Genomic DNA, 274893 nt, shown 5'->3' with positions numbered 1-274893 from the left:
TATATTTTCTTTTTTTAATGAAAATATGTAGCTCTAGAAGTCTGAGCACAACTGTATGTGTGTGAGTTTTGGTTGGTAATCAAACGCTTAATTAATATGACACACCAATACAAGCTGTGAGCTCCTGGAGTGGACCAAAAGGGGATCCAAATGGGTTCATCCTGTGGGTGGGACTTAAAGGGGAAACCCCTACTCATGTCTGTGTGTGTTTGTCTGCCGATGATTTTCGGTTACCAGGCAAAGTATTTCGGTTTTTGGCATATTACTGATAACACTCGCGGTCGCCCCGAAAACCCCTAAAACCCCAAGAGCCTTTATGTGTGTGAATGAGACGGACAACGGGCAGAGAAAGAGACGGCAACATGGGTGATGGGGAATGGGAAAAGGGACAGCGACAGCGACTGAGACGTCGATGGCCATCGCTTGCGGTAATTGCTTCATAATTGAACAATTATGCAAACGTGATTGAAGTGATTATATGGCCGCTTATGCGCCTCTGTTTATGTGCGTTCTGCACTTCACCCACCCATTTTCCACCAGCTTTTCCTTCTCCCCCTTTCCCTGATTCCCTGATTCCTCCCTCCCCTTACCCATTTCCGCATCAGTTCATTTCCCCCTTCGGCACCGATTTCCTCGCTTTTACGCGTTAATTGAATGGATTTCCTATAATTTTTGCCTTTTGCGCTTTGTTTTGTCGCTTTTTCAACCGAAATTAGTTAAACATGAAATTTTTATGCTAATTTTTAACAAAAGCTTATCTGGTTGGGACTTTTTTTTTTGTAAAAATTATGGTTATAATATTCTATCAAGAATCGTTTTCGATGTAATCAACAAAAGTGCTCGCTTAGCTAAATGGGAAAAGTTGTAATCCCAAAAAAAAGAACTGAAAAACAGTTTACTGAACATTTTTGGGGGCTTATAAATAATAAGCTAAGTGAAATGGTTAATCCTGTATTAAATATGTAAATAGGAAAAAAGAAGAAGGAAGTTAGAAAGAAGCTCAAAGTTAGGGAAAGATTATCGAGACACAAAGAAATGGGTTGAAATATCAAAAATTTCGATAACTAAAGACATATTTATATATATTTTTTAATCCGTTTATAACTCTTTAATTAAATGTTGCTTATCTATTATGTATTTAAATATATTTAATATATTTCAAATGTATTAATAAACCATTATTTATTTTAAATAAAACAATGCTGCTTATATGTTACTTATTTAAGAAACTAAACGTTCATTTCTTTGTATTATCTATCAATATTTATTAACTCGTATTTATTACTTAAACATTTAAAAAAACATTTATACAAAAATAACCTTGACTTATAAATGCGATATAGATTTCTCTTCCCAATCTCAATACTTTGTTAACTGCATTTTCTTTTTGGTCCAGAATTTTCTCGTATTATCTGTGATTTTTGTGTGGTAAAAGTTGCAAAGTTTACGACGTAAAAAAAATCTGACAAATAAAACTTGGGGAAAAATTTCGCATAACTTTCGGTCATTGCCGATCCTAAGTGTCATCATGTGGCAAACACACACGCACTTACACTCGCACACTCACACACACTCATTCGAGTGGGGCAACATAAACTTGCAACACCAAAACGAAGAAGAATAACCCCTCTCCTCTTCGTTTTTTTTTTGTATTTTTTTTTTTGTTTTTGTATAGGGGGGCGGGTTTATGTGGAACAACGACAACGAAGTGAAAATTTGTCTGTGCCCAGAACAGGAAAAAAATTCAAATCAAAGCTCATCGGAAGGCGGCAATGACTGCCACGCCCACCCATCACATGGCAACTCAAATAAAGTTGGCTTAGCATACACTTTTGTTAAGGATTTGTGGGTTTTTTTCTAGGGGTTTTTGGTGTGACGGGATTTTACAATATGGAAGATCGCAGAATATTCTTGGGGAGAAATGTTTGAGAAGTCAAATTTTGATTATTATTATAATTATTATTTTAAATTTAGAAAATTTGGTATATATCTATTCCTTCAACTTTCTATTTATCAATATATACTTTTTAATCTATGGAACTTTTAAACTATACATCTGTCTGCAAATATCTCTATCTATCTATATCTCTGACTATCTATATATATATATATCTAAGAATGTATCTATACCTCTGACTATCTATGTAAATATATATCTATCTCTCTATCTATCTATTTATCTATCTCTCTATCTATCTATCTCTTTGCCTTACTATCTATGTAAATATTTATCTTTCTATATAACTGTCTATCTATCTGTCTTTGTGTCTATCTATCTATCTATCTATCTATTTCTCTATCTATCTATTAATCTATCTATCCATCAATCCATCTATCTATCTTTCTATCTATTTATCTACATATTTTTCTATCTATCTATCTATCTATCTATCTATCTATCTTTCTATCTACCTATCTATCTATTATCTTTCTATCTATCTATCAATCAATCAATCTATCTATCTGTCTATCTATCTGCCTAAGTATCTCCCTATCAATCTATCTATCTTTATATCTTTATATCAATTTATCTTTATATCTATCTATCTATCTTATTTATATCTATACATGTGTCTACCTATTTATCTATGTAATTATCTATATAACTGTCGAATCTTTCAGACTATCTTTTAATCTTTTCGACAGTTGTATTTATCTATCCATCACTATATAAATATATCTCATTTCTTAATTTATTTGTATTTTCATCTATGTATCATTTAAGTCTTTAAAAAATTGTTTTCTTTTTTACCATAAAAATATTCTCAAGAATCTTAACCTTAAATATCTAAAAATATATAACCCATAGAAAATCCTATTTACCATACAAGTGTACTTAAAACTTCCCCTAATCCCATAATCTATATAAAATTGTCTGTTTTCTTGGCTATTTATTTTATTCTCAGTGTTATTACTGCTACTTTGGCTCTGGCTTTTATTGCAGAAATTGTTTATGAATTGGAAAATTAAATTCTTCACAGTTTCCCAGCCCGTTTCTTTTCTCCAAGGGAGTATTGTAAAGGGGAAAGGATGAAAGTTTATTTGCATGCAGAAAGTTCAATTCAAATTGCATGCTCCGTCGCACACACACAGATACACCAACTCACATACAATACACAATCTAAGCGCGAATACGAATACATACGCCAAACGCCTTCAATTTTCCTTCATTTTCCCCACCCGCCACACCATTTTCTTACTCGGCGACTTTTGTTTTACTTTGGGTTTTCTTCTTGCGAGGGGAAACAGACGATTTCGGTTTGAAAATGGCTTGAAATTTTCGATGGTAGTAAAGTCTGGGATATAATGAGGAAAAGTCTTATGTGTTATATTGATAACATATCGAAAATGTTACAATCTTATATCTATGTATAACTTTTAAGTATAAAAAAAAAGGTTTTTTAATGTTAGAACAATTGGTATTATTGAATAAGCTGCAGACAAATTTTATTACATTTATTTTGTACTTTTTCGATTTACACAAGCGCGATATATCTAAATATCGAATATCGATTTATTGCACATACATATATCAACGCTTTAAATATCGATTTATGGCAAATATATATCGCAATCCCTAAAATATCAACATATATGCGCAACGTTAACATTATCAATTTTTAGATTGATTTTTGGATTAAATATCAATTATATCTTTAAACAAATATCAATTAATATTTTCAGTTATCCCTAGAAAGTTCCCCCTTCTGCGGGGAAACCCCTAGTATACTTCTCCTTTACAATTTCTAATTGAAACTCACAATCCAAAGCTTGATTTCGATATTCCGATTGACCAACAAACAAGCAAACAAAACGCGAAGTGCGACAATTCACACTCGACAAGCGCAGCAAATGAGTTTTGATTCATTTAACGTAACATGAAACCCCAAGTGGTGATGGGTGGGCTTGGGAGGGGAAAATCTAGGAAAAGCGCGGGGCCTGGCAAGCCATTCAGCTGTCATTTCATTATTTATACTGCTGATTAAATTTCCGCTTATACTCATTAAGTTCCATTGTCAAACCACTTCCGTTGTGAACTAGTGGAGGGGGAGGAATGGCGATGGTTCGGAAGGACGAAAAGGAACAGGGACTAGACGAGACATAGACAGAAACACAACCACATGGAGAACATGGACGGGGGAGGGGGACTAAGGAGCTGTTAGAGGGGCAGGACAATTGTGTGATGGTGGTGGTGATGGGAAGCCAGCGGGTGGATATAACAAACTAATTAAGTCGACGGCAAACTGCAAAGGTGGCCCAACTTGGTTGCCACTTCTTTGAGGACTGGGCGCCAAAATGGAGTACTAGAGGGGTTAGTTGATCAAATCTAGGGAAAAAGGGAGGGTACGAAATGGGGCTGAAACTAGAAAAGTCGAAGGGGCGGATAAAATATACACTAAGGGAAAATAACTATATAGAAATTAATAATGAAAAGAATCCAGTAAGTTCCAGTATGTAAACTAATATTTGTCATAAAATGTTAGGATATATACATAAATATTTATATATATATATATATATATATATTTAATATATTTGAGACGAAGAAGTTACTTCCTTCCAAAATCCTTGCATACTCAAATCTAATTTGTTAGTTTAAACTATATAAAGTATCGTTTTGATTTAATTTTTTGAATATCTAACATTCCTTATTTTATCTTTCATTTATCACCGTGTATGTAAGTTATAAAAGCGGCTAAGCAAGGGCATAAAATAGTTAGAAGATGGGGTCTTTAAGGAGCGCAAACTGCAAAATCTGCAGCAAAAACTTCACTTCAAACTTCACTTCCTTGGGCTCCATGGCACCTTCTCAAGGTGCGAAACTTTGGCGGTGGTGGTGGATACAAGGCGACGCACTTCAAAATTGCAATCGGAGTGCGAAGCACAATTAACAAGATAACACAGAGGGAGGAAAAGGGGAGACTATACTCCAAAGAGGGTATAGCATGAAGCACTTGCACTTCAAAGTCAAGGCGACATGGCGACTGAGGACTTTCTGGATTCTAGACTTTGGAGTTGGCGTTGTATTGGCAACCACTTGGCGGCACCTGACAAAAGACAATCTAACTTTGGCCATGATTGCGTCTTGGATAATAATGGCAGTCATTAAAACCAAAATCACGCTTCACAAATTAATTAAGTAAGACAGTACAAAAAGTGACAGGAAATTGGTATTAAAAACAAAAAGATGATGGGGATCCTTGCAGAATCTTGGGGTTATATATAGGGATCAAAGGGATTATGATCTAAAATCATAGGGATAGTGTTCTATGCTTCTCGGAATATTAATTTAATACTACACAATATTATTAGATTTCATTTAATTTCTTAAAATTGAAATCAATATTGCAAGTTTACTAGTTTTTTAATAAGAATAAAAAAGAAAGAACTGCTCATCGCTTAGGTCAAGCCCACAAAACATTTCTATTTTGCGGCTCTTTCAATTAAAAGTTTTACTATTGACAAAAATATATATATACTTATGCACATAAATACCCAACTTTTAGACATATATATGTATATGTACATATACTTATCTTATTGTTATTATCCTTGAAAGAGTTTCCACTTTGCCAGACTTGAGACTTTTTCAAGTTTTCCTCCTTTTTCCCTCCATTGCACCCGTGACAATTATCAAAAGGCCAAAAAATAATGGAGCATTCCACCGAACATTTGTCTATGGAACGAAAAGGATCTTATCAGGGTTATCGCATCGCAATGACAACTCCAACTTCCTGGCACACACACACACACTTACTAACAAACACACACACACACTGAGGACATAGGTTAGTTGCCAACTAACGGTAAATGCGCGCCAAGTGTCATTATCCTTTTGGCTGGCACTCGTGGCTGTGTTTGTGTGTGTGTGTGTGTGTGTATGTGTGTATGTGTACTTGTGGCATATTAACGCTCGCAACCTGGAGAACACACACACAAACACACACATAGAGACGCATGCAAACACTCATGAAGTGCACGTGGCCATTGCCAAAAAGACAGAGATGGAGCATATGTATGCATTGGTGATTGTGTGTGTGTATTTGTGTGTGTGTAGTATATCACCGCCTTTCACACCGCCCCCCCTTTTGAACTCCTTGCGAGAAAGCCCATGGGAGGCAAAGCCAAGTTTTAACCGCCAGCATCATCTACTTCTGCTCCTTTTGCGGGGTATCAAATGTACATTGGCACTTAAGGCAGTCTAAGATTGTGCTTTTTTATTATTGAAAATCATTTAAATATACAAGAAATAAATAAATTTAATAATTTATAAGACATAGTCAAAAAATATAACAATCACAAGGTATATTTGTAAGTATTTTAGGTTTAAAGTTAAGAAATTGTGACTATTATTATACATTTAGTGCATTTTAGTATTAGTATAATAATATTTTAGTATTTGTATCATTATAGATTATAAAAATATATAATAAAATAAATTATTTAAGTAATTTTATACATCAAACTTAATAATAATGTAATAAAAAAAGATATTTAACAATATTATAAGTATAACATTTCAAAAATTCTGAACATTTTTTAGTATTTAGTATATTTTAATGCTAGTTTAGTACAATTTTATATTTTTCCAATAAGCTTTGAGGTATTTTCTATACAAAATGTGCACTTAAATATTTAATAATAATTAATATTTCAAAAAAAGAATTCTTATTGGTCAACAACGAACAACCCACATGGCGTATGAGTAATATATTTCTTTGCGTATGAGAAATGCAAGATAAAAAATGAAATTTTAGCTTAGTTTATAATATTTAATGCAATTTAATATGAAAATAAATAAGTATAAATGAACTTTTATTTAAAAAATATTAAAAACTTATTCCAATTGCACAAGTGAACTGAGGCAACATGACGTATACGTAATATTAATATTATATATTATTATAAGAATATTATTATATAACTTTTAAATAAATTACGTACTAAAATTTATGAGTAGAAATTAAGATTTATTTAAAAAAATACTCAAGAACTTATTTCTATTCACGAAGTACACTTGGGCAACCTGGCGTATGCGTAATATACATATATCTTTGTGTAGGAGCCATGCAAAAGTAAAGAAACTAATTCAATAATACAATTTATTTAGTATTTGAATTAATATTTAATATTACATAATACGAGAAAGTAATAAGAATGAATTCTTATTTGAATAAATTAATAAAAGAAATATATTTAAAGCCCCATTTCCGTATGAGTAATAAATATTTTTGCAAAATGCTAAATAAAATAATCAAAAGCATTTAGTAAAAGTAATAATTAATGTAGTAATTATTATTATAATTAAGTATTAAGATCAAGTAAGAAGAATAAACTTATGTTAAAATATATTTAAAATATATATATATTTAGATTATATTCAGATTAGCCATTTTGACAACATTGCGTATGAGTAATAAATATTTATCATACTCATATACATATCTTCTTTTAATTTATTTAAATTTTTGTTTAATTTTAAATTAAAATAATTTATGGTATGGTTTTTAATTTACTTACAACTTTATGAAGCTGGTTTTAATGTATAACTATTATTTTCTATTGTTATTTGGACTGTTATGTTGAATTTTTTATTTACCATAAAAATAATGTTAACTTTTTTTGAATTTGATATATTTTAATAATATATTTGCTTAATGCAACATGTAGAGGTAATATCAGTGGCTATCTTTTGGCCGATTACTGCAGTCCTTCTGCCTCTTGCGCCCCTGATGACATTAGCCAAAAAGGTGCAACGATGTCGTCGTCGTCTCCTAATTTCTGTGTTTGTGCTGCTTCATTGCATTCCCGGGAATCCCCTGCGTCCTGCTGCTTGCTCTCTACCTCCCTCCCTCCCTCTCTCTCTATCTCTCTATCTCTCTCTCTCTCTCTCTCTGTCGCTCGCTTGGTCTCTCCTTATTTCGGGTCTCTGGCAACTATCTCATTCACTCATTCGCCATCCTTCTTTCGGTCTGTCGTCGATTTTATTTTTCATTTAGTTTTGTTTTGATTTGCCGCCTTATTCATTGCGACAGCATTGCAGTAGTCCTAGTATTGCAGGACCTCCACCTTCGCCTCCCCTCGCTCTCGCACTTAACCCCCTTCGCCTGGCTCGGTCCCTTAACCCTTGGCATCCCTCCGCGCTGCAAGAGGCCCGGCTCCCTGCGCTGCTTACGTAATTTCCAGGATAAGCTGCAAAGTTACAACATTTTCAGGCCTGCAATGGCAACAGAGAGCAAGAAATAGCAGCAGCAGCAACAGAAGAAGCTGAGAATATGTTTAATAACAGTACACTGGAAAAAACATCTCACCTACTTTGGGACAAAAATTAAAGAAAAAAACTAGTGTAGGATAACAGTATCCCGAATATTTTGTATATTATTTTTATGCCACCCATTTTCCTGTGTGCAAACTTAGCAGAAGAATAGCAGACACATTTTCTGCAACAGCAGCAGCAGCAGCAACACAAATTGCAGCTGCAGCAGCAACATCGCAACATCGCCACATGCTGCAGCCACCGGAAACAGCATCCAGGAAAATGAAGCTTTCCTCCCACAGCGAGCCAGAAAGAGAGAAAATTCCCAAGAGCGGAGCGACTTTTCTGATGGAAAAGCTTTTGCTGCCGCTGCCTCTGCCACTGCCACAGCCGCTGTCGACGACAACGTCGACCCCAACGCCAACTTCGGCAGCGACGGAGCTGTAAAGTTTGCAGTTTTCAGTTTTCAGTTTGCCGGTTTTGCGGCATGTTGCAAGCCGAAAGGTGTTGCCCCCAAAAAATCCAAAAGCAACTGCAACCTGCAGACTGCAACACAGCTCCCCCCAAAACGCTTTTCCAGCTTCTCTTCACATTTAGTAGGGAAAACTCTCTGAATTTGGTTTGAATGCAGAATTGAGATGATGATCGAGGGGTTTTCTGTATTTATTATATTTCATTGGAATTTTGTTAGTTAAATTCTCATATTTCCTAGTTCTATGTTCAAAATATTTCTTTCAAATATTAAATTTAAAATTATTTAATAAATAAATATATATTAGGTAATAATTTTATTTAAACTATTTTTAAAAACATAAACTATATATCTGTTTTTAGAAAGATATTTTATTAGGCAGCAGTCATGAAGGTTTTTCCGTTAAACAAAATAAAGATAATATACATAATTAAATGATATGATATGTATATTTTCAGTATTTAACTTCGTTAATTTGAATTTTTTTAAATAATTCTCAATTCTCAATTTTCTTAATTAAGTTCAAGTAATTTCAATTTTAAAGTTAATACAAATTTATAAAGATATTTGATACAGAGCATCCTAAAGGGTTTTCTTTTAAAAATATAATAAGTCGTTGCTATTAATTTAAATCATATAATATAATTTAATGAATATATGAGAAGATAATTAAAATTATAAGGCCATAATAAACAAAGTTAATAAAAATTAAAACAAAAATTACCCAAGACAGTTCATAAAAAAGCTTATGCTATAGCTAATACTAACCATTAAATAAAATTTACAACAAAACGATTGCCAAAGGATTCCAGACCAAAAATATCTAACATGCAGGGAGTTTTAATTATTTTTATAATCTTCTTTATATATTTTATAAACATAAATCTAAAATGCTTTAATATATAATGTCAATAATAATTCAGGAAACAATTTGCCTAGAAGGTGCACAAAAGTTCTGAAAATAACCAAAAACTTAACATAAAGCAAGCACAAAACGAGGTTGTTGTTAAAGTATTCCAGGGGCAAAATATATAATTTATCGAAACTTTTAAATCTTTATATACTCTTCTTGATATATTATAAATATAAACACAAAATGCATGTCATATGTATTGTTAATAACAACTTAAAAATCTGTTTGCCAAAAAGGCCCATAAAAGTATGCTATAAAAACTGAGCATAAATGCAAGCTGAAGTCAAGGTTATTGGAAAAGGATTTCTGTCGTAAAATATTTGTTTTAAAGTAAATTTTAATTCTTTATTTTAATTTTGAATTATTATCTTAATATTTATCTTAATTTTTTTTTTTATCATTATATTTGCTAAATATTGTCATTTATTTACATTCTTTGTATAATTATCTTTATATTTGCAAAATATTGTAATTTACTTCAATTCTTTATTTTATTGAACATATATTTGTTAACTAATTTAATTTATTTATAATACAGTGAATGTTTTTTCTAATAGCAATGTATTTTACGAGTCAACATGAAGGAATTAAATTATTATTGCCTTATTGTTAAGTCAGACTCCAAGTCCAAGTCCAAGTCCCGTCTTCCCTGGGGCTCCTTAGACACTCCCCTCATCCCCCTTCTAACCTGACCATTGCCAACCTTTATCCTCGAATTTATCCCTAGCCTTTGGCTTAATGGGGATTTGATGTTTTCGGTCAAGTGTCAAGCGCTGGCCTGCGCCGAGTGCGCCAAGTGCCAAGTGGCAAGTGCCATGTGCCATGTGGCATGTGCCATGTTCCGAGTGCCCGGCGGACAGGCAACGGCGGCGCCTGATACTTCGGCGAATCAACGATTCCTAAGGCAGCAGGTAAATTCCGGATGCGAGCAACTGAAACATCCATCAAATCCCCGGGACTTCCGACCGTGTTTTAAAAATCGAAACTCAACACAGACACAGAGACACACACACAGAGAGAGAGAGTCCTCCGTTGTCGTCTTTAAGGGTTAAATAAAGTCTCGAATGTGTCGCCATTGTTTGCCCTTCAATTGGGATCGGATTGTGCATGTATGCAAATTGTGTCTAGCAATTTGTTCAACTCAATAAATATGGCCAAACCCCCAGCAGGAGACCAAACGCACTAAAAATTTCCAAAAAAAAAAAAAAAAAGACCAGAACTAGTAAAGAATATTGAGCAAGTCCCGGGCCCCAAAAACTATAAAAGTGATTTATTTGATGTCACAGAAAAGCAGTCATGCATAAATATTTAGCATAACCCTCAGACTCCGTACAAACTCTGGATGGCGGACAGCGGACATTGGACAACGGACAGCGGACAACGGACATGCAGACAGCCGACAAACGGACACCGATGCCGTCTGTGACTCCAAGGAGATATTTAAATCAGACCAAGGAGCAGATATATGCTTTACAACTGTGTGCCAGCCGTAAGCAGGCGCAATCTCAATCCGTTTGAAATGGTGGAGAAGAAGGAAGGAAGGGGGTAAAGCAGGATCGTGTGTGTGAGTGTGTGTGTTTGTCCTTTTTTATTGGCAAAAGACGGAGACAGGAGAGGACATTATGGACACACTCGGACACACGCCTACTTCAATATGCTGGCTCAATGCTCAAGGATGCGGCATGCCCAAGCCAAAAAGGAGCGCTCCCAAACAAGGCACATAAAAACCCATAAGCATCCTGTGGATGTGGATGTGGATGAGTCCTGCGGAGTGTAGTAGTGAAGAGTGGCCAGGAATGAAAACCAAACCGAAAAACTCTTTCCCGTCCATACACTCACACAAAAAGGGGGGATTCTTTAATTCAAGCCAGACGCTTGTTAAGCAATCCTAGAGTTATCCCTGTGCTGTGTGTGCTCACTAGTTTACATCTTGTGGGTTTAAGTTCACAAAAGGCTCCTGGTTATGTTACATTTACGTTTTGCCACTTGAAAAAGGGCCCACACTCAAAAACGTATAATATTAGATTTAAAATTTTTTAAAGAATCTTAATATTATCCATTTCGAGAAGAGCATTTCGGAGTTCGTCTTGAAAACTCATCTCTATGCGGGCTGCCCTGTTCCGGAGCCAAATCAAATATGCGCAAATAAATAAAAATGAAAATTCAAGAAGAGCTGGAAGAAAAAAAATGAATGAATTTCTTCTTTAACTGTTGATGCCGATAAGCATTAGCGGGGGGTGCGTGCGTGTGTGTGTGTGTGTGTGTGTGTGTGTGTGTGTGTGTGTGTGTGTGTGTGGGGCTCCTTCTCAAGGTAAGCTGGTGGGCAAAAGAAAACACTTTGCGGCATTTTTATAGTTGTTTGATATATTCATTGAAATTGGTTGCCATGTTCCCCATTCAGCTCGATGTGTATTGAAATATTTATGAATCAATAACAAAAACATATTCTCCTTCGTCCCGCCGCCACCAGAAGTCCTTCGTATCCATTCCATTCCCAATCCATAATGTGTATGTGTGGCATCTGTCCAGGCCGAATAAGTGAGTGTTTGGTTAAGCAATTGTTTATGTGAAGTTGAAGTTGTCGCATTGGGTTGGATAAAGACAGACGCCCTCGCATAGATCAAGTCCCAACTTTGACCAGACAAAGAAACTGAAAAATGGGGGAAACTTGTGAGGGAATTACTGGTTCGATTCTTGGCATAATTGGCTGGGAGATCTGTCCTCCTTCCGCCTCGGGCTAAACCTCTCAACTGGGATTATGGAAAGAGCTCAAGGATAATCGCTCAAGGCAGTATATGTCTGTAGGGCTGTCTGATTTGTTTAGAAACAGTAATATTAAATATTTTGGGTACAATAGTTATTGAAGGGTGTACAAGTTTCTAAGTAATTAATATTTATAGCCAGAAATCTTTATAAATCATAGGATTTACAGAACATTAAACCTCGTAGCTTAAATATCTAATACTACTACTCTCATTGACTCAACATTGCATTTAAATTAATTTAAAATCCCGCCGTAGAAATTACTTTTCAACACTGCTAAGAAAAACTTGCTGAACAAGCTGTATGCCCAAAAATATATTATAATAATAAACGGGGGGAGTTAAAGGTCCCTAAAACTAATAGATCACTTAGTAACCTCCATAAATTACTGTTTGTTAGCATTTATCCCTGTTGACTCTACTATTCATCCAAACAAATTTAAAAACCCGCCTCAGAAAGCATTTCCCAACACTGTCCGAACACTTAATAGAGATGTGCGTTTTTCGATAACATTGGAAATCGAAAATCATAGTAGGTGAAAATTTAAATAGGCCTCCAAACGCTGTCACCTCGCCGCCGGTGGTAGCTCGAAGGGTTGAGACGACAAACACTGAAACCCGTAGCGCCGCCGGTCCGGGTTCGAGTCCCGGTAGTAAGTAGCATGGTGTCGGGCTGTTAATCAACAGACATAAACATTTGTAAATATTGGTACAACACAAGGAATCACACGGACATCATATTACCGAGGGAAACATATATATATACATCGTAGACAGAGCAAAAACTATCAAATCGGAGTGTAAGGGGAAAAGCGACAACCAACAATTGTAAATAATAAATCATGAATTGTAATATAATTAGTAATAAGCATAAAGTCGAATAAATAGTATGTAAGTTAAAAGTGGAAAATACACTTTTATATTATTTTTTATTTTTATTTTATTTTTTTTTATTATTAATATTGTTTAGCAAGATCAATGCTAGGCTGGTAGTTTATAAGTTAATGTTAAAGTCTTAACTGGTCTAAGAGTGAGTCCCGCTGCTGAGGTGGCAGGACGGGGATTCCCCCATCTTCTCATTTTCCCATTTGCCTGTCGGGTTGCATGCGAGGAGTTTCTGTGCCACATTGCTCCACTTTGAATTAGGCCCAACAATTTCTCGTCCTCTTATTTCTTGTTTTTCTTTTTTTTGCCTTTTTTTTGTGGGACAACCTCAGCCCATCCTGCTGCGCCCTTTCACCTCACACCGCCTCGCTAGCTGCACAAATTTGAATCATTTACGAAATATGCAGCACAGAAGAAAACGGAAGTCAAAGAGTGAAATAATACAACGACAACAACAGCGATATCTTCATGTACTATATGCCTGTGGGTTGGGGTTCTATAATATGCAGTATACATTTTTACAGGAAGAAAATGACTATGGGGATACTCTCACTTCACCATACCCGGTACTAAGAGCATCATGTGTTGTATAAAACAAATGCATTGTTGAAAGATTCAAAATTCAGCTCATTATGATTTTAAAAATTACCCAGTTACTACTTAAACTACTAAACCTCTATATAGTATGGGATATCGTATATGAAAGTGTAGCCTAGTTATCTGGTGGATGTCACATTTTGCTTTTGTAAAATCTAACCAGGTTCAATCCCCAATCAAATTTGTTACGCTTTTTTTGTTATTAATCCTTTTTTTTGTATTTTATTATGTTCTTTACTTTTAATATTAGTTAGCTTGCTAATTATACTTGTGTCCAAAAGACTGCTATACATTGACTATAGACACGAAATATATTTGTTTAATTTTGAATTGTACAAAATTAATGCTGATTAAAAAATAATAATAAAAATTACAAGTAAAACTAAGAAGAAAACAAAACAAGTTCATCACAGCTATAGGAAATACATATTGCTCTTAGAATTCTTTAGAATTCCCAAGTCCTTTTTCTTGCCAAATCTTAAGCAAACTTCGTTCGGACTTGTTTTTTGGCAATGCTGATTATATTCGGACTATGAAATATGTAAATAAATAATACATAAAATAAAATCTATATAAAATAAATATCTCTGTAGATTTGCTTAGAAAAAGAACAAGTTCTTTTAATGGTAAATTGTTTTCGGACTATCAATAAACAAGACCATCATTATTATTTATTATAATTTTATCTTGAAGATAAATATAGCTTATAATATATACTAATTTCTGGATAGTCCAAAGTAATACAAAAATGTATCAATTAAATGCTTCGATATTTTATAATATATTGAGCATCCCAAAAAAATACCTTCGCTGACAAACTATTTCCAAGATCAGTGGGACTCCATGTTAGAAAAGAAAGGACATGGAAATGTAAGATCCAAAAGGCCACGACACCCAGCGCGCATCGTTAGTCGCTGGTTAGGGTCCTACTCCCGCCTCTGGTTGCTCTTTTTTCTGGAGTCCTGGGCGATGGCTGCTCCTTGGCTTTACCCCGACTGTGACTGTCATGTGCCACAAACCCACTAAACTAATGAAAAATGTGAAGCGACGGCACAAAAGGAAGCACAATTTCTCCACACACACACATGCTCACTACCGCCACACACACACTCACTCATTCACACAGGATAGAGGGGGCAGGCCCCTCTATATATGCAAAAAAAAAAGAGAGAGAAAGAAAGAAAGGAGCAACACAAAGAAATGTTAATTCCGTAATACTTTAAATGCGGCAGGCATCGAATGACATTTGCACTTTTGCTGCCACTGTGCCGCCGCCGCCGCCGCACAGTGGGACGAACTTTTTGGGGCCAGTTTTGTGTTATGTTTGCCGTACGTGATGGCCAAGTGAAAGCGCTTTTGCCCCCCCTGGAATCCTGTGTGTGCTCTAATATGTATTTGCTTGAAAAAAATCATCATATATATATATATATTTATATATATTTATAAATATATATATATATGTATATATATAACAAAAGGTGCAAAAATGGGCACAGGAATTGCAAGGGGCACTAGGTGTGCTGGGAAAGATTGGGGTGCCATGCTGACCGCACTGGCCAAAACAACAAGCAACAGAACAGGACTGGCAGAGAGAAAAAAAAACAGAACAGAATAAAGGACAACAGAACACGAACAAACATCAGAAGCAGGCCTGGCCAGGAGCTGCACTCGTGACAGGACACGAAACAACATTTTTGTGAAATAGCTATGGATTAATATTCAGTAACTTTCAATAAATTCAATACAGAATACAAAATAAGTTACGTAAGAAAATACAATATGACTCTGAATATTTTTCAAAACCTTTTTGAGTAAAAACGTTCAGGAATGTTGTGTAGCTCAGGGTGTTAATGGGTCAACCAATCCTTTTTTAACAAAAGCATAGAGGTTCGATTCCAGCTTTTGTTGGGTCCCAATTCTTCTTTAATATATTTTATTTATTTATTCATTTTTATTATTCTTTTTCCTTTTTTATGTTTTTTCTTTCTAATATTTTAACTTTATGTTATTTATGTGTGCTAGAAAGTCTACGTTGGCGTTTGGTGATCTCTGAAACTATATAAAAATTCAGTAACTCCTAAATCCTACAAATAATTGTAGTGAAATTTTCATTAAAGAGACGCAACATGTTGTTGCACAAAAAAGCTTCAACACCGCAATCTAGTGTTTACTACAACAAATTATATCGTTCGCTTACCTGTTCTCCCCTTTCTTTATACTTCATTTCTATGCCTGGTTTCAATATTATTTAAAATTTATTTAAATTAATATTCAACAATGCTCCCTTATATAGCCTCATAAGTCATAGGTCATACGTCATAACAGATAATGTGTTGACATAATGCTCGGCTCCCATACAATAAGCTGTGAGTTCGATACCGGGGACTACGAAAATGTCCTTTTTGTATTATTTTTGGGTTTTTTATTTTATTTTATTTATTTTTTGTATGTCTACATTTCATAAAATAGATTGTTTTTAATACTACATTCTATTCAAACAGTAAGATAATTAGATGTTGGTGAATAGTAAAGTCTCTTGAAGGTTTCTTCCTTTTATATCTTCTGATTTGAGGTTGAGAGTTCGATTCCTGGGTTAAACAAAGGAACATTTTATTAATATGATTATTTTGTACTTTTTATATTTTAATTTTCTTATATTTATATATTTTGTATAATAATACATTGTTCTGCCCTTTCTTTATACTTCGTTTTTATGCCTGGTTTTAATTAGAGATAAAATTTATTTTGATTAGATTTAATTATATATTCAACAATGCTCCCTTATATAGCCTCATAAGTCATAGGTCTTACGTCATAACAGATAATGTATTGACATAATGCTCGACTCCCATACAATAAGCTGTGAGTTCGAAACCGGGACTACAAAAATGTCCTTTTTGTATTATTTTTGGGTTTTTTATTTTATTTTATTTATTTTTTGTATGTCTACATTTCATAAAATAGATTGTTTTTAATACTACATTCTATTAAAACTGTAAGATAATTAGATGTTGGTGAATAATAAAGTCTCTGGGAGGTTTTTATTTCTTCCTTTTATATCTTCTGATTTGAGGTTGTGAGTTCGATTCCTGGGTTAAACAAAAGAACATTTTATTAATATGATTATTTTTTACTTTTTATATTTTAATTTTCTTATATTTATATATTTTGTATAATAATACATTGTATTTCAAACCTAAGATAATATAAATGGTGTTGAAGAGTCTCTGGAAGGTTTCTCTGTCATGGTGTATAATGTTCGATAAATTTACAAATTTTATTATAATTTTTTAAATATTTAATATATAACTACTATTTAATTTAATTATTAACGATTGAAGCAGTTTGTTTACCAATTTTGTGGGACTAACAATTACTACTCCAGAGTTACTCAAGGTCTCTAGTGTTGTAAAGGTTTCTTAGAATATCTAAATATTTTTCGAACACTAATTTATAGTACTATATAACTCACACGATGTCATCACTAGGCCTCCACAAGACGGGGAGGGGGGAGGATACCGTCGACGAGGGAGATGGGGATAGAGAAACCTCGGCCTGGGTCAGTTCGCACGTTCATTTGCGCGCTCGTTTGCTCTTTAACAAATGTGCGCTGCTTTTCATTACGTATGACAGCAAATAGTACAATGGAATATGGAATATGACATGCAGGCGATAAAGTTATGCCGGAGACACACCAAAAGCTGAAGGGCGGTAGAGGCTGAAAGGCTGAAAGGTGAGCAAATGGGTGTTAGTGTGCCACTTTGCCACCGTTGAGAATGGAGAAAGGCGAAGGGGAGCATCACCTTCTCGAGACAGAGATAGTAATAGAGTGAGAGAGAGACACACAGAGAGAGAGAGAGAGAGAAGTAGTAGCAGCAGCAGGCCACAAATGCTACTGCGGTAGTTGTGCTAATTTGTTTGTTTGTAGTTATCAAACCCACCACCCACTTTGCACTTTCCACCTCCCATATCCTTTGTCCCAGACAGCCGCACAAAGGCACAAAAGCCAGCGACAGCCAAAGGAAGAGGTCAGCGAATGGAGAAAACGAACAGGCGGCAAGAGCCAGGTGAACCAAAATTGTTAATAGCCGGATTAAAGTTTTGACCCATTCACAAATAAGAACAAATCGCCTAGATTTCAATTACAGATTTTCACACAACATACACAATTTGCAATTATTATTTTAGGCAATGGTCAGTTCATTTAGCCTTGATTCCTGACAATCTTGAAGGATATTAGAACTCTCTACAGACAAAATGAATACAAATTTCTATTCAAGTTGTTTAGAATTCTCAAGTGCTTTTTTGGAGAGGTTGAGCTAGCTTTATTTAGTTTTAATTCCAGATTAGCTAGCTTTAATTGGGATTTTTTATAGCAAAACAAATAAATAAATATCTTAAGTTCCTTAGAGTTCACAGGTCCTTTTTACAAAAGCTTGAGGTATGTTTTTAGTCATAATTCCGGATTTTCTTGATTAGATATATTATGGTTCTAAGCAAACCAAATAAATAAAAATATCTCTCAAGTTTTACAGCTCCTAATTTGTACTTATAATTCCCCTGTTCTTTTTACAACTGCTTGACCAAGCTTTAGTTTTCCATCAAGTTTCAATTAAGACTTAAATTTTCCACTTGTGCGTTTTTCAGCTCAAGCCAAGCCATGTTAATTGACGTCCAAGACTTTATCAGCACGATAAACTAATACAGACACTTTCCCGTCACTTTCGCCAATGGCACGCACTTGTTTTCACCCTTTTCCTTCACACCAGCCCTTGCATTCCTCTTCGTCCTGGGGGAAAATGCAATGCCAAATATGCGGAAAAAAAGCTGCGAAAAGTCTTTGCTTTTGCCAACTGGTCATCAGGCGATAGAGCGAGCAAGATGGCTACAGAGAGAAAGTGGGAAATGGGGGAAAGAGAGTGAGAAATGGAGAGGGACAAGTTCTATGTCTGGACGGAGCCCTGCTTCCCATTTGCCGTTTCCCGTTAGTTCGTCCTTCGCTTTGGCTGCGTGTCAAACGGTAAATTTGTGCGGTCCTTCCACTCCCACTCATGACAGCCACAGTAGTCACTAGCTAAAAGGAATATTACCGAATTAATTATAGAATTGATTTTAGTTTTTGTATTGAATACAACCTAAAAAGATTACATTTATAATTATCAAATAAGTACCTTGGATAAATTCTATTTAATAGAAATATTATGTACCATTTTTAATGACTTATTTGATTATTGAAAAGTTCCTTTTAACTAGTGTTTACTGTGTCCGTGTATTTTGTGTTTTGTCGCGCATATTAATCATAAAGCGGAAACGCGTCGCTTTACGCACGTCTGCCGGCTGCGGATGCGGATGCGGAAGACAAGAACTCCTAGCAAGTAACCCGACACCCCCGCCACCACCCACACCCCCACTCCCCCATCCCCCCATCTCCATCCCTCCTTCCTTGAGTACTGTCCGCGTATTAGATTTAAGCGCGTTATAAATGAGCCGGGCCAATACACAAGCACACATAATTTCTGGCTCTTCTTTTACTTTAGCTTTCTGCTGCTCATAAATCAAAATTTTCGTTTTTGGCATTTTTAAAGGCCAGAACTAACAGTGGAGTGTAGATAGTGGGGAGGTGGGTGGAGTTGGGAGTGGACAGCGACAGCCCTTTGCCTGCTTTTACTGTCCATGACGGATGATTGGATTTTATGTTGATTACGAAAATGTCTGGGACTGTACTGTATGTGTGTGTGTGTGTGCAAGTCGAATTTTTGGCTTTGCCTTTCACAGATATCTTTTATTTTTCTATCCTGACAAAAAAAATTAGGGAAAAGTATCGCCAAGGGTAGCAAGTTCTTTGGGTATACTAGACGAAATTATTAGTAATTTATTACTGTATTAAATATTAATTTTTTAACTCTGTTCAAAACGATAAAACTAATGTGTCAGCTAAGGAGCTGCAGCTCAGGCTTTCGAAAAAAGAACTTGGGAATTTTAAGCATCTTTGGGGAAAATGTAATTTATTTATCTGCAAGGAATCTTATTGTAGTCAGCCATTAAAGAAATGTGGTAAGATCAAATTTATAAACATAAGTCCTTAGCGTAAAGGTTAAACCCTAGATCTGTGAGATGAAGGTACTAGGTTCAATTCCAAGAGCATTCTGTTTGTTTTTTTATTTATTCATTATTTTTGATTTTTGTTAAGATAATATCAGATTAAACTATTATATGCTCTTTTGTGTACATAGTTTTTTTTAAAGCGGTCAATTTTCCTGAGATTTTTTTTAAATATTCTTATAAAGCTAAATTTAAAGCTTGAAGCTCAAATGAAAATAATCACTTTTCTTTGTTTAAAACTTATTTAACTTATTAAAATATTATTAATTAGGTAAATTTATATTATTCATAAAGTTAAGCAATATAAATATGGGTATATATATTTACTATATTTATCTTATTATTGAAATAATATTTCAAAGTGAAATTAAATCTATATCATATATAACATATAATTGTCATAGAATCTAGAAAAATGTGATCTTGTTTTATTTATTTTAATTTTTGAAACCACTTTCAAGTTTAGGTTTTTAATTATACAAATGCCTTGAACGTAATTTAATAAATTTTAAGATTTCTAGCATTTTCCAGAGTAGTTCCAAGTCCATATCCGGTTTAATTCTTCCCTAGTGCCTGCCTAACCCTGCCTCTTGGCAGTTTTCCCCATCTCGTATTACCAATTTTAGTCCGGCCTGAACTGCGGCTCGTGTTTGGTTTGGTGGGTAGGTTGGGTGGTTGGGTGGTTGGATGGATATATCACATGGATATTTCGGTTATTATTGGCCATATTTTAATGCTCTCTCACTGCTGCTACTGCTGCTGCTGTCCGTGTCCGGTGCTTGCTTTCTGCTTCGAGCCAACCGAGATTTGTCGTAGTCCATTTTTGATTTATTTATGTGTTTATTTGCCTTGTTTTTGGGGTCCGGGCTCTGCGTCTGTGATTACTCATGGCTCCATGGACATGAACCGGAGAGCAGCTCTGTGTGCGCTCATATTCGATTTGCATATTATTTTATTTGCATTTTACATAATAATTTAATTTTATTAGTTTTGCTGCATCATCATCATCATCGTCATCGTCATCGTCATTGGCCTGATGGTGCGGCTCAAGTTTTGCCAATCCTAATGGCTCTAATGGCACCTTGGCGTTACCACTTCCCCTTACCCAATATATTTTCCCTACGTAGTTTTCCCAGTTTCCGTTGCCGCGTTCCTCACGTTTTCCACATTTCCCTCAAAAAACCCACCCATTGATTGTATATTTTGAGGTCGTTGTCCGACATTTCATCGACGTTTATTTTTTTGGTTCAGGTCTCCCGCTGTTTAATTTTATTTTTATTTCAGTTTTTGGCAAGCTCTATGGGGGACACTTAATGCGAACCACGCCCCCACGCCTACTCCACGTTTCTCCGTGTATATACTATAATTTCTAGTTGCATTTTCGGCTTTCCATTTTTTTGTACTTGCTTTTTTTGGGTATTTATTTTCCTGGTTTACTTGTAGCATATTTCGTTGGCTACCACATTCATTTAACTTTATGGTGAAGGGTGTTAAGTGTAGGAAGGGAACCCAGAAAAGAGAAGGGTCTACGGGGTACGGGTTGCTGCAGGGATTGCCCGACAATTGCCGCAGTCTTTGGAGAGTCTTCCCAGCGCGACGGCCAGTCGTAAATTAGTTGCGAATGGCAGCAGTAACACCATCAACAACAATAACAATAAGGCCAACACACCAACAACAACCACAACAACCACAACAACAGTAACAACTACAACAATACAACAACTAACCGGAAAAGTTCCACCGTGCAGAGCGAGAAAAGTTCAAAAAGTCGAAAGGAAAAGTTCAGTAAAAGTGTGAGGTGAAATTATTATCAAGTGTTTTGCCATGAAATTTGTGGCAGCCTTAAATTGATGCACCTGTTTGCGTTCAGAGACACAAAGTGTTTCCAATTTAAATTCACATATGTATGTATATGGCATAGATTAATCTTACACAAATAAATTAATGAAGGATTATAGAAAATTGAAAACAAACACGTTAATTCCATTCCAACATAATTCGTAGTTCTTCAACATTAGGTATACATTTCCACAATACTCATACAAAAAATGTTTTGAGAACTTAAGCAAAGTTCAAATTAAAGACGTTTTAAATTCAAACATGAATTTTAAGTGACACTTAAATAGTACTAATTTCACCAACGATTACCCATATTGCTCGCATTTTGGTCGAAATGTTTTAAGAACTTAAGAAAAGTATTTAAATAAAAAGAATAATACCAATGTAAGCTATTAATCACCAACAAGATCCACCAATAATATTATTTTACCTAATAACTTCTATACAAAAAATATACAGTTTTCCGACTACCAAAAAAATACAATGACTTATCTCCTAACTGTTATAAATCTAAACTTATATTACATATAACGTCACCAACACCTTACACCAACGAATTTCCCATAAAATAACCGAATACTAAAGCTAGTTTTAGTCACCTGATTACTCAAGTATTTAAAATAATTGAAAGCATCTAAAAACCTGCCACCACCGCAATATTTTAAGTAACTCCGTAGCTATTTTCCACACATTAAGCAGTTGAGTGAAAACCCCCCAAAGAGTTGATACCCGAAAAGAATAAAAATGCCAGGGAAGGAGCACCAGGACATCAGGCAGTCCGTCCGACCATCCCAAAACGATTCACCGAATGACTTGCAGACAAACCCGAAAATCTGACTCAAACACGGAGGGGGTCAGGACGAAATGGAACCTTAACGTTCGATGCAATTTGGCTGGCTTCTGGTGGCGCTGCCATTACCAATTATTTGCGCTGTTATCGCGACCTTCTTGTGCTGACCCCAATTTGGCCAATAAGGTTTCCTTGCTGCAACGACGAGCGAGCAGCAGGGAAAAGAAAAGAAAAGAAAAGAAAGAATGAAAGAAAAATACAAGTACATAGAGCAAGAAAGGAGCCGCTAGCTTCGAGTTTCGAGCTTGTTGATTGCCTTCGCGTCCTGGCGATGGCAGCTGATTGAAGTGCAAGGTGAGGCGGCGCCTGGCGAGGCGAATTGCCTTCGACAATTTTGCACAGTGTCTGGGAGGTCCTTGGGCCAGGTTTCTCTTTCACTTTTAATGGCAACTGGCATAATGAGCTGCAAATATGTGTGCCATGTACCACAAGCCCAAACTCGGAACTCGAACCGACGCGATGCGACGCTCCACTCGCTTGCTGCATTTGTTTTGGCCACTTGGGAGTTGGCTAGGCTAAAAAAAATACAAAATCAAGAAAAAACAAAAAAAAAAACCCTTTCGACGACCCTTTTGGCCAGCATTGACACAATAAAACATTTGTTGTCGTTGCATTTATTGACGCATTTGCTCTTTTGCATATTTTGCATGCCGGCTGTCATTCCCTTTCCAAAAAGTATATTAACCATAACAATTTTAACGAATTTCTAATATAATAAATAATAACAAAAAAATAGAGAAGAAATGCAGAATTTTAAATATTTTTTGATTTATTAGCTTATTAATTAATCTATCAATTAATTTGTATTTCAATTGGAGACATGTATTTAAGAGGATCTTTTTATAATACTATGTTGCAGAATATATATTATTTTGGGTTATAGATCTTTGGCTTACGATGACTTAAAAAAGTATTTATGTTTAAAATTTGGTGATATTGTAAAAATATACTTATGGTTTGTAACTTATAAATCAATAGATTATTGCCTTATGCTTAAAATGTTTGCTTTCAATTTAATTATTCAATCTTTGGCTAATGGCGATATTTCAAAAAATATTCATGGTTGAAATTAAGAGTTTTCATAAACTTAATATGTTCATATTAATTGTATTTGATTGTATTACATCATTTACACTGAACTGAAGTTTACAAAGTAAAGCAAAACAACAGGCTTATCTTGCCTTTAAATATAGGTAAATATTAAAAAAAAAGAGATATATACTCATAAATAATAAAGAAAGTTATATAAAAATATAAATTTATGATGAACCTTGGTTAAGTCATATAAATACTATAAAAAATCAGTCAAAAAAACTTATTAGTAATCATATAGCTAATGATCAACCTTAATTGTTGGTCTCTATGAATTGAACTTGGGAATTTCAAGCACACTTGCTGGGAAATCAATGTACATATATTAAATTTATTTAAAGGAATAAGGAATTAAATATTTTTTATTTTCTTTTTATAAGCTCTATAGATTTATAAAGAGTACCAATAAGTTGATTTCTAAAAACTCCGCAGTTTCTCGCTTTTTATTGTTGTTTGCTTGTATTGGGGCTCCGCGACATGCGACAAAATAAAATGTAATTTCTCTTTTAGGCCCAGTTCTGCAGTTCCAGTTAGCAGTTCCCAACCCTGGCCAACATGCGACAATTCAATGCTGACAACAAAAAAAAAACCAACTATAGTAACAAAATATGCAAATCGTAGTTTCTAGTTGGGCGAGGTCAGGCACACCGACTGACTGACTGGGGTTTGGGTTATTGGCTAAATTGGAGTCAAGTGCAATCTCCTTCCCGCCGCCCCATCGAACACATAAATAATTTAAGAGTGCGAAAACAATTTTTTGCCCAACCGGAATTTTGTTTAGATTTTATTTTAAAGGGCGAGGAAGTGAGAAGGGATTGGGGTTGGGGTGGAAAATAATTACAGCAAACAAAAAAGTTGTTTGGTTATTGTTATAATCTCGTTTAAATGTGATATTGGGATTTTTAATTGTTATGCTTTTTTAAATGATTTTATTTCGGATGTCGATTTCGGTGTCTTTTCCATTGATTTCGGCAGCACATTTTCAATAGTTTTTACTACAGCTGCTGGGTATTGTGTTTATTTTATTTATGCCATTCATTTATATTCAAAAATGGGCCAGTGACATTTTCATTTCTGATAATTCCCTTACAAAAAATCATTTTACTTTATTTTTTTTTGTGTGTTAAATTTTTACATTTAAGTGGGATTTGTTGTATGGAATAATAAATTCTTTAGGTGGTTCAAGGAACTGAATTAAATACAAACTTTAAATAATATTAATAGTTGCTGGGGTTTAATTTGTTTTATTTTCTTTTCCAACACTATAAGAATTGTCACTTCTCTAACATTGGGAATATATTTCTGAAACCGTTTTCAATTAAATACAACAACATTAATTTTAATTCGGTAACCTTAACCTAATTTAAAACTTATCTTACACCAATGGATTTCACCAACGTTTTAATCTTTCATGCTACCCGCATTTTGTTCGTAAAGGTTTTAAACTTACCAAAGAATATTTAAAATAAAAGGTACAATACCAATCTATTTTTTCACCTGAATATTCCAATTAAAAACATGACTTAAAATATATACATCGAGTTGATCCTATTTTTTAAATACAAATTTTAATCTTTACATGTACTCATGCAACTATATGATTTTGTTACATCTCTGGGGATTTTTTTTTTTGGTTTGTTAAAATATTTAGAATATTTATATGATTTTTACATGTTTTTTTTACAACTACATATTTTTTTAATTTGATTTTTTGTCTAATTTTTGTTATCAATTTTTTTGTGTGTTAATATTAAAATAATGTCTTTTTTTTAAAGAAAGAACATATTTCGTCTAAAAAAACACCCAACAGATCGAATGATGGGCACTGGAAAATATCAGTGCCCGCCATCCGATCCGTTGGATCAGTGAAGCGAAATATGTTCCTTCTCCAAAGAAGGATGTCCTCTGTACTCTGGCTCATAGGGGGAGTCATTTGGCGATATATTGGATAAGAAACTGGATCTATTGGAGATTTTGGTGCGCAGTCGCTTGTTGGTCACCAGCTGTGTCATTTTCCGAAGCGTTATGTAGTCCCTGTTCAGCATGCGGCACAGTTCGATGAAGATGCATAGGCGTGGAGACTTTAGCTCAATAGCCAGATCGTAGGCATAGTTCAGTATATCCTTCTGACGCTCATACTTGTGGAGGACGGCATGGGACTTGGCCATTAGCATCATGCCGTGGAACTGCCACACCAGGCTGTTGCATGTCTTGGCCTCTTCGGTGGCCCTGTGGGCATAGGACAGGCACTGACTGAAGTGATTTATCTGCATATGCCGATCGGCCAGTTCATGGAGTAGATATGCCCTCTCAATAGCCAAGTTGGAGAATAATAGACGCCGTTCCAAGTGCTCAATGTAATTGCTAAAAAGCTCTTAAACTTCAAAAACCAAGAACAAAAATCAAATCGAATTTTAATACTCACTGATGTTCGGCCATTCGGTCCGTGTATGGTTTATCGTGACCCGCATTGATATAGGAGGCTCGATTGCCAAAGATGACCTCCGTGAACTCCAAAGGCTTGGCAGGGGGTATATTGAACAGGGTGCACATGGCGTTCTTATTGTGTGGCGTTAGTCGAGTCTTTGGAATGCGATAGATCTCACAAAGACTGAGACCTAGATGGTTATAGACCTCATTCATAAACTCCACCTTCCATGGCATCATGCGTTCGGTCTTTAGGATTACATAGTGGCCCATCACATCCTCGATGAACTTACGCAGGCACTGAGAAATCTTAATTACTTTAATATAAAAATATAATATTAAGATTAACTTACACTGAGATCCTTTCTTTTCCTAAGGACCCGTATGGTTCGAAGGATACTATGCATATTACGTCTGGTCTGGTATTGAATCCTGTACAGATTTGCCTCTCTCATGCGGGCCTCCATTACAGGACTCCGCTGAAAATACTCATTGTACATGGGGCTACGGGCATGAAGCATTCTGGCAAAGGACTTTAGACGCAGGAACGATTTCTCGAGATATGCCCGCCTCTCCTTTGAGGAACCAGAAGTGTGGTCCTGCAGGAGATTCGGGTTGCTGCGAAGCGTTTTGAGGAATATAAAATCGGTCCAATTGCGACCCAAGTAGTTCTGATAAAAGTTCTTGGTCTTGCGACATCTACGCTCTTTCTCCAGGGGCGATATCATCACCTCCTTTCGATCAATAAAGCTCTGAACATCGCATTCCTTGCGAGCCCTTCGAATTTTCCACAGTGGCCGCTTGTCCGCCTTCTCGAGTTGATCCCTCTTGTGTTCATAGAATCCGGGCATTTCGGTCGAGTGTTCCATATAGAAGTTCGTCAGGCTGTCCCCAGTGCTATCCTTGAGATTCTCGTCGACGGTATGTAGGCGCTTCTCGAAGGGTTCCAGTGAAGTGCCAATATTTCGACGAATACTATTATGTAAGAGGACCTTGTTGTCCTCGAACCGATTGAGATCATAAAGGCAATCGGCCATTTCCATTGTCACACTGGAATCCCACTTAGTCATTGCCTCTGTGGCCTTCTGACTATCCCTTAGGGCACCCTGAGCCAAGCCCACTGTCCTTTGGAATTTGCTCCTTAGGCAGAGGGCCTTTTGCTTGGTAACATTATCATGCCGGGCAACGCACAGATTAAAGTTCCTCATGGCATCGATATCCCTGCTCCGTCTCGCCAAGAACTCACCCCAACTACAATGGATTTGTCTCCTCTCTTCCTCCGTTGAATCGAAATGCATCCATGGTTTCTGGTTGGCGACCATTGAAATTCCCAACGATATGTCCCTCATGTTTCAGTCTTAGTCAAAATACGTTATAAAACACTACAAAAAATCCTTAAGGTGTAACTAAAAAGAAAAACAAGGCTTAAAAACGAAACGGTGTTTGTTGTTCCTAAAATTCAAATAAACATGATGGAAAAATCCAATACACTATTTGAAAACATAAATATAGTACGAAACATATCTAAAGAATGTTAATACAACACATTACATTCAACAAAATATGGTATATATTTAAGCTTCATCTTCGAGAAAATATTAAACAAACACATTAAAGGTAAATGTTACTATCAAACATGTCTTAAGTTTATCCAAAGTTTATGTAAACACAATTTAAGTACTTTTAGTGTGTATAATATCATTTTATAAACGTTACCCGGCAACCGACCTTAACAACTGCAATACATTTTCAAATTTAAAAACGCTATGTACAAAAAAAAACAGATAATAAATCATTAAATTCACGATCGATCACAGCGATCACTTTTGCTGGAAGGGATCCTTTTCGATGTATTTATCCAGACTCTGATCGCCATCGGGCTCTACCTTGGACAGCTCCCTGAATCCTTCTTCGTCAACGAAACAGATCTCATGACCATCTGGATCGGCAAGAATTAGCACCGAAACGGTCGCCTTACCCGGCGTATCCAGAGTGATCAGAGGCTTCAGTATAGAGCCTCCGACTGCTTTTACGGCTTCATGAAGCGGTGGCTGCTTGGCCGATGGTATAGCAAAAGCAATCCTTCCATAAGCTTTGGCTCTGTCCAATGGCTCCTTGATCTCTGTGATTTGCAACGAAGCCTGGTTTCCTCCGTAACTTAGGCGCAAACTCTTATTGTTTTCATCGAGCACTTGCATTTGGAGCAGCTCGTGCCAGTACTTCCGGGAGGACTGGAGATTGCTAACATTCAGCTCCACCGACTGGACGGGATCAGAACTGGCCGGTGGTTGCTCAATCACATAGAACTTGTAGCCATCGGGTGAGGTAATCAGACTTCCTTTGCCAGCCACCTTCGTTACGGGATACGAGTGCTTGGCGACTCGTGGAAGAATCTCCGTGGAATGAATAGTTACGCCGCCAAAATCGTTGCCTAAATGAACGAAATCATTATAATTAAAATTGAAATGATTACATTTAGAGAGTAACTTATTTTTAAAACTATAATCTATGTTACTTTTACTAGAAAATGTTTAAGTAGCTTTTTTTTGAGTAGCTTCACAGATTAATTACTGCAAAAAAAATGTTCTGCCTACTCAAAGATTACTTTGTTCGTGCTAACTTCTTCAAGAAAGAGATTATTTATTTTTAATCTATTCAAAATTACGCACAGTCACTTATCAAATCTATTAATAGTGGAGCATATGTACATTCGATTGAACCACTTAATTAGAAAGGTGTCAGAGAAAGAACAAACCAATTGTTTTTGTAGATGAGAAATTCATGGATTAGTCCTTTTTTTAACATTGCTAAAATCTAAGCTTAAACTCAAATCATTATTTTTTGTATCTAAGTTAATGATCTATACTTTCCTATTTAAATGCTTGTTTTCCTATAGTATATAGGAATTTAAAGTATTAAGGAGCTCTTTTCTCATATTATAATGCAGTTCTTAGTCAGTTTAAGAAAGAATTAGAAAACAATACCTTTGATTTCTAGTACCTATAAACCCATTAAGTGCTCAATACCATACCCATCTTATAGTTGCTAACTCCATAGTTATAGGTAAGCTCGATGACGAAATGCGAATCCTCGGGTCCATAACCGACCATAGTTTTGCTCCACCGGTTGTCGTAGGGCCTGTGTAAGGATTAGATATTACCGGTTGAAGCTAAGCCAGCCATCTCGCTTGCACTTACCCGTTGCATTCAGCGTCGCAACCTTCTTTGAACTCCTCATGCCGCAGTACCTGTTGACGCGAGACAGAGTGAGAGAGCATGATTAAGACAATGATAATGTTGTAGAGTGGGAATAATAATAGTTACACCGTCATTATACGACTTTATCTGGCATCTGGGCTTTTTAATTAGCAAATGCCAGTTGCTATTCAGTCGTTGACACGTTGTTCAGATAAAAAAAACTCGGCCCAGACACAACAGGAGCGATAAGAAAGTCTGCCGATTTATGCATGCACACTCCCAGTGATAAACTCCCCCCCTCTCCTTCTCTTTCTGCCGCTCTCCGAAATTCGGTTATATCCACAGCCCGTTCCCTTACCTTCATGCCAAGGATTTGGCGAAAGAAAAAGGCGTTTTTAGCCCGGTCGCCGATCTTAAAGACATAGTGGAGAGCACGTCCTGGAATCGCTGACATGGCGAGGCGGGTGTTTAAAGATGCTTCGGAAGTTGGTGAAATGTTTTCCAATCGGTTTGTGGTCGTGCTTTTGTAAGGGGACGGGGCTAGAGGAGGCACATTCATCGATTAAGGCCATCGATAGTATAAGTGACCAAAGATATCGATTGTGTGTAATCGATATTCTTCCATCGCTAGTTCCATGGCCCACTTTATAGAGGGAACCGCAGGGTCACATTGGCTGTAAACCAAATCCTGGAATATATTTATTAAATATCACCGCATTCTGATCTGTAACAAATATATCAACATGCCCGATGCCGAACAATTGCCCGAAGGATGGGAGAAGCGCACTAGCCGCTCAACAGGTTAGGAGTACCCCCAACAGAGAGTTGGGTTAATGCAGCAAAAACGCCGACCGGCGTCTAAAAAAAATTTGCGCACTTATTAATTTTTGTAGGCTTGAGCTATTACCTGAACGTCTACACAAAGGAATCGCAGTGGGATCAGCCCACCGAACCGGCCAAGAAGACCGGCGGTGGATCAGGCGGTGGCGGATCCGGCGGTGGGGCCGGCGACTCTCCGGACGAGGTGCAGTGCCTGCATCTGCTGGTGAAACACAAGGGCAGCCGGCGTCCCAGCTCGTGGCGAGAAGAGAACATCACTAGGACCAAAGAGGAAGCCCAGCTGCTGCTGGAAGTGTATCGCAACAAAATTGTCCAGCAGGAGGCCACCTTTGACGAGCTGGCGCGCTCCTACTCCGACTGCAGTTCCGCCAAGCGCGGCGGTGATCTTGGAAAGTTTGGCAGAGGTAAGAATTCGCTAGAACCCGTGATAGCAACTCACTGAGAGTGAAGACTCTGTTGCAAGTGTAACTATGCTCACCAACTTTCGAAACCTGCACAGGTCAAATGCAGCCGCCCTTCGAGAAGGCCGCCTTCGCCTTGAACGTTGGCCAGCTATCGGGGATAGTGGACACTGATTCAGGACTCCACATTATCCTTCGCAAATCGTAAACAACTCGTTCATTTCCAACAACAACCACAATATCAGCTACAACGGTGTCATCGCACGAATAAAAATGAATTACAGCCATTTCTCAATATATAGGTTTATGTATTTTTAAAAAATTATGTTGTCTAAGCTAGCAAAACGAGGTTATCGTTTTCGGTTTCATTTGCCGCTATTTAAGGCCAGTTTGGTGGCCAGCATCTTGGCCCCGGGCGTCTTCTGACCAAGTAGCGTCTGGCTAAGGCTCTTCTCCGACGTGATGGTCTCCTTGCAGGACTTCAACAGCGATGGACTGTTCTCCACTAGCTTGACAAGGACAAAACAGGCTCGATTCACACTCAGCCACGAGTTTAGCTAAAAAGAAGAAATATTGGGAACAGAAATGGAAATTATTTCCTTTAAAAATATGAAAGTGTCAAAAGTTCTATATTAAAAACTGAATAAATGCTCAAATCTAAAATTAAAATACAGCACTTAAGCAAAGATCAACTCTTAGCACTTTTGTAGACTCGATGCGTTTGCAATTAAAACAATATCTTTGAAAAATATAAACTAAATTAAATCATTAAAAAATCTTCTAATTTAATTTAAATATCAAAATATATGTAGAAAATAGAGCTGGGAAAACTCTTAATATTAAAAACTTATTGATATACTCACCACATTTACATCGGCGGATAGATTTTGCAAAAGCTGCTGTCCGAATGTAATGTCACCCTCACGCTTTACATCATTTTTGAGGATCTTTTTTAAGACAATGTGCATACCAGCCTCCTCGATGCCGGAGACTAATGGAGCTGCTTCTGCTAGCTCCTCTTCCTTTGCCTTTTTGGGTTCCTTTTTGGCTTTCTTCAGCTTGGGGGCTCCGTCTTCATCTTGTTCGTCTTCTCCTTCATCCTCAGACTCGTCCTCTTCGCTGCTGCTAATATCGTTCTGGAGCAGCTTTTTACGCTGCTTGGTGGCCTCTGCTATAATGGCCTCCACATCATTGTGTGCCTTCTTCTTATCCTGTGGCTGTGGCCCGGCCGCATCCGCTGTAATGCGCCACTCCGGCTGAGCAATCACTTTGGCCAAAGCGGTAGCCGCCTTCTCATACGATTCGCCCTGAACTGAAAAGCAATTATATAAATTTAAGTAAATCTACATAAATTAATATATGCTGGACTTACGGTGATTGAGAACATCGGCGGCTACTAGGCCAATATGGCTGTTGGACAGCCAGAAGGCCGGATCCTCAACAATGTTTTCGGCAATCGGTGCTTCGATCTGCTCGAAGATCTCCTTACGGCGCAGCTCCTTCTCCTTCTTGCCGTAGGCCAAGCCCTCGTCCACCAAACGTATAAACTTTGGATGGAAGCAGGTGGTGTCACCAGGTGCCACCAGCCACTGCACCACTCGACGACCGTACTGGTTGCCCACCAGCGTCTTCAGATCACCATGCAAATGGTCGTATATGGCCTTCTTGGTGGCCTTTGTGTCATCGAGGGCATTGAGCAGTGAGATGAGGAAAACGTGGCCATGCTCGTGAGTGGCAATCTTCAGTAAATGCTCCTTAATGTTCTTGATGATGGCCTACGAATGGGAATTAGTTAAAGGAATGTCTTTAGGAATTTATATTGCATTTATTCGCTACTTACTCGACGGTTCTTGGGCGTGGATTTGTAGAAGCAAATGACACCAGCCTCGCTGCCTTCCTTAGTGGAAAGCATGTGGGGCACAAGAGCCGCAAAGGCAGTCACTGTCTCCTCTAGCTTCTCTTCGTCCTCGTCACAGGCACGCAGGTATTCCAGCATCACGGCATGGACAAGCGAACTATCTACCAACTGTTTATTGGCCACATGGTCCAGATTTGCTTTCACAGAGCCCAGAATAGAAGCCTTCATATTGGTTGTTTCCTTATACGTGTCACTTAGCGACTTGACATTCGAATCCTTCGCCTTACGATACAGGTCACCGTAGAACTCCTGTCGCATATGGATACGCTGCTGGGGTGTGGCACTCTGGTACATAGTGTCTAGCAAACTACTGGCGATGCTATGACCAGCCAGCCGTACTACGTGACCCATAAGGCTATCCACCAGCTTCGATTTGGTTGCTGGTGCTCCATATTTAAGCATTCGCTGGACGCAAAACTGGGCGTACTTTGACTGGCACATGTCCACGGTGAAGGGCAGCAACTGCTCCGAGATTTCGGCCCGGAGAGCGGGAGAGGCATATTTCAGCATGCATTGAAGCACGCGGGCGGTATCGTGGGCCTTAACCACCTTGGATATGGTGTCGCCCACGTTGAGCACCTTGTATATCTGCTCGACCAGCTTGTCCTTGTTCTCCGTGCGGCGGCTGTCGAAGGAAAAACAACAAGATTTTTTATTTATTTGTAGTCACTATAATTTTGTTAAAGCCTTACCATCGCAGCTTCTCGTAGATCTGCTTGGCCTCCTTGGTAATTTCGTAGGTGTCTCTGGTGCTCTTACGCTTCAGCTTGAGATCCTTTTTCTCCTGCTTGAACTTGGCCCAATCCTGTTTTTCGCCCTCAGCCGGTGCCTGTGGCTTTCCAGCGAACTTATTATTATTGTTTCCACCGAACTTTTTGCCACCTGCGCCGGATTTATCGAACTTTTTGAATCCTCCCGCTCCTCCGCCAGACTTGTCAAACTTCTTGAAACCTCCCGCACCACCGCTGGACTTGTCGAACCGCTTGCCCGACCCTGCTCCACCTGGCTTATCAAATTTCTTGGCACCTCCTCCGGCAGATTTGAATTTCTGTCCATTGATCGGTTTACCGGGCGATTTGTTGGGCTTGAAGGCCGGCGGAGGCTTAGTGCCTGTTTTCGCCACCTTTGCAGTTCCAGTTGCTTCCGAACTGACCATGTTTTTTGCCAGTATAACTTTGCACTTAAACTATTTGGAAATGTTGTTGCAAGTTACAAAAATTCTACACGTGCTGAAGGCGCAGTGTGACCGTTAGGCCTTTAGAACATTTGGTTAAATAAGCCAGCCATACGTATTGAACCAAACCAGAATTGGGCACACTTTTCGCCGGTCAGCAAAATACATTTGTTCTGTTAAATTCCCGTTTTCCCTGCCATGCAAATAATTAGAAACGCCCAATTTTCAAAATATCTTACTTGTAACAGTTTAACTAGCAAAGCGAATAATGTCCGCGAAAAGTATGTTTTATCGCGCACAGCTGTGGAGTAACCGATTATTCGATTGACAACCGGCGATAATTATTTTACAATCTGACACGTGCAAGTCATTTAAACTTCAAAACTAATTTCATTTTTTGATTGAAAAGAACAAAGAAAATCGCTCTAATTCTGCTGCGTGACTCGTCAAATTCCCTGTCTCACATTCTACAGTGGAAAGCGATACGAAATGCCTAAGAAGACGGCAACAACATCAACGCCAATTGGCGCCGCAGGAGCGAAACCAAAAAAAGTTAAAACTAACGGTGAAGCGACCACCGACAACGGTAAACCAAAAGCCAGTGCCAATGGTAAAGGTAACAAACAGCCGGATGCAAATCCACCCTTCGATCGTGCAAACCTAGATAAATTAGTAGAGGAGCTGTTTGTCGACAAGAAAAAGTTGACTGCAGACCAGTTGGTACAGCGTCAAAAGCTCGAGGAGTATATTTGCACAGAATTAAGTGATGACTCCGACGATAACAATGATTACACCGAGTATACTATGAACAGCTCCAGCCTTGAAGAATCGCCGTCGCCGCCTGCCCCGAAGGCTGCGCCAAAATCCTTGGCTGCCAGGCCAACAGATCGCAAGCGGAGCCATCTTAATGACAACAGTGATGCAAATAATAATGATCAGCCCATCAAGCGCGATTCAACAAATCAACGTAAGCAGCGTCGCACCCTAGAACAAACTGCGCCCGTGCATGAGGACGGCAAGGCTCCATACTGCCCGCTGGTAGTTCGCAAATCCCTGCCCGCCGGCACAGAAGTCAAGTCCTGCCCGCTGCCAGGAAAACGCAATAGCCTGGCGGCCGGTGAGGTGAAGTCGTGCCCCCTGCCGCCCAAAGGGAAAGTCAGCCCACGAGTAGATGACCAGATGCCCAGCACCAGCAAACAAGCCAAGCAGAATGCCATTGTGGAAGTACCAAAGAACGTGCACAAATCCAATAGCATCGAGGATGGCCGCCGCGTTCTGCAGTGGATCATGAATCCGGTCCAACCGGATGACTTCTTCAGCGACTTTTGGGAGAAGAACGCCTGCCTGGTGCAGCGCAAGGATCCAAAGTTCTTCTCTAAGCTAATATCATTCAAGATGATCGACGAGATGCTGAATCAACATCATCTGGAGTTCACCACCAACATCGATATAACCAGCTACACGGATGGCAAACGCGAGACGCTGAATCCGGAAGGCAGGGCCAAGCCGCCAACAGTTTGGGGTTTCTACGGTGATGGCTGCAGCATTCGCATCCTAAATCCGTCTACCTATTTGACCGGACTCCGTGAGACGTGCACCATGCTGCAGGAGTTCTTCCATTGCTTGGTTGGTGCGAATGTGTACTTAACGCCACCAAACAGTCAGGGATTCGCACCGCACTTTGATGATATCGAGGCCTTTGTACTGCAAATAGAGGGGCGCAAGCGCTGGCGCCTGTACATGCCACTCCAGCCGGCCGACGTGCTGGCCCGCGAATCCTCGGGCAATTACAAACAGGAGGAACTGGGCGAGCCCATACTGGATGAAGTGCTGGAGGCCGGTGACGTTCTCTACTTCCCTCGCGGCACTGTCCACCAGGCAATCACCGACAAGGACCAGCATTCGCTGCACATAACTCTGAGTGTTTATCAACAGCAGGCGTATGCCAATCTTATGGAGCAGCTGATGCCGCACGTCCTCCAGAGGGCGGTGAAGCAGAGTCTTGCTATGCGGCGCGGTCTTCCGCTTCACACTTGGCAGAATATGGGTTTTGTGCATGGCACTGACCACAATCGCACCCGCAACCACTTCATAAAGGACGTCCAGGAGATGGTGCAAAAGCATATGGTGCCCACAGAGAAAGAGATCGACTGGGCTGTCGATCAGGTGGCCAAAAAGTTCCAACATGAGGCCCTGCCACCTACCATCAAACCGGAGGAGCAGGTCCGAACGGTCTTTGGGTCGCGTACCAGCCGTGATAAAAAGGGCTATGCCATCTGCGACTACGAGCTTACCGATCAGACTTCTATTCGTCTGCTGCGCGCCAATATCCTACGCCTGGTGAGCAGCGAAGACTCGCTGCGCATCTACTACTACGTGGACAATGCTCTGGAGTATTGCAAGTACGAGGCCAACTTTATGGAGATCGAGCCCAGCGATGCAGGTGCCGTCCAGACCCTGATTAAGGCCTATCCGGCCTATATTAAGGTATTTCTGCTACCATTAAAGAGCGCTGATCGCAGGATTGAGGCGGCTACGGCTCTGTGGGAGCGCGGTCTCCTAATGACCGAGAAGCCGTTTAAGGAAGACGATAACGAACCTGAGGAAGATTAAAAACACAAAAAGCAGTACAAATTGTAATTACACCTAGAAGATAATTAATATTGTTATGTAGTAATTACGCAGACTACGCTATCTTGCCTAGCAAAATATGCTGAAGTCCATTAACTAACATAATATCATTGTCATCATACTACATACATAAAAACGTGCAACATATATCATTTGTAATTCATTTCCCCAATTTGGGCACTCGGCCCACAAAATCCAAGAGTTTTGTGGTTGTTCTGAAGGCGCCTGCCGGGGTCATGAAATCTAAATATTATACACATATCTTTTGGTTAAACATAAACAATTGATTTTACTTTATTTGCACTAACTTAACTTAACTTAACTTGGAAAAGAAGAGAGGGGAAATATATCATATATTTTCCTGCTTTCGCAGTAGAGGCTCTCTTTCTGAACTGAAAAAATAAGAAAAGGTTAAAAAAAAACCCTTATATGTATGTACATATATGGTATATTTCTCTTCATACAATTACAGGGTACTCTCATCTTTAAACCCCAAGCACCACCTAAGAGTTAAACCACAGTATTGTCGCTCCGCTCGCATTTCGAGGCTGCATGCCTCCCACTCTAATTCAATTTTATGATTCCGGAAGCAATCAATTTTGCCCGCGAGACTACCTTTAATAATAATAATATTATTATTCTTTTTGTTCCACTGTACTGTAAGGATCGAAGCGTATTACGCTAACCGCACGTTCCAGCACAACCATGTTGCCTGGTATTCACAAACATTTGTATCAAACACAAGTTGTATGCAGCTCAAACCATGCCCTCACTTGATTTTCACCTTCTTCATTAAGACGTTGGTCAGTCTCATTTTCATAATCATTCTTATCCTCATTCGATCACAACAATGCAAAAAAACAAGAGTATTGTTAATTTTTTATATATATAAAAATACGAACAGCTGATTGAGCACAAACTCCTATCGATAGGCAAACGGGCTGCCAGGGTTGTATAGTTGCAGATATTTGTGGTACGATAGTGATAGCGGTATTGGTGGCAACTCTACATAGTGTACAGTCGTCGAAAAAATTCCGAAATTTGTTTGTGTACTACTGCAGGTACGCGGCAAAAAGTCTTCTTCACCCGAAGTAAACAATTGGCGAAAAGCCTTCGATAACAATTCAGACGCAAGAATGGTCAAATTAGGCAAAAAGAAAGTGGTGGAGGAGCTCAGCCGCAAGAAGTCGGAAACCGAGGGCCGGCGCAGAAACGGAGCCGCCCCCGGCCGCGACAGTGATGACAAGAGTGTCGTGTCAGAGGAGCCAGCAGAGCGCGGAGACGCCGCATCCCGGGCCTCCAACTCCTCTTCGGAGGCCAAGAAGGCCACCAAGCGCAAGAGCAAGTCCACGGTGCGTTATGAATCGATTGACAGCGACGACCTACCACTGAACGGCAACGTCGCCAGCGGAGCTAAAAAGTCTCGGAAGTCCGCCAAAGCCAAGGGGACCCCTGCCAAGAACGGCACGAAGGCGGCATCCAAGCGCCAGTCCGCCGGCAACGATGCAGCTGATAATGATCAGGAAAACAGCGATGCAGAAGCCGGTTCACCAGAAGACGAGCAAGAAGAGTATGAGGTGAGTTTGTAAAGAGCACTTTGGTGTAATTTGAAGATGCCCACGAGACATGCTTGGCTCAGCAGAGACAATCGGTTTCTATATTCTAGTCCAGTCTAGACTTATCCCAATTAGAGCAGTACTACTCTTATTCGGATAGTCTCAAAAAATAGTATCTGAGTGGCTCTCAAATGTACATATCTACCATGAAAAAAATTTCAAAACAAAACATGTTCAATCACGTTTTTTTTTTTATAACAATTTCAAAAAAATTACAGGTTGAGGCCATTGTTGGTCACAAGACTATGCGCGGCGCCTCATACTTTTTGGTGCGCTGGAAGGGTTACAACAAGGATTTTGACACTTGGGAGCTTGAAGGTAAACTGAATTGCGACGATTTGATTGCTCAGTTCCGCAACAAGGTATGTTATACATAAAAAATGGGTCTATAAAGTTAGTTATTAATAATATCTCTTCCTTTTTATTAGCAGCCGAAAGTTGATACTGTTGCCAAGGCCAAAGGAAGGCCGAAAGTCGTTAAAAAAACTGTAACCGGTCGACGCGGAAGACCATCGGGTGGTGCTGCCAAAAAAACGGCTACGCCGGCAGATCCCGAAAAAGAATGGACGGTTGAACGCATTGTTGACTGTGTCGAGGACGATGATGGCAGCAATATTTATCGCATACGGTGGAAGGGATTCGGGCCCAAAGACGACACATGGGAGCCGGAGGCAAATCTGTTCTGCGAGGGCTTGATCGAGAAGTATAAGCGTGAGCTGATTACACAAAAGAATGTGGATACCAAGGAGTTGCGCGAGTCGCCAAAGAAGACCAAGCGACTGGTCAACGAGTGCTATCCGAGAACCAACATTCACAATCGTATTGAACGATCCTCGAAGCGCTGTGCCGCCAAGAACAGGTGAGGTTAAATACCATTCAACTAGGAAAGTACACTCACTGATTTAATTATTTTTTCAGAGTGTTTTATGGCGAGGAGTGAGTGAAGGCTGCGGCCAAGGCAGTCATTTCACCGGCTGTCTCGCCACCTCGAAGTGGTCGTCGTCGGCGAAGGCCGCTTGCCTGAATTCTGAACGTTTTTGTTTTGTTTTTGGGTTTTTTTCTTTTCCTCTTTTTTTTAACGTTCCACTGAATGGAACCATATACAAAAACATAACATTTACATTTTAGATTCGAACAAGCGCCGCATTACAATCCAACAGGCCAGCACGGAACACTAAAGAATACAAAAGATTTATTTAAAATTTAAGATAAGTCAAGCACCACGGTATATTCGTAGTATTATATCTAGTTTTGCTGAACCCAACCAGCATAGAATGTAAGAACAAAATTCAATTTAGATCTAAGTAAACAAAACCCTCTTTAATTTGGCCACTAAAAACTTATTTGAGTGTAAGGAACTCACTCGTAATTACACCGTCACCATTCTTCCCAATTCTTCAATCAATATGTAGACATTCGAGTGTAATAATAATTGTAGTACTACTAGGAGAGTTGCAAAAGCATCTTCAGTATGTAATAAAAGTAATAAATGTAAACTTATGTTCAGTTTGCTCTAGGATTTAATACGCGAACTAGCAACACTAAAGAGCTCCGCTTCCCTGCTAACAAAAGATAATTTGTAATTTGATTAGGCTTAGGCGGTCCATCCAATAGAATTGTCCTCAAAGACTTGCACGTTTCGAATACAGATAGTATAGTTGAGTATAGTACCTAATATTTACGGAGGATTAAGACTCTTTTAAACCACGTTTTCCAAATCCATGTCGAAACACACTCGATCGCTTATCAAGGACCTCTTACAGTTGCTTAACTTTTATTTAACTTTTTCGCTCGACAATCAGTGATACGGTGTTGTTGGCTCTTAATCCTCTAGAGACCGGGCTGCAGACCGAAACCGGGACCCTTTGGCTCCTCGCTTAGGGATGTGGGCTCACCCTTTGGCTCGCTGGCAAAACGACCATTGCGGGGACCAGGTGGCGATGGCTTATCGGCTTTAAGGTCTCTCAAAATATCCTGCATGTCCTTGGCAGTCAGATCCTCCTGCAATAGAGAATATATATAAGTATATATGTGATATCTTGGCCCCTGGGAGAACTCACATAATAATCATCGTTGACCGCTACCATCGGCGCGTTGACGCAAGCTCCCAAGCATTCCACTTCCGAGATGGTGAACTTCTTGTCCTTGGTGGTATCACCTACACCAATTCCCAGTTGCTTCTTGCACGTCTCCAGGATCTCGTCCGAACCGCGCAGCCAGCATGGCGTGGTGGTGCACACCTGGATGTGGTACTTGCCGGTGGGCTTGCGCATGAACATCGTGTAGAAGGTGGCCACCTCGTAGACGCGCATATTGGGCAGCTCGAGAATCTCGGCCACCTTGTGCATGGCGGAGATTGGAAGCCAACCGTATTGTCGCTGGGCCAGATCCAGCAAGGGGATCATCGCACCCCGCTTGTGGCCCTCAGGATAGATGCTGAGGATTGCCTCCACGCGCTTCTTGTTCTCCGCGGTGAACTCGAACGGGATGTTCGGATTGTCCTCCGGGGTGTCGCGATGCACGAACAGATTGTCACTGGCCCGGAGGCTGCTGGTGCTGATTGCCCGGATACCACCGCGCTGCAAAATCATTGAGATCCTGTTAATGTTATTGTTTTCCTCAGCGTAATTATATAACCAAACGGGAAGGCAGTAGCCATTCCCCGTCCCACTCAATTGACTTTAGAGGGGCACTCCGCTTACCACTGCGGCCAGCGTCTTGGTGGCACAATTCGTCAGCATTTTGTTGATTCCAAAAATGAGCTGCGGCTACGAAAAAGCTTATTTGCTCTTATGTGAAATCTCCTGCCTGGCCTGCTGTCAGTTTTTTTTACAAGCACCCTCTGCCAGCTGATTTTGGACAAGCGCTTCACAGCACTAGTCAGACAGTTAGAGATGGGTGTGACGACTACATTTGTTTTTAGTAATTTGTTTATATATTTATGGTATACTACTAATTTTAGACAATATATTAAGTTCATAAAAGCTTATATATTAGCTTTTATTGTTCGAAGTTTTTAAGAAAATATTCCTAGACTTCGACATACGCAGAGGGACAGAAAATTGGACATGTGTTATCATCTCTGATGTCTCTGATGGTATATTACTAATTTTAGACAATATATAAAATTCATAAAAGCTTGTATATTAGCTTTGATTGCTCTAAATTTGTAAAAATATATTCCTAGAGTTTGACATATGCAGGGAGACAGAAAATTGGACATGTGTATATCATCTCTGATATTAGTAATGTCCAAAAATATGTTTAAAATTTAAAAAAATATATATTTTATTTAAAATCAAGGAAAGAAGCTAACTTCGGCAACCCGAAGTTCATATACCCCTCAATAATAAATCTTATCAATAATGGGATTAATTAATTAAGTAATATATTTTAGAGTCCTTAAGGTTGTGGGTAAAATTCCCTAACATAGAAATTATATAGCCATACGTCAGAGTAAATGGAAATATGTTTAAAAAAAATTAAACAAAAAAATCAATAAACTTTATGACTACCATTAGGTAAATCTCCTTGACTGCGTAGCACATTTTTGACTGAAATCCTAATACTTTTTGGAAATGAATTCCCCATTCGACTAAATAACTGAATTACTTATACATATGAATGACTGGCATTAATATGCAGATTGTACAGCAATTTTAAGATTTTAAACATTTTAATTGTTATGCTATATTATATAAAAACATTTATTCATTTAACAAAAAATATCGTATGTCTTGCGATATGTGTCGCATACCTCACACTCTCCAACACTGATCCAAGCCATCGACTTGACCTATCGATAGCGCGCTGAAAGCAGCTTGAAAAATCTAACGGACGCGAGGACGCTAACGAAAATGGAGAATTTTCCAATTGCAAATAGTTTTATCAGAAATTCATACATTCAAAATGTTAATATAAGGGCACTTTTGCCGCAGTTTGAGGAGGCGCTCGGCTGCAATCAGCAAGTGCGGCAGAAATTAAGAGGTGAGTGTCTATAATATTTCTGGCGCTTCGCCATGTTTCAAGCTGCTAACTCTTGCCGCAGCTATTCAGCCCGAATTACAGGCACTGGAGTTTCACTCGGCTGTATGTGATCAAGTGATAACTGTGGCGGTGGCGGCACAGAACACGGCGACAATGGCGTCGAAATCTGTTGCAACATGCTACAAGCAAATCGTCCATATGGAGCAGCTGATTAACGAGATGGAAATAGGGAATATTGTCAATTATACAGTTAAATGCAAGGAGGACGAGACGCTCCGTGAGCTTACTTTGCTAAAACACTCGTTCGATGAGGAGGCGAAGCAACTAGACGTTCTCGAAGCCCGCAGCGTGGGTAAGATAGTGTGGATTCCCCCAAAATTATGAATATGTCTTTCAAATATATCTCCCTATACGATTTTGTATTTAATCTTTCTTCAGTGAGGAATCTCCGTCAGCTGCAGATCCATCAGGAGAGTAGCCAAAATGACCTGGCTATGCTGGAACGGGAAGTGTATAAATTGGAGCGTCAGATGCTGAACAAAATGAAAAATGCCACGGATTATAGGAATAAAAAGATAATTCACATATTGGAAATCAGAAAGTTGATCTTGGCAAATGAGGCAAAGGTTGTAGATTTCGTCTTTTCACTTTTCACTTTACCTAATTAACTAATTGACATTCTTTGCTTAATATAGTCAACTGATCTTGCTGGTAGTCAACTAAACCTTGATTTGAAACGCAAAAAGCGTCCCTCCATTTCCCCAAAAGGTTGGGTAAATGGTTCTATCCTTTTGCCGGCTTTGGATTTCCTTAGCAAATTTATGCAGTTCAAAACCAACCACGACGAAAAACCGCAGCAAGAGAATGAGAGCGAGTCGGTGCAAGAGGTGGCGTTGCAATCTATTTTGCATCGACGCAATGGCACTCCATCACCCACCAAGCAAGTACGGTTTGTTGCTTCGCCCGACTTGGAAAGCGTTCACATTGTGAATCGACTTTCTTCAATGTCGACTGATGACGGTTCAGTGGAGCGAGAAGATATAAAGCCAGACTCTTCAAAGAAATCAAGCCAGATGGGAGGACTCGCCGAGGAGAGGGACGATGGCGAAGATTGGAATGATGGGGGATGCGAGGATCATGGACAAGAAGTCGAATATGAATCTGAGGAAATTAAATATCTGTCGGCAGAAGATGAGGAATTAACTCTGATGGAATCAGAAGGAGAAAAGTCATCCGGAGACGAGAATTTGACTCCAGGAGGAACTAAAAAAAAGGGTTCAACACAATTTAAAAAGATACCACAAATGGAAGAGCCTGAAAGAGAGAATGAATCCAGGGCTTCCTGGGGCAAAGGATATATCAAGGAGTCACAGAAGAAGTCAATCAATAAACAGAAAGTTGAAGTACTCAGCGTGGTGATTATACCACCACCAGGAGACACAACACAGAGCACTTCTACCCCACAAGACAGCGGCTCGAAATATAATAGATTCAAGCTCACGGCCAGCAGCGATGCCATGGATGTGGACGAGGACGATCGTCTTCCGTTGCAATTTCAGCAGAAGGCGGAGGACGAGGACGAGAATAATATTGAGTTCCCAATGGCACAGCCCACGCCCATACAGTTTAAGAATCCATCCTCGATGGCAGTATCACCGCCATCCAGCGACCAGGCTGATTCCATGCTTAACTTCTCCGAACCGAATTGCGAGTACAATGATGATTTCTGGCTGAGCAACACCGATAATAATTCAAATGCTGATCAATTCTATGATCTATAAACACCGAAAAGGACTATAATCTAATAATCAGTTTTTTCAATCAAAATATAAGCAACGCCAATTGAAGGCTTCACATAATATTTCCTTCTTTTCCATAGAACCTTAGTTGTTCATTAAAATATAGTATTTAACACAGAATTACCTTTATTTTAACATTTCCAAGGAAGGAATATTATTTTTAAATGAATATATAGTACCACTTTAACACATATTGTTATTTTAAATTTTAACAATTCCAATTGGTTTTTCAAAATGAATAATTGCTTTTTATTAGTAAAATATTGGAAAAATTTAACTATTTGTTTATTTTTATGAAATTACATTTAAAATTTGAACGCTGTAATTGGCAATTTCTGTAAAAAATATACATATTAAATAAAAATGTATACGTTAAATTTATAAATGTTAAATTTCTTTAACATAAAGTATTACTCTAACTTTTAACAATTCCAGTTCCTTATTTTAAATGAATTAATTGTTTTTTAATAATATATTGGAAAAATGCAACTATTTTCTATTATCAAATTTCATTTCCAATTTCAACACTGTTATTGGTAATCTCTGCAAAACCATTTATTTAATAAAAAATCTGTACATATATATTTATAAACTTTCACTTTCAAGTGAAATTATTTAATTTTTAAAGCGCCTTAAATTAATTTCCCAAATTTTTATTCGATTCGACTGTCCGACCGACTATCGATAGCACAATCGATAGTCAGCTCTTTTGTCATCGTAATTTTTGTAAATAAAACCACGAGTTTGCAAAACGAAATAAATAATGGCCAGGAAAAGGAAAATTCCAGTTCGCAAGCACCACGGCATCCGCGATCCCCTCAAGCAAATTGAGCAGAAGGAAAAGAAGTACCAACTTGAGCCATAACCACTTAGGAACAGCGCACTAAAATATTTCCTTTGCAGACTCTCCAAAGTAACGAACAATCCACCCGAGAGGAAGGACGAGCAGCAGGTGTCCTTCAAGTTCCGCCAGTTCAAGCAACTAGCCGATGCCACCAAGAGCGGGAAGAAGGTAAAACGGGGCGTCATAGGCAAGGAGGATATTCCCAAATCGTCGTTAGGGGCCAAGACCAGCGGCAGCTCCTCGGCCAAAGAAGTAAAAAATATCAAACAGTTTGCCAACGAAACCGACGAGGATTATCTGCGTCGCGTTAACCGCATCACCAGTGCCTCCGTGCGCGAGGCTCAGTACGAGGCCAAATATGGAGTCAATGTGATTAGGAACCCCAAAACCGGAGAGATTACGGTCCAGAAGAGGCCCAAAAACGAGATTGATGAACTGCTCAAGCAGAAACAAAAGGAACGTCGCACATCTGCGGGCAAAAATGGTCGGAGAAAGGCTAATAATGCTCCCCAGAAGGCCACAATGGATCCTAAAACCAGCAGGGAGCTGATAAAGAGAGCATACAAGGAGGCCAAGGACGAGGTGGATTCCGAGAACAATAAAAGTGCCCCGCCTACGGAATATAAACGAGACGTTGTTGCCTTTGGCGAGATCGTACATGCGCCACCATCCCTAAAGACGCTGCCCAGAAAGGCGCCGAAGAACGAGACGGTCCCACGACCGGGACGCAAATCCAATCTACTCCTGAAATCCATGCTGAATCCCGCTACAACCGAGGCGGATCAAGAGCAGCACGACGGCAGTGGGCTTAAGGTGGCGCCTAAGTCCAAGGTGGCCTTCAAAGCACCCACCAAGGCACAGATGAAGGGCAAGCGTAGGGATCTACCGGCGGCCACACGTTCCATGCTAGAAAACGAGCGCAACAAGATGATTTTACTGTACCGTCAACTGAAGAATAAGACGGCAACGGATGCCTGAACATTAAGACTAAATGGATTTCCCATTAATTTTTTTTACCCCGAAAACAATACACTAATTAATGTTTAAGAAATGCATTTGTTATTCTTGACATCGATACCAGCGATAGAAAATAATTACAGATTACAAATACCCTTAGATTCAAATTGGTTTTGTAAATATAAAAAAACAAACTGATCGCAAATGTTAGCAAAGTTTCACTCCATTTTCACATTATTATGTCCATCCCTTAGACGGAGAGAACTGGCTATAGGCTGTCTACACTTTCGATATTAATAAAAATAATAATAATAACATAAAATATAACTTTAAAATACAGATATATTTATATTCGTAATATAATACATATTTTCAACAACTCTTATCTAAATATTTGCTTAAATAACCTACATATTCAATTTGTGACACTTATGGTAGCCTTTTTTTTTATTTCAAATCTTTGTTTAAATTGGGTTCTTTGTTACCAACGCTTTAGATGAGAGCAGAGAAGCATATTGTATTAATATTTTCCACTTTATTGTTGATTTCAGTTTAATGGCAGAACGATAGTTGACTTAAAGAGCAAATTTCAGCTAAGGGACAAGCAAGTATTCAACGCGAGTAAACTCTCAATACTTTCCATTTTGAAACAGAGATTTACGTTTGAAATCAAGGTTTACATTTAATTAATTGTTTTAGATGTTTAATACTTAACAATTTTAAACTTCCCCTTAAGCAATTATCAATAATTTATTTTATAATATCAAAAATTCGAACTACTTTGTCAAACTATGTTACTTTATCTAACCCATGTATCTGTAAACGTGTAAAATTGTTTTCTAGGCGTGTAAAATGTAAGCTGTTAAAAAACAAAAAAAAAAAATATCGATATAATTGGTATTTTGATATATTTTCAGAAACATCAAGCGACACTCGACAGCACCCGAGAGAGAGTTCTGTTAGTTAACATCCAGCCGACGGAAAACGATAGAGAAAAGAGCGTCCATGTGACGAATGTTACATTTTACACAATAATTTTACCCCAACAATGAGAATTCGACCCCATGTATCTGTAAACGTGTAAAACTACTATCTGGACATGTAAGATGTAAAATGTTAAATAACAGCATAAACTAATATGGCAACATATAAAGTATGGCAACATTGAAAAAAAAAATCAACCCTAAAAATTTATTATTTTTCGGCCGCGCGACAAGTTCCTCAAAATTCTTAGTTCTAGGAAAAAACTTAGTGCCCAGCAAAACACGGAGTGTATTGTCTAAACATTTCGTTTGGCAATTTTTTTTATATTTTTTTTTTACAATATTGATTTCATTGTGAATACACACCTACACATTGACGCATGTGGATACAGAGGAAAACAACAATTGCTGGCGCGCAAATACACACACACACGGACAGACGAATAACAACAATTGATAAATTAGACGCTAAATGAGTCAAATATTGTGCTTGTACAATTAAAGCCGAGTGTTTTGTTCCTGTTTTGCCAGATATTATAATGTCTTGCTGCAATAGTGTGGGTGAGTTTGGTTCTTGTTTCTCTTCTTCTTCGTCTTTGGCTTATCAGCTGGGAATAACTGTGTTTTACCTCTAAGTAGTGTCTATAATCTGAAATAATCACATTTCTCATTGCTGTTCCAGACAACCCTGATAAGATGCCAAAGCTGAACGGTGTTCTGAGTTTACGGAATGGAAGGCACAAGATATCGAAGGACCCATTGCTGGGGCAGCAGGTGCACCAGCAGCAGCAGCAGCAACAAATGCAGCAGGAGCAGGATCAGCCCCAGCAGCAGCAGCAACAAGCCACGCCACAAAAGCATGCAATGTCGCCGGACGAAAAGAAGGCCACCAAGAAGTCCCTGGTCATCGTGGCGGCGATCTTCGTGGCCAGCCTGGCCACCATGTGCTATGTGTACGCCATATTCCCCGAGCTGAACGCGTAAGTTGGCTTAATTAGAGCCTCGTCTTCACGGATGATGTGTCCCCAGCGCATTCGTGCACCTGTGAGGTGTAAAAAAGTCGAGCGGGTGTGCCAGTGTGTGTGTGCGCAGGTCTCGCTTGATTTGCGAGCAGAGATGTCGCTAAAAGTAGCTAGATCACAGTAATAATCTCAGGAATGTTCGTCTTAGCATAAAAATGCCTTTGTTTCCAAAGAAATCATCTCAAAAGTCGCAGTTACAAATGTATAATTCTCACTACATATATGTATCTATCTATCTATGTATGTGGATGACTGGCTCTGTATAGTTTCTGCTTACTGTACAAATAATATCTTTAGGTTTACTGAAATACTTTGGTATCTTGAATAATCAGCAAATGTGCCTGACAAAACGTTATCAATTTGTTGAATGTTTAAACATACATGTGTTCTGTACAAAATCAATTAAATTTTTGTTGAATTTTAATAGGCATAAATATTGCAAACTCACCGCATTATCTTTTTTTTTTTTGCTTGTCGCTCGCAACTTGTGATTTCTTTAGATGTATTAAGGGGTTGAGCCCCCTGCTTTATTATTTTTGATCAATAATTGATGATGTTGTGAAATTGTTCATATCTGGTATGTCAGACTTTTAGGACTCTTTTGTTTACTGTTTTGTAGATATGCGTATATAAAAGTATTATAAGTCAACTGCAATAGTTACGGAATTATTACATCAATATCTTTTATGGCACTATAAAATCGGTTATCTTTTGGCTATCTCTATCATGCCCACGCTCAATGGGGTTTCGTGAAAGTAACAATACCAGAAGCGTTAATATTCGTATTTATACGTAGCTATAAAATGTATCTTTATCTTTATAAAAAGTTATGTCAAGTTTAATATGGAATTTGAAATACTTTACCATTTAAATTAAGACTTAAAATGTCCAGTGTTAAATATCAATATATTTAAATTGCTTATATATATTATTATTATATTAGCTGGAAAATGGCAGAATTATCAACACTGTTAGTGAGAGGGTTTATATACAAGCACACACACACACGAACACATATAAGCCGAGTCACGCCACTTGCCACCCATATTAGCACACCAAAAGTGTTTACACCCCGACTTGTTGCTCTTCTTGTTCTCCCCGCAGGTCGGAAAAACAACATTTGAAAATACCGCGTGATATCCAAGATGCTAAGATGCTGGCCAAGGTCCTCGATCGTTACAAGGACATGTACTACTTCGAAGTGATGTTCGGCGTCGTGGTCGCCTACGTATTGTATCCTTTTACCAATGCAAACACCCAGCTATATGCTACCGAAAATCGAATGTCTAGAATCGGCCACCGATTAGATAAGAATTCTATTGTTCGACGTTAACCTTGACCCGATTACCGAAAAAAGGCATACAAACGGACAGACAGCATAAACTATTCACGGCCGGCCGTGCATTTGTATTTCGCTTAATTAATGCACGATCACCGCCGATCGCCATAGTGTGCATATTAATTACGTGGGTAGTTCCGTACACAGCGTGCGGGTGCGAGCGAGATGGCACCAGGAAGCGGGGCACGGGCACCCACAGAACGTGGGGGCATCACAGCTGATATTTCGGTGTCTAGCTCGTGCTCACACTCTGTATACCTTTCTCCCTCACGCACTCACTATCTTAGCTCTCAGCGCTCGACGTGCACTCCTAGGGTGGACCTGTTCCAACATAGCTTTGGTTAACTGTTGATTGTCCCATTATTTTAAATTGAAATATTAGTGAAATGTAATTTTTTTTAAAAAACGATCTAGCATAGAAATAATTTAGACAGTGAACAAAATGAAATGAAAAGTTTAGTAACGGGTCCAGCCCAATGCATTATAGCTTGCGCCATCACTCTCACTCCCTCTTAAATCGACTTTGGACACTCGTGTGACGCATTCTTTGTGTTTGTTGCTGTTTTTTGTTGAAGAAATCAGCTGAGCTGGACATAATTTTGTTGTCGTCTTGAGTTTTGTTTTGTGCTCTTTTCCGCCAATTCAATTGCGTTTTAGCCCCCCCTCCCCAGCCAAGGTAAACAACAAAACCCAAAGCAAATAAGCACTTTTTTGTTTGTCTTTCATTACTGCCTCGCAATTATTCATAGCAGCTTTGATCGCTTGTGGTTTTGTGTGAGTGTGGGAGGGTGGGAGTGGGCGAGAGTGTGCAATGTCGTTATCGGGCATCTGCAGAATACGTGGTCCGATGTCAGATGATTCGATTCTTCGGGGGAATCTCAGAGATACTCGTCGCGATGGGGGTGCCATTGTCAAGTCTTTGCGTTTATTAATAGCTGCCCACAGCACGAGCACGCGTCCAACTGACCGTCAAATATTTAGCTAATCACAAGCACAGTGATCATTCCATGAGGGGAATATCATTGTTTAATATACCCTTGCAGGGTATTTAAATTTTAGTCAGGAGCTTGTATCACTGCGAAGGACTCATTTCCGACCCTATAAGTCATATATATTCTTGATCAGCATCAACAGCCGATTTAATCTAGCCATCTAAGACAGAAAAAAATTTTTTAATTTCAATAGGGGTTGGATAGTAAAAAATTAAAAAAAAAAATGGCAAAAAAATTAAATTTTGTACAATTTCAAGTTATGCAGAATTATTAACCTTTTAAAAACTAACGTAGGAAAGCTTTCGAATTGAAATTAATGAGTTTTTGGGTTAGTTATGAGTCTTTTTATCTTTGATTTGGAGACAAAAAATGGCTATATATATCTATAAATATAGGTTTCAAGAATAAGAATTTTAAAAGCGTAGTTATAATCGTAGAACAGCAAGGGTATATAAACTTTGGCTTCTCGAAGTTAGTTTTCTTTCTTGTTTTATTTTTAATTTTGTCAAAGAAAAAGGGGGAAACTATTTTGTGTTGGCCCCTAGCCAGTGCATACTTTACACAAGTTTTCAGATATTATTCAGATCAAACCGCCTCCGACTGGTTGCCTTGACCCAATTGAAATCCATTTATAGCCTGCAAACATTCGCCATTCCCGGATCGCTGTTTCTGTCGATTCTGCTTGGATTCCTGTACAAATTCCCGATTGCCCTGTTCCTCATCTGTTTCTGCTCGGCGCTGGGCGCCACCTTATGCTACACACTTTCCAATCTGGTGGGACGTCGCCTGATCCGGCACTTTTGGCCAAAGAAGACCAGCGAGTGGTCCAAGCATGTGGAGGAGTACCGAGACAGTCTGTTCAACTATATGCTATTCCTGCGCATGACACCGATCCTGCCAAACTGGTTCATCAATCTGGCGTCACCGGTGATTGGAGTGCCGCTGCACATTTTCGCCTTGGGAACCTTTTGCGGTGTCGCACCGCCATCGGTAATTGCCATCCAGGCGGGGAAGACCCTCCAGAAGATGACCAGCTCGAGCGAGGCCTTCTCCTGGACCTCGATGGGCATCCTGATGGTCTGCGCCTGTGCCTCTCTGTTGCCTGGCCTCCTTAAAAACAAGTTCAAGCACAAGCAGGAGAAGGAGGCGTAAGCTGGAGTCTGGGAACCTGGAAACTTAACAACCGGAGAGTCCTCAATCCGATATATGTATGCTGTATGCTATTCCCCCAAACTGAAACCAAAACACACCCGAGAAATCATTAATTGTAATTTATATACATAACAAAGCAGAGCAAAAGTTGGAAAGCACTTCGGGTCTCGATCCACTACGTTTAAGTGTACTACAAATGTCTGTGTTTCTTTTATTATTATTATTTTTTTTATCATTATTATTATTATTATTATTCGAAAAACAAAACAAAACAAAAAACAACAACAAAAATATTCTTACGATAAACTTTTGCATCATATATTTCCATCAATTGTTTTTAAGTTAGTGAATTTTTGTTTAGTGCTATTGCAGTATTTACTAGAAAAGTTCTCATATAAGTAAATCAAATTAGCAAAAATAAATCCATTGAATATTATTATGCCTATACATAAATATTAAATGTGGTATGTATGTACATGTATGTGTGTGCTCAAGTTAATGTTCAAAAAATGGCAAACTAAAAAGATAATTGAAAATTTATTAATTTTGATATGGAATGGGCTTGGGGTGTTTTATTAATCCACAGAGTAAAGGGATACTATTACTAAAGAATGTAACTGGCAAAAGAGTACTCTAATAATAATATAATATAATATAATAATAATATAATATAATAATATATAAAATAATAATATATAATATAATAATATATAATATAATAATATAATACTTTCTCGATTAGTTTTTTCCAGGCAAGTCGATTTGGAGCTTTCACAAGTAGACCTTCAAAATTATGGATAAAATGTCCTGTACATACATAGGTATTTATGAATTATACATTCTTATTAACTAAAAAGTAGGTTTTCAAACTGAATTTCGGAAATTGTTTAAATGTAAAGTGGCAGCTTTTGGCATAAGCTCTCTGAATGTTTGGCGCCTCTTCGTAATTCAAAACTGTGCAATGTCAAAGCTCAAGGACTTAGCTTTCCTGCCTCCCTGACACTCCCTTTCTTTGCCATTTTCAAACTTTTGTGTCCCTCGTCGCTGATTCTTTGTTATTGTTTTAATTAGTCTCTGTTATTGTTGTCCCAACGATGGGCGCTTTCTTTTCGCCCTTTTGTTATTGTTGGCCTAATGCGGTTTTGGCCTCCCATTTGATTTGTTTGCTCAATTAGTTGGGCAAACTTTTTTAAAAAGGATTAAGTGCCGTCAAGGCACTCTGGGTCGGTACTTTGCCTTCAATATTTTTTCATACTTACGCTTTTACCATAACTCTGTTTTCAGGGTTTTTTCTTAGAATTCTTTTTGTTGAGTCTGTTGATGCCACAGGTATCACTGCACACACACTTCCAAAAGAAAGAATTGTGGTTTTAAGACGTTATCCTGCTCAAAATAAAATCCTACGTTAGCATCAAAGAGTTTTAACTGTGTTGTATATGTATACCCTTGCAAGAACATAGAAATTATATTAACCATATTATAATTTGGACCGCCATGCGTTACAGCATCACAAAAGGCGGTACGCCAACGTTAACGTTTAGGCCAACTTTTGGTAATTGGCTAAAAAATATGCACATCTTTATTGGGCTTAAGTAGTACACAGAGATATGAACAGACTTCGGGTTTGCCTGTGGCTCTGATCACTTAATTCCCAGACAAATGCAAATGAAAAAATAGGCAAAAGTGAGGCGGGGGATGAAGGGAATCATTGTAATCGTTTGTAAATTATGCACTTCATTAGGCTCTGTCGAGCGATTTGCACAGCTTACCAATATATATGTTTAAGCCATCTTAAAGAGTGCAGGACATTAAGTTTTAAATTTGCAGGAATTTATGTTTTGCATATGAAAATAAATTTTTAATGTTGTAATTATCAAATGATTGCATAGAATACTAATAGCAAGGCTTTATCTAAGAGGCAGAGGAAAAGCAATACAGGATATTAAGTATATGATTTCAAGGATATTATAGAGTTCTCCTTCTCATTCCATAGATATTAAAAATATTTAATCAAATATAAATATGCAATTTGATGTCCATTTATATTCACTTTGTCTGGACTGTTTGACTCTTTTTTTTCGTTGGCTGGATTTGAATTTGTTAATTATTTTCGCCTTAATTTCGTCTGGTCAAATGTGGGTGTTTTTTTTTTGCAATATAAAAGGGCAAATTGTAAATGTGGAGTGTGTGCTGCTGCTGGGCAGGGCGACTCTAATCCACTTTGTCGCCGAGTCTGCCAATTATGCAAATCAATCATGAAAGTGGAGTGAGGAAGGACACACTTGTTCGCATCACTAGCGAACGTGCCTTTGCCAATTTTTACAAGGAGATGGCACAGTGGAGCAGGGGGGATTCCCTTTAATTAGAAATTAAAATTATATAAATATAGGTATAAATAGAGGTATAAAATACAACAAATGGTATACTTTTTCGAGGAATTTTAAAAGGCAGCTGAGGTATATATTCCTTTAATTTTTAAGGCTTACTTATGATCGATTTTGAATTCGGTCCTATAATTAAATTGCAAACTTCTATGGTATATAAGATTCGGCATCCTGAAACTAAATGTTCTTTCTTTGCAACGCAGTGAAGGAGGCACCTCCGATTGTATAAAGTATATATATTCTTGATCAGGATCAACAGCCGAGTGGATTTAGACATGTCCGTCTGTCCGTCTGTCCTTCTGTCCGTCTGTCCGTCTGTCCGATTCTACACAAACTAGTCTCTCAGTATTGAAGCTATCTGAATGAAACTTTGTAGTTGGCCTTCTATATACTCTCACTCATATATATATGTCGGAACGGACCGGATCGAACGAATATATCATATAGCTGCCATAGGAATGATCGGAAAATATTTACAAAAAAAATTATAACATTTTTTGTTTTCAACAGAATTTGATCAAATTTGAGATATAGACATTTCATATTATTCTACAATTTTGTGTAAAATTTTATGAAAATCGGACTACTATATCATATACATAGCTCCCATAAGAACTATCGAGAAATCAATACAATTAAAAAGTATAACGTTTTCAGTATTCAGCAGATTTTATTCAATTTTTAGATATCGCCATTTTGTATCAGTCTTAAATTTTGTGTCAAATTTTATGAAAATCGGACAACTATATCATATAGGTGCCATACAAACGATCGTTTGATGTAGAGGAAAAATGCAAATCTGTGAATGTAAAGCTGCAAATATAATATGTATAGGTGAATGAAATGAAAGCAGGTATTACTTCATTGTTTTTAAACACAAATATATATAATTTATATTTTATTGATTCCAAGTCATCGAAGTTCTATCTGCAAGGGTATATAAACTTCGGGGTGCCGAAGTTAGCTTCCTTTCTTGTTTTTATTTACTTTTAATACGTCAGTATTTATGTAAATTAAAGAAATACAAAATGTTAAATATGACCAAGGCTTAATAATGTTTTTTGAAGTCCTTGATTTTGAGTTTATAAAACTCGAGACTGAAACTTTTTTGACCCACTGTGGGCTAGGCTAGTCCAGGGGGTTTTCAAAGCGGATCTGGTCTTGGCCGATGATTGAGGCCAGCCTTGGCATTGATGTTAACGGGTGGCTGACGTGACCGGGGCCAACAAAGAGCTACAGTTTGCTAGCCGTGTATTATTTTTTAATTGCCCCCGGACGAGTGGCATAGTCCTAGTTTTGCTTCTGGTCCTGGGCCTGCATCTTCTAGAGCTTCGGCCTGATGCGGGCTTTTCCATTCTCGGTTCCTAGAAAATGAAATTTCATTGTTCATCGAGTACTTATCGGTGGCTGTGCACAACACACACACACACACATACACACCGGCAGAAAGCCCACGCACATGCGTTCGATTTAATCCAAATTCAATTCACTTTAGTTGGTGTTCTTATCGGAGCAGCCATGGACTCCGGTCCAAGTCCCAGGCCACCCCTCTCACACAGTTGGGCTTTATTGCCCTTGTCTGTGGCCAGCAGACCAAAGGATCCCGAAATCCGAAATCTGAAAAACACGCGCCCAAATCAAAACCAAGAGAGAAAAAACCTGTCCATCCATCTACGCATCCTTGTGCCCGGCAACCAGCTTCTGGCTGCTTAATTAAATAGAATTGAAAAGCTTCAATTATTCAATAGAACAATAGAAGAAGGGATAGCCGCTGCCCGATGCTAAGTACACTGCGTTGCAGTTTTATAAATCTAGATAGGATTTTTTTTTCGATATTTATTAAAGATTTAGACCAGTTTGTCATCATTATTTGTTAGTTATTAATCGTTATTTTTTTATTATTTAATTATATATATATTATACATATCAATTATATATTTGAAAGCCTTTTTTAATGTTTCTTGCACTCACGTTCCCCATTGTATGTTTGATCAAGGACATCCCACCCCTGATATTATCAAAGATTGGGATCAGAGTCACCTTATTACTTACTCTTTAATAGATAATCGTTACTCCTATTATTTAGTTAATTAAAGCCCATCCCAAATTGTATTAAAGATTCATATCAGCGTAATTCCTACTCCTTAATTCTTACTCGTTTCTCTTTTCGTGCAACACTTACCACTTTTGACTGATATTTTTTATTATTTTATTAAATTTTCTTTCGATTTTAAAGTAATTTTTTATCTTTAATCATTAATTCATATATTTACGTTCCACAATGTAGTCTCCGTCCAAGGCCATCCCATCTGTTATTGCATCTTTTCGTCCGACTGAACAAATCGAAAGCCTTGCAGAAACAAAAGGACTTCCCAAGACGCCCCTCCTTGCCGGGCAACTAATTGTAAAGTCAAACAGAAACTGTTAACCAAATGATCCTGGTCCTAGTCTTGGTCCTGATTCTGGTTCTGGGAAATATGCCCCTTGGGGGGATTGGCAGGCGGCTATCCCCTTTGCACCGATTCTAATTCTAATTCGAATCCTGACACATTTGCTCCGTTGATGCCTTCCTTTGACTGCTGCTGCTGCTGCAGCCAGGACGACGACGACGACAGCCAAGGGTATTAAAAAAGTTTTCAATTTCGTTGGCCGTCGTCCTTGAGAGTTTTCGGCTGAGCCGCCGCCGTCGCTAAGCGAAGTACATATTTTCCCCCGTTGGTGGATTTTATGATACTCATCATTCGGGATGTTGATGAAGCGTGCTCATAAATAATAGGTTGAATGAATACCATTATAATGAATAATCTATTAATAATCTAAATAATAATAATCGGAGTTTAGGTATAAAAAAATCGATTTTAAATCGATTAACGAAGGTGTTTTGTGTTAGATTGAACTAAAATATCATATATTAGATAGCATTCAGATTTAAAAATGTATAAATATATTTTTCTTATACATAAAATATATACAAAAAAATGTGGCGATTAATTGACACGTCTATTAAATTAATTTATCGTTTTTTTACATTTTTTTAAATATTTAAAAAGTAAATTAACCTATGGCTTTTTTTTTAATATTTCTATCAATTCGTATATTGATGATATATAAATTTATACATGTTAAAAAAAATCTACAGCTTCGAAAAGAAAAAAGATTAGAAAATGAGTTAATATTTTCAAAATGAATATAATAATATTTATGCCACATTTTATATTGACTCTACATTTTTACATAATAGTTTTATTTCTTATATACCGCTTGAAGCTTATAGGTAACTAAAGAGTGCATTTTACAGGGTATATCCACTGTCAAATCATAGGATGTAAGCTTGTACCGACTGCCTTTTTATTTTCCTTTTGGGAAGGGACGCGTGGACCGGGGACCAGCGACAGGCGACGGCCACTCTATGGGCACCACATAATTTTAACTTTTGTAGGCCAACATAAATACTTGATTAAGTAAATCCACATTTGTAGACAAACTTGAGACGAGTGGGTCCCCGGTATCCTGAGGGGAAAAAAAGGGCAGTCTTTGACCTGAAGATCGTATGTATGGAGTATGCTCGTTTTGGCCCCAACTTCTTGCACTTGGTCTGTGCTTTTATGTTGCTCGATTTGCATAATTTACAAAAAAAAAGAAAAGAATACAGAAAAATTGGAAAAAAAGCAACCTGAATGGAAATGGAAAAATCGGCATACGAAAGAGCGTGGCCTGGTCTCGACAAAAAATAGAAATTATACTCAATTTGGTGCTGGTCCTGCCTGAGTAATCAGGTTAACTGGTGCTCCGGGCCCCTTGGCCAAAGGTTAACCTGTCAATGGCAACTTCATGTGCTCCCAAACTCCAAACGAAATTCCACAAATCTTCTATAAATCCTGGTCTAGAGAATAATCCAAAACCAGAGTAAAGAACTGATAAATAAAATGAGACAGAGCCAAAACCAGAGTCAGTGTTTATACAGAAATAAATAAATGAGAGAACCATAAAGCTGCAACAACAACATGGCCTAGGTCAGGCATTGCATACAGAGAAGAAAATTTAGAGGACTTTAGTAAAGTTTTGTAATATTTAATGGTTTAATATTAATACATAAATCATTGCATATTACAATAAATAACTGAAAAGGGTCCTCTTGTGCCTTAAAAATGTACAAGTGTAATAAATGTAGATTCCACAGAAGCAGTTAAAATCTATATAGTCCTTATAGTTCCGATTGATTTCCTTAAATTTTATTTGCTGTGCATTCAAGATACAAAACAAACAATCAACTTGAGTATCTCCCAGATTCGCCCGGCAAATAATGAAGCAATGAAATGGCCAATTTAAATCAATGAGTCTCCCTCTTGGCTCAGACAACAGAAAAAAAAGAAAATGTAAGAAAAAAATGAAGATGTGGCAAAAAAAAAAACTAAATGGCTATATTGCCTTTCGGCCAGATTCTTGTTGCTTTTATTGCTGATGCTGGTACTGACCCATCATCGTCTATATACTACATGCCATTAAGTGTTGAACTTCAATCGCCAACGCGTTTATCGGGATGATTTTATTTCTCAGAAAAACAATAACTGCATTGGAATCACTATTTTTATCGGGGGAGATATAACTAAGATATATTAGGTTTCATTATTTGAACATAAGACATGTACAGCACGAAGTCTTTATGAATTAAGGTTTCCTGTTTTAAATAGAAATTAGTTTTAAAGATGAAAGAAAATATAGATATATCGATGCAGTAGCGATAAATGACACAGAATTCGATAAGTAATTGCACCCTTCCACTCAATATATTTTATAATAATTTGCTTTTAATTGGTTCAATATTAATGTTATTACTTTTTAAAGGTCAAATTATTCTCTTCCCATTCCACAACTTAAACTTAATCCGAGGCTCAACTAATCTCTCTGCCATAGAAACTGCAAAACATTATTTAAGCAATTACCCAGCACTTGGCTTTGATCTTCTTCCATGTGAAAAGACTTCTGTGTCTGTACAGAGGGAAATGTAGATGAAAATGGAAATGGGAGCTTTTCATAGTCCAATGGCTTCTTCGATTTCGGTGATAATTACTGGGGCCGCTTTGCCAAACGTCTCTCTTTGTTTTTTATAGACCCCAAAATGATTGTAAAGTTAATTTAAAAAAAATGTATTTAAAATTAATATCACACTTGGCGTATGAGTAATTTGTTGTAGGGACAACGTGTCGTATGAGTAACGTGAGTTCCAGGCCTAGACGCGTGTTTGTATATATTGATTTGGCAACCGTCTTTGGCAACAAAAATAGAAAATATATTATAATACAAACACAAAAAATAAAGATTGGCAGCCGCTTTCCTTTGACATATGGCTCATCTTTCACTTTCTCTCACTTTCACTTTCACTTCCACATCCATCAGCTGGGCCTCCAGCGTCTAGACATTTCCACATAAAAGCCTCGCGTTTTCCCGCGTTTCCAGAGTGTCTGACACATTTTTTTTTGTAATTATGCGACAGATTCGTTTTTCAGTCCCCGTTTTTTCACTTTTCTTCTCGCTTTGTGCGCGTTTTTAATGGCAACGCTTTGCGTGCCTAATTTGAAGCGCACACGGCGCACATTAATGAGAAGAGTCGAGAACAACAAGGACGAAGAAGGAGGATACTCAACAAAGGACACTGTGACAGAGGATCAAAAAGAGCACAGAAGAAAGTTAAGAAAAAATACCTTTATACTGACTAAATTAGAATTAAAATAATATAGTTATAAAAACCTTTCCAAAACTAGTAAGATTTTAATAATATTTAAATTAAAAAATGGAAGTAAAACCTGAAAAAACATGGTTCACAAAAACTATATAAAGTAATTGTATAAAGTAGTTGATTTTCGCTTTGCATTTGATTTGAACATGGTTTAAACCGTTGGTTATTCCTAATTGATTTTGTATACATTGTATTTGCTTGTATATTAACATTTTAAGCCTTTTCTTAAATGGGTTATTTATTTAATTACCAGCCACACTGTGGCATATAGTATATCTCTGACGATTTTATATGGCGACCCGTATGCGCGCTTGACTAAATCAGATTGAAGTGGGTGTAAAATGCAATTTCATCGCCTTCATTTAACTGTAAAATTAATGATGATAAAGTGCGATCCGAAAAAGATGCTGAAGCACACACTAAAAAAAAATTGTAGACAATAGGCTCTTCAAAATAAATTAAGCAAATATTCATTAAATTTGGCAAACAATATTAATTTGAATGGGCAAATATGGATTGATCTAAGCTATGATAAACAGTGGCACAGAACAAATTTGTGGGGATTCCCCAACATCCTGTAGCTATTCTTGGGCATATACGCATGAAATTAATTACGTGAATTTTGTATATGAGTGTGTGTTTGTGTGTGTGGGGAAAACATTTAAAGCAATTTAATGCCTTCAACAGCAACAGCAATAACGCATGCAAATAACAAATAAAACAAATTGCAAAGCAAACTCAACCAAAACAAAATCTGAGGCCAAAATCTGTACGCAAATGGGAAAAGCGAAACAAATTCTAAGGAATGGAAGAAAGATACCTTTGAAAATAAAAAGAGTTTTAATTATATATAATGTTGAATTATATAAAATGTATATTTTATAATTTAATATAATTTTTTTTTATATTGGTTAGTGTTATTATGTTATTTATCAAGTTCTTTAGAAATCCTAGTCAAGGCAAGCAACAATTGTTTAAAGCTCATTGGCAGTTAGGAATATATATATTTCCGATATTCGATAACTGGGAATTAATACAATATAAATTATATATATAGTTATAATTTTTTTTCTTAAAATTTCGTTCCTATTGCAGATATATATATGTATATATATAGTCCACCGATTCGCCATTCTCCGACTTATATACTATCAAAATTATATAGAAGAATAACTCCATAGTTTCATTCAAATAGCTTGCTCTTCGTTCCAAAACAAATCTCACACATCTGTGCATATAATTCCCAACTGGTTCTAACATCCCAGAAACGAAGTGAATGCTACCGGCCACGTCTCAGATATATGTTGTGTTACAAAAGTTGCAAGTCATTGTTTATTAGTGTTCAAAGTTACTAACTGATCATACATACTTACTTATCATAGATTCTTACAGATCATAGTTAATTACTGGTCATAAATAATTACTGACTATAGTTACTTAGTGGTCATAGATACTTGCTGTTCAGAGTTACTTACTGGTCATATGTAGATACTTACTGTTCAGAGTTACTTACTGCTTATAGTTACTTTTCCGATTGTTCCTATGTCAGCTATATATACATATACATATATATCTACCGATTCGCCATGCTCCGACTTATATACTAGTAAAATTATATAGACGAATAACTCCAAAGTTTCATTCAAATAGCTCTTAAATTTGTTCCAAAACAAATCTCGCACACTGTGCATATGATTCCCAACTTGTTCTACCACCCCCGGAACGAAGTGACTTCTGCCACCCAAGTCTCAGGTATGTGTTGTGTTACAAAAGTTGCAAGTCATTGTTTATTAGTGTCCAAAGTCATATATACTTACAGTTCATAGTTACTTACTGATCATAGATACTTATTGATCATAGATACTTACTGGTAATAGATACTTACTGGTCATAGATTTTTTCTGTTCATAGTTACTTCCTGCTCATAATTAATTACTGCTCATAGTTAATTACTGATCATAGCTATCTACTGATTATAGTTACTTAATGTTCGTTGATACTTATTGATCACAAAAGAATAAATTAAAATATATTAAAATCATCCAAGTGCTTAACCTCTCATACTTTTTACAGGGTACTCCAAAAGGTCGTGATGAAGAGGACGGCAGGGAGAATCAGACGCCAAATATGCAGACAAATAAATGGCAGGCCAAATCTGACGTATGCCGTATGTTTGACAGAGATGGAGCGAGCCGGGAGTGCGTCAGCCAGAGCGAGAGGTAACTAGTGGGAGAGGCGTAAAAATAAAATGAAATTTGACACTTTGTTTCTTTTGCTTGCTGTCTTTTGTGGCTGCCAACAAAAGTGTTTTGCGGGTGTTCGGGTGAGTGTGTGTGTGTGTGTGCGCTTTTATTTCATAACCCACAAACACACGCACTCGCACACGCACACTCCAGTGAGTGTTTGTTGTTGGCAGTAGATTTTCCGATCATTTTACGCGTATTTTACTCTGAATGCCAAAACAAGCGTGAACGGCAACGAGGGGGCGACCTTGACGAAGGGAGGTGGATCCACTCGTATTTCCCCCCCACTCTCCCATGGCAAACAAATCGACTGCGACATTTACAGGACCCCAGTGGCCTCCTGATTTCCCCGGTCCCTGGGAGAGAGTCCAGTGTCGTTCCTTCTCTCCTTAAATCCGGCAAATGTCTTGGCCAAGTTGGCAGAACAAAAGGAGAAAAGGAAACTTTGGTTACCCAAATATATAAAGAAGTAAAACAAATAATGATTATAAGAATAATAACCCTTTAAAGGGCTTTTACATACCAATCATATGGATGTCAATGAAGATGCCCGAAAAAGTATGCTACATTTTTCATATTCAAATGAATTTTAATGTTAATTTAAACGTTTCTTTATATTTTGAGTTAAATATTATAGTTATTTAAGCTTTGAAACACTTCTATATATATTAAGTGTGTATATATTAGGTTCCTTTATTTAAAAAAAAAATTTTTTTATTCTTCGCTTAAAATTTTTTTTAGCTCACAGCTAGAGTGTTATTAATTAAACAAATAACTAATTAATATACGCAAAACTCTACCCAAAATAGTCCACAAAGTGCATATTTTTCCTCCATATCATTTCCTTGAAAAAATCCATAGATTATTTCAATAGCAAACATGAAAAGTGTTCCTTTCAATTGCATTACGTATCCGCCATGGGTTCCGGGCAAACGAAAAATCGTAAACCAAATGCAGCACTAAATAAATACGAATAACTATATAAATAAAGAAGGTTGGGTGGGAGGAAACAAAAAACAAAAAAGGAAATGGAAAAAACAAAAGACCGGCAAGAAAACAACAACGAAGGAGAGTTAAGAAAATTCTATTGAAACAAATTTGAAGATTAAATTACAGCCATTTACCTCGGCAAATATTTGCTGAGCACACGATGAAGATGCCCCAAGTGGGAATCAGGGGAATTCTCGTGAATGATGCTGATGATGCTGATGATGATGATGACATTGATGGGATAACCGACAATGGACGTGGGATAGTGTGCGTCTTGGGGGTCGGAGATCGGAGGTGAAATGGAATGGGAATTCAAATCACAGATTGGGTTTTGTCTGTCATGGGAACATGTGTAAAATAAATCAAATTTGATTGGTCTAAGCGGTTAACTGTCTTAGCAGTTATCATTCCCTATACTTTTGGGGCCTTCAGGCTTTATTTAAGTCATATTTGAGATATTTATATTTTATTTATGACATGCTAAATGAAATTGATCTAGATATTATTCAGAGGCATTGCTTAAAATCAGTTAAAGTGATTATTAATTCAATTAAATTATAGATATTTGAGTTTGTATTTGATTAAATTAATTGGAAGGTTAAAAAAAGCTAGAAAACCCTTAACTAAATCAATAGTATGATATATCGACGCAGAACACATCCGTCAGAAATCAAAAGATCAAAGTTATCGAAAATTTAAATTGATTAGTTTTTTGAGCTTACACTGGGATTTAAATAAATAAGTATAAATAGGTATAGATGTATTTTAAGTGAAAGACTTGAACAGGGTCTTATTAGAGATAGTTAACGATTTAAAACTATAACTTCATTTTCTATATTTTTAGGACATATTGCGGTGTATACGTTAATGTTTATTAATGGCATATGAATGTATAAGTATGTACATGTATGCTAATATATATTATATATTTATATATATTATAAATATTCAACTTATCTCAACTAACCTATCAATCTTTATCGAAATGCCTGTCTATCAATATTTTTAGTTACACTTTATGAAAACAGCGTTTGTTTGTGGCTATTGTGACATTGTGTGGCATATCTACATTCCAATTCCAATTAATCGCTGACCATTATCGTTTACCGTTTGTCGTTATTTGTCTGGCCAAATCCGTTGGCCATCGGCTCCTCCCGCCTCCGTCTCCCAATTGGGCCCTATACTATAGGCAAATGAAGTGGCAGAGTGTGATCTCTTTTGGTGGAAGTTCAAGTGGCAATGTGCTGTCAAAAAGTTGTTAGTTGTTGGTTATGTGTCTTGGGCACCTCTCCTGCTATCTGCCAGCTTGTTATATGTATATATTTTTTGAGACTTGTCTGAACTGGCTTAAGTACAAATTGAGTTTCACTGTCGTTGTCGCTCTCGGCCGCTCCTTATAAACATTTAAGGTTGTAATTTTGTTGTGCTGGCTTTTTAATGGCTTTGTTTGCCCTCGGCTGTCTCGGCTGCTTCCCTCTGTTCGCCGACTCCTTCGATTGTGAGACAAAAGCGCAGCGCACATAAATTCATCATAAACGTCGACAATATTAGCTAAATTGACATATGGCCGAGACAGTGGGCGCGAGGTGGGCGAGAACTTTGCCGAAGCCCTCTCGGAATAGGGTTCGAAAAAGTTATATCATCACATACTTACAATTTAATGTTTGGCGTTTTATGTGACTACATTGACCCTGGCATTCCCAACTGATTTGAGCCTTAACCTTGGCCACTTATTAAGTCTGGCTATCGCCTCAAACAACTGTTGCTTGACTTTGATAATATATTCTCTGGCCTTAGAATTCGCAACTAGATCTAATCGCAAGCTGTATAAAGAAACTATATTAGGGATTATCCTAATATTGGTTGCTCAAATAATTGAAAAAATACAAAAATAATCATTGATTTGCAATTTCCTCAACACTTTATTCATATGAAAGTACGCCCCATATTTTTGTTAACTTATTATATCGAACTTTTCCTATCGATATACATCGATAAAGGGTGTTCATTTACAAGGACAGTTGGTAAAACCACATTTTAGAGGTGATATTATTAATTTACTATAGAAATGCAGAAGCAGTTCTAAAGGTGGAAGCAATGAAACTTTGTAAATTAACTTAAACCATCAAGCGTAAATCGAATTAATTTACAAAGCTTAATCATTGAAGGGGCGAAGTGCAGAGACAGTGAACTGTTAACTTGGCGATGACGCAGCTGCTATAAAGTTGGCCAGGCTTAACCCTTAGATATGTATGTGTAGTTATATATTCCCCCAATAAACCCCTCAAGAAGCTTTGCTAAACATTTGCTTAAAGTTTCAAAATTTAAAGCCATAAGGTTCTTTATTTATTATAATATTAGCTATTTTTAATATACCTAAAAAAAAAGTATTTATTTGGCTTATTTTTCCCTAACAAAAATATCTTCTTAGGTTTTTCTTTTCTTTTTTCTTAAATTTTAATGCAGGAAAATGGGTTAATCTTGGTGCCTTTGCAGAGATCCCTCTGGCTTTTGTCTATGTAAATGAGATGGCGCCCAAAAGACGCTCTAACCAAGGAACTAAGGGGAATATGTATTAAAGATGCCAGAGGAAGGGCGTTGTAGGCGTCTAGAGGGGCGCAACAAAAAATCAAGGCAACAAAAAACGAAAGAGGCGAAAGCAATCTAAAAGTTCTGTTTCATTTATTGACAGTTTGTTTCAAAATAATTGCCAATGGCGGCGGCGACCATGTTGGAAGGCCCATAGGCACCTCCTTCCCTCCCTGCCCTCCTTTTTTGTGACTCTGCAGGAGCAGTTAACGGTTAACAGCTGAAAGCCTCGCTCATTTGGTTTATGCGCCGCAGGACATGAGGATGGTGAATGTGTCCATTGTCCATAATCTAGTGATTTCGGGTTCAATGAACGATATATGTATATTTGGGATTCACAAATTTTTGGCATTTCCTAAAACTACTTCCTTTTTTGTTTTTTAATTTAATTCAAAATTCAAACTTTGTTTTAAGTCATCATCGAAAATAAATCCTTGACAAATCTCAGGTGGCCTTATCACCTTTGAAAGCCACATGTCGGAGGTCCAGTTAATGGATGGAAAATGCTTTCCACAAGGTGCCAATATATGCGCCATAATCCCCGACGTAAGCTTGATAAGTCCTCGAGGGCGTGAGGAGTAGCCAGGTAAAAGGATGGTGTTGGTGGCTGGGTAACATCACCTGCAAATGCAATTTTATAATATCGCCTTTATATCACGTTCATGCCATTTTTGCTGTGCCAAATCCCGACCAGCTGCTGGTCACCCTAGCGTCTAAGCGGCTTCTCCTGGCTTTCCTTCGTCCTTCTCCATCTCTCTCTGCATTTCTCTCGCCATCTCTTTTCATTTATGATTCGCTTTTACCCGTCCCGCCCTCTAGCCCCTCGTCCTTTAGGTTTGTTTTCAGTGATTTTATCCATTTGATGCGGCAATTGGCTCCAAAAGCGCCTCTAATGCGGTTTCTTTTCAGCGTTCATTTTTTTAACATTTACTTTTAACCCACTAAACTCACTATGTGGCATCTCTGTCGCTCAATTAGTGCCCTCTCCCTTGCTCCCCATCTGTCTGTCTCTCTCTCTCTGTGAGCTTAACGTCTCACCAGCCCGGGGAAGCGTGCAAATACAATGAGTGGTTAAATAGTTGCGATTCTGTTTCAGTTTCCGACTCTGATTAAGAAGGTCTCCCTGATTCGGATGTCGAGATTGTACCTGCAGCATTGTGATGGGAATACGAAACTATGGACGAAAGGAACTATCAAAGATGCGTAGAGCAAAAGGATTCAGCAGGGAAAGGCTGTTGCCGAATGCCCCGACCATTGAAATACCTTTGGTAGAAAACATTTCCCACCTATTGGCAGATTCAATAAAAATAAATAATAAAAAATTTTAAATGGTTTACGTTATATATTAAAGTATTTAACATTTATTAGGTATATTTGAAACATGTTAGGTATATATACTGTATCATCAATATTTAAACGAAATACTCTATTTGACGAGAAAACCTTTATATATATACATATTTTGTAGTATTCATAAATCTATAATATGTTTTACCGCCCAAAATGTACCATAGATTATACAACAAGTTCCAGGTATAAAGAAAAATTCCATAATTTAACCATAAAATTATATTTTCTATTTCAATAATAATTGTCAGACTTGTAATAAGATTTGTACTGCAATATTTGTGTAGATATGTATATTTAATTGAACTCTAACCTTTGATGTACATATGTATCTATGTATGCATATGTATGTACCTTCCCAGCCACAAGTATTTATTTTAGAAAAGTCACCTTGAAAATGAAAGGCACCACCAATTTTTCCTTAATGAGCTTAAGCTCTATAATGACATGGCGTCTGGGCTTAAGTAAATGATGTGTTAAATAAGTAATTAAAGCCGGAATACTAGGATAGTTTTAGTGTCAAGGATTGACAGTTATGTCTGTATTCTATTGTATATATTATTATGTGTGCTGGGGAAAGGATTAAAGTGAGATAAGAAAAGGCAACCAGGCACACGATTTAATTTAATGTCTGAAAGTTAAATGTAATAATCAAATTTATTTACTAAATTATTAAGTCCACAGCCACAGAAGCTGTGGCTGCTGACAGCTGAAATTCTAAAGACGACTTCGTTTCCATTTGAGGCAATTTGCACGTTCCGCGGACACAAATGGAGACAACGCGGCTTGTTAAATTCCCATAAAAGCAATCTGATTACCTTTAATATTATGCACATATACTTTTATTTGGCTTATTTAAATATTTGTTTTCATTTATTTTTTTTGCATTTAATTTTATTGATTTGCTGAGCGCCAAGAAAGACGAAAGGAAAAGTCCAAAGGAAAATCACCCTTGATAACATATAATATATAACATAATATATATAACATAGTATGATGAAAATCTGTTGAGAACTGAAAAAGTTATCATTTTTTTTCTTAATTGTTCTTATGGCAGCAATATATATACATATATGTATATATATAGTCCACCGATTCGCCATGCGCCGACTTATATACTAGTAAAATTATATACACAAATAACTCTATAGTTTCATTCAGATTTATTGCTCTGAACTTAGTTCCAAAACGAATCTTGCACATCTGTGCATATGATTCCCAACTTGTTCTAACATCCCCGGAACGAAGTGACTTCTGCGGGCCAAGTCTTAGATATGTGTTGTGTTACAAAAGTTGCAAGTCATTGTTTACCAGTGTTCAAAGTTAGTAACTGATCATACATATTTACTGATCATAGTTAATTACTGGTCATAGATAATTACTGATTATAGTACTTACTGGTCATAGATACTTACTGATCATAGTTACTTACTGGTCATAGATACTTACTCTTCAGAGTTACTTACTGATCATAGTTACTTATAGGTCATACTTACTACTACAGATACTTACTAATGATAGTTAATTTCTAATCATTGCTATTTACTGTTCGTTATAATTTACTGTTAAAAAATACTTACTGATCTTCTACATTTAACAACCGTTTCTCAGGCAGTTATATTATATAGTATTCCGATATGTATAAGTCTAGAAACGAAGTTCTATAATAATAAAAATGTTCTGACTCAAAATTATAATACCCTGCAGGGGTATAATGAAGCTTCCTTCCTTGTGCTTAAGAAGCAGAAACCAATTCATTCCCAGTTTCAATTTAAGAGAACTTTCTCTTAGCTGTCCCTGCTCCACCAGTATTTCCCCCTTTCAAAACTCTTACCATTATTTTGGGGTTCCCCGACTGGGTACAGTGCGGCAGGCGCAGGCGCGGATAAAATTCCCCAAGACGGCAGGAGTCGTGCCTAAGGGGAAATAGGCGATTTATGAATGAAATCGCATTTACTATGCCACTGGGAACAGTTTCTCAAGGAGACAAGCTAGCAAGGACTCCTCCAAATGCGTGGGTGTGCTTGTGGTTCCCCTTCCGGTCGTTGGCTGTTCACGTGGCAGCCAAAGGTTCACGTTGCTCCAAGGTTGAATGACAACCAAGTGCTCAACCGTGGGGACCCAGACTCCCTGGAACATGTTTATTTTTAGAGAATATTAATGATAATAATGCACTGAAGAAGGAAATTAAACCTTATTAAATTGGTTCCCTTTAAAAAACAATAAACTGGCAATTTAGCGACTAGTTCTGCCCACAAGGAATGCCAAGATTATGTCCTTTAGACCCTATTTGTGCCTTGAGAATTTAATAGACTGAAAACTAAAGCTAGTTTTTACAACTCTGGCAGGATTTGCTGTTCAAGAGAGAGTGCTTGATGTGCAACAAAGTAGAACCCTTCCCAAATTACCGAAATTGTTGCTCAAGTACAGTTTTATTTACTTTTTTTATAGTGGATTTGTGGGTAAGTTTATTAACAATTTATTCTTTGGGTTAGAAGTGATAGAATGGTAAATATTTTGGAATATTTATTAAGTTTTAAGAAGGTATTTCCTTTATCATACTTGTAAGTAATTTCATTTAATCAATAAATCAGTCTTTAAATTTAATTAATAAGTTGTGTTTTTGATAACTTTAACAGTAAAATACTTACAAATTAAACCTTTATTTACCTGTTATTATTTATTTAGTTTTTAAAATGAATTACCTTGATATTAGTAAGAAATTTAATTAAATAAATAGCTCTTTAAAGTTCTTTTAAAATCAATTTTATTGGTTGCATATTTGATAAATCTAAAAACAAATGCAAGTAAAAACGAAACCTTTATTAAACATTTAAATACAAAACACGCAATACAAGGGTCCCTTTTATTTATATATTCAGTTTCTCTTCAAAATCTCCCTCCCAACAAACAGAGAGTCCTTTGTCCTTTTTGAGATCTTCAACTGCAACCGCTTGTATTTACGGGCATCTGGGGGGCCAATGCTCATTTATTCGTGCACAGCTCGTATATCTTGAAAATATGCGCATATTCCGATGTTATTCTTCTGGTTACGTACATACATACATATATATTTTACACAAAATCATAAACTTTAGTTTTGCGACAATGGCAAAAGCATCAAAGCTGCACACGCGAACCCCTGCAGACCTATCCCTGCTCCGTCTGGTAATCATAAACGGAAACGGAAATGGCAACGACTTGGGCAGCAAACATTTGCGGTGAAATTCTCCACAATTCAAAGCAAAGCTTTTTTTCTTGCCATTACAGTAGAGGTCATACGAGTGGGAAATCGATAAGTTTCCTTATTACTTTACATCTACCTTAAAAGAAATATAAATTTAGTTGCCTTTAAATAAATCCTACGAAAACATTTGAGAAATCAAAAAAGTTCTTCAAATATAAGCTTGACTGTGGCTTTTTTGCTACAACTTTGTATAGCAAATCACATTTTTGTTGGCATTGAGACTGAGAGCTCTAAAAAAGGACACGCCGCACAGGGACTAGCCCCCATAAACACCATAAACCGTAAGCGAAACCATTTTCATGGCGGAAAATGCTAAAGAGAGATGGAGAGTGAGAGAGAGGGAGCTGCCTAGAACGGAAGAAATTATTTTGAGTTATGGTCTTAGGCCAACATAAAGTACGAAAACCAACGACTGACAACCGACTGCATTTTGGCTGTTGATTAAGCTGGACTAATTGAGGGGGAGAGAGGGGATTTTTTCCACGTTTGTTTTTTGGTTTTTTTATGGTGCCGGAAAAGTGCATCTGCATCCACTGAATGCAAATGAGGCGCCCAAAAAGCCAATTGTTTTAATTGTTTTGTTTGTTTTCTAGAGAGTGGCAAAAACCTCCAACAACCTTGTTTGGGGGCCAACCAACGCAAGGTCACTCACTCACACAAACACACACACAGGCACGCACACAAATACAAGCACACACATAGCCCGACAAACTGAGCGACAGCGACTGCGATTCAGTTGGGAAATATGAAGTATACGCCACGTGCGACACGGCGCAAAAGACAACTTATTTAACACATTATATGCAAGTTCAAATATTCAACTTTAACTCGAGTTAACCCATCTTCCATCTTCCAGTAAAATGTGTGAAAGGGGAAACTTTTGCCTCCCAACGGGTGGCAGCAGTAAAAGAGGCTTAGCTGGTTTCATAAAGCAGCAAACTCTTTCTGGAAAATGCATTACATTTTTCATAGTTTTCTTTTTAGAGGGAAATTTCAAGTTTCAGGGTTAGTTATTAAGAAAAGAATATGCTCAAACCTTTGTTTAATTAAAATCTATTAAAACCTTTAAATAACCTTTTCCTGGATTAACCTGTAAGTACCCGTGTGTAAGGCACAACTTTCAATAATTTCTTGAGTTTTGTTAGGAAATAATTGTAGCTTTTCTTAAACAACAGCAAATGAGCGTTCAGTTTGTGGGTACAGGTGTGAAAATAGCAAATATTTGGTTATGCCAAAAGGGCAGAGTTACAAAAGTGGGTTGGTTCCAGATTTCCGAATCAAGGGACATCGCATATTAAATTCCACTTTAGTGGCAGAAAGGATAGCCAATGAAGCACTTGCTGCACATTATGCGCCAAAGAGCAGACAGTGGAGACTAACCTTGTAGGGAAATTAAATTGTACTCTGTGAAACTCTGTGGAATGAAAGTGGTCAGCGGCAAAAGCGAGCAAAGGACGAACACCCAACAGGACCAACTCTTGTTGTCACTTAATTTCCAGCGACAATAAAGCCAACAACGGCAATAAAGAGCCAAAAGGCAAACCACACAAAGGACCACGAATTGGATGCGGAATGCGTTGCCAGATGGCAGAGATGGTGAGTCCGTGGACGAGGCCAAAAGCCATCTCCGATGGTCAAAAGGGACTGGTGGCATAAAACTGGGATCTGATCTGGTCCAGAATGATATATGGCAGCTGCATGGCCGCAGCGATGTAAATGCACATACATTTTTATGGCCTGGCCGTACAAATATGGTAAGTACTTGCACACCATATCTGCCATAGCCCAAGGCTCTACGGTTTATTTTTCGCCGGAAAAAACTCTATGAAAAAAATCAACATGTATAATTTTTGTGCAGGTTTTAGCAGCGGATTTAAGAGCATACTACATGTATTATTTACATTTATAAATACTTGAAAAAACGGGTTTTTGGTAATGGATTTCCCTTGGTCGAGACTCTATAATATATTATATACATATATTGTTTACATTTCGCCTTGCCTTTCTCGCTGCTCCCTTTGCCTTCCAACAAGGAGCAATTAATAAATATTTACATGGGGGGAAATTGGCAGGAAAGGAAATCATTTTGCAACCACAACTTGAATGCCATTTTAATTCATTTACAAGCACATCTACATGGCAGTTTTTACGTGCAACATATAACATATAAATATTTTGAGTTGCTTCTGGAAGGAAAAGTAATTACAGTCTCTCTCACTGTGTAATTTTCCGCAAGAGGAGAAGGTATTTTTTATAAATACTTGCAAATTGAAAGTTTTTCTGTGCCATCGGTGGCGAAAATGCAAATACAAAATGCGAATGTGAATGCGAATACGAGGGAGTGCTTCTGCGATTGCAGTTTGCTGCGTAATTGGAGCAACAGTTTTTTGTGCCCCGAGAACAGGACAAATTGAGTTTTGTTCTCGCCATGAAAATGTGAAAGCCGTAAATCAAAAAAGGCAACAACGCGTGACAAGTTGGTAGCAGCAGGAAAGAGTCTCTTTTTTTTGTACATTTCACTTCGGTACGCGTATAAATAAAATTCGTTTGACTTCAACTGCGCCGACAATAGCATACAGAAAACAAATTCCATTATCCTTTGTATCCTTTTTAATGGTGTCAAAGCCGTACTTGCATTTCTCGAAAATTTCACGTCAATCTTTGTTTACTCACATTTCATATTAAAATGAATAGTAATTGTCTTTGTACTTTCAGTGCAGTGATGACCTGCGACCTGCGACCCGCCTCGGGCCAGTACATTGCAATCAATTTAAAATTTTATTCGTTGGCTTCAACGAAAATTTGGCATCGAAAAAACAGTAAACAAAGAGTGTTCTCTCGATCATCATCTCTTTGGATCAAGTTAATGCAAATATCCGAATTCATATCATAACCCATTTAATTTAAAATGCTTGAACGTAAGTTCAAATTCAAATTTAAAGTTTATAACTGACAAATTTAAATTCAAAGATAGTGCGATTTCCCTTTACTGCCCGAAACAGTATGCTAAAATTTAGCTTAAACACAATATTTAAGGCACCGTGAAAGTATGCAATTAAAAACAATGTGCAAAGATTCCGAATTGTGTGTCCATAAAAGTGTGCATCTATTAGGCTGATTTAATAAGCATGCGGAAATGTTTCTTAATGGCATAACATAGCCAATAAGCCAGCGAATGTCAAAAGTTATTTATATTCCAAATTGGCTTTCAAATCTGAAGTCATTAATAATGAAAAATTAAGAAAAAAAAAGATTGTGCAGCTGCTTTCTGCCGCCCAAAACAGTGTGCTCTTATTTAATATTGAAATAATATTTTGTGCCCCGCGAAAGTAGGCAATGAAAAAATAAGAAAGAGTGGCCATTAAATGGTGCATCTTTTGGGCTGAATTAATAGGAACGACCGGAAGTGACAATACAAGTCACGAAAAATAAAAAGAAATATTAATAATAGCAATATTAATTATAAATAATAATTAAAAATGATAATAATAGTAAATAATAATAATAAATAATAATAATAAATAATTATACAAAAATATATATTAATATAACTGCCGAATTTGAATTCGAAATAAATAGACTGTCAGTACTCGCCATATCAGTTAACCGACAAATTTGAATTTGAATTTAAATTGTCGATTGGTGACCGCCAAGTTAATCGATAAATTTAGATGACGATAAGTTCCCGTCATAGAGGTTTGACAAACTAGCTATTTTTTAGCTAGATTTCAGTCTTAGCTGTAATATAGCTAAAATGACAACTCTAATTTAAACCTCTTGCACTAAAATTAATCTGCCTTCTGCAGTTTCTGTTTGCCTGGTACTTCAGGAATAGGACAATGCTCTACAACAACAATTTTGGGCACAAAAACAACAACAAATTTAAGTGTGCGATTAGTTACAGTCAATTTCGACCAATAAAAATATATCGATAGAATAATCTTTTCAGCTATCGATAGACTCCACCCGGCCTTTGGTATTTTCAAGCTTGCTTGAAAACGGTCACACTGGATAAAAATATTAAAGTGATATGTCGGTTCATCCTTAACCTTTTATTTCTTTAATAATCGTTGTTGCTTACTTCTGGTGGAAGCCGAAACTCCGTCGTCCTCCCCGTGGTTCTGTGGCACGGAATGGGCGACACTTGCTGTGCGCCGTACGGTTTGCCATCATGTCGCTGATTGTGAAAAAGAAAAATGGCGGCTACGTCCGCTCCATTGAGATCGACGGCAACATTGCGATGGACTGGCAGAGCGGCTTTTTCCTCCATCCCAACAAGCATGTGGGCTATGCATGCAAAGAGCTGCTGGAAGACGAGACGCTGGGAGCGGGCGCTGGTCAACAAGCACCGGAACGTGACGCTCTAGCTATAGTACGCTGAGATGAAGGTGAAGAACAAACAGGTGAACCATGCCCGCAACCTCTGGGATCGCGTCGTTAACATAATGCTACGCGTCAATCAGTTCTGGGAAAAGTACACCTAAATGGAGGAGATGCTGTAGAACGTTACCGGGAAGCGGCAGGTACGTGATCATATCATAAGCTTTTGGTAGTGTGACCATATCGTGAACTTCTTGGTAGTGTGACCAGCTTATTGTCACTACTTTAATATCGAAGAGTGACTGTCATTTTTCACTACATGTTTTTGTACAGTAACCATATTATTTTTCACAACTTTTTTGCAGTCTGACTTGCTAATTTTGCACTAATTTTGCAGATGATAAGGAAGAATGTGCAGGTTTGACTATCGGCTGCTGGCAAGTAACCTACTGCAAAACTGCTACAATATGATACCGGAGCCGCCGCAGCAGAAGCTCATCACCAGGACCATTTCCACAAAGGGCTTGATGCAGCGGTTTGTAGCCTCCATGGCAAGCTGGTGACACCCAATAGTCGTCTGCCGCCTGTCTCGCCATTGGAAAACATTACCAGCTTCGGGAGCAATCAGAATGGAAATTAGCAGAAACAGCAACAACATCAGCCTCAAGCTGAACACACGCTGGGGCGCTGGCCTTCTTGGAGAACGGGAACGCGCCAACGGGCATTACCACTGTCACCCGATCACCGTCAGGCATCGAGCGGGTCTCGGAGGGCAGGCCGTTGCGTCGAGGCTATGTGCCCGTCGAGCAGAAGATCCAGCGGGAGCTGCAGGTCCTCAAGTTATACGAGACTGACCTGAAGCGCCTGCGCAGGATTAACAGACAGAACACACTGAAGGCTTCGCTGGACCAGCTGTGAGTACAGGATAAGGCTATTAAGAATCGTCCTCTCATCATCTTATATTTTTCCTCCCCAGTCAACTCAGCACTCTGAGGTGGAGCACTGCTATGGATCCCCATGGAAAACTGCGCAATGCCCAGTCCACCCAGGAGTTGGATAGAAATGGGCAAGTGTTAGATAACCTACTTAAAGAAGTTTGATTCTCATTGAATTTTCATTCTATATGAACAGCAACGAACCAGATATCGCACACAATCGCAGCCTCAATGCAGCCGCATACATAGCCAATGAAGTCAGTAATGGCAGCATTAATGGGGTGCGTCCGTCCATGTCGTTAGCCCAGCTGTGTGATCTGACACTCAAGGAGGCTCCCTCATCGTAAGGCTTCATTGCCCAGTGGGAAAGCCTAATCAAGAAAAATGCCGAGAAGAGGACGGTCATTAAGGCGGCCATTTCACTTGTAAAAAAGGTGAGACCACATCCATTATCACTAGCTTTTTGCAGTGTGACCAACTCGTGTTTCGCTACTTTTACATCGAAGTGTGACCGGTTTGGGTTTTAGCTGCTTGCCTGCCACCATGTGCTGCAGCGACAATCACTGTAGAGGTGGAGAACTATCGATAGTCGTAGCCATCGATAGTGAGCGATTATTTTTCTCAAACCATCGATAGTGTCGATAGTACTATCGGTAGTGTTATGCTTTTTAATTTTTAGATGTAAAAAAAGCTATAAAATGAAATTTGAACAAAACTTTATTATATTTTTAGCTCCTTAAAAATAAAAAATTAATTAATTTATTTATTTTTTTGATTAGGGATTGTATAAAAAGTACATCGTCGAACTGTGTATTCGAGCGGAAAAGATGTACAAAACTAATTCTTTTTTAAAAAGAGCATTAGGAGATTTTTACTTTCAGCTATACTTTAGCTTTTCACTATATTTTGGCGTTCCACTTTCAACTTTATTTTTTCTTTGTGATGTGATAAGCCGCGTGCAAAACTATCGATAGTGCAGGGCTGCCATCGATGGCGGTGCTATAGCGCAAAACCATCGATAGTGTCGATAGTGCCATCGATAGTTCTCCACCTCTAAATCACTGATGACATGCAACCATGTGCAGCTTTAACTATCGCCTGCTGGCATGGAACCACGTGCAGCTTTGACGTCAGACGTCTTAGGTTATGGTGAATGCACTTAGGAGCAGCTACAGGATCAGGATAAGCTGGATCATTTCCAGGTCCAGATCCGCATTCTGATGACTCGGGCATCTCGGCATCTTCGCAGAGCAACAACAACCTCCAGGACAAGCAGCAGCAGCGGCAGCCGCTCAAGCTGACAGTGGTCAACCCCCCCCCCCCAGAAGCAGCGTTACATTGGACATTGGCCTTCTACATGACACAGGAGCCGCCGCAGCAGAAGCTGCCATCACCAGGACCATTTCCATGCCGCAGCTGAGCAGCCTGCCCTACCAAGGGCGTGACACCCAATATTCCCCTGCCACGCGTCGAGGCTATGTGCCCGTTGAGCAGAAGATCCAGCGAGAGCTGCAGGACCTCAAGTCGCGCGAGACGGAGCTGAAGAGCCTGCGCAAGAATAACAGGCACAACACATTGAAAGCTTCGCTGGACAAGCTGTGAGTACACGTCAAGGCATTCAAGAATCCTCTTCTCATTTTACGTTTTTAGCCAGATCAGCAGAGACGACTTGGCCAATGCGGACGATGAGGGCTCTGAGGTGGAGCACTGCTATGGACCCGGAAAACTGCGCAATTTCCAGTCCACCCAGGAGTTGGATAGAAATGGGCGAGTGATCGATCGCGTGGTCCAACAGGTTGTACTGCAGGTGGAGCAGCGACCTTATATCCGATTCCGATCCGGTCAAATGCCGCTGGCTAAAGAAGTGGAATGAGAAGAGCGTCGACAACTCCGAAACGTCCAACTGGATCACGGCCAATACTAAAGAGTGTCCCAAGTGGAGTGTGACCATTGAGAAAGTCGGCGGTTGCAACCATATGGTGTGCAAGAACCAGAACTGCAAGAACGAGTTCTGTTGGGTACGATGAGGATGAAGCCAAGACAGCTCGTGATGCCCAGGAGAAGTAGCGCTCATCCTTGGCCAGGTGAGTTTTTATACTATTCTAATTTTTGTCGAAAGCTTGTAATACTGTGAAGGAGTCATTTTCGACCCTATAAATATTAAATGTATATTCTTGATCAGCATCATCAGCCGAGTCGGTCCAGCTAGGGTCAGGGTCAGTTTTAAAACTACCGAAAGAGTAAGATCTTATAATTAATTAAGGCTTTTAACTTTGAGTATACGTTTGTAGATATCCTCCATACAAATTACCGAATCACTTTAAATTAAAACTAAGTAATGGGATCCATGGCAATAAGGGAATTAATTGAAAAATAAATGCATAGCTAGCAGAGCTGAATCTACCCCAATGCATGATCCTTCCTATAATGATATGATATAACTGTCATTATTAAGACTTACCCCAGTGGAGGACACGTCATTGTTTACTTCCTTCCAGTGTAGACTTCGAATCTTGTTGATATATCGAAGATCACTTCCTGGTTATCCAGATGAATTCCATTGGCCATGTCATTCTTTTAATCACTATCACTATCAATGTAAACACTAGGTACCCCTAGGACAGACTGAGGTCGCGGCGAACAAAGTGCCTCTATTTATAGTTCCCGAGTCAAGAGAACAGAGAAAGTGAGAGAGTAAGAGATAGGCTGATCAAGAATATGTTTACTTAATAAGGGCGTTACTGCGTTCTAAACTTTTGAGTAAAATTATAATACCATGCAAGGGTATAAAAATGATAAAATAAAGTTTGGATTTTAAGATTCTTGCAGAGGAAAATATAATTTTAATCAGTGGAGTCATTTTCGGCTTTATAGGGTCGTACCTCCACTGATTAAAATTATAATACTCTCTGCAATATTATTAAACTATATATTTTTACATGCACTTTATTTATTGACATATCAAAGTTTAAAAATCTCGTAATTCAGCAAAACATAAAAGCATTAATTTTAGTTAGCTTTAGTTCATTCTTCAACTAACAGCTGGTGTTTGTTTATTAATTTGATTATAAATTATTTTCAGAACTTCTTGATTCTGGATGCAGCAGAAGGAGGATATTGAAACGGGTCTGATACGCATGCGTGAACGTTTGGAGGAGTCCGCTCAGCATTCGCAGGCGGTGCAGCGCGTGCCTGCCGAAATGAAGGTGGAGGATTTGCAGCAATGCGCCAGCAATGGGTGAGTACAGAGTTAGGTCAAGTTAAGGAACGTCACATAAATTAATTTCTATCCTTTGTATCTAGGGCACCGTCTGAAGCGAGCTTGACGAAAGCAAGCTGTACAACAACATGGAGTTCGAGTCGATAGAAAAATTCTTTTCGGTTTACCAAAAGAATGCGGTATCGGTGTTTAGAAAAGATTCGAATGAAAGATATTCCCTTACTTAATATTCTCCTCTCTTTTCACAGGCTACTGATGGATCCTATGAGGATCTGCGAGCAACTGGCGGCAAGCCAGCCAAGCAAGCAAGGTGCTCTCAGAGATCGATGGACGCCGGGCCCAGAACTGCACTATCCTGCTCAGGAAGCTGAAGATGGGCTATACGGAGATATCAAAGTAGGAGTTTCTTTGGTCACCTCCTGGTTCCAAATACTAATCTCTTCTCTTCTAGGGACATTCTCTCGATGGTCAGCAACAAGCAGCTGACACTCGACATGGTCTAGCAGCTGCTAAAGTTCCCGCCCTCGGCGGAGGAGCGCGCACTGTTGGATGAGCATAGCGAGGATATTGAGTCACTTGTCCGCGCCGATCGCTTCTTTTACGAAATTTCAAAGTTGGTTTGAAGGGCATCGAAGAGATTTGGCAGTCACTAAATTTTTTGTTCTTTTGTCCTGGCAGGATTCCCCACTACGAGCAAAGGCTGAAGAGTACTACTGGAAGCGCTTTATGCCGACATCAGCAGCTCAGGGAGCAATCAGAATGGAAGTCAGCAGCAACAACAACACCAACAGCAACACCCTTAAGCTGAACACACGCATGGCGTTGGCCTTCCTGGAGAACGACATTACCACGGCATCTCCAACGGGCATTACCACGGCATCTCCAACGGGCATTACCACGGTCACCCTATCACCGCCAGCCATCGAGCGGGACTCGGAGCACAGGCCTTTGCGCCGAGGCTGTGCCCGTCGAGCAGAAGATCCAGCAGGAGGGCCTCAAGTTGCGCGAGACGGAGCTAAAGCGCATGCGCAAGAATAACAGACACAACACATTGAAGGCTTCGCTGGACAAGCTGTGAGTGCACGTCAAGGCATTCAAAAATCCCCTTGTCATTTTACGTTTTTTCGTTTTTAGCCAGCTCAGCACAGACGACGAGGCCGCCAGCTGTGTGATCTGACGCCCAAGGAAGCCCCCTCATCGTAAGGCTTCATTTAAATGGAAAAGCCTAATCAAGAAAAATGCCAAGCCAGGACGGTTATACTGGCGGCCATATCACTTGTAAAAAAGGTAAGACGATATCCATTATCACAAGCTTTTTGCAGTGTGACCGACTTGTGTTTCGCTACTTTTACATCGAAGTGCGACCGGTTGGGCTTTTAGCTGCTTGCCAGCAACCATGTGCTGCAGCGACGATCACTGATGACATGCAACCATGTGCAGCTTTGACTATCGACTGTTGGCATGGAACCATGTGCAGCTTTGACATCGGACGTCTTAGGTTATGGTGAATGCGTTCAGGAGCAGCCAAATGATCTTAGGAGCAGCTACAGGATCAGGATAAGCTGGATCATTTCCAGGTCCAGATCCGCATTCTGATGACTCGGGCATCTCGGCCTCCCCACAGAGCAACAAGAACCTCCAGGCCAAGCAGCAGCAGCCAGGAGCAGCGTTACATTGGACCCAACTGCCTCAACATGACACCGAAGCCGCAGCAGCAGAGCTGATCACCAGGACCACCTTCACTCCGCAGCTAAGCGGCCTGCCCCAGAATCGGAATGCATTCAGGAGCAGCCACAGGATCAGGATGAGCTGGATCAAGACCAGGTCATGCTGGTCACAGTCCGCCCGCGGCAGTGTAGACCACTTCGCTCCTGCTGCCCCGTGGCTGGCCTCTAGCGTGATCAGCGCCAAGGAGGAGAGCCCTGGTGACCCGCATTCTGATGACTCGGGCATCTCGGCCTCCCCGCAGAGCAACAAGAACCTCCAGGCCAAGCAGCAGCAGCCAGGAGCAGCGTTACATTGGACCCAACTGCCTCAACATGACACCGAAGCCGCAGCAGCAGAGCTGATCACCAGGACCACCTCCACTCCGCAGCTAAGCGGCCTGCCCCAGAATCGGAATGCATTCAGGAGCAGCCACAGGATCAGGATGAGCTGGATCACGCCCTCGCTGGCCTCTTGCGTGATCAGTGTCAAGGAGGAGAGCCCTGGTGATCCGCATTCTGATGACTCGGGCATCTCGGCCTCCCCACAGAGCAACAAGAACCTCCAGGCCAAGCAGCAACAGAAGCAGCCGCCCGCCAGGAGCAGCGTTACATTAGACATTGGACTGCTCGATGACACCGAAGCCGCAGCAGCAGAGCTGATCACCAGGACGACCTCCACTCCGCAGCTAAGCGGCCTTCCGCAGAATCTGAATGCATTCAGGAACAGCCACAGAATCAGGATGAGCTGGATCAAGACCAGGTGAATGCACTCGGAAGCAACCATAGGATCAGGATGAGCTGGATCGTGACCAGGGCGAGCTGGTCACTGCCCAGCCAGCGGCAGTGCAGACCACTTCGCTCCTGCTGCCCATTGATGAGCTATCCAACACCCCGTGGCTGGCCTCTAGCGTGATCAGCGCCAAGGAGGAGAGCCCTGGTGACCCGCATTCTGATGACTCGGGCATCTCGGCCTCCCCACAGAGCAACAAGAACCTCCAGGCCAAGCAGCAACAGAAGCAGCCGCCCGCCAGGAGCAGCGTTACATTAGACATTGGACTGCTCGATGACACCGAAGCCGCAGCAGCAGAGCTGATCACCAGGACGACCTCCACTCCGCAGCTAAGCGGCCTGCCCCAGAATCGGAATGCATTCAGGAGCAGCCACAGGATCAGGATGAGCTGGATCAAGACCAGGGCGAGCTGGTCACAGCCCAACCAGCGGCAGTGCAGACCACTTCGCTCCTGCTGCCCATTGATGAGCTATCCAACACGCCCTCGCTGGCCTCTAGCGTGATCAGCGCCAAGGAGGAGAGCCCTGGTGATCCGCATTCTGATGACTCGGGCATCTCGGCCTCCCCACAGAGCAACAAGAACCTCCAGGCCAAGCAGCAACAGAAGCAGCCACCCGCCAGGAGCAGCGTTATATTGGACATTGGACTGCTCGATGACACCGGAGCCGCCGCAGCAGAAGCTCATCACCAGGACTATTCCATGCCGCAGCTGAGCGGCCTGATTAAGCGGTTTATAGCAGCCTCCCATGGCGAGCTGGTGACACCCAATATTCCCCTGCCGGACTCGAGGGGGGCAGGCCGTTGCGACGAGGCTATGTGCCCGTTGAGCAGAAGATCCTGCGCAAGATTAACACACAGAACGCACTGAAGGCTTCGCTGGACAAGCTGTGAGTACAGGACAAGGCTTTCAAGAATCCTCCACTCACCATCTTACGTTTTTTCGTTTCCAGCCAGCTCAGAACGGACGAAGAGGCCTATGCGGACGACGATGACGATGAGGACTCTGAGGTGGAGCACTGCATTGTTTCGGGCTATGGTGAATGCACTCAAAAGCAGCTACAGGATCGGGATAAGCTGGATCATGTCCGGGGCGTGCTAGTCACAGCCCGGCCGGCGACAGTGCAGAGCACTTCGCTCCTGCTGCCCATTGATGAGCTATCCAACACCCCGTGGCTGGCCTCTAGCGTCAACAGCGCCAAGGAGGAGAGCCTCGATGGCCAGCATTCAGATGACTCTGGCATCTCGGCCTCCTCGCAGAGCAACAAAAACCTCCAGGCCAAGCAGCAGCAGCAGCCAGGAATAGCGTTACATTGGACCCAACTGCCTCAACATGACACCGAAGCCGCAGCAGCAGAGCTGATCACCAGGACCACCTCCACTCCGCAGCTAAGCGGCCTGCCCCAGAATCGGAATGCATTCAGGAGCAGCCACAGGATCAGGATGAGCTGGATCACGCCCTCGCTGGCCTCTAGCGTGATCAGCGCCAAGGAGGAGAGCCCTGGTGATCCGCATTCTGATGACTCGGGCATCTCGGCCTCCCCGCAGAGCAACAAGAACCTCCAGGCCAAGCAGCAGCAGCCAGGAGCAGCGTTACATTGGACCCAACTGCCTCAACATGACACCGAAGCCGCACCAGCAGAGCTGATCACCTGGACCACCTCCACTCCGCAGCTAAGCGGCCTGCCCCAGAATCGGAATGCATTCAGGAGCAGCCACAGGATCAGGATGAGCTGGATCACGCCCTCGCTGGCCTCTAGCGTGATCAGCGCCAAGGAGGAAAGCCCTGGTGATCCGCATTCTGATGACTCGGGCATCTCGGCCTCCCCACAGAGCAACAAGAACCTCCAGGCCAAGCAGCAACAGAAGCAGCCACCCGCCAGGAGCAGCGTTATATTGGACATTGGACTGCTCGATGACACCGGAGCCGCCGCAGCAGAAGCTCATCACCAGGACTATTCCATGCCGCAGCTGAGCGGCCTGATTAAGCGGTTTATAGCAGCCTCCCATGGCGAGCTGGTGACACCCAATATTCCCCTGCCGGACTCGAGGGGGGCAGGCCGTTGCGACGAGGCTATGTGCCCGTTGAGCAGAAGATCCTGCGCAAGATTAACACACAGAACGCACTGAAGGCTTCGCTGGACAAGCTGTGAGTACAGGACAAGGCTTTCAAGAATCCTCCACTCACCATCTTACGTTTTTTCGTTTCCAGCCAGTTCAGAACGGACGAAGAGGCCTATGCGGACGACGATGACGATGAGGACTCTGAGGTGGAGCACTGCATTGTTTCGGGCTATGGTGAATGCACTCAAAAGCAGCTACAGGATCGGGATAAGCTGGATCATGTCCGGGGCGTGCTAGTCACAGCCCGGCCGGCGACAGTGCAGAGCACTTCGCTCCTGCTGCCCATTGATGAGCTATCCAACACCCCGTGGCTGGCCTCTAGCGTCAACAGCGCCAAGGAGGAGAGCCTCGATGGCCAGCATTCGGATGACTCTGGCATCTCGGCCTCCTCGCAGAGCAACAAAAACCTCCAGGCCAAGCAGCAGCAGCAGCCAGGAATAGCGTTACATTGGACCCAACTGCCTCAACATGACACCGAAGCCGCAGCAGCAGAGCTGATCACCAGGACCACCTCCACTCCGCAGCTAAGCGGCCTGCCCCAGAATCGGAATGCATTCAGGAGCAGCCACAGGATCAGGATGAGCTGGATCACGCCCTCGCTGGCCTCTAGCGTGATCAGCGCCAAGGAGGAGAGCCCTGGTGATCCGCATTCTGATGACTCGGGCATCTCGGCTCCCCGCAGAGCAACAAGAACCTCCAGGCCTAGCAGCAGCAGCCAGGAGCAGCGTTACATTGGACCCAACTGCCTCAACATGACACCGAAGCCGCAGCAGTAGAGCTGATCACAAGGACCACCTCCACTCCGCAGCTAAGCGGCCTGCCCCAGAATCGGAATGCATTCAGGAGCAGCCACAGGATCAGGATGAGCTGGATCAAGACCAGGTGAATGCACTCGGAAGCAGCCACAGGATCAGGATGAGCTGGATCAAGACCAGGGCGAGCTGGTCACAGCAGCCAGCGGCAGTGCAGACCACTTCGCTCCTGCTGCCCATTGATGAGCTATCCAACACCCCGTGGCTGGCCTCTAGCGTGATCAGCGCCAAGGAGGAGAGCCCTGGTGACCCGCATTCTGATGACTCGGGCATCTCGGCCTCCCCACAGAGCAACAAGAACCTCCAGGCCAAGCAGCAGCAGCAGCCAGGAATAGCGTTATATTGGACCCAACTGCCTCAACATGACACCGAAGCCGCAGCAGCAGAGCTGATCACCAGGACCACCTCCACTCCGCAGCTAAGCGGCCTGCCCCAGAATCGGAATGCATTCAGGAGCAGCCACAGGATCAGGATGAGCTGGATCACGCCCTCGCTGGCCTCTAGCGTGATCAGCGCCAAGGAGGAAAGCCCTGGTGATCCGCATTCTGATGACTCGGGCATCTCGGCCTCCCCACAGAGCAACAAGAACCTCCAGGCCAAGCAGCAACAGAAGCAGCCACCCGCCAGGAGCAGCGTTATATTGGACATTGGACTGCTCGATGACACCGGAGCCGCCGCAGCAGAAGCTCATCACCAGGACTATTCCATGCCGCAGCTGAGCGGCCTGATTAAGCGGTTTATAGCAGCCTCCCATGGCGAGCTGGTGACACCCAATATTCCCCTGCCGGACTCGAGGGGGGCAGGCCGTTGCGACGAGGCTATGTGCCCGTTGAGCAGAAGATCCTGCGCAAGATTAACACACAGAACGCACTGAAGGCTTCGCTGGACAAGCTGTGAGTACAGGACAAGGCTTTCAAGAATCCTCCACTCACCATCTTACGTTTTTTCGTTTCCAGCCAGCTCAGAACGGACGAAGAGGCCTATGCGGACGACGATGACGATGAGGACTCTGAGGTGGAGCACTGCATTGTTTCGGGCTATGGTGAATGCACTCAAAAGCAGCTACAGGATCGGGATAAGCTGGATCATGTCCGGGGCGTGCTAGTCACAGCCCGGCCGGCGACAGTGCAGAGCACTTCGCTCCTGCTGCCCATTGATGAGCTATCCAACACCCCGTGGCTGGCCTCTAGCGTCAACAGCGCCAAGGAGGAGAGCCTCGATGGCCAGCATTCGGATGACTCTGGCATCTCGGCCTCCTCGCAGAGCAACAAAAACCTCCAGGCCAAGCAGCAGCAGCAGCCAGGAATAGCGTTACATTGGACCCAACTGCCTCAACATGACACCGAAGCCGCAGCAGCAGAGCTGATCACCAGGACCACCTCCACTCCGCAGCTAAGCGGCCTGCCCCAGAATCGGAATGCATTCAGGAGCAGCCACAGGATCAGGATGAGCTGGATCACGCCCTCGCTGGCCTCTAGCGTGATCAGCGCCAAGGAGGAGAGCCCTGGTGATCCGCATTCTGATGACTCGGGCATCTCGGCTCCCCGCAGAGCAACAAGAACCTCCAGGCCTAGCAGCAGCAGCCAGGAGCAGCGTTACATTGGACCCAACTGCCTCAACATGACACCGAAGCCGCAGCAGTAGAGCTGATCACAAGGACCACCTCCACTCCGCAGCTAAGCGGCCTGCCCCAGAATCGGAATGCATTCAGGAGCAGCCACAGGATCAGGATGAGCTGGATCACGCCCTCGCTGGCCTCTAGCGTGATCAGCGCCAAGGAGGAGAGCCCTGGTGATCCGCATTCTGATGACTCGGGCATCTCGGCTCCCCGCAGAGCAACAAGAACCTCCAGGCCTAGCAGCAGCAGCCAGGAGCAGCGTTACATTGGACCCAACTGCCTCAACATGACACCGAAGCCGCAGCAGTAGAGCTGATCACAAGGACCACCTCCACTCCGCAGCTAAGCGGCCTGCCCCAGAATCGGAATGCATTCAGGAGCAGCCACAGGATCAGGATGAGCTGGATCACGCCCTCGCTGGCCTCTAGCGTGATCAGCGCCAAGGAGGAGAGCCCTGGTGATCCGCATTCTGATGACTCGGGCATCTCGGCCTCCCCGCAGAGCAACAAGAACCTCCAGGCCAAGCAGCAGCAGCCAGGAGCAGCGTTACATTGGACCCAACTGCCTCAACATGACACCGAAGCCGCACCAGCAGAGCTGATCACCTGGACCACCTCCACTCCGCAGCTAAGCGGCCTGCCCCAGAATCGGAATGCATTCAGGAGCAGCCACAGAATCAGGATGAGCTGGATCAAGACCAGGTGAATGCACTCGGAAGCAGCCACAGGATCAGGATGAGCTGGATCAAGACCAGGGCGAGCTGGTCACAGCAGCCAGCGGCAGTGCAGACCACTTCGCTCCTGCTGCCCATTGATGAGCTATCCAACACCCCGTGGCTGGCCTCTAGCGTGATCAGCGCCAAGGAGGAGAGCCCTGGTGACCCGCATTCTGATGACTCGGGCATCTCGGCCTCCCCACAGAGCAACAAGAACCTCCAGGCCAAGCAGCAGCAGCAGCCAGGAATAGCGTTATATTGGACCCAACTGCCTCAACATGACACCGAAGCCGCAGCAGCAGAGCTGATCACCAGGACCACCTCCACTCCGCAGCTAAGCGGCCTGCCCCAGAATCGGAATGCATTCAGGAGCAGCCACAGGATCAGGATGAGCTGGATCACGCCCTCGCTGGCCTCTAGCGTGATCAGCGCCAAGGAGGAAAGCCCTGGTGATCCGCATTCTGATGACTCGGGCATCTCGGCCTCCCCACAGAGCAACAAGAACCTCCAGGCCAAGCAGCAACAGAAGCAGCCACCCGCCAGGAGCAGCGTTATATTGGACATTGGACTGCTCGATGACACCGGAGCCGCCGCAGCAGAAGCTCATCACCAGGACTATTCCATGCCGCAGCTGAGCGGCCTGATTAAGCGGTTTATAGCAGCCTCCCATGGCGAGCTGGTGACACCCAATATTCCCCTGCCGGACTCGAGGGGGGCAGGCCGTTGCGACGAGGCTATGTGCCCGTTGAGCACAGAACGCACTGAAGGCTTCGCTGGACAAGCTGTGAGTACAGGACAAGGCTTTCAAGAATCCTCCACTCACCATCTTACGTTTTTTCGTTTCCAGCCAGCTCAGAACGGACGAAGAGGCCTATGCGGACGACGATGACGATGAGGACTCTGAGGTGGAGCACTGCATTGTTTCGGGCTATGGTGAATGCACTCAAAAGCAGCTACAGGATCGGGATAAGCTGGATCATGTCCGGGGCGTGCTAGTCACAGCCCGGCCGGCGACAGTGCAGAGCACTTCGCTCCTGCTGCCCATTGATGAGCTATCCAACACCCCGTGGCTGGCCTCTAGCGTGATCAGCGCCAAGGAGAGCCCTGGTGACCCACATTCTGATGACTCGGGCATCTCGGCCTCCCCGCAGAGCAACAAGAACCTCCAGGCCAAGCAGCAACAGAAGCAGCCGCCCGCCAGGAGCAGCGTTACATTAGACATTGGACTGCTCGATGACCACGGAGCCGCCGCAGCAGAAGCTCATCACCAGGACTATTCCATGCCGCAGATGAGCGGGAGGCCATAAACCGCTGCATCACATCCTTGGTAGAGGCACCACCGAATGCAAACTGACGGTTCTGGGGCAGGCCGCTTAGCTGCCGTGATAAGCTTCTGCTGCGGCGGCTCCGGTGTCATGTTGAGGCAGTTGGGTCCAATGTAACGCTGCTCCTGGCGGGTGCTCACGGTCAGCTTGAGAGGCTGTTGCTGATGCTGCTTGGCCTGGAGGTTCTAGTTGCTCTGCGGGGAGGCCGAGATGCCCGAGTCATCAGAATGCGGGTCACCAGGGCTCTCCTCCTTGGCGCTGATCACGCTAGAGGCCAGCCACGGGGTGTTGGATAGCTCATCAATGGGCAGCAGGAGCGAAGTGCTCTGCACTGCCTCTGGCTGGGCTGTGACCAGCTCGCCCTAGTCACGATCCAGCTCATCCTGATCCTGTGGCTGCTCCTGAATGCATTCAGATTCTGGGGCAGGCCGCTTAGCTGCGGAGTGGAGGTGGTCCTGGTGATCAGCTCTGCTGCTGCGGCTTCGGTGTCATGTTGAGGCAGTTGGGTCCAATGTAACGCTGCTCCTGGCTGCTGCTGCTTGGCCTGGAGGTTCTTGTTGCTCTGTGGGGAGGCCGAGATGCCCGAGTCATCAGAATGCGGGTCACCAGGGCTCTCCTCCTTGGCGCTGATCACGCTAGAGGCCAGCCACGGGGTGTTGGATAGCTCATCAATGGGCAGCAGGAGCGAAGTGCTCTGCACTGTCGCCGGCCGGGCTGTGACTAGCACGCCCCGGACATGATCCAGCTTATCCCGATCCTGTAGCTGCTTTTGAGTGCATTCACCATAGCCCGAAACAAAGCAGTGCTCCACCTCAGAGTCCTCATCGTCATCGTCGTCCGCATAGGCCTCTTCGTCCGTTCTGAGCTGGCTGGAAACGAAAAAACGTAAGATGGTGAGTGGAGGATTCTTGAAAGCCTTGTCCTGTACTCACAGCTTGTCCAGCGAAGCCTTCAGTGCGTTCTGTGTGTTAATCTTGCGCAGGATCTTCTGCTCAACGGGCACATAGCCTCGTCGCAACGGCCTGCCCCCCTCGAGTCCGGCAGGGGAATATTGGGTGTCACCAGCTCGCCATGGGAGGCTGCTATAAACCGCTTAATCAGGCCGCTCAGCTGCGGCATGGAATAGTCCTGGTGATGAGCTTCTGCTGCGGCGGCTCCGGTGTCATCGAGCAGTCCAATGTCCAATATAACGCTGCTCCTGGCGGGTGGCTGCTTCTGTTGCTGCTTGGCCTGGAGGTTCTTGTTGCTCTGTGGGGAGGCCGAGATGCCCGAGTCATCAGAATGCGGATCACCAGGGCTTTCCTCCTTGGCGCTGATCACGCTAGAGGCCAGCCACGGGGTGTTGGATAGCTCATCAATGGGCAGCAGGAGCGAAGTGGTCTGCACTGCCGCTGGCTGCTGTGACCACCTCGCCCTGGTCTTGATCCAGCTCATCCTGATCCTGTGGCTGCTCCTGAATGCATTCAGATTCTGGGGCAGGCCGCTTAGCTGCGGAGTGGAGGTCGTCCTGGTGATCAGCTCTGCTGCTGCGGCTCCGGTGTCATCGAGCAGTCCAATGTCCAATATAACGCTGCTCCTGGCGGGTGGCTGCTTCTGTTGCTGCTTGGCCTGGAGGTTCTTGTTGCTCTGTGGGGAGGCCGAGATGCCCGAGTCATCAGAATGCGGATCACCAGGGCTCTCCTCCTTGGCGCTGATCACGCTAGAGGCCAGCGAGGGCGTGATCCAGCTCATCCTGATCCTGTGGCTGCTCCTGAATGCATTCCGATTCTGGGGCAGGCCGCTTAGCTGCGGAGTGGAGGTGGTCCTTGTGATCAGCTCTACTGCTGCGGCTTCGGTGTCATGTTGAGGCAGTTGGGTCCAATGTAACGCTGCTCCTGGCTGCTGCTGCTAGGCCTGGAGGTTCTTGTTGCTCTGCGGGGAGGCCGAGATGCCCGAGTCATCAGAATGCGGATCACCAGGGATCTCCTCCTTGGCGCTGATCACGCTAGAGGCTAGCGAGGGCGTGATCCAGCTCATCCTGATCCTGTGGCTGCTCCTGAATGCATTCAGATTCTGGGGCAGGCCGCTTAGCTGCGGAGTGGAGGTGGTCCAGGTGATCAGCTCTGCTGCTGCGGCTTCGGTGTCATGTTGAGGCAGTTGGGTCCAATGTAACGCTGCTCCTGGCTGCTGCTGCTTGGCCTGGAGGTTCTTGTTGCTCTGTGGGGAGGCCGAGATGCCCGAGTCATCAGAATGCGGGTCACCAGGGCTCTCCTCCTTGGCGCTAATCACGCTAGAGGCCAGCCACGGGGTGTTGGATAGCTCATCAATGGGCAGCAGGAGCGAAGTGGTCTGCACTGCCGCTGGCTGGGCAGTGACCAGCTCGCCCTGGTCACGATCCAGCTCATCCTGATCCTATGGCTGCTTCCGAGTGCATTCACCTGGTCTTGATCCAGCTCATCCTGATTCTGTGGCTGCTCCTGAATGCATTCAGATTCTGGGGCAGGCCGCTTAGCTGCGGAGTGGAGGTGGTCCAGGTGATCAGCTCTGCTGCTGCGGCTTCGGTGTCATGTTGAGGCAGTTGGGTCCAATGTAACGCTGCTCCTGGCTGCTGCTGCTTGGCCTGGAGGTTCTTGTTGCTCTGTGGGGAGGCCGAGATGCCCGAGTCATCAGAATGCGGGTCACCAGGGCTCTCCTCCTTGGCGCTAATCACGCTAGAGGCCAGCCACGGGGTGTTGGATAGCTCATCAATGGGCAGCAGGAGCGAAGTGGTCTGCACTGCCGCTGGCTGGGCAGTGACCAGCTCGCCCTGGTCACGATCCAGCTCATCCTGATCCTATGGCTGCTTCCGAGTGCATTCACCTGGTCTTGATCCAGCTCATCCTGATTCTGTGGCTGCTCCTGAATGCATTCAGATTCTGCGAAAGGCCGCTTAGCTGCGGAGTGGAGGTGGTCCAGGTGATCAGCTCTGCTGCTGCGGCTTCGGTGTCATGTTGAGGCAGTTGGGTCCAATGTAACGCTGCTCCTGGCTGCTGCTGCTTGGCCTGGAGGTTCTTGTTGCTCTGCGGGGAGGCCGAGATGCCCGAGTCATCAGAATGCGGGTCCCCAAGGCTCTCCTCTTTAGCGCTGTTGACGGTAGAGACCATCAAGGGTGTGTTGGACAGCCCATCAATGGGCAGCAGGAGCGAAGTGGTCTGCACTGCCGCTGGCTGCTGTGACCAGCTCGCCCTGGTCTTGATCCAGCTCATCCTGATCCTGTGGCTGTCCTGAAGGCATTCCGATTCTGGGGCAGGCCGCTTAGCTGCGGAGTGGAGGTGGTCCAGGTGATCAGCTCTGCTGCTGCGGCTTCGGTGTCATGTTGAGGCAGTTGGGTCCAATGTAACGCTGTTCCTGGCTGCTGCTGCTTGGCCTGGAGGTTCTTGTTGCTCTGTGGGGAGGCCGAGATGCCCGAGTCATCAGAATGCGGGTCACCAGGGCTCTCCTCCTTGGCGCTGATCACGCTAGAGGCCAGCCACGGGGTTTTGGATAGCTCATTAATGGGCAGCAGGTGCGAAGTGGTCTGCACTGCCGCTGGCTGGGCTGTGACCAGCTCGCCCTGGTCACGATCCAGCTCATCCTGATCCTGTGGCTGCTCCTGAATGCATTCAGATTCTCAGACAGGCCGCTTAGCTGCGGAGTGGAGGTGGTCCAGGTGATCCGCTCTGCTGCTGCGGCTTCGGTGTCATGTTGAGGCAGTTGGGTCCAATGTAACGCTGCTCCTGGCGGGTGACCACGGTCAGCTTCAGCGGCTGCTGCTGCTGCTTGGCCTGGAGGTTCTTGTTGCTCTGCGGGGAGGCCGAGATGCCCGAGTCATCAGAATGTGGGTCACCAGGGCTCTCCTCCTTGGCGCTGATCACGCTAGAGGCCAGCCACGGGGTGTTGGATAGCTCATCAATGGGCAGCAGGAGCGAAGTGCTCTGCACTGTCGCCGGCCGGGCTGTGACTAGCACGCCCCGGACATGATCCAGCTTATCCCGATCCTGTAGCTGCTTTTGAGTGCATTCACCATAGCCCGAAACAAAGCAGTGCTCCACCTCAGAGTCCTCATCGTCATCGTCGTCCGCATAGGCCTCCTCGTCCGTGCTGAGCTGGCTGGAAACGAAAAAACGTAAGATGGTGAGTGGAGGATTCTTGAAAGCCTTGTCCTGTACTCACAGCTTGTCCAGCGAAGCCTTCAGTGCGTTCTGTGTGTTAATCTTGCGCAGGATCTTCTGCTCAACGGGCACATAGCCTCGTCGCAACGGCCTGCCCCCCTCGAGTCCGGCAGGGGGATATTGGGTGTCACCAGCTTGCCATGGGAGGCTGCTATAAACCGCTTAATCAGGCCGCTCATCTGCGGCATGGAATAGTCCTGGTGATGAGCTTCTGCTGCGGCGGCTCCGTGGTCATCGAGCAGTCCAATGTCTAATGTAACGCTGCTCCTGGCGGGTGGGTGCTTCTGTTGCTGCTTGGCCTGGAGGTTCTTGTTGCTCTGCGGGGAGGCCGAGATGCCCGAGTCATCAGAATGTGGGTCACCAGGGCTCTCCTCCTTGGCGCTGATCACGCTAGAGGCCAGCCACGGGGTGTTGGATAGCTCATCAATGGGCAGCAGGAGCGAAGTGCTCTGCACTGTCGCCGGCCGGGCTGTGACTAGCACGCCCCGGACATGATCCAGCTTATCCCGATCCTGTAGCTGCTTTTGAGTGCATTCACCATAGCCCGAAACAAAGCAGTGCTCCACCTCAGAGTCCTCATCGTCATCGTCGTCCGCATAGGCCTCCTCGTCCGTGCTGAGCTGGCTGGAAACGAAAAAACGTAAGATGATGAGTGGAGGATTCTTGAAAGCCTTGTCCTGTACTCGCAGCTTGTCCAGCGAAGACTTCAGTGTGTTCTGCGTGTTAATCTTGCGCAGGATCTTCTGCTTAAAGGGCACATAGCCTCGTCGCAACGGCCTGCCCCCCTCGAGTCCGGCAGGGGGATATTGGGTGTCACCAGCTTGCCATGGGAGGCTGCTATAAACCGCTTAATCAGGCCGCTCATCTGCGGCATGGAATAGTCCTGGTGATGAGCTTCTGCTGCGGCGGCTCCGTGGTCATCGAGCAGTCCAATGTCTAATGTAACGCTGCTCCTGGCGGGTGGGTGCTTCTGTTGCTGCTTGGCCTGGAGGTTCTTGTTGCTCTGCGGGGAGGCCGAGATGCCCGAGTCATCAGAATGTGGGTCACCAGGGCTCTCCTCCTTGGCGCTGATCACGCTAGAGGCCAGCCACGGGGTGTTGGATAGCTCATCAATGGGCAGCAGGAGCGAAGTGCTCTGCACTGTCGCCGGCCGGGCTGTGACTAGCACGCCCCGGACTTGATCCAGCTCATCCTGATCCTGTGGCTGCTCCTGAATGCATTCAGATTCTGGGGCAGGCCGCTTAGCTGTGGAGTGGAGGTGGTCCAGGTGATCAGCTCTGCTGCTGCGGCTTCGGTGTCATGTTGAGGCAGTTGGGTCCAATGTAACGCTGCAGGAGCGAAGTGGTCTGCACAGCCGCTGGCTGGGCTGTGACCAGCTCGCCCTGGTCACGATCCAGCTCATCCTGATCCTGTGGCTGCTCCTGAATGCATTCAGATTCTGGGGCAGGCCGCATAGCTGCGGAGTGGAGGTGGTCCAGGTGATCAGCTCTGCTGCTGCGGCTTCGGTGTCATGTTGAGGCAGTTGGGTCCAATGTAACGCTGTTCCTGGCTGCTGCTGCTTGGCCTGGAGGTTCTTGTTGCTCTGTGGGGAGGCCGAGATGCCCGAGTCATCAGAATGCGGGTCACCAGGGCTCTCCTCCTTGGCGCTGATCACGCTAGAGGCCAGCCACGGGGTGTTGGATAGCTCATCAATGGGCAGCAGGTGCGAAGTGGTCTGCACTGCCGCTGGCTGGGCTGTGACCAGCTCGCCCTGGTCACGATCCAGCTCATCCTGATCCGGTGGCTGCTCCTGAATGCATTCAGATTCTCAGACAGGCCGCTTAGCTGCGGAGTGGAGGTGGTCCAGGTGATCCGCTCTGCTGCTGCGGCTTCGGTGTCATGTTGAGGCAGTTGGGTCCAATGTAACGCTGCTCCTGGCGGGTGACCACGGTCAGCTTTAGCGGCTGCTGCTGCTGCTTGGCCTGGAGGTTTTTGTTGCTCTGCGGGGAGGCCGAGATGCCCGAGTCATTAGAATGCGGATCTGGACCTTGACATGATTCAGCTTATCCTGATCCTGTAGCTCCTCCTGGGTGGATTCACCATAACCTAAAACGTACGATGTCAAAGCTGCACGTGGTTCCATGCCAGTAGTCGATAGTCAAAGCTGCACATGGTTTCATGTCATCAGTGATCGTCGCTGCAGCACATGGTGGCAGGCAAGCAGCTAAAAGCCAAACCGGTCACACTTCGATGTAAAAGTAGCGAAACACGAGTTGGTCACACTGCAAAAAGCTTGTGATAATGGATATGGTCTCACCTTTTTTACAAGTGAAATGGCCGCCTTAATGACCGTCCTCTTCTCGGGATTTTTCTTGATTAGGCTTTCCCACTGGGCAATGAAGCCTTACGATGAGGGCGCTTCCTTGGGCGTCAGATCACACAGCGGGGCAGGCGACATGGGCGGACGCATCCCATTAATGCTGCCATTGCTGGCGGCTGCATTCAGGCTGCAATTGCCAGCGGGCTTGTGTACGTTCTCCGGCTCCTTGCTGTTGATAAAAGAATGAAAATTCAATAAGAATTAAACTTCTTTAAGTAGGTTATCTAACACTTGCACATTTCTTTCAAACTCCTTGGCGGACTGGACATTGCGCAGTTTTCCGGATCCATAGCAGTGCTCCACCTCAGAGTGGAGCCTCATCGTCATTGTCGTCTGCATCGGCCTCGTCGTCTGTGCTGAGCTGGCTAAAAACGAAAAAACGTAAAATGGCAAGGGGATTTTTGAATGCCTTGACGTGCACTCACAGCTTGTCCAGCGAAGCCTTCAATGTGTTGTGTCTGTTATTCTTGCGCATGCGCTTTAGCTCCGTCTCGCGCAACTTGAGGCCCTCCTGCTGGATCTTCTGCTCGACGGGCACAGCCTCGGCGCAAAGGCCTGTGCTCCGAGTCCCGCTCGATGGCTGGCGGTGATAGGGTGACCGTGGTAATGCCCGTTGGAGATGCCGTGGTAATGCCCGTTGGAGATGCCGTGGTAATGCCCGTTGGAGATGCCGTGGTAATGTCGTTCTCCAGGAAGGCCAACGCCATGCGTGTGTTCAGCTTAAGGGTGTTGCTGTTGGTGTTGTTGTTGCTGCTGACTTCCATTCTGATTGCTCCCTGAGCTGCTGATGTCGGCATAAAGCGCTTCCAGTAGTACTCTTCAGCCTTTGCTCGTAGTGGGGAATCCTGCCAGGACAAAAGAACAAAAAATTTAGTGACTGCCAAATCTCTTCGATGCCCTTCAAACCAACTTTGAAATTTCGTAAAAGAAGCGATCGGCGCGGACAAGTGACTCAATATCCTCGCTATGCTCATCCAACAGTGCGCGCTCCTCCGCCGAGGGCGGGAACTTTAGCAGCTGCTAGACCATGTCGAGTGTCAGCTGCTTGTTGCTGACCATCGAGAGAATGTCCCTAGAAGAGAAGAGATTAGTATTTGGAACCAGGAGGTGACCAAAGAAACTCCTACTTTGATATCTCCGTATAGCCCATCTTCAGCTTCCTGAGCAGGATAGTGCAGTTCTGGGCCCGGCGTCCATCGATCTCTGAGAGCACCTTGCTTGCTTGGCTGGCTTGCCGCCAGTTGCTCGCAGATCCTCATAGGATCCATCAGTAGCCTGTGAAAAGAGAGGAGAATATTAAGTAAGGGAATATCTTTCATTCGAATCTTTTCTAAACACCGATACCGCATTCTTTTGGTAAACCGAAAAGAATTTTTCTATCGACTCGAACTCCATGTTGTTGTACAGCTTGCTTTCGTCAAGCTCGCTTCAGACGGTGCCCTAGATACAAAGGATAGAAATTAATTTATGTGACGTTCCTTAACTTTACCTAACTCTGTACTCACCCATTGCTGGCGCATTGCTGCAAATCCTCCACCTTCATTTCGGCAGGCACGCGCTGCACCGCCTGCGAATGCTGAGCGGACTCCTCCAAACGTTCACGCATGCGTATCAGACCCGTTTCAATATCCTCCTTCTGCTGCATGCAGAATCAAGAAGTTCTGAAAATAATTTATAATCAAATTAATAAACAAACACCAGCTGTTAGTTGAAGAATGAACTAAAGCTAACTAAAATTAATGCTTTTATGTTTTGCTGAATTACGAGATTTTTAAACTTTGATATGTCAATAAATAAAGTGCATGTAAAAATATATAGTTTAATAATATTGCAGAGAGTATTATAATTTTAATCAGTGGAGGTACGACCCTATAAAGCCGAAAATGACTCCACTGATTAAAATTATATTTTCCTCTGCAAGAATCTTAAAATCCAAACTTTATTTTATCATTTTTATACCCTTGCATGGTATTATAATTTTACTAAAAGTTTAGAACGCAGTAACGCCCTTATTAAGTAAACATATTCTTGATCAGCATCAACAGCTCTTTCCCTTTCTCCCTCTCTCTTACTCTCTCTGCCTCTTTTTATCTGGTAGGTCCAACTCCCAATGTGCATCTTCAGAGCTAACTCGTTCTCTGTATGTTTCTCTGCCTATCTCTTACTCTCTCACTTTCTCTGTTCTCTGTTCTCTTGACTCGGGAACTATAAATAGAGGCACTTTGTTCGCCGCGACCTCAGTCTGTCCTAGGGGTACCTAGTGTTTACATCGATAGTGATAGTGATTAAAAGAATGACATGGCCAATCGAATTCATCTGGATAACCAGGAAGTGATCTTCGATATTATGACGCCTTGAAGTCAACAAGATTCGAAGTCTACACTGGAAGGAACTAGACAATGACGTGTCCTCCACTGGGGTAAGTCTAAATAATGACAGTTATATCATATATATATAAAGATGCTATAGGAGGGATCATGCATTGGTCTAGATTCAGCTCTGCTAGCTATGCATTTATTTTTCAATTAATTCCCTTATTGCCATGGATCCCATTACTTAGTTTTAATTTAAAGTGATTCGATAATTTGTATGGAGGATATTTACAAACGTATACTCAAAGTTAAAAGCCTTAATTAATTATAAGATCTTACTCTTTCGGTAGTTTTAAAACTGACCCTGACCCTAGCTGGACCGACTCGGCTGATGATGCTGATCAAGAATATACATTTAATATTTATAGGGTCGAAAATGACTCCTTCACAGTATTACAAGCTTTCGACAAAAATTAGAATAGTATAAAAACTCACCTGGCCAAGGATGAGCGCTACTTCTCCTGGGCATCACGAGCTGTCTTGGCTTCATCCTCATCGTACCCAACAGAACTCGTTCTTGCAGTTCTGGTTCTTGCACACCATATGGTTGCAACCGCCGACTTTCTCAATGGTCACACTCCACTTGGGACACTCTTTAGTATTGGCCGTGATCCAGTTGGACGTTTCGGAGTTGTCGACGCTCTTCTCATTCCACTTCTTTAGCCAGCGGCATTTGACCGGATCGGAATCGGATATAAGGTCGCTGCTCCACCGGCAGTACAACCTGCTGGACCACGAGATCGCCCATTTCTATCCAACTCCTGGGTGGACTGGACATTGTGCAGTTTTCCGGGTCCATAGCAGTGCTCCACCTCAGAGTCCTCATCGTCCGCATTGGCCTCGTCGTCTCTGCTGAACTGGCTAAAAACGAAAAAACGTAAAATGGCAAGAGGATTCTTGAATGCCTTGACGTGTACTCACAGCTTGTCCAGCGAAGCTTTCAATGTGTTGTGCCTGTTATTCTTGGGCAGGCGCTTCAGCTCCGTCTCGCGCAACTTGAGGCCCTGAGCTCCTGCTGGATCTTCTGCTCAACGGGCACATAGCCTCGACGCAACGGCCGGCCCCCCCGAGTCTGGCAGGGGAATATTGGGTGTCACGCCCTTGGTAGGGCAGGCGGCTCAGCTGCGGCATGGAAATGGTCCTGGTGATGAGCAGCTTCTGCTGCGGCGGCTCCGGTGTCATGTAGAAGGCCAATGTCCAATATAACGCTGCTTCTGGGGGGGGGGGTGACCACTGTCAGCTTGAGCGGCTGCTGCTTATCCTTGAGGTTGTTGTTGCTCTGCGAAGATGCCGAGATGCCCGAGTCATCTGAATGCGAATCTGGATCTGGAAATGATCCAGCTTATCCTGATCCTGTAGCTGCTCCTAAGTGCATTCACCATAACCTAAGACGTCCGATGTCAAAGCTGCACGTCGTTCCATGCCAGCAGGCGATAGTTAAAGCTGCACATGGTTGCATGTCATCAGTGATTGTCGCTGCAGCACATGGTGGCAGGCAAGCAGCTAAAACCCAAACCGGTCACACTTCGATGTCAAAGTAGCGAAACACGAGTTGGTCACACTGCAAAAAGCTTGTTATAATGGATATGGTCTCACCTTTTTTACAAGTGAAATGGCCGCCTTAATGACCGTCCTCTTCTCGGGATTTTTCTTGATTAGGCTTTCCCACTGGGCAATGAAGCCTTACGATGAGGGCGCTTCCTTGGGCGTCAGATCACACAGCTGGGCTAGCGACATGGCCGGACGCATCCCATTAATGCTGCCATTTGCTGACTCCATTAGCTATGTAGGCGGCTGCATTCAGGCTGCGATTGTGTACGACCTCTGGTTTGTTGCTGTTCATATAGAATGAAAATTCAATGAGAATCAAACTTCTTTAAGTAGGTTATCTAACACTTGCCCATTTCTATCCAACTCCTGGGTGGATTGGGCATTGCGCAGTTTTCCGGATCCATAGCAGTGCTCCACCTCAGAGTGCTGAGTTGACTGGGGAGGAAAAATATAAGATGATGAGAGGACGATTCTTAATAGCCTTATCCTGTACTCACAGCTGGTCCAGCGAAGCCTTCAGTGTGTTCTGCCTGTTAATCCTGCGCAGGCGCTTCAGGTCAGTCTCGTATAACTTGAGGACCTACAGCTCCCGCAGGATCTTCTGCTCGACAGGCACATAGCCTCGACGCAACGGCCTGCCCTCCGAGTCCCGCTCGATGCCTGCCGGTGATCGGGTCACAGTGGTAATGCCCGTTGGCGAGTTCCCGTTCTCCAAGAAGGCCAGCGCCCCAGCGTGTGTTCAGCTTGAGGCTGATGTTGTTGCTGTTTCTGCTAATTTCCATTCTGATTGCTCCCGGAGCTGGTAATGTTTTCCAATGGCGAGACAGGCAGCAGGAGACTATTGGGTGTCACCAGCTTGCCATGGAGGCTACAAACCGCTGCATCAAGCCCTTTGTGGAAATGGTCCTGGTGATGAGCTTCTGCTGCGGCGGCTCCGGTGTTATATTGTAGCAGTTTTGCAGTTGGTTACTTGCCAGCAGCCGATAGTCAAACCTGCACATTCTTCCTTATCATCTGCAAAATTAGTGCAAAATTACCAAGTCAGACTGCAAAAAAGTTGTGAAAAATAATATGGTTACTGTACAAAAACATGTAGTGAAAACTGACAGTCACTCTTCGATATTAGAGCAGTGACAATAAGCTGGTCACACTACCAAGAAGTTCACGATATGGTCACACTACCAAAAGCTTATGATATGATCACGTACCTGCCGCTCCCCGGTAACTTCTACAGCATCTCCTCCATTTAGGTGTACTTGTACCAGAACTGGTTGACGCGCGGCATTATGTTAACGGCGCGATCGCACCGGTTGCGGGCATGGTTCACCTGTTTGTTCTTCATTTCAGCGTACTTTAGCTAGAGCGTCACGTTCCGGTGCTCGTTATCCAGCGCCCGCTCCCAAATGGAGCGCGCCCGCTGGAACTCCTGCTGCCGCTCTTCCCACTGCGCATATTTGATCCAGTGGCTGACGACCTTGCGGTTCTTGCGCAGATTGTCCTTAAATGTCTTTTGCTTGCGCTGCTGGTAATCTGTCGACGCAAACGTCCTAACGGTGGAGCATTGTATAGGTACTCAAAGCGAGTTACAAGCTTGTCCAAGGCAATCCTTGAACTGGAGGGGAATAGCTGATGAGTACGGCTCTGCGGGCGCTCAAATAGTTTTGGACTTACGTTGCGCAAATTAGAATCCATTATTCGCTACTAGTTTCTTACGTTTTAATATATAAAATAAACTAACATTTATTTTCACGATCCCGTTCCTGCCAGAAGAACAATTGATTTTCATATATCGATACACACCGATAACGATAGCACAAATTCAAAATACCTTCCTGCGAAACCGAGCCAAAACGATCTGGTCACACTACAAAAATTGCATTTTTTGGAATTGCATACTTTTGGGAGTGTGGTGTAGCATACCTTTAGGCCGTACAATTAATTTGTAGAAATTTAAATTTGCTTGCTGCGGCCTTCTGTTCGCCTGATACTTCAGGTCGAGAATTCGATGGATTTGTACTGAAATTGAGCAAATCGAAGGCCTGTTTTTGCCTAAAACAATAACAACTCCTTAACAACAATTCAAAATTTACAAGAACAAAAGACAATAAATATATTAATTTAAGTTCAGATACATTTTAGTAGGCAAAATTAAAAAAAATTTAATTTAGCATTGAACTGAATCGAAGCCTACCTTATAATCCACCCGAACCATAAAATTCTTTTGTAATAATTCACTGAAAAAGAATCGAATGAAATGTAAAAACCAAGTTCTTTTGCTTTTGTGTATAAATGTAGTTTATTTTTGTTTTGCTGCATTTCTCTTTTGTTTGTATTCGGTTGCGTGTTAAATATTAATAATGAAATTGCATTAAGTAGTATACGATTAGTGTTTGGTTCTAGAAGTTAGTTAGAGGCGCAGTAGCAGAGTTATATGGAGATTTCTTAATGAATTTTTTTTTTCCGTGTACCAAGTAGCTTAGAAAGGTATTTATTAGTTTTTTTTTCCCGGCCGTGTACTGTGTTGGTGTGTGTGGCTTGTGTGTTGTGTGTCTTGCTTTTGTTTTGTTGTCTTGCAAAAATATTGCGCCTGCGCTTCCGAATGGCAATCAGAAGTTTTATATTTATTTATTTATGTATATATTTATATAAATATTATTAACTTGCGTTTGTTACCTGCACTTTGAATATTTAAAATATCTTTTGTTAGTCGCTTTGTTTTTACTTTTAGATTAATTATAACATATGTATACATATTAATTTAAATATGTTCTTTGTTTTTTGCTTTATCTTTTGTCGCTTTGAGTTTTTGTTTTTCCTTTAATCGCCTTCTAAGTTATGCAAAAATAAGCTCTCTTCTCTCTCGCTCTATCTATTCTTTATCTCATGAAGCATATGGTCTCATCATGAGATCTGCGCTCTTTTAAGGACACTCGTCTCTCTTGAGAGAAAGTGCCAATCGTCCTCGACTAAGCTGATGAGACCACATTTTACAGTTAAATCATGATCTATCCTCGTTTCCAGCGCTCTTTTTGTGTGCGGCGCCTTCTCTTCACTGAACAGAAACTTGGAGAATGCTGAAATTATTGTTCTTCATATTACTTTTGCTGTTTTGCTTATTGTTTCCGCTTTAGATTTATCATATTTAATTATCGTACGAGTATATATCGATCGTTATCGATTGGGAAATGTGCAGTTTTCTTGTACATACATACATACATACAATTATACAATTAGAATCGAAATTTCGCTTCGTTTTTGACGCGCTTTAAATGCATTTTATTTTGTTAGTTGGTTTGTTTGTTGTTTCTGCAGGCATGGCTTCGTTAGCTAAGGCTATACAATTATAAATATCGGTTTCCGGTCATCGGTATTGCAATAATCATCCACAATGTCCTTTATACAATAATATTATTAAAAAAAAACGCTTAACGAAATCTCAACTGATCGCATCTTTTAAAAGTTAACTCTCTTTTTGGCATAAGGTCTTTTGTTTTGTTTCTCTTCAACGAAATTATAAATGTAGTTAAAGAACTAAACAATTAACTGATTAATTAATTTACATGACAAATAATGTGAAAATATCATATTATAAATAATTGCTTGCAAGTAAATTCAATCGAACGCTTAAAAACTATTGTCTTACATGATTTTTGGATGCGAGGGATTTTGGGAATTGGGGTTGCTGAGGATTCTTGGAAACTCTTTTTGGGGATACACATTTTTTATCAAGGTTTTTGTACAATGTTTGCTCACGCACACTCGCTCACACATGCTTTAAATTCAGTCTTTTTCATATTAAGAGAATGGGAATAAAAAGAGGAAGCAGTGCAACCAAGAAGGATAATTTTAATATTTGTTGAAAGATAATAAATTCTCAATTTATGTAAAAATAATTAATCTCAATTTCAAACAAAATCTACCTAAAACTGCTCGAGTTTGAAATTTAATATCAATATCTTTCGATACTTAAATTGAAACAGTCATATCGAAATCTTGCAAGACTTAAATCGTCGTACAAATTGATCAACAGTCTATTATTTTCCATGAATAACATATATTTTATGAAATATAATGCTTTCACTGCAGTTACTATCGATTTCTGGGCAGTTTATCAAGTATTCCTATTGATTAATTATCGAGCAATTATTTGTACAAGTTCAAATCGATTCTAAACATTTTAAAACTGCACGATCAACTTTAAGGTTTGCTCTTAAATCTCATGTAAAGGCTTTTCGCCAATATGTATTTAGATATACAGAAAACAGATTTCTAAAAAAGATAAATAAGATCAAGTTGAGTTTAAAAAAAAAATATACACATTTTGCTAACAGAGTTTGAAAACAGCGATTGAATCGATCAAATCAAGGTTTCCAGTTCCAAATAATTAAATTAATTTTATATTCGTTCGAACCCTTGATGCTGATCGGCATGCTGTGGCTTTCCGGCATTGCAGTGTGCTTCGTTTCAGCGAAGAAGTGCGGCTTGGTGTGTGAGCAGATAAATGTATATATATATATTTTAAATATTTATATATAGATGGGCGTTTCCTGGCCGGTGAGCAAACGAAACATGGACGTGGGCATCGTCTTCATCAGGATCTAATTGAGAAATAAAATAATTACAACATAAATCTATGTAAATGAATTTTTGAATGATTATGGAAATACCTCGCCCACTGAGGATGACAACAGTTTGACAATGGTATCGTGTGGAACGGCCACAACACTTTGATTGTTAATCTCAATGATGCGGTGGCCGACCCGTACTCCGCCCCTCTCGGCGATGCCTCCGCGCAAAAGGCTGCAGATCTACAAAGCACCATGGTTAAATTTCATAGTCGGAAACAATTATTCGGTCTAAACAACTCACCACCCCGTTTTGGACGCTAAATCCCAGTTGGAACAGCGCCTTGGGCCGCAGTATTTTCACTTCGACGACTGGCGGGCAGGGCACAACGGTGAACTTGACGGCAGTTTGGTTCTTGGCATTGCGTATGTAGCTCTGGCAGGTGGACAGCGGCAATCCCACCAGGCTCATGCCGTTGATGGCAATTAGCTGGTCGCCGATATTTAGCTGACCGCAGCGAGCTGCCGCTCCAGTGGACATTAGATTGGCTATCACCACCGTTGGCAGCATGGAGCCCCAGCCGCTCTCGACAATAACAACGCCTAGGATTTCGCCCTTAGCCTTCGGCACAACCACCTCCTTTTGCAGCTCCTTTTTGGCGAAGATCTCCAGCTCGTCACCGAATATCTCCTGACTGTTGAGCACCTCCTGATAGTCCATCTCCTTGGCCAGGCTTTCGTTCTCGATGCCATTTGCCTTGAGGAACTCCATGTAGGCCACCTAACAAGGCCAGTTTAGAGTGATCCTATATCATTTTGGGTGTGATGCTTACCTGGAAGGCCTGTCCAATGGACTGAGCGATAAACTGCGCCTCATCGCTCTCGAAGACATGGCAGATCATCTTGGGCGTGCGATTACTGTGCTTGCTATGCTGCTGCTGTTCTTTTGGGGGCGACTCCTCCTCACCTAATCCAATTCCCGGAGTACCCGGCACCGCATCGCCAGTCGGACTGGCAACAACAGTGGGCTCCGTCGTCACACTATTGGGCACGAATCTGCGACGCGCCATTAGCACCACCAGATCACCGATATCGGCTATATAGGATATGGTGCGCAGAGCGTGATCCATCATGATCTCTTTGAGGTCTGTGTTCAGCACCATTATCTTTTCGGTTGATATGAACAGGTCCACTTCAGTGCTCGGCTGACTCTCACCCTCGGGAGCCTGTTTGGAAAATAGAAAGTAGCAAATGAAAAGGGACTCATGTTTTCAAGAATATCTGGCACCTAGTTCTCAATGGGGGCTAACACAATGATCGATCTCTTACCAAAGCCTATAAAGACAGAGGAATGCGCAGCAGCAGGGAACGAGAAAAGCGAACGAGAAATATTTTTAGACAGAGACACAAAGAGCATAGCCTAGCGGGGTATTTGGAGAGGCTCTTACCTGTGTGTGTGTAGGAGTTAGGTTAATAATTTCACACTTACCTTGATCCTGGAGACAGCCTCCTCGGCCTGCATCATCCTGGTCGACTTTGTTGGCTGACCCTCGCACACCAGCTGCGTCGATCCAAGATATCTGGCTCGGAATAGCACGCCCTCGATAAGAACTTTGGGTTCCAAAAAACCTGTACGGGGTTATTGGATGAAATTTGTTAGTTATCAGAATATATCGTTGATTAAATATCAATAGAAATATTTGAAATGCACAAAGCTAGCTCTTAAGATAGAAGCAGTTAACGCTGCTTGGTAGGTTTGCTTTCATTTAGACCCTAATTAACATGATTAAGAATTCGACTTACATTGCCATCACAATCAAATGTTGTTACAAATAGCGCAGCGTGAAAAATAGGTTTTTTTTTTTATACAATCAGTAAGCTAGAACGCAATCCGGAATTCCGGAGTGGGGCGTTCCAATGCTAGAATGCTATTACTCACCCTCCTTGTTCCGCGACTTGGCCTTCTTGTCCGAGTTAGCCGAATCCTTGAGCGACTTGATGGAACCCGTGGGACTTTTGGTATACTGCTGCAGCTTCTCGGGCGAACTTATGGATGTCCGGATATCTGCTGCCGATGTGCCCACTATTTGACAGATGTCCGGTGAATTGGGCGTCAGCGAGGTGCCGATACCTTGGCGTATGGTGGACGTAGAATAGGTATGCGGCTTGAGATTACACATAGGATTCGAGTTCGGATTCGGGTTGTTGTTGTCCAAGGCACCATTATTTAGGTGGCCATTGCTAGCTGCGATCTCTGTGTCCTCATTCGCATTGCTGTCCGCTGCCAGAGGCTACGAAATGTTTAAAAGTTAATGAGTTAAGAATAAGAACATATAATTGAATTTCTTACCTGATCGGAAAAGAAGTCCTGTTGCTGCTGCTGACCCAGCAATCGATCCGTCTCCAGATCCGTGTCCGGTTCCTCCTCGGTCAGTGCAACAGTCGGAGCTGGAACAGCTCCCTTACGTGGCACCCAAACGGGAGAATCGGGATCCGGCGGCAGAACCTCATCGCAAAACTTGAGCTTCTCCGGTTGCGTCTTGGCCCGCTGCAACGCCGAACGTATCTCCTTCATGGCCTCTTGGATTTCCTGCAGCGGCTGAGGCTGCGCTGTTTCAGAACCTAACCCTGATTTTTCCACAACCGATCCTGAGTCTCCTCCCAAAGCCGCGGCATATACCGCACCGTAGTGACTGTCCAGCGGGTTCTCGCCATCTGAGGGTATAACCGACTCACTGGGATCCGCAATCTCTATTTGAGGCGGTGTCAGCGGCAACGGTCCCGGGGGCATGGGCATGGGCAACGAGGCGAAATCACTTATCAGCGCCGATTGAGAGGCATCTGTGGTTAGAGTCGCCATGCTGGCACTCATTGCATTATACTCGTTCTCCAATCGCTCCCCGTTCCCGTTGTGCTCGAGCACCACTGGCTGGGAGTGGGATTGGGAATGGGATTGAGACTCTGAATGCTGTTTGTCGCAGATCACGGATACATTGTTCTCGGTATCGGAGGCGTGACCGCTGCTCAAACCATCCTCCAGCACCGGCATACTCGTGTACAACTTGCCATAATCCGTGGGACAGTTGATGTCGTTGGACAAACTATCCAGATCACCACAATTCGAATCGTAGTCCGTGGTCTCCGGAGACAGGGTGAAGTTCCGCGAGTGCCGTCGCAGATTTGCCTCCAGTTCCGTGTCAGCCAGATCACCGCTGCTGCGGCTATTCGAATCGATATACAGCTCAATGTCGTTGTGCTGCTCCTGGTATGGATTGTGGATCGATGGATTTGGGTCACTGGGCTAAAGGATTATAATTTAATTAGAATTTTAAATATGTACAAAGGAATTTCAACTCACTGCTGGCTTTTTGGTGGGCGATCTGTGGACCATGAACAGCTCATCGTCCTTGGGAATTCTCGCCAGACGCTGCCCAATGTACGCCTGTTCCATGGGTGTGCTCGGGTACTCCAGTTGCTATTTTCGTAAAATTTCACATTATAATCATAAGGAAGGGAAGGGTTACACAGCTCACCGAACTAGCCACATCGTCGCCACTCTCCGTGGTGTAGTCCGTAAAGCGCTTTTCGTCCTCTGGATTCGCCTTGAAGAACTCCTCCAGCACCTTTCGCGTCTCCGAGAACTCGTACAAGTAATCGAATGTTGGGGTCTTCTCCTCCCGCACCGTCCTGGAGCCTCGATCTTCCTCGTGATCAATTAGATCAATGAGATTGCCCACGGATGCCTTTGCCGTCACCGAATTAGCTGTAGTGTGAGTGTTGCTGTTTGTGGGAGAAACTCTTTGGGGAAATCCCGGCGGACGTTTCCGAGGAGGACCGCCCAGGATGGTGCTGTTCGGTTGATTACCGCCAAATCGACGTGGAGATCCTTCGTACTCGGCAATGGGCAGCTGGCCAATCATTTTGGTCACCTTAAGGACATCCTCGTTGCTGCCCAGTGGTCTCTGGCCACTCGAAGCCTTGTTCATCCAATTGGTGTCGATATCATCGAACACCACGATCTCGCCATCCCTCAGGCATTGTCCGTCCGCCTTGCCCACATCCGTTGGAGATCCGGGACTGGCCAGTCCCTAAAAGTTAAGAATACAACGGAGATATATTTTTACTTCCTTTAATTTTGTTTTAATCTTAGCTTACCTGGGGCAGGGCATCCCGGGACTCGAACTGGCTGCCCGGACTCCTTCCCAGTCGGATCTGGTGCAAGTGCGGCCGCTGGTAGTAGTAATTGCCCGAGTCTCGGCCCGAAGATAGCCCGTAACCGGGTAGTCCCTGACCACCGCCCACGGATGGAGACTGCCCTTGCATGGGAACATACGGCAGCTCGGCATTCAGATCCGGTGAGTTCAGAACGGTGCTGGCTGGTGTGACATTCGGACTGCGAGTTCTCATCTCCCAGACATAACGCTCCTGGGGCTGCTGCTGCTTTCCCGGCTGCTGGGTCTGCTGGCCAAAGTTCATCTGGAGCTGATTGGCCATGGACTCGTTGCTGCTGTCGCTACAGGAATTGGAGTTCATGTCTGGCTGACTGGGATAGACGGATCGGTTCGGAACTGGGATGACCTTGGGGTAGCGGGGCTTAGTCTGCTACTGCTCTAATGTTGCTGCTGCTTCTCCGACCGCTGCTGCTGCTGCGATGGCTGCTGACATGCCCTCACCTGGGGGCCACTGCCTGGTGGAGAAGAAATGGAGGTTCGATTAGTCGATGATCTAATGGAGCCCATGATGAATCATTGTCACTGGCAAGGAGGGGTAGATTTGATCGATGATTGTAATTATAATTACTCTTACAGAAAGTGCTGCGACTTGAGGCTTAGACTCGGAACAGCAATTAAACACGTTCCTGTTACCTCTAAAGGTATCTCTTAAGGTTTTTTTAATATCTATTAGAGCTTTGCGCAGATTACTTTATTAATATGAAAACTTTATATAATACAGAATTAATGCAGAAGTTTGTATTATTATATTTATGTATCTTTGAAGCTTTCGAAGCTGGCCTACTGGGGCTTGATTTAAGAGGTAATTAGTATTAAAATCAAAGGATATTATGCTGAAATATCAGATTTTTATGCACTTAATATCGGCTTAACACTTTCAAGGTAAAACCTTAAATTGGTAATACTTTTGATTTTTCCCTTCGCCTGGCTATTTTGATTATAAAACAGTCATAGAAGTGCTGTTCGCTTTGGCGAATGGCCTTTGAATACTGCAACTACATATGTACGTAAGCTCCTCTTGGTGATGATTCAATGATGATGATGATGAGTCTGTGCCAGCGTTCTTTATCTGCCATTGTTTTTGGCCAAGCTTAAGTGGTGTTGTTGCTGCTACTGCTGCAGTTGCTCCGCCCGCGGCTGCTTTGGGAAATCAATGCGGGCAATTAACCCACTCTTGCCAGGCATCTGGGGACACACAACACTTCAAACAAAACACACACACAGCACATACACTACACCACACACGTGTGTAGTGTGTATTATATGGAAATCTGGCGCGTTCGTGTGTGTGGTTGCGCACGTAAACTTGGCCTCCAAAAGTCCTCTCGCGCAGGCAAAACAAAACGCAGGAAGCTGCTGCTGCACTTCCAGACATAACAACAAACACCCACACGCCCGGTGGGAGGGGGTTGAGGGTGGTGCAGCCTTTGTTGTCGCCGACTGTTGTGGCAATCGCGTCGTAAGCGCCAGGCGTGGGAAAACACTAAACTCCGTGCGTGTGTGTGTGTGTGTGTGTGTGTGTCTATCTATGTGCGTATTGTTAAAAATCAATAGATATGCCGTTGTTTTTTTGGTCTTTCTTTCGCAGCTCCCTCTTACACGGTATGGGGCGCAGTAGGCGGAGCGAACAACAACACACGCGAAAGAACAGCGCGAAGGAACACCGATACAGCAGCAACTATTGCTGCAGCGGCCCAAAAGCAGAGGCAGCAATAACAACGCGTCAGACTGCATTGGTAATCAACACCTGTCGCGATTTTTCTAACAATTACCATTTAATTCATATTACACTCCGAATGTGATTTATTTTTATTTCCCCGTCTTTACTATCGGTAGTGATGGCACGATTAATCATATGATATACAACAATCGACTATAATGTTTCATTTATCGATTTAATTGTATTCATTAAACGACTACTCGACAAATGAATTGCAGACGCTGTAGGGCATATCGATAAGTCAACGTCATCGATACTCTAGCGAACACTATTGTGAATTATAATAAAAGTATGGCCACACAAAATTGTTCAAACTTTGAGCTTTGAAATATTAAAATTTATCCTAATTTTTATTGCTAACTGTTGCCATTTGAAAGTTATATGATAAACTTTTAATTACCTAGAAGCAATTAAAAATAATGCTCAAGAGCTAGACAAGATCCAATACTCATTTGTTGACGCCTTATCAGTAGAAGAGGGCAGTAAAAATGAAATAGGAGCAAATAAAAATTTGATAAAACAATGCAAAAAAAGCGCGAATATTACTACAGATATGGATTTATTATTGCGTGTCCCGCAGCAGATTGCTGCCATCATCCAGGCCGGCAATCCACTCGCAAATCCGCTTAAAGAACTCCGCGTCCACGTGCTCAATGATCCGTACATTCTCTGGATGCTTTTCCCGCTCTCGCAGGTGATCGAGCACCATCTGGCCGCGGGTGTGGGTCCCCCGGAGGTCAACAGTCGCATGCCAGGTACTGTGCTTGCGTATGAACCGGTCTCCGAAGAGCCACACGGCCACTACCAGAGCATCGCAGGGATTCCACGTCTCGTACGTCTCGGTCGTGGGTAGCCACTGAGCGGCCTCCACTTTGTTGAGCATCGTAATGGCCGGATGCTTGGCATCCTTTGCCCTAGCGGCAAATTCCTTCAGGCGCCAGTCCTGCAGATGAAGGAACATTTAAGTATTTGGTGTAACTTTGAGGGGTTCCCCCCAGAATTTGGTGTTTACTCACTATGGATATGTTGAATCTCTCAGCAGTGCAGGGTTCCCAGGGCAGGACGGTGATGGGGCAGCTGCTTCTCAACAGCACAGTGTGCGCAGCTTCCGGATCCGAATGGAAATTGAATTCGGCGGCACGTGAGGAATTCCCCACGCCCTGGTAATTCCCGCCCATGATGAAAATATCTTTGAAGTTTTCCCCAAACTCCTGGCCGTACATGGTATAGCCTAGAGCCAGATTCGTAAGGGGACCCACGGCGAAAACAGTGATCTGTTTGGGCCTCGCACGACATAGATCATATATGGCAGTCACTGCATGCTTTGGCTGCACATAGCTCTCCACCGGATCGCAGGCATCTTCAAGACAATCTCCAAATCCATCGCGGCCATGGAAGTATTTCTTTTCGTCCTCACTCCAAGGGATTAGGGGATCAACAGCGCCCAGATATATAGGGATCTGCGGGAAAGAAATATTAATGATTTAATAGAAATGAAGAAGTTAATGCGAAATCCAAGGGAAGCAGACGTTCCTTGAATGGCTTCTCTTTAATCTCATCCAGGAAGCTTTTCTTTTTCACTCGGATTATCATATTATTTTTCTTGAATTCTTATGTACGATAATTAGCGATCGATGGGATCGGGCTTCATTATTCAATAAGTATTCTTTATTTATATTTACATACGTCTGTTCGGTTGGAGGCCTCGAGTATCCGTCGCATGTTCCGCACCGCACTCTCTCGGCTGGTATTGCCGCATCCCATCGTGGTCACCGCCAGCAGATGGATGCCGTGGCTCTCCGCTGCATGTAGCAGCAGGAGCAGCGCCCAGGCATCGTCGCTGCCACCGTCACAGTCCAGGATGACGTATCTGGGTGCATCTCCTCCTTTGTCGCCGTTTGCCGCTGTGCGTCCGTCTGCCATCGCCGGCAATTGGTGAATGGTGAATGTAAACTGCTGTCCATCGTTTCCACTCGGCTCTAGCCGTATCACGGAATTTCACAACGCCGCTCCGGCTCTGCCCTCCGTTTCGTTGTCCAATCTGTATTCCCGATTCCGTGCCCACATGTGCGATATGTCGCCATGTGTGCAATGCATATCTGCGCTGTATTTCATGTGTTAAGTGAATCAGCTGGCCAGAGAGGGACAAACGTTTGCGAGATGTGTGTGTGGGATTCGTCGGGAATCGGCTTTCTATCTGGTCGACAGGCAAATACCCTTATCAGTGCGGGAAATAGAAAGATAATCCATGTGTAAACACTAATCACCAGTCTTGAAGTATTCTAGGAAAGCATATATGATGTAGGTTTACCTACCCTATCCCTATAATGTCTTGGCATTACATTCTTGCCAAAATGTCCTTAAAATAGTTTATGAAGGTATTTCAGCAATGCAATTGGTATACAACAAATATGAGACTATAGAAGAAAGCAATCTAAATAGTTTGTTAAATTTCTTAACTAAACATATTACTCAAAGTAATGGGACACAAGTAGGAATTCCAGATAATCCACATCCCAAAATGGCGTTAAGGGTAATTGAGTTTATGTTACAATTTAATTTAATAAATCTCTGAGATTCGAAGGGCAACTGGAACTAGAATTACGTTACGTATATTAATAATTCTTTGTGGCAATCGAGTTGCGGCAGGTCGTTGCGATAATAACAGGCTGCGGACTAAAGTCGTATCGCCCACTTGCGACACTTGGATTAATCTATGTAGATTCCCATTTACATATATAGAATACTTGTATAGTTTCAATGTGGGAAGGCAGCCACTTAACATATGTATACATATTATTAAGGTCTTTCGTAATCTACATAAGTATTCTTACTTGCTTGAATGATGCCATTTAATAAAGTAGTTTAACTTAATAAAAATAGTTTAAGTCAAGAGGCTAGATACAGATAGAATATATTTTCGAAATGGAGCTGAAATATTAGTTAAAATATAGTTTAAAGTAAATAAGATTTAAATTCATTAAATACTTACTCAAGTCAAAACGAAGGGAGCTATTATCCATATTGCAGACGGCACTGTAAGTGAGGTGAGTAGAAAACTGCACCCAACTTCACTGCAGTTTCTGGTATTGAGAGCAAGGCTTATCCTGGCATTTAAAGGAATCTATACTCTGTATACACTTATAATTTGATCTATTTATATTTATTGTTTACTTAACTTTTATATTTGAAGGTTTAAAATCAACTAAAAGGGAGCCTGTGACAGCAACAAGACCGAGAAAAAGAAATTCACCACATTAACTCAGCTGCAAAGACGTCTGACACTTGACAGCTGATCAAAATGCTGCGCTTTAATTAATAAAAATTTAATAACAATTTAAGTTAATTTGACAACTTAAAGCTTACAAAAATAAATAATTTGTTATACCAGCGATCCATGGAGTTGAAAAACCATCTTCCCAATATAAAAAAGAAGATGAGGGTGCCTACAATTCGTTCTAAACAATTTGTTCAAAACCCCACTATAATTATGGTTATTTGCGATGTTATTAGCGATAGCAACCTCATGGCGATAGCACAGCATTCGCAATCGATAAAAGCAGACGACACTGCGGGAACAACAAATAATTCGGCATTAAACGGGCCACGATCAGAGCAGCATGGAGAAGAAGGAGCGCCTGGTGGTCTACGACTGCGACATTGGTACGGACGATGCCTGGGGCCTAGCCATGATGCTGCGGGCAGAGGAGCTGACGCTACCCGGCGGCAGAACTGTCAAAGTGGTGGCCATTACCAGCGCCCAGGGCAACACTGACGTGGTCAATGGCACGCTGAACGCCCTGCGGGTGCTCCACACGCTGGACAGGCGGGATGTAAGCAGGTGCTGCCACTAAACCGGTTCTCCCAACTGACTTCTTGTTCTCCCTCCCATCAGGTGCCCGTATTTCAGGGTTGCGCCAAGTCCATTGTGCCGACTAGTTGGAGCTACACCAATCGTTTTCATGGCATAGACGGCTTCAACGACGTGGGTGACTATCCGGTTGTGGATGCGGATAAGGAGGTGCAGCCAGAGCATGCCGTCAATGCCATGTATCGTCTGGCCTGCCAGCATCCCGGTCAAGTGGACTTCCTGCTCTGCGGCCCGCTTACGAACTTTGCCAACTGCATTAATCTGTATGGCGACGCCTTTCTGGACAAGATCGGTGGCGTATACATCATGGGCGGCAATATTCAGGGTAAGGGCAATGTCACCAAGAGCGCCGAGTTCAATTTCATGATGGATCCCGAGGCGGCGCACATATCTCTGACGCACTTGAAGCAGCCAGCGTTGCTTCTACCCTGGGAGCCCTGCATCGATGGCGAGTTTGGTGTAACCCTTGACTGGCGACTCAACGTGCTGGGAGCGGTCCAGCATCCCTTTATGGAGCTCCTCAACAGAGTGGAGCGATCCATGCTGGTGCCTCGTGGCTATGTGAAGTGGATCAGTTGTGATTCCCTGCTGACGGCCACCTATCTCTTCCCCGAGGCAATGATTGCCGATCAGCGGGAGTACTATGCCGCCGTGGAGCTAAGCGGTGTGCATACCCGCGGCCAAATGGTGCTGGATCACCTGCGTGGCCGCAAAGTGGATGACATTCACGGCAAGAAGAGCAATGTGCGCGTCATAAGACGTTTAAATGGCGAACCCTATCGCACGATTATTGCCTTCACGGGATTCCTGCCCGAAACGGATATAGCACAGCTTTGCGGTTAGTCAACTTCTAGGAAGTATGTGTATGTATATATGTACCTATAGATATGTATATGGGAAATTATGTAAAAGAACAAATTGAAGAAATTTTTGGTGCTGTAATCTCTGGTTGAGCCATGTCTTTGCTCTAATCAGAGTCCACTTTATGGCCAGATAAGGGATCAAGTGTAACCTGACTGGGGCAGAGATTAGATGGAAGAAGCCTTCAAATAGAAGTATGTGGTATTAACTATGGCCAAGGTTTATCTCACTCACGTAGGGCAAACGAAGAAAGTCGATTGTAAAAAGGGAAGATAACCCAATTTTAAGGCATTGATAAGGTGCAAAACTCCCTTAAATCCCTTTAAGATCAAACACCTGTGCTGGAAGACATACAATATATAGCAGAAATTAAGAACAAAGAAAGATAAAGAAAAATGCGGTCCCGAAAAAAAAACAAAACCACAAATGATAACAAATAAATCTACTGACATATATAGATACATTTATATATTATATATGCAATTATTTTTGGAAACCACCAGCAGTTGTGTCCAGTCATAGCCATGGACAGTGGCAAGAAGGAACGCTTGGTCATCTTTGACTGTGACATTGGTGCGGACGATGCCTGGGCCTTGGCCATGCTTCTAAGGGCGGAGACGTTGTCCTTGCCCGACGGAAGACATCACAAAGTGATTGCCATTACCTGTGTCCAGGGTAACACGGAGGTGGAGAACGGTTCACTGAATGCCCTCAGGGTGCTCAAGTTGCTGGAGAGGACGGATGTGCCCGTTTTCAAGGGCTGTGCTTTGCCCTTAGTGCCTCGCACTTGGACGAACCCTTCGCGCTACCACGGCAGTGATGGCTTTAAGGACGTAGGCAACTATCCGGAGTTGACCAACTGGCAGGAGCAACTGCAGCCGGAGCATGCCGTCAATGCCATGTATCGCTTGGTCTGCCAGCATCCGAAACAAGTGGACTTTCTGTTGTGTGGGCCACTCACCAACTTTGCAAACTGCATTAATCTGTATGACGACGCATTTCTGGACAAGATTGGAGGGGTGTATATCATGGGGGGGAATATCTATGGCCAGGGTAATATCACCAAGAGTGCCGAGTTCAATTTCATGATGGATCCCGAGGCGGCACATGCAACTCTTGAGCGTTTGAAGGAACCAGCCGTAATCCTACCCTGGGAACCGTGCAAAGATGATGATTTTACCACAACCCTCGACTGGCGACTGCATGAGCTGGGAGCTGGTGAGCATCCCTTTGTCCAGCTCCTGACTAGGGTGGAGCGGGCTATAATGGTGCCACGAGGCATCACAAGGTGGCGAAATCCCGATGCCGCTCTCACGGCTGCCTATCTCTTCCCTAAATCAATGATCCTTGACCAGAGGGAGTACTATGCCGCCGTGGAGCTAAGCGGTGTGCATACCCGCGGCCAAATGGTGCTGGATCACCTGCGTGGCCGCAAAGTGGATGCCATTCACGGCAAGAAGAGCAATGTGCGGATCATCAGACGCCTCAACCGGGAGTCATTCCTCACAATCATTGCCTGGACGGGGTTCCATCCAGGGGCGAACATCGAAGAACTCTGCCAAAGGGATCTCCCAGGAAATATCCAAGCCAATTGAAACTACAAAAATGTCTGGTGTATATATTTCCTAGACTCTACAATCAGTGTTCCATTAAATCGATGCGATGCGAGTGTTCAAATTCACAATGTGCTTTAGACCTACATGCTACTACTGAAAAAAGGTCACCCAAGAAAAGGTCATACAAATTTCTATCTCTATGCGTACTTTTGAGAAAGTAATTTTGGAAAACATTTAGGTTTACAGACAACCTTGTCTGTTAGTTCAATTATTCTTTTTAATATCGAGAGTTTGTTGACAAAAAAAATACATTCAAAACTAATTCAAAAACCTGTTTCACTTTCAAGTTAATGCCAAAAAGGAACTTTAAATATTTAATACAAACATTTTCGACTTATTTCTTGGGTGCTCAACGCAAGTGTACAATAAACTTGATGTATAATATGTATGTATATAAGTATCTAAAAAAGTCTAACTAACACTTTGGATCTCGCAAAAATATAACAACTGCGAGCTACTAATATATGTATATTATATCAAGGCCTTTCTTCGGGCCTCTGGTCTGAGGTTTGTGGCCTGTTAAAGCGTGTTTTTATTCAAGATAATACACATAGTTCCTAAATATTTATGTTTTGTGCGATAGTTGCAATTGACGCTTCATTGTTTTTTTTTATATTTTTTTGTAGCGATTTTACAAATAGAAAAAGTATCTAGAGAACTATAATGTTATTAAATGATCCTCGTTTAAAAAGCAAACCCAGAAATATGTGGGATTATGAGTTGCCTAACTATAATTGAGTGGCAAAATGGTTTTCTTAATAAGTTGCTGTACAAAATTGTTAGGACAGTGCTAGAATTGAGCATTTAAGACAAGAGTAAAGACTTTCGTTTAGATAAGGCCAACTGGAAAAAGACGCTACGAAGGCTGTGACTCTGCACACATTCAAAAAAAGGGTTTTGGAAAGATCATAAACTACATCTAAGATAATTGTGATCTACTCTTGCTTGTGCTTGATATGAAATTCATAATATTAGTTAGTTCTGCTCAATTCCTATATCAATTAGATGCGAGCTATATCAATTACGAGCTATGTTCAATTCAATATACGAATGCCATATGCAGGGATGCCACAGAAATGGCAAGGGATGGCCGAAACATAGATTTATTGATACAGTATCATTATTTTTTTCATAAAGTGATATATAAATTGATTTATTAACGTTCGATATATGTAAAATAAATCAATATTGAACTGGGCCAAAGATAGCTTAAAACTATCACCGTTGGAAAACAAATACAAACAGAAAACTAGTTTGAAAAATTAGTTTTTCAAAACGTTTTAAATTTAAATAAAAGTTTTTCAGGGAAGCTACTCTTGGGCATAAGACGTGCTCTAATTAAATTATGTACCAATCTCTAATTAAGGATTACATGAAAATATGAGATATAATTGGAAATAGGATTGAATATTCATTGGGATATAATTTTCTTGGTATGGCAGTATTTTATCAAATCGATTAAAGGACCATAACTGCGGAGCGTTACGAACAATAGAAGGCACATAGTCACATAAAATTGATAGATTAAATTGTAACAAACGTATGTCTTAGATATTAGAAAAATGTATATAACTCTACGGATTTTGTTTTCCTTTTTAGTTAGAAAGTTATCGACCGCAAGGGGCATCAAGCTGTGGTACAAAAAAAAAAAAAAAAATGTTTCCTTTGTATAACTTCAATAGTGTTTTGCGAGTTTGTTTGTGGTTCCTAGACGGGAATGCCCGTGCGATCCTTGATCTTGCCTAGGACATTTACATGCACCTTGGAGTAACCACTGGGTTTCTTGGAGAGGCCACCGCCAGGAGCAGCGGCGGCACCGGGCAGGGGAACCCCCGCCGCCGTTGATATGCCAACGTCAATTGATGCGGATGCCGAGGACAGGGGCGAGGAGTGCTTGGAGTCATCGAGATGCGAAGATCTCTGCGTAGACAGCAGCAAATCTTCGCTGCTGGGGCGCAGCTGCGCCGAAGAGGATGGCGTATAGATGGGTTGCAGCTTTTCAACCTCATCATCGATGGCCTTAAACTGCCAGCTCCAGTTGGGACGATAGAGGAATGGACGATGATCGAAGCGATTGTCATCCGGACTGTAGCTTTCCGCATGCACCGACGGCGTCAGCACGGTCATCTTATGTCTATTGATAGCATAGCAGCGGAAAAAGTGCTTTACCTTGTCGGCCACTTCCTTGGGACTGAGGTCACCCTTCCAGGTGGCCACCAGGCGGCAGAACATGCTGTAGGGTCCGCAGAAGGATTGCTTGCGCAGGCGTCCGTACTCGGTGAGCTCAGCGTAGGTCATGCCCATATCCTGCTCATCCGTCTGCTGCAGCTCTCCGTTCTCCTGCAGCGGCTCCAGTTCGGCGGTGGGCGGTGCATCTATGATTGACTCCAGCGCCGGCAGATTGAATCTGTAATTGGAATTAATAGAATATCAATAAGAACTTGCTTGCCAACTGATTGATCTGCTTATATCTTACTTATCCTTGGCATAGATCAGAAACCGGCGCAGATCCATCTTGGAGATGCCACCAATCGGATTGATGTCCGCCGAGGAGCAGTCATACTTGGTCAGATAACCGCGCAGCGACTCATCCACATTGGCCGAACCGAGGACAAGGAGTCCGCCTGGCCGGTTACGTACCCAAAGCATCAGCTGGGCAAAGATGTAGGCGAGCACCATCCGAATACGTGACTGAATGTTCTGCAGCGCCAGATTCTGGCGGGCACAGCCACCTTGCGTCTTGAACCGGGGCGTGAGACCCGTCACCGCATTGAATATCCCGAGCAGAGCATTAACCGCCAAATCGATGCTTATCTCGATGTGATAGCTGCCCAACTGGTTGGCCAACTGAGCGGCCCTACGCCTTGTCTCCTTGCTGCTATTCACGCTGCCCATGAAGCAGGTCACCAACAGGCGGTTGCACAACCCGGCGGCATTATCCGGCGTATACTCCATATCGGCCAGAATCTTGCGTATGTCGTGAAGCACCTGAGCATCACCAAGCTGGACAGCCTGGACGATCTGACGACACATGGAATGCACAATGGTGGCCGAGCTGCTGGAGTCAACCCCTCCGCTCAGGGGCAAAAAGAAGCCACCCTGTCCCGACCGCCTCAGATAGTCCCATAGCCAGCAGGCGGGACCCAGTGCGATCTCCTCCTCCGGTGTGTGATTCGGCCAGTTGAGGGGCGGCGTGGAGGTCTTGAAGATGTCACTGTGCGTCGACATCTCAAAGTCGCAATGAATCCGCGGATAGTTGGCCGCTCCGGCAGCCGTCGAGCAGCGAGAACGCTGGCTAACGCGATAGGCACGGATCTCCTCCAGATCGATGGTGGCCAACGTAACCTCCACATCCTGAAGGGCAAACTGCTGTCCGCGGGCCAGGAGCTCACCGTTCAGAGCAATGGCCGAGCAGCCGTTAAAGTACACCCGCTGACCATCGCAGCCACGCAGATTGCTGAAGAGATAGGCACCGCCGGCCTTGAAGCTGGCATTCCGTATCAAATCGGTGGTGATGTGAGCCTTCCTTAGCTCCATGTAACTGCCGGAACTGTTGACGATCAGCTCGACGCCAGCCAGTGACATCTCGATGTGTTTGCTTCGCACATTCCACAGCTCCTCGCAGATCTCGTAGCCGAGGCAAGTATCCCTGGTGGCTATGACCGCATCCCCGAATGGCACCGTCTGCTGGCCCGTATGCTGGGCAATCATACGCGGCAGGACAAACTCCTCCGTCTGCAGGGACTTGGTCCAGGCGGTGAACCAGCGTGTCTCACGATAGTTGCCATCATCGCACATTGCCATCTTTGGCCGGATCAGCAGAAGCTGACGATTAAAGAACGCCACACGGCAATTATAGGCCACATTGCGATGCATCACCGGCATGCCCACATCCACCAGCATGTTGTCGCTGTCCGATATAAGATGTTTATATAAGTTTTTCGCAGGAAAATGGGACAGAAAATTCATACTCACCAGATGGGCGACATCATTACCTCCAGCAGCACCTCCCACGAATGCAGGAATGTGTCCGGCTCACGGAAATGATCCTCGCAGCTGTAGCCGCTGTGGGAGAAAGGATATGAGAACAACTAAACTTAAGTTTGTTAATTATTCAATACTTACCAAACCTCCAGCTCTGGTCCGGTGCGATAGCTGGCACCCATATCCTTGGCCTCCAAGATGGATTGCAATATCCTTGCCATATTGCCCTCAAAGTCCAGGGCCCACTGATTCAGTGTGGACACCGCCACAGTCACTTTGCGTCCCATTCTGGCTGCTTACTGCTTTCGTCCTGTATCCTGCGATTGGTTCCTTATTGCACTTGGTTTTATATCTCGTTTTATTGTCGTTAGTAGTTCAGAAAATTCGGCAGTTATCAACTGAAATGAAGGAACGGTGAGAAAACTTTAATTAATTGCCAGCAAGGATATGCACAATGCGGTTGCAATTAATTTGATGGCTGCGATTCAGATTCGAATTGAACTCGGCGGCCTCACGGCTTTTCTCGTCTGTGTGGACTTTGTTGATTTTGAAGCCGTGTTTGTTGTTGCCACTGCGATTGGTATTTGTTGTTGCCACTATTGTTGCTATTATGGCCATATATCTGGGTTATTGATCAAACAAGCCGGCCTCCGAAATGGGCCTGCTGACGTAGCCGGCATCTAAAATTAGAGCCAGCCGCCGGAATGGCTTCAAATTAACCCATTGCAGTAAATCTTTTTCAAAAGTTGGAACTTTAATGAAGTAAGGTGAGGTCTAATATTTTATATTCCAAAAAATATTTTTTTGTCAAAGTAAACCTAGATATAAAAAATATATATTTAAACATCTATCGTGCTGCATTTAAACTACTCTTCAACTTTGTCAAATAAAACCAAGAAAGAAAGCTAACTTCGGCACGACGAAGTTTTTATACCCTTGCAGATTGAAATTCGATCACTAGGAATTTATACAATTTAAATTATACATTATATATTTATGTTAAAAAACACTGATTTGCATTTTCCTCTACTTTTAACGATCGTTTGTATGGCAGCTATATGATTTATAAAATTGTACACAAAATGCTAGATTAATATATAATTGCTATATATCAAATTTAATGAAAATCTGTTGAAAATTGGAAAAGTTATAATTTTTTTTTCTTCAAATTTTCCGATCGTTCCTATGGCAGATATATATATGTATATATATAGTCCACCGATTCGCCATTATCCAACTTATATACTAGTAAAATTATGTACAAGAATAACTCCATAGTTTCATAGCTTGCACTTAAATTTGTTCCAAAACAAATCTCGCACATCTGTGCATTTGATTCCCAACTGGTTCTAACTTCCCCGGAACGAAGTGACTTCTATCAGCCAAGTATCAGATATGTGTTGTGTTACAAAAGTTGCAAGTCATTGTTTACTAGTGTTCCAAATTAGTAACTGATCATACATGTTTACTAGTCATAGATAATCACTGATCATAGTTATTTGCTGGCCATAGTTAATTATTGTTTATAGTTACTTACTGATCAAAGTTAGTTAATGGTCATAGCTTCTTACTGGTCATAGTTACTTACTGGTCATAGTTAATTACTGATCATAGTTCTATATATCGTCCGATTATTGCTATGCCAGCTATATATATAGTCCACCGATTCGCCATTATTCGACTTATGTACCAGTAAAATTATATACAAGAATAACTCGGTGGTTTCATGGCTTTGTCTTAAATTTGTTCCAAAACAAATCTCACACATCTGTACATATGATTCTCAACTGGTTCTAACATCCCCGGAACGAAGTGACTGCTGCCAGCCAAGTCTTAGATATGTGTTGTGTTACAAAAGTTGCAAGTCATTGTTTATTAGTGGTCAAAATTAGTAACTGATCATACATATGGTCATAGATACTTACTGATCATAGTTAATTACTGGTTGAAAGAAACTTAATGATCCTCTAACAACCGTTACTTTTGCAGTTATATTATATAGTATTTCGATTTTCATAAACAGGTCAGGGATTAACCCAAAAAAGACAGCTTAATCCTGAAGAAACACCCTGAAACATAAGTAATCGAAGCCTTTACAGGGTTAAGCTGTCTATTTCGGGTTAATCACTGGCCTTAACCCGCCCCAGTGTGTGTAGCACTTCGGAAATTCCCCATCAAGTTGTGGAATTTCCGGTGCTATGGCTACTTCCTCACCTAGACTACGGTCCCAACTCTCATATATCATTATTCATGACGCACTTTTGGCATTTCAAACTGCAAAAATTGAAAGCCAAGAGAATAGCGGCTACACAGAGATAAGCTTAAGAGTGCTAACTATTTTTCAGTTCATTTAGATACATATTTCATAGTTGAAAAAGATATCAAAACAATAACCTAATAAAATCTAATCTAAAATCTAATCTCTAGGGGTTGTGATGACAAATCGTGTGGGTTTTTTTACGCATGACTTCCTTTCCTAGTGCTCAATTCTGATATAAATGGTAAAATAGAATGAACAATAAGACATATTAGCTTAAGGCTTATAAAAGCAATATTTATTGACTTTTTATATATATTTTTCTCTGTGTTTTTGGCCACCACCTGTCCCCCTGTCTCACTTAACCGAAAAAACCTTATGCAAATTTACTTTGCCAAGCGGCAAAAGTTTAAAACACGCAGCACACACACACTCAGGCACACACACACACACACTCAGGCACACACACACACACACTTACATGCATGTAGTATGCATGCAGGAGGTGATATTTCGCATAAAGTTCAGAGTTCATTTTGTTGGCCCGTAGAAGTCGCGCATATTTCATTTCTCCTGGTTGATGGCTGACAGGAGCACTCTCCCGGGCCCAAGCCAAAACCCTCAAAAAAACCCTCAGATTTCACCTCCCTCACCAGGAAAGTCTGACAAAGTTGCGTTTAGGATTTTTTGACGCCTCCATGTGTGTGTGTAGGAGAATGTGTGAGATGGACTGTCAGTTGGCAGTTCAAATAGAAAGCTTTTATAGCGATGAGGCCAGAAACTAGAAAAATAGCTAACTCAGTTAGGAAATATAAAAATAATAATAATGATAATAACTAAATAAGTACTCAGTATCTAAACGTATTTAGGGAGCTTTTTTTTACACAAAATTCTAGATTAATATGTAATGGCTATATATCAAATCTGATGAAAATCTGTTAAAAACTGCAAGTTATAATTTTCCTATTGTTCCTATATCAGATATATATATATATATATATATATATATATATATATAGTCAACTTATATACTAGTAAAATTATATATAATAATAACACGATAGTTTTATAGCTTTGTCTTAAATTTGTTCCAAAACGAATATCGCACATCTGTGCATATGATTCCCAACTGGTTCTAACATCCCCGGAACGAAGTGACTTCTGCCGGCCAAGATTCAGATATGTGTTGTGTTACAAAAGTTGCAAGTCATTGTTTACTAGTGTTCAAAGTTAGTAACTGATCATACATATTTTCTGGTCATAGATAATCACTGATCATAGTTACTTGCTGGCCATAGTTAATTAGTGTTTATAGTTACTTACTGATCATAGTTACTTGCTTATCATAGTAACATACTTATCTTAGTTATTTACTGATCATAGTTAATTACAGATCATAGTTCTATATATCGTCCGATTGTTCCTATGCCTGCTATATATATAGTCCACCGATTCGCCATTATTCGACTTATATACGAGTAAAATTATATAGACTCCATAGTTTCATAGCTTTGTCTTAAATTTGTTCCCAAAAAAATCTCGCACATCTGTGCATATGATTCACAACTGGTTCTAACATCCCCGGAACGAAGTGACTGCTACCAGTCAAGTCTCAGTCTTGTGTTATGTTACTAAAGTTGCAAGTCATTGTTCAGTGTTCAATGTTAGTAACTGATTAGTGTTAATAGTTACTTACTGATCATAGTTACTTGTTAATCATAGTAACATACTGATCATAGTTATTTACTGGTGTATTTTGTTAAAATCTGCCCATGTTTATTGACAGATAAGCTTTCAGTAACTAAGGAAACACATGCAATGGTTAATTATATTTAAAAAAAACAGCCTAGAATTTTTAATTATTCATAAAGTCCCTTTATAATTCCTTTATAATTTAAAATAAATTTGAATAACTTCTATCAAATATTTTTGAATGCTTGTCTTTACACTGCTTTTATATGTATATGAAATAATAATTAAATAAAAGTTATACAGAACTACAGATATTAAAATGCTTTTCTCCAAGAACCTTTTTTTCGTTAAGTCGTGTTGGAATTAATTAATAATTATAATTCGTAGATTAAAATTTCAAATTGAAAACAAAAAAATAGCCATTTCTGGCGGGTCAAATGGACAATAACAACACCACCAGCTCAGGTGTTCTGTGAGGGGGAAAGGGGGCTGAGTGTGTGCGTGTCGCAAGTAAAATGCATTGAACTTTGAACCGCAGCAAAGGGCAAAGCTCAGGGAATAAAAAAATAAAAAAAACTGGAGAAAGCGGGAATGCAGCTAAAAAATGAGAAGAAAAAAACTTCTGCCAATTGGCAGCCAATTTTAATGGCACAAAATCACCGGTGCAGTGAGGGGACTGAAAGGGGGATCTGATAAATATGCCAGTACATACGATTATCTAGCATAAGGGGTGTCCAAAAAAAATGGGCATAAATTATATATTAATCGGACAAGTTATAATATATTTTTGATTTATTTATTTGATTGTATAATATTTTCCCCAAAAATAACTAATATAATTTAAAAAAAAGTAGAGAAATAACTTTACAGTTTGCATTTCAATTATAGGAACGTATCGGTATTCCATATTTTTATATTACCATTTATTGGTTAAATCAATATTTTTAAAATTACCAGAACTAAGCCAAAAGTGCATTCATTTTAATTCGGAAAGATTTGCTATGTTAGTTTTTTTTTATGTTAATAAATCTGCATACTCAATTTAAATTTTTAAAATATTGAATTTTTTATCAATTTTTGATTATTTTAATGATGTAACCCCTTATAAAATTTTGAAAAAATGGCAAAAATTTTGTTTTCCTCCCAACATGGCTAGAAAGATTCGCCTGTTAATGCTGATCAAGAATATATATGATTTAAAGGGTCGGAAATGGGTCCTTCCTTGATTAAAATTATATTTTTCTCTGCAAGATTCTTGAAATGGAAATTTTTATTTTATAATTTTTTAATATTTTATTGGAACAATCAAAGTTTATAAATCGCACAACTATGTCAAAAATTCATTAACTTCAATTTGGACATGGGTTAGGTTTTTTAAGCTTTATAAATCTACATACCTTAGAGATAATGTTTGTAAAAACAAGATTATTGAAAATGTTTCAATAGACCCCCTTAAAAATTGTATATGATATTTTTTGAGAAAAATCAAAGTTTACAAATTGCATAACTACGTCAAAAATGCCTTAATTTTGATTCGGAAAGCGTTCCAGTGTTAGTTTTTTAAAGGTTAATAAATCGGCATACTCGATTAACAATCAAAATTGTTTTCGATTTTTGCAAATTTTAACGATCTAACCCCTTTCCTTTTTTTCAAAAAATTTCAAATTTTTGAAAAAATTCGTTTTTTTTCCGGAGATACCTAGAAAGATTTGCCTCTTGATGCTGATATATATACATATGTATATATATGATCAAGAATATATATATTTATATGGTGGGAAATGGCTCCTTTACTGCGTTTCAAATTTTGATTTAAATTATTATACCCTGGAAGGGTATAAAAACATATTAATGCAATTGAAAATATTTATATTCTTTCGATCCGACACCCAATGACACCCTGTTTCCCGATGGACTCGCATGTGCATATTGTGGCTCCTAGGTGCTGGCACGCCAGCTGGTCCGCTTTCCCAACTTGCCAGCGGTTCGCGGGAAAGTGGGAAATGAAACTGGAACTTTGGCCTGGGGACAGGGACAGGGACAGGGAGACCCATTGGCAGCGACGCCGCATCCCGGAGCAGTGCGGCCGCCGCCATGCCGCCATTTTCCGCTTTTCCGCTGATAGCTGCCACTAATGCAACTAATTCGCTTTGATTTGTTTGCCAGCCCGCGTCGCATTGTCACGAAGTGCTCCGTTTCCGTTTCCGTTGGCGTTGCCGTTCTTCGACACCGAATTTTCCGGCTTTTCCTAGCGGCATCCGATCCCATCCGATGGCCAGTAGCCAGCCAGTCATCCGGTATCCGGCGTCGGACGCCGTTCACCGTTAACAATTTGCCGTTAAAAGCCATTTCCGCCGGAAATAAACACCCGCAAAAAATGCATCTAGTTTTATATAGTATTTGTGATGTGATTTCTTGAATAATTATTATGACTTTGTATTTAAGTAAAGGTAAAAAGTGGTAAACATAAGACTCGTGGATTATGTTTTTCTAGACACTCCCTAAAAAGGTTATATATATTTTGTATAATTTTAATAAAAGCTAAGAAAGTAATTTCTTTTCTAAGCGTGTTCTTAAGAAAATCTCTTCCCTACTTATGAAATTAATGTTTTCCCAGAAAAAGCAACATCTTTCATTTGGATTTGTCATTTCTTTCAAGAGAATGTCCTTGTTTTTTGTTTTTTTTAAGTGCTGCAAATAAATTGAGAGAAAAACTTGAAGTGTGCCTGTGAGAAATACAAATTCAACCTCAGGTGCTTTTTGTTTTCCTTTGTTGAAAAGTATGCCTGGAGATCACAGTTCAATTCGATTCTTAATACATTTTAGACTTCAGTAATTACATCCACAAAAAGCTCGTTCCTTCACACAGTTTATCCAAGGTATTATCCCAAAACACACACACGCGCCGTAACATCATCGTTCAGTCCGCGTGTCATCCAAATTGAACAAAATTCTAATAGTGCAAGGACGAAACAAGAGTGGAGAAAGTTAACCAGATCCCGAAAAATCCCAAAAAAGATTGAAACCGTCAGCATGCAGAAGGGCGTCAAGGACAAGGAGAACAGGACAATGGCAACAGTACCGGAACCCTGCCAACATCAGCAGCTGCAGCAGCAACAGAAGCAGCAGCAACCGCAGCAGCAGCAACAGCAGCAGCAACAACCGCAGCAGCAGCCGCCGTCCAAACAAAATGAGGGTAAGTCAGCATCTAACTGTGAATAAGGATCCTTTTTTTGCTTAAAATTTAATTTGATTTTGAATATTTAACCAAACATTGATAGCTTATGATGCGGCTTTATCTTTGATATGATTCTAGTTAATTTTATAAGAAACAATGCAAATCAAATGTGCCTTAGGAAAGCAGAAAAAATGCAGCTCTTGAGATTACAACGACAAATCATGTGTCCCTTTCTTCATTATATCTTATGCCCAAAATTTTATATGGGAACAAATGATCAATTATTGCTTAATAATCCCTACGGTTTGATTTTGATATGTTGAGGTGTTATAATAACGTTGTTATGAGGGAACTAGAGATCAAGGCTTTTTAATCCCAACGTTTCCTTTTTGATTTTACACTATATTCTTTGCATATATCTTAACTATGGTCAATAATGGCTTGATAATAAGTTAATATATATATAAGCTAACAGCTCTTGGAATAAATGAATTAAATGAGTTAACAAAATATAAGTTAATTAAACTATAATTTGTTGCAAACTAAAACATAAAACTCAAGTTTCTTAAGACGTCTATTCCCTAGGGGCATGTAAACCAGTTTAGGGATTAATAAAATCAATTAGGCTGGTACTACTGATACGAAAATTGCCCAAAAAATAAATCAAAGCTCACCCACTTCGTTAGATTTGCCGCAGTTTTTGGTTTTCCTTTCTTTTTCGTTTTTTTTTTTTTGCCTGGCATTTGACGTACCTGACGCCTGACGTCCACCGTAAATAGTTGCAAAATTGTTTCTTTTTTTGGTGCCGGCGTCTATTTTGGGCTCGGCTCTAAATGCATATCAATAACGAAACAAAAAAAAAGGAAAAACGAAAAACTAAAAAACGAAAAAAAGGACTAAGGAATAAGGAAAAGCCGAGCACTTTGCCGCCCCATACTGGCTCTTGTCACTGTCTTGACTTGAAAGGCGGGAAAGGACGGACGGAGCGGACGGATGGGCTTCACTGTACTGCGGGCGGCCGCAGCCAAAAATACAAAAATACTACACGAAACCATTGAGCAAACACAACAATAAGTATATATAGTGAAGTGTAGAGTATGGAAAAAACAATGGAGGAGAGACGCAACCAATTGGTAAAGCGAAATGACAACGCCAGGACATGCAAGCGCGAGTGCGAGGAGGCCGGAGCAAGGCTACGATTGCAGGGGGAGCGGGTATATTTCTTTTTTTCGGGGATCAAGGATTGGGTATATTGTATATGGAGGTGCCACTGGATATTGTGTTGGTGTTGCACCAAAGGGTTGGGGGGGTGTGGGTTTGGGTTACCACCGCGGGCCCCTAATGACGCATTGCAGACAAAAACGACATGACGCCTCGTGGAAACTTCGCCGCCGGATATGGTTTGCTATAGGTGTGACGGCCAGCGGAAGTGGCTGATTATATTCACGATTATCAATCGATAACTTTGGCAATCGGAGACTAACTATTAGAAATTCAATTCGATATTATAAAATCTAATATTTTCTTAGAATTCTATTGAAGATTAGTAATTAATTCAGTGTTCGATACTCAGGGTTGTTTATAAATTAAGCATTCATTTTTTTATAAATTCGTTATCTCAATAATTGATTGATACTTTTTTCTTATATTAAAAAACTATATGTTATTAGTAATAAGTTCACTTTGCGATACTTAGTTCTCTTTTATAGAATTTAACATAACTTCTTTTATAAACGATAATTTTGTCTTACATTGCATACCAATTTTTGGTAAACTGTCTAATTACCTAATTACTTATTATATATATTTTTTGTTTACATATTACATTACAAACTTGCGTTAGGGGGCTAATAAACAGTGTATCGTCGCTGCAAAAAATGGGCTAAAAAGCCTTTGTGGGGGGGGGGGGAGGATCTGTGCCACATTTCGACACAGTGTTTCCCTTGCGTGGCGCCACCGCCAAGTCATTGAGATTGAGCCGCCCGTAAGGACCTCTTCTCTAAGGACGTCCCGACGCTGCCAGGCCGCTGTCAAATGCCAATAAGCCGACATCGTCTCCATCTCCGGGCCAAAAACAACTAAGCCCAGAGCTGAAAAATTGGTGCCAAGCGGGCCATGCAAAACACACAAATAGCGCGAGCTCGCGGCATAAAAAAAAAAGAAAAAACGGGCTTGGGAGCTTAAAGAAGGCTCCGTCGTGAGGCAGGAGTCCATAGAATTGCCAAATCAGCTATTTCTATTGCCTATTTTGGCTATCAATCCTGAATCCTCATTCTTATGTTTATTATTTGACATCATTTAATGTTGTGGAAGACACCCAAGTATTACATTTTGTACTTTTCAAAATTGCATTTCGAAATCGCAACAATCTGTCATCGCCAAATGACATTTTTAAATGTCTTGAGGCTAAATTGAAATGCTACATTAATGTCAAAAGCTTTCGGGAAAAATGTTTATTGATGCCAAACCTAAACGAGTCTTAGCCATACAATTACAAATATAAACATTTTGCGGCAATGATAAATTCATTTGTAAATTGTTATTTATTTTTTCTAAGAACGACGACAATTAACAACATTGTAATTTGTGGTTGATCTAAGAAATTTAAATGCTACAAAGGGAGTTTATTCGCTACTATTAACTATTTTAAACTCTGTTATCGAATGATACTTTATACTTTATTTTGTGGATTGATTAATATCCTTTTGGATATTCCGTATTCTTCTGAGAATAAAAAACTATTTCGATATGGCTAATTATTCACATTTCTTCATTTTCAGATGCTTATATTTTTTATTACTTCTCGAATTTCGACAACACTGATGGCAATCCTTCACGCGCCACAAAACAAAAATGGGGGTAAAATGGCGGGATTTCAATGGTAAAGTAGGGAAAGGGATGGTGGCCGAGGACCACATGAGCATTTGTCCCGGCTCAAACGGGATTTAGCTAGCATATTTTGTATTATATATAGAAATATTTTAAAATTGCAAAACAAAGCCAGCTGAAGTGGGGGCGGTGGGGGTTGTGAGAGAAGAGTAACTGGAGTGGGCGGTGGTTTTTTGGGGGCAGGGTTCTTTGTTGCGCTGTTTATAGCCCATGTCGTGCGCAATTTATGTTAATCACAGCGGAGTTGCACGGGCGGGCTTGGGGTTTCTTCTGTTTTTTTTTTTTTTTTTTTGACGTGGGAGTGGGTTCAAAGGGGTTACAGTGCCCCCTACTTCTGATCCCTCTGCCACGTGTAGTAGGCCTACAACAAAATAACGAAAAACTATTTCGTTTTTTCTGGGTTTTTCTTAAATACTCTGCAGTTCTATACTGGGTTGAAGTCCATATAATTTTAAATTGATTTTTCTAACTAAAATATCTGTATTTATAAGATAAAAACAATTGGAAATATGAGAAAATTCTTCACTAAACGTGATTTGTCCTTCAAACTTTGGGGTTATATATTTTGGCACTGCGCTTTTGTTTATTAGCTTAAAATATTAAAAGCAAAAGTATCTCATGAATGCATTCCCTGAAATCGTCTCTAATCCTAATAAGTATGCAATAAATGTAATTGGCTGAGAACTCTCTTTTTTGGAGGGTGTTTACCCCATCGGTGCTTGATCCTGGGCCTTCGTCGCTTATATTTTTTTTGTGTATTTTGGTTGCTGTTGTTGCTTTCCTGGTCGGTGCGGTGCCTTGCACAAAGGCAACGCCGTGGCAGCAACAATTTTAATGCCGTGGTTTACTGTGATTCGCAATTTCGCCAAAGGCAGCGGCAGAGGCGGCAGAAGCGCCGGCAGCGACAGAGGCCACCATTGTCGTCCGAGTTTAGTTGGTTTTGTAGCTTCAGTCAGCCGTTGCGCTAGCAGCTGAGCTGAGCGAAGAAGAGTGCGACCAGAGTCTCGACTCGACTCTACTCTACTCGAGATAAACCGTTAGGCCGGACAGGCACGCGCGTCATCTTCCTTTTTTTTTGCAAGTGCGTGCGTCCGTGTCCCTGTGTGAGTGTGTGTCATGGAGGATGAAAGCTTGCGAGCGAGACAGGCTGCTGCGCGGGAGGTATCAGCATCCTTCTCTCGCCTGCTAAGAACCCTAAGCTCGGCTTCAATGACACGACGTCGCTGCCCCCTTGCCCACCTGCAGCCACTGTGTGGTCGCCCAAGGGAGAGGGACGACAATACGTCCAGCGAAAGATGCGACAGCAGCTTCAGTGATGACAGCAACAACAACACAAAACTGGAGAGAGAAAGCGAAAACGAGGGGGAGGAGGAGGAGGAAGAGGAGGAGCACAAGAAGCAGCATGTGGAAGAGCAGACAGGAACGGAGGCACAGGAGGAGCAGGAAGGGCTGAAGAGAGAGGGCACTGTTAATGTGAATGTGGTGAGAGCGAACTTCAAATGCAATGACATGGAATGCTCTTTGGTCCTCGGTGACTATGTGAATGGTGAGTGTCGTTAGATATTTCCCCACCCGTAACCACCACTTCCTACCCTGTAACCACTCAAGATGCTTACTCAAGCGCTGTCGCCGGATAATGAAGATTGAATTCAATTTGATGTGAGATAGCTCGCAAAGTGGAACAAAGAAATAACAAAAGAAGCTTGCCATCGTCAGCGGTTTAGCTACCGTACACTTTTTGGGGGGACGGAACTTGAAATACCGTTGAAAAACTAAAAAACTTAAATGTTTAAAAAAAAACAAGCTTTCTCTTACTTAATCTTAAAAATTAAACAAGTTTTCTTAATTAATTGAGACGAATAGTGAAAAAAAAACATTCACAGATAACAGCGTAATTGGGCCTGGCGTATGAGTGATATCATATTTTGTCACTCATACGCCATGTTGCCCATAACAATGTTTTGACAAAAAATGGAATGCAATCCCAAAACTTTCCAGTATATTTATTTTCTAGGGTAGCAGATTCTTCCATTGTGTCGCAATCTCGTGAAGAAAAATATATATCGCCTCGTGCGAGATTATAGGATAATAATAAATGACTCACTCCTTCGAGAGCGTCTATATCGGCATATATCCCATAGGGGGAACTTATTTTTCAGCAAAGTCCATAATTCACTTTTCACTTCCAATTCGTGTACATCGTTTATCTCTGTCACAATTATTATAACGCCTTAAAATTTGGACTTGGACTCGAATTCGGATACTATGGGTTCGGGTGATTTTAATTTAATATTTTTTTGTGTGAACAAAGACACACATGTCGACCGCTGCCAAAATATGGCAAACGGAAATTTTTAATTGCAATTTGTTAATTTGCTTAGAGCAACCGAAAGTGACCGAGAAAATGTCTACAGTGGGCAATGAATAAATCAAACGCAGTTGTAGTTAAGATAGAAAAGAGATCAATTTTTACAAATTAATTGTTGGTTCATTATAATTATTCTCAATCTTTTTTCACATTCTTGAGGGTAAAAAAATAAGTTAATGCATACATTTCTTTTTTATGTTTGACGCATTTTACAGTTATATAACACACAAAGTTGCTCCCTGGATTGCGTCCTTTGTAGAGACGCCAAAAAGTAGGCAATTATTTATGACAACGACAGAAATCATTGAGACATCAAGATTAAGACTTATATTTAATCATTACCTTATTTATTAATATGTTAAATAGTTAATTGATGGCCAGTATTTACTGTTCTTACGAATATCAGTAAAAATTAAGGCTTTTCATTCTTTAATTCAAATTAAATTACAACTTCCTTTCTTATTTATTAATGTGTTTTTAATTTAAGTCCAAATATTACCAATTTAAAAGTCAGAAACTAGTTTAGTGTTGACCATTATGGCCAGTGATCACTGTACCGGACCGAGTGTGAGGCCTATCAGGCATGGGGGGGCTTTGGGGGTGGCAAAAGCTAATCGCTGGCACAATTCGATGATTGACGAGGGCCAAAAGGGGCGGTGCAAGGCGGTGGAGTGAGGAGGAGGTGAAGGAAGGAGGGGGGAAAGCATGCGTTTACGGTTCGGTGAGAGATTTTCCTATGATTTTTATTTTGTTTTTGCTACTATCTCTTTTCTTTGCCTTGGCAGTCACGGCGGCTTGCCAAAATAGAAAACACATAAATTGCACGATCAAGATCATTGCTGTTATTTTCTACTGAACACACAAAGCTAGAGGAAGAATTTCCTCTTCTGCACGCTTTCTGCATCCACTTCGATGATATAATCCCCATAGGCAGGAAAATCTCTCAGTCCCACTCTCTCTCTTTCCCTTTCTCTCTTTGACACCTGTTCGTTTCATGTCCGACAGTTGCCGCTTCCCTCTGCATCTCGCTCTTGCCTTTGGTTTAAGTTTTGCCATGGATTTTCCCACGGTTTTCCCACCCGTTCAACTTTTCTTCGATTTACCCTCGCTGCTGCTGCTGCTGCTTGGGGAGCGACTTTGACAAATTTTTTGGCATCGAGGCTTTGCTTTGATTTGTTTCGCTTTTGACTTAATATTTTCCCTATTTTCCCGCTGGCCAGCTGAGAGGGAGGGAAAACGACAGCAGCTGATCGCCAGGGTCTAGCAGCTAAATGGTCCATAAATTATGAATTTAAACAAATGCGAAAACACATTTTAATTGATGTGAATAAATAAATAATAAATACACGGATCTTCTGAGAGACATTAAATTATTCTGAACATTTACAATATTTGTAAAATAATTCAAAAACTGTTTACATATTATAATAAATAATTATTCACTTAAACAGTTGAATAGAGAACACATACCAGAGCTTAAATTAAAAACGTTTTCTAAGGAGTTTTCATAAAAAATATCTACTAGGTATATGTGTGAAAATTAAATTCAAAATTAAATACAAGTGAAAGACCATAACATAAATTATATAGTAAAGAAAAAAATGATTTCTGACTAAAACAGTAATAAACTGCAAAGATATAAAAATATATTTAAATCCAGTTGAAGGATAACCACAAAAATACTACAGTAAAGTTGCAACTTTATAAAGGATATCCCATTTTGTTTGTAACCAAAACACACAACTCGAAAAACCACTTGGAAAACCTAGTCTAATCTAATTTCCCAAAGAAGAAAAGTGCTTGAATCACTCCTGCTGCTTTATACACATACATATATCCTTTGGCAAACATTTGTTGCTCGTTAGAATATATGTATGTATATGCACACAAATTCCAATTCATTCCATTCACTTCTCCCTAGCGAAGTTTGTGTTTTCTGTTTTTTTTTTGGCGTATCCAAGGCTGGTTGCCTTTGGCTTTGTTTGAGCCATCGAATCGAATTCATGTTCACGGCATGACTACTCTGGGGGCTATATAGATATGCCTAAGTATGTGTGGAATGCCAGGACTACTACCTTGCACTTCCTTGGAACATGGAACATTAGACAACGAGCCAGTGCCTGTCAGCCGAAGGAGAGCGAATGAGCGAGCGAGTGAGCGCTTTGTTTATTTGTTTATAACAGACCAGCAGCAGTCGCAGTGGAAATTCGAGTTGGCTCACAACGAACGGCTCGAATTATCGACTGCGGCTCACAGCGGTGGCAACAGTTCGGTGAAATCCGTGGTTATCATCATTCATTCATTTCGGGACGCAATGCGAATGCGAATCGAGTGGCAATCGCCGCAAACGGAACTCCTGTCCTCCTCCATGGATCGTCCACTTGTTTCTGTGTGCGTTTTTTTTCTTTGTATTTGTTGCCAGTGATTGCATAAGGGACCTCCGCGGCAAAAGGTTACTACCAAGTATATATCATCATCATCATCATCTCGCAGTGGTTCTTGCATTTTTTTCCTTTGCCCCGATATGTGTGCCAAACGTGAGTGAAGCGAAATAGTGAAATCAAATCAATCAATCAGCAATCAGTGAGCAGTATTTCGTGCTCCCGTTTCAATAATATTCCCGTTCGTTACCCGCCCGTCTTCCGCTTGGTCTTCCCGCAATAATGCCATAAGCATCGAAATACTATATAAACCATACTATATACATATATATAGTATAAACCATGGACTTTGGGGGCGGTCGTGTGCAGTTCCTGCAGGCCCAACTATTTCCCGTCTGCACGCTGACCACATCCAATGGAGGTAAATAAACGTATCAATTAAGATTAAAATAACACTATACTTTAAAACCCCAAGTTTTGTGAAAAAAGTGTTGAAATTATGCTTGAACTAGCAACTGTTTCCTAGAGTACACTAAACTACAACTAAACGCATTATTTAAAATGAACACACCAAACCTTAAAACTTGGGTTTCTATTAAAACTCTAAAGAAAATATTATTATAAAAAAATTCTGTCAAATTATAGAGAAGATATTATTGTTAAATATCGTTTTTTCCTATGCACAAATACTCAAATTATGTTGATTTTGGGAAATTGATTTCTAGAGTAAACTATAAACAGAAAAGTGGCAAAAACAAATGCAGACATAAACAATAAACAATTGCGTTTGCTTTTTGACACTCCTTAAGTACTTGCATTGCAGCATTTATTGTTTATTTATTTATTTTGCATATTAGTGTCTCGCTCTTTTGTGTCAGTTTTCATTAAATGCCAATTCATAAAATATTTCAGTTTCCAAAGCAGTTGTGAAAACTTTTTTTTTGCTATATTTGCAATAAAATATCTATCTTTTTCGGCCACAAATTTGAAAACATTTAAAAACTTGTATTTAAATACCAAAGAAAAGCCATGTTTAAACTGAAAAATTGGGTTTTAAATGCATTAAAACGAGTTTAAAGCTCTAGTTCCTATAAGTTTTCGGATACGTCTGATTAAGAACATATAGATTTGCTGAGACCAAAGATATACATTTAGAATTGACACAATATTTTAAGTCCCATAAATACCCACGGTAACTGGAGAAACAATCATACACCTAACTTTGCATATTTTAATTTTAATAAAGGGTAAACCTATTAAATTCATATGCATAATTCAATATAATTGGAATATTAATATATATATTTAAGAAGTAGTACATCATACTCACTTTCAATTTCTTGTTTTGTGGATTTGTACGAATGGATTGTCTAAGGGCACCTCGGTGTTGTTGTTGTTGTTCTTGTTGTTCATTAAGTGGTCGCTGTTACTCTACTGATAGTTCCCACTGTACTACATGGCCAGCCTTTGGGAATTTATTGAACTGAAGGTGGTTTTCGTTGCGATTTCGTTGCTCAATGATTGGATCCTTGCCTATCTATCGTGCTCGCTCCTGCAATTGGATAAAGTGCGGATAAATGGGTATTAGAATTAGCCACAAAACTGTTTGACTTCAGTTCCCACTTGCGGCTGTCATGGAAACGCCAACACACACAAAATCATTAACACACAAATTCCGGCATCGCAAAGTCGGAAATCAAAGTCGTTGCCTGTTGTCAACGTCTCTCCAGGTATATACACACAGTTATATTGTTATATAGAGGGGACTTTCGTACCTATTTCAGTTCATTGAATTGCGATTAACAATATTCCACCTGCATAAATCAAAGGCAAAGGCCGTTTAACTCATTAATGTTCATTGACTTGGGTATTTATTTTTGGTATGAAAATTCGCTAGCATGGCATCGGTTTGGGCTCTGATGGCAACAGGAATAGCATATAAATATATATAAATATATATAAATATATATATATATGTATATACCACATCCGTGCAGGTTGAATTGTATTGGAATGAAGGGGGGTTTTGGTTGCTCCAATGATTGCGAATCGGGGAATCCCATAACCATAGTTAGAAATTACTTGTATCTGGGTTAATGCCTTGCCCGAGGTTAATTAATTGACGATTGTCTTTGTCAAATGCGGAAGCAATTCCCATCAAAATACTAATGCCAATCAATTTGTTACATTATTAAAGGATGGCAAACTTCCCTTTTGTCCCACGGTTATATGGCTTAGCTTTGCAGAAGAAGTTTAATACAGATTGTAATTCGATTACTAGGAATTAATATAAAATAAATATATTATATATATATAATATAATATAATATAATATAATATAATATAATATAATATAATATAATATAATATAATATAATATAATAAAGTAACGCCTACTTATAATCCATTCACCGTTTTGCATTTTCCTCTATTTTTAACGTTTGTATGGTAACTTTAATATTGTCGTCCGATTTTTATAGCATTTTACACAAAATTCTAGATTAATATATAATGGCAAAAATTTTTTATAAAAATCTGTTGAAAACTGGAAAAGTTTTAATTTTTGTTCTTAAAAATTTTCCGATCGTTCCTATGACAGCTATATATATGTATATATATAGTCCACAGATTCGCCATTATAAGACTTATATACTAGTAAAATTATATATAAGAATAACACGATCGTTTCATAGCTTTATCTTAAATTTGTTCTAAAAAAAATCTCGCACATCTATGCATATGATTCCCAACTGGTTCTAACATCTCCGGAACGAAGTGACTTCTATCAGCCAAGTATCAGATATGTGTTGTGTTACAAAAGTTGCAAGTCATTGTTTACTAGTGTTCCAAATTAGTAACTGATCATACATGTTTACTAGTCATAGATAATCACTGATCATAGTTATTTGCTGGCCATAGTTAATTATTGTTTATAGTTACTTACTGATCAAAGTTAGTTAATGGTCATAGCTTCTTACTGGTCATAGTTACTTACTGGTCATAGTTAATTACTGATCATAGTTCTATATATCGTCCGATTATTGCTATGCCAGCTATATATATAGTCCACCGATTCGCCATTATTCGACTTATGTACCAGTAAAATTATATACTAGAATAACTCGGTGGTTTCATGGCTTTGTCTTAAATTTGTTCCAAAACAAATCTCACACATCTGTACATATGATTCTCAACTGGTTCTAACATCCCCGGAACGAAGTGACTGCTGCCAGCCAATTCTTAGATATGCGTTGTTACAAAAGTTGCAAGTCATTGCTTATTAGTGTTCAAAGATCATACATACTTAGTGGTTATAGATACTTACTGATCATAGATACTTACTGATCATAGATACTTACTGATCATAGATACTTACTGATCATAGATACTTACTGTACATATAAGTACATATAAGTATCTGATCATAAATACTTAATGGTGTTAGCTATTTACTAGTCTAGTTACTTACTGGTCATAGTTAATTAGTGATCATAGTTCCTTATTTATCATAGTTACTTAATGTTCATTGATACTACTTTCATAACCAAACGGTCTTATTTTAAGAATTTTGTGACGAAAGTAGTATAAGACTAATTTTGATTTGAATTAAATTTCAAAAGTCTTTCTTACTTATGTTAAGATTTTGTTGACTTATTTCAAAGAATGCAAAAAATCTTAAATCAAGATTTTCGTTTTTCTATCAGTGTGCAATAATGTTCTTTATGTACATGAATATCCTGCTTAAATTATTAAACAAATCTTATTAATATTATCTTGATATTTATGACCATGTATTTAATACAATCTTTATATGTTTATTATAATGTATTATTATCTTAAACCCTGACAAAGAAACAAACCCATTGCCAAAACTGATATACCCCTAAGTCAAAGCTAAATATAATAAAATGAAGGGGAGGTGTTGGTGGCGCCACATAAAATGCGTCTGGAGAAATTGCAAACAAAGAAATGCAAAATGTAACAACGAAATTTATTATACAGATTTCATGAATATTAAAATTGCACATAACAAGACACAAAAAAACACAAAGATTTTGAAGGCAAACGAGAAAAAAAAACAAGCGAAATAAAAATTGTGAAATATTGTGGGGTGGCAAAAAATTGCGCCTCGCAGATACATATGTATCTACATATATGCATTCAGATATAGACGTATAGGCTTTGGGAAGGTATCTTTTGGGCCGCAAAGGCATTGGCCGAATGCCTACGATTGGGATAAACAAAATGCCATAAATATTACGGGGCAATAATACAATTTAAGTAAATAATATGCAAAAATTGCAATTAGAGGCGATCGGGCGGCCCCAGATCTCTATATCTCTATATCTCAAGATCTGCTGGCTCTCGATTGCCGCCTGCATTTGAGCATAAAAATTTAATTAATGCTAAATTCCTGCGTCAACGCCAGCGTTGACAGCGACGCCGCCACCGGCAGCAGAGTTGGCGCAACAATTGAAAGCAGAGCGAGCTTTGGTGGCCCTTTTCTCCGCACTCTTTGCCTATTTCTTATGAATGAAAGCAAAGCGGTTTTATGTTGTCCTTGTCCATTTGCCCATCTTGCGTCGCTTCGTGGTCCATACACTGGAAGAAAAGCGTGCCTCTAATCGCTGTTCTTGTCATAAGTTCATTAACCAATATTACTTGTAAGCAGTGAAAATCCTTTGCATATATAGTTAATTAATTATATGACTGTCTCTTTATAATTATATATATATAATATATGCTTGCAACTTTTGGTATATTGTACAATAATTAGTTTTGCTTCTATATTTTAATATTTTTGTTGTATTTAAAACCCATATAATTATACATTTCTCTCAGTGTATCAATTCTAACGACAACTGGCATTTTAAAAGCTCGCCAAATTGCGGTCAAAAAGCAAACAGAGAATGTCTAAAATCAACGGCAAAGGCAAACAAAACACAAAAAAAAAAAAACAGCAACAACAAACTTAACACATGCATTTGGGGTGCAAGGTCAAGGTCGTCGATTGAGCTTTGTCATTCCGCTTAAGCTGCAGCTCAAGTGGTGGGTTGTGTACATATTGACGAGAGTGGAAAAATATAAGTGGAATTTCAAATGAAGAATAAATCACTGTCGAACGGCTTACAAAGGAATTGCAGCAAAGTCAGGCAACACTGCGTATGAGTAATAAATATAGAAATTTATTTTTCTCATGTTATAGAAAATATATTCCAAGTTAAACATAATATTTGAATAATATTCTAGTAAAACTAAAATTCTAATTAATGAAAAAAAAAATAAATTTTAACAATACATTTTAGTTGAATAAATTACGTTTATGCGTATACGTAATATTCGTATCTTGTCAAATTGAAATGTAAATTATGTACAAACCATTTTCCAATTAAATGGGAAGTTACTTGAATATAAATTTAAATTGATTTTTAAATTATTAACTATTAGTTCTAGATTGAAAGTATAAAAAAATATTAGCATATGTTGAAGTTACAATATAAATTGTATATGAACAACATGAAATTCCCCTTTAAAACATAAAAATTAAATAAATTATTCATTAATTATTTATTAATTAATAATTTCAAACCAACATAGTTCTAACCACGACCTCTTTCGGCACACATTATGTCTAAACAACAAACCACTGCGGTTAAATTGTAATTTTGTGGTTAACACTCAAATGTTTCCTATACTGTAAATAAATGGTATAAAATAATTCCTAAATTAATGTATTTGGAATGCATACTACTAGTTATAAATATATTTTTCCCTTCTTTTCCCGTGTGAATTCTTTAATTAAAACCCTCGCTTGCTGTGAAACAACATCGAGAACAACGTTGTTAATCTATTTTTAATGAGCACAATTTACGGATAATCATTATTCATTAATTGAGGATCACACGAACGACCACGCACCCACACATCCTTGGAACAGCTGTCATGGCGGAACTTTAAGCTAAAGCTCCTTGTAAACAATAACAATGGCAACAACAGGCACACCCACACACACATACGAGCGCGCGCGCACGCAGCAGGATAACAGTGCATGCGAGAACAGCTGAGCGCGTGTGAAGCTTGCTTGTCGGCAGCGAAAGTGCAAAAGCTCAGCTAGCCTGCTCTCTCTTTTTCTCTCGTGTGTGTGTGAGTGTGTCTCTTGGGGGGGTTCCATGCTCTTTCGCATTAAATAATATTCGCAGGCAGCGACGCCGGTACAAGCAGCGACAGCGACGCTGGCAGATTTGAGCATTTCACATTCGCTTGGGTTTTCCGTTTTAGTCAACAAGAAAACGCGCATCGGGCAAATCGGGCAAAATAAAGCAGAAGCGACTGCCGAGCGAAATAAACTTGAATATAGTCCGAGAACCAACGAAACCGAAATTTGAAAAATATTTCAAACACAAATTTTAAGTTGGTTTCTGCGAAAGACAATCGAGTTTTTCATACTGAATTCAGGGAAAAAACCTACAAAGTAAGCGCTCGCATTGTCGCGACTCGTAAATACTCAAATATATTCGAAAATTCGGAAAGTGTGCCGCCAAATCGTTTATCTATAGCCTGTCTATATCATTTCTTGTCTATTTGCAATCATTTTTGTTGTTTGCTTTTTGTTTTCTTTTTTCCCCACTTTTTTTTTGTATTTTTTTTGTTTTGAGTGCCACAAAATTTTTGAAAAAGCAACAAATATCAAGCGAAAGCGAACAGCTGTGCGCGCGCCACCCACATTTGTGCAGCGTATCGTCTTCGATTCTCCGCTCACTTTCTTCGCGTCTTTCTTTTCGTCTTCGAAACCGTTTGGAATAGCGGCCTGTCAGATCCCCATTCTTAGCCGGTAAGAAAAATTCTTCTGGGTCAAAAAAAGGGGCAACAAGGTGGGAGCAATCAATAATAAATAATATAAAATTATAACAAATTATTGATTTGGTTTGTAAATAATGTGAAAATTTTTTAGGCAAATCATTTTAATTTATTTTACAAAATTTATTTGAAAGCAATGTATTGCACCTTAAAATAATGTTAAAATCCCCACAACTCTGATATTAATTATTCGAGAAGCCGAAGCTTGTATACCCTTGCAGTTAGCCAAAGAAACTTAGTTAGTCACCAAGAAATCCAAAAATATTAGTATTTTAGGTATATTAAATCGATATTTTTATATGTTAATTTTTTTGATAAATAAAAGTTTTTCAAATATCATAACAAAGCCAAAAATGCATTAATTTCAGTTCCCAAAACGGTTCTGTGCTAGTTTTAATTAGATTAATAAATCTGCATATTTAGTTTACAAATTAAGAAAACTTAATTTTCTTGTAAAATTTTGACAATTTTAACGATGTAACCCCTTATAAATTTTAAAAAAACTGGTCAAATTTTTTTTTCTTTCAAACATGGCTAGATCGATTCGGCTGTTGATGCTGATCAAGAACATATATGGTTTATAGGGGCAGAAATGACTCCTTCACTGCATTACAAGCTTTGGACTAAAATTATAATACTCTACGAAGGTATAAACATTACGTATACGCAACGTACATAAAATTACGTATACGCCGGGTATAACGGTTTATACTTTTTTCTCACCTTATTTAAGATAAAAATATTTGTAAACAAAAGTTTTTAACAATTGGAAACTTTATATATTAATATTATAAAAAAAAATCTTCAATTCAAATATATAATTTTAAATTAAAATTATATTTCGAAAATAAAATAAAAACATTATATTGCCTAATTGGAAAATAAACGAAGACATGACATCTTTTATCTGATTGTTATCATTGTCTTATGTAAATATTTAAAAGAAATATTGCTTGGATACTTTTTGATATTAGTAAAAAATGTAAAAATATGTCTTTGCTCCATTTTTCCATATTTTTTAATTAGAAAGAATGAAAAATTCCTATCCGTCTCCTAATTTATAATGTAAATATATTATAAAAATAAATATATTGAAGATAATATTTATTTAAATGCCGTAACGATTTCTTGCTAAGTGTATTGAGTCTACAATTTATGCTGAACTTGCATTTCTACGAATAAAAATTGTCTAAATAGCACACGCGACAGGTTCCCAGAATAATTTGTAAAGAAAACTCTTGGAAATCTGGGGAAAAAAGAGGATGTAGATTGTTTACTTGAAATGACCATAATCTTTTTTTTGACAGCTCTCTGGAAAAAATATAAATACTAAAGTACAGTTTAAAATATATACTTTGGAATTGCTAGAAATCGTTAAAATAAATCTAAATATTACTTTAAACTATAAAAACCATTTTACTATCTACACAGAATATAAGCAAATCGATAAAATATAAACATAAATGTACCATATATTTCGTATATGTTTCCAATTAAAATGAAATGTCTTTCTTTCGAATTTTTTGTTACTTTGTAGCATTCATATATTTTAATTTATTCCCCTGCCATTTTCAATTTAATTTAATGATTAATATATTTTTATCTCCAAGGAAACTTTTCGTTTCTTGGATCAACATTTTTGGCCATTTTAAATTTAAGAAAATATAAGCCACAAAAAAAAAAAAACACCAAGGTAAACCATATCCATTAAAAAACTCTGTCTCCCGCGGGACATAAACATAAAAAGTCAAGAAGCCGACAAATTATTAGCGATATTAATCGACCTGACAAGGAGATCCTTGGGGAGAAAATGGGCTGCCAGGGAAAAACTTTTTCCCTGGAAGCCGTTTTCCTTTCCTCCCTGAAAAGATTTACAGTTGCTCTAGACATTAAGCCAGCCAACCCCAATCCTCGTCGACGCTTTCCGCCATTCCAGCGAAAAATTGCAATAAAAGAAGCCAAAAGAGCAAAAAAAAAAAAAAAAATATGAAAACAAAAAACTGAAACTGAAAAACAAAATCTACTTTTATGTGCTTATAAAAGCCGACTAAGCAGACACAGAGAAGACCCAAAGAAAGAAACCAAAAATTAATTACAAAATATGTTGCAGTAGCAAATAAAACAAAACAAAACAAAAAGAAAGCCAAAAGGAAAATGAAAATGCTCCAAAGCGAAATAACTTTCTGGCAAACGAACAAAACAAAAGTATTCTTCGGGAAATTGGGAACGGAGAGAGAGAGAGAGGAGGGGGGACGCACATATGGCAATTAATTGCTGTTGACGCTTTTCGTCGGCCAAAATGCTGCGAAAATTCCCACTCATTTAGGCCATATTAATGGCGATTTGCGCCTACACCAACCTCATTCTCTCTGGAGGAGACAATTTTTGTGTTTTTTTACTTTTACTTTTGACTTTGTTGGCACGACAAATGTTTATAGTATAATTGCTGACTTATCCAACTTGGTTGGATTTAATATATCTTTTGTACTGTATATATTCTCAGTGCTGTAAACAATAACATTTTCTCTGCTTATATTATTTTGTATCTTTGACTATTTAAATTGGGGAATTTTTATACGTTTTCTGTTTGGCAATCCATGATCTATAAATTTTGATCTTTTCATCTTTATTTTGCAAAGGAATCGGTGATGACATAGAGTTCTTTTTAAAAATTCAGGAAGAAGCTTAATAAAATGTTTTCTTACTCCTTCTCGAACTTGATATACAGCGATTATATTAACAAATAATATTTGGAGTATATTAAATATTATTTCAGTTATATATTTATATATATGTATTTATGTAATAATATTTACTTTCAAGAAGCAAACACTCCCTTTCATAATTTCTAAATAATCTATAAACTGTGATCTTTTCATTCTTAAACTGAAATATACAAATTATATTGCTAATATAATTGTTTATATATAAAAGGTTGTTGTTCTGATAAATCGAGGTCTAAGTTGGCTTGATTTAAGCCACATAAATTAAGATTTCATTAAATATTGCAGGATTACTATAAATCAACAAATAATATTTGCAGTAAATTAAATATTTAAGTTATATTTATACAGATGTACATATGTATTTAACAATATTTACTATTAAAGAGCAAACACTTCCTTCCTTAACTGTTACTTAGGGAAATACAAGGAATCCCTTAAAATAAAAATATCTAAAATTGTCTGATTCTATACATATTTTTCTATAATTTATAATAATTTCCCTTTCCTCTATTTTCCTTCCAGGCTTCCTTGGCAGTTTCCTTTCGAAAGGATTAAAGACCAATCAGTTGGTTGTGAACACGGATGAGAAAACCCTGCGACCGGTTGCACGTCTAAAGGAACCGCGCGATCTTTTCGCCCTGCCTAAGGACAAGGACAATGACTGCTCACAGCAGGCCCCCAGATGGCCGGTTGAGTGCCAGGTGAGAGGGTAAAACACCAAACAAACAAAAGTCGCACAGGGGAATCCCCCAATACACAATTCTAGGACCCCCCAATCAATTCACACACACAGAGACAGACAGACACCTATTGAACTGGCTTCGAAGGACGAGGCTAAGGAGCTGTCCTAGATTTGTGTACTATGTGTCTGTCCCCGGGATGACGATGGCTTATTGAATGCCTTTGACACGCACCTTGTCTGCCAGGATGTGTCCCAGGACATGCGTGCCGCGCCTCATAAATATTAATGCACATAAAAAGACGGGCCTGGGTGGCAAAGTTGAAAGGGAAAGGGCAGGAAGCGCGACCTCGCTACGGCTATGGTTTTTTTTTCATATATTCTTTTTAAGGAGGAAGCTCCCAGAAATCCAAAGGCCACGCCACAGTACAACCTGCCTAAGTTCAATGCCCAACGAGTTTCTAAGCCTTATCTTTAAAAAGAATGATAGAAAGATTTATTTATAGAGTTTCAAAGTGGATTTAGTTCCTTTTTGTGCCAAAGGTTAATAGTCAAAGGATTAAAATGATTTATTTCAGGACTTTAGGAAACTCTAAACTCCAAACTTTCGCCTCAAAAGCACTCTCTCTTTCTCTCTCTCGAAAGGATACATAGATAGTTTATTCAATTTTCGGTTTAGCAAAGTTTGACTGTAACATAGTAGGTGGTATGTAGGCAGGCCCACCCCCTCCTCCCACTGTTCCCCTCGGCTGGCTCTCTATGTAGGTCAAATTGCAATAAAAAAATGAGAAAAAAAATAGAAAGAAAGGTGCACACACTAGCTTAACCCATGGCAGCGCCCCTGTTAAAAGCTGCTCGCCAATAAAGTGCAATGAAAATCCTTTCGTTTCCGCTTTCGAGATTTTTATTTATTTGGCTTTCCTCCCACACCCCCCGCTCTCCCAATCTTGCACTCTTTCGCCTAATTGTTGGCCAAGTCGTTTAGCATTGTTAACAATCGATTTTATTTATTTTGTACTCGAGATATTTGCATTTCGATTCGCTGCCAAATTGTGTTGGGCAAATATTACACATTACACACACGCCCCCTTAGCTCGTGCAGCGGCAAAACGCTGCTTGAATGGCAAACGATTTATTATGGGGTTGCTGGGGAGGGCAGGGGACTTCTGTCTCAGGGGTCAAACAACAAATTGGCCAACTGATTGATTAAACAGGCGGCGAAAGGCGAAGAGCGGCGGTAAATGAATCAATTGGAGGTCAATTGTTGAGCAATTTGTTGTGGCGCAATTTGAGTGAGGCGGAAAACAAAAGGAAGCCCAAACGCTAGCAGTCAACCGACCAACCAACCAATCAACCAAAATTTCCCTGTCAATTAACGTGGCTTGAAAGGAGCAACCCTGCCAAAAAAAAAAGAAAACACAACAAAACAAAACGCTATGAAAAACCCTCAATGAAAGGTACCAAAGCTTTTGAATTCGGAACCTCCAAATAGAAGTAAAGAAAGAAAAGGGAGAACATTTTACAAATATGTACATAAATTAGGTTTAAATTAAAAAGCGTCTTCATTTAAATTACAAATCTGATTTGGAAATTAAAATCCCATCAATATTTTCATTTCGAATTAAAACATTCGAATCAATAAAGAAGCTAGCTTTGCAGCCCGAAGTTTGTATACCCTTTAAAACCGATATAGTTACATTTATATAATTTATAATTTTAGACAGAAGCTTTTAAAAAAAAGAGAAGGAGTCCTTTTCGACCCTATAAATCATATATATTATTGATCAGCGTCAGCAGCCGAATCGATCTAGCCGTGTTCGGTAAAAAAATAAATTTTTGAAATTTTTTTAAAATTAAAATGTTCAAAAAATTAAAAAAAAAATTCCAAAATTTTTAATTTGTAAACAAAATATGTAGATTTATTAACCCCATAAAAACTAACCTAGGAAAGCTTTCCGAATTAAAATTAATGTATTTTTAACTGAGGTACGAATGATGAAACTTTGACTTTATAATAATTATAACACTTTTTTTGAAAGTCTCATCCAGATAGCCTTAAGGCTGAGAGACTAGTTTGCTTAGAAAAAACCTTGTGCTGCAGCTGTGCAAAACCTATTTAAGATTTTAAGTTTAAGTTTCTTAACTGTTTAGAGAATCAAGAAACAGAATTTTAAACTCAAATTTAGGCAAAAGTTTCTAATGACAAACCCATACTCACCACATTAGCTACTGCTCTACCGCTCGCACTTTTCACCTTTACCGCTGCCGTGTTACCGTTAGTTTGCTGCCTTCCCTTCTTCCGTTTCCTGTTTTTTATTTTTGTTTTATTTTCGGCTCCAGGCTCCAACACACAAAGTTGCGCAAACTGAAAATGCAATTAAAAGAGCAAAAATATAAATAAGAAGTCAGGAAAGTTTTCGGGGAAACGTCTTTCCCACGCTTCTCTTTTTTTCTCTGTCTCTTTTTCCTTTGGGTTTTCCGTTTGGCCATGGCGTTCAAAACGAGAATGCAAATAAAAAGTGAAATTACAACAACAAAAAAGTAAATAAATCGCCTTCAGTGTTGACTTGACATTTGTAATTGTGTTTTTTTTTTTTTTGCAATGACACTGGCATTGGCAATGGGCAACCAAAAAAAGTTTCATTTTCGTTTTTTCCTGCTGCAAATTTTCATTACCAGCAGAAAGAGAGAGATGTGTAGGGGAAAGGGAAAGAGAATAAACAAGCTAATTAGTTAGTTTAATAACAGACAATCGTAACATGAATAAGTAAATTCGAACTATGTAAAGGCAGGCAAAAAGCGAATGTCACGATTTACAACACTGGCTTTTTTGGGCACACGTCACAGGCAGAAAAGAGAGAGAGTGAGAGAAAGAGATAGAGATAGAGTGATAGAAAGAGTGGGGAAAGTAGAGGAGATGGAGATTGTAACAACAACTGACGCTGATATGTTTCAATTAAGCCATCCAACACACACACCCTCCCTACTCTTTCTCTCTCATATGTGTGTGTGTGTACCAGATTTGCATGTTTTAACGTCTTGTTTTGTGCACTGTGTGACAAAAACTCCAGAAATTTGAAGGATTTAAATTCTATGAAATATTAATGCAGGTTTAAACCAGGTTTTTAAGCGCCTTAAATGCATAGCAGTGGGAATTTTTTAGAATTTCCCCTGCTTGACACTTGAATTTCCAACAAGTATTAGTCCTGTAAACTTGTGGTACTGATTTCTTAAATCTAATATCTTTGGCTTTATCTTATATCTTTGTAATTAAGTTGCGAGGCTTTAAGAAATTCTTTCATTTGAATAAAGACTAGATTTGATTAAAATATTAATATTCAGGTAACAAGAAGCTCTTTATTCTAAAATAATTAAATTCGGGTATCTTTCATTATTAAAAACTTGGGAAAAAATTAATGAGAGCATTTTAAAATAGTCTGACATAATAATTCAACTAGTAAAAATAAATATCTATTCTCAAGGATATTTAAAAGCTCAACATTTGATTAGAATTTAATAACAACCTAACCACTGTGCATGTCTTACATGTGTAAGCATATCAAAAGGCTAAACAAATAAGCTGCTCAGAGCTCAGGCTTATGGGGGAAGAATTACAAGGAACGAAAAGACGACAAAAACAACAGCAGAATGACATCAAAGCCTCAACAGAGACAGCTGTGGTGGAAAGCGGGAGGAAAGGACATTTGAATGGGCAGCTTGGGGTTTTGGAACATTCAGGAAATTGTCATTTTGGAATTGCAACAAAAGGTCTTTTCTTACAAATTATTAGTATAGTATGATTGGCACTGGCCAATTTCCTTTTGAAGGACATATAAAATGATGAGAATATTTGCTGCAAAGAACAGCAGGTGCACAAAATTAATCGAAATAATATTCTACTGCCTTTAATCGAGCGATATCGTTCTAATATTAATAGCAATTAAGGAAATTAACTATTTAACACGATGGGTAATAATTAAAAGCTTTAATTGTGAGAAAACTAGAATGTGATTGCATAGAAATTATTTCCAAGACCTTGACTTCAGACAAGCCCCAATAAGTAGGCTATATTTTTCGTGGATTAGGGATGTGCAAAATCTATAAAATACCAATAAACCTATAAAAATATCAAGCTTATTGTCATATCAAAAATATTGTAAGCTTTAATATAGAAAAAAATATATAGTTCCGATATACAGTTCCGATTATATAGTTCCGATTATCACATATGTAACATATATATCTCAAAGTTAAAATATCGAATGTGTTTTTCTACTTTTGCATCAAATTTCCATAAAGTATACATTTATCGATATTTTTTAACACTCTACCGTACCCATTAATGGCAATTAATCATTAATTATCCTTATTATCCTTATCCCAGGTCATCGAGGAGCGCATCAAACACATTCCTTACGTGCCCGCAACACCGGAGCCACTCAATGCTCCAACTGGTAACGAGCTGAAGCCACGTCCCGTCGGCGAGGAGAACGGAATAGTTGTGTTCAGTTACAGTCCAATCAGCGCCGTTAATTACGTGAGTATATTTCATCCAAGAATCCCCTAACTATCCTCTGCACCTGCACTCAATCTAGTAATAATAATAATAATACTAAGGGAAGACTATAAACTAACTATCCATTACTAACTCAACGCTTTTCGTGACCAAATAAAAGTTAAAACATCGAACCTACAAATACGCAGGAAAAGCCCAAGGCGAAGAAGGGGGACGAGTCCAGTGATGAATCGGACTACTCCTCAGACTCTCACCAAGACTCCACGCCACCTAGCAGGGCCACACCCATGCGTCTGACTGGAGGCGGCGTTGGCGGCGCCTGTGAACGCATGAAGCTCAATAGCAGTGTCTCCAAGATGATCAATAGCGTGGACAATCGATCGACAAGCGCCTCCCTGGATGACAACGATGATTGCTACGATGATGATGAGTACGATACCTCCGGAGGCGGAGGCGAGGCTCGGGAGAAGGCCATTATCAAGGATCTCATTGAGGCCAAGAAGAAGCGTTACCAGGAGGAGGCAGCCACTCCCAACGGCGGCGGTGTTACAGCCCGAAATTCCAGGGCAGCCAGCAGGTCGGACGCTAGCAAGGAACCCAGCGGCGATATCGATGACATTTGGAAGAACAATACCAGCGAATACAAGCCCGCCTCACCGCACTACATCCTCAGCCAGTTTGGCAAGAAGGTCTCCAAGGCCATGATCGATCGCTTGGTGGAACATGACACTGATCAGGCGAATGGCACTGGACCAGCCACAGCTCCATCGGGATCACAAAAGGTATCGAGCAAGTTTGCCGTGACACCCTTTAAATTGCCCAAAACCAATTTGTCCCGCTTGGAGGCGGTCTTCAAGCAGACTGCTCCAAAGAAACCAGGTGTAGTCACTCCCAAGAACCGAAAACCAGTGGGAAAAGGGGTCGTCAGAAAACCGGAGGTGAAGGGAAAGGTTGTAACGAATGGGAAAATCGAAAAGAAAACGGGCAGAGAGAAGAATGGTAGCAACGATGAAACCAGTAGTTCCGATGAGGGCGAGGAGTCCGACCCGGATGGAGGCGCTACAGTCCGCCTGGCTGGTGGCGCTGAGAAGCCATCTTGCCCCGAGGTCGCCGGTCAGTCTGTTTCGGATACGGAAACCCTGGTGGGGGAGGATCGACCATCATGTAAGAATGGCCATAATTTTATAGATATTTCTTATGGGGATTACTTGGCCAAGCTTATCGTAATCCTCTAAAGAAATTGGAAAACTGAATAGTCTCCGTACTTCTCTCTATCTCTCAGTAAAATTTTAGTAAATCCCTTTCTTACTTCAAGTACTTCACAAGGAAGGCTTCAAGCCTTCAAAGCTTTTAAATACATGTAGAAAGATTTGTTAATAGTCAATAACTAGATCCTTTCGCCTGCCCACAGCTGGTGATCGGGATCAGGATCAATCCCTGATGGGCCAGAAAACAGAAGGGGATTCTCAGAAAACCAAACCCAATACCCATGCGTCTATTGTGGCAGCGGCGGCGGCATCAGCAGCTGCATCAGCTGCAGCAATGGCCAGGAAACGTCACCGAGGTCTAGAGGACCACATACTCAACCACCAAGAAGAGGTCAGGGCAATGGAAATGCTGGCCAAGAGCATCAAAATGGAAGCGGGAGTGGGAGTGGGAGCGGGACCGGGAGTGGGAGCGGGAGCGGGAGCGGGAACGGGAACGGGAACGGGAACGGGAATGGGCACTACTAGCACCACTAGCACCACTAGCAACGCTAGCACCCCTAGCACCACCACGACCACCCAAAGCGGCGGCGGTAACAATGTCTTTCGGCTGACCAAGGAGCAGTTCCAGCTGCTCCGTCCAATGGCCAGCCAGGAGACAACCACAAGTGCCACAAATTCAACGAGTACTAATCCGGATACGATCGATTCGTCGCAATCCTCTCTGTTTGATTTATCCCAAGCACAGTTCAGCCGATCGGCGGTCGGTGGCGCTCGCTTTGTGACCAACTGCCATCCAATGAATCCCGAGGAATACGATGGCCTGGAGTTTGAATCACGCTTCGAGAGCGGCAACCTGGCCAAGGCGGTGCAGATAACGCCCACCTACTATGAGCTCTACCTGCGTCCCGATCTCTATACCAGCCGCTCCAAGCAATGGTTCTACTTCCGTGTCCGTCGCACCCGACGCAAGATGCTCTACCGCTTCTCGATTGTCAATCTGGTCAAGTCGGATAGCCTTTACAACGATGGCATGCAGCCGGTAATGTATTCCACTTTGGGTGCCAAGGAGAAGAGCGAGGGCTGGCGGAGATGTGGCGAAAATATATGCTATTACCGCAATGATGATGAGTGAGTGTCTCTCTAAATCTCTCTTCCAAGAATCCTTTTTAATTGTTTTATTTACCCCACAGGAGTGCCAGCAATAGCGCCAATGAGGATGACGAGGATAACTCAACATACACGCTGACCTTCACCATTGAGTTCGAGCATGACGATGACACCGTGTTCTTTGCGCACAGCTATCCGTACACATATAGCGACCTGCAGGACTACCTCATGGAGATCCAACGTCATCCGGTCAAGTCCAAGTTCTGCAAGTTGCGTCTGCTCTGCCGCACGCTGGCGGGTAACAATGTCTACTACCTGACGGTGACGGCGCCCTCCACCACCGAAGAGAACATGCGGGTTAGAGCACAGAATATCTACTCTAGAATAAATCCTAATATCCTTCCTCCTATAGCGAAAAAAATCTATTGTGGTATCGGCTAGAGTGCATCCCAGTGAGACGCCGGCATCGTGGATGATGAAGGGCCTGATGGACTTCATTACCGGTGATACAACGGTGGCCAAGCGATTGCGGCATAAATTCATTTTCAAACTGGTGCCGATGCTAAATCCGGATGGAGTTATTGTGGGCAATACCCGTAACTCCTTGACCGGCAAGGATCTTAATCGCCAGTACCGCACGGTCATACGCGAGACATATCCATCCATTTGGTATACCAAAGCCATGATTAGAAGGTGAGTAAATGGGAAAATTCAAAACAATAGTTGAGTGTATTAACTCGTAAGATCAATTAATGATCAATGATCCTAATTATTAGGTTCATAGCAAAATGTAACTCTTTCCGAGAATAATAGCATCTGTAGCATACATATCAGCGCTACAAGTGAGCTTAACAGCGCCTTAACAGCGCTTTTAGTGCACGTAACAGCACTTTAAATTATCATATCATATCATAAAACTTTGAATGACCTTAACAGCACATTTAGTGCGAATAAAAGAATACCATTGCATACTGTGCGCGCAACAATGTTGTTTTTAGGTTATAACAGAACTTATATGATACATAACAGTCCTGAAAGTGCACATAACAGCGCCTTAAGTATGCATTACAGCGCTTAAGTGTTTATAGCAATGTCTTTTCAAGGCATAACTGAACTTGCAATGCTCATAACAGGACATATAACGCAATAACAGAATAACATTGCATACAACTATATTTTTGTGGAGTATAACAGAACTAATAGTATGCAAAGCAGCGCTCTTAGTGCTAAGTGCTCTTAAGTATGCATAACAGCGCCTCAAACATGCATAACAGCGCCTTAAGTGTGCATAACAGCGCCTTAAGTTTGCATAACATAATCCTTAAGTATGCATAACAGCACTTTCAGTGCGCATTATAGCTTAGCATCACATATTGTCCGCAGAACTATATTTTTCTAGATTAAAGATAAAACTTTTTATCTAAGAATATGATCTTAGAAATACATAATCCTCATAATTTACAGACTGATTGAGGAATGCGGCGTGGCCATGTACTGTGATATGCACGCTCACTCACGTAAGCACAATATATTCATATATGGCTGTGAGAATAAGCGGAATCCGGAAAAGAAGCTCACCGAGCAGGTCTTTCCACTGATGCTGCACAAGAACAGTGCGGATCGTGTAAGTAAAACACCTCTTACTCCTATTTCTACAGCAAAATATAAACCCAAACTGATTCATCAATATCTCTAACCACAGTTCTCCTTCGAGAGCTGCAAATTTAAGATCCAGCGAAGCAAGGAGGGCACCGGACGCATTGTCGTCTGGATGCTGGGCATTACCAATAGCTATACAATCGAGGCCTCCTTTGGTGGCTCCTCGCTGGGATCCCGCAAGGGAACGCACTTCAGCACGCAGGTGAGTCGAGCTTCGATCCTTTTAGCGCTCACAGAGGTGTATAATACGGATATCCTGGATATCATTTGCAGGATTACGAGCACATGGGACGAGCATTTTGCGAGACACTATTGGATTATTGCGACGAGAATCCAAACAAAGTAAAGCGGCACGCAAAGTTATTTAAGCAAATCAAAAAGATAAGAAAACGCGAGAAACGCGAACAGAAAGCATTGAAATTACAGAAATTGGCCGATCAGGGATGTATAATTAATGATAAATTGAAAGTGAAGCGTTCTGTGGAGAAAAGTGTCTCCTAGGAACTGTCTACCGTCTGTTATCGATACACACACGCACACACACACACTAACATAAACACGTCGCTATGTTATCGTTGACTTTCGCAATCGTTAATCGTAAATTGTTAATTGTTAATCGTAATGTAATCGCAACTGTTGTCGCTGCCTTCAAAAAGAAAATTATGAAAAATGTGTCGTAAAAACGCTGCTGTGCTGATCCATAATATATATACACACACACACACACACCTATCAGGGATGCCACAGAGATGCTATGGTTTTGAAATCCTTATATATCAAAAATATCATTGCATACTTTTAAGTATCTTTTTTAAAGATTATTAAACATTTAAAGCGACTGTTTTGGCATCCCTGCATAACACACAACACCAAACATCGGCCAGACTCCCTGAATATATATATATAACTATATTTATATATATATTGCATATATTGTATACGATCGGGAATTACGTACATACATATGTGCGGCATTATATTAATTTGAATGCTGTCTATTTGCGCGAATCGCAGGTTTTCTAATGTTTTTGACCTCCCCAGCTGCGTGGAAAGGATATCCTATCCACGCAACGGGTTTCACCTGTTTACAGTATATACCCTAAGCTAGCATATATATGTATATATCACTTTGATCCCGCACAAACGTATATAGATACAGCACAGCATCGCCAGGCACTATCTAGAGCTCTCTTTAAACTTAATTTTAATTCTATAATTCGCGATATTTTCTCAATGTTGCCAGCTTAGTGAGTAAGCCACGTAATCGTATTATTATATCCAAGAAATATTATTATTATTTAATAAAATGAAAACCAAAAAAGAAATATCACATAAATACACACATAGATTTTTGATTTCTGTCACTGATATATCGGCTTTGTAGAGCTTCTATTCTTTTGTAATTCGCTTGCTTTTATATTTATTTTGTTTTATTTACATTTCTAACATTTAATATTTTCTTTTAGCCGGCAGTGTTTGATTTCTAACTAATCCAAATACATTAACATTTACAATAGATTTTAAATTTACTCAAACAACAGGACAGACTACGTTCCAAAATCATCGAAAGACTGATGCGAGAAGGCTCGAGTGCCGACGAGCCATTGAATATACCTCTGTCGGATTACTCAAGGTATGTATCTTGTATAAAACCCAATAGGAATGGATTTATCAATATATAAATCAATATTCTAGCATTGCAATAAATGTAGATATTGATATTTTGGGTTAATTTAACGGACAAGAATATTTGAAGAAAGATGGAAATCATTTGAGTACAATAGATCGCATAGTTGATAAATCATAACTAATTCTTCCTCTCGATAAACCCTGTATGTCGACATCAGTTCTTTGGTTTGATTTATAAGATCCAATATAAAGAGAAGAGACAAAAATTAAATCAAATTGTTGTACATATTTATACCTTTTTAGAGGATTTATAATATTAGTTAGAAGCTTATAAATATGTAAAGGAGTCATTTCCGACCCTATAAATCATATATATTCTTGATCAGCATTAACAGCCGAGTTTATCTAGCCATCTCAGGATAAAATTTTTTTTTTTTTTAATTTTCCATTTTTTTGAAAAAAAAGAAAAAGAAAGGTTAAAGGAAAGGAAAAGTTAAAATTGGCAAAATTTCGATTTTTTTTAAATTTAAAATTGAATAACCCGAATAACCTATTAAAAACTAACATAAATCAGCTTTCCGAATCAAAATTAATGCATTTTTGGCTTAATTATGAGTTTTTAAAACTTATAATTATTGATTCAAATAATACGAATACCTTGACATAACTTTTATATTATTGGATACCAATTTTAAAGGGTTGGGGTTTCCCGCAGTTGATTTCTTTACTTGTTTTCAATAATATCGATCATTTAAATTTTGATATATCATATTTAATGATATTTCAGATAAGAAAATTGAGCTAGCTATTTTAGTCTGGCTTATCCTCTCAATATATCCTTCACATAATCAATGTTTCTGTTGACTACTAACCCCTTATTCCCCCCAATACTCCATCTCTGTTACAATAATTAAACCCAACTAGTGACGAGGGAAATTGCAGCTCCAGCTCGGATAATGAGGGCAAGCACTCGATAACGGCATCTGATCTGGAGGGACCTTGCTGTGCGCCCACCCGAGCACCACCAAGTTCTCCGGAGGTGATCCATGAGATACGCAAGGTAAGAGAGTCTCCTTTTTGTACCACAACCCATTTGGCGTCACAGAATAATAAGGATAAAAAATCAATTATTTACTTCAATATTTTTATGGAGAAAAGCTTAGAAAAGTGGCGTCAAGTGGGTTAATCCATTGATCTAATCCTCACTATTGCCCTACTGCACTACACACACACACAGTTCCGTATGCGACGCATGCGCAAAGTTATGCACGAGCTGGACAAGATCTACTTCACGCCGCTGTTTCAACGCAAATTCAAGACACTGATCAAGTTGAAACGAAGGCGCCACAAGTTGGGCGGCAAGTCGCCGACTCCCCCTGTCCCGGTTGCCAAGCGCCCGCGTGGTGGCCAGGCCACTGATGTGCCCACAAAGCCACCGGCCACGGCCACAGCCACGGCAGCGGCAGCAGCAGCCGGAGTAATTGCAGCCGCAGCTGCAGGACAGTTCAAACAACGCAAGCCGGCGATAGGCAAGAAGCCCATAAAGCGTCTAAAAGGTGGCTATGTCCGGACTTCGGACAGTAGCGATAGTGTGACCTCCTCACAGTCAGAGTCCTGTCGTGACCAGGAAACCTCCAGCAATGCAGCCGGGCAGGCAAAGCGTAAGGTCAGTGGCGCCTCTGCACCAAAGAAGACGGTCAGTAAGAAGAAAAAGAAGTTTATGCCCACGGAAAAGAAGAAGCCGGAGGTGACTGTAAAGCCGCAGGTGAACCGGAACTTCCGACTGTGGCTGGCCAATCGGTGTATCTACATCTATCGCCGGAAGAAGGTAGCAAATTATAACCCAGTGATTCGTTCTTTTCTCCATCAACAAGTGCCTTAAAGCTCTTACTCTTTGGTTTCACTTAGGGCATAGTTGGTAGACAAAAATAATAAATAACCGGGTTCCCAAGCGCACCACTAGCACCTAGCACTAACCACTGGTCACCCATGCCTTTCTCCCGTATCTCCCCATCTAACCCATTTAGTCCCAGCAGACGCGACGCACCAAGTTGAGGAGCAAGCAGACCAAGAAGCGCGGCGAGGTGGTGCGCACCACTCTGGATCTGCCCACCACCGACCCTGGCTCGGATCTCCACTTCTCCACCGACGACGAGGAGCACTCACCCACAGCCGGTCAGAATGGTTACGGAGCAGTGGCGCCACTCCGGCACACGCTCCTCCAGAGTGATCTGCAACGACGCTATATCGAGGAAATTGGCGACACTGTGGTCCAGAAACCGAAAGCAGCTCATATGCCACCGGAATTGATAGTGACCACGCCATCGAAAAGCGGTACTCCAGGTGCTGGCGGCGTCAAGAAGATGGAGATCTTCAAGTTGACACCACGCACTGCTCCGGAACTGGACACTGGCAGAGCGGCAGGAGGTGGAGGTGGAGGTGGTCAACAAGTGGGCATGAATCAGAGGCAATCTGGTGGCATGGCAACGGGAGGAACGACTGCCAGACGTACCTACTCCTGGCACAATCTCGATCAGCAGCAGGACATACCCACGGGAAATGGAGGAGGACAAAGCGGCAAGGGCAACGGTGGTAGCTTCTACATTGGAGAACCTAAGCCATCAGTGAAGGCAATGCCCAAACAGGCCAACAGAAGGTAAGCTCTAAATCCAACATCCTAACATCCCTATATATATATATATATATCTATCTTTTCCTGACTTCAAGGAGTGTTCCGCACAACTTCATACCCCAGCGAAATGGCGGAAATGCGCCCACCGCAGATGATCTGCAGCTGAAGCTTTCCCTAAAGAAAAAGGTCTGGACAGGGGCACATGGCGGTGATGCGGACGGACGTCCATTGGCTTGGTATAAGGGTCACTCAGTGGCCGGCCCTCAGATGTCCAGCAATACAACAGCAACGGGCATCCGCAGTGCCGGTGGAGGAGGAGGAGCAAATGGAAATGCACAAAACCGAACTATGTTTCCATCCAACGGAAGGGAGGCGATGGCAGCAGCAGCTAGCAATGCTACTATAAACATGGGCATGCCCCCCGTCTTTATGGGAGCTCCACGAAAGCCGAAGAAACTGGAGCAGGTGGATTTGTTCAAGTGAGTAGAGAAACGCAGGAGAAATCCCCTTCAACCATTTCATAATTCGAATCAACTTCCCTTTTTGCGCAGCGCCTGTTCCCAGAAATTGATTATGTGGCAGCAGCAACAGCAGGAGGACCCCAAGCGCTCCCAGCCAGCACAACAGCAGCTGCCGCAGCGACTGATGAAGGTGGAGGACGCAACGCGGGACCGTGATCGTGAACGGGAACGGGACCGAGAGCAGCAACAGCGAGAGATAATACGCGCCTTCCGGCCCATTCAAGTTGGCAAGAAGACCGCAGCTGGCATGGGACAGGGTAAGTCCCAGCAACAGCAGCACGGCCTGGTCTCCGAGGTCTCCGGCGGCGGCAAGGTGAAGCGCAAGTCCAGCAGCATGATGAAGATAGCAGAGACCACGCAGCTGGTGACTCGGTTTGCCCGCAATCGTAGCAGTGCCGGTGGATCGGCGGTGCAGCAACAGCAGCAGCAGCAGCATCAACAGATGCAGCAGCACCATCACCATCACCAGCGAATGATGCTCAAGAACCAGGGAGGAGCTGGAAGCATGCCCGGGCGCATGCACTCCGCCGGAGTCTTAGTTGGACGTGGCCCCAACAAATTCAAGACCGGCGGACTGGTGATCACAGCGGTGCAGCAACCGGCAAAGATGCCAGGCGGCAATGGCAGCAGCAACTCCCGCCGCATGCGTAACGCCGCTGCTGGAACATTGCAGGCCAAGAGCAGCTCGACGGGAGTCGTCAATCAACTGTCTGGAGCGATGCAGTTCCAGCGCAACAGTAACAGCAACGGCGGCGGAGGTGGCAGCAGCAGCGGCACACTGGCACCCAACAAGTCGCAGACGGGCATCTCACTGGATACTGTCAATTTGGTGCGCAAGGTGAAGACCAAGCTGAAGAAGCGCAAATCTCGCACCCTGTCCACTGGGGCGGCGCCCAAGTAGAGTCAGTCACGCCCAGAGTGTCCAGAAATTGCATCCTACGGCTTACGAACCCCCCGATCGATAACCCATATCCTTGGACTTCTTGACACCGTTCAATTGTTCAAAAGAGACCAAAATTGCAGTCGAAGAGAAGAACCTTTCGCATCAAGTTGAAGTTTGTTGAAAACGCAAAACGCAAGAAATGATAGGGAAATAATTAGCAAAATTAATGAAATAATTCATATATGTATGTATGTATCCCCGTAGTCTGTGTTTCCTAAATAATCCCAATTTCTGTACCTACACTTAATCCCTAAAATAATGTTGAAAATCCATGGTGTGTGTTGTTTTCGTTATTGTTTCGTTCGTTTTTTGTTTTTGGTATTTCGTTGGCGATGGCAGTTTTCTATTGAGATTTCCAATAAAAATATAAAAAATAAACCAAACCACGAGGAGGGCGAGGATTTCTAACTAGTGCGGGGGAGTGGCAGGTTATGTGTGGGACGAGGTGGACAGTTAGTAAATAAATAATGCTGACCACTGACCGAAAAAATCAATTACGCACATGTCCGGCACGGCACGGAAGAGAAAAGGGACCCACTTAGCCGCAGGACGACGTTGCAGTGGCTTACGTACCTCCGGCACCCAATGCTGACGTCTCGCCTCGTTCTCACTCTTGCGTCTCACTCCTCTGCACAATTCACGGCGCGGTTATCCAGTCAATCGCTCGAAAAACCACCGAAATGTTTAAACTTTTTTTGTAAACAAACCGTTGCCCAATTGTGACCTCTAGTGATGGCAACAATGACGACCGATTAATCGAAAGCTTTCGATAGATAGGCCAATATGTGAAAGTTATCGATATGATTGAAAGTTAATCGAATATTTAAGGTGTTTATATTAATTGAACGTTATTTTTAAACCAGTAATAAAATGTTTTAAACTGGCTCTCGCAAATTCAAGAACTTCACTCTTATTTTTTTACCAATACTTGGAGTTTATTTGCTTTGATTTATTTGTTATATTGTATATATACCCAAGCCATTATGCTAGATTAGACTACGTACACATGCATGTGAGAGACGTGTGTGTTTCTGTATACTGGTTAAGTGTTGTGTCCTGGTCAACTCATTCCACATCATGTCCTGCTTCACTGCACATCATCACTCTCCTTCCTTTCTAATATATAGTTAGTATATAGTTAATAATTTTGTTCCTGCGGGCGGGGGAAGCAGCATTGATTTAACCTAAAGCTAATGGATACTACGAATAAATAGAGTTAACGCAAAGCTAAAACAAAAAGTGGAGACCGGCTCTCTACACATTCACGGCATTCTGCAGGGCCGTCTTGTCATCCACGATGATGTTGGCCGCCGTTGTGGTCGGATTGGAGCTGAGCAACTGCTTGGTGGACGAGCTGGAGGAGTAGCTGTCGCTGGAGCTGCGTGTGGACGCCGAGTTGCCGCTAATCGGGCTGTCGAGCATGTCTACGGGTGTAGCAAGCAAACGAAATTTAATTGTATGAAATACAGGGAATATCACGATCTAATTACCTGGCAGCGAGCTAACATTGTTGGACTTGAGGTCCACGACCGTGGTCGTCGTCGATCCGGAGCCAACCATGTTACCCACCGAGGTGGACTTTTTGTGCAGGTTCTTTTTCATGGCACTGCTGAAGCCGACAACGACGCCGCCGCCGCCAGCGGAGGGTCCTCCTCCCACGCCAGCTGATCCGCCTACAGAGCCAACACTCCTGCCTGCTCCTAGTCCCAGTCCCAACACGTTTCCGCCGATGCCAGCAGCGCCCAAAGGATCGCCTCGATCCGTGGGACACAGCGGGCTCAATATGGAGTTTTGAGTATCTTCGGGTGTGTAATAATCCGAATCGTCGGCTTGCGGCTCGCCTGGGGATGCCACTCCTCCGCCTCCGCCGCTAAGTTCTGGCCTCGGTTTGGTGCGTTTTAACGAGGAGCTTTTTTTGCCGCCGTTTGGCTCCTCGGACACTCCATCTCCGCCGCCACCGCCGACACTCTTATCCACATCATCCGCTTCTAGACAGGCCACCACTTGCTTCAGGGATTTGCTGGACATGTTCTTGGCCTTGCTGCCGGGCGATAGGAGCGGCGAAAGCTTTTCGTTTTCACTGTCCACATCGTCATCGGTGCCCGCTGAGCCGTCACCACCAGAACCGGTTCCTTGGGACCTGGGATACTTGCGCTCGTTAACGATCTGCAGCTTATCCTGCTTCAGCTCTGGAGAATTGCCTGCTCCCCCCAGTGTGGGCGACGTGCAGGTGGCCGTGCTTGCCTTCTTCTTCTGCTCGGTCTCGATTTCCACCACGGACAGGGCCGAGGAAGAGCCGTTACCTCCGCCGGACTGATTGGTAATGGTGCCCACCTCACTTGTCGAAGTGCATGTGGAGGCGTTCTTCTTGATCTTCGGCCTTCGCTGGCTGCTGGACTTGATGGGGGAAGTGGCCTTGATGTCACCGCCACTGGTCATTGTTGAGGCGGCCACTGTGCCGGCAGAGTCCGTAATATCATGATCACTGGTCCTATAAAATAATTAATAATAGTCACAGCTCATAGGTACTCCCCCTGCCGAGAGGAACTCACCTGGCTCTGGCCACATACTGCGGCGGTCCATTGAGTGCCTCAATAAGAGAGACAGGAATGTATCCCGGCGGCACGTCCACCGGTGCCGGCTCCCCGGCTGTCGACGTGGGCGTGTTCTGATGTAGCACATGTGTTGCGATGCCCTTCTGCACGGCTCGGATCTGGAGCAGGGCGCGGAACGGAGCCCGACAAATGGGGCAGTTATTGGCCTGATAGCGCAACGAGTCCGCACACGAATTGCACAGGCACAAGTGGCGGCATGGCAGTATTAGGGTGTCCCTGGTCTCACTCATGCAGATGACACACTCGCTGCCATGGTCGTCGATCTCCTCGTCCAGCGATGACTTATTTACCGCTTTGTTCTCGATGCCGTAGATCTCCTGCAGCAGATAGCACAGGCCGTCAACGAAGATCTTCTGCTTCAGAGCACGCAGCACATAGCTACCGCTTTCCGGATGATGGTCAATCACGCATATTGTGGTGTGCGATTGCCGGCACTCGTCGCTGCCCTCCTCCACCACACAATGGATGGCCACTGGGTACTGTTCACGACCGGGGCTGTAGCCCAGCTCGTCCTCAGGCATCTGCTGCGGGTTAAAGATGTGGCTCGGCTGCGAGAAGCACTGATTGATGCCTTTCTCGTAGTGGTACGTCTCGGAGGTGAGGCCCTCACGCGGCACCAGCGTCACACCACTGGGACTCACATCCTCCGAGCAGAAGTAATAGATGGTAATGGCGCACTTGGCATCCGAATCGAAGGTGAACTCGATGTTGTACGTGCTGGGTGGCGGCGGCGGCGGTGGCGTCAGGTCAACATCACCACTTCCCAGGCCCATCGAGCAGAGTACATTACCATCCACATCTTCGATGGTCACATTCGACTTGTCCTTGTCCTTCTCCTTTTCCCTCTCCTTCTCCCGCTCCAGCTCTTTCACACGCTCCTTTATCTCCTTCTCTCGATCCTTTACCTTGGGCTTCTCAGGCACGATTAGCTTAGAGTCCTTGGGCACACGGACAAAGCGCACAGACTCCTTACGGATGTTCACCAGACTCTTTAGTGTCTTCGTCGGCTCATTAGGCTGCGGGGGTGGATAGGGGAAGGCGGTGGGCCTGTTGCCCAGAAAGTTCAGATCGGCGTTCTCGCCAAACAGGTACGACTCCGGCTGCGGAGTGTCGAAACGTTCGCCGCCCATGATGAAGTGCGTGCCAAAGAAGTTGCCCATTCGCGGTGGATACTTGTAGGCATGATTCGTGCTGGGATCAGCCTCCTCCACTGCTGCGTTCTGCCTGCTCACAAAGTTGCCCATTTGGGGGTGCGGTATCTGGATGCTACGGATCCGCTTTTCGCTGGTATTCTTCCCCAATATAAGCTTTTTTTCCTCGTTGGTTTACTTTTTTTCCCGATTATTATTTTCTTTTTTTATTGCTTTCTTTCACCAATCAGTGTGACCGTGTCGGAACAATCAAGAAAAACCAACAAATCGTTAAGCCTCAATAGCAGTTTAAAATATATCGAATGTGATAGACTCGATAGTTAATTTGCTCTATCGAGAAGTGTCATCACTTGACCCACAACAAACGGCGCCAAAATAGCGTACGCAAAAAAATAAGTGGAAAAGGCGGTGAAAACCTGGACAGAATTCGCAACAACAACAGACACCACACATCACGATGAGCATGAGCCTGGATGAGTCCATCTGCGCGTATTTCGTGAATAACCTGAAGTCAGGCAGCAATGGTGATTCCGATGCGGACACTCTGGAGCAGTTCGAGGCGTCTCTGGAGCTGCTCGGCCAGCAGCTGGCCGAGACCCAGATCCGTCAAATAAAACCCAGCGAGGGCTATCCCCTGATAGCTGCCGGCAAGCTAACCAAGAAGGATGTGTTTGTGCTGGCGCAGTTCGAGGGCGACTTCTTTGTGCAGCTGCAGCAGACGAAGGCCCTTGTCCTGGGGCCGCCATGCCTGCTTACGTGCCTGCGGAACAACGAACCCATTCCTCTTGGCAGCAGTGCCATCTACACGACTGCCATGCGCGACCTACAAGTGTCCGCCACGGGAATAACGCCGCAGAAGAAGGATGAGCTCAGTCAGCTGATCAACTGGATGGGCGGCGTCTATTTCCAAAGCTTCGGGCACCGTACCACGCACCTCATCTCGAACACCATTAAGTCCAACAAGTACGAGCAGGCCACACTGAATGGGGTGCCCGTAATGCACGTTGATTGGGTGCAGTACGTGTGGGAACAGAGCAGGCGCCGCCAACGTGAAGGCGTACGGGCCACGGACACTGAGTTTGACAAATATCGCCTTCCCACGTTCTTTGGGGCAAACATTACGTGCAGTGGCCTGGATGTGGCGCGCAAGGATCAGGTAATGCGGTTAGTCAACGAGAATGGCGGCATCTACCACCGCGCATTCCGCTCCCAGGTGGTGGACATCGTCATCACCGAACAGTCCAAGACGGACACGGAGAAGTATAAGGCAGCTATTCGGTACAAGAAGGACGTCTTGCTGCCCGAATGGATCTTTGATAGCCACAATCGTGGCTACGCCTTGCCCACCAAGGAGTATGAGGTGCGGCCAGGTAAGAAGTCATCCACACCCACTAGAACCGGCAGCCGACCGTCCGCGACTACAGCTCCCGGTGCTGATCAAACGCAGCTCTCGGATCTTTCCCGGATCAGTTTCGTTTCTGGTTCTCGGCGAATGTGCAGTGACTTGACCACTGTGAACGAAACCCTTGGCAGCAGTTCACCCGCAAAGGAGCTGCTCAAACAGGCCACCACTACTAGCAGGAGTTATCAGCAGGTCTTGGCCGAGATTTGTCCCAGGCAGGCCAAGAAGGCGGGCACCTTCCTTGACGGTTGCTGCGTGTATCTGAGCGGCTTTCGCGCTGAGGAGCGTGAGAAGTTGAACAGAGTCCTAAACACGGGCGGTGCCACACGCTACGATGAGGCCAACGAAGGTGTGTCCCACATCATTGTCGGTCAGCTGGACGGTGATGCCGCCGCCGAGTATCGGCAGTGGCAGAGCGACGGCCTCATGAGCTCGGTGCATGTGGTGCGTCTGGATTGGCTGCTCGAGAGCATTCGTGCTGGTCGTGTCGTTAGCGAACTGGTGCATCGCGTATCCCTGCCCCAGAACCGTGAACCGGACGTTGCCTCGCCGGCTAGCAAGCGGACTCTGCGCTCCATGAATCACAGCTTCAAGCAGCCACAGCAATTGCCGATGCGGAAGAAACTGTTCGACCAGGAGCAGGACCACGCTCAGGCGGAGAAGGTGCCGGAAGAGGAGCCGGACCATCATCTGCTGGATCAGTACTCACACGATCAGGGGGCAGTGGCCCAGTTGCCAGACACGAGCCTGATCCATCCGGCCGCCAGTTCTACGCAGATGGAGATACCGCAGCCCAAAAAGGCGACTAATCCCGACCCAGGCCACATCTCGCAAGTTCCTCTGCCCGATCTCAGTGCAAGCGCCATGTCCATAGATTTCGATAAGCTGCACTACTTCTTCGGTCTCTCTGTGTACGTCCACAAGGATTGCTTCAACTCCGAATTCTACTCCCACATGCTGACCGAGTGTGAGGCGGCGCAGGGATTGCTGGTGCCATCCAGCTTTGCCGATGAGGTGGACTATGCCATCGTCAGCTTCGAAGTGGCCTTCGACGAGCAGGAGCTGCCTGTACGGGCGCGTCATGTCGTCACCGAACTGTTCCTCGAGAGCTGTATGAAGCAGAACAAGCTCCTGCCCGTGGAATACTATCATAAACCCGTGCCCGCTGCTGCACAACGTCAGCCGCTCAAGGGCATGACAATTGTTGTCTCCATATATGCTGGCTTGGAGCGTGACTTCATCAATGCGACGGCAGAGCTACTGGGAGCCTCGGTGAATAAGAATCTGAACAAGAAGGAGAAGCCGTTGCTGGTGTGTCCCCGACCCGAGGGCTCCAAGTACGAGGGTGCCATCAAGTGGCACTATCCCGTGGTCACTGCTGAATGGCTGGTCCAGTGTGCCAGCACGGGTCAAAAGCTATCCTATATTGACCATTTGGTGGGCAATAGTCCTGAGGATTTCCCCATTTCTCCCCGCTTGAGGGAAAACAATTCAAGGACGACGTCCAGAAGACATGAGCAGCGGCAGACGGAGGAAACCACATTGATGCCACCACCCGAGGACGCCGAGGAGGTAGAGAACAACCAACCTATTCCAGAGCCAGCAGCTCCTGTTATAGCTACGCCTGCACCAGCTCCAGAACTAACACCTCTGCGAAATAGACGCGTTTCCGAGCTTGCAGGACCGTCTGGTCGTCGAAGCAGCGGCTCCACATCCAATTCATCCCCGGATTCGCCGTGCACTCCGCTTAGTCAAGTGGGTGCTCAGAATTATAATTTTGACTTCCTGGAGCAGTTTGTTCAACGCCTGGACACGGACGAGGGCAAGGACTGTGTGCGACAGATTATACGCGAGATGCGTGAGAATCAAACGCCTGAGCTGGAGCGCATTCGAAGGCAGGCCTGTACACCGGTGAGTCGTCGCAACATGCCACGACAGGCACCCGGAATACCGGACTTTTGCCTGACCCCGGAGTTCCAGCAGCGGATGGCCGATGACTTTGAGCGGCGCTGGCGCTTGCCCACGCAGAAAATAAAGCCGGACACACCGCTGGCGGTGATCAGGCAGCGAGTGATGCGGATCACCTGCGAGACCCTGGGCATTGAGTTCGAACAAGACGACGATGAGGAGCATGATCAGCAGCAGCAGAAGGAGCAGCAGAACAAGAAGCCTGCGCCGCCAAAGACCAGAACTCAGGTCACAAAACTGAACTTTGATAGTTCACCCAAGACGCCCAAGGTGGCGACGGTGTCGCTTCGAAAATCTGCGTCTCCCAGAGCATCTTTGGGCTCTTCACTACGCACTGGCACCCAGTCACCCTTTGTGCCAAACTCCCAGAGTCCCAGCACCCCAGCGGCAACGGGTGGCGCAGGAATCGTTGGCCATGAAGAAGGCCAGAGCACCATTAACTTTGACAAGATTAGCTTCGAGGAGACAACAACGACGACCGCTTCCGTTATGGCTCCCGATGTCAAGCAGATCACAGATTATCTAAAGAACTGCGAGAGCCGGAGGAACAGCTTGAAGCGGAGCCATGACAACGACATGGACGCGTGCCCCGAGAGCGAAGTCCAATACGTGCAGCCGTTCGAGTCCGAGGGCTTCGCCCTGGGGACCGAGGACATGGTAGACTGGCGGGATCCCGTCGAGTTTAATGCGGCCAAGCGCAGATCCTCTGGAGGTGCGAGCTCATCGCCCCGTATGCAGCACGAGGGCATTCCCTGCTTCAGCATTTCGTGCGGCGACGACGACGAGAAGCGAGCGGAGCTGAGCGAACGGATCACCCAGCTGGGCGGCAAACTATGCGAGAATCTGGTGAACTACGATAGCGCCTGCACTCACCTGTTGTGCGAGCGTCCCAATCGCGGCGAGAAGATGCTTGCCTGCATTGCGGCAGGCAAGTGGATACTGCACACTCAGTATATCGATCAGTGTCATGCGCGCGGTCACTTCCTGGACGAGGCCCTGTACGAGTGGAGCAATCCGCGAGCTCTTAATTTGCCCAATTTGACGCCCGAGGAGGAGCCCATAGCCGCTGCTGTCCATCGATGGCGCACCGAGCTGAGTACAAAAGGCGGTGGCGCCTTCACTGGCTATCGTGTAATCCTCAGCATCAACGAGCGCAGTGGAGCCGCTATTAGAAACGTGCTCCGGGCCGGTGGAGCCTGCATATTGGAGCCAAAGTCTCCCTTCGCCAGCGATCCAGTGGCTGCCACGGCCACACACTGCTTCGTGGATGTAAAGGGAATGCCATTGGTTGCCAGAGACCTGTCTCACCTTCTGCAGAAGGGAGTGCGGGTCCTCAGCCAGATTGCCATCAACAAGTACTTGATGAACGGCCGGGATGCTGATTTGTCCAAGTACGAGCTCAAAGCATAGGGCGTCATCGTTTTGCTGTTGATAATTTATACATTTTGTTTATCAAAATTCAATTAATATTAATGTTTTTTTTCCAAAACCAATAAGTAATAATAATACAACAATAACATACTAAATATTTGGTTAAAACCTACAAAACCTTATTCCAACCAAAATTGTACATTTTGTTTATTTTATTCCAAAAATATTTCCATGAAAGTTTCTTGGTGTTCACTGGAATTAGTTATTAAATTATAATTGTTAATATTTCCCTTAATTAATTGTTTTCTTTTTCGTGGATTGTTTACGCAGAGAACATTATTACGAATCTGAACATTCACTAATTATTTGGTTTATATTTGAAAGTATTTCGGTGTTAAAAAAAGAAAACATAAATTTGTTAAAATATATATTATTAAAATTATAATTGTAGACAAAAAAATAAGGGAATCTACAGAACTTTATGGACTGAAAATTTCCCCTAATGAACTGAAAACTATAAGCAGAAATGATTAGTTTTATTAACGAATTTGTCCTGATAATAAAGTTTATTTTTCTATCTTCTGAGATACTTTTCTAAATTCAAAATGTAATTTATTCATTTATTTAATTAATTATAAGCTTCGGTACTGGATCGTAATAAAAAGAACTCGCACCGCAGATCTTAACAGAAAGTTATCATTTATATGTGTATTTAATGCTAACGAAGGCTTTGAAGATCTAGTATATAGAGATTCGTATCCATAATTTGAAGAATAAGTCGTTGGCGTCCAACTGTGTATTTTACTTTTCATTTATTTAACATTTATATATTTTGTATGTGTGGGTGTGTGGTTGTTTTTATATATAATATATAGCATGTACACATGTATTATATATGTATAATTTCACTTAGCTTCTCTGTTCCGTTGCTGTCTCTCAATTTATAATATATATATAGCAGTACTTGGAGTTTGATTTATATATCTTTTTGTGTTTTTACAATCCAATGCAGTTTGTTCATTAAAAAATTCTATAATATATATATCTATAGGTATATAATTGTGTGTGAATCGCATGCTCTACAGGCTACAAATTCATCAAAAATAGATAGTACATCGGATCTGCAGCGATCTCATGTTTCCACCGATGTTTTTTCTTTTGTTGCTGTTTTTGTTTTTCTCGTTTTAAAGCCGCAATTGGCAGACTGGCGGCATTTTTTGTTTTGTATTTAACTTCCAATTTACACTTTTATAAATATATTTATAGTAATTTATATATATGTATAAGTATGTTCGGTCTTTGTGGATTTTTTAGTTTTCTTCTGTTTAGCTTTTAGTTGCAATTTGTTCAATGTTTTGTTGGTTTTGTTTTTATATCGCAGCGATAATTTGTTTAGTTAAGATTAGTTTTTTTTTTTGTGGTTGTTATTGTTTTCCAACTTATTGTAAATAATGGAAAGTCCACAGGATAATGGTTAAATGAATTACGACACATAAATCGTTATAATTAATTATTTGAACAAAAATAATAATAATAATAATATTAATGGAACTTGGAGGGTACTTAGCTATTAAAAAATCTCTTTGCTGGGCGTGGAGATGCCCAGTGGCTGTTCGTAGTCGGTTGCCGTAGCGGAAGATGACTTTTTCTTCTCCTTGCGCTGAGATTTCTCCTTTTTATGCTTCTTCTTGTGCGACTTGGACGCCTGCTCCGCCTCATTGAGCTCCTCCTCCTGGACGATGTCGATGATGCCTTGCGCTTGCGCCTTCTCCTTGTTCTTCTTTTTTTGCTTGTGATGCTTAGCGGCATCTGGAGGGACACTATTTGAAGCATTGTTGCTGGCAGCGGACGTGTGGCGGGGACTGGGTGTGGGCGTATTGGCATCGATGAGATCAATCACCGGCTGGGCAGCGGCTGCCTTACGTTCCCGCTTGCCCTCCCTGTCCTTATCCTTGTCCTTTTTTCTGTCCTTTTTGGAGGTGCTGCTGCTGATGGATTCCGCTGGCACCTTGAGATTCTCCTTGCCCGCCGACTTTTTGGACGTGGTGGACCTGACCGCGGGCGCCTCAAAGTCCGTGCTGTGGAACGGGATTTACTACATTTCCTTTAACTATATCGCTAGAGGGGCTACTTACATATCTAGCTCAATGTCCAGAGCTCTATGCGGATCATTGGGATCATATTTGCCGTCCTTATCCTCGCTATCCGACATCGAAACGCCCTCGGGCATGTCCAGTGTGGTGTTGACGATGTGCAAAGGTTTTGGCTCTACAAAGATATAACAAGTTAGTAGAGAAAACGATAAATAGATCCTTCTTTCCAGGGACAAACCTCCTTCCGATTCGGAACTGCTGTTGTAGGCTACTTTATTTTTTGACTTTTTGCTCTTCTTGCCTTTTTTATGTTTCTTCTTGCCATCCTTGCCGCCGTGGGCAGAAGCCTGCTGCTGCTCCTGCAGATATTTGTCCGAACGCTTAGTGACTGCAAAAAGATAATGTTCATGGTTGGATCTACCTATGGAACTAGGATACTTACTGCCCACCCGAAGAGCTGCCACACCCTCCATGTCCAGCGGCAGTTCCGTGATGGGAATGTCATCAATGTTGTCATACTGATCCGCGTTGGCCACCGATCCGCTCGTCGTTGGCGTTGACTTGAGATAGTGCGGATTGCTGGACTGTTCCAGGAGGCGGGCCATGCGTTGCCGCTCTAGCTGCTCCGGCGTCAGCTCCAAGCTCTGACGACGCTTTCCACCGGTACCGGCGCCGCCGTTGCCGCCATCCACTCCCGTTCCGGCGCTGACAAAGAGCTCATCCTTGTCGTGCTCGGAAGACGAACTGCTCGCCGCATCCTCTGGTGGCGGTGGATTGATCCACTCATCCAAATCCAGTCCGTCTGGTAGGGGCACCTTCCTTTGCGCCTTAGGCGCCACCGGAATCAGTTCACCAGCAAAGAGCAGCGTTATTTCCTGGACAATTTCAATGGCCAGCGGTGGTATGCCGCCGCCCTCCATCGTTGTCGTCGTTTCCATTAAGGTCTCATCCGTCGTGGACAGTTGGGTGCGCAGCATTTCGATCAGCATGCAGGCGGAGTTGGCTCTCTCCTGGACCTCGATATCACTGGAGCCATTGAAGTGCTGCAGCTTTTCCAGAACATGCTCGCAGAGCTAACAAAAAGATAGAAAAAGTTATTGAAAACAGGCATAAGGAGCGAACTCACCTTGACCAATCCAGGAAGATCCTGAAGTTCTAGGCATGTGGTGGCCAGACGGGCAAACAACTTGATCACGTTTTGCACGTAAACGCCCTGGATGTGGCCGGGCAGCTGTCTGGGACGGAGCAGGATATTGAGCGTCTTCTCCGCATCCTCCAGCTCGCCGGCGAACTCGCCGACAATCCAGGCGGCGGCGTAGAGCACCTCGTACATTGAGTTGCTCTGCGCCGAAACGGCGAACGTGTCCAGAAGATTAGTCATCTCGTTAACGGCAAATTGACGGACCACCGGCACCCGAATGGCCACGTCCAGCAGCTGCTCGGCAATGAGACGGCCGTGCCGTGAGCCAGCCTCCAGCTGGATGAGCTCCACCAGCACGGTGAGATACCATTCGAAATTGGTCACATACAGGTAGGAACTCTGGCCGCATATCTCGATCACCTTGTAGAGCAGCTCGTCGCGATAGGCCGAACCCTCTGCCCGCTCCATGTGACCCAACAGACGCTTCACGATCTCCATGAGGTTCTTCTTGGACACCATGCCATACAGCAGATCCAAGGCGCGCAGTCTAATCGATTCGTCCTTATCGTCCAGACAGGCCAATATCAGATCCTTGTGCGCCTGCACACTCTTTGGATGCGTCTTCAGGATCTTCGACATGGCCAGAAGGCCCAGGTATTTCACTGCGAAGAGATAAAGGTGAGACATTAAAACAGGAACTCGGAGTAAGCTGTTGGATTACTTACAGTTCTGGTCAGAGTCCTCGATGAGGATGCGCAGCTTCTGGACGCAGAGCTGGATGGAGGCACTGTGGTTGGGCATGCCGCTGCTTATGCTGATGAGCACCGCGATCACCGTATTGATGCATTCGTATAAGAGACTCATCGCCGAGGTGCTGTTGGGTGAGTTGGGTTCGGTTTTGGTTTTGGTTTTGGTTGTTTTTTGTTGGTGGTTCGTTTTGTTTTTTATTTCATTTTTTGTTTTGTTTGTGGATTATATTAGTTAGAGAAAAAAAGAACTTGTATTAAGAATAAGCTGCGATAAAGCGACAAACATTGCACTAACAACAATATCAATAAAAGTGATTACAACAACAGCAATATCGATAGCAGTTGAGTGGTAGCGATAACAGTTAGCGATTATAGCGATATACAACAGCAAAAACACAATATATATATATATATTTTTATAGCAAAGCAACGTAGAAAAGGCAACGGAAAAGAAAAACCAACAACACCTACAAAAACAACTGCAACGTTTCTGCTTTTGATTCTTCTTTATCCGTTACTGTTTTATATTTTGTTCTCGATGAGTGTGCTCGTTAAGCAGACAATCGATAGACAAACAAACGATAGGCAAACTATAGAAAGAGCAAGAAGCAAGAAAGAAAGAAAGCAAGAAAGAACTGAAACAAACACAAACTAGAGCAGGATGGCAACAGTCGTAAGTTGAGAGCGAGAGAAAACAGAGAGCAGAGCTGGGAACTATTCCGATTTTTAAGATATAATGTCTATACCAATGATAAATCGATACAAAAAATTGTTTATTATTTTTAACAAAGAAATCATTATAATTTTATCCGGAAGCTTGTAACGCTGTGAAGGAGTCATTTCCGAACCTATAAATCATATATATTATTGATCAGAATCAACAGCCGAATCGATCTAACCATCTCAGAAAGAAAAAAAAATTTACCAAAATTTTATAAGGGCTTAGTTATGAGTTTTTTTTTTTTAACATTGATAAAAATATGGATTCAAAGAATGCGAATATTTTAAGCTAACAGATCGATTTCCGATACGATCTAATAGTTCAATTGCAAACTGGTAAAGTATATACATTTCAGCTTCCTTTCTTGTTATAAATAAAACGGCATCGATTTTAAAATCAATATTTTCCCAGCTCCACGAAATAGATAGTTAGGTGACAAATGTAAATGACTTAAAAAGCTAAAAGGATGTTTTTTATGTGGAAATAATATTAAAAATGAGGTGACATAATATAGTACTCAGTCGCACAATCATCGAGCAGCGATCGACGACAGTTATCGACCTTTAATCGGTCTCATATCAATTTTAATTAATTGCTATTTTCGCTTTGCAATCGTTTTCCACACACTTTCGGGGTTTCGTTCAGTTAATTTCTTTTTGTTTGTTTGTTTGTTTATATTGCAATGATTTCAAGACTTGCCTATGAATTAGATTTGTGAGTGGTTCTATTAATTTCTTTCCTAGCCGGGGTTCTAAGGGAGTTAAAGCGCCAAACTGCAAATGCAAAGAGAAAAAGAAACAAGCAACAAATTATAATTTACATACAATCGAAAATCATCAACACATCCTTATCCACAACTAAAACTAAAACTAAAACTAAGGCTATAAACTAAAGCTAAAACTGAACCGAAAACGAAATTTCAACTTAAACGTAAGAGGTAAATATAATAAAAAATTAATAATATCGATAGAAGATTCTCATTTCTCAAAAAACTGGCTGTATTCTTGGCTCTTGGAGTGATTTGTTTGGTCCTTTTTCTTCCGTGACGATGGGGTGCCTACATATGTATATTCTTTCAGAGTATCTTCGAGGTCTTGAGTGTTTGCTTTCGTTATTTGATTATTATTTTAGCGAAATTAGAATGTCATAATTAAATTGTTTTCTTCCATTATATCAAGCGAATTATAAGCTATGTTGTAAACACAATAAAAAGCCAAGGGAATACGACGTGGTGAGTACAGTCAAATTGGATTTTGAGGTTTAAGGTGAATCGAGGTGAGTGTTATTTTGGATTTTGGTGAATAATGAATAAAGACTCTTTAAAAATATCCACAGTATATTTTTTAAATGTAAATTAATAATCTTGCGCATGTTTATTAGTTGATTTTGATTCATATTTTTTAGAGGTTAAAAACTTGAGAAACATTCAAATAATCGTATTTGAGTGGATATTTTTAAAAGGTTTTATTCATTTTGAAGGATTTGTGTAAGGAACATCATGTGCATCATCATCAACATCATCGGTGTACCAAATATATTGTGTGTCTATTGAAATTGCAATGTCAATTTTGGGTTAATTTCAATACAATTGAATTGATATCAATTACGACGCTCAGATGAGTATAGTGTGGTGGTGTGTGGTAATAAATATGAATAAATATTGAGAGGAGCTTCAACACAGTGATTTGATCTTCACCTCGATAATCAACTTAAATTAAAACCGAAAAGGGAAAAATTACTAAGGTATTGCTTGCATTGAAACAATCAAAAAACAAAAGAACAAAGGATCTAAATAAGATTTTTGTTTAAACAATAATATATAAATTGTAAATAGTAATATGCTTTAGAGTAAAAATTAAAGCGCGTGCTGGTTTTGATGAAATTTCTTTGATTTTAAATTGTCCTTTGTTGGTCTGATGATTAATTAATTAATGAATTAAAGAAAAGCGCGCCGATAAAAACCTGGAAATAATTTCAATTAGGGGCTGAGTCAATTTTCGTCCCAGCGCCGGTTCAATTGTCGTTAGGCTCGCGAACTAAAATTCAGTGTTTGGCATTTCACATTCGGTTTTCATTAGTATTTCGATTGTTTTTATATATTTATATTTTTTTGGAATGGTTTTTTTGTTTTGTTTGGAGCGGGAGCAGAGGGAGGAGATGGGGAAGGAGTAGTTGTAGTGTTAATTAACATTTTTTGTTAGACAAGAACAAAAAAGTTCAAGGATTGTCGTATATAAAAGTATATATACAGCAAAATAGAAATCGGCGTTTGTCCGTAAACAAACTTGAAATCAGAATAGTTCACATACTTAAAAAAAAAAAACAGAGAACTTAGGGATTTTAAATCATAATCGTAATAATAATAATCATTGTGGTAAAGGTAAAGCCAAGTGCAATGGAGCAGCACTCACTCACCAGCTTGATGATCTTGATCAGCATCCAATTGTTGGTCGATGTGGTCATCAGTTTGAAGAAGATTGGAGCCAAGGGCAGGTAGTTTTTTGGATTCTTACGCGCTAATTCACAAATAACATTCACAGCGGCGGATTGAACTCCTAGAGTTTGACCAGAAAAAACAATAAAAGGTATTAATTCATAATCTCGTTTTTAAATAAATAGTTTGTGTGTGTTAGACCTGGATCTGGATCTTCCAGTTTCTCTTTCAGCTTAGGAAATGCCGGTCTCAAGGCTTCGGGATATCGTAAAAATACTTTATACATCATCAGGACGGCTTTCATGCGCAGATACGGTTTCGTTGAGCTCATCTAAAGGAAAATAAAGCCAATAAGCAAATAAACAAATAATAACAAATATTTATCGTGACATACCAGTGTCATAATATCATTTGCCAAATCGCGGGACAGATCGGGTGATATAAAACAGCTTAGGCCGCTCAGCGCTACACCTGCATCGTATTGATTCTGAGAGTTGAGATCCTTGCGTATCATGTTTGTGGTCAGCATTAGCAACTGCAAGAGCAAAACAAGAGTATATTAATAAAATAATATTGAACTAATTGAATATTTAAGAGATATTTCTCTTTTTATCAAAGATAATAAACACACTACATAAAAACATAGAAATATAATTCTAGATAATTAGATGCAAGATTTTACCTCGCTGTCAGGATGAAAGCATTGACTGGCCGCCAGGTAACCAATTCGCTTGCAGGTAAATCGGGACGAACTCATCACCTCGATGATGTTGAAGCCGGCCCACGAGATGTCGTAGCCCAGCATTTGTATCTGTTGGAATCGAAATGGAATCAATAAATATTAACACTTTCTGCTGATTTTGTGCAAAGTAAAAGGATGTGTCTGGGTGTGAGTGTATGCAGGAAAAATGCCCAAGGACTCGTTGTTTGCATTTCGTTATTTTGAACCGTACAGTCGAGGGTGAAATAATATTTTCAGAAGCATTTTTCTAAACACAAGTTAAATTAAATTAAATTTTACAGATTACTGCTCTTTTTGGATATTTATATTAAATGAATATGTATGTATTAAGTGGCTTTGAATTTTATGGGGTTCCCTATTATATTAACCACAACTGTGGACACCATTATGTTTTCTTTCCGTTCGCTTGTTAGTTGCTTCGCTGCTTGTTACCGTCACATTCCTGCCGTTGTTTTGTCCTTATTGTCATCGCACTTGCCTTCAAGTGCCCCGACCCCGACCCCTTACCTCAGGCAATTTGAATCAAGTGCAGGAAGCCACTTCGCCGACTTTGAAAGGCGGTTGCAGGCCAGAGATGTCGATATGCCGGAACATGGTAACAAGATGAGCCCTCCTTAAGTCAGTGCCATGTTCGGATTATACGTTAACTCTTGTGGTATTAATTAAGCAAACAAATGCAAAACAACTGTGATAGCTTAAAAGTTTAAACTAATATCCCAGATTTGTGTTCAGTTTCTGAGGGGCAAGGGAATTTCTATACTGGATCTTTGGCAGATAAACTTACGTAGGTCAGCTTGGCCACAGCATTGCACTTGACATTAATATTGTCCTGTCGCAGCTCCTGTTTGATCTCCTCGATGCACGTCGATATGTATTTGGCCTGCGAAGAAAGTCGATGTTCATTAAATACAGCTAAGGGGGGGATGGTGGTGGTAAAATGTGCAATGACAGCGATACAATAAAACAAAAACAAATCTATGAATGGTCCAGAGGCTATCAGTATCATACGCCCCACAGAAGCACATTAACATTCTCGGACACAAAATAGCACAGCATATAGTTGGGGTCAATCAAATAGGGAATTCTAGGGAATTAATCCCAACAAAAATATACATTTTTATATGTATATTTAAATTAAAACTTAGGGAGATTTCATAGATAAAAGAAAAAACAATGACTTAATTTTATGGCTATTTTTATACCCTTGCAGGGTATTATTAATATTAAATTAATTTTAATTGTAAAGGTTTCATTTATATTCCAGCCCCTGTTAAAATGCTGGCTGCTGGAATTAATGGAAGGCCGTAGAGGCCATCGATGGCCTCTTCCAGCCAGGAACCGTTACTTGTTATCCTGCCCGCTGAATGTGAAAAGGAGACGGGACGTGGGTGGGAGAGGGCGAGAAATAAGTCAAACTAGAACACAAGTCAAACATCTGTGTGCCGCCCGCACACAGCTGATAAGGACCAAAAGGCAATCAGCGAGGGAATTTACATGAGTAAATATTTGATAAAACGTGCGTGGCTTGGGCCCAACAACACTTGCAAACACAAGCGCCCCCACCTCTGCCTCTGCCCGCTCTCTTGTCGTGCACTTCTTCTCCAAAATTGACATAAAAGCATTAGCCGCTAATTGAGTGAGCGAGTGTGAGTCGTTGGGGAACGGAGTTTGAGTGAGCTTAGTTGAGGTCCTTGTTTTGTCGCTTTTCTCATTTTTTTCCTTTTGCATTGTTGGCAGATGCCAACGCACACACACACCCGCACGCGCATACACTTTCACTCACACACGCTCGCACCTAAACACACGCACACAGTCTCACAGTCGAAACTCTAACAAAATTCCCTTAATGCAAACGAAATTTGTCAGCCAATTAGTGAGTTCTAATTGGACATACAGCTGGGCGGCGGGGGCGTGGCAGTAGGCACCGGGAGCGGGCGGTATTAGAGGGATGTAGGGAGACCTGACCATTGACACACACGCGCTTACCTCATTATCCTTGTTGTTCCGGATGCCGCGCACCAGATCCGTTAGGTTTTTATCAAACATACGCTCAAAAAAGTTGCCCTTCACTTTCTTCAGTGCCATCTTCGCTGGCGTTTTGTGTTGTTGTTATTGCTGTTCCTTTTGATGTCTTTGCTAGGTTGGCAAACTATGCAGCACCGCGAATTTTCGATTTATTTGCTTTCTGTGCACCGGCAGCAGCAGCACTTGCTTCCGTATATTTTTCTGCTTTGTTTTTCTTTTTTTCTGCACTTGCAAAAGTTGCTGCCAAAAAGAAACATCGATGTAGTGTGACCAGATGACGGCGGTGGCCAAGACACAGTACGACGTCGGCGATACATCGATAGTTGTACACTTCCGCAGTCGATAGTCTAAGCACAAGTTTGACAATCGACTTTAAATTTTCTTTAGAAGCAACAAGTTATCATTAAACCAGGTGAGATAAAAGTGAAGATGAATTTTAGTGTTCTCCATTGCCATGGAAATGATGAGGAATCGATGTTATTAATAAGCCATTTGCAGATTAACAATTAAGCGTTTATTTCATTAGTTTGCTCAACACTGTAAAAGGCATCCATGCAAAAAACATTTTCATTTAAAAAACTGTAACAATATCTTATTTTAGGTTTTGTCTTTTATTAAATTTTTTTTTTGGCAATTGACCAGCGCACTTCGGGGAAAAACGAGTATTAACAACAGTTGCTAGCTAAGCTTGAACGACACTTTTGTTTGTTGAAAATAAATGTGCGTTTTAATACTTGGGTTCTCCCTTAAATCTATTCGAAAAAAATTATAACTTTATGGATTGGGAGATATTTGAGATATCTTTGAGATGGCATTGGAGACCTATAACGTTATTAAACTCCTAGAGACAATTGTTCAAAAAGGTTAGGTTGAGTCGATCATGCGATGCTATTCCTTGACTGGATGGATCAGAAGGCGGTTGCTGCAGTTCAACAAAAAGAGATTGCTTTGTCTCATATGCTCGAACGTTAAAGGCTTGAGAAGATTAGTGTCACGCTTTTTATAGTATTCATTAAAGTCCAGCCGCGTGCCAAAGAGCTGAAGATTGGGATTTACGTGGGAGTTGAGGGTCAGCAGAAAGCCGCTCACGGCCTTCTCGTAAGTGCCAGCAATGTCCTCCAGGGTGCGTCTAGACAAAAGTACCCGTTGCTCAAACAGTTTGCTCTCCTGGTCGCGCTGCAACTTCCGTTCGGCGGTGATACCGAATCGCCCCTTCTTCTCCGACTCCGCCACCATTTTTTCTAGGTCCTCGCGAGCATTTAGCTCCCTAAAGCTGTGGCGGTAGAAGCGAGATTGCCACGTCTCTAGCGCTATAATATTCTCAAAGACAGTTTCCAGATACTTTTCCTTGTCCGTATTCTGTCCATTAAAGCAGCCCACCGTTATATCGGCCAAAAACTTTTCGTGGGCTTCCAGGATCTCGTCAAGTGCCGTGGCAGCGATCATTTTTTTCTTCAGCTCCACCCAGTTGCATTCAATCACCTCAAAGAGAATGTAATACTGCATCTGGTGGATGAAGTGCATGATCTCAGAGGTGAATAAATGCAACCGGTGTGTCGTCCTGCCAATCACTGGGTTTAACAAACGTAGCTTCTGTAAAGAGTGACATAAATCATAAATTAGTTTTGGACCATTTTAAGCTTTTAAATTTATAATAGTAAATTTGAATGTTTTTAACGGATCTATTATTTCTAACGATAATATGGCAACCCTAATGCACTCGATTGCCAGACAATCAAAAGCCTGTTGGCTATCGACTATCGAGTGGGGCTTTGTTTACACAATTTAACCCGTGGACCGGATTCTCGTTATCTTCCGCGATTTAAGTGTCTAATCACTACGGCGAAGTTTAAAACAGCGTTGTCAGAGATGTCCCTTTCGATTTTCAAAGACCTGCCGGCGGAGCATCCGCGCCACCTGATTCCCTCACTCTGCAGGCAGTTCTACCATTTGGGATGGGTCACCGGCACCGGCGGCGGAATGAGCATCAAATTCAAGTGGGGTGGCGAAGTGAACTTATTTCCTATGGGTGTCTGATAATCAATTATTCAAATGGCTTTTCCTTTGCAGTAATGAGATCTACATAGCACCGTCGGGCGTGCAGAAAGAGCGTATGCAGCCGGAGGATCTATTTGTGCAGGATATAACCGGCAAGGACATTCAACTGCCGCCAGAGATCAAGGGTCTGAAGAAGAGCCAATGCACGCCGCTATTCATGCTGGCATACCAGCATCGCAACGCCGGCGCCGTCATCCACACGCATTCCCAGCACGCCGTAATGGCCTCGCTCCTGTGGGGCGGCAAAACCTTCCGCTGCACACACTTGGAGATGATCAAGGGCGTCTACGATGAGGCGGAGAAGCGCTATTTGCGCTACGACGAAGAACTGGTCGTGCCCATTATCGAGAACACGCCCTTTGAGCGTGACCTAGCTGATAGCATGTATGCCGCTATGATGGAGTATCCGGGCTGCAGTGCCGTCTTGGTCCGACGCCATGGCGTTTACGTTTGGGGACAGACCTGGGAGCAGGCAAAGACTATGTGCGTTGGCGCTCCATTGAAGCTAACCTAACCTTATAACCATATGTAATCGAATTTCTTGCTTTGTTGTGTCGTTATAACAGGGCCGAGTGCTATGACTATCTGTTCTCCATTGCCGTGGAAATGACAAAGGCCGGAATCGATCCGCGGAAGTTCGAGAGCTCGTAAGAAACTGGAGGTGGCACTTTGAAAAATAAATAAACCATTTAAACAACCAATTCACCGGAAATACAGTTTAAGGATGATTAGACTACCCTTTAACTCTGAATTGAAAGGGGAAATCTTGAAACCCTTAACCAATTATTTAAAAAAAATATCTAAGACGGAAGGTGCTTATAGTTTTGAAGAATTCAGACAAATATTCGTTTTGATTATGACCCGTAATTATTTAATGTTTGTCGTTTAAATTACTTTCCTTATGATAATAGCTTTTAGAAGCGAATTCCTAGGAGCTTCGGGCGGTTTGCCGTATAAATGTTTCTTGAATGGGGCTGTGAGGTGGCATATTTTGGAAGGTAAAATAATCTAGAGACACTTGAAGCCTTATCGCTGGTTTTATGGACATTTCAAACTCTGCGCACTTTGCACTAAAATTTGGACTAGGAGCGTGGTAACAGCCATGACCAACAGCTGATAACCGCTGTTAAAGGTCCATGTTAAGAGTAGAATGTTAATGTTAAAGTCTAAACTCCACACACCTGCTACAGTGGTTGCAGTTTTACAAAACATGTTTTTGATTTTGCTTTATAGTTATACCGGTCTAGAACTTGTAAGTTAATAAGTAAAATGTTATAGATTTGTAAATGTAAAATTAAGGAAATATATGAATGAACTGTTCCTAAAAAGCTGTCAATAAATAATATATCTTCTTTAAATTTTGTCACCCTTCTTGCTGTTTCGCCCCCACTGTGCATCTGCCGGCTAACATTTGTGTGAAGAAGAGGGCACATCACACCACCTACTCACCAGCGCATACGCAATCTCAACGAGTGCAAAAGAGTGAGCAGGAGAACACCGGCCGGCTGTATTGCCATCTCGCCCTAACGGCGGCAGAGGGTGAGAGTGGAAAAAAAGGCGACAATAAAATCGGCTATTGCACGCTGCCTGCTCATTACTTCGCGTTCTCCGCTCCAAGCGTAAGCTTTTTCCTCACTGGCGAAGAGCCCCCACTCAATTTTCCTTTTTTTCTTATACCCGGAAAAACATACAGAAAACATCACACACATACAGCAACCATGTCTCTACAGTCGGACGCCGTTTTCCAAAAGATCATCGATGGCCTGAAGGAGAACGAGGCCAAGGCCAAGGCGGTCAACGGTGTGTTCCTGTACAAAATCACCAAGGACGGCAAGGTGGCCAAGGAGTGGAGTAAGTACTAATAGTAACCCCTAAGGCGCACCCCTCCGTACGTGGCCTTTGGGTATACATATGGATGTGTGTGTGCGACCACCACTTGTAAGCAGTTAGCAGCAGTTCAAAGTGCAGAGTTTTTTCCTGGCTCTGGTTGTACTTTGATACTTCCACAGCTGTTAACATTAACATATATTTTTTATGCGAAGTTCTTTCGATCGACGGAAGTCAATTAAACCCAAGAAACCGATTACGGTGAATCCTACTTTTAGTTGTGCCCAGAAATATTCCAACTAACATGAATTCCCCTCTTTAACTTACAGCCCTGGACTGCAAGAGCGCCAAGGCGTACGAGGGACCCGCCCAGGGCGTCAAGGTCGACACCACTCTGACCGTGGCCGATGAGGATATGGTTGACATTGCTCTGGGCAAGCTCAATCCCCAGGCTGCTTTCATGAAGGGCAAACTGAAGATTGCTGGCAACATTATGCTTACCCAGAAGCTGGCGCCGCTCCTCAAGACCGATGCGAAATTGTAAGGAGCTAAGGAGACGGAGGAGGAGGAGGAGCAACAGGAGCAGCCCGCACAACATTCCTCAGCAAAAATTAGTGTGTGTGTGTGTTCAATATGAATAATATTTTTTTCTGTGCATGTTGTGTGTGCATTCTCGTGTAATCTGTATTCGTGTTTTTGTTTCACCACATAATTAATTTACTAATGTTATTTTTGTACGGGAGAAATCGTGGACAAAGAAAAACTATAAAATAATACATAAGGCGAACTATCGAACTATATATTCTTCGTTGTGCACTTTGATACTACGGCTGGCGTATATCACCAAGTGGGTTAATCTTAATGGATTAGATTGAGACTAATCTTATCTTCGATTGATTCTCAAAGAAACTAAAGAAAACTACGTCGACTTCCTTTCAAGTTTCAGCTTATTGTTAAGCAAATAATACATCATGATATAAAGGCGCAGATTGTGACATACTCTATCTTTCATATTAGAAAGGCATTGAAGTTTGTAACTCTGGCTTTGTATACGACTGGAATAATTGAGAAGAGAAGTTAAAACCCTGCATCAGATGATCAAAAATTAAGCACGACCCTCAGCTACGGTTATCTGTACCCGGCGGATGCACTCGAAGCGAGCACCGTATCATTGATAAGGGAGAAATAATAACAGAAGGCAAAAAGAACAACAAACTCACCTTGGCGTTGCACATCTGCGTCTTCCATATCTTCATGGAGAGCACAAATTCAATGTGCTTCAGGCGCCACAACGGCTTAAAGATCGTCTTGTATATGGGCATCGTTGGTTCCAGCATAGTGGCCAGTGGACCATGTACAGTGTACTGCAACGAGATGATGTCCCAGCCGCAGTCCCCGGGAAATGGCGGTTGCAAAACTACATCCAAATGGTTAAGTATCTCGGGATCTTCATGGTGGGCATTCTCACAGCGCAGGGCGGCATCCAACATGGCAGATAGATCGTGAGCGTAGATATCAGTGCCCTTGCGCTCCAGTTCGTCTCTGCAAGATAAAATGATGGTTAAGGTATCCTTTGGTGGGATAAGCTAAGTCTTACTTCATGTGCTGAATGAGGATGCTGACAAAGTCACCTTGTCCCAGCAACAGATACCGACGCATTCCGTACAGGTGATCTAGCAGCTTATGTGGACCCACCATGATGTCCAGGACATGCTTGGAGGTCTGTGCGTAGCACATTTCCACAGCGGCATGCCAAGTAGTGTCTTGCACGTACGAAAATATTTGGCTAGCTGTTGAGATATGGGTTTATGCATTTAGGTAATATTGGTACATTTGATATAATGTGTTAGCACTCACTATTTCTGTCCATGGCATCTTTGAGTCTGTCTCGGTTCGCGCCCAGATCGTTCATCTCGCACACCTCCCTCAGAAAGTTGATGCTCTTGCCGGTCTTAAGAATTCTATCGGCCAGATCCAAAGGCACGAACTTGGGCAGCATTGATTTGCGCAGACGAAACTTGTCGTGCCAAAGGCGATCCGCGCCAACGTCATGAAGAACTTCCACAAAGAACTCGCCGTGGAGATCGGTTACGCCACCTTCAAGCATCCACTTCGAGATCATGCCACCAAGTGGTACACAGATAGCAGCGAGGAGATCGCGGACCAAATCGTTCACCATCGGATTCCCATTGTCCAGCATATTGTACAAGGTGGAGGCCAGCTCGCCACCCTTCATCATCTGGCACTTGTCGGCGACTTTAGCCAGCCACTGCATGCGCTGCAGGGGCTTCACATACCAGCTAAGCAGCCCCATCAGCTTCTTTTTATCGGCACTAGGCGCAACATTGTCCTGGGACGATGACTCTAAGACATTCAACTGGTCGACGAGCACAGTGACCTCGCCTCGGAAGCCAACCAGTTCTGTCCGGAGCTTGCATATGAGGGCTTGGCCCATGATTCCAATGGGATTGTATCCGGTTGTCGGGTCCGCAACCTTGGCCACACGATCATAATAGTAGCCCAGCTCAGACAGTCGAAGGAGCATGCTGGTCTCTGCTTTGGTCAGCGTCTTGGTGCTCATTGGGTCCAGTTTGAAGTAGCCGGTGATGATGTCCTTCTTTAAATGTTTCCCCTGGATGCCAATGAAGGAGTAAAGGGCACTCAGCGACATACTCATACGATGAACATCCTTCTTTTTCGTGTGTGTGTCTATGCAACTCTCCGCGGGTGCCCGACTCAAAGTTGTACTCGCCAATTCTTGGCTGAAGCCATTATGACACGACGAGCTGCGACTGTGAGAGCTGGGTAGTCGAGAGAGGTAATCGCCACCACCACCTGAGAGTGTCATCTCCGAAGAATAAATGGGTTCTGGCTCTGGCTGCAATGACTTGTCTGCCAAGGAGAGAAGATGGCTCATCAGCGAGTGACGAAGCTGGGGATTGATTTTCAGCAAAAGAAGCTTATTGTAATGTATGGAAAAAAGACTGGCTGCATTGTTGTGTCCTGCCTCACGGGACCGCAGATTCCTTAGTATCTTCTGGACACAATCGCGTTCGTTGAACGGCACTGGAGGATTTGATGGATCGGATAAGAAGCAAGCAGCACGAGCCATAATGTCTCCTGTGAGATGATAGATAATAATATAAAGGATTTATTTTTTATTATTATATTTGTACGTTATCATGGAAAATATTCAAAAAAATAATGAAAACACCATGAGAGAGAGAGAGGTTTCGTTACTATTTCCCATTGATTCATTGTTTCAATTAAAAATATATATTTATTGATATTTAATTATTGAAAACATTAAAACCATACCCTTGATTTAAATAAAAGAAATATTTTTCTAACATTAAAATTTAATTGGAAACTTACCCTGAAGTTCGGAAGACTTTCCACCCTGAACGCAGATGATCAAATCCTTAACAACGTTCATAACTTGACTGGGGTAAAGCGTTGTACCAATCGGACCCATTTTGTGCTGAAAATGTCCAGGGATTGTGGAAACTTGAGTACGTCGTTGAATCCGGGGATCCAAAGACGCGCGCAAAAGTCGTTTCGCTGCCTATTTTGTTGGCGTCCAAATATGCAAGGCAAATCCAGTGCCAAGGAACAACTGCTTGATAAATATATGACCCCCACGCTTGCCGGTCGGGGTTTGGATAACGATGGACTGCACTAGCTGGCGGTGCCGGAAATGGTCTCATGAAATACACTAACGAGGAATACGAGGGGCGCGTAATTTCGGTAAAATGTAAAAAATTATCAAAAATAAACGAAAGACGAAACTTAGTGTGGCCGCATATGTGTAATGGTATAATACCAAAACTAGGTGCATAACTATATAGAAACCACGATATTTATGGTGAATAGCGTGTGCCAATTTATTTTATTGAAAAATTATTTGAAACATTTTTACATTGCAGGAAATGGTATCGAATTAGCAACACTTGGAAAATAAAAAAATAAGAAATATAAAATTATTTAATACGATATATCGATGCATCAAACCAACAGCAGTTTACCAACACTGAGTTACGAATCAGTCTGGCAGCGTTGATCCAGTTCACTTGTATTTTTTTGAATCCAACTGAAGAAATTTCCGATTGGAAGTGCGCCTCCCGGTACCCGGTCGTCAGTATTTGTTTATTTGCGCTCTATAAAAAGCGGCATGCCGAGAAAGTTAATCGTAAACTATCACTGGCAGTACAAGGTATTTACATACTAGGCAACCGAATGCCTGCGTCTATGGGAATATGTGTGGTATGCAAGGAGGAGACATTGTTGGAGCTGCAACCAAAACAACAACCGCAGAAGCAAGAGCAGCAGCAACAACAACAACAACAACAAGCTATTGCCGACAACAGTCTTCCAGCGTCCAGTCTCGAGATCGTGGAATGCGGCTCAGCAAGTTGGAGTGAAGCCGTTGCCACCATAGATATTGTTGCTGTTGCTGCTAAAGTTGTTGTAGCGTTGCCTTTGCCCGCGTACGAAGAAGGAGCAGCAGCATCGAGAGGCGCGCGCGCGTGTGTTTGTGTGTTGATCAGGTTTGAGAGGCACAGTGGGTCGATTTGAGGCAGTGCTCACAAGTCCTTCAACTATTTACCCAATTCTGGTAAGGTTGAATTTCCTAATTCGGAAAGGCAGCAATTAATTTTTGTTTTGTAAATGTGAGCTTTAATTAGAATCCAAATCTAACGCTTTGAGATGCTAACCGGTATTGCCCTTAATTGGTCAAAAAGTCTTATGCGACTATCAGAAAAAGAACAACAAAAAAATAACGTTAGTTTTGAGCCCTTCGGCTCCACGGTGGCAAGCGGAGTTCAAAATTGGCTCGTTCCACAGCTCACCTGTCCGTGTGCGCGCAGTCTGTGTGTATGTGAGCGAGAAAGAGAGAGAGAGAGAGAGGGAAACGGAGACATTCCGTTCACTTGTTATACCCGGCAACTATAGGGTGCCAAGGGTATTATAGTTTGGTGCCAACCAGGCAAAAGGACTCCATGTGTATACGATTTAGCCAAGTCCAGCTCTATGTCTGTCCGTGCGATAACCTATGAGACCACAAGACTATAAAAGCTACAAAATATGGTAACAAAAAACAAAAGACTCTGAAAAAGGTGTCTTCCTTTAGGGGTACCGGGTATCTTACAGTCGAACACTCTCCAACTATAGCTTTCTTACTTGCTAACTGGTTGCTGGTGCTGTGCGAATAGCCACCATCGCATCGCTGCCGGCGACTAGAACCGCTGCTGGAATGGAGTGGTGCTGGCTGTGGCAGTGGCAGTAGCAGCGGAGTGCCGCGGATCCGATCCGATCGCAGTCGTGGTTTGTCACTCTATCGGTCACCGCGTCGTCTCGTTCACTTGTCGTCCTCTTGCGCTCTCTTCAGCGATCTCTCGGATCGATTCGGTTCGAGGAATAGGCTCCGGATTCTCCGGCATGCAGCCAGCATCCACAATAGCCAAGGCAATTAATTGGAGTGATACGGCGCCACCTCCGCACCACAGTGATGATGGTCATGTAAAGGTCAGGGGTCAGAAGCGGAAATTGAATTAGCCAAAAAGGAACGCGGAACGCGGAGGTAAACTCGTTTTACAACTTGCCAAATTGCATTAAGACCCTCGATTATCGCCGTTTTTGGTAGCGTTTCGTGTTTATTTATTAATTTTTGTTTTGTGCTTGTAATATTTGTTTTTCTGTGTTGTATTCTTTTTGTTTTGTGGCTTGTCAGCGAAAAATAACCAGTCGGAGAGTTCCAACGAATTTCGGATTCGAGACCCTGGGAACCCAAACTTTAAAGTTTAAACTTTATACCCAAAACCAGAAACAGATGTTCAGTCCTTGGAATTGCATATAGAATATTATTTTGATATCTCTAGGGAGTGTGCACCTGAGGTTCTTCGGTCTAAGATCACAGATCTGTGTGTAATTAAGCTCAATTAATAAGAATTTATTTATTTATTTGTTAGAGGACAAGGGCAATAACGAATTCTCATCAGTGCTATATTTCTTCAACATTTTCGTATAAATATATTTAAATAGTTTAAAAGCTTTACTTGATTTCTTGCACTGTGCATTTCTATCACTCATAAGATGTGAGTATACTCACTCCTCACTCTCGCCAGCGTGCGAACCTTGAGTTTTCCCGCTTTTGCTTTTACAGCTCGATGGTGAAAAGTTCTCCGCCATCCGCTAATTACCGCATAATTTGTGGGAAAGTCTTGCACATGCGCAGCGTCTATCTATCGTGGCTGCAGTAAGCATTAGCCGCAGGTGAAACGAAAGTGCCCCGGGTTCAGATTGCAGCTTAGCTCCATGGTCAGTTGCCGTTACATCTTACCCACCATCTCTCTCAGGTCTTCGAGCTCCCAAAGAGATATAATAGCTTTATGCATTACGACCGGATCAATGTATGGATCTGTCTTAAAGAAAATTATAAAAATGAATTCAAATTACTAAATACTCCTTAATACTCTTATTGATACCATGACAGGTGGTCTGTCTATTGAAATCTGATAGAAGGATTAAAGGAATTGTCTTTTCTAGCTTTGTAACACCATTTTAATAGATCGTTTTCTCTTCTAACTACTTTCAGGCTGATTAATTCTGGTTTTGCAATTGGTCCTTGCCACTGCCGTGTCCACAATGTGAGGCAAGTGTAGCGGCCAAAACGCTGGAAATGCTGAAGCACGCCTCGAATGCGAGCAGTGCCGCTGCGACAGCCACCGCCATTGCCGTCCCCGTATCCGTACCGCCCACCGTATCCGCATCCGGAGGCGCTCCCCTTGGCAGCAGCGGAGGCGCCGGCGGCCAGCTGCTGCGCACCGCCAGCGTTATCGTTGCCAACAGCAGCAGCAGCACCAACAATATCAGTTGCAATGGGAACAGCAACAGTAATAGCAATGGCAGTGGCAGCGGCCACAACACACCCCCGGTTGCATTGGCTGGAACGGGAGCGGGAGCAGCAGCAGGAGCGTCAACAGGAACAGGTGCAACCACCACCAACGGCGGCAGTGGCGGTTCACCGACGCCAGCAGCAGCTGCCGTGGCCAGCACTGCGCGCAATATCCACCTGCGGCCGCCGCAACCGCAGCCGTTGAACATATCCGCCCTGAATGCCTCTGCCGCTAGCACGAGCACGCTGCTCAATGGCGGCGCACGTGTGGCCAATGGCTCAACGCTGCTAAACATTGCCACCCCGATCACGCCGCTCAAGCCGCTGACACCGCTCACGCCGCTTACACCCAACGGGCACTGCCTGGGCAATGGAAGCGTTCACCATCACACCTACACCAATCAGCACATCCTGGCCAGCAGCCAACAGCAGCAGCAGCAGCAGCAGGCGATGCATCAGCCTATGCACCAGCATTATCACCAACCACAAACTCAATCGCAGCATCAGCAGCAGCAGCAGCAGTCCCAGGTACCCCTACAGATGCAGCAGTCACAAACACAGGCGCACCACCTGAGCAGCAGTCAAGTGCCGCACAATTACAGTCACTGCAACAACCTCACCGCCAATTCTGTGTTCCACAAGCTGACCAAGCCAGGACCTTCGCCCCGTGAAGCCCTCACCAGCCTGGGCTTGCTTTGCCTGAGTAAGCGGTTTATCCTTTACTGCGAAGATCACAAAATAATCTATGTGTCTGTATTTGTAGTTTCCCTATTACTTGCGTTGCTGTCGCTGATCTTCCTGCTGAGGATCTCTCCGACGGGACGAGAGGACGCCGTGGGACGCGGCGGTCCAAGCAGCGAGGACTTCATCCTGGTCTACGATGTCACATTGGCTCTGGGTGCGCTCTCGCTGTCGCTGAACCTGTGCTGTCTGCTGGTCTGCGCCATTCAGTTTCTGTTTGCCGTAAAGCTGCGGGCGCCAGCCTTCGAGGGCCGCGAGAACCAGTATCTGGCGAAGTCCAGTGTTAGCCGGACGTGCGCCGTTAGCGGCTTCTTCATCTCCATACCGGTATTCCTTACCGGACTCATCCTGTACACCTTTAGCCACTTTCATTCCACGCCTGCGATCGTTACCAGTATACTGATTGGCGTGGGCATCGTCTTCTGTGGCGGCGCCATGGTGCACAACGTCTTTGTCTGGCAGCACGAGAAGACAATCAGTTATCGCAGCGCTCCGTTGGGTCTGTCCCAGCTTCTGACGCCTCTGCCGCCGGCCGCTTCTGTGCCGCCCCTGTCGCACAACCTGTCCCTGCTCTCGGCCGCTCAGCTGCCGGTGCCGTTGCCTGTGCCACTACCACTGCCGCTGCCGCCGGCGAATGCGTACCACACGGCCTCGCCGCCGGTACAACAACCGCAGCTTTACCAGGGCCATCACGCTTGCCTGCTGCAGCCGCCGTCCGTGACGCCAGTATCCCCCAATCACTCGCACGGCAGCTTCAATCCGTTGCTTAGCGGCAATCTCCTGTCCAGTGGTGGCGGTGGTGCCGTCAACTCATCATTCCTTGTGCGTCCAGCTACGGCAACGCCGCCGACACCGAGGCCAGGGAATAGCAGCTGCCTGACGACGGCAGCAGCGGCTGTAGGACGCGACGCCTGCGGTTCGGTCAGTCCTGGCATACCGCCCACGTTGGACATGAGCAACATGACCATTTCACTGCACGAGCTCTCCACGCTCGTATAAATTAAGGCATAGCATAAGCATTACCATAGACGAGAAAGCCACCGCGCCACCCCCATCTTGCCGAACTTAGTCCATAAGGAACGAACGCCTATTGTAAATATCTGTACAAAGTATAAATTAACCGCATCGAAAGTAAAGCTAGCCTATATCTGATATATAATGGAATTAACTATTCATAAGGACTTTTTTTCATGGAGTGAGTGACGAATTGTATGCGTTCCAGGGATGATCTAAGGGCTGTATGCCCAATTCAGCGAAGGAACAACTGATGAGCAGAGCAGAAAGGGAGAAGATTTGCCGTACATACCTCCAATCAGTTCGGAATGAAAGTTGTACCCTTTTCAGGACCATAAGTATCCAAGTTAGGAGAGGAAGGAGAGTCCATAAGTGGTGATGTTAATTTTCTTTTCCTCTTGTAATAGCGTCTCTGCGCCTATCCACATGTTCCTTCCTTGTTCCTGGCAAAGGTGCCATTGCTCGCGATCTTAATTATTTATTATGAAGGTAATGTCCAAAAGTTTTCATTTCAATTAACGATTTTTTTTAAGAACTCATAACTCAAACGGCTCAATTCAATTTGGAACAAAATAAACATAAAAGTGAACTAATATTCATTACAGCTTCTGCTACTTTTTGGGTCGTCCGCGCTTCTTTGGCGGTACATGGGCCTCGTTGCTACCTGTGTGTGAAAGGTATTATTATTATTTGTTAGTGGCAATCCTAAACTGGTGCTAGTCTTGGTCGTGGTCTTAACTTACCCTCATTGGGTGTGGGCGTACGTGACACTCTCTCCGAAGTTCGTGAAAGTGGCCGGGCATTGGGCTCCGTTGAGGCAGGACGCTGGCGCGAACGCAATTCACGGGTTTGGTTGAGTGAAGTGATGGAGCCGGTTTCGCTCAGTTCGGAGGTCTGGCGTCTGACGGTGCGACGAAGACGAGGCTGCTCGGACTCGGACGGGCTCGGAGACACACCCGGTGATATATCAGAGCTATTCTTGCGCGAGCGCGTCTTAAGTGTGCGCACGGCCTTCGGCTCAACCGTGGGCTTCGTGGGTGTCTGTGTTGGCGACTTGCTGTAGCCGCGAGTGGAACGCAAGGGGGTAATCGGGGGCTCACTGTTGCCGCGCAAGGAACGGCGGGGCCTTTGACTTTCGACGGATAGGGGGGCCAGCGAGGTGGCACGCCTGCTGTTTGAGAGCTCTATTGTGGGCGTGTCTGGATCCGTATCCACTGTGCTGAGGCGGGAGCGCGAGCGGGTGCGTGCCGATGAGTTCAAGGAAACCTGTTCGTCGATAACCTCGAGCAGAGCCTTGTGCTTCACGGTGCGTCGCTTGGGCGTGGTTGCGGCAGGCGCTCCTCCGCTGTCGTCGCTACGCAGACGCATTCTGCGAACGATAGGACTGTCCTGGTGGGGTTCCGCAGAGTTGCGGCGTGGACGCAGCGAGCGGCGTGGTATGCTCTCTGATGTAACCGCTGCCACCTCTTCGTCCGCCTCCTCCTCGGAGAAGGCCAGTGTGAGGCTTTGACGAGAGTCCTCGTCCTGGGCGGGACTGATGTTGTGTTCGGCTGGTGCTTGTTCTTCATGCTGTTCCTTATGCTCCATTTCTGACTCTACTTCATCTTTAAGACCATGATCTACGCCAGTCATTGGATCATCTGCTATCAGAATTTCCTCCTCCTGCTGCTGCTGCTCCAGCGATTGCGACTGCGGCTGCTGCTCATTCTCCTCATCGCTGTCCAGCTCAATGATATCGGCCACCACAGAATCACTATTAACAGTGGCGCCGAGTGAGAGCGACGGACACGGGCCCGGGGCCGCCTCATCCGCGCACTCGTCCTTGAAGGCAAAGAGCTCGGCGCTGCTGCAGGCCGTTGCCTGCTGCGGACGAGCAACGTAGCCGCGCACTTCAGTTCCGTCCAATGCAATTACACAGTCGTCTTCGTCGTCCTCTTCCTCCTCCTCTAGCGAGCCCTTTGTGGTGTCTAGGTCGTCTACAGTCTCCAGGCTATTGGCCCGGTACAGGGAGCGCGGTGATCCATCTCCGCCAGGATCACGCGAGGCACGGGGACTTGATGTCTGCGATACATTGGTATCGCTCGGCAGGAATGTGCCCTCCGGCGTGTGCGTTACCGAACGTGACGTAGTAATGGAACCGGTTGATTCCTCATCGTTGGAGGACACTAGTTCGACCTCTGGCCGTTGTTGGCGCATCTCTGGCGGGGATAGTTCAGAGTGTCCGCTGCTCGAGCTGCGTGTGGGCGATGGCTCAGGCTCCTGGACGGATGCCTGAGGGGCGGCCCCGAAGTACGTCATTTGCTGGTAGCCTGGCTCTGAGCGCGCTGTCATCTCGACTTCATCCTGTGGCTCCAGACGCTGCTCATTACTATCTTCCTGTTCCTCCGGTTTCTCGCCTTTTGATTCCTCATCGTTGGAGGACACCAGTTCTCTTTCGGAGCAGGTCGTGCTGCGTTTTGGTGAGTTTCCCAATCCCGACCCTGACGGCGGCTCTTGAACGCTTTGCCTAAAAAAGGGATTTAGCACCACATCGTTTTCAGATTCTTCATCGGTGGGTGACACCGTCTTGGCCCCATGCATCTTTGGGAAGGATAGCTTCGAGGAGGTTCCGCTGCTTGAGCTGCGTATGGGGGATGTTGAAGACTTCTGGACGTGTGACTGTGCCAGCTCAGTAAGATCATCCTGATCCTGATCCAGTTCGCCGTGCTTTGAGGAGGATCCGCTGCTTGAGCTGCGTATGGGCGGTGATAGAGGCTTCTGGATCTGGGACTGTGCCTTTTGCTGCTTTTCTTCCTCATCCTCCTCCTCCTCTCCTTCCTCTTGTCTTAACCTTTCTGTCAGCTTATCAGAAAGGTCCTCCTCATCCTGATCCAGTTCGCCGCGTTGCTCCAACGAAGTTGCGTCGTAGGTGGACATGTCCAGCGTGGTGTCTAGCATCCGTCGTGTCTGACCGCTCAGCCGCGCCGTCGGCATGGACCATAGTGAACTGTTTGTTACAACCATGGAGGTTACTAGATCAGTGGACTCCATGTCGCCGCAAATGGTGGTCCGCTCGGAGATCTTGGCCATGGAGCTGCCAGTTGAGAGGACCTGCGACTGCGTCTCGTACATCTTCGACGAGCACACGGTGGGCACGAACTGCGAGTGCGACGTCGTCTGTGCTGGCTGGACCGTGGCAAAGCTACCGAAGCCACTGCTACTCTCGCTTCCGGTGACGCTCCCAATCCCAGTACTGCCCTGGAGCAGTGAGCCGCGTGGCTGTGGTCCAGCGGGCGGTGCCATTGGTGGTGGGGATAGCTTTGTCTTTGCTGGCTCCGCCGCGCTGCTTAGATGGCTCACACGGGACACCGTAGTGGTGGGAAGCGGCGAAAGGAAAACCTCCTCCTCGTCGGACTCCGCACTGTAGGCACTACGTGGCTCGCTGTGCGACTCGATCTCCATAATGATCTCGTCAGTCTCCTCCTCCTCTTCTGCCTCTTCCGTTCCCTCGTTTTCATCGATTGCATCCTCGCCACCGCTCTCCATCTGCGAGTTGCTGTCCATATAAAGCGGAGTGGGCGGCTGGAAGCGGAAGCACTTGGGCTGCGACAGTGACGTAGATGTGGCCGAGGGCGGAGTACCAGCAACCACTGCTTCCACAACGGGACGCCGCTTCAAGATAGTTGGCATCTTCACGGATGAACAAGTATTGGGATTTGTCAGCGTTGGCTGCTTGCGTGGCTGAAGGAAGGCCGGCGGCTCCACCAGATCGCTAGCCTGGTACTGACTTCGCTCTTGTTCCGGCTGCTGACTGCGCAGGTTGTTCACTTGGCTGCGAATATTATCCATCAACTCCTCGGCCTGCAGTCGACGACGCTTGCGCGGCTGCACAATGTTCGTCGCTTCCCTATCGCGCTCCTCCTGCTCGCGTTGGCGCTTTTCCACTACCTTGTGGAGCACAGGAACCACCACCCGGAGGGGCTGCGGCGGTTTCGCAAAGCCGTACCGTTCGGTGCGCAGAAAAGGAATGTTGCCGTTGATCCGCATCGGATGCGGCAGACTGTCGTCACACATTTCGCTGTTTTCGGCCCACAGGGCACTCATGGCGCAACTTTGAAAGATGCCACCCAGCTGACCCCTGACATTCTGCCTGGCCAGCTGCCAGCTGAGGGGCAGACGGTGCTCGGCATTCGGGCCATCGGCCAAGTCATCGTCCATTTTGCCGCGAATGCGGAAATAGGTGCCGGCTATATTCTGTGTCACTGGCGTCATCGTCGATCGGTACGCTGCCATAATGCTGGAGGCATCATCATTAGCACGCTGGCGCTGGGCGGCCACATCGTCCATGAAATTGGCGGCCTCAATATATTTGCTCTTTAATAGAAGCAGAATTAGTTGCACCCTCTCCGTATCGGGTGAGGGGTTCTCCTGCAGCAGACGGTTAACCATCTGCTCCTCCTCATCGGTCAGACAGAGTTCGGCGAGAACCTTGAAACGCCTGTTCTCAATGCAGTGGCGGAAGAAGTGCTCCACCAGACATTTCCCCTTCTCGTCCAGTGAGGTGCGAGCGTAGTCAAAGGCCTCGGGCACACAATTGTTTACCAGGAGAACTTCCAAATGCAAGGTCTTTTTCATCGCACCGGGCGGTCGGCTCACAACGCGCATTGCTGCTTTATTATCTCCGGCCTCCAGCAGGGATTCCACCAGCAATCCAGTCTCCCACGCCAAAAAGTCTCTGGGTGAAGTGGTATGATTGTCGTATAACGCCGCCAAAGATTTCTAGAATTGAAGGTGGGGAACTCCCTAAGCAAGAGAAATCAGGTAAAGCGAGAGAGAACTCACCTTGTAGTCGCCACGATCCAGCCACCAGAAGCAATTCACCATCCTGGCATTCGGTTCGTGCATATGAAAGTCCTTCGGAAAGGTCTTGGCAAGCTCCTGGTCTAGATCCAGCAACATATACAGAAGCAATTTGTGCTTACACTCTAGATCCGTGTCCGGATCGAGCATTACGTGAAGAAGGGCGTGCAGCGAGTCCGGCGGATAAGCTTCGACCATGTTCGTCTCCTTCGTCAGTGAATCGATATAGAGTCGCCTTCGCTTTGTGCGCCTCTCCGCGTAAGAACGTCGCAGTGCAACCAGAGGCTGCTGCTGGTGCTCTCCGCCATGTGGTTCGTGCTGCCCCTCTGGCAGAAGGCCCTCATCGATGAACCAGTAGAGCACCTTCTGGTACTCGTTCACAGTCTGCAAAGCACGCTCGTTGCTCTTCAGGGTTTGCAGGAGTTCGGACGTCAGACTACGTCGGCCGAGCGTAAGGACATGCGACTGCAGTCGTACCAACTCGGACATCTGTCCGGAAAGTTCCACAAACTCGCGCCGCTCACGCTCATCTAACGAGTATCCGCCATAGTCGAAGACGCCCTGGCAGAGTTCCGAAATGCGCTTTTTGATATGACCAGCACGCCGCAATATCCAGTTGGTCAGGGTGGAGAGAGAAAGCTCGGTTGGGTCTAGCATGTTGCACAAGAAGCTGCCGTCCAGCCAGCTGCTGGCACAGTCCTCCAGCAGGGCGGTGCAGTTGTGTTCTAAGGCCACCGACAGGATGACCTCGTACATGGCACTCTACGAAAAAAAAGAACCGTAGATGTTAGTTTAAATAGGACACTACTAATACCACTCGACCTCTTTCATACCTTGGAGAATGTGGCGTCAACGTTCAGCTCGCAAAACTGCGGCAGGAGTCGCAGGCGTACGATGTTTGCGTGACAGGGCTGTGGGCGAAGGAACAGTGTAGCCCGTTCTTTGCGAAGTGCCTCTAGGAAGCGACGGTGTACTCCATCGTGGGCGTAGTATTGAGAGGCGGTTGTCGTCAGAAGTGTGCAATCTAGGACAAGGGGACTTGTGATTTGTCTCTTTTGAAACAGAGGCAGCGGAGGCTCTTACCGAAGGTCAGGGAATTGGGATAGAAATGCTCTTCGTAGCGCTGCAGCGCAACAAAGTGAAGGATGCTGGTGGGCCGCAATAGCAGGGCCAGGCCGGTGGGCAAGCCCTTAAGTATATAGCCGGCGAGGTAATTAGGCTTATCGTATCCCCGAATGCCTTCCGGCATCTCATCCTTGTACCACTGGTTCATGTCGAACAAGACGAGCTTGTTCTTGCGCTCAGTGTCCGAGCGCCAGGATAGGATAGCTAACAAGGTGCCGTTATCCCCGGCAAAGCTGAACGTGGAAGCCGTGCTGCAGCCCGTCACGGTGCAGCTGCCAATATCAAGGACCTGCTGATTGCGCACCGAGCAGGCATAGAATTGCTGCAAACCAAGAACGGATATGTTACGCCCGTCTCGAAAACAGTGCTTTTAGACTCACCTGGAAGTGGTACCCGTCGCCGACTTGCTTCATGGACGAGTAGTTGACCGAGTGCAGCAGCATGCTGAGGCGATCGGGGGTCTTGTACATGGCACAGATGTAGAAGCATGGCTTGGGGTCGTCCGGAGGCACTATGGCACACAGCCGTTCCACGGCACCGAGCTCATCGGATTTTCTCGGCGTACGCAGCGTTGTAGTTAACTGGAAGTTAATCAAGTCGTAGATCAGGATGCGGCCATCATCCAGTCCAGCGGCGAAGCCGGGGGCAACTCCAAGGCCCACCAAGCAGCGAATACCAATGCGTGCCACTGTGTTGGGTTATATTTAGCAATATAAGCAAGGTAATCGGCACACACTCACCATCCAGCTCCAAGCTCAAGTGCACGTCATTGGAGCGACACTCCTCCAACAGGTCTTCGATACTGCGCATATACTTATTGCCGGGGATACGGTGAAGCTCACTTTGGGGAGGCTGGAGGCCGGGATTGAAGGTGAGATCGGGTCTGTTCGCTAGCAAGTGCTCGTAGTTCAGATCGATCAGCAGGACTAGGCCCTCAAAGGTGCCCACGGCCAAGCAGCCGTCGAAACAAGCCAGCTGCGTGGCGCTACAGAGGCGCTGATCGAGATAAGCGAGAGACTGGCACAATAGACCACCTATGTCGAGGACACGCAAGACCTGGTAGTAGGTCAGGCTATAGAGGTGCACCTGCGACCGGACCTGGTCGATGTGAGGACCTCGCTCTTCGCCGTTCCACGACTCTAAGCAGACGGCGAGGATTATCGGAGGGTCCGGCTGGTCTGTGAAGATCTCCTCGACGCAGCTAATGCTGCAGTTCAGGTCATCGTTCTTATTGCCAGACTTCCTCCAAAAGGTGTGGCGCGCCATGCGCTGGCCGCCGGCGAGGCGGTGCACCAACAGAGTGGCCTCGCTAGTATTCCGGCTGGTGACCCAGCCCAACTCACCGTCTTGTATGATGCCGCCCAGATAGTCGTCTGCAAGGCAAAGGACACCGAACACTATAAATGACATGCACGTAAAATGCGTTTAATCTCTTACTTACCTGGCGTATCTTCCCCTTTGGGAATGCCCCGCACTGAATCCCATCGAGCGCCAGTGAGCGCCACCGTCCGCTTGCGGTCCAACTCCACTTCGTACCACTCCATGTGCGGTGAATCTTCAGGACCGCGGTCGGTCGGAAAAATGGAGAAGCTTACAGTATACGGAAATATTTCAATTGCCGCAAAGGAATTCCGACAATTCTATTGAAGCGAGAGTGTGTGAATGAGCGTTTGATTTCGTTTTGACATTTCAACACTTGGTTGCCGGTTTTTGTTGTTGTTTCGCCTACTATGGACGCGGTATGGGGCCAGTGTTGGACAATGTTGTTTTTAAAATTCGCAACTTCCAACTGTCAATTCGCGAATTCGGAAATGTGCTCAATTTCGAGACGAGCAAATTTTCGGACTAAGTTTTGGTATGAATTCGGTACAAATGCAATAGATAATATAAAGCAGCCAAAAAGATTCGGCTTAGCATCGGTTTAAGACGATAACAGCGCCGTGACAAGCCTTGTGGTCTGGCAACGCCGGAGCATTGCGAAAATATCGCGCGAGTTTCATAAGAAATTACGGTAAGGGCGCCTGGGCGACTCCTTTTAATTGTTTGGACTGAGACAAAGAAAAATGACAATTCGTCGGCAATAGCTTTATACTTGAGATCACTTTTGGCAATAACACATCGACACATCGCATTCCAATTACACGCTCTGCAGAAGTAAAGGCGGAGACGAGTCCGGCACAAGACATTCGAGCAGGCGACAGCGCCATCTGGCAACTTCCGCACGGCGGCTGTCAACCCTGTCCCGTGCGATTTGCTGCACATTGTTCTAACACGAACCAGCCGGAAAAGCCATTTATCTATATGCGATTCCAATGTGAGGAGGCACTGCGACGCTGAATGCTGTCTTCTCTGGCCAAAGGTGCGACAGAAAGCTGACCAACCGAGTACCCGTTCGTGGAACGCCCAGAGCCAAGGGCCACGAGCGCAAAGCTACCAGAACACCAGCAGCTCTCGGCACACGCACTCCGCAATCCAATCCGGCACCGCTCCACACACCCGCACACGCACGCACACAGACGACACCGACGACTACGACACACGGGCAGCTCTTCTAATCGCGAAACGTCGTCGTCGTCGCACCGCATTGGCCAAAGGCAAAGGCGCAGGGAAGCGCAGGGAGGAACGAAGGAAGCCAGGCAGGGAAAACAGGCCACCGAGCAGGGGATCGAGGAGCGGCAGCAGGCGCCAACAGAGGTGAGTGTCCGGTGTCACGTCGGAGTCGGGCTGGGGATTACAGAGTATGGAGAATGAAAAAATGAAGAACCCCACCCCAATCTCAAATTTTGTTTTTGCAGGGAGCAGCAGGCAGCTAGCAGGAGCAATAGCAATGGCCCAGCATGGAGGAACAGAGGCCCTGGCCGCTGAACTGGCCAAAGCTGTGGACCTTATCATGCACCCGATGACCCAGCAGCAGGCCCGCCTGGAGGCTTACATGGCTTGCGAGCGCTTCAAGGAGGAGTCTCCGCTGTGCGCCCAGGTCGGTCTGTACTTGGCCAGTTCGCCGCAATCGAATCAGCAGGTGCGCCACTTTGGGCTTCAACTGATCGAGTACACAATCAAGTTCCGATGGAATTGCATTTCGCACGAGGAGAAGGTGTACATCAAGGACAATGCCATTAAGATGCTGAACGTGGGCGTGGGCCCGGCGGAGGACCGCACGCTGCTGCCCACAAAGGACGCGCTCTCGCGCATCATCGTCGAGATGATTAAGCGGGAGTGGCCTCAGCAGTGGTCCGACCTGCTGCCAGAGCTGAGCTCGGCCTGCGCCAAGGGAGAGTCGCAGACGGAGCTGGTGCTGCTCGTCTTCCTGCGGCTGGTGGAGGACGTGGCTCTGTTGCAGACGATCGAATCGAACCAGCGGCGCAAGGACATGTATCAGGCACTAAACAACAACATGAACGATATTTTCGAGTTCTTCCTGCGCCTGGTGGAGCAGCACGTGACCGCCTTCCGTGAGACGACTCGCCAGTGCAACTATACTAAGGCCAATGCCCACAGCCGGGTCGTCGAAATGGTGCTGCTCACGCTCAGTGGTTTCGTCGAATGGGTCAGCATCCAACACATAATGTCCAGCAACGGCAAGCTGATGCACTTCCTCTGCATTTTGCTCAACGACAAAGCATTCCAGTGCAACGCGGCCGAGTGCTTGGCGCAGATCACCAATCGCAAGGGCCAGGCTAAGGAGCGCAAGCCACTGCTCCAGCTGTTCAACGAGGAGCCGCTACGCTACATCTACCAGGCCAGCCAGATACCGCCCGACTCTGTGTCGGCGCAGTCCATCGAGCAGCACCACAACTTCCTAAAGAAGCTACTGCAGGTGCTTAACGGCATGGCCCAGCAGCTGGTGGCGCTGTGGGGCAAGGACGATGCTACTCAGCGTCCGGTACACCTCGAGGTGCTGCTCGAGTGTTTACTGCTGCTCGTGCAGCATCCCTCGCTAGCAGTTGCCCATGGATCAGCACTTATCTGGCAGCTGCTGCTCAAGCATGAGCCCTGCTCCAAGGACTTTGCCACGCTCAACTACATTCCCAAGCTCATTCACACGATCGCACCGCGCATTGTGAAGCTGCCATATCCTGCCACGACTAGCTCGCCCGCCAGCCTCTCCACGGAGGCCTACATCCGGCTGGAGTACGACAGCGAAGAGGAGTTCGCTCTCTACTTCTTCCGCTGCCGCACCGACTTTCTAGAAATTTTCCGCCTGGCGACGCTGGTGCAGCCGCTGGTCACCTACGGCTACTGCGAACAATGGCTACAACAGCGTCTGCGCCACGCTGTCGCCGAAGCAGAGGCGGAAGCCAAGAGCGGAACCGTCTCGTGCAGCGTGCTGGATCCCGTTTACCTGGAGTGGGACGCGCTGGTCAGCGTGCTGGACGGCGTGCTCAGTCGGATTCTGCTCGTGGCGGAGCGGCCATCGGTGCCGGCGGGACTGCGGCTGCTGGAGGAGTGTCTCAAGCTGGAGACGGTCAATCCGCTAATCTACTCGATCCTGCTCTCCTGCATCTCGGCGCTGTTCGTCTTCCTCAGCATGTCATCGTGTCAGATCACGGCCACCAACTGCGTGGCAATGAGCGGGGTAAGTCTGCTGCCCCGCGTCCTCGACAAGATCTTCCGGGCGCTGGTGCTGAAGCCACCCAACGAGCTGGAGAAGGTGCAAGCCAAGTCGGCCAAGAATTTGCGTCGCCACGCAGCCTCGCTGCTGGTCAAGCTGGCCCACAAGTATCCGCTGCTGCTGCTGCCCGTCTTCGAGCAGATCAACGGCCATGTGGAAATGCTGCTGAAGGAGCCCGGCCAGCACCAGAACCAGCTGAGTCGCCTGATGCGCACCACGCTGCAGGAGGCCCTGATCCTCATCTCGAATCATTTCTGCGACTTCGAGCGTCAGACGCTGTTCATCGAGCACATCGTCCACGACAAGCGCAGCGAGTGGTTGGCTTTCAGCGAGGCCCTCAAGTCTCCGCTGGACTTCATGAGCTTCGTGGGACTGGACAAGCCTCCCATTTTCGCTGTGGAAGGTGCTCCGTCGCTCGAGAACCGCTCGCGTCTTCTGGATGCTCTGCATGTGGTGCTTGGCGTGGTTAAGCGCTGCACCTGGCCGGATGACCCGGACAGGGCCCAGCGGGGTGGATTCGTGATCGGCTGCACGGAACTGGGCAATCCCATCTGCCGCAATCCGGCCACCAAGCACGTGGTGCCACTGCTCTCGCACGTCCTTAGCCTGATGCGCGTACTGAATGAGCTGTTCGCCCCGGAGGCGTTGGCTGCTCTTTCCGAGGGCTATCGAGGAATTCACGGTATGCTGGAGCACGAGAAGAAGCTGCTGATGGGTATATGTGCCCTGCCCACCGACCCGCTGGACACCACCATACGCAGCGAGCCGACACCGTTCGAGAAGATGCAGACCTTCATGATGATGGTCACCGAGGGTTGCTACCACCTGATGGGCTCTGCGGGGCCATCTCTGGGTCGTGATCTCTACCAGCTCCTGGGCCTGGCCGATGCCATCGTCAGCAATGTGTTCAGCCGCATGGATCTGGTCCCCGACTACCGACTGCGACCCATCATACGTGTCTTCTTCAAGCCCTTTGTCTATTCGTGCCCGCCCACCTTCTACGACAGCGTCCTGGTGCCGCTCTTTGCCCATCTGGCGCCATTGATGTGCGAGCGCTTGACGCGCCGCTGGATCTACATCGCCTCGCTCTACGAGAGTGGCCAGCTTAATGGCGAGGTGAACGACACGCAGGAGGTGCTGGAGGATCAGCTGAATCGAACATTAACCCGCGAGTACCTCGACGTGCTCAAGATTGCCCTCGTGGGTGGCCAGATCGGAGCCGATCACGTCGCAGCCGGTGGTGCCAACGCTAACAGCAACAGCACGGCCATGGAGAACGAGGAACATTCGATGGACAGTGTTCCACATTCGCGGGCCATCCAGTCGGCTCTACTCTCGGACATCATCAGCGATCTGGGTGGTAAGCTGCTGCGGAACAACCTCATTGGCAACTATGTCTTGATGACCCTGCTGAAGGCGATCGCCTGGAACGATGGCATGTGCAGCATGAAGGCGGTGAACATTGCGGCGCCCGTGATGCGCTTTCTGGCCGCCGAGCAAATGATGGATGAGAACAAGGCGGTAACGGCCTTTACGGCCGTCCTGCAGGGCATGCAGGTGCACGGGCAGCACGAGGCCAACCAATCCGGCCTGGTCACCCTCGGTGTGCAGTTCTATGAGCTGCTGCGGCCGCAGTTCCCCATCCTCAGCGAGGTGCTGCAGCACATACCCAGCGTGAATGCGGCGGACATTCAAAAGTTTGACGAGAAGATTGCCGTGGCGCCCGTCAAGGGCAACAAGGTGGATCGGGCCAAAAAGGATATATTCAAGAAGCTCACTGTTCAGTTGGTCGGGCGCAGTGTCAACCAGTTGTTCCGTCATGAGGTTCAGATCGCCAACTTGCCGCCGATGCACAAAGCAACCAAGGGAGCAGCTGCCGGTACTGTGGATATCATGGACAGTAATCAGAACGCCAGTCTGCCCCGGCTATTTAGCGCGGAGAAGTGACAGGGACCCCAACCGAGGCAGAATAATAGCACGGATACGACAACAACGAGGAGAAGGAGGAGGCGGCGTCGCAGCGGAGGGGGAGCCTCCACTTCCACCGCCATCAGCGACCCGGTTACGGTCCAAGGTCAGAATGAGGATCAGGATCAGGTCGAAACCACGGCCACCTCAGCTGCCAAACTAGCGACGACTGAACTTAAAGTAATTGTAAACTAGCTAAGACGAAGAGCCCGTGCTGTCGCAGGAACCACAACCCACGCCTATGCCCATGCCCACGTCCTAGCCCATGACCCAGTCCAAATTCCAGTTTTTAAATTGATTAACTTATTTATTATACGAACTAATGGCCGCTTGTAGCCCTAATTTAATTAAGTCGCTCAGTCAGCCTTCGGCCATCGTTGGTAACCCCATCCACCCCCCTGCAGGAAAGTGGCGACTCGTGACTTGTTACTGCTTTGTTATTTATTATTCGGAATTTGTTGAACTTGTTTGCACAAAAGGAAGTCGTATCGTATCGTATCGAAGATGATGATGGCCAATACTCGAAACAGGAAACCCAATTGCATGGCAGTGAGCGACCCCAAATCCCGACCCCCGCCCGGCCCCAGGCAACAGCAAACCCCCCTTTTTTTAATAATCTAGATAATTAATGAATTGTGCTTTCCTTCCCCATTCTCCCTTCGTTTTGTATAGAGTTACCTATGCGCAGGCATACTGTAATTTATATAGATTTGTACACATAGTATATCCCCTGGAGAAAGATTTCTGGAGTTACGCTTAGGCTTAGTTGATAGGCAGCAGAGAGAGTTAGTACGAGTTATTATTATATAATACATCAATCTGTATATGAACACATGCATCCCGCACCAGCATCCGCATCAGCACCACCCATGCATTATCCTCCCCCAACCTCCACCTTGCAACCAAGGAAGGAAAGAACCTTGAAGGAAAATCAAGAAGGTTACGATAGAAGGAAAACAAAAATTTACACACACACATCGGGATTCTAAGAATTGTAAGTGGCGTGAAGTATGTAATTTTCAAACCGAAATTATATACACCTATTATTTATAATTTATAACGAAATGAAATCGAAGAAGCGGCCAACAATCCGCAAAAAAACACACACAAAATCGAAATAAGCAAATAAATTTGAAATAAATTTACAAATTGAGAACATTTCTTTTACTTATTATAAGTATTGCATCGACAAGGTTTGTATTTTAGTAATTGCTTCATATATTATTGAATATATGTTTCTTCTAGAGCTCATTACCCTTGCTTCTTCCATACTACAGCCTAAGAACAATTGAGGATTCTATAGCTTGGTCATGAAACATGATAATGACCCGAAATAAAACGATGTATGAGGTATATATACTGGAATATAATACAATACAGACAATAACGATATACTCATTCATCTATTTTCACTTTAGGCTTATTGGAAATCACGTTTAAATAAATATTCAGCGCCACTCGTCACATAACTCTATGAACCCGTCGGCCGATTGTCACACAAATTACTCCAGTCGGGCACATGTTCGCTCTTCAAATACGTCTCCTTGGCCAGAGACCGGGTCTGAATGAGATCCGTGGCGCCGCACAGGGCACCACCCAGCCAGGCGGTGAAGTTTTGCTTGCCAATGGGATTGTAGAACTTGAACTGCAGCTGGCCGTGGAAGCGGCTTGCGTAGAACGGGTCCTCGGCGAGCAGATGCTGCATTTCATGGCGGAGTCGTGACTGCAGTCCCTGAACCATGGAGCCACCGCCCATTAAGAGCACACTCTCGACAAGCGCTCGCCGCATATCTAGGGTGCAGTCGAGAATGGAGCGCAGGATAAGGTGCGGCAGGCTGTCGCGCTCGTTGCTGGGCTCAAACATAATCTCGTAGACCGTTTCCCTTAGACTGCCGGGTACATGGATAACCTCATCATGGTCGCTGACGATGTAGTCTACGCCCGGCGGCGGCGTCGGCGCCTGATCCTTGGCACGGGCCTGCGACCGCTCGAAGGTGGTCACGAAGCATGTGCGCACCTTAATGTCTTCCAGTACGCTCTCCGTCAGTAGGTCTTCCTTTATGCCTGCCTCAAGCAGCTGGCGCCGGATCTCTGCATGAATAGCACTGCCACCATAACTCTGATCCTTAAATGCGGACATGATCTGTACACCGCTGTAGACAGGCATCACGCTGGTCTCACTGTACCCAATATCCACGACCACTGCGGTGGGTACGGCCAGCGTGGATAGCGCAATTAGGTGCACGGGTACGAACAGCACAGACGAGACGTCGAAGTGGAGGAATAGAACGCGTGCCAGTGTTTCACGGAGCACGGTGGGTCCGAACACGTTCTCCACTACTACGAACTTGCGCTCCTTGGGGCTGACCAGCAGGTGCCTGGAATCAGAATTGGATTAAGGTAACTATTACGATTACAAGCAACAGCAAGGACCAGCGCCTACTTGAAGAAAATGGTCTGCAGGAAGTCCACCAGCTGGTCGTGTAACTCTTCCGTCGTGTCGTAGTCGAACAGCCGCTTTCGGATTCCTGTCGTGGTCAGCACCACCTCGGTGGGCATAATCTTCCGTGGACACGCCTCCGCCGTGAAGCCAAGCCTGAAAAGGTGGACAAGCCAGCGATGATATCACCTCTTTGCATCAGGCAGACAAGCAGTCGCTGTACTGTCACTCACTTTGTGTAGGCGGTGCCGATGTCCAGGACGATGGGAGGCTTCTCCTGCATCACGCTCTCGTAGATGGGCATGGTCGAAAATTTGCCCACGGCCAAATATAATTTCTAAACGCGAATTCCTCAATGTTTGCAAATTTTTTTTGTTGGAATTGAAATCAGTGTGGCCGAGTGTGTGAGATTTTTATATGAGATATACCAAAAGCAGGGACAATAAAATATATCAGGAAATACTGTTTGCGGTAGTTTATACTAACGGTTTTTAGTATATCTTAGCGGCAGACCGAGCAGCGGTCTTACTGCGAAAAAGTAAACAAATTTTAAAGTTTGATCAACAAATATGAGCTACATACAATTCGAGAGTGGCAGGGAGAAGGACAAGGCCCGACAGGAGCTGCGAGAGGCCCGCGCGGAGATGCTCCAGCAGGCCAAAGAGCGGGCCGAGCTCCGGGACCAGCGGGAACGGCAAAAGGAACTGCGCGGTGAGGCCGACTGGATGCTGCCCGCTGTGGCCAAGAAGTTGGAGAAGTCCTCATCCGCCGTGCCAAAAAACTCCAAGAAGAAGCGAGATAAACACAAATCCAAGTCCAAGTCCTCAAAGGTCAAGAAGTCCTCTAAAAAGAGCAAGAAGCGTCACAAAAAGAGTAGCAGTAGCTGCAGCGACAGTGAATCCTCCGATTCCAGCACCAGTTCCAGCTCCTCCGCCTCTAGCGAGGACGAAAAAGAGCACAGAAGACGCAAGAAGAAGAAGTCCAAGTCGAAGCGAAGCCACAAGGATAAAAGCAGTGATGAGGAGTGGGTTGAGCGTAGTGCTCCCGTGGCGGAAAAAGCGCCGGAGCAGTCGACGTCCCTTCAACGCGACAGCTGGATGACCAGCGAGGCTCTCGTGCTAAGGACCTTCTCCAAAGAACGCAAGGAGCCCGCAAAGCCCAACGAGAAGCTGCAGCAGATCGACGCCTACGATCCGGCCAAAAGCGGACGCGAGTTGAATCCTTACTGGAAGAGTAACGGCACGGGTCTGCCCAGCTTCCAAAAGCCTCAGGCCGACGATGACGACGGGCCAGTCAAGCACCAATTACATCCCCCTGCACAGAGCTCCGCTTCACGCGGCTGGCGAAAAGCAACTGCCAAGGCTCCTAGTCCGGAAAGTAGAAGACGTAGCAGATCTCCTTCAAAGAGTGCCTCTTCAGAGGAGGAGGAGCAGGAGGAGCCTGAAGAGAAAGCTACCCTCGGTTGCCTCACGGACGAGCAGATTAACGAGCTAGCGGGCAAAGCCATCAAGGCGGAGCTAAAGGGCAAGACAGAGCTGGCTGCTGAACTGAACCAGCAGCTAGAGGCGGCACGCAAGGCGCGGGCGGACTTCATAGCCACCGGCAAATCAGTAACAAGTGCCAGCAGAAAGCCAGCAAAGGCTAAGAGCTCTGCTCAAGAGCATGTGCTGCTCACAAAGACAGATCAGAGCGGGAACGTGCGTCCCCTGGTGCAGGCCAAGTCGTCAACCAGCGATCCACGCGAGCTGTACGGCGGGCGCAGGGGTCAGAAGCGCGGCAGCAGCGGCAAGAAGGTGGACACTCACGTAGATGGCCAACGGGTGCGATACTTCGCCGATGATGACCGCTACGACATTAAGCAGATGGTAAGATTGATCTCTAATAAGAATACCGTGCAGACACACAATAATCCTTCAATCCGTTCTCACCAGTTCGAACGGGAGAAGCATGCCACGGCTGCCGAGTCCAACCTGCAGTACGCTGATATTCTGTCCAAGCACAAGAATCCCAACGACGATCTGGAAGACATATTTGCTGACAGGGTGCGCAAAAACATCTCGGCTGCCGACGCCGAGCAGCGGGAGCTGCAGAGCGCCATTCGGGAGCATGAGAAGCTGGCAGCCAGTTTGGAGAACTGCGAACGCTGCTTCGACTCCGCCAAACTGGATAAGCAACTGCTAGTGTCTATGGGCGAGAAGATCTACCTCAGTTTGCCCTGGTATGTGGGTCTGCAAGGCGGCCACTGTATTCTAACGACACTGCAGCATGTTTCCTGCTGCACGCAGCTGGACGAGGACGCCTGGGAGGAGATGAGCAGCTTCCGCAAAGCTCTCACCCGCATGTTTGCCGCTCGAAACCAGGATGTAGTCTTCTACGAGATCGCCAACAAGCTTCATCGGCGTCCGCACGTCAGCGTTCACTGCATTCCCATTCCCTCCAGCAAGGGTGAGATGGCGCCCTTTTACTTCAAGAAGGCCATCGAGGAGTCTGAGCAGGAGTGGTGCATTAACAAGCAGCTGGTCTCGCTGCGCCACAAATCGCTACGCGCGGCCATTCCCAAGGGACTGCCCTACGTGTGGGTCCACTTCGGCATGGACTCGGGATTTGCGCACGTTATCGAGGACCAAGACCGTTTCCCGGCTAACTTTGCCCAGGTAAACCGGAGTTAACGAATACACAAGCGCTGGGGTTGAACTGCTTTCTCTTTCAGGAAATAATTGGCGGAATGCTGGAGTTGAATCCAAATACTTGGCGCAAGCCGCGAAAGGAACAAAACCCCATTGGCAAGGTCAAGTCGTTCGCCGAAAACTGGAAGAAATTCGACTGCACGGAGCACTGATGGAACCCCGCTAGGCTGTGTCCACACTGAGTCAAGGATTCGTCTTTTAGTTGTTTCTAAACATTATGCTTTAGGGATTCTTTGATATTTTTAGTATAGATCAAAAGTGTTAGATAAACAATGTTCATGATTTTATAAGTATATCCAAGCCAAAATACATCGTTTATCTTGGTTATCTCTTTCTGCTCCAATACAAAAATTAATGTAAGCCAAACTGGAGAAACTTCCTGTCTAGGGGTTGCTATAGCCCGCTCTCCCTTTCAGTAATAAAAAGAGGGGAAGCACCGTGGGCAACACCAATGTATAGCTTATGGAACTGACGAAGCCAAAATGCACATAATTAATTGGAAAATCTGGCTCACATTTATTAGTGGACACACCGCAACAAGTGCAATGGTGGTTGGTTCCTCTTCCTTATCAACTAACGTGTGTGTTCATGCACTTCAACATAGAATCGTGAATGGAATTTTGTTTGAACATTTGCAATACGCTTTTACATGCGAGTATATGCACGTAAAAATGGTGTAAGGACATTCGCTGAATGCACATAGTTTCGCTCATCTACATATATGTATATTTATATTATGCATGTTAACTAAACGAAAAAAAAATCTATTTGATGTATGCTAGAATTGGATGATTGGGGTGTTTGTTATTGTTCTGGTCCCACGGCCATTGGCTGCACTTAGGAGCCCACGATGATGTTGTTGATGGGAATGTGTATCAGCTTGACGAAGAAGCCGATGAAGCCCATAATGCAAAAGCCAATAGCGGTGGCGATGGCAATCTTCTGGAACTCCTTGCGGTCGGGCTTGGTGCAGCGCTTCACCAGGCGGATCGAGTCCTTGGCGAAGGCGCGTCCAGGCTCGGCGAACTTAACAACCTTGTCCATGTCTAGGGTGGGATGAGCTGGCAAACTGGAATGAGAGAGCGGATTGGTTATAAGTAAGGGCGAACGAGCGGGCGGCACTTTCACACGGCAGAGACCCCTCCCCACCCCGCTCTACACTATCAGCTGTGACGCTGGCTACGTGGCAGAAGTCGGCGACGTCACAGGTGAAATCTAAAGGCGACTTAGCTCAATTTCCACTTGCACCCCAGGACCCCAGTTGGATTAATTGCCTCGATCACATTAATATTAACAATATAAATATATATTGGTCACGGAATCAGTTAAATGTACAATTAATTCTGGCGAAGACACGAAGACAAACGTCTTGGCAACCTTTGGGTCTCACAAATCGGGAAAAAACACACAGAAAAAGAAAGGCCCTGCGCTAATATCGCGGAAATACCACTGGAAAAGCACTCTTTGTCTGTAAATCTTTATTTTTTAATTGACAAATAGTTTCCAAACACCAAAAATTAAGAGCAATCACACACACCTCCGAGTTGATCGAAAATTTTAACGTAAGTGAGTTGCTTTCGTTGCTGCCGCGTCGGCTTCACGATTTCTGACAGTTCCACGTCAAAGTGTCAGATGCAGGGTTGCTTCGGCGGTGGCGTTGCCACCAGGTTTCCAAGAAATGACATTTCGCCGATAGTTTGTAGTTCATTCTTAGGTCTGTATTAATAAATATACAAAATTATATATGCTTGTATATTTTAATAGTATCTTTTTTTATATTTACTGATTTGTTTTCTGATAACTTTCCAATAACGTCAGTTAAAAAATGCAATATTGTAAAAAATACAAATTACATACATAAAGGTCCACTTGATTTTTTTTTACTATCGTGATAGTAGATAACAGATTTTGTAATATTAATATACTGAAAGATATCTAGTAAAAGTATAATTATATATATCCAATATTGTAAGAAATACAAATTACATAAATAGAGGTCCACATGATTTTGTTTTCTACTATCGCGATAGTAGATAAAAGATTTTTAATATAAATATATTGAAAGATATCCAGTAAAAGTAGAATTATATGTATAATATATATATCCAATATTGTAAACAATACAAATTACGTAGATAGAGGTCCACTTGATTTTGTTTTGCACTATCGCGATAGTGGATAAAAGATCTTTAATATTAATATAATATATTTAATATGTTGTGGATAAAAGATCTTTAATATTAATATACTGAACGATAACATGTAAAAGATTAAGTATATATATATATATATATATATATTTTTTTTTTTAAGCCGATATTGTAAACAATACAAATTACGTAGATAGAGGTCCACTTGATTTTGTTTTGTACTATCGCGATAGTAGATAAAAGATTTTTAATATAAATATATTGAAAGATATCCAGTAAAAGTAGAATTATATGTATAATATATATATCCAATATTGTAAACAATACAAATTACATAAATAGAGGTCCACTTGATTTTGTTTTGTACTATCGCGATAGTAGATAAAAGATTTTTAATATAAATATATTGAAAGATATCCAGCAAAAGTAGAATTATATATATAATATATATATCCAATATTGTAAACAATACAAATTACATAAATGGAGGTCCACTTGATTTTGTTTTGTACTATCGCGATAGTGGATAAAAGATCTTTAATATTAATATAATATATTTAATATGTTGTGGATAAAAGATCTTTATTATTAATATACTGAAAGATAACATGTAAAAGATTAAGTATATATATATATATTTTTTTTAAGCCGATATTGTAAACAATACAAATTACATAAATAGAGGTCCACTTGATTTTGTTTTGTACTATCGCGATAGTAGATAAAAGATTTTTAATATAAATATATTGAAAGATATCCAGTAAAAGTAGAATTTTATGTATAATATATATATCCAATATTGTAAACAATACAAATTACGTAGATAGAGGTCCACTTGATTTTGTTTTGTACTATCGCGATAGTAGATAACAGATTTTTAATATAAATATATTGAAAGATATCCAGTAAAAGTAGAATTATATATATAATATATATACCCAATATTGTAAACAATACAAATTACAAAAATAGAGGTCCACTTGATTTTGTTTTGTACTATCGCGATAGTAGATAAAAGATTTTTAATATAAATATATTGAAAGATATCCAGCAAAAGTAGAATTATATATATAATATATATATCCAATATTGTAAACAATACAAATTACATAAATGGAGGTCCACTTGATTTTGTTTTGTACTATCGCGATAGTGGATAAAAGATCTTTAATATTAATATAATATATTTAATATGTTGTGGATAAAAGATCTTTAATATTAATATACTGAAAGATAACATGTAAAAGATTAAGTATATATATATATATTTTTTTTTAAGCCGATATTGTAAACAATACAAATTACATAAATAGAGGTCCACTTGATTTTGTTTTGTACTATCGCGATAGTAGATAAAAGATTTTTAATATAAATATATTGAAAGATATCCAGTAAAAGTAGAATTATATGTATAATATATATATCCAATATTGTAAACAATACAAATTACGTAGATAGAGGTCCACTTGATTTTGTTTTGTACTATCGCGATAGTAGATAACAGATTTTTAATATAAATATATTGAAAGATATCCAGTAAAAGTAGAATTATATATATAATATATATACCCAATATTGTAAACAATACAAATTACATAAATAGAGGTCCACTTGATTTTGTTTTGTACTATCGCAATAGTAGATAAATCGATATTTCGGTATCGAATCGATAGCTGTTTTTTTAACTACTTCGACCTGTAATTAGTTTTATTTTTTCGAAAAATAAACTAAATTAGCGAGTATCCTCTAGGTCCGATTGCAGGTCCTGTACTTGCACCTAGCCGGGCATACTTTGCTGCTGGTCTCGCGGGCTTGTGGCGAACGAAACAAGGCCACATCGAATATTCGCGATGAGTGCCCAGCCTAGCCCCCTCATGAATCCGCAGCAGCAGCAGCAACAGCAGACCGAGCAGGAGAAGGTATGCCACGCACGGACTTAATAGTTGCCAGGTCAAGTTGACGCTTCTCTTCTTTTCTCCGCCAGGTGTACCAATGGATCAACGAGCTGGCGCACCCAGACACCCGGGAGACGGCCCTGCTGGAGCTGAGCAAGAAGCGTGAGACCGACTTGGCTCCTATGCTGTGGAACAGCTTTGGGACAGCCTGCGCCTTGCTGCAGGAGATTGTTAACATTTATCCGTCGATAACTCCGCCGACGCTGACGGCGCATCAGTCGAACCGCGTATGCAATGCTCTGGCCCTGCTGCAGTGCGTCGCTTCGCACCCGGAGACGCGCACGGCCTTCCTGCAGGCGCAGATACCGCTCTACCTGTATCCTTTCTTGTCGACCACCTCCAAGACCAGACCCTTCGAGTACCTGCGCCTCACCAGCCTGGGCGTGATTGGCGCGCTGGTCAAGACGGACGAGCAGGAGGTGATCACGTTCTTACTGACCACGGAAATCGTGCCCCTCTGCCTTAGTATCATGGACAGCGGCTCGGAGCTGAGCAAGACCGTGGCCACATTCATAATCCAGAAGATATTGCTTGACGAATCGGGTCTGTCGTACATTTGCCAGACATACGAACGGTTCTCGCATGTGGCCATCACCCTGGTGAGTACTCTGGCATCGGATCCTTGAAGCATTAGTTTTATTTTTCCTTATCCGTTTTAGGGAAAAATGGTTATCCAACTGTCGAAGGACCCATGCGCCCGCCTGTTGAAGCATGTTGTCCGTTGCTATCTGCGCCTCTCGGATAATACTCGGTATGTATGGATGGACTGGACTTGGTAACATGAACTGCAATTCTCCTCCATCTATCGCTTGCAGCGCCCGGAAAGCCCTGGGACAGTGTTTGCCCGATCAGTTGCGTGACGGCACCTTTGCCTTATGCCTGCAGGACGACAAGTCCACGAAACAATGGCTGCAGATGCTCCTTAAGAACCTGGAACTGGGCGCCACACCGCAGCAGATTGGCATGTCGCCGCTTGGTTCCTAAATCACTGCCACACTCTCATTCACGCGCTCGCTATAATTCTGCCAAAGCTTTCTGGCAGAACCGAAATTGTACAAGAAAGGAAGCTAACTTTGGCACGCCGAAGTTTTTATACCCTTGCAGATAGAACTTCGATCAGTAGGAATTTCATTTACCTATACATATTATATTTACAATTTTACATCCACAGATTTCGACTTTCCTTTATAACTAACGATCGTTTGTATGGCAGCTATATGATATAGTCGTCCGATCCGCCCCGTTCCGACATATAGACGAGTGAAAGTATGTAGAAGGACTAACTGCAGTTTCATTGAGATAGCTTCAAAACTGAAAGACTAGTTTGCGTAGAAACGGACAGACGAACACGGCTTAATCGACTCGGCTGATCAAGAATATATATACTTTATACGGTCAAAATTATAATACACTCCAAGGGTATAAAAATTATAAAATTGTATGTACCAATATATTAATGTTAATATTAGTTTGTCCCCTGATAGCATATAACTAACAAAGTAAATAAATAACAAAAAGGAGTTTAAATTGACATTTGTTTATGACTGGAATAGGAGTTTTCCCAGGTTATATGATCTTTTCCAGCTCGCTGTGAAGTTTGATATTACACCAATCAATGAAGTATATGGATAGATGATGCCAGAGCAATATAAGTGCTTACGTGTAAAAATAATGCACTTAATAAACAATGCCGCCTGCGCCTTAAACCACAATAAACTGACTGTCTCATCTGCCCCATAATTCTTGGAATATCTTTTGTATACAAATTCCTGGCGACGCGGAGGCGTAAACAAAATCGAATTCGAATTGCGCAGGAACCGGAGAACGCTGCGAGCATGGTGGGATTATATCAAGGTTAGGGGCGGAGGGTGGTGCTGGGTGGATGCAGTAAATGACACTCACTCTCTCGCATGCAGAGGCCACCGCCTGTTGCCATCCCTCTCTATGTGGCAATCAAAGAAAAAGAGAGGTAAGAGCTGCGGTAACGGCAACACACGTTCAAAATGCATATAATATGGACACTTAATACAGCTTGCGATAATTACAACAGTTACAATTACAATATACACACATGGAATTAACTTGTAAACACTAACAGCGCAGCCGAAATTGACTCCTTGCACTAGACATCACTGAGCAGACTCCAAAAGGTACTGTACCAAACCTGTAGGTTGCCTATCAAAACACGATCTTAGCATACACGACTGGGGAACGGTGGTGCAGTGGATGCGATGCGATGCGATGAGGACAGTGGACAGTAGACAGTAGGCAGTAGACAGTACTGCTGTGAGGTCTCCACGTTCGGAGGAGAGCTAACTACGGACCAGAGACGTCCGCGGGTAGGGGACGGGAATCCATTTGCAGCTTAATTGGGCGACTTGGCCTGCCCGGCGGAAGCAGCTGCCGACGCCCGTCGAGCCATCTCGGCCTGCGGCCCACCTCCGTCGCCGACAGTGCCTAAGTTCGGGTTCGGGTTGGGATTTGGGGCCTGGGTCTGGAGCTGCGGCAGGGCCAGCATCTGGTCCATCAGGTCGAAGCCACTCTTCCAAACCAGAAGCTGGGCGCGCAGCTTCAATTTGCTGCGGTTGCGAAGCAAATGCTTCTCCATGGCGAAGCCGCTGCGGGCGCAGGCAAAGTCGCAGGCTCGCTGCCGGAGCACCGGGCAGATGTCGTTGTTGCCGTCACCCACATAGAAGACATGGTCGTAGCGGATGCTGCGCCGCAGGTCCTGTTCGATGACAAAGTGCTCTAGGACGCGGCCCTTGCACAAGTTACTGGCACTTAGCTTGCAGTCCGACTGCTGGTGATGGGCACGGACCACCAAGCGCCCGGTGGCGTCAAATTCGGCCGGATTGGTGAAGACAGCCAGGAAGCAGTCGGCCAAGTTGTGCGCCCGCAGCCACTCCTCGATAAAGACACTGTTCGAGTCACTGATGATGATTAGGTCAAACTGCATCCGCTTGGCCAGGTGCTTGATCAGCCGCACGAATCCTGGCACCTCGGGGATGCCGCGGATGGTGTCGCGAATGCGCGCCTCCGGCACTTGTTGCTCATGCAACAAGCGGAACACCTCACCCATGTACTCCGTCCAGCAGTCGTTCTCCACCAGCTCGTGGGCGCGGGCACTGGTCACCTCCGTGGGCAGCAGGTCGCGGACCACAGTATCCGTATTCTGCGACACAATTGTGTGGTCGAAGTCGAAGGCCGCCAGCCGACGGCGCTGCTGCTTCACCAGCCTGCAGCTGGCCACGGCCTTGGCCACGGCTACGGCGTCCGAGGACGAGTTCGAGGACATCAGTTTTTATGCACAAGATTTGAAATTTTTGAGAACGCGAGCGCAACAAATCAACTTAATTTGTATCCCGAAGTTACAAAATAGAGATGCAAGAACTTCGATGAAAACATCGATGCATCGATGTTTTTTTAATTTTCTAAGGCATCGATATTTTTTCGACCATCGATGTTTATGTGCCATCACTATCAAGGGATTCAATTTGCCCGCCACAATTTTCACGCCAGATTTAGCTGATTTATAAAAGTTAGATAGGTATGGCAACGTTAGAGCTCGAGACTCTAAAGCTTGGCAACGCCGAAGCTGCCGTTACCATATTCAGTTTAAAAACTGCCGCCTTCGTAACTGTTGCAAGCTTGTTAAATCGTTCAAATCAATTATAAATGAATGAATAAATTAAAACTTTTAAAGAATAATTTAATATTTTACCCGCAAGTCCGGAAAACCCTTCTTGTTTAATTTATCAGCTTGATGCGGATATTTTTAACTGGCAGCCCCAGTTTTTGGGATACTTATTTACATGCCCATGAAAAAAGCCAAATTTGAATATCCTAACAATTTTTATTTTTTTTTAATATTCTCAAGAAATATCATTTAATAAGTTATTAACACATAAAACAAACCAAGAGTAGTATTTTGAATTAAAAAATGTTTGTTTTTTCTTATATTTTAACATCATTTTCATTTCACTTTGGTTTGCTGATTTTTATTTGTTTGTTATCGATCCATTGAAATATATATATGTATCATCATATCGGGACTTTCCCGCATATGTTAAAAGTTGTATATTAACTTCTTTCGCTCTCGACTCCATCATCCTTCATCACGTATTCTCCTTGTTCTCTTCTCCTTTTTTTTGTGAATTTTTCTTAGATTTTTGTTTAGATAAATGAGTACAGAATAATTTCAAAAATTTTGATGCTTCATTAGTAAAAGTTGTAAAGTTTGCTATTAGACCTTAATTATATACACATTTAAAATAAATCATATTCCAGTAATTCAGTCTTATGAAATAAACAAAAACTTAGGTACGTTATATTCAGCTGGTAAATCAATCAATCAAAGAAACAATCGTCTAATGCATTTTTTCAATCAATCAAACAATCAAATGTGGATTACTTATAGTTTTTCGTCATAATTAGGCTTGGCTCTTTGGTAAATATTGGTTGGCGTTGCTTTTGGTTTTAGAATTGTCTTCAAATACTTGTGTTTCGGCTGTGTGTGCATATCTATGCGTGTTTAGGTGCTTCCTTCCTGTTACGTCACTTCCGGTTTTGGTGTGCTGTTGCTTTTCTCATTCTAATTCTCAGCCTGCTTACAGATGTCAGTTAAAGTTACAGTCACTGTTACAGTAACTATTAAAGTTACTCATAAAGAAAATTTTATAGTTGCTGTTAAAGTTACTGTTACTCTTGCAGTTACAATTACACTGAGCATACACAGACAATAGAGTAAGAGTAAGTGTTCCCTGTGTGTTTATTATTATTTTATTTAGTGTGTTTAGTTTTTTTTTTATTGTTGTTCTTATATCTCCATTCGAAGGATTAATAAAGTAAACCATAGGTTATAGTAAAATGCATACGTTTGTCAACGGAAGCTTTTTGTTTTTCCCTTCACATTAATCGATATATTGTTTAAGTTTACTTGATTTGTTTCTTTCTATTCGCTTCAAATTGGAACTGTAGAAAATCTATTAAATCTATCATATTCCCATAACAGTTATCTTAACTTGGTGGTACCGAAATAACCGAAAGGTGGAAGAGCAAGCTGTTTTAGCCCGCAGTTACTGGATTGCCTGTACTGAGCCGTACCTGTTGTTACATACATACATACATACATATGTAGGTAATATATCGGGAGGGACCTCTTCCGAGCGCACACCCGGCAGACAGTTGCCGCTACACACCTTAGTCCCTAGTAAATTCATCCGTTCAACTAAAAGGTTTGACCCAACATTGTAAATGAAACAAAATATCGACTTTAGCTCGGTATGGGACTGTCTTGGTCGGTGGTAATCGGCGGTCGGCGATCGAACATCGATCGGTAATCGAAACTATCGGAGGAATGTGGGCTCGACGGGTTCCATTTGATTGAGGTTTCAACTTTAAGCTGTGTGGTAGGATATGTTATTCTTTAGTTGATGCTTTTGCTTCTGAGTATCGTTTCTTTTTAGTTGATTCTTTGTCGTGTTGCGTTCATAAAAATATACATACGCACTGTATTCGCTCTCTGCCTGTATGCCTCTGGTGGTGTATGTACAAATCGTGTTATCGAACAAATCGGGGGGGCGCATTAAGTTTTGGACAATTCGATATTTTTCGATAAACTAAAGTGTGGTTTAAATACACAGTATATGTATGTAGTTCATAGTGCAGGACTATAGCTTAAGTAGTTGGTCCAGAGAAACCAGGAATTTGAAGGAGTGCGTGTGATTAACTGCATACATAGTTTAATTTCTGTATTCAGTATTTCGATTGCTGCTACCTACTGGTTCAGGGGGTGCGTGGTGCATACTGATTTGGCACTCGAAATTGAATGAATCAACGAATTGAACTTAAAATTTGAATATGGAATGGAGTGTGAAGGAAATTAGTCGAAATTAGGCTATAAATCGAATGTCTTAGACGGTAGGTTTGTCTATAAATAGTTGGTTTGCAATGTTGCGGGGCTAGATCGAGTCGAATTGAGTCGAGGGCTAACCCTAGGTTATTGAGTTCTGGATTGTGTTCGTGTCGTGTTTGTGTGTGTGGGGGGGACTTTGTGTATGTACAGAGTTGTGGAATACAAATTTGAATAAATGATCAGAAGTATTATATTCTTAAAAATTTGTTGATTTTGCTTTAACTTTGCCATATACTTGAGTGTAATTTAGTTAAAAATAGTTAGTTACGCATGGTTTGCTTGTACATAGTATATAAAGTGGAAAAAAGTATGCTCGTACGTAAATGTAAATGTTATTATTTTTTTTTTGCTTTTGTTTTTGTTTTTGCTTTCATCATTATCATCATCATTTGATTTTTGTTAAAGTTATCCTTGTGTTTATACATATTTGTAGTTTTATGCTTGCCATCGTTTATATTCTTGGTTTAAGTTTGAATAGCTTCGATAAGTAAATATTTTGTATTCCTTTGGTATTTGTTTATATGGTAATTCTCATAAATATATATGCATATTCATATAATTTTGGTTTTTGCCTTGGTATTCGATAAGTAAAATGAATTATTGTATTACAACGAATGCGAAATGCCGCTTAAAATGAGTTTTAGCTTAGCGCGAGCGAGCCTCTAGGATTAAAAAAAAACAAATAACATTTTGAGATAGATCCGAGTGAGACGACGGGCTTGGGACGGTTGACAGTACGACCCAGCGCCGAATAAAATGCATAGCGTAAATATATATAATATGTAAACAACAATAGAATCATAAATACATAAGGTACGTGTTTCATTTAGATCTCATAGTGTGGGGTAGTCCGTAGGCCGTACTCCTGACTTTGTGCACAGATCGTTCCCTGCGGCCCTGATCTCTCCACAACCCAGGGTTTCTTCTTCAACTATACTGCCATCCCGTGGCGGTGGGTGTGGGGAACTGCAGCTGCTGTTGGTGCCTAGAATGTACAGTTGTGCACGATGATGTATATTGCCAGTCCCCAAACACACCGCCACGGATATGCACGAGGGCATCATGCTCCATCTCGTGCTGAACAATTTCACAAAATATGCATACATATGTATTATTGGTATTACTTTTTGGGGAACTGGGGTGGAGTCTCTGGGTCTTGTGCTAAATGCCGATTGACAAACGTCACCCAAAACGATGGCCAATCGGTCTTGAGCACAATCGTTTATTAGTTATCGGATATTTGTGGGTTTTGCTTTCTCGATTCTCTCGCTTATCGCTAATCGCAAGGTTTTCGGGTAAATGGAATTCGATAACTTTGCACTGTAACTCTTTGCTGAACTAATAACCCATCGCTATATATGTATATATATTTTTTTTTTGCTTGTATAATCAATATATATGCATGTATGTATATTATGTATATATATATATATATATATATATTGTATATCGTATATGGTATAGGTGTATAATGGTGACCTCGCCGCCGGATGGCGACGCACGGAGCACAGTGCACGGTGAACAGTGAACGGTGAACGAACAGTGACTCCGTCGCCGCCACCGGCTTAAGCCTTGTATATGGGGAATGCATCTGCTTTAGCCTCTTGGTAACGACACACCTGGCCATATATCGTTAAACTTAACATCTCTAATCGTATTTACAAGTGAGTGAGCTTCACTCGGCAGAGGAGAGAGAGATCCATCTCCATCGACTGCCATCGAGATCGAACTTGGTGTGGGGCTTAAGCTGCTTTTGTTTTGATACGGGAATGGGGATCGAGGTCGGGAATGGGCATTGGGAATGGGTATCGTAACATACTGGGACTCCGATTGGTAGCTTCTGGGGGCAACAGCTTAGTCCTCCCACGTCGGGAACTGACCCTCGTCCACGAACATGCTGAACTGGCCGGTATATTGGCGCTCCATCGGCGGACCCTTTGTCTGGCCAACGCCAGTGGGCGGTGGTGGTGGCACAGGTCGAGTGGGGCCGCCACTGTTCCTGCCCGGCGCCTTTGTCGCCCCACTGCTTTCAGTGGCTCCCCTAGAGGTGCCCTGTGCCGACGATGAAGACGTCGAGGATTTACCATAGTTGTAACGTTGCTCTGTGGGATACAGGACATGTTAAGGATCAGTTGAATGTCAACATTGATAGAACTTACTTGAAGGCTGCTTCACTTCCTTGCTGGCCCAGACGGGCTCATGGGTTTGATTATATGACTGTTGATCCCACACGGCCTTCTCCTCGACGTTTTTGCTCTGCAAATGACAGCAAAGGATTAGCTATGGGATGATCAAGGTTTAGGCTATAGCACTCACATAATCCTTGTCCACATGCAATTCCAGATCGTCACTGGCCTGCTCCAGGCTGCTGTGCGTGATGCCGTAGTAGAAATACATGACGAATCCCAGGGACATCCATACGGTGAAGCGGACGAGGGTAAGGATGCTCAGCTTGAATATCAGATAGATATTCACCGTGATGGCAATGGCCGGGATGAACGGTAGTCCGGGTGTAAGGAATGCCAGCGCATATCTGGGCGGGAGAGAGGAAGCATTAGTCCTGGAACGTCCTTGAATGGCGGACGGAGGTCCGAGGTGGAGAGCGTATTACCTATTTTGCGGCTGCCTCGATATAATCAATAGTATCACAAATATGCCGATAAACAAAATGAAATAAATGAATGCGGCGAGGCCACCGGACCACCCAATGGCCGCGAACAGGTCCAGGAAGAATATGAGACCGAACATGATGCCCACTAGCTTGGTGACGTACATGCCTGCCGGCGGTCCATTGGTGGATTGGTTATATATCGGTGGAGTTGTATGTTACGTTTCCGATTCGGGTTTTGAGAAAGTAAAGGTAAAGAGTCAATTTCAATGGTAATTTAGTCAGCAGGTCATCGGGGAACCGGGTAGCGTATGGGGCAATGTGTGATAACAAAGTCCTTTCCCATTTCAATTGGATGAAGAAAGTTCATTCTTAATCGAATTAAGCATTTAAAAACCTCACTATTTTCCAAATGTACTTAAGATTCGAAAGCTTGGCGCTGTAAGATCTTCTAAACTTTCTTCATCCAGCGAAAAATATGATCTTTATCCATGAAAAACACCCATGAAACGTACCACTTTCGGTGGTGGCCTGACCGGGATTTATCCAGGGGAAAAAGCCGGGGCACAGGTACGCATAGTCATGTATCTTCCGGGTAACAAAGTTCAGGCCCATGGCATCGAAGGCAGTCGCCTGGCCGGTGGGTCCAGTGGGTGCTCCATGCACACTGCCGTAGAACTTGTTCTCTGAGCGATCGGAGACCAGGAACTGGTCATCGCGTCCACCTAGAAAGCCCTCTGGGCTGTCGTCGATGAAGGAATCATCGGAGTCGGACATGCCGCGCGTCACCCGCTTGATGGTCAGCTTCCCGGGCACCTCTAGCACCTCGGCGGGTGTGACATGGGCACGGGAATCACTGGCCGTTCCAGGTGCCACCGGTGTGCGCAGCTGTGCCGGTAGCAGCTCCACCAGCGAGGTGCTGTGTGGCTGGTAGCGTAGCACCAGGACACAGGTGGATACCAGCGTGTAGGCCAGCAGAGTGCCAATGGACATCATCTCGACGAGGATCTCCAGGCGCACGGTTAGTGCAACCAGAGCGGCGGCCACTCCGCTACCGATGGTTGCCAAACCGGGCACATTGGTGCGTTGCCACAGCTGCGACAGTTGCCTGGAAGGGATGGGAATTTACTAGAGCCCTTGGGTAGCCTTGATTAGGAGCACTCACCTGAAAATCAGCCCATCCTGGGCCATGGCATAGATCACGCGCGGCATAGGGAACATTGAGCCGAACATGGCTACCGAGAGGCCGGCAGTGGCACCAATGGCCACCACAGCACGGCACTTTGGAGCATTCACATACGACCACATCTGCACCAGAGCCGCTCCCGTGTTGATGTGATCATAGGGAACTGTGATAAATATATATTCATAATCCTTAAAGGAACAGAGAGAGAGAGAGAGAGAGGGATAGAGCGAGGACACTTACCCACTAAAGTAAGGACTAGACTAACACTGACGTAGGCAATTAGCACGACGACCAGGGAACCAACGATTGCCTTGGGAATGCTCTTTTGGGGATTGTGCGCCTCCTCACCGGTTGTTGCGATGATATCGAAACCGATAAATGCATAGAAACAGGTGGCGGCACCCGAAAATACCTGTATAGAAAGGAAATACTTTATAGTTTCAAGTTTAAGGATAAATCTGATATACTTACGCCACTCCAGCCGTAGGGTAGAAAACCCTGGTGCTCGGACCACGTCTTTGTGTCCACATAGAAGAGCCCAGCGGCCATGACGAACACCCACGTGGCCAGATTGATGGCATTGAGGGAGTGATTGAAAATGACCGACTTGCTGGCGCCCATCGCCAAAACGCAGGTCATCAGCAACGTAATTCCAAAGGCAATAAAGTCCGGGGGCTTGCCTAAGAGTCCAAAGATACAGGATATAGAATTTATATAGAATGTCTAGTTATAGTATATACTCACCGAATATCGTGCCAATGGACTCGCTTATCGTACGCGCTATGGTATTGCCAGTCAAGGAATCGAAACTAGAACTTAACGCACAGGCACAGGCACTTGTTCCTGGTTTGATAATAGAGATGAAAGTCGATCAGGATAAATGGGGACATTTGTACTCACCTATTAGATATTCCAATATCATGTTCCAACCAATTATAAAAGCTACAAATTCTCCAACTGCCACATATGAATACATATAGGCCGAGCCGGAAGTGTGCGGCACACGAACGCCAAACTCCGCATAGCAGGCGCCTGTTGAAAGATCAGAATTGATTAGAGATTAGGATCAGGATCAGCTAATCATGATATGGATGTGAAAGGCTTACTGGACTGGGAATTAGACAACTAGATTTAATCTTATTCAGCCTATGTAAAAAATTGCAATTATTATTATAGAATTTCGTTTTTAGTTTTATGATCAGTAAGTATCTTTCGACAGTAAGTTACTCTGAACAGGAAGTGTATATGACCAGAAAGTATGTACGATCATGTATGATTTATGATCTGAACAGTAAGTATCTATAACCAGTAAGTAAGTATGATCAGTTACTAACTTTGAGCACTAATAAACAATGACTTGCAACTTTTGTAACAACACATTTCTGAGACGTGGCCGGCAGCAGTCACTTCGTTCCGGGGATGTTAGAACTGGTTGGGAATTATATACATGGGCGAGATTTGTTTTGGAACATATTTAGGAGCAAGCTACTTGAATGAAACTATGGAGTTATTCTTCTATATAATTTCACTGGTATATAAGTCGGAGCATGGCGAATCGGAGGACTATATATATACATATATATAGCTACCATAGGAACAATCGGACGATATATAGAACAATAATCAGTAATTAAGTATGACCAGTAAGTATCTATGACCAGTAAGTAACTCGGAACAGTAATTAGCTATGATCATTAAATAACTATGATAAGTAAGTATTTATGAAAAGTAAGTAACTTTGACCAGGAAGTTACTATGATCAGTAAGTATCTATGACTAGTAATTAACTCTGATTAGTTAGTTTCTATGAACATTAAGTAACTATGAGCAATAAGTAACTCTGAACACTAAGTACCTATGACCAGTAATTATCAATGACCAGTAAGTATGTATAATCAGTTACTAATTTTGAACACTAATAAACAATGACTTGCAAGTTTTGTAACACAACACATATCTGAGACTTGGCCGGCAGCAGTCACTTCGTTTCGGGGATGTTAGAACCAGTTGGGAATCATATGCCCAGATGTTTGAGATTTGTTTTGGAACAAATTTAAGCTATTTGAATGAAACTATGGAGTTATTCTTCTATATAATTTTACTACTATATAAGTCGGACCATGGCGAATCGGTGGACTATATAGATATACATATATATAGGGCCCAAAGGAACGATCGGAAAATTTTAAGAAAAAAATTATAACTTTTCCAGTTTTCAACAGATTTTCATCAAACTTAATATATAGTCATTATATATTAATCTAGAATTTTGTGTAAAATCGGACAACTTTATCATATAGCTCCCATAAAAACGATCTTTAAAAATAGAGGAAACTGCAAAACGGTCGTTTTTAACATAAATATGTATAAATTATATTTTATTAATTTCTAGTGATCGAAGATCTATCTGTAAGCTTATATAAACTTCGGCATGCCGAAGTTACCTTCCTTTCATGTTTGTCATTTAAAATAATCAAGGCAAGTAAGTCAAGGCAGTTTTTAAATTAACTCAAAGCAATATCCCTTAAAACCTTTCTCATATTTAAATTACATTTCATAATGGATAAATCTCCAATTAATCTAGTCAATCTGTGCAACAATGGCCTTAGCATCCATGCGACTTAGTCCAATTAGCCTGACGACATTCAGAGTTGATGGGGACACGTCCTCCTAGGGACTTTCTTTCTGTATTTTACCTGAGAATATACTCGCTATGGCGGCTATAATAAAACTAATAATCACACCGGGTCCGGCTATCTTCTGGGCCACCATGCCGGCCACCAGGTACATGCCCGTGCCGCAGCAGGAGCCAATGCCCAGCGAGGTCAGGTCCAGCGTGTTGAGACATTTCTGTGGCGAGTAAGAGAAAGACACAGCTGCAGCTGCTATAGGAGGGGGATCCATAATCCTGCGTTTAAAATCCAGACTCACCGTTAGCTTGGGCTTCTGTGGCTGTGCGTTGCCGTCCTGCAGCTGCTTCACGTCCTTGGTGCGGATGAGCTTCGGCAGGAGCGTCGTCGAGCTGACTCCCGGCGGCAGGGGCACCCTGAACTTGACCTGCAATTGGAGCGAACGAGCAATTAATTCAACGGGGGCCCACGTTCGAACAGCTGCCACTGAAAGATGAGTGTCCTGGCACCATCCTTCCTCCCCTTCCCCCCACACCTCCCCCACAAAACACCCAACCAGAGGCGAGTGCTCTTCACTGATAACTGATGGCAAAGGACAGCACAGAGCAAGGACTTTGGCAATCGATTTTTTTTGCAACAAGTCCTGCCTGCCTGCCCTTTCACGCTGTTGAATCCACCTCCATCTTTGTAGATGATTTAAACATTGTCGAAAGGAATCTTACATGGGATTGCAGGTATTTATATTTAAGGATTGCAATTATAGTTGAGTTCTATCGGGTAAGCTCCGGTGTTCACTTTCACACGATTTGATATGAAAAACGATATGAAATACGAGTAAGTTTGTCATTGCGAATTCAGATACATTTTGACCTTATTTTCAAAGGAAGCAATTAATTTAATAACAAAATTACTTTTGTTCGTAAGTGGATAATGTCAACAATTTAATTTCTATTTTTAATTCAAAGCTTTTCCACCACGCCTTATTATTTTCGTCGAAAGCTAGCACATGATCCTGGAATTAATGAGAATTCCTCTTTTAAATACTTGTTTCTAGGAAACTCCAAATGCCATCGTCTGTCACAATGAACGTGCCTTGAATTATTTAAAATTGAAAGTCAACTTGATGCTAAAGGAAGTGTATTTCCATTTGGGGTTTGTCAAATCAATTAGATTCCTATTTTGAAGTCCCTGCAAGCATCACATATTCAATATTTCAATAAAAAAACGATTGTAAAAAGTTTGTCAAAACAGGAGCACCAAATAACTTATATTTTGAGATCTGTGAAATATAGGTCATAGATTTTTGCTCTATTTTAATTAATTTTAGATTCACATCTAAAATTATTGTATATCTTTCTTGAGTGAAAATCACCATAGGTTAAGCAGCGATTTTATCTGCGATTCGAACTCCAGAAGATTCTCTGAACTACTGACTCCTGGTTTTCACATTTCTGCCTAGGCAACCTCATCGCTTGCATTTCCGGCAGAGCCTTGCCCGCTTTGATGTCAGCCGCAGTGGCCAACTTCATTTGCTTTCCAGTTTCCCAGCTAAATGCCATGTCAGCGGGCAGATAGTCAACCGCAGATGTACCACCACCATTCTCTATGTCTCTATGGTGGGCAACTTGGTTCAGTTCCGGGACAGGCAACGGGCAGGCCTTGACGCAATCAAAGCAACCGGAGCAGCCCAGTCCTCCTACTCGTGGTCGTCCGCCGGATCCTCTGCGGCACATCCCATTTGCCATTTACTAGGAATCATAGCCATTAACCTTCGACCCGCTCCCTCGGAGCCCTCGTTCTCGAACCCTTTGTATTCCAACAAGTTGCATGCTGCGGCGACATTTGTCGTCCCCATTTATTTTTTCCCCCCTTCTTTCAAGGCTCTCCTGGAGCTTGGGCATGATAAGTTGGCCGCAGGTCCTGGCGATATTAAATAAGTGCCGCAACGACAGTAGTTTTATGAATTACATTCCAACTTGTATATTATATATTTTTTACTAAAACTATTTTTAGTATATATAATTCAAGAGGCAAGAAAGTGAAAGCAAACTAATATATTATTTGCATAATTGGAATTGCCACCAAAAATTAAAGGTCAATAGGGGACACTTTAAGTTGAACAAGTTCGGAAAACTACAAAAATTTCAATTCCTGCTAAATGTCAAGTATTCTAACCAAGTATTTAAATAGTTTTGAGCAAAGGATCATGTTTATAAACAGTGCAGTTAACTAATTAACTATAACAACTTGTTTTAAGGAACGATGCATACAAACAAATATAAACTTCCCTCCCGCTTTTGCTTGGGTATTCCTAGCTTCGACCCCCAGACAGTTCCTGTTCCCGGTGGCCCTTATATGTATATACACTTTTTTTTAGCGAGTTGGCGTTATAAATGGCTTGCCAGAGCCTGGGGATGAGTCGCACTCAGCTGCAGTGGCAGCCACACAAAAGGTCACCCCCTGTCCAGGAAGGATCTGGACGCGCTAGCAGAGGATAATCGCGAGGTACTCCAGCATCTACAAGTGGAAGACAACTCCTTAACCGAGAGTGAATGAGGCATCTGCACAAATACAAAAAAATTAACTGTTCTGTCCAAGAAAACAAAAATAATAATAATAATAATAATAACGAAAGATCTCGAAGCTTATTTACTGAAAATTACTATTATTATTTGATTTGTACTCTTTTTATATGATGGTTAGAAAAGATATATTAACTTCGCCTCGTTTATTTTTCCCTCTGTGCGGTGGTGCTTTGATGTAGCATACTTCTCGGCTGGCTAAGCTGGTCTTGCTGCCTTTCATACACTGCGTATGAGTGATATTGCCATAACAAAGCCCCGTTACGTTACGCTCGCCTCGTCTCACTTGCACCTAATCCGGCCCCAAAACAGATGCTTTATTTATAGAGACATACCCCCCTCCCCCCCATCCCTTCCTTCTCGTATCTCGCCCTCCGGCGGGATAAACTGGACAGCGGAATTGGGATATGAGGGGGATGTAGCTGGTGAAGCGGTTGCGGGATTGGGGATTTGGTCTAGGGACGAACGGCGGCTCCAATTACAGCTGCGGCTGTAAAGGGCCAGCGCAACAGAAGTGGCAATAAAGATAACGGAAAGCCAAAAAATGTGGGGAAGTGTGTGTGTGTGTGTTTGTGTGTTTGGCTGCGTGCTTGTGGGTTGCTGTGCCATCCCTTTCGCGCACTCTCCCAATCTTTACTTGTGTGTGTGGGTGCCTTCTCTTGTTGTTGTTTTTACGCTTCGGCATTGGAGCTCACTCAGAGTTACTGTAACTGCTGTTGCTGTTGTTGTGTCGTACTTGCCACGACTATGCTGTATGTGTGTGTGTGTGTGTGTGTGTGAGCGTAATTGTGTGGGTGAGCAGCTCCTCTGCCAAATGGATTTGCATAAGTTCACACGCAGACACACTGTGTGTATGTCTGTGTGTGTGTCTGCGTCGGCGTTCGGTATCATAATGACCTTTTTACGGCATAGCATTACAACAAAGCTTCATTCACACACACACGCACAGTCACAAATACACGCAAACGCACGCACACGCACTCGCTTTGAGGTTTTAATGTGTGTAAGGACTCCAATTTTAGCAGTGACCAAAACTCTGTGTCTGCTTCAGTGAAGAATTATTAATAAAAATACACCTTTCGGTGTGATTCCTTCTTCTTTATTTTACATCCTGGCTCACTCACCTTCTCTAGGACCAACAACAAATCCGATGGCTTCATTTCGCTTATCTGCTTCCTTTTCCGCTCGTCCTGTCTTCCCTTTTTCCTATCTTTTTCTCGCTCTTGCACACTGTTTGTCTTTGGCTCTGTCTCTGTCTCACCGACTCTGCCTTCAACAGTTATTAAAGCGAAGGATGGTGCAAAAAGAGCAGGCAATGTTGTTGTTGTTGCTGTTGTAACTGCTGTTGCACTTGACTGCGCTGACTTCGCGATTTGGGTACCGTTAGCTGCTGCTGTTGCTTAAGCTTGAGCTCTCTCGCTTTCACTCCCTTTCTCTCTTTCTCTCTTTATCTGTGCGAAAGGCGCGTTGTTGCTGCTCCTGCTGGTGATGGTACCGTTACCGTTGCTGATGTTACTGTTGCTTTTGCTGTTTCTTTCTTGTGCCTCACATTGATTTTTGTGTGCAACGTCATTCTATATTCAACAGATAACGGCTGTTGAAGGATCCGCACTCGTTGCTGTTCGTATTCAATTTTCACTTTCGGTTTCGCTTTTCTACCAGCACTGTCACTGTCACTGTCACTTTCTCTACCTCTACCGCTCCCTCACTTTCCCCACCGCTCGCCGTTGTTCCGCGCCTTCGCCTTCACGTGGCCCCAGAACACACACGCACACTCGCGCACCCGAACACCCGAATGGAACTGCAGAATGTCCGCTTGGGATTTAATATGAATTTCCTTTTTTCACAGTTGCACACACAAACAAAAAGTCGAATTGGACCGTTAATCTCTGCGTTTCAAAGTTAATTTTTGAGTGCTTTCAACAATTTTTCGGTCGCTTTATTGTAGCACGTTTCTTGCAGGCGGTCGCGCTTCTCGCCTCTGTATTCGGTGAATGAATGCCTGCGATTTTTCCGTGTGTATCACTTTTCGGTGGAGCAAAGCGATGTGAAGCGAAAAAGTGTGCTGCTGCTGCTGGTGCTGCTGCTTCTGCTACTGCTGCTTCTTCTTTCTACCATGGTAGAATTATACAAGGTAGTCTCGTCGGCAAAAGCACTCCGCTATTCATTACTCACAACAAGTGCGAGTGAGAGGAGTCTGCGTAGTAAGTGCGAGTGAAACGACAAAAGAGCTTTTAGTTTAGCCCTTAGATGGGCCATGGGGGTTAAATTGTTCATACATAGTAAAAAGAGTTGAAGTGTTTTATAACTTAATTTTTAATAGTTTGGAATTTGACATTAATCTTTGTTTTTGTTTTTGTAAAGCTATTTTTTTGTTTAAATTCTTAATTTTAAAATATATCCGAATCTTAAAGTAAAATTTTTTTATCTAAATTAATGTTTATGTTCTTAGCAGAACGACATCGCACACAAGGGTTAATAGTAAGAAAAAAATCGTCCGCACACAACCTTTCTGCTTGACAAACACGAACGCACTGAAAATAAGCCGAACGGTTAGGCAGCCGACGAGACTACCTTGTATAATTGTATCATGCTTTCTACTTCGCTTTTGGCCTTTCTTCGTGCCATTCCTTTCTGCAGGAGAGCTTTTCGCCTTACAGCACTTTACATGCGAAGCGGCGAAGTTGCCAGGCCGTGTCGCGGACATCTGGCAACGCCGCGTCTCGCGGACAGGAAGTTTCCTGTATCTATAACAGAGTTTCGCCTGACTTTGCCCCAAAGCTACAAGTTTCCCAACTTTCGATTTCGCTCTGCTCGCTCTCGCTCTTTCACACGCACACCGGCGCATACCCATCACATGCGCTCCCTCTCCTTCTCGTCCTCGTCCGCTCTACTGCCCTCTCACTCTCTCTCTCTCTCTCTCTCTCTCCGCTCGAAAGTAGGCAATGAAAAGTGCAAGCAACAAGAGCGCAAACGCACCCCAACCCACCACACTCTCCCCTCTCCACAATCCAACGTGCGCGTAGGCGTTTGTACTTTCGTTTTTTTTCGGCTTCTTTTATGTTTGTATGTGTGTATGTGTGCGAGTGTCTCTCAAGGATATGTAAATACACACGCTCCCCAGAGGCGCCGCTGTTATCCGAATTGTGTAACGGTACAAGCAGCTTATGTGTGCGCACCTGTTAGCTGTTACCTGTCTGCCCCCTCCCCCTCGACTGCTGCCGCCCCGCGCTGTCAAGCTGGCAAACCGTTATCGCATTTGAAGCTGCTCAAAGCTCAGCCATCAAAAGGGATAACGCTATCGCGTGTGTTCGCCACCATTCGTCGCTAGATGGCGCGCGAATATCCTGGATTTGCGCCGAGTATCGCTCAGAATCTGGCAGGACTTACCTCTAGCTTTAGAATGGCTATAGCATAAAAGCCCCAAGGACCAAGGAGTTGATATGCAAATCAAAAGAATTGCTGTTTTGTTAGAGGGCAACAGTACGTATGAGTGATAAATGTGCAGGCACAATGTATTATGAAATTCATGGAGGGCACAATGGCTGGTACCCATTACAAAAATAAATGTTTGAAGAATTTTGATTAGTTATTGCTTTTAACCCTTAGTTTTCCAATTCTTTTCCTACTTATGTAGAATATTCATTTCCAACAAGGATCTTCTATTAACTTATAAATACTTTTACAATCTATACTTATTTCGATTTGTGGGCCCAAGCAGTTAGTTCTAATAAAGTAATTTATTTGGTTTAGTATTTTATACTATATTTAATTTAAAATAATAAAAGATATACATAGTTAAAAAATCATTTACAGTTCCTGAAATATTTTAAATATTTCCGCTGCATTGTCTCCTTAAATTTTAGGGCTTTATAAAGGACAACCATTAAACTTTCCTTTGAAAACTGAATAATCCTGGATAACTAGTCATATATTTCAGTTCTATGAAATCCTACATTTACAATTTAGATATGTAATATAAATGAATCCCTTTCTTAGAATACTAAATCATTTTTCCGTATTAAAAAATGAGCATAAGCTGTTTCAGGTCTCAGTGAAAAATATCCGAGTTCAATAACCCCTCCCACTATGCCGGAGGAGAGGCAGATATTCAAAGAGATTCGATGTAACGCTCGTATTGAACAAATGTACATACATACATATGTATATGCCTCTCATCTAAAAAGTTTCCTTCGCTAAGATATTGCCACGAATGGCAGCGGTTTGGATCGTATCCGCGGTGGTAGCCTGATGTCTGGTCCCTAGCCTACGGTTGTTAATACGCCGCTTTAAAAATAGCAACTATAAATCTTATGTACTCTCGTCGCCGCTTGTCATTGGCATACAACGTTCGTTGAACGTTCCCCCGCGGATATCTTGAGAGGAGAACATAGATCTGGTTGCCACTGGTGGTTCTGATGATGGTGCTGGTGTTGATGGGGCTCTTGTTGTGTGCATCCAAGCCCATGTAAATCCGCCACATGCACTCACTCATCTGTCCATCTGTCGGCCCAAGAATGCACTTCAAAAAATCAATAGAGCAGGATATGGAAAATGGTATTCAAAATATATGTTATATGAAGAGAAATTTAAATATTTATAACTTAATATATGTGAGCTTTATCAAATTCTCATATACGAACATATATTTAATTAAAATTCAGCAAAATCTCTTCTTATTTCTTTAAATTCCCAAATAGAAGGGTTAAGGTACATCTTCATCTAAGGTTCCTTAAAATTCCCAAGCTCATATTCCTCAACTATCTATATCATTCTGTATTTTCGTTTAATGGCTATGTGTAGTATTTTGGAAATATATTTATCTTTTTGAAATGAGTACGGTTCCAATACTATTACTTCATCTTCATCTAAGGCTCCTTTAAATTCCCAATTACACAATTCGCAACTATCTATCTCAGACTTATTTTTACAGATGGTATGTTTTAGTATCTAATAATGCCTGCTTGGAACAAAATAACAATTTGCTGCAAGTGTACACACATGTTTGCATCTGTGTGTTGGTATGTTTGTTGGGCTGAAACTATCGAAACTAATGTTACTCGAGTTGCCAATGGGATGGGGGAGAAACGATCCTACAGTCCACGCTGAAGATCATCGGACCCAGAAAGAGAAACAGATTCAGATTCTGAAAAAGATTTTAAAGCAGATTCAGATACAGCTACAGATACAGGCATACAGATACCGACGTACAGATGCACATACAGACATAGCAGCTACAGCTACGACCACGATCGTGATGCTGTGGCAGAGGCGAGGAAATCTCAAGGAGGGGATGCGAATGGGAAATGGTAGGGGGAAATGGGCATGGCGAAGGGGTCGGGGGCGGGGATGGACAGCAACTACAGAAACGGAGCGTAAGCAATGTTAACGAGTAAAAATCAAGAAAATTTTAGTTCTAAAAATAACCATTGTACTCATTTTCGTTTCAAAACGGAAAGCAGCCGCCAACAACAGCGGCGGAATATAACGAGAAACGACCGAAAACCAATAGCTATAAAGCGCAAAGATACTGAGATACTTGCACTCTGCGCAACGGCCCCAGATACAGATACAAAATACAAAATACAAAACACAGATTCAGATACATCTACAGATACATAGCATCCACGGGATTCTTGGCAACGCCATCGGGGCGAAATACACATACTGATTTTACATATACTATGCGCATTGTACTTGGCATTAAATTAATAACTATTTGGAAAATTGCTCAACCTGAAGGCAAAAACTAAAAGATAGATATTACTAGATGATACTTATGAAACCTCAATGAAATGATATATTCAAAACCCTTGTTTATAGTTTATTAAGGTGTCAGGAATGTGTTAAAGCTTGGTGCAAATAAAGACACTTGGTATTTTAATTATAAACATTGCAAGAACTGGAAGATGTTTATGATAAATTGTAGCTAAATACCCTATAAAAATATGGCTAAAATTAATAATCCCGTCCCATCACAAATGTCCCATCTCCGTAGCCTATTAATCTTAGCTTCTACCAGTAGCTAGTAGCATTTGTCAATTTAGATGCCGGCTTTGATAACAGTCCGGCTGGCTTCGAATTCATATTACAGTAGCAGATAGCTATTCTATTCTATATATTTAAATTTAGTAAACTGTATTTACTTTTACACAATTATTTCGACACTTTTTTATTGGGGTCATCATTAGCATTTCCTAATCACAGTAGGAAAGATGGTTCGCTTCGCTTGTGGTTCTTCCTGGTTTCGAGATGGCAGATGACAGATGGTGCCCCAAGTCGAGCCTAGGGACCAACTACCAAACTGCAGTGATAACTCATTGGAACCGCGATAACCCCGACGCCACCGCCGTCTAACACTGTTTTGAAGCGTACAGAGATTATCGTAACTACGCGCGAGACGACTCAATGCCCATTCCCCGTGCTCTCTGTGCCTGGGATTTCTGCGCCGAATTCGGATCTGAGTCCGAATCAAGCAGTTACACTTTGGTGCTCCAGATCGGACAAGATCGGGGTTCTATATAGTCCATGGAGAAGCACAAAGAAGACATTAAGGGGAACAGCGTTCGGCGAGAGAGAGAGAGAGAGAGATCGTAAAGCGAACCACATAGTACGGATGCAGATACAGCTACAGCTACAGCCACGGATACATACACTTATTTTGGATTACAAATAGAATACGATCGTTGCCAGCGGGTGTGATTGTGTGTGTGTGTGTGTGTGTATGGTATATGTACTAAAAATTAAAAATAACGGTGGGGCCCGTGAGTAAAAGTTGTATGGCCCCAGCAACGCCAACAAGTTCAATCCCCAATCCTGATACCTCGAAAGTCGAACATTTTCGGAAATTACCAGATACCATTCTTTCGGAGATTGATCCATAAAAGTGACTCAGGCTAGGCTGATCAATGAAAATAGTCAAACACTTTTGGAAAGCGGGATCAAAGGGTTCAAACCAGAGCCCACAATAGAGTCATTTGATTACGCCTAGTACCACACACTCGTCCGGATGTCATTGCATATATCTGCATATGCTTATAGGCAAAAAAATTCTTTGTATACTAAGCTAATGTTTTACCATATATAGTAAATCCTACTGGGATCGTATACTTGAATAATATGCAAATGCAGGTCATTGATAGACCTCTTCTAGGGCAATTATAAAGGAACGGAAGGGTAAAGTAATGAAGTTGATCCTATAATCCATTGTAATTCTTTAAAAGTTTAGAAACATATTCTACACAATCTTATGGTATATATTCCATGGTATGGGTTAGTCACTGATCATGACATTTAGTTATAGGATCGTATCGGAAGTCAATCAAATTTAGGCTTTCGTAGTCCTTCAATCAATATTTTTATATGACAACCAAAGTTTTAAAAACTCATAAGGGGTATACAAATAATGAAAAAATAATATCTAAGAGTTAGGATACGTAAAGATCTTTAAAGTTACCTCTAAAATTGAATGACTCGAAACCTGTACATAATATTCAAAGTAGATAAATGGACATGTGTAAAGTGGATTTTCTCATATGGTAACAGGGACACAAAATGTCCCCAGTTTCCACTTGAAAAACGGATTCCAACTTGTGACAGATGTTTCCTAGATCCCTGATGTCCTGCTACAGTTGCGTCGCCGCCACGGAGATCATCAACCCAAGTCGAAAGTCGACGCAAAAAAGGCAACCGGAGCCAGACCACTTGGGGTGCCAATGGGCATACTCGCATCTATTTTTAGGCTACGATTTTTCCTTCCCACTTGGCCCTTCGTAGAGCAGCATCCATCCCCCATCTCTGCCCCCGCACACACACACACACACACACCCAACCGATGGCTGACTGAGAGAGAGCACGAGTGGGAGAGCGGTTCCTGGAGTCGGGAATCGGAGTAACTGCTTCCCTTCTTGGTTTTCGGTTTTTGGTTGTTGGTTTATTGGGAATCTTGCTAGCTGCTGCTGGTGCTGATGCTGCTGCTCCGTCGCTGTGCTGCCATAGACGTTGCCGTCCGTAGTAGCTGTAGCCCGTCCGTAGTCGCGTTCTCTGCCTGATTCTATAAGTAGACATACATACATATGTATTTATGTATATTTATATACACGCACACACGTGTGCCCAGCTGTGTATGCGCCACACATGTGCACCGGCGACGGCGGCGAGAGAAGACATCGCCCAGCGCCATCGTCTCTCCGCCGCAATCTACCAAGTTAGAGCAGCGCCGTTCCGTTCTCTGTCCTCCGTTCCGAGTTCCCACTACGAGGAGGAGCAAAGGAGAGCATTCGTCCGCCTAACGATCGTAGCAGTAGCGTCCGTGTGACTGTGTGAGTGACCTGCCGCTGAAAGTGTGTGTGTGTGTGTGTGTGCCGACTGCCGTTAGTATCGACAACGGGATCGCCACGAAAAGTTCAGTTTCAGTTTCGTTGTTGTTTCGTTTGGTTTGGTTAGTTTTAGTTGGTTAGTTGGGGTCTCAGGACGGCGGAAGACGGAGAACGGTTTGTCCAGTGAGAGGAGTGCGTGCCGATTTTCTCTCAGTGCGTGAGCGTGAGAAAAACGTGGGGGGGGGGTCAGGTACCGAGAGTGAGAGACAGATTCGCACTGGTCGTGAGTCGCGTGACTTAAAGCGCGTGAGTGGCGATCACAGGAAGATCCGGTGGAGGCAAGGGACTTGTAACAACAAAAGCTTCGGCGAAAGTAACTGTAAACTTTAAACTGTAAATGCCTAGAGCAATACGAAACGGACCCTCGTGTGTTGTTTGCTTGGACACATGTGCATTTGATGTCGTGATTTGTTTTATTTCTATTCCGTTCTGCTTTTCGTTCCTTATTCCCGTCGTTTGTGTGTTATTTTGTTTTTGTTTTTTATACTTTAGTATAATGTTTTTTTTTTGTAGACGTAGCCATAGCCGATGAGCCGCCGTCGGAGGCTAAAAGGTTAACTTCTAAATATTAATAGTCGTCGGTTGGTTGTCAACAACAAAATGCGAGTAACGCCAGCCACAGCCAATAACAATAGCAACAAAGAAAGAGTACAAAAATCGCGTTCATTCGTGGATTCCGTTTTCGGTTTTTCTTGTGCTTTACTAAATCGTTGTTTATCTTGTTTTTTTTTTAGTGTCATAGAACTTGTGTGATTTTAAAAATGATACCAAAGTGTAAATTCTAAAAAAGACAACTCTGGTTAAAGCATGCGCACACACATGTACAGTTAAAGTTACTCGGAACATCGTAAACCGTTAACCGGTACACAAGTGTTACGTTACGTTCACACTATACAGTTTTTGAAATGCAACAGTTAGACAGCCGTATTGGCATTAGTAAGAACACCACAAAACCCCGGAGCAGCTGCATCAGCACCGGCATCCACAGGAGACGCCGCTAATAGAAAAGAATCCATAGCGGAGAGCACATACAGAAGACAAAAGCAGCAGGAGACGGCAAGGGAAGAGAGATCTCATAGTTACGCTTTCTCAGCAAAAAAAAAAAAAAAAAAAAAAAAACAGAACAGAGCAGGAGGAGGACGTGGAGGAGGAGAGAGCACCGAGGAGCGGAGGAGAACGAGTCACCAAGAAGCCGCTGACTACGACAGAATTCCCAAATGGTAAGCAAAGAGCGCACGGAGATCAGCTTCCAGGGAGATGCTGCGATAGGGCCGGGAGAAGCAGAGAGATGGCGAGATACAGATATTCGTGAATCTGCTGAGAGAGTGATCGCCATACACTCGGAAGTCAGATCGGATCAGATCAGATCGGATCGGTTCGGTATGTTAATGTTAGAAGCCATTGCACGGATGATCTGTCTGCAGCAGTGCAGTAATGATGCGACACTCCGCGATCTCTATCCCAACCAGATCAGTTGTTAGTCATCGTACTAATCTTTCGAAGAAATTGCGAAGGCATGAATGAGTTTGCTGGCCGAAATAATAATAGAACAGCCCATTCATGAAAGAGGGTAAAATAGGAATTTATGAATGTTTATGTAGCTTTTTCACAGCTATGAAAAGGCATCACATCACCAATTCCACAAAGATCGGATATTAAATTTGGTAGGTTGAATTCAGATAGGAGTCAAAATACCCTATATTCTCTTGGGAAGATAGGAAATATACTTGACCGATTGGCAAAGATACAGTCAATCTGGAAATAGACTGAGATTGAGTGTACCCATTAGGTTAAAAGATCGAATTAAATTTAAAATACACTGTTAGGTTCTTATTTTAAATATAACAATTAAAAAACAATTACTAAAAAAGTCACAGATAATACCAAATAAATTATCGTTAGAAAGTCGTCCTAACTGAAGACTCCTTTTGTCTTTCTTTTTATCTCAATTGTAACACAATTCGGTGGTTAACATTTCTCTGCTACTTGGTATCGTTCAGATAAATTACAGATATAGAAAAAAGTATATTTACCTTAACGACACGTTTATTTTGTCTTTAACAATTAGCAGAAAGAGACACCAGATATTAGAATCTAAACATTTATCTAGACAAGACTTTCTTAAACATTTAATTAGGATTTTTATTATAAGATTTATTCTTATAATTATTATGAGATCTCGGGACTCGAATCAAAAACGTGTAGCAAACAGTCATACAAATCGACCTTCAGAAGATTTGCTTTATTTATTTAATTATTAAATTAAATTTAAATGGGCAAAGTCCATCTAATATGGCTAGGTTACAGTACTCTTTTTGCAGTTTACACATATCTATAGTACATATAGAATGTTTATTCTAAAAAAGCACAAATCCCATATTTAATTTCACACAAATAGTAAGAGTTCGTACATACAAAAATAGTTTAACTAAACACAGGATTTAAAGATTTCGTTTTTTTTGTACTCCATAAAATAACGAAATACCAATTAAAAGTGAATGTAAAAGACAGAAGGAGAAGCATCACCAGACTAATCGATTTAGCATATCCTTATCTGATTAGAATAGATTATTTTTGCTCTTAGTTATAACATGTTTATTTATTCATTTAAAAAATTATGTTTAATGTTGCACTTAATTAGCTGCACTAGTGTTCAACTCCAGAGAGGGTATATATTAAAAAAAAATATATATATAAGATTCAGCCATTCTATTCTGATCACTCATCGTCTATATTCACAGGAGACAAAAAATCAGCCACCGGTGACGAGCAGTTACCACCATCAGCGGGCACCGCGTACTCCGGAGTCGTACTTCAACGTGCCGGAATCGGTGGCCCTGCTGAATATCGTCAAGTCGGAGCGCATCCAGAGCGCCTTCCAGTCCAACCGTAAGAACCATGCCAGCGTTTGGGAGATGGTCGCCGAGGTGCTCAACCGCTTTAGCGCCCGAAAGCGGACGGCCAAGCAATGTTGCAATCGGTATGAGAATCTCAAGAAGATCTACACACAACTAAAGAAGAATCCGGAGCGACATGTTCGCCGCAACTGGCCATACATGTTCCTGTTCAAGGAGATCGAGGAGCAGCGCGGTGAGTGCTGGGGCTCCAATGGCAAGCGCATAGCGCTCATATCCAAGAACCACAACGAACTCTCCTACTACCAGCGACGCAGGCAGGCGGCGGAGCTCAGTGTCCTGCTCAACAAGGACAACCTTACGCCGCACCAGCACAGTCTCCTGCAAAGCCTCAGCCAGAGCCACACGCACTCGCATGCCCACTCCACTGACTCCTCGCAGAGCGGGAGCAAAGTGGAGCGCTTCCTGCCCAATCACTTCGTGGAAACCCAGCTGAATGATGTCCCCTGTCCCAGTGGCAGTGCGGGCAATGGTGGTGTCGGTGTCGGTGGCATGCCCAGCGGCGTCTATGACGAGAATCCCCTCCAGCTACAGGTAGCTGCCGCTGCTGCAGCAGCCGCCGTTGCTGTGGCCGCCCAGAAACGGCATGAGCTTCAAATGGGACAGAATGCCGGTGGTCCTCAGATTGCGACTGAGGAGGACGACGAGGATGACCCCCAAGGGGCTGCATTTAAGGATCACCTTCATGGCCACAATCATAGTCATGGGTTGGGTCATGGCCACCCCCATGGTCTGGGCCATGGTCCGTTGGATGATTCTGGGGAGGCACCCGACTTCGAGAAGCACACCAATGGAGCCCTCAACTTGCATCACCAGAACAGCAGCCAGCATGACAACAACATATCCATGAAGTGAGTAAAGATCGTTTGCAAGGGATGATCTGGGGGATCACAATAAGATATATTATGTATCTATTAAATCTTTAGAGCTTTCCATAAACGCAAGTACTATAAATACTACTACCTAAGGGATAATATTTATGATTAAGGTTTTAAATTAATTTCAAAAATTAAATTTTTTCCATCTTCAAAGAAAAACTAGTATTTGCTTTATGTATTCATAAATACTCCTATTTATAGGGATAGAGATAAAAAGATAGAAAGATATACAGAAAGAAAGAGAGAAATATAGTTAAATGGCGAGTGAGATGGATAGAGAGAGAAATTGAGCTTGAAATTGAGATTGAAAATAAGATTGAGATTGAGTTTGAGATAATGATTGAGTTTGAGATAGAGACTGAGATGGTTTTTGAGTTTAAGAATGAGTTTGAGTTTGAGAAAGAGACTGACTAGTCCCTTCACTAAATTCAAAACTTTTAACTCGACCCTTCCATGCAAAGCTTTTTAACAAGAATGTCAACGCTGCGTATGCGCAATGGCAATAATTAAAAGTACATAATTACATACATTTAGTCAGAATATTATCTTCTCTGCTGCATTTCTTAATTATAGATGAGCTCATGTTATGTTATATTTAATGTTGTTGCATAAATAAGAAAACCTGCCAACCCCATCAAAATGTTATTACGCATATGTAATATTATCTTCTATTAAAAATAAATTGATAGGGCTGAGACAACTCTAGGACAGGGTCCAGAGAAATTTGGAAATCCTAAAAGTTTTTTTGACAGGAAAGCAATCACAATTGTGAAACAATTATTGAAAGAACATTTACAAATTAATTTTCTTTGAGTCAAAAAATGGCTCGAACGCGATTAAGACCTGGGCAAGTTGCCAAATCGTGTAAAAACTAAAGGCACACACTTAATTTCTGTTCTCTGCAGATCTGAGCCACTCTCGGAGGGGGAGTTCAACCCGGACGATATCCAACTGATGCCATCGAACTACAATGGGTGAGTGTAGTGGTGGGGGGGGGGTTCGAACACGCCATGGCATCGACTCTCTTTCTGACATTCCTGTTTCTTGCAGCGCCCAAAACTTCTACTCGCAGGGTCTGGATCCCAATATCCTGCATCCGGACGTAATCGTTGACACCGATCATCTATCCGACTGCACCTCATCCACGCTGATGAAAAAGAAGCGCAAGCTGTCCACCTCGACCGATGGCGACAGCACAAACTACGAGCTAATCGAGTATCTCAAGCGGCGTGAGAAACGCGACGAGGAGTTACTCAAACGGATGGATGCGCGAGAGGAGCGGCTGATGGGTCTGCTGGAGCGTACAGTGGTGGCCATTGAGGCGCTGGCCGTGAAACGCCTGCAGCCGCATCTGCAATCGCAGCTGGCTGCTCCTCCGGCGCCTATTTCGAGAAAGATTGCAGGGCCGGTGGTTACGGTGCCGGTAATAGTCCCGCCAGCAGATCCCACAATTACACTGAAAGAAGCACGCTTGGCCAATCCATCACCCGCGCCTTGGAGATCCGTGGACAACGATCACTGTTCAACGAGCGCTGACGCCCACTCGACCGATGCGCCTGTCGACGATCCCGATTGGCAGATCCTGAGCAAGGCTGCTGCCGAAGCCGCCGAAGCTGCAGAGAATGAAGGACTCCAGTCAGCAGCCGCAAGAGCAAGCCAGCCATAGAATACGCATACGTGCCACAACCCGCCACAAATATTTATGCCTAGACGCTCGAACTATACCTACTCACACCTTCCACTCATACTCCCCCTTAAATCGCGAGGAGAAGGAGGACAACACACAGTGCCAAAGACGAGACACGTCTCGAATTTTAATTGAGATTGCCACGCTTACTTAGAAGATGGATGAGCCAAGCCGAGCCAGCGGACAAGAGAAACTTAATATGGAATATTGCCGGAATAGCAATGTTTGTGCCACCAATAATTATATACTCTTTTGTTTTAAATTAACTTAAGGTTCAGTGCATGGACCAGGGAGGGAATCTCAGCCATAGCCTCAGCATAGGCTCTGCCTAAACTCAATCTAGTTGGAGCTGATATGGGGCTCAAATGCATTTTGTGCAGGAACAATACACAATTTCACATCTTTTTTTTGTAACCTAGATAAATATGATGTACGATTTTACAAACAAGTGGTTTTATTTTACAATACCTATGCTTACAATTACCTTGTATATCGGAGAAAGCCTCAGCTTCAATTTTTCACCGCCCGCTTGTTTCGTTTTTGCTTAATGTCCTTGCTGGGCTGGTTCTTCTTAGTCTTGGCTATCTTGTTGCTAATAAGCAGCTTAAGCCGGTTTCGCACCTGGTCGTAGTCGGCCTGATCCACCTCCTTCTTGGCGGACTTGAAGAATTTGGCTGCTTCTGCAGAATAACAAGAATGAAATTAAATTAAAATTAACAGTAGAACTAGAGTGGACAACTTACCCTTTAGCCGAGGATCGTTTTTGGGAATGAAGAAGGACTCCATTTTTATCTTAGGCTTCTTCTGCTTGGTCTTTTTCTTTGCGGGTAACTGGTTTTCATTGCCAACTTCTTGCGGCTGCGATTCTTCTTTCCCCTGCGCATCCTTTTCCCCGTCGTCTTCGCTGTCAGACGAATCGTAACTAAAGGGATTGATTGCAGCCAGGCCGAGAAGTTTGCTGGCCGAGGCGGAGTTCTTGCCAACTAGGATCTTCTCGGGACCAAGCTTCTCTAGCTGGTCCTGCCGCTTGGCCACCTCCTCGTCAGGAGCTTTGCCGAACATGTCCAGCAGACTGAAACCCTCGCCGCGCATATTGAGCGAATCCTTTAGCGTGTCGGTAACCATGTAGAAGGCCGCCTTGGAGACAGGAGCAGGTGCGGCAGCATCACCACCACCATCACCAACGACAGTTTCCGCGTCATTCTTGACCGTCTTGATCTTTTCAGGAGGTAGCTGCTTCTGTCGCACCAATTTCTGATGGTCTTCCTTGGCCGGATCAAAGCGCAGCATCTTCTTGCTTTTTGCTGGCTTTCCATCATTTCCATTGGCGCTGCTTATTTTGTGTCCCACCACCTTCTCCAAAATGTCCATCTGCCATTGACGCTCGCTCTCCACTGGTGCTGGCTGTTCTTCCTCTTCATGTTCCGCCTCATTTTCCTCGTCGTCGTCCACAAAGGTAGATGTAATGCGGAATCGAGGATCCAGACTCTGCTTGCTCTGCATCTCCACCAAACGCTCTCCCTTCTTACCCTTGTGCTGCGGCAGTATTACCTGCTCGTTTTCCTCACCTTCCTCGTCGTCGGCGAATAGATCCCTTTTCGTCTTCTTGGCAGGCGCAGGCTCCGCCTCGTCGTCGCTAAACTTGATCCGTTTTGCCTGGCCACCGACTGATAGTGCAAGCTGGATGGCAGACTTCTTCTGCAGATGCTCCTGTCGCATCTTGTTCAGCGATTCCATACGCTTCTGGTCCGCCTTGCTAACCTTGGCGTCTGGCTGCTGTTTTGCAGGTTTCCGGTGCTGCTCGATGATGTGCAGCGGCTTTGCGTCGTGCTCCTGCTGGATAACAATCTGCATCGGAAAGTGGGGGGAAAGTTGATCAGCTTAGATGACAATAAATGGATGTTAAGCGGATGGAGGATGCCTACCCTGCCATTGTGCATGGAGTGTGAGGCACGCTTCTTGGTAATGAGCAGTTCCGGTGCAATTTCGTCGTCGCCGATCTCCTCATCCTCACCGAAAACCCGCCGCTTGTTCTGATTGCTCTGAGACAGCAGCTGGGAGCTTTGCACCGGCTGCTCCCAAGCCTCTGGTTCGCCCTGCTCTCGCCGCTGATTCTCCTCGCGCTCCCGCTTCAGCCGATCCAAGAAGGACTCCTTGGCCAGCGAAACACGCAATTTAGTCCCGTGCAGCTTTTGCCAGTTGAGCTCGTTAACGCCTGCAAAGACCATTCCGAGATTACTAACCACTTGAACCCACTAACGCTGGGAAGACTTACAGTAGTCGGGGTCGTCCGTCTGCAGGGTGACGAAGGCTATCACCTTGTTGGCTCCATCCTGCTCCTTACGCTTCAGGTCTACGTGCTCCACATGGCCGTAGTCCTGGAACAGCCCCTTGAGGTCTGCCTCGGTGGTCCGGCTTGGCAGATCCGCCAAGAAGAAGCGGGTACCGCCCATCGCTCCTACGTTACAATTAAGTTTACGGATCAAGTACGCTCGGCACGTGTAGTAGCTGGACAAAAACAATGTAGGCGGGCAGCCAGTGTGACCACACACAGTATGGTTAAACGTATTCTTTTTTTTAATATCGAAACTATCGATAGTGACATCGATGTTTAGCATTTCTGGCTGCAACGAAAACTGGTCACACTCGCAGCAGACGTCACATACTTCTAATATTTTGTTTTGTTCTTTGTGCGAAAAGTTTAGAATTGCCGGAGAACGGGATTGCCATAGGGCAGAGCAGATCCGCAAGCGACGGCAACATGGCGAGCGGGACAAGCAGCGGAGCGACGGCCAGCACAGCGTCACCGCCGGCAGAGAAGTGGGGCTTTCCCCTGCAGGAGCTCTACCGCCTGGCGTTTGCCTTCTACAAGCGTGAGTGCAGTGAACTCGGGCTTCGTCGCAGTACCACGTAATCGCTCGCCCTCCCATTTCCCCTTTACCCATATTATGCAGAGAACTCGGGTAAGGCCATCCATCTGTCCTATGAGGACAACCTGAAGCTGATCGCGTTCAAGCAGCAGGCGGCACTCGGTCCGTTCAATACGAGCCGGGCGCCAGCTCTCGGCGTTCTGGACGTGATTGGACGCGACCGGCAGCAGCACTGGCAGCTTCTGGGCGACATAACGCGCGAGCAGGCCATGGAGGGGTTCGTCGACCTCCTGGACACCATGTGCAGCGCCTTTCGACCCTATATTGAGGCGGTGCGACAGGACCGCGACGAGACGCTGCGCAAGGAACTGCGCCGCATGGAGGCGGAAAAGGAGGCCCATGAACGTCAGGAGCGTGCCCAGCAAGAGCTGCTCGAGGAGGGCTACAAGGAGGAGCTGCAGCGCCGCCAGCTGCAGGACGCGCTCAACAAGCAGACATACCAGCAGTTCAAGGTATTCATAGCCATGGCCCTCATTGATTTTTTCCCCCACTCCTTCTACACCTGTTGTTTTGCTCCTCTATAATGAATGATAAATATCGGGGTAATTGCTGGGACCAGCCTTGGCGGCGGTCCCTGCCATTGAAAGGGGGTCACGACCTAGTTCTCAGGCCTGTCTGTCTGCCTGCTTGTCTGTATTGCCCTCTAATCCTTCACTCCTTTCACAGCTTTATGCAGAGAAACAATTCCCTGGCAATCCAGAGCAGCAGGCCGTGCTTATCCACCAGCTGCAGAAGGAGCACTATCATCAGTACATGCAGCAGCTCCATTTGCAGAACCAGAATCAGCAACAGCACAGTCAGAGCCACGAGGCTGGGCAGGAGGAGGACAACGCTTCTGGCAGCAACAATAACAACAGCAACAGTGGCAGCAGCAACAACATTCCCGATCTGTCCAACGCCATGACCGGTCTGAAGTTGGGCGACCTGGAAACGCAGCAGCAGCAGCATGCAGAGGAGCAGCAAGGCCATCCTGGCATTCACGGGCAGGAGGCAGTGCAGGAGCAGCACGGCAGTGACGAGTATGATGACTATGTAATGATACGACCGGCCAAGATCTGGACGCGTCCCGACATCGAGCAGTTTAAGACTGAGGTGTCCGCCGGTGATGGCGACGGTGTCATCACCATTGGACACGGCGACACAGTGACGGTGAGACTCCCCTTCTCCGTGCAATCTTTGCTTTTCTCACATGTAGCTACTTGGCACTTGCAGGTTCGCGTGCCCACCAACATGAACGGCAAGTGTATCTTCTGGGAGTTTGCCACGGATAGCTATGACATCGGTTTTGGCATCTACTTCGAGTGGGCCAAACCCGTGACCAATGAGGTGACCGTGCACGTGAGTGATAGTGACGAGGATGAGGACTGTGTGGACGAGGACTATTTGTCTACCACCGAGGACCTGGAGTCGGGTTCGCTGTCGCAAGACCGCGGCGACGGTGGCATCGGTTCGATGAGCAACCCAACTGTTGCCCCCAAGGCTCCCATCTCCATTATAGTTCCCATTTATCGGCGCGAATGCTACAACGAGGTGTACGTGGGCTCCCACTCCTATCCCGGCGAGGGCGTCTACCTGCTAAAGTTCGACAACAGCTACAGTATCTGGCGCTCAAAGACCCTGTATTACCGCGTCTACTACGAACGCTAAGAGGCCAAAAAAATGTGTATTTACTATCCATTAATCTTAGATGAATCCTATATGCCATGTGCATAACCCCAGAAAGTCCCCTGTTTGGTGTTGGGTGTTGTGGGTTTGTTGATGATGCCTTTTAGGCAGAAAAAGCTGCCAACTTGGCGACACCATCTCTTTTATTTTGCATAAAGTACATATTTTATTTATTATTTAGTTGTAATCTGACGAAAGAACAGTCCAAAATGAAATTTGAATTGAAACAATAAACAAATAACAAGACACTACTGTAAGCGACGAAATTTTGTATTTTGGATTTTTAAAAATGATTGTTTTCTTTGCAATAGAGAGATATTGTAAGATATAAAATAACAAACTTATTTTTTTTAAAAAACCTCGATAGTGCAAAAAGAATCGATGTTTTGAAAGCAATATGCAAACATCGATAGTGCTGTGATGTTTTGCAGCACGCGCTCGCTCGCTCGCAGATGAGAGCGTTAACAGAACAGTGCTGGTGAATTTAAGAAATTGAGAGTGTTAACAGAACAGTGCTGCTGAATTTTACAGATTGAAAGTATTTACAGGGCTTTCTTTTAGTTTCGATCCGATAGATACTTTTGTATCTTTGGGATATTAGTATCTTTGATATATTAGTATCTTCGGAATACAAATTAAATTATTTTGCTGCGCTCCCTTTTTCCGTCCAAAAGCGACAAAAACGAAAAGCAAATAGCTACAAGCTAGGTTCAAACAAACTCTTCCATTTTCAAATAGGCTAGGTTTAGCGGGAAGTAAGCCAAAGCGTCAGCTTGTGGTGTTTTGCCAGCACTAGTCACGGTTCTTGTAGCTGAAAAACTAAAAAACTTAAACAAAAATAGGGACGGTGCCGCGAGACTGTGTTAAACTCGGCGATTAAGATTTGACAAAACCATATATTTATGTAATAAACGGAACGCCGGAACGGCAAGAAAAGTTATGACCACGCCGACGGCAAGAACGTATTAGTATTCAACAGAATATTGGAAGGCCCCACCATCCATCCCAAAGTGCAAGTGCAAGAGCTCAATATAATTAACAACGTTTTTTTTTTGCTCAAATCGGACGACAACAACAAACGCCGCGATCACATCGAACAAACACACACTCACACAGACACATACATATATCTATATTTTTTTAATTTCTCATTTTATTGCCGAAAAAGAAAAGAGAAATATAAAATACAGGACGCACACACACACATTGTGAGAGTGAGAGGGCAGCGGAGAAGAGGAAGCACGGACTTGAGTTCTTTCAAAGAAGAGGAGAAAACAAAAAGATAATATCGCCGGGGAACATCGAAAAGCCACCGAAAAGCAGCACATATTATTAAAGTTGGAGTGGGAGCTGAAAAAGACCGCGAAAATAACGACGAGAAACTTTTTTTCCACGCAACCTGGGAAGCCTCTTGTTATCGATTTTATGTTCTCCGTGTGCACCGTGCGCCGTTTGTGTGTGTGTTGCGCTCCCGCGGTTGCGTGCGTGTGTGTGTGTGTGTGACCACGGCATGTTATCAACAACAAAAAATAAAATATAATAAATAAATATAAATAAATAATTATAAAGCAACGAGTGGCGTAACATAAAACACAACAAAACCGCGTTAGCCGGTTGTTCCAAAGCATCTCGCTCGCACGCATCTAAGATCGTCGTAGACTTCAATTTTATCAAATTTATTGTTGAATTTTATCCAATGATTTCGCTGCTGCAAATGAAATTCCATGCGCTTTTGTTGTTGCTATCAAAAGTGTGGACATGCATCTGTTTCATGTTCAATCGCCAAGTGCGAGCTGTAAGTAAAGTAATATTAATGTATACCGGGAGCAGTGCCTTCCCTAAATATGTACATATATCTGCCAGCATATGTAGTTAATATGTGTTAGTTAACGTATCAAATAATAATATTAAATAGTTCCCAACCCGATCCACAATCGACACGCGTTCAACTACCATAATGATAATAAAAAAAAGCCACCGCAGTGATAACGCCATATATATGTATGTACATATATGCATATTTATACATACATACGTACAGAGGGTACTCGATAAGTTTGTTCAGGGAAAGGAAGGTTTTACCAGTGTACCCTGTACCTCTTTTAACCGGCGAATTGTTCTGTAAAGCACAAACACGTCAATTTATCTGTCCGTTAAAATTTAAATGTGAGGGTAGAAATCGGATCTGAATCTTTAAACAGACATTTTTCAAATCCACTCTATCTGAAAGGATTGATATATAAACAGGTCATTGGATTTGGATAATTAGTCTGACATTAAATTAAATAAAAATCAGTTTCTATACTTTAAACAATGTCAATTAATGTTAAACCCAATTAATATCAGATATATGTATGCATTAATATATAAAGTATAATGAATGGCTTTCATATATGGCTAATATTTGTTTATATGATAATTTAGCTCATTTTAATTGCACTATAAATCCATTTAAAGTCAATAATTATTGTATTTCGGTAAAAGCTGACACGTCCGTTCAAATTTATTACGGTTTAAATTCGGGTTTTATTTATTGAATTTTATAAATTGCTTTATTTTTTATTGGGTTTTCATTTTTTTAAAACATTTCTTGGGAGCTGTCATATCAGAATACTTTATATTCCTTAAAACAATGCACTAAACAGTGCTCACCCGTCGTCTGCTTATCGCCTTTAGGGTTCTCGGTTTTTGGCCCGAAATCGTGACGCTGCAACAAGTAACTGACCTTTGACCTGGTGCTATTCTTTTCGTTTTTACAAACTATAATACACTCTAGGTTTCGATAGCTTATCTAGCCCACCAGCACAGGAATATATCGACAAAGTTTGCTGATTGTAGCTCATTTTTGAATATTCTTCACTTTCAAATTGTTTGTTTTCATTTAAAAACAACATTTTTTGAAGTAGAAAAGACTAGATTAGAAGGATAACTTTGTAGCCATGTATGTAACATAACCGGCACCTCATTTTTAATCCATTAAATGTACTATTCCGTTGATTGTACTATATTAACTTTCTTAGTTTATCCAGTATCAACCGGTAAAATATGAACTCTTCCCGCTGTCACCCGTCTCGCGCCATCGCCTGAGCCTGGTGCAGCGAAAGACGCTGGTTTTGGACCTGGACGAGACCCTGATACACTCCCATCACAACGCGATGCCCAGGAATACGGTGAAACCGGGAACGCCGCACGATTTTACAGTCAAAGTGACGATCGATCGGAATCCAGTGCGATTTTTTGTACATAAGCGACCGCATGTTGACTACTTCCTGGATGTGGTAAGTTTATAATTTAAATTATATAATATTCCATGTATATTAATGTTAACTTTGAATTGATCATTAATGCAGGTCTCGCAGTGGTACGACTTGGTCGTATTTACGGCTAGCATGGAGATCTACGGAGCGGCGGTGGCGGACAAGCTGGACAATGGCCGGAACATTCTCCGGAGGCGATACTACAGACAACATTGCACGCCAGACTATGGCTCATATACCAAAGACCTGTCGGCCATATGTAGTGATTTAAATAGGGTAAGGATCAAGTGAAATATTACAAATGAAATATTTAAATTTGTTGCTCTTGACAGATATTCATCATTGACAATTCGCCGGGAGCGTACCGCTGTTTCCCCAACAATGCCATACCCATCAAGAGTTGGTTCTCGGATCCAATGGACACGGCGCTGCTGTCGCTGCTGCCCATGCTGGATGCCCTGAGATTCACCAACGATGTGAGATCGGTGCTGTCACGAAACTTGCATCTGCATCGCCTCTGGTAGCAGGTGGGCCTCCTTTCGCTAGTGTAGTCTATCTAACTTTTTCGAAGGAGCGCAGTGTTGAGATACCTTCTTCAGAAATTAACAACAACAACAACAAATGGTGGTGCTGTGACACATTAACGAATTTTTTTTTCATTATTATTACATATGTCAGTCTAATTGAGGAAACAAGAAAAGAAAAAAGTAAGCTAAAAGTTCAGAAGAGAGAGATAGAGAGAGCTCTAAAATCGATAGTTTTCTTATTGCGTTAATATACTTAATGAGACTATATAGATTTTTGTAACAAGCTAATACACGAATGCATACATATTTTGTGTAACAATTTTCCTGCTTGTTTTTCGATTGATTTTCCTCCTGTAAATGTTGGAGTTGTTTGTAGACCGTGTATGTATGTATGTTTTGATTATATATTAATATATATGTATATGTATATATATGTATAATTATATATATGATTATATGTATGTATGTAAAGTAAAAGCTCTTGATATAATACAAAATGAAGAACAAATTTGTCAAGTTATATATATCATAATATTATAAAAGCAAAATAATTATATCTAAGGCACACTTACACCAAGAGTCTTGTAATTTCTATACTACGATTAGGGATTATATACATACATACATATAAATTAATGTAAACCTGAAATTGTTTTAATTATTGAAGCAAAAAATACTTATAATTATACAAATTAGTTGATTATGAAACTTTCCTGGACATCATTATTATGGATAATTAATTATTATGAATTAAATATGTATAGACTTGCATTATACCCTTTGTTTCCTGTACAAAACTAAGAAGAACCATTTCATTGCTTGCAACAAGAAAAGGAAAAGGAGTTACATATACATACATATACCTACATCTAAGCGAAACAAACAACTATGAACTACTAAATATAATGTAAACGAAACAAGCGACAAAAACTGTTCTATTTTGTAAGGCAAGCAAGCAATGAAAGATCGGGCTGGGATCAGACATATGTATGTAGGGATACGTAGGGAGTTATAGAGCCAAATCACTTATATTAAATACTAGAACCGATTTAGTCTGAGAATTGCGAAACCGTGGCACATCATCCGACGAGACATCACAGGGCGACGCGGCATGGATAGAGGAGGAGACCAGAGAGAAGATAAACAAATGATGAAAACTGCTTCCATAGTTAATGTTACATATTTTCCAAAAATAAAAAGGCATCACTTCAACACTGACACCGCTTATACACCTTTATACCATTCTTCCCGAACCTCCAATCCAATCGAAATGTCTTTTTTTTTATAAATTGAATTGTATATTTTACAAATCACTATTTGTATATTTAATGCAAAGAAAAATCATGAATAATACTTACATGTATGCGATGTTTGTTAATTTTAAGTAGTTTGTAGACAATTTGTTAAACTGGAAAGAACGTAAATTAAATAAATAAGAAAGAGGGAACACAACAGCAGAAAAGCAGATAAAAAAACTACGACAACAAAATCAAAGCATTATTTTTGAAATTGGCGGGTACGTTTGAATGAATAAAAAAAATTGCGCTCGGTTAACAGTCTGTTAAAAATGCGAAAAATCAAATGTTAAAAATGTTCTGTTAGCACGCACCGTTGCTGTTATGCGCATTACATTTGAAGAACAGATATGTTGCCAATTTAGCCATTTTCCTAATACATCGAGCATTTTACAATTTCAGTTGAAAATTTGATTATTTTAACGTTGGCTTTGCGTTTTCTGATAATAAAATTAATTTCTACAATTCATGGCTGCTGTGGTCTACCGTTCGATTAAGTGTGTAAAAATTTTAATGTCTTAGCTATAGCTGGTTTATCACCCGAAGAGATGGCAACACTGTTGAAGAAATTACTCTTAGTTAACCTAGCACTTGCTCTTTGATACCCTCTAATCAAGAAAACGAATTGATTTTACTCGAAAACTTTGCATTTAAATTATTTTGTATACAAATATTATTGCCTATGAGGAGGAAGCACAGAAATATCTTGTTCTGCATTTAAAAATCTGAGTATCTATAATTAAAAATATAAATTAATTTTATTTATTTATTTAACAGACTGTAGTCGAACAGACACGACCAATTGTAGGGCAACCAGAATGTTAAATGCTCTGTTAACAGACAGTTTGAGGTTATGTTCGCCGTTCATTGTCCGGCCAACGACAACAGCAGTTGATTAACGTAAAAGCAAGGGAGCGCCGTAGTATTTACGCAACGCAACTGGTAAGAGCCGCTTCCCATCGCCTTGGGTGCAGAAGAGATTAACCTGGCATTATGATTTCACAGGAAAGCCTCACCTTCACCCATGGCAACCGCAGCAGCTGTAGCAAAAGTTGGAAAATCAGTGCACCGCATTTTCGTGGGCAACCTGCCGTGGACGGTGGGCCATCAGGAGCTCCGTGGTTACTTTCGCGAATTCGGACGCGTGGTGTCCGCCAACGTAATCTTTGACAAGCGTACCGGCTGCTCCAAGGGCTACGGATTCGTTAGCTTCAACAGCCTGGCGGCGCTGGAGAAGATCGAGAACGAGCAGAAGCACGTCCTCGAGGGCAACTACCTGAACATTCAGAAATCGTAGGACTCCAGCCTTTACCAGTTATATAGTTTTAAGTTTCCAGTTTACAAAGCACAAACATACATAAATGTCGGACAGCGATTCGGATCCCGAGGAGGAGTTATTTCACCGCGCCGCCGACCATGTGACCCGTCAGACAAATGTTCTCAGCTCCACAGACCTCCTGGCGTTATATGCCTATTACAAACAGGCCCTGGAGGGTCCCTGTGAGGGGCCCTGTCCCAGCCTGCTCCAACCGAAGGCTCGTAGCAAGTGGCAGGCGTGGCATAATCTTGGTAAGATGACTCCCTCTGCAGCTCGCCAGGCGTATATACAGAAACTTGAGACGCTTCAGCCCGAATGGAAATCTTCGTCGAAAGATAAAAGCCGAACCGGCTGGGTAGTGCACTCCATAGAATCGGCACCAATTGAGGAACAGCGTTCCGAGAGCGACAAAACCCTCTTCGACCACGTCAAGGAGAATAATTTGGAGAAATTGAGAGAGCTGCTATCGCCTGGCAACTTGCTGGCGCTGGACGAGAACGGCATGTCATTGTTACACTGGGCCACCGATCGCAATGCTGTCGATATCATCAAGTTCCTGGTGCGAAGCGGTGCCAGTGTGGACCAGCGGGATGCGGAGCAGCAGACGCCGTTACACTATGCCGCCAGTTGCGGTCATCTGGAGGCGCTAAAATGTTTGCTGGCGCTCCAGGCCGATCCGGAGCTATGCGATTCCAATGGCCAGACCTGCTATGATGTGGCTGATGATGAGCATATAAGTGGAGTTCTGCAGGCGGAGCGACAGCGGTTGACCGAATCCGAATCCGTATCGTAAATGCTATTAAATTGCAAGTGTAACATTTTCAATTTCCTTTTAAATACATGTCTAAAAAATACCTTCATACGCTTTTAAATTCAATACTGTCATTTTAGGACGCTTTCGTTCTAACTCAAAAAGAATGAGATGGCTATAGGTCTCAAGAAAGAAAGAAATCCAACAGACCATAATAATCGAGCAACATTTATATATTTTACCCTTGTGGTCAGTTTATATTTATTTTTGCAATTGCAGAAATAATGCATTGCTAAAGATAAGATCGTCTTGCTAATGATTTAAAATATAAACTGAATCTTAAACAGAATATCCACAAAGAGCAATATAATAAAAAAATATTTACTTTACTAACTGATATATTTAAAGCAAAGGTATAATTATGTTGCCCTACTTCCACAGCTTCTTGATGGACATATTCTTCTCCGAATCCTTCTGCATCACCTTGGCCACGGCCATTTCAAAGTCCTCCTGGGTGACATGAACACGACGCTCGCGGAGCGCATACATGCCAGCTTCTGTGCAGACACCCTTGACCTCGGCACCAGATGCTCCAGGCATTAGTTCGGCGATCTTGCGGAGATTTATACCACGGGTAAGGTTCATCTTTCTCGAATGGATCTTCAGAATGTCCAGACGTGCCTCCTCGTTCGGTGGGGGGAACTCGATCTTGCGATCAATACGGCCTGGACGTAGGAGAGCCGGGTCCAGAATGTCAATGCGATTGGTGGCCATGATCACCTTAATGTTTTTGGTGGCCTCAAAGCCATCGAGTTGATTGAGCAGCTCCAACATGGTACGCTGCACCTCGGAATCTCCGCCAGATCCAGATTCGATACGCGACGATCCAATTGAGTCGATTTCATCCATAAAGATAATGGATGGCGCATGCTCACGGGCCATAACAAAGAGTTCGCGCACCATACGGGATCCCTCACCAATGAACTTCTGGACCAGCTCAGAGCCGGAGACGCGAATAAATGTGCATTCGGTGTGATGGGCAACGGCACGGGCCAGTAGAGTTTTGCCAGTACCGGGTGGGCCATAAAGAAGCACTCCCTTGGGTTGGGCAATACCCAAGGCATCGAAAAGCTCAGGATGCTTGACGGGCAGCTCGATTACCTCTTTGATCTCCTTGATCTGCTTATCCAGGCCGCCGACCATTTCGTATGTGGAATCGGGCACCTTCTCCACCATCATCAGTGAGACCAGCGGGTCCACCTTGTTGGGCAATATCTTGTGCAGAGTGTAGCTCTCGTTGCGCAAGGCCACACGGCAATTGGGTGTAACGTCGTTAATGTCAATGTTTTTGTCCAGATCGACCACGAACTTGCCCTCGGGATGCACCTTGACCAGCACCTTCTTTTTATCCATGGGTTTCACCACCTCGCCCACATAGCTGCCTTGTTCTTGAAGCAGCTGCAGCTCCTCACGCAGCATACGCACTGTAATATGGATTTAATAAGTTTAAAATATAATTTTAAGAAACGAGCCATTAACATATGTATATACACATGTGCATTTGTAAATTTGTATTACCTTTCGCATTAAGCTCATTGCGCTGAGCCTGCAGGCGCCGCAAATTTTGGCTCTTTTCGGCAACAATTAGCTGGAGTTCCTCGATCTTTTGGATATAATATGAACGAAATCCTTCGCCTTTTTGGTAAGCGGACTCGATTTCCATCTGCAAAGTAAGAAAACAATGTTATTTGCTGTTTTGAAAGCCAACTTCCTGCCAAATATGCTTTTACCCGATTTATCACCGTCATTTTGTTAGTTGTTTGTCTACTATACTGTTCTTTAGTCAACAATTTATCCTTCCACAAACTTTTTTTTTTAATTATGACTCGGCATTCTTTGCTTGTTGTTAGTGCTGGGAAAACATCGCTGTCCTATCGATGCAATCGATAGTCTATATCAAATGTGTTCATCGATGGTATCGATGTTTAATTCGTGAAAACATTGACAAAATCGATAGTTAAAGCATTGATTTTTTGCCAGCTCTAATTGTTGTTTGAGATGTCACTTGTGCGGCTTATCGCACAAATATTGAACGGCCGATTATTATCGACTACGGTGACTATCGATGGTTTTGCTGGTTTTAGTTTTAACTTGGCGGGGGAATTTAAATTGTGAAAGAAATAAAATATCTCATTTATCAGCCGGACAGAGAGATATAGATAGACAGAGACATGGGTAGAGAAAAAATGAGATTGAGAGAGAGGGGAATATGAAAATAAAAAGATGGAGATATACAAAGTAAATAAATTTATATACATATACATATGTATGTCTGATAGAATGAATGTTCATATATATCGCTTATTTCAAGTGTATGGTAACGGTGTCAGAGCTTGGGTTCACGAGACTTTCAAATTGTGGGCATTCCCGCTTTTAATAATTAACATGTCTTAGCTGAGCGCAAACATGTTGCGAGTAACCATGGGGTTAGTTTTCCAACGCTGGGAATATTCGCACGTGCCTAAATGCATTTTTTATTAGCGCTTTCAATAATAAATTCGTGGACATTTATGCCGAATGATTGATTTTTCAGGTGACGAATTTTTATTGACTTTGCAATAAACAGAAATACTGAATGAATTTACCCTTTAATTGGCAGTGTACTCCTATAACGCTTTTATAAATAATAATAATACTTAATATAAGCTAATACTAATCTTAATTTAATATCAAAGAAACACAATAAATTTATAAGTGTATATTCAAAATCTATTCCTCGATAAAGCGCCGCGCGCCCCAGCCCCTCTAATCGATATACGATTATACAATCAATCGGCGCTCGCGTTTCTAGCATTAGAACTGTCACTCTCTCGTTCCCTCTCATTTACTTCCGCAGCTGGCGTGACGTAATAGAACCTTTTACGTATTGTCGCTCTCGCTCTCCTATCTCTCGTCATTGTTGTTTTTAAATTCGTTTCACTTTGTTTGGCATCTCCGGCGGCGTTAGAAGTGCATTTTTCATACGTAATTCTTTTACCGTGTATTCGTGCGCGTGTGTCAGTATCAGTGCGCCAAACAGCTGTTCGGAGAAGAAAAGAACAAAATAACGGGTCAAGTGCGGTGCCACATTAGTGAATGAATTGGTTGAACCATGAACTTCTGAATCCCCAATGACGCAGCGATAAATGAAACAAATAACAGCGCCCCATGTAAGTTTACGCGTCGTTGTGATTGCATGTATGTACGTATATATATATATATGTATATGTGTGTGCGCCCAATAATCATTAGACGGCCGGGCTGTACAGTGGGCCTAATCGCATTATATTTGCCGGTTCGTTAGGTGAATGTGTTTAACATGTTCCTTGTGCCCTTGGCCCTAGAAAATTATAGCACACAACGCATTTGTATGTGACGCGCCAAAATTGTCTGTATAACGGTGCATACACATTTTCCCGGGGCGTTAAAGTTTTGCATGCGCAATTGCAGTGAATGCAGCCGGTCCTCATTTACAGTTATCGTTGAAGTGGTTCCCGTTAGAAACCGCCCAACGCTGAACTTTGCACTTTGAACGTTTCTTTGCTGGACATTCGCAGTGTTCCAATCTAATTTTCGGTATTTATCTAAACAATATCAACAAGCAAGAGTTGTTTACATTGTATGTGGATTTCTTAGAAAAATAGTCCTGTCATGAATTTTTTTAAATGTCGATGATGTCACATTTTCACGGGCGGACTTTTCATCAAAATTCATTCCAATAATATCCTATTTACAATGGTTATTATTAATCATTAAATAAAGTACATTTTACCAAATAAATCATCCATTCTTTGCTGCATATTTTAGAGAGAAACAAAAAAATAGATTTTTTAATCTCAAATAACTACATTTTTTGTAAAAACCTTCATAATTTCTGTTTCATTAGATAAGATAATTATTTTTTATGTGCTTATATGTATGTATGAGAAAAAATAAATGCGATTGGACTCATAGATAGATCGCGGATTTTGAAATATACAGAAATTCTTGAGCAGGTTGTACAACACTTTTTTAATTTGGTTTTTAAATTATGTTTGTATCTACAATATGAACCACAAAATGAAAATGAAAATTATAAGTTAAAAAAAAAAACAAAAGATTCATTCTCATAACGAAGCCAAAAAATAATTAATTTTGATTCGGAAAACTTTCCTATGTTCGATTTTTTTAGGTTTATAAAGCTGCATACTTAATTTAAAATAAAAACAAAAAAGTTTGTATACCCTTGCAGATTAAAATTCGATCACTAGGAATTAATACAATATAAATTATATAAATTTATGTTAAAAACAATAAAGTAATGTCTGTTTTCTATATGATATATTAGTCTGGTTTTTATAAAATTCTGGATTAATATATAATGTATGAAATTTGATGAAAATCTGTTGAAAACTGGGTAACATATAATATTTATCTCTTCACACCTCTCACACATCTCTTTCACACATCTGTGCATATGATTCCCAACTGGTTCTAACATCCCCGGAACGAAGTGACTGCTGCCAGCCACGTTTCGGATATGTGTTGTGTTACAAAAGTTGCAAGTCATTGTTTATTAGTGTTCATAAATAGTTACTGATCATACATACTTACTGGTAATAGACACTTACTGATCATAGTTACTTCCTGTTCAAAGTTACTTACTGTTCATAAATACTTACTGATCATAGTTACTTAATTGTCACTTACTGGTCAAAGATACTTACTTGTCATAGATACTTACTGATCATACTTAATTACTGATCATAGTTCTATAAATCGCCCGATTGTTCCTATGGCAGATATATATATAAATATATATAGTCCACCGATTCGCCATGATCCGACTTATATAATAGTAAAATTATATAGAAGTATAACTCCATAGTTTGATTCAAATAGCTTTAATTTGTTCCAAAACAAATCTCGCACATCTATGCATATGATTCCCAACTGGTTCTAACATCCCCGGAACGAAGTGACTGCTGCCGGCCAAGTCTCAGATATGTGTTGTGTTACAAAAGTTGCAAGTCATTGTTTATTAGTGTTCAAATTTAGTAACTGCTCGTACTTACTTATGGGTTAGATACTTACTGCTCAGATCATACATCATACATAATCATACATACTTGCTGGTCATAAATACTTCCTGTTCAGAGTAACTTACTGGTCATAGACACTTACTTTTCAGAGTTACTTACTGGCAATAGAGATACTTACTGATCATAGTTTCTTACTGATCATAGTTAATTAATGTTTATTGATACTTACTTTTCAGAGTTACTTACTGGCAATAGAGATACTTACTGATTATAGTTTCTTACTGATCATAGTTAATTAATGTTTATTGATACTTACTGATCATAGTTACTCACTGGTCATAGTTAATTAATGATCATAGTTAATTAATCTTTATTGAAACTTACTAATCATAAATACTTACTGATCATAGTTACTTACTGATCATAGTTACTTTTTATTCATAGTAACTTACGGCTAAAATATACTTTCTGATCGTCTACATTTAACAACCATTTCTCTGGCACTTATATTATATAGTATTCCGATGTTCATAAAACTAAAAATGGAATTCTATAATAATAAAAGATAGCTTTGAATCAAATAAGATAAAAATATGTTAAAAACTGCCGATCGTCCCTATGGCAGCTATATGATATTGCAACCTTCCAAAATTATAATACCCTCCAAGGGAATAACAATAAAATGTGTCCTTTAAATTAAATGGTCTTATTCTAAATACATATGAATGTATGTACGAATGAATATATCAAAGTTGATTGTTAACACAGTGACAATGCATTTATAACGCAAGAAAGTTCAGTTCATCAATATAAATACTTAATTGCAGTTGCCGCCAGCCGATTTGCCAATCAATTATGCAGCAATGCCCAATGTCGCGTTGCCCTGATCAAATTTTTATCACTAAGTGCCCCCACACTTAATCGCACGCGTTGGAAAATATCAACAATAATAAGAATTGCAATTGGAAATGCATTTTCAATTATGGCTAGTACAACACCCAGCAGTGTTGTCAGCTAATGTCTATAAAAACAAGGCAGATAGAGCTGAAAAAGGGGAAAAATTTGACAATAATTTTATATAAATTGGATAATAATGTAAAAAATAACTGTAATACATCATATGTTTTTAATTTTATAAATGTATTTAATTACTGGAAAGTAATGTAGACACTGGTGTAATTTAAAGTAAATGGTTCTATCATATAAATGTACACATACAAATGTAAATGATTTCATGGAAGACTATATAAATAATATGAGTTAAATATTAATTTTCTTTTGTTAACCAAGGAATAAAATAGAACAGATTTGCCCTGTAAAGGGCCTTTATGGCAACACTGATACTGAAAGTGGTGATTCACAAAAGTAAACAATATATAATGCAATGGTGTGCAGGGACTTGTTAAAGTTATTAAAAACTGACTCAGAATTAATAATAAAGATTGTGGCTTGGGAGTTTTTTTTTCTTCTATAACTACATATGTGTGTTGTGCTTAAAATAGAGTTTAATATTTACATTATTACTTAATAATATTAAATAATAATACTCGGATTATTGGTAGAAGTTTTAAAGGGTCAATTTGAAAAAGAAAATGCATAAAAGTAATGTTTTTATAGTTCCTAGACAGACATTTCGATTACCGATCTCTTTATTAACTCTTAATATACCCTTGCAGGGTATTATAATTTTATCCAGATTAAGTTTAAAAAGTCATTATACAAAAACATACAAACTTTGGCTTACCGAAGATACCTATACTTTATTGTTTTTATTAAGATTTAGAACAAATTCAAGCACCTATTACTGAGGCATGATCAAAACTTTCTTGAAAGAATTATTCCTTGCAAAATAATATTTATTAAATTATATATGTATTACTTAGTAATGTATTTGTAGATACATTTGTTCCTAGCTGCGTTTAACTACCAATTTCTCACAACAATGGCCGCGTGCCGTTAGTTTATTGGATGCAAGATAATGCCGCCCATTATCACCGCAATCCACTCTCGTCGAGAACTAATCAGTTGGCAAATTGTGAGCTCCTTATTTTATGCGCGTCACATGTCAAAATGTCAGGTGCCATTGAGTACACCCGATGATTCATCGGAGCACTGAAATTATTAGTCATATGATATGCTGCAAGCTCTCACGATGAATAGTAGTAAGTAGATGGTTATTGCTTTCAGTACATTCTCGGAAAAATAGCTCCATATCATACATTTAGTCTAAGCATTTATGGCACCTTGTGCGGTTTTTTAACTCTTTTTTTTAGAAGTGTTTGAATATCTAAGGATATTATCCTTTGGCGTGATAATTTCTTAAATATCTTAAGGATAATTTTGTTTCATTTTTAAATCAATTGGAGCTATAGGTACAGAGATATAGCCTTGTGAAAATAAAAGTGTTTCTTTAAAATATATGTTTAATAATACGATACAACAAAATAATAATATGAAATCTAGTAATGGAAATCTATTAATGTTATTATAAAGTAGGTATACATTTTTTTTACAAAATCTAAATAGATATTAAACGTATATTGTAATGATCATATATCATAAAATTATTTTATTAAAGTAGGTATACATTTCTTAACATAATCTAAATAGAGATTAAACGTATATTGTAATGATTATATATCATTTAATTTTTTTATTATGTGGAACCTAGAATATCTTGCAATAAGGAGGATGTTTCTATAAAAATATTTGCACTTAGCAATCTAGCTTTGTTTTGTTGCCTGTTCCATAATATTTTTGATCATCATCAACAGCCGCTTCGATCTAGGTATGTCCGTTTGTCCGTTTGCAAAGTCCTGTCCGTTTTGATCAAACTTTACCAGTAGTCTTCTTCTTATTATATAGCTCCCATAATAAACGATCCCAAACTTAAATGCTACAATTAAATTATAACATCATTAAACATTATAACTAACGCACAATTAAACTAGTCACATTTTTAATCACTTTCTTGCTTTCGGTACATATCAAGTACAGTCCACCGATTATTTATGATCGCTGATATTACGGACATTTCATATAGATCGGGCAAATATAAAACGTGTTTGCACTCTGGATTTACTAATATAAATTTAACAGGTGCGATATAATAATCCGGTGTCATAGTTACGGTTAAAACCGTTTTGGCGATAAGCCCTTGCGGAAATAACAGGTGTTTGTGGGAATCGCGTCGATGGTAATCAAAGTCTCACTGCTATAATGTTTAAAAAGAATTCATCTTATCACAATGGGGCGCATGACCACTAGAGATTCGCATTAATGCTGTCAAGCAGTTAAGTTACCTTCTTCTTACCAACTTGAACCTGGCGTATTCCTGGCAATATATATGTATAGATCACACTCGATAGCACGCTTTTGCCAAAGATAATGGAAATAAGGGTAACGCGTCCCCCGGATGATTCATCGTTTGGGTGTGTGAAAAGTATTGATTCGACTTTGAGCACTCAAGTGGGTAAAAGTCTTAGTCATGACATATTCATCAATAGTTCATTCACTTAACTATTTGCTTACGCTATCGAAGGGGATTCCACCAGCTTAACGTGAATTTTAAATTGAACAATAAATTGTTAACAATTCCACGTTTAATTATAGATTATTATAGATTCTTTCTTGGTGCAGTTAGATATCAGAATATTGATTTAACCTGGATTTTAGAAGTAAGCAATATTTTTTTTAAGAATATCAGCTTAACGTGAATTTATTTTATTTATTTATTATTTTTTTTAATTATAGATTATTATAGATTCTTTCTTGGTTCTTGATATCTAAATCAGAATATAGATTTGACTTGAATTTTAGAAGTAAACAATATTTTTTCTAAGAATATCTTTTTAATTATATTTAAAGCAAATTTTAGCCCTACTTTTGATTTTTTTACATATCAGAATATTGATTTATCGTACATATATCGTTTTATATTTTACACTTTATGGTAAATATCGATATGGTTTCTATGTATACATATATCGATCATTTTGTTGCAAAGATTGCTTTAGAAATTCCCAAGTCTTAATTCCGAGAGACACAAAGTTAAAAAAGTAAATGCCTTTCTAAGAGCCACATAAAAGGGGATTTAAAAGGGAACTTTTAAGATTTCTTACTTAGTCACGCCAAAGAGTCAATGACAACAGAACACAAATGAATTAAAAATTTAATAAATCGATAAAAAGTAATTAAATATTCATACAGATACGATATGACCTACTTTTTTTTACCTGAATATTAAATTATTGGTTGTAGAGTTACGATTGACTTTAAGAATTGTTAACTTAAGTGCGTGCATAACTTTTTTGAAATTTGTGTTTAGGGAATTAATCCATTAAAGGTCTCCATAAGATATTATCCTTAGGAATTTAAAAGTATTACATTTTAAAGCTTATGGTTTATACAAATTTATTTTTCGATAAGGTTTCACATTTTGACCCAAAGCACTTGATTATTTATCTTTAGTAAATGTTTAAGTTACTTATTTAGGCTGTATAAAATATACTAAAAGGGATTTTCCTTATTATAATTACTTGGATGGATTGCACGCTTTTGACTTTGATCGATACAATAAATGTCATTTCAATTAGCCATAATTAAAATGCATAACTTCTTCATTGAGTAATAGATCCCACTAACGATATATATACTATTATGGGTTTATGGCTAACCCAGACACCCCTCTATCGACATCGATATGGAATCGAAATAGAATTCAGACATATGTCCGCGTGTAAAGTGTGAGGGTACTTGCTTATCACTTTTTAGCCATGGCCAAAACCAATAAATGCTATTCACTTTATTGCGTTTAGATTGTGTTCTATTGATAAAAAGGGAAGATTGCCTTACGGCATGGTTCAGTTCGAAACTGTCCGCAAACCGAAACGGTCGAGTGTCCGCCGAAGCTCGCATTGTTGCCATATATATATATATATATATATATCTATTTTTTTTCGATTTCACGGTCCTCATATATAATTCTAGTTTTTTTTTTTTTGTTTGTGCCGCGTGAGACACTTTTTTTGTTTGGCTAAGCTTCGGGGTAAGTTCCGTGCTCAGGTGGCAGGTGGAAATGCCACCGCCAATCCCTCTCCCCGATTATCATTCTGGATTTATGCCACTTTATCTCTTTGTTTATTCCTGATCTACACAAGTGTGTGTGCGTTGACGTTATTATTATTATTATTATTTTTTTTTTGTGTGAGTGTGTGTGTTTTTTTAACGCTCTAATATATGTGGGTGTAACTGGATAATAGAACCAATAGTGGCAAAGAGTCGGGAAATTCCCATGAATCGATTATGATTGGAGTTACAAAGCTCCGTTGAAACATTATCCACCATTTCCTAATTATATATACATACGTTTTCCAGACGGCTTTAATGGATTATTGTTAATAATACAAGTGTATTTCTATATATCAACATTGATATATATTACATTGATATATCAACATATAACTTTGTTCAAATGATTATTGTTGTTGAAAAGTATCCTCATTATATTTTCTTTATTTACCATAAAGGTTTAGTAGTTTAGAACAAAACGAATAGGGATTAAAATTGTACAATGGTACAAAAATTTGTATTATCATATTTGGAATCATTTTAAAAGTTCAACCTTTCTTTGTTCTTGAATAAATGCGAAATCAAAAATATTCTACCAATAAGAGATATATACTATAATATTCCTATTTATCATGCGATTACTCAAGCTTTTCATTCACATTATTTCCGAGAGTCAGAGAGAGTACTTCCTCGGAAGTATATTGCCTTCTATAATATTGCTTAGCTTATCGTAACTCTTTTGTGCATTCAACTTTTCATTTTATGCGAATCATTCTTAGATCAGCAACTTTTCACATTGAGCTGCCGAGAATAAATGTTTATCAGAAACCAGTTGCTAGCTTGAGGTTTAATTTTCATTAAACTTTCAGTTGTTAACTGTTCTTACTTACTTAATGTACTTACTATAATTAGGTATCAGGCCATATACACCTAGATTAAAAGTCCAGACGATTCGAGTGCATTTGATAATGCAGAAACAGAAACAGAAGCAATAAATGTTTTAAATCCAATAGCTATAAATAAATAAATGTTTATTGATAGTAATAAAAAGTATTTTTGTAAGTACATACAAATATGTTTGTATTTATTTTATTTATATTAAGTGCCTTAATTTGTAGTCTGATAAACATACACACACTCTCCTCTCCTGAGGGCTATCCCCCATCCGACCTTCTATTAATATCAACAAGTGACTGAAATGATAGTGTTTACAAAAAGTTATGATTTAATTTACCGGAACCTTATCAATCCTAACATAACCAACGATGTTTACATAGCTTTGGGTATACTTTAGATAGTTTTCATAGATGGAATAGAAGTACTTGACATTGGATTGTTAATAGATACTCTGGACATGCGTTTTTTGAAGTTGTTTATTTGTCTATTTCCGGAATTCCTTGATATATTTGTTATGTACTTTTCTTACTTCCTAATATTTATGATTTGACATGAATACTTAATTCAAAAGTAGCAACAAAAAGTCCTCGAAACAAGTCAATAAAATTTCGCTCATTTACAAGAAGTTAAAACCCCTACTCATGGATATTATAAGTTATTCGAATTTCAGATATCCCTTAAAATGTTTTTAAACAACAAATGCAGCAGTTTTTTGTCTTCTACCACAAAAGTTCTTCTCTAAACTTCTCTAACCACTCTTTGCTACCACTTTGACTAAATAAAGATTTAAATAAAAATATATTAAAATGTCTAATTTGATTTATCCGATTGATTTATTCTTTTGCAGCAACTAATTTTAATCGATTTTAATGTTGACCTAGTCTAAAGCTATAGCCAAAGCCACAACGAACAAAGCCTCGAAATGGCCAAGGTAACAAATTGGGATAAATTTGTGCTGTTGCTGTGGAAGAATTGGACCCTCCAATGGAACCACAAATGGCAGATGGTCATCGAGCTGGTGCTGCCAGCAATATTCTCATTGCTCCTGGTCCTGGTCCGCACCCTGGTTGACACGGAGCAGATGGACACAAAGTACTATACACCGCAGGGTATCACAAATCTAAGCCTGTTACAGTGAGTATTGTAGACAATAAATGTGTTTTCTGGTGTGTATACGATGTCCCTAGATTTTTATTTATTTATTTTTCACTCTAGCTTTTGTAGGCCTTTCCCTGATAATATTTATATTATTATTATTATTACTATAATTTATTTTATTTATTTGTAGTAATTTTCTTATTTTTTTTTTAATTTGATAAGGTTGATTCTTATGAACAATTGTATGTATTATTGTAAAAAGCCGAAAGGAAGCTAACTTCAGATAGCAGAATATTAAATATCCGTACATTCAAGTTGTATAAATCTTTATATAACAAATAATATATAAAATAAGAACTGTAATTCTTCTAATTCGGCACGCCGAAGTTAGTATACTGTTGCAGATTGAAATTCGACCTCTAGGAATTCATACAATATAAGTTATTTATATTTATGTTAAAATACAATGAGGTAATGCCTGCTTTTATTTAATTTACCGTTTTGCAATTTTCTCTATTTAGAACGATCGTTTGTATGGCAGATATATGATATAGTAGTCTTTTGATAAAATTTTACACAAAATTCTAGATTAATATATAATGGCTATATATCAAATTTGATGAAAATCTGTCGAAAACTAGAAAGCAAATTATCCGATCGTTCCTATGGCAGCGATATATACGTATGTATATAGTCCACCGATTCGGCATGCACCGAATTATATACTAGTAAAATTATATAGAAGAATAACTCCATAGTTTCATTCAAATGGCTTAAATTTGTTCCAAAACAAATCTCGCACATATATATGATTCCCAACTGGTTCTAACATCCCCGGAACGAAGTGACTTCTACCAGCCAAGTCTCAGATATGTGTTGTGTTTCAAAAGTTGCAAGTCATTGTTTATTAGTGTTCAAAGTTAGTAAGTGATCATACATACTTACTGTTCAGATCATACATCATACATGATCATACATACTTGCTGGTCATAGATATGGACTTACTGTTCAGAGTTACTTACTGGGCATAGATACTTACTGCTCATAGTTAATTACTGGTCATAGTTAATAACTGATCAAAGTTCTATAAATCGTCCGATTTTTTCGATGTCAGCTATATATGTGTTTATATATAGTCCACCGATTTGGGATGCTCCGATATATAAACTTGTAAAAGTATATAGAAGATCAACTCCTTAGTTTCATTAAAATAGCTTGCTCTTTGTTAAAAAACAAATCTCGCACATCTGTGCATATGATTCCCAACTGGTTCTAACATCCCCGGAATGAAGTGACTTCTGCCAGCCAAGTCTCAGATATGTGTTGTGTTACAAAAGTTGCAAGTCATTGTTTATTAGTTTTCAAAGTTAGTAACTGATCACACATACTTGCTGGTCATAGATACTTGCTGGTCAAAGATACTTACTGTTCAGAGTTACTTACTGCTCATAGTTACTTAATGTTCATAGATACTTACTGGTCATAGTTAATTACTGATCATAGTTCTATAAATCGTCCGATTGTTCCTATGGCCCCTATATATATGTATATATATAGTCCACCGATTCGCCATGCTTCGACTTATATACTAGCAAAATTATATAGAAAAATAACTCCATAGTTTCATTCCAATAGCTTAAATATGTTCCAAAACAAATCTCGAACATCTGGGCATATGCTTTCCAACTGGTTCTAACATCCCCGGAACGAAGTGACTTCTGCCGGCCAAGTCTCAGATATGTGTTGTGTTTCAAAAGTTGCAAGTCATTGTTTATTAGTGTTCAAAGTTAGTAACTGATCATACATACTTGCTGGTGATAGGTACTTAGTGATCATAGTTACTTAATATTCATTGATATTTACTGATAATAGTTACTTAATGTTTATTGATACTTACTGGTCATAGATACTTACTATTCAGAGTTACTTACTGGTCATAGATTCTTACTGATCATAGTTAATTACTGATCATAGATACTTACTGTTCATAGTAACTTAATGTTGAAAGATACTTAGTGATCCTCTTCATTTAACAACCTTTTTTCTGGCTGTTATATTATGTAGTATTTCGATTTTTTAAAAACTAAATACGAAATTCTTTAATAATAAAAGATAGCTTTGAATAAAATTAAAAAACAAAAATTTGTCAAAAATTGTAAAACTTATAATTTGTGTTCCTATGAATCTTTTGACTGAAATTATAATGCCCTGCAAGGCTATAAAAAGAATACATTTAAAATCTTGATTATAATAATTTTCTTATAGTTTTTTTTACCTAATAACATGCTTTAAATTGTGCGTATTATGTAATTTTGCTTATTTTTGCAACCTTGCTAAATTACCTTAATATTCCCAAAAATGTTTATATTAAATATATGTCCAATGTTTTTTGTATTGTTCTCTCCACAAAACCTGAAGGCATTCGTTGCATAGTTCGTCCTACCTTGGCAAGCTTCTAGCGCTGATTGCACCTAATCGAAGGAGGTAAAAAAAAAACAAACAAACAAAAAACACAAAAAGAAAACAAATTAAACTTTCAACACTGTAACTAACCAATTGTAATTGACACTTTAACAAAATTGTACAATTAAAATACATCACAGGAAGTACCCTTCTTATATAGAAGTTCTTTCACATTTTCAAAATCGAGAGATTTTATTAAAAAAAAATTATTTTCGCATTGAGTATTTAGTATTCTTTTAAAACCTGCATTTAAGTCTGCATACTAAGCATAATATTTTAAAGCAATTAAAAGCTAATGAGATTAGAAGCTAAGCTCAATAAAATGCTAATTAAATTCCTGATTATATTTGGATATGCTCCAATTTAAAGCTAAAATTGACCAGTTTTTTAAATGAAATTGCTATTCAAGCAACGTTATATATATATAAAATATATTTACATATTTACATATATATGTATTTAATATATATTATAATATAAATATATTAAAATATATATAAATATATATAAGTATATTTTAATATATATATATATATTTATATACATAATATGTATATTATAATATATTTATTTTATAATATATGTATATTAAATACATTTCTTAACAACACAAACCCAACTAATAATTCGGATCACTGGTCTTCAATAATTTACATTTATTGTTGACAAAATATTAATATTTTTCGGTATTGCTTTGTAGAAAAAAAAAAATCAAAAATACTAAACACAATAAGCTATATCCACAAACTAATCCAAAACTAACCCAAATCCATATTTAAGCCTTAATTTGTGTGTTAATTAGACTTTAGTGTGCCCAGGTATTAATGTGATGCATTTGTAATATTTAAAAAAATTATTTAGGAACACGCTGTCAGGGAGCAATTTTCTATATGCGGTGTACTATTCGCCAACAAATCCGGTACTGGAAAAACTGGTCTCCGAGGCATGGACGAACCTTCTGATGTCCAACAATACGGTTTACGCATCAGAAAATGCTGCCCAACTGCAGTTGGATGTGGTTGGCAAGAATGCCTTTGCCGGCATCCAATTCGACGATGCCTGGTCAAATATCACAAATATTGGGGATTTGCCGCAGGATTTTCATTTCTCACTGCGATTTCCATCGGAATTGCGAACGGCAACGATAGCGATAGCAAACACTTGGCTAACAATGCGACTCTTTCCCACCATCGATTTGACGGGGCCGCGTAATGAGAAGGATGAGGATGGCGGTATACCACCGGGATATCTACGCGAAGGATTCTTGCCGCTGCAACATCAACTATCGATGGCGTACATCAGACAGAGATCGGGGGAGCAAGATCTACCGGATGTGGTGATGCAACGCTACCCATATCCGGCCTACATCTACGATCCACTGCTGGAGGGCATGTCCTCAATAATGTCACTGATCATTCTGCTCAGTTTCATTTATCCCTGCACGTACATAACCAAGGTAAGTGCTTAAGATCGTAATTGAAGCCTATCTATATCAATAACCTTTTTTGTAGTACATCACCGCTGAGAAGGAGAAGCAGCTCAAGGAGGTTATGAAGATCATGGGGCTGAGCAATTGGCTGCATTGGACCGCCTGGTTTGTCAAGTCCTTTATAATGCTTACCATATCGGCCATATTGATTGCTATACTGGTCAAAATCAATTGGTCAGAGGGTGTGGCAGTGCTAACACATGCCAATTTCACAGCATTGGTCTTCTTCCTCATCATATACATCATTGCCAGCATTTGCTTCTGCTTCATGATGGCCACCTTCTTTTCGAGAGCCAGCACAGCTGCAGCTGTCACAGGTCTGATATGGTTCATTGCCTACATTCCGTACTCCTTCACCATCAATACGTATGACGACATGAGCCTGGTCTCTAAGCTGGGCTGGAGCTTGATCTCAAACACGGGCATGGGCTTTGGCATTAAGCTGATATTGGGCTTCGAAGGAACCGGCGAGGGCTTGCAGTGGAGTAACTTCTTTACTCCGGTATCTGTGGATGACACCCTGACTCTGGGAGCTGTGATGATTATGATGCTGGTGTCCTGCTTCATCTGCATGACCATCTGTTTGTATGTGGAGCAAGTGATGCCGGGCAGCTTTGGTGTACCACGTCCCTGGCACTTCCCCTTCAGCAGAGAGTTCTGGTGCGGCGAGCGGGAGTACACAGGTGTGGAGGATATACCCAATGGAGGACCTGCGAGGGAGCAGAGGGATCCCAAGGCCTTTGAAGCGGAACCGGAGGGCAAACATATTGGCCTGCAGATGAGGAATCTTAAAAAGCGTTTCGTTGCCGACAAAATGGTGGTAAAGGGTCTGTCCATGAATATGTTTGAGGATGAGATTACCGTGCTGCTGGGACACAATGGTGCCGGCAAGACCACAACCATATCGATGCTGACCGGCATGTTTCCGCCAACGAGTGGCACAGCCATCATTAATGGCAGCGATATTCGTACCAACATCGAGGGCGCTCGCATGTCCCTCGGCATCTGTCCGCAGCACAATGTCCTCTTCGATGAGATGAGCGTTTCGAATCACATTCGATTCTTTAGCCGCATGAAGGGTCTCAGGGGCAAGGCGGTGGAGCAGGAGGTGGCCAAATATCTGAAAATGATCGAGCTGGAGGACAAGGCGAATGTCGCATCTGCGAAACTCTCGGGCGGCATGAAGCGCAAACTATCCGTTTGCTGTGCCCTGTGCGGCGATACAAAGGTGGTGCTGTGCGATGAGCCTAGCTCTGGCATGGATCCATCGGCTCGTCGCCAGCTGTGGGATTTGCTGCAGCAGGAAAAAATTGGACGCACTTTGCTATTGACGACACATTTTATGGATGAAGCCGATGTCCTGGGCGATCGCATTGCCATTATGTGCGACGGTGAACTTAAGTGCCATGGCACATCGTTTTTCTTGAAGAAACAATATGGCTCCGGATATAGATTGGTAAGTCTATGTATAGTAAGATATATAAAGCTAGGAAATCTTTTAAGAAACTACAACTCTTAACTAATTATACTCTTTTCATAACCATTACCCTTTAGATTTGTGTTAAACGCGACGATTGCCAGACGAACGAAGTGACAGCGCTGCTTAACAAATATATTCCTGGTCTAAAGCCAGAATGCGATATTGGTGCAGAATTATCCTACCAACTGCCGGATAGTGCGTCCGATAAGTTTGAGGAGATGTTTGGCCAGCTGGAGGAGCAATCTGACGAACTGCATCTCAATGGCTATGGCGTTGGCATCACCTCAATGGAGGAGGTCTTCATGAAGGTGGGCGCCGAGAAGGATATTAGCGGCAACCTTAAGGATGCAAGTGAGATAATGAATGGCGGCACCGGTTACCATGCGTCCGGTGAGGACAATGACAACGAATCAGTACAATGTAAGCAGTGCTTGAACTCGATCTCATATTATTTTGGACTTCCGATAAGCTCAATTAACTGTTTGCAGCCGATGGTATCTTCTCGGAGAATCGACGCCTGCTTCAAGGATTACAGCTGCTGTCCAATCAATGGAAGGCCATGCTTCTCAAGAAGTTCCTGTATACGTGGCGTAACAAATTACTCCTGCTCATTCAAAATATAATGCCCGTGTTCTTTGTGGTGGTCACCATTTTGATTATAGAGACGCAGGGCACGTTCCAGGAGCTGAAACCCATCACCATGTCGCTGACCCAATATCCCCTGGCTGTCACCGTACTGGATCGTTCCCATGCGACCAGCTCGAATAGCTCTGGTGTTGCCAATCAGTACGAGGCGCTGGCCAAGTCCTATGGCAGTGATTATGCTCTCGAGGTGACGGGTAATACTGACTTTACTGTAAGTATTTATATACTTAGTTAGAAGCCATTAAAATTTACCTTTGTAATGTCTCCCCTCGTTAGAACTACATCCTCGAGCTTGGCAAGACTATTCAGGTGCGAATCAATTCACGCTATTTGGTGGCCGCCAGCATTTTTGAGAAGCAGATCATAGCCTGGCTGAATAATCAGGCCTTGCACACAGCTCCGCTGACCGTCAACATGGTGCACAATGCCCTGGCAAAGCAATTACTCGGTGCTGATGCACGCATTGCAGTGACGAATGCCCCATTGCCATATACGCCGAATACGTTGCTCTCACAGTTGAGCACGGGCAACAATCTGGGCACCCAGCTGGCCTCCAATCTGTGCTTCTGCATGTGCTTTGTCAGTTCCATATACATCCTGTTTTTGATCAAGGAACGTGAATCGAGAGCCAAACTTCTACAGTTTGTGGGCGGCGTTAAAGTGTGGACTTTCTGGCTTTCCCAGTTTATATGTGACTTTGCCACCTACATTGTGACGGCTCTGATTGTTGTGATCACGATCGTTTGCTTCCAAGAGGCAGGACTGTCCACCTTCCCGGAACTGGGAAGATACTTTTTGCTGCTACTGCTTTTTGGATTCTCCGTTCTGCCGTTTATATACATCATGTCGCTGTTCTTCAAGGAACCAGCCACAGGATTCGCACGCGTCTCCATAGTCAACATCTTTTGCGGCATGGCCTTGTTCATTGTCGTTGTGGTAATGTCCTCCGATTTCTTTGACACAAAGGATACGGCGGATATCTTGGGCTGGATCTTCCGCATCTTCCCTCATTTCTCATTGGCAATGGGTTTGAATAAGGTCTACACCAATACGGCGACGAGGAATGCCTGTGAGAAGGTTTCAGCGATTCCGCCCATTCTGCTCTGCGAGTTAATACCGCAGTGTTGCAGTAAGTAATTAATTACTAATTAATAAACTAATATTCTTAAATGGAATTTAATTATATTTTTCATAGATATCAAGCCATATTTTGCTTGGGAAGCGCCTGGTGTCCTGCCCGAAACTCTGTACATGACTGTCACCGGTGTTGTCTTCTTCCTCGTCATCATCATTTTGGAATTCCGACTGATTGGTGAACTGATGTTTAAGATCCGTCAAAAGTTATCGTGAGTATTTTTGTACAGAGAATGTCTGAAAATATCAATAAATCAATGCTAAAAAACGTAAAATCGATAAATTTATGTTGCAATATATTTGTAATATTTTTTTATATATCAGAAAGCAGAACATTGTCCAGATATTCTTCGATAAAATTAAATGTTTTATGTTAAATGCGATAGTGTTTGCTATTAAACATTTCAATACATCAAACTTTTAGATTTTATCGATATGATATAAGTGAAATCTTTTATTTCTTCTTTTTCTTACAATATAATTCAGCGATATTTATATTTACTGTCTGACAGAACCTCTTTAATTTAATTTGTTCCTCTTTTTTGCATAGGAAACCACCGCCGCCTCCACCTGCAGGCCACTTGGATGACGATGTGGCATACGAGCGTGAACGCATCCTTCACATGAGTTCCGATGAGCTGGCCGCTAAAAATCTAGTCCTGGATCGGGTCACCAAATACTATGGACAATTCCTGGCTGTTAATCAGGTGTCGCTCTGTGTACAAGAGTAAGTTTCAAAACCTATATTAGGCCCAAAGTATATGATATAGTGTAGTCCGATTTTCATAATATTTTACACTGATTTCTATATTAATATATAGGCTATATGTATATTTTAAATTTGATAAAAATCTGTTGAAAACTGTAAAAGTTCTAACAGTTCTTCTAACATTTTCTGATCGTTTCTAAGGAAGATATATATATATGTATATATATAGTCCACCGATACGCCATGCTCCGACTTATATACTAGTCAAATTATATAGAAGAATACTTCCATAGTTTCATTCAAATAGCTTAAATTTGTTCCAAAACAAATCTCGCACATCTGTGCATATGATTCCCAACTGGTTCTAACATCCCCGGAACGAAGTGACTTCTGCCAGCCAAGTCTCAGATATATGTTGTGTTTTTTAAAAGTTGCAAGTCATTGTTTATTAGTGTTCATAGTTAGTAACTGATCATAAATACTTACTAATCATAGATACTTACTGTTCAGAGTTACTTACTGGTAATAGATAGTTACTGATCATACTTAATTACTGATCAGAGTTACTTACTGCTAATAGATACTTAATGAGCAGAGTACGTACTGGTCATAGGTACTTAGTTTTCAGAGTTACTTACTCGTCATAGTTAGTTAGTGTTCAGAGTTACTTATAGCTCATAGTTATTTACGCACATCTGTGCATATGATTCCCAACTGGTTCTAACATCCCCGGAACGAAGTGACTTCTACCAGCCAAGTCTCAGATATGTGTTGTGTTACAAAAGTTACAAGTCATTGTTTATTAGTGTTCGAAGTTAATAACTGATAATACTTAATTACTGATCATAGTTATTTACTGATCATAGTTACTTACTGGCCATAGATACTTACTGTTCGAAGTTAATTACTGATCATAGTTACGTGCTGATCAAAGTTACTTACTGGTCATAGATACTTACTGTTTAGAGTTACTTACTGATCATAGTTAATTACTGAACATAGTTACTTACTGGTCATAGATACTAACTGATAAAAGATACTTACTAATCCTTTATATTTACCCAACCGTATATTCTTACTAATTCCATCCTTATTCTCTCCCACAGAGTGGAATGTTTTGGTCTGCTGGGTGTGAATGGAGCCGGCAAGACGACAACCTTCAAGATGATGACTGGTGATGAGCGGATCACCTCTGGTGCTGCATATGTCCAGGGTCTGAGCCTGGAATCCAACATGAACAGCATCTACAAGATGATCGGCTACTGCCCGCAGTTTGATGCTTTGCTGGACGATCTGACGGGTCGTGAGGTATTGCGCATCTTTTGCATGCTGCGCGGCGTCCAGGAGTCTCGCATTAAGCAATTGTCTGAGGATTTGGCCAAATCCTTTGGCTTCATGAAGCACATCGATAAGCGCACTCACGCCTATAGCGGTGGCAATAAGCGAAAGTTGAGCACAGCGATTGCTGTGATCGGCAGTCCGTCCGTCATTTATTTGGATGAGCCCACAACCGGCATGGATCCAGCGGCGAGGCGACAGCTCTGGAATATGGTCTGTCGCATTCGAGACTCTGGCAAATCAATTGTCCTCACCTCACACAGCATGGAGGAGTGTGAAGCGCTGTGCACGCGTTTGGCCATTATGGTCAATGGCGAATTCAAGTGCATTGGTTCCACGCAGCATTTGAAAAACAAATTCTCCAAGGGTCTCATCCTCAAGATCAAGGTGCGTCGCAATATGGAGGCATTGCGGCAGGCGAGATTAAGTGCTGGCTATGCGAGAAGTCCGGATGAGCCCACGGTTCCAGCACAAATGGAGCAGCAGAATATTGATGCCGTCAAGGAGTTTGTGGAACGCGAATATCCACAGTCCATTTTACAGTGAGTAAAAAATTTTCTTAGTTTATCAAGTATATATATTTATTTTCTAATATTTTGTATGTTAATTATAGGGAGGAGTACCAGGGAATTTTAACGTTCTACATTCCATTAACTGGTGTGAAATGGTCTCGCATTTTCGGTCTGATGGAGAGTAATCGCGATCAGCTAAATGTGGAGGACTATTCGGTTAGCCAGACAACGCTGGAGGAGATCTTTTTGGAGTTTGCCAAGTACCAGCGCGAGGATACGCGTGCCAATCAGTGAGCTAGCCTAACCCCCTCCCCAAAACAAACACCTTAGATCCAGTGTTGCTAACACCACCTGGCTTATAAGCGGGCTTCTCGGCTTTTTGGCTTCATCCATCTACCTACCTGTCGCATCGCAAAACTAAAATCAAAGACAAGCACCGAAGCACAGCTACACTTTCTTCTCTCATACAACGACAGCACAGCATAGCATATTCCCAAAAAAATTTTATTCTTAACGATTTTATGTTGTAGTTTGTGGCTAACCCATACCAAGGCCTAAACCATTTAAACGAGCTAACTTCGCCGCATGCGTAGATCACGTAGAAAAGCTAACATATGGAGTATTTTATGATTTATTATTTCAGTGTGTCTTTTTGCTCCAATTTCCCTAAGCTACTAATGTTAACTTGTGTAATGTTTGTTCTCTCTTTTGATTCCCCTGAAAAAAATATATATATACAATATACTACCAGCAGCCTGTCCGAGTTGAGGAAGCTGTGCCAGTGCCTGCTAGCCAATGAGTATTGAGTACCTGTACGACATGTTCCTCACCTGAACTAATTACCTACACTCACATACACAAATGATAATGTTTTATACAACGCCGATGCCTCAGCAGATAGTTTCTAAGCTTGAGACCAGACAATAGATAGCAGAGATTATGCCTTATTTTCTTGTGATCATCTAGCAAATTTACACATTTAAGAAGAGAGATTTGTATATTGTACTATATAAATATATATATATATATATTTATGTATATCTGGTTGACCTACACACACGCACATCATGTTTTAAATATATATATCTGTATATTTTTTTTGCCCTAAAAGTATTCCCAAAATTTGTTGCATATATGATTATGTGTATTGATATCGATGTACTTAGAAGCGTGTAAATAGGTCAATTTTATTGTGGCACAAACCCTACGATACATATGTATGAGAATTTACCAAATAATGTTAATGTATACTATACAAATTAATTAAATTTTATCTAAATGTAAACGAAAACATAAGCAAACAATTTATTGGGAGTTTTTAATGGTGAGAATGAAAGATGTATGACATTTCTTCTTTATTTGGGCATCATTCAAAATGATGGTTTCGGAAAGAATACATATTAAATTTAATAAACACCACAAAACTCGATAATAATGATTAAATAAAATACACTTTTCGTAACAATTAAAAAATGGTTTTTATATTGATGGGAAAACAGTGTAATTTATATTTTTTATTATTAGTATTTATGTTTATTCTATATTCATTTAAATCACTTTACCACCTTTTAGATAGAATGCACAAATGCTTCAAAGGGGCGATCTCATCAACAAATTATATGCGTAAAATAAATGTCGTTCGTTTTTCTTTCCCATTTTATGTATATTACCAAATGTTATATTCAATAAATAAATTTAAATAATAAAGTTTTATCCTAAAAAGTATAAATATTTCTAAAATATTGATTCATTTATTAAAAGAATCTATTTAATTCACTTAAAATATATTTCTCCTTTGTACTAATCACTTCTTATTCTACTTAAGATATCCTTTTCCCTCCTTTATTTATGGGTAACATAAGTCTCTGTGCTCGTCCTTTCTAAAGTCTTACTGACTTTTTTCGATAGCTCTTATTTCTTTTCACTTTGTTCCCTTGAAGCTGGTCATCCTTCCTTTATATAGACATATGTACACTCATACATATGTCAATCGCATGTTGATTTTTGGCAACATACAGGCGTATTTATTTATCCTTTGGCATAACGTTTTTATTGCATTCTAAA

General features: G+C 42.3%; 39 protein-coding genes and 3 long non-coding RNA genes across 87 annotated transcripts; 23 read left to right on the top strand and 19 right to left on the bottom strand.

Annotated features, from left to right (window-relative positions):
- Positions 1-24986: 24986 nt before the first annotated feature.
- r-cup (ryder cup) lies at positions 24987-27655 on the bottom strand. The gene is made up of 3 exons (XM_020942189.2): positions 26550-27655; positions 26195-26496; positions 24987-26133 (listed from the first exon to the last, which is right to left on the bottom strand). Exons 1-3 carry the CDS (start codon positions 27543-27545, stop codon positions 25632-25634), a joined length of 1800 nt encoding a protein of 599 aa, XP_020797848.2. The 5' UTR covers positions 27546-27655; the 3' UTR covers positions 24987-25631.
- An 88-nt stretch (positions 27656-27743) lies between these two features.
- LOC110175966 (glyoxalase domain-containing protein 4) lies at positions 27744-29978 on the bottom strand. Its single transcript, XM_020942158.2, has 4 exons — positions 29752-29978; positions 29394-29443; positions 29228-29334; positions 27744-28627 (listed from the first exon to the last, which is right to left on the bottom strand). Exons 1-4 carry the CDS (start codon positions 29950-29952, stop codon positions 28017-28019), a joined length of 969 nt encoding a protein of 322 aa, XP_020797817.2. The 5' UTR covers positions 29953-29978; the 3' UTR covers positions 27744-28016.
- Positions 29979-30023: 45 nt separating this feature from the next.
- dod ((peptidyl-prolyl cis/trans isomerase) NIMA-interacting 1 dodo) lies at positions 30024-30933 on the top strand. The gene is made up of 3 exons (XM_020942358.2): positions 30024-30194; positions 30287-30637; positions 30733-30933. Exons 1-3 carry the CDS (start codon positions 30137-30139, stop codon positions 30840-30842), a joined length of 519 nt encoding a protein of 172 aa, XP_020798017.1. The 5' UTR covers positions 30024-30136; the 3' UTR covers positions 30843-30933.
- On the bottom strand, positions 30922-36325 carry peng (Pumilio and CPL domain-containing protein penguin). Its single transcript, XM_020942353.2, has 5 exons — positions 33245-36325; positions 32475-33177; positions 32007-32409; positions 31498-31946; positions 30922-31191 (listed from the first exon to the last, which is right to left on the bottom strand). Exons 1-5 carry the CDS (start codon positions 33706-33708, stop codon positions 31000-31002), a joined length of 2211 nt encoding a protein of 736 aa, XP_020798012.2. The 5' UTR covers positions 33709-36325; the 3' UTR covers positions 30922-30999.
- NO66 (Bifunctional lysine-specific demethylase and histidyl-hydroxylase NO66) lies at positions 34216-36637 on the top strand. Its single transcript, XM_020942354.2, has one exon. It carries the CDS (start codon positions 34216-34218, stop codon positions 36337-36339), a length of 2124 nt encoding a protein of 707 aa, XP_020798013.2. The 3' UTR covers positions 36340-36637.
- A 595-nt stretch (positions 36638-37232) lies between these two features.
- LOC110176118 (uncharacterized) lies at positions 37233-39469 on the top strand. Of its 2 annotated transcripts, none has more exons than XM_020942355.2 (4): positions 37233-37934; positions 38192-38335; positions 38402-38832; positions 38892-39469. In XM_020942355.2, exons 1-4 carry the CDS (start codon positions 37494-37496, stop codon positions 38911-38913), a joined length of 1038 nt encoding a protein of 345 aa, XP_020798014.2. In that variant the 5' UTR covers positions 37233-37493; the 3' UTR covers positions 38914-39469. The 2 variants fall into 2 exon arrangements, with proteins under 2 accessions (XP_020798014.2, XP_020798015.2); XM_020942356.2 differs by having other exon boundaries at positions 37268-37934; positions 38405-38832.
- A 247-nt stretch (positions 39470-39716) lies between these two features.
- Positions 39717-40800, bottom strand: ND-24 (NADH dehydrogenase ubiquinone). The gene is made up of 3 exons (XM_020942357.2): positions 40676-40800; positions 40034-40552; positions 39717-39974 (listed from the first exon to the last, which is right to left on the bottom strand). The coding sequence occupies exons 1-3, from the start codon at positions 40712-40714 to the stop codon at positions 39804-39806; spliced, it is 729 nt and encodes a 242-aa protein (XP_020798016.2). The 5' UTR covers positions 40715-40800; the 3' UTR covers positions 39717-39803.
- An 899-nt stretch (positions 40801-41699) lies between these two features.
- On the top strand, positions 41700-44036 carry corolla (synaptonemal complex component corolla). Its single transcript, XM_020942249.2, has 4 exons — positions 41700-41960; positions 42022-42312; positions 42399-42586; positions 42656-44036. The coding sequence occupies exons 1-4, from the start codon at positions 41831-41833 to the stop codon at positions 43739-43741; spliced, it is 1695 nt and encodes a 564-aa protein (XP_020797908.2). The 5' UTR covers positions 41700-41830; the 3' UTR covers positions 43742-44036.
- On the top strand, positions 43854-45719 carry LOC110176004 (uncharacterized). Its single transcript, XM_020942208.2, has 2 exons — positions 43854-44605; positions 44663-45719. Exons 1-2 carry the CDS (start codon positions 44523-44525, stop codon positions 45579-45581), a joined length of 1002 nt encoding a protein of 333 aa, XP_020797867.2. The 5' UTR covers positions 43854-44522; the 3' UTR covers positions 45582-45719.
- A 652-nt stretch (positions 45720-46371) lies between these two features.
- On the top strand, positions 46372-51577 carry stas (Transmembrane protein stas). The gene is made up of 4 exons (XM_020942243.2): positions 46372-47104; positions 47226-47523; positions 48670-48798; positions 50532-51577. The coding sequence occupies exons 1-4, from the start codon at positions 47083-47085 to the stop codon at positions 51046-51048; spliced, it is 966 nt and encodes a 321-aa protein (XP_020797902.2). The 5' UTR covers positions 46372-47082; the 3' UTR covers positions 51049-51577.
- A 26345-nt stretch (positions 51578-77922) lies between these two features.
- On the top strand, positions 77923-78356 carry LOC147642741 (uncharacterized). Its single transcript, XR_015273105.1, has 2 exons — positions 77923-78078; positions 78144-78356. It is a non-coding gene; the product is annotated as an uncharacterized LOC147642741 (long non-coding RNA).
- A 16043-nt stretch (positions 78357-94399) lies between these two features.
- LOC110175999 (uncharacterized) lies at positions 94400-96908 on the bottom strand. The gene is made up of 4 exons (XR_015273104.1): positions 96483-96908; positions 95181-95336; positions 94803-95115; positions 94400-94747 (listed from the first exon to the last, which is right to left on the bottom strand). It is a non-coding gene; the product is annotated as an uncharacterized LOC110175999 (long non-coding RNA).
- A 2961-nt stretch (positions 96909-99869) lies between these two features.
- X11L (amyloid-beta A4 precursor protein-binding family A member X11L) lies at positions 99870-108302 on the bottom strand. Of its 8 annotated transcripts, none has more exons than XM_086839204.1 (11): positions 108168-108302; positions 106319-106850; positions 105697-106251; positions 105522-105638; positions 104514-105464; positions 104103-104454; positions 103653-103774; positions 102997-103389; positions 102468-102944; positions 102266-102406; positions 99870-102196 (listed from the first exon to the last, which is right to left on the bottom strand). In XM_086839204.1, exons 2-11 carry the CDS (start codon positions 106694-106696, stop codon positions 102125-102127), a joined length of 3558 nt encoding a protein of 1185 aa, XP_086695330.1. In that variant the 5' UTR covers positions 106697-106850; positions 108168-108302; the 3' UTR covers positions 99870-102124. The 8 variants fall into 8 exon arrangements, with proteins under 8 accessions (XP_086695330.1, XP_086695326.1, XP_086695327.1 ...); XM_086839200.1 differs by having other exon boundaries at positions 103653-103792; positions 108168-108282; XM_086839201.1 differs by having other exon boundaries at positions 103653-103792; positions 107995-108257.
- Positions 108303-108655: 353 nt separating this feature from the next.
- Positions 108656-110833, bottom strand: LOC110175976 (nucleoside hydrolase). Its single transcript, XM_020942171.2, has 3 exons — positions 109802-110833; positions 109132-109575; positions 108656-109058 (listed from the first exon to the last, which is right to left on the bottom strand). The coding sequence occupies exons 1-3, from the start codon at positions 110036-110038 to the stop codon at positions 108678-108680; spliced, it is 1062 nt and encodes a 353-aa protein (XP_020797830.2). The 5' UTR covers positions 110039-110833; the 3' UTR covers positions 108656-108677.
- A 536-nt stretch (positions 110834-111369) lies between these two features.
- Positions 111370-112913, top strand: LOC110176063 (nucleoside hydrolase). The gene is made up of 3 exons (XM_020942284.2): positions 111370-111557; positions 111629-111948; positions 112011-112913. Exons 2-3 carry the CDS (start codon positions 111736-111738, stop codon positions 112827-112829), a joined length of 1032 nt encoding a protein of 343 aa, XP_020797943.2. The 5' UTR covers positions 111370-111557; positions 111629-111735; the 3' UTR covers positions 112830-112913.
- A 179-nt stretch (positions 112914-113092) lies between these two features.
- Positions 113093-114733, top strand: LOC110176062 (uncharacterized). Its single transcript, XM_020942281.2, has 2 exons — positions 113093-113146; positions 113354-114733. The coding sequence occupies exon 2, from the start codon at positions 113372-113374 to the stop codon at positions 114440-114442; it is 1071 nt and encodes a 356-aa protein (XP_020797940.2). The 5' UTR covers positions 113093-113146; positions 113354-113371; the 3' UTR covers positions 114443-114733.
- Positions 114439-158467, bottom strand: Nadsyn (NAD synthetase). 2 transcript variants are annotated; one of them, XM_086839197.1, is made up of 7 exons: positions 158173-158467; positions 145694-145840; positions 134543-134764; positions 118589-118845; positions 118439-118528; positions 116940-118373; positions 114439-116870 (listed from the first exon to the last, which is right to left on the bottom strand). In XM_086839197.1, exons 4-7 carry the CDS (start codon positions 118732-118734, stop codon positions 116171-116173), a joined length of 2370 nt encoding a protein of 789 aa, XP_086695323.1. In that variant the 5' UTR covers positions 118735-118845; positions 134543-134764; positions 145694-145840; positions 158173-158467; the 3' UTR covers positions 114439-116170. The 2 variants fall into 2 exon arrangements, with proteins under 2 accessions (XP_086695323.1, XP_020797939.1); XM_020942280.2 differs by having other exon boundaries at positions 158264-158448.
- Nna1 (Nna1 carboxypeptidase) lies at positions 125070-158073 on the top strand. Of its 25 annotated transcripts, none has more exons than XM_086839185.1 (17): positions 139466-139684; positions 139869-140044; positions 143319-143497; positions 147860-148012; positions 148180-148773; positions 149945-150327; positions 150390-150663; positions 150719-150999; positions 151771-151930; positions 152009-152167; positions 152239-152406; positions 153483-153598; positions 154519-154654; positions 154832-155422; positions 155622-156250; positions 156322-156705; positions 156778-158073. In XM_086839185.1, exons 5-17 carry the CDS (start codon positions 148279-148281, stop codon positions 157646-157648), a joined length of 4647 nt encoding a protein of 1548 aa, XP_086695311.1. In that variant the 5' UTR covers positions 139466-139684; positions 139869-140044; positions 143319-143497; positions 147860-148012; positions 148180-148278; the 3' UTR covers positions 157649-158073. The 25 variants fall into 25 exon arrangements, with proteins under 25 accessions (XP_086695308.1, XP_086695307.1, XP_086695306.1 ...); XM_086839179.1 differs by having other exon boundaries at positions 148180-149155; positions 149403-150327; XM_086839182.1 differs by lacking the exons at positions 139466-139684; positions 139869-140044 and adding an exon at positions 125070-125592 and having other exon boundaries at positions 152239-152307; positions 153507-153598; positions 154537-154654.
- A 136-nt stretch (positions 158468-158603) lies between the features above and the next one.
- Mrgn1 (Mahogunin ring finger 1) lies at positions 158604-161723 on the bottom strand. Its single transcript, XM_020963016.2, has 3 exons — positions 160243-161723; positions 159181-160181; positions 158604-159114 (listed from the first exon to the last, which is right to left on the bottom strand). Exons 1-3 carry the CDS (start codon positions 161547-161549, stop codon positions 158945-158947), a joined length of 2478 nt encoding a protein of 825 aa, XP_020818675.1. The 5' UTR covers positions 161550-161723; the 3' UTR covers positions 158604-158944.
- Positions 161724-161911: 188 nt separating this feature from the next.
- mus101 (mutagen-sensitive 101) lies at positions 161912-166543 on the top strand. Its single transcript, XM_020942347.2, has one exon. It carries the CDS (start codon positions 161914-161916, stop codon positions 166234-166236), a length of 4323 nt encoding a protein of 1440 aa, XP_020798006.2. The 5' UTR covers positions 161912-161913; the 3' UTR covers positions 166237-166543.
- A 441-nt stretch (positions 166544-166984) lies between these two features.
- g (adaptor-related protein complex 3, delta 1 subunit-like garnet) lies at positions 166985-176434 on the bottom strand. Of its 2 annotated transcripts, XM_020942141.2 has the most exons (13): positions 176064-176434; positions 174862-174957; positions 174018-174146; positions 173730-173870; positions 173537-173666; positions 173317-173456; positions 171601-171674; positions 170157-170305; positions 169417-170093; positions 168733-169363; positions 168529-168678; positions 168333-168465; positions 166985-168275 (listed from the first exon to the last, which is right to left on the bottom strand). In XM_020942141.2, exons 1-13 carry the CDS (start codon positions 176160-176162, stop codon positions 167768-167770), a joined length of 3057 nt encoding a protein of 1018 aa, XP_020797800.2. In that variant the 5' UTR covers positions 176163-176434; the 3' UTR covers positions 166985-167767. The 2 variants fall into 2 exon arrangements, with proteins under 2 accessions (XP_020797800.2, XP_086695322.1); XM_086839196.1 differs by lacking the exons at positions 171601-171674; positions 173317-173456; positions 173537-173666; ... (2 more) ...; positions 174862-174957; positions 176064-176434 and adding an exon at positions 172864-172932.
- A 167-nt stretch (positions 176435-176601) lies between these two features.
- Positions 176602-183815, bottom strand: Grip91 (gamma-tubulin complex component 3). The gene is made up of 5 exons (XM_020942107.2): positions 183363-183815; positions 181845-183107; positions 181585-181777; positions 181208-181529; positions 176602-177695 (listed from the first exon to the last, which is right to left on the bottom strand). The coding sequence occupies exons 1-5, from the start codon at positions 183460-183462 to the stop codon at positions 176991-176993; spliced, it is 2583 nt and encodes an 860-aa protein (XP_020797766.2). The 5' UTR covers positions 183463-183815; the 3' UTR covers positions 176602-176990.
- On the top strand, positions 177851-178861 carry LOC110175929 (putative methylthioribulose-1-phosphate dehydratase). The gene is made up of 3 exons (XM_020942108.2): positions 177851-178099; positions 178173-178643; positions 178727-178861. The coding sequence occupies exons 1-3, from the start codon at positions 177972-177974 to the stop codon at positions 178809-178811; spliced, it is 684 nt and encodes a 227-aa protein (XP_020797767.2). The 5' UTR covers positions 177851-177971; the 3' UTR covers positions 178812-178861.
- Positions 179585-180787, top strand: LOC110175930 (peroxisomal multifunctional enzyme type 2). Its single transcript, XM_020942109.2, has 3 exons — positions 179585-179779; positions 179854-180011; positions 180317-180787. The coding sequence occupies exons 2-3, from the start codon at positions 179879-179881 to the stop codon at positions 180529-180531; spliced, it is 348 nt and encodes a 115-aa protein (XP_020797768.1). The 5' UTR covers positions 179585-179779; positions 179854-179878; the 3' UTR covers positions 180532-180787.
- Positions 183816-184003: 188 nt separating the features above from the next.
- Positions 184004-188777, top strand: LOC110176052 (uncharacterized). 4 transcript variants are annotated; one of them, XM_020942267.2, is made up of 3 exons: positions 184004-184200; positions 186583-187585; positions 187646-188777. In XM_020942267.2, exons 2-3 carry the CDS (start codon positions 186667-186669, stop codon positions 188620-188622), a joined length of 1896 nt encoding a protein of 631 aa, XP_020797926.2. In that variant the 5' UTR covers positions 184004-184200; positions 186583-186666; the 3' UTR covers positions 188623-188777. The 4 variants fall into 4 exon arrangements, with proteins under 4 accessions (XP_020797926.2, XP_086695324.1, XP_020797925.2 ...); XM_020942266.2 differs by lacking the exon at positions 184004-184200 and adding an exon at positions 185223-185568; XM_086839198.1 differs by having other exon boundaries at positions 184057-184200; positions 186583-188777.
- LOC147642740 (uncharacterized) lies at positions 188485-189068 on the bottom strand. Its single transcript, XR_015273103.1, has 2 exons — positions 188930-189068; positions 188485-188723 (listed from the first exon to the last, which is right to left on the bottom strand). It is a non-coding gene; the product is annotated as an uncharacterized LOC147642740 (long non-coding RNA).
- Positions 189069-189140: 72 nt separating this feature from the next.
- On the bottom strand, positions 189141-196664 carry Elys (AT hook containing transcription factor 1 homolog). The gene is made up of 8 exons (XM_020942264.2): positions 196043-196664; positions 195342-195974; positions 194982-195289; positions 194560-194923; positions 194310-194500; positions 193459-194238; positions 189381-193395; positions 189141-189301 (listed from the first exon to the last, which is right to left on the bottom strand). Exons 1-8 carry the CDS (start codon positions 196143-196145, stop codon positions 189249-189251), a joined length of 6447 nt encoding a protein of 2148 aa, XP_020797923.2. The 5' UTR covers positions 196146-196664; the 3' UTR covers positions 189141-189248.
- Positions 196665-197105: 441 nt separating this feature from the next.
- Ranbp21 (exportin-5-like protein Ranbp21) lies at positions 197106-202334 on the top strand. The gene is made up of 2 exons (XM_020942265.2): positions 197106-197295; positions 197397-202334. Exon 2 carries the CDS (start codon positions 197429-197431, stop codon positions 201158-201160), a length of 3732 nt encoding a protein of 1243 aa, XP_020797924.1. The 5' UTR covers positions 197106-197295; positions 197397-197428; the 3' UTR covers positions 201161-202334.
- A 198-nt stretch (positions 202335-202532) lies between these two features.
- On the bottom strand, positions 202533-204075 carry Arp10 (Actin-related protein 10). The gene is made up of 3 exons (XM_020942165.2): positions 203855-204075; positions 203625-203777; positions 202533-203559 (listed from the first exon to the last, which is right to left on the bottom strand). Exons 1-3 carry the CDS (start codon positions 203923-203925, stop codon positions 202653-202655), a joined length of 1131 nt encoding a protein of 376 aa, XP_020797824.1. The 5' UTR covers positions 203926-204075; the 3' UTR covers positions 202533-202652.
- LOC110175970 (CWF19-like protein 2 homolog) lies at positions 204064-206674 on the top strand. The gene is made up of 3 exons (XM_020942164.2): positions 204064-205486; positions 205553-206275; positions 206332-206674. The coding sequence occupies exons 1-3, from the start codon at positions 204191-204193 to the stop codon at positions 206458-206460; spliced, it is 2148 nt and encodes a 715-aa protein (XP_020797823.2). The 5' UTR covers positions 204064-204190; the 3' UTR covers positions 206461-206674.
- Positions 206675-206800: 126 nt separating this feature from the next.
- Positions 206801-208024, bottom strand: Sec61gamma (Sec61 gamma subunit). The gene is made up of 2 exons (XM_020942166.2): positions 207846-208024; positions 206801-207377 (listed from the first exon to the last, which is right to left on the bottom strand). Exon 2 carries the CDS (start codon positions 207350-207352, stop codon positions 207146-207148), a length of 207 nt encoding a protein of 68 aa, XP_020797825.1. The 5' UTR covers positions 207353-207377; positions 207846-208024; the 3' UTR covers positions 206801-207145.
- A 1949-nt stretch (positions 208025-209973) lies between these two features.
- Positions 209974-211940, top strand: Rcd-1 (Required for cell differentiation 1). Of its 2 annotated transcripts, XR_015273102.1 has the most exons (5): positions 210036-210377; positions 210443-211012; positions 211073-211164; positions 211229-211532; positions 211585-211940. XR_015273102.1 is itself a non-coding variant. In XM_020942178.2 (4 exons), the coding sequence occupies exons 1-4, from the start codon at positions 210309-210311 to the stop codon at positions 211395-211397; spliced, it is 900 nt and encodes a 299-aa protein (XP_020797837.1). In that variant the 5' UTR covers positions 209974-210308; the 3' UTR covers positions 211398-211940. The 2 variants fall into 2 exon arrangements, 1 of the variants encoding a protein (XP_020797837.1); XM_020942178.2 differs by having other exon boundaries at positions 209974-210377; positions 211229-211940.
- Positions 211941-212390: 450 nt separating this feature from the next.
- LOC110176003 (pyridoxal phosphate phosphatase PHOSPHO2) lies at positions 212391-213821 on the bottom strand. Its single transcript, XM_020942207.2, has one exon. The coding sequence runs from the start codon at positions 213706-213708 to the stop codon at positions 212779-212781; it is 930 nt and encodes a 309-aa protein (XP_020797866.2). The 5' UTR covers positions 213709-213821; the 3' UTR covers positions 212391-212778.
- A 425-nt stretch (positions 213822-214246) lies between these two features.
- Positions 214247-227450, bottom strand: LOC110176022 (solute carrier family 7 member 14). Of its 3 annotated transcripts, XM_086839171.1 has the most exons (14): positions 226458-227450; positions 223053-223178; positions 222818-222971; positions 221022-221153; positions 220866-220964; positions 220593-220801; positions 220362-220533; positions 220101-220284; positions 219451-220043; positions 218939-219104; positions 218644-218860; positions 218487-218583; positions 218147-218429; positions 214247-217404 (listed from the first exon to the last, which is right to left on the bottom strand). In XM_086839171.1, exons 1-13 carry the CDS (start codon positions 226491-226493, stop codon positions 218182-218184), a joined length of 2433 nt encoding a protein of 810 aa, XP_086695297.1. In that variant the 5' UTR covers positions 226494-227450; the 3' UTR covers positions 214247-217404; positions 218147-218181. The 3 variants fall into 3 exon arrangements, with proteins under 3 accessions (XP_086695297.1, XP_020797892.1, XP_086695298.1); XM_020942233.2 differs by having other exon boundaries at positions 214247-218429; XM_086839172.1 differs by lacking the exon at positions 226458-227450 and adding an exon at positions 223474-223605 and having other exon boundaries at positions 214247-218429.
- Positions 227451-233707: 6257 nt separating this feature from the next.
- On the top strand, positions 233708-239636 carry meso18E (Myb/SANT-like DNA-binding domain-containg protein meso18E). Of its 5 annotated transcripts, none has more exons than XM_020963003.2 (5): positions 233708-233773; positions 234446-234931; positions 236453-237477; positions 238410-238478; positions 238555-239636. In XM_020963003.2, exons 2-5 carry the CDS (start codon positions 234929-234931, stop codon positions 239168-239170), a joined length of 1713 nt encoding a protein of 570 aa, XP_020818662.2. In that variant the 5' UTR covers positions 233708-233773; positions 234446-234928; the 3' UTR covers positions 239171-239636. The 5 variants fall into 5 exon arrangements, with proteins under 5 accessions (XP_020818662.2, XP_086695291.1, XP_086695292.1 ...); XM_086839165.1 differs by having other exon boundaries at positions 233741-233787; XM_086839166.1 differs by having other exon boundaries at positions 233741-233825.
- LOC110191976 (putative RNA-binding protein CG14230) lies at positions 239628-241751 on the bottom strand. The gene is made up of 4 exons (XM_020963001.2): positions 241467-241751; positions 241117-241406; positions 239935-241039; positions 239628-239871 (listed from the first exon to the last, which is right to left on the bottom strand). The coding sequence occupies exons 1-4, from the start codon at positions 241642-241644 to the stop codon at positions 239702-239704; spliced, it is 1743 nt and encodes a 580-aa protein (XP_020818660.2). The 5' UTR covers positions 241645-241751; the 3' UTR covers positions 239628-239701.
- A 42-nt stretch (positions 241752-241793) lies between these two features.
- LOC110191978 (Golgi resident protein GCP60) lies at positions 241794-244043 on the top strand. The gene is made up of 4 exons (XM_020963004.2): positions 241794-242064; positions 242146-242573; positions 242788-243270; positions 243334-244043. Exons 1-4 carry the CDS (start codon positions 241953-241955, stop codon positions 243766-243768), a joined length of 1458 nt encoding a protein of 485 aa, XP_020818663.2. The 5' UTR covers positions 241794-241952; the 3' UTR covers positions 243769-244043.
- Positions 244044-244236: 193 nt separating this feature from the next.
- Positions 244237-249059, top strand: Dd (CTD nuclear envelope phosphatase 1-like protein dullard). Of its 2 annotated transcripts, none has more exons than XM_020942142.2 (4): positions 244237-245581; positions 246807-247064; positions 247137-247319; positions 247376-249059. In XM_020942142.2, the coding sequence occupies exons 1-4, from the start codon at positions 245483-245485 to the stop codon at positions 247565-247567; spliced, it is 732 nt and encodes a 243-aa protein (XP_020797801.2). In that variant the 5' UTR covers positions 244237-245482; the 3' UTR covers positions 247568-249059. The 2 variants fall into 2 exon arrangements, with proteins under 2 accessions (XP_020797801.2, XP_086695294.1); XM_086839168.1 differs by having other exon boundaries at positions 244314-245581; positions 246816-247064.
- An 830-nt stretch (positions 249060-249889) lies between these two features.
- On the top strand, positions 249890-251037 carry SLIRP1 (SRA stem-loop interacting RNA binding protein 1). The gene has a single exon (XM_086839169.1). The coding sequence runs from the start codon at positions 249890-249892 to the stop codon at positions 250160-250162; it is 273 nt and encodes a 90-aa protein (XP_086695295.1). The 3' UTR covers positions 250163-251037.
- On the top strand, positions 250227-251037 carry anox (acyl-CoA-binding domain-containing protein anorexia). Its single transcript, XM_020942238.2, has one exon. It carries the CDS (start codon positions 250227-250229, stop codon positions 250974-250976), a length of 750 nt encoding a protein of 249 aa, XP_020797897.2. The 3' UTR covers positions 250977-251037.
- A 125-nt stretch (positions 251038-251162) lies between these two features.
- Positions 251163-252765, bottom strand: Rpt6 (26S proteasome regulatory subunit Rpt6). The gene is made up of 3 exons (XM_020942237.2): positions 252725-252765; positions 252513-252657; positions 251163-252418 (listed from the first exon to the last, which is right to left on the bottom strand). Exons 1-3 carry the CDS (start codon positions 252740-252742, stop codon positions 251364-251366), a joined length of 1218 nt encoding a protein of 405 aa, XP_020797896.1. The 5' UTR covers positions 252743-252765; the 3' UTR covers positions 251163-251363.
- Positions 252766-260858: 8093 nt separating this feature from the next.
- Abca3 (ATP binding cassette subfamily A member 3) lies at positions 260859-274120 on the top strand. Its single transcript, XM_086839170.1, has 13 exons — positions 260859-261041; positions 262809-263095; positions 265478-265543; positions 266384-266978; positions 267034-268467; positions 268566-268911; positions 268980-269347; positions 269413-270265; positions 270332-270482; positions 270821-270997; positions 272086-272859; positions 272931-273119; positions 273581-274120. Exons 2-13 carry the CDS (start codon positions 262884-262886, stop codon positions 273633-273635), a joined length of 5220 nt encoding a protein of 1739 aa, XP_086695296.1. The 5' UTR covers positions 260859-261041; positions 262809-262883; the 3' UTR covers positions 273636-274120.
- Positions 274121-274893: the final 773 nt, after the last annotated feature.

The sequence above is a fragment of the Drosophila serrata genome, unplaced genomic scaffold, assembly GCF_035046125.1.
Source record: "Drosophila serrata isolate PLE 108 unplaced genomic scaffold, ASM3504612v1 contig_362, whole genome shotgun sequence".
NCBI classification, from domain to species: domain Eukaryota; kingdom Metazoa; phylum Arthropoda; class Insecta; order Diptera; family Drosophilidae; genus Drosophila; species Drosophila serrata.
This window is presented reverse-complemented; position numbering and strand designations above follow the sequence as displayed.

Bases quoted from the DNA above. Each gene is read 5' to 3' on its own strand.
- Sec61gamma (XM_020942166.2), bottom strand. From the start codon at position 207,352: ATGGACAAGGTTGTTAAGTTCGCCGAGCCTGGACGCGCCTTCGCCAAG.
- LOC110176022 (XM_020942233.2), bottom strand. From the start codon at position 226,493: ATGAAGCCATCGGATTTGTTGTTGGTCCTAGAGAAG. The intron at 220,285-220,361 runs GTAAGTGTCCTC...TATTTATCACAG, and splicing joins TCTAGTCCTTACTTTAGTGG to TTCCCTATGATCACATCAAC. The intron at 220,044-220,100 runs GTGAGTGCTCCT...CATCCCTTCCAG, and splicing joins CAGGATGGGCTGATTTTCAG to GCAACTGTCGCAGCTGTGGC.
- LOC110176063 (XM_020942284.2), top strand. From the start codon at position 111,736: ATGGAGAAGAAGGAGCGCCTGGTGGTCTACGACTGCGACATTGGTACG. The intron at 111,949-112,010 runs GTAAGCAGGTGC...CCCTCCCATCAG, and splicing joins ACACGCTGGACAGGCGGGAT to GTGCCCGTATTTCAGGGTTG.
- Mrgn1 (XM_020963016.2), bottom strand. From the start codon at position 161,549: ATGGGCAACTTTGTGAGCAGGCAGAACGCAGCAGTGGAGGAGGCTGAT. The intron at 160,182-160,242 runs GTGAGTTCCTCT...ATTATTTTATAG, and splicing joins CAGTATGTGGCCAGAGCCAG to GACCAGTGATCATGATATTA. The intron at 159,115-159,180 runs GTAATTAGATCG...CTACACCCGTAG, and splicing joins CAATGTTAGCTCGCTGCCAG to ACATGCTCGACAGCCCGATT.
- Elys (XM_020942264.2), bottom strand. From the start codon at position 196,145: ATGGAGTGGTACGAAGTGGAGTTGGACCGCAAGCGGACGGTGGCGCTC. The intron at 195,290-195,341 runs GTGAGTGTGTGC...AACCCAACACAG, and splicing joins CTTGAGCTTGGAGCTGGATG to TGGCACGCATTGGTATTCGC. The intron at 194,239-194,309 runs GTATGAAAGAGG...TTTTTTTCGTAG, and splicing joins TTGACGCCACATTCTCCAAG to AGTGCCATGTACGAGGTCAT.
- Rcd-1 (XM_020942178.2), top strand. From the start codon at position 210,309: ATGAGTGCCCAGCCTAGCCCCCTCATGAATCCGCAGCAGCAGCAGCAA. The intron at 210,378-210,442 runs GTATGCCACGCA...TTTCTCCGCCAG, and splicing joins AGCAGACCGAGCAGGAGAAG to GTGTACCAATGGATCAACGA. The intron at 211,013-211,072 runs GTGAGTACTCTG...TATCCGTTTTAG, and splicing joins CGCATGTGGCCATCACCCTG to GGAAAAATGGTTATCCAACT.
- LOC110176004 (XM_020942208.2), top strand. From the start codon at position 44,523: ATGGCCAGGAAAAGGAAAATTCCAGTTCGCAAGCACCACGGCATCCGC. The intron at 44,606-44,662 runs GTACCAACTTGA...TTTCCTTTGCAG, and splicing joins ATTGAGCAGAAGGAAAAGAA to ACTCTCCAAAGTAACGAACA.
- LOC110176062 (XM_020942281.2), top strand. From the start codon at position 113,372: ATGGACAGTGGCAAGAAGGAACGCTTGGTCATCTTTGACTGTGACATT.
- corolla (XM_020942249.2), top strand. From the start codon at position 41,831: ATGGAGAATTTTCCAATTGCAAATAGTTTTATCAGAAATTCATACATT. The intron at 42,313-42,398 runs GTAAGATAGTGT...ATCTTTCTTCAG, and splicing joins TCTCGAAGCCCGCAGCGTGG to TGAGGAATCTCCGTCAGCTG. The intron at 42,587-42,655 runs GTTGTAGATTTC...TGCTTAATATAG, and splicing joins TCTTGGCAAATGAGGCAAAG to TCAACTGATCTTGCTGGTAG.
- peng (XM_020942353.2), bottom strand. From the start codon at position 33,708: ATGGTCAGTTCGGAAGCAACTGGAACTGCAAAGGTGGCGAAAACAGGC. The intron at 31,947-32,006 runs GTAAGTCCAGCA...ATTGCTTTTCAG, and splicing joins CGCCGATGTTCTCAATCACC to TTCAGGGCGAATCGTATGAG. The intron at 31,192-31,497 runs GTGAGTATATCA...TCTTCTTTTTAG, and splicing joins TATCCGCCGATGTAAATGTG to CTAAACTCGTGGCTGAGTGT.
- Nna1 (XM_020942273.2), top strand. From the start codon at position 125,430: ATGCAGAAGGGCGTCAAGGACAAGGAGAACAGGACAATGGCAACAGTA. The intron at 154,655-154,831 runs GTAAGAGAGTCT...ACACACACACAG, and splicing joins TGATCCATGAGATACGCAAG to TTCCGTATGCGACGCATGCG. The intron at 156,706-156,777 runs GTGAGTAGAGAA...CTTTTTGCGCAG, and splicing joins GAGCAGGTGGATTTGTTCAA to CGCCTGTTCCCAGAAATTGA.
- Rpt6 (XM_020942237.2), bottom strand. The intron at 252,419-252,512 runs GTAATACAAATT...TCCATATTACAG, and splicing joins CAATGAGCTTAATGCGAAAG to TGCGTATGCTGCGTGAGGAG.
- Ranbp21 (XM_020942265.2), top strand. From the start codon at position 197,429: ATGGCCCAGCATGGAGGAACAGAGGCCCTGGCCGCTGAACTGGCCAAA.
- NO66 (XM_020942354.2), top strand. From the start codon at position 34,216: ATGCCTAAGAAGACGGCAACAACATCAACGCCAATTGGCGCCGCAGGA.
- LOC110191976 (XM_020963001.2), bottom strand. From the start codon at position 241,644: ATGGGCGGTACCCGCTTCTTCTTGGCGGATCTGCCAAGCCGGACCACC. The intron at 241,040-241,116 runs GTAGGCATCCTC...TTTCCGATGCAG, and splicing joins ACTCCATGCACAATGGCAGG to ATTGTTATCCAGCAGGAGCA. The intron at 239,872-239,934 runs GTAAGTTGTCCA...GTTATTCTGCAG, and splicing joins AAACGATCCTCGGCTAAAGG to AAGCAGCCAAATTCTTCAAG.
- mus101 (XM_020942347.2), top strand. From the start codon at position 161,914: ATGAGCATGAGCCTGGATGAGTCCATCTGCGCGTATTTCGTGAATAAC.
- LOC110175976 (XM_020942171.2), bottom strand. From the start codon at position 110,038: ATGGCAGACGGACGCACAGCGGCAAACGGCGACAAAGGAGGAGATGCA. The intron at 109,576-109,801 runs GTATGTAAATAT...TCTTTCCCGCAG, and splicing joins AGGCCTCCAACCGAACAGAC to ATCCCTATATATCTGGGCGC. The intron at 109,059-109,131 runs GTGAGTAAACAC...CTTCATCTGCAG, and splicing joins AGAGATTCAACATATCCATA to GACTGGCGCCTGAAGGAATT.
- ND-24 (XM_020942357.2), bottom strand. From the start codon at position 40,714: ATGCTGACGAATTGTGCCACCAAGACGCTGGCCGCAGTG. The intron at 40,553-40,675 runs GTAAGCGGAGTG...ATGATTTTGCAG, and splicing joins CCAAGACGCTGGCCGCAGTG to CGCGGTGGTATCCGGGCAAT. The intron at 39,975-40,033 runs GTGAGTTCTCCC...TCTCTATTGCAG, and splicing joins CGGTCAACGATGATTATTAT to GAGGATCTGACTGCCAAGGA.
- LOC110175966 (XM_020942158.2), bottom strand. From the start codon at position 29,952: ATGAATGTGCCTCCTCTAGCCCCGTCCCCTTACAAAAGCACGACCACA. The intron at 29,444-29,751 runs GTAAGGGAACGG...TCGCGTCAACAG, and splicing joins GCCAAATCCTTGGCATGAAG to GTACTGCGGCATGAGGAGTT. The intron at 28,628-29,227 runs GTATGGTATTGA...TCGTTCATTTAG, and splicing joins AGTTAGCAACTATAAGATGG to GCAACGATTTTGGCGGCGTA.
- LOC110175930 (XM_020942109.2), top strand. From the start codon at position 179,879: ATGTCTCTACAGTCGGACGCCGTTTTCCAAAAGATCATCGATGGCCTG. The intron at 180,012-180,316 runs GTAAGTACTAAT...TTTAACTTACAG, and splicing joins CAAGGTGGCCAAGGAGTGGA to CCCTGGACTGCAAGAGCGCC.
- Nadsyn (XM_086839197.1), bottom strand. From the start codon at position 118,734: ATGGGACGCAAAGTGACTGTGGCGGTGTCCACACTGAATCAGTGGGCC. The intron at 118,529-118,588 runs GTAAGTATTGAA...TTTCTCCCACAG, and splicing joins GGACCAGAGCTGGAGGTTTG to CGGCTACAGCTGCGAGGATC. The intron at 116,871-116,939 runs GTAAGATATAAG...TTCCAATTACAG, and splicing joins CTGATCTATGCCAAGGATAA to ATTCAATCTGCCGGCGCTGG.
- g (XM_020942141.2), bottom strand. From the start codon at position 176,162: ATGGCACTGAAGAAAGTGAAGGGCAACTTTTTTGAGCGTATGTTTGAT. The intron at 174,958-176,063 runs GTAAGCGCGTGT...CTTTCTTCGCAG, and splicing joins GGAACAACAAGGATAATGAG to GCCAAATACATATCGACGTG. The intron at 173,457-173,536 runs GTCTAACACACA...GTCAAACTCTAG, and splicing joins ACTGGAAGATCCAGATCCAG to GAGTTCAATCCGCCGCTGTG.
- LOC110191978 (XM_020963004.2), top strand. From the start codon at position 241,953: ATGGCGAGCGGGACAAGCAGCGGAGCGACGGCCAGCACAGCGTCACCG. The intron at 242,065-242,145 runs GTGAGTGCAGTG...CATATTATGCAG, and splicing joins GGCGTTTGCCTTCTACAAGC to AGAACTCGGGTAAGGCCATC. The intron at 242,574-242,787 runs GTATTCATAGCC...CTCCTTTCACAG, and splicing joins AGACATACCAGCAGTTCAAG to CTTTATGCAGAGAAACAATT.
- SLIRP1 (XM_086839169.1), top strand. From the start codon at position 249,890: ATGGCAACCGCAGCAGCTGTAGCAAAAGTTGGAAAATCAGTGCACCGC.
- Dd (XM_020942142.2), top strand. From the start codon at position 245,483: ATGATTTCGCTGCTGCAAATGAAATTCCATGCGCTTTTGTTGTTGCTA. The intron at 247,065-247,136 runs GTAAGTTTATAA...TCATTAATGCAG, and splicing joins TTGACTACTTCCTGGATGTG to GTCTCGCAGTGGTACGACTT. The intron at 247,320-247,375 runs GTAAGGATCAAG...TGCTCTTGACAG, and splicing joins TATGTAGTGATTTAAATAGG to ATATTCATCATTGACAATTC.
- meso18E (XM_020963003.2), top strand. The intron at 237,478-238,409 runs GTGAGTAAAGAT...TGTTCTCTGCAG, and splicing joins GACAACAACATATCCATGAA to ATCTGAGCCACTCTCGGAGG. The intron at 238,479-238,554 runs GTGAGTGTAGTG...TGTTTCTTGCAG, and splicing joins ATGCCATCGAACTACAATGG to CGCCCAAAACTTCTACTCGC.
- LOC110175970 (XM_020942164.2), top strand. From the start codon at position 204,191: ATGAGCTACATACAATTCGAGAGTGGCAGGGAGAAGGACAAGGCCCGA. The intron at 205,487-205,552 runs GTAAGATTGATC...CGTTCTCACCAG, and splicing joins GCTACGACATTAAGCAGATG to TTCGAACGGGAGAAGCATGC. The intron at 206,276-206,331 runs GTAAACCGGAGT...TTTCTCTTTCAG, and splicing joins TCCCGGCTAACTTTGCCCAG to GAAATAATTGGCGGAATGCT.
- LOC110176003 (XM_020942207.2), bottom strand. From the start codon at position 213,708: ATGTCCTCGAACTCGTCCTCGGACGCCGTAGCCGTGGCCAAGGCCGTG.
- X11L (XM_086839200.1), bottom strand. From the start codon at position 106,696: ATGAACTCCAATTCCTGTAGCGACAGCAGCAACGAGTCCATGGCCAAT. The intron at 106,252-106,318 runs GTAAGCTAAGAT...CTTAACTTTTAG, and splicing joins CCCGGGATGCCCTGCCCCAG to GGACTGGCCAGTCCCGGATC. The intron at 102,197-102,265 runs GTATTTCCATAA...TTTCTCAATTAG, and splicing joins TGTCATCCTCAGTGGGCGAG to ATCCTGATGAAGACGATGCC.
- anox (XM_020942238.2), top strand. From the start codon at position 250,227: ATGTCGGACAGCGATTCGGATCCCGAGGAGGAGTTATTTCACCGCGCC.
- Grip91 (XM_020942107.2), bottom strand. From the start codon at position 183,462: ATGGGTCCGATTGGTACAACGCTTTACCCCAGTCAAGTTATGAACGTT. The intron at 183,108-183,362 runs GTAAGTTTCCAA...ATCATCTCACAG, and splicing joins AAAGTCTTCCGAACTTCAGG to GAGACATTATGGCTCGTGCT. The intron at 177,696-181,207 runs GTGAGTTTGTTG...CACTCTTTACAG, and splicing joins CGCAGATGTGCAACGCCAAG to AAGCTACGTTTGTTAAACCC.
- stas (XM_020942243.2), top strand. From the start codon at position 47,083: ATGTCTTGCTGCAATAGTGTGG. The intron at 47,105-47,225 runs GTGAGTTTGGTT...TTGCTGTTCCAG, and splicing joins GTCTTGCTGCAATAGTGTGG to ACAACCCTGATAAGATGCCA. The intron at 47,524-48,669 runs GTAAGTTGGCTT...TTCTCCCCGCAG, and splicing joins ATATTCCCCGAGCTGAACGC to GTCGGAAAAACAACATTTGA.
- LOC110176052 (XM_086839198.1), top strand. From the start codon at position 186,667: ATGCTGAAGCACGCCTCGAATGCGAGCAGTGCCGCTGCGACAGCCACC.
- dod (XM_020942358.2), top strand. From the start codon at position 30,137: ATGCCCGATGCCGAACAATTGCCCGAAGGATGGGAGAAGCGCACTAGC. The intron at 30,195-30,286 runs GTTAGGAGTACC...TAATTTTTGTAG, and splicing joins GCGCACTAGCCGCTCAACAG to GCTTGAGCTATTACCTGAAC. The intron at 30,638-30,732 runs GTAAGAATTCGC...AAACCTGCACAG, and splicing joins TCTTGGAAAGTTTGGCAGAG to GTCAAATGCAGCCGCCCTTC.
- Abca3 (XM_086839170.1), top strand. From the start codon at position 262,884: ATGGCCAAGGTAACAAATTGGGATAAATTTGTGCTGTTGCTGTGGAAG. The intron at 265,544-266,383 runs GTAAAAAAAAAA...AAAATTATTTAG, and splicing joins ATTGCACCTAATCGAAGGAG to GAACACGCTGTCAGGGAGCA. The intron at 272,860-272,930 runs GTGAGTAAAAAA...TGTTAATTATAG, and splicing joins TATCCACAGTCCATTTTACA to GGAGGAGTACCAGGGAATTT.
- LOC110176118 (XM_020942355.2), top strand. From the start codon at position 37,494: ATGGTCAAATTAGGCAAAAAGAAAGTGGTGGAGGAGCTCAGCCGCAAG. The intron at 37,935-38,191 runs GTGAGTTTGTAA...AAAAAATTACAG, and splicing joins ACGAGCAAGAAGAGTATGAG to GTTGAGGCCATTGTTGGTCA. The intron at 38,336-38,401 runs GTATGTTATACA...CCTTTTTATTAG, and splicing joins TTGCTCAGTTCCGCAACAAG to CAGCCGAAAGTTGATACTGT.
- Arp10 (XM_020942165.2), bottom strand. From the start codon at position 203,925: ATGCCCATCTACGAGAGCGTGATGCAGGAGAAGCCTCCCATCGTCCTG. The intron at 203,778-203,854 runs GTGAGTGACAGT...CCACCTTTTCAG, and splicing joins ATCGGCACCGCCTACACAAA to GCTTGGCTTCACGGCGGAGG. The intron at 203,560-203,624 runs GTAGGCGCTGGT...TTCTGATTCCAG, and splicing joins CTGCAGACCATTTTCTTCAA to GCACCTGCTGGTCAGCCCCA.
- LOC110175929 (XM_020942108.2), top strand. From the start codon at position 177,972: ATGTCCCTTTCGATTTTCAAAGACCTGCCGGCGGAGCATCCGCGCCAC. The intron at 178,100-178,172 runs GTGGGGTGGCGA...TTTCCTTTGCAG, and splicing joins GGAATGAGCATCAAATTCAA to TAATGAGATCTACATAGCAC. The intron at 178,644-178,726 runs GTGCGTTGGCGC...TCGTTATAACAG, and splicing joins TGGGAGCAGGCAAAGACTAT to GGCCGAGTGCTATGACTATC.
- r-cup (XM_020942189.2), bottom strand. From the start codon at position 27,545: ATGAGGGACATATCGTTGGGAATTTCAATGGTCGCCAACCAGAAACCA. The intron at 26,497-26,549 runs GTAAGTTAATCT...AAGATTTCTCAG, and splicing joins GGAAAAGAAAGGATCTCAGT to TGCCTGCGTAAGTTCATCGA. The intron at 26,134-26,194 runs GTGAGTATTAAA...AGAGCTTTTTAG, and splicing joins GACCGAATGGCCGAACATCA to CAATTACATTGAGCACTTGG.